The sequence below is a fragment of the Ictidomys tridecemlineatus genome, chromosome 3 (genome assembly GCF_052094955.1).
Source record: "Ictidomys tridecemlineatus isolate mIctTri1 chromosome 3, mIctTri1.hap1, whole genome shotgun sequence".
Classification (NCBI taxonomy): domain Eukaryota; kingdom Metazoa; phylum Chordata; class Mammalia; order Rodentia; family Sciuridae; genus Ictidomys; species Ictidomys tridecemlineatus.
In genome coordinates this window covers 61,193,370-61,479,917 of record NC_135479.1, presented here as the reverse complement: position 1 = coordinate 61,479,917, position 286,548 = coordinate 61,193,370, and the positions used below count along the sequence as shown (strand labels likewise).

The 286,548-nt window shown below is 42.0% G+C and overlaps 3 protein-coding genes, 3 long non-coding RNA genes and 2 pseudogenes across 16 annotated transcripts; 3 read left to right on the top strand and 5 right to left on the bottom strand.

Annotated features, from left to right (window-relative positions):
* Positions 1–17,750: 17,750 nt before the first annotated feature.
* On the bottom strand, positions 17,751–35,538 carry LOC120884550 (uncharacterized). 4 transcript variants are annotated; one of them, XR_013436392.1, is made up of 5 exons: positions 35,332–35,538; positions 34,624–34,776; positions 27,969–28,100; positions 24,762–25,185; positions 17,751–19,338 (listed from the first exon to the last, which is right to left on the bottom strand). It is a non-coding gene; the product is annotated as an uncharacterized LOC120884550 (long non-coding RNA). The 4 variants fall into 4 exon arrangements; XR_013436393.1 differs by lacking the exon at positions 17,751–19,338 and adding an exon at positions 23,862–24,553; XR_013436391.1 differs by lacking the exon at positions 17,751–19,338 and having other exon boundaries at positions 24,628–25,185.
* A 57,686-nt stretch (positions 35,539–93,224) lies between these two features.
* On the bottom strand, positions 93,225–174,885 carry LOC144376191 (uncharacterized). The gene is made up of 6 exons (XR_013436390.1): positions 170,218–174,885; positions 164,051–164,143; positions 134,396–134,490; positions 134,012–134,161; positions 93,736–93,829; positions 93,225–93,510 (listed from the first exon to the last, which is right to left on the bottom strand). It is a non-coding gene; the product is annotated as an uncharacterized LOC144376191 (long non-coding RNA).
* On the top strand, positions 97,285–110,507 carry LOC144376190 (uncharacterized). The gene is made up of 5 exons (XR_013436389.1): positions 97,285–100,061; positions 100,598–100,671; positions 105,555–105,782; positions 110,068–110,189; positions 110,416–110,507. It is a non-coding gene; the product is annotated as an uncharacterized LOC144376190 (long non-coding RNA).
* LOC144376189 (UBX domain-containing protein 2A pseudogene) lies at positions 102,069–105,583 on the bottom strand (annotated as a pseudogene).
* On the top strand, positions 110,721–130,004 carry LOC144364819 (uncharacterized). The gene is made up of 4 exons (XM_078040977.1): positions 110,721–110,853; positions 129,062–129,227; positions 129,454–129,548; positions 129,790–130,004. The coding sequence occupies exons 1-4, from the start codon at positions 110,721–110,723 to the stop codon at positions 130,002–130,004; spliced, it is 609 nt and encodes a 202-aa protein (XP_077897103.1).
* On the top strand, positions 138,313–138,574 carry LOC101963803 (anaphase-promoting complex subunit 13 pseudogene; annotated as a pseudogene).
* A 3,378-nt stretch (positions 174,886–178,263) lies between the features above and the next one.
* LOC110597402 (uncharacterized) lies at positions 178,264–223,790 on the bottom strand. 8 transcript variants are annotated; one of them, XR_013436388.1, is made up of 9 exons: positions 223,665–223,790; positions 216,867–217,036; positions 207,955–208,010; positions 207,345–207,384; positions 206,350–206,369; positions 179,617–179,796; positions 179,349–179,457; positions 179,037–179,131; positions 178,264–178,793 (listed from the first exon to the last, which is right to left on the bottom strand). XR_013436388.1 is itself a non-coding variant. In XM_078042963.1 (7 exons), the coding sequence occupies exons 4-7, from the start codon at positions 207,992–207,994 to the stop codon at positions 178,549–178,551; spliced, it is 489 nt and encodes a 162-aa protein (XP_077899089.1). In that variant the 5' UTR covers positions 207,995–208,010; positions 215,339–215,502; positions 216,867–217,036; positions 223,665–223,790; the 3' UTR covers positions 178,264–178,548. The 8 variants fall into 8 exon arrangements, 4 of the variants coding, with proteins under 4 accessions (XP_077899089.1, XP_077899087.1, XP_077899088.1 ...); XR_013436387.1 differs by lacking the exons at positions 179,617–179,796; positions 206,350–206,369 and adding an exon at positions 215,339–215,516; XR_013436386.1 differs by lacking the exons at positions 179,617–179,796; positions 206,350–206,369 and adding an exon at positions 215,339–215,502.
* A 15,657-nt stretch (positions 223,791–239,447) lies between these two features.
* On the bottom strand, positions 239,448–245,786 carry LOC144375820 (aldehyde dehydrogenase, dimeric NADP-preferring-like). The gene is given in 10 exon segments (XM_078041278.1): positions 239,448–239,636; positions 239,731–239,861; positions 240,232–240,331; positions 240,742–240,908; positions 241,506–241,647; positions 241,935–242,052; positions 242,861–243,069; positions 243,355–243,440; positions 244,022–244,253; positions 245,625–245,786. Coding segments are annotated over 10 exon segments (1,362 nt in total). The 3' UTR covers positions 239,448–239,621.
* Positions 245,787–286,548: the final 40,762 nt, after the last annotated feature.

Sequence of the window (286,548 nt, the reverse complement as noted above, 5' to 3'; positions counted from 1 at the left end):
GGGCTACGCCTTTTAGTGTCCCTGGGAGCGTGCAGGTCACAAGGATTACGTGTGAAGTGAGAGTGGGGCTTGGAATTATAGGTGTCTGGGTTCAAGTCTTTATTGGCCTGCAATCTCGAGCAAGCCACTTCATGTCTTAATTTCCTTGTGTGGAAAACAGATGATCACAGTACCCATTTTATGGGATTGTTGAGTGGAATAAATGAGATACTTGCAGAGCTCTCAGCAAGGTTCCTAGCACATCATAAGTGCTTAGTTGTTATCGTTTCTATTTGTTTTGCTGCTCTTTTCTTAAGAATTGGTGCTTTGGGTATGCATTTTTGAATTCTTTATAACTTCAGTATGTTTACTCTTTATCATATGTATGATTGGGACCAGAAATGTTTTGGATTTCTGATTTTTCCCTGGATTTTGGAGTATTTGCATATACACAATGAAATATGGCGATGGGACCAACTATAAACATGAAATTTGTTTCATATATACCTTATGCACATAGCCTGAAGATCATTTTACAAAACATTTTAAATATTTTTTTTTCTGTACCAGGGATTGAAGCTAGGGATTCTTAACCATTGAGCTACATTTCTAGCCCTTTTTTGTGTTTTATTTTGAGACAGGATCTTCCTAAGTTGCTTAGGGCCTCGTGCATAAAACAAGTTTCACTTTGTATCATTCCTAAAGCAAAGGAGGGCAGTAAAACACCATGTTCCTGAATCTATTTTTTCTGTTCCCTAAACCCTAGCCAAGTTAAGGACACAATGAAAGCAAGCCTGGGCAGTATACACATTATCTTGAAGGAAATTGGCTTTCTCTTGTGAACACTCAGAACTGGGCAAGATGGTGTTATCTGTCAAAAGCTCTTTCTTGCATACATGCCAGCACAGTTGCTTCTTGGACTGCTGCTCATACAGGTAAACAAAGCAAGTTAATGCTGATGTCACTGCTTCTGCAGCCTAACATATAAAACCTCTCAGTGGGGACTGGTACAGAACTGAAGTCACTGTAGAAAGTGTGTCACTCATCCGGCCAGTTTCCACTGGACGAAATGCTGTGAGGGAGAAGAGGCGCTACTTGGTGAAGCACTTTGAGGGATGGAGGTGCTGTTGGTCTGTCATCCCTTAACTCTCCTTGGAGCAGTTACTGATCTCTTGCAAGCTTTTGTCCATAAACCATGTCTCCCATGCCATTTCTGGGCACTTTCTTTGTCTTTCCTGCAACCTACTCCACTGCCCTTGCACAGCTGGGCTGGGGATGAGACACAGGTGTGGAATTTTCCACTCATGGCATTATGTCACTGGCAAAACATTTTGGGTTTTGGAGCAATTTTCGTTTCAGATTTTTGAATTAGAAATGTTTAACCTATATTTGGGCGATGATTTGATAAATATCCCTAACCCAACCCTTAAAGACTGTAAGCACCACAATGGCAAGCTTTTTGTTTCTCTTGCTGTTTGATGGTACCCAGCAGTGTGCCTGGCACAATTATGGTACTCAGGAAATGTCTGTTAAGTGAGTGCTCTTTGCTTGGTGAAAAGAAGCAGCAGCAAAGAATGATGCTGAGCTGGCTGCAGGTTATCACTGCTAGCAGGGGTCCACGGTGAAGTGGCTTTTTTCTCATTGGTTCCCCTCCCTGCAGGCACTAAGATTGTGTTTCCTTTGATCTCTTATAGCAGATACAACTTCTCTATTTGCTTTCCATTCTCCAAACACTCTGGAAACCTTTTGTTTACTGAGTCAAATCTACCTCTTTATTCTTGGGATAGACCCTGTCTCAAAAATAAAAAAATATGGGTCAGTTGTACAGCATTTACCTAGTAAGCATGAAGCCCTGGGTTCAATTTCAAGTATTGGGCAGGGATGATGGGGAATGGAAGGAAAAAAATCTTTGCTATAGTTTAATAGAAGGTGTTCATGGTGTAGAGGGACAGAATGATTCTTCTCTTTCAAATGATTGTTGAAATGAAGGAAACAGAGACGTGGCTGTCCAACACTAGGACCAGGTTCCACATCCTCTCTCCTCTCCATTGCAGAAATAACCTCCTAGAGATACCATTGCTTCTCCGAGCTTTCAGTTTCCTCACCTGAAAAATGGTCACTCATGTTGGTGACATGGAAAGTTTGGTCCCAGTGCCTGAAGTAAAGCCAATAATGAGGTTTTGAGAAAAAAAGTTTTATTGCTTTGTCAGCAAAGGAGAGTACAGTAGACTCCTATCCCAGAGGCTGTGATTCTAACTGCCAGGGGGAGCAACTAGCTTTTAAAAAGGGGATACAAAAGCTAAAATGCAGCAGTGCCCTATCAGGACTACTTATTTGTAGCTTTGAGAGAGAGAGCGCTACTTCTCTGACCCACTTGTACCAGCCCCGAAGTCTGGAGTCCTTCATTCCTGTGGTCATTGGGTTGAGGAACAAATAACTCTGCCTAGGACAGGAAGAAGGTTAATCTTGCTTCCTTCCCTCATGATTAAAGAGGGGGAGAGGGAGAAGAAGGAAAAAACATCTTTAAAATAAGCTACCAATGGCAAAGCAGCAAGGGTTGTGTTCAAGGCATTCAGTGGCCCCGTTACGTCAGCAGCTGTTTAGGGGTTGGGTGAGCAATGACATAGCCATGAAGTCCATGAAGTAAGAGGTCACCAGAGGAAGCTGTTTTGCAGCTGCCTCTTCACGCTTCAGTCCCTGGCCATGCGGCCTCCAAGGTGGAGTGGGACTGCAGCTAGTCTGGCCGTGGGAGACAGCAGAGGCCAAGACCAGGTCCCCAGTCAAGGGATCCTTGGAAGTTTCTGTCATTGGATCCCTTCCTCTATCCTCCAACTTTTTTCTTTTTGCCCCTAAATGAAAAGACCTTCATTTTCTTTTATTAAAATATTTACATGTTACCAAAAAATCAAACAAGGAGAATTAATTATATATCTGCCTTTACCCTTTGTAGGTAATTACCTTTGATACTTTGACTCCATGTTTCATTTGACAGTTTATTGTACACCAGGTCCCAGGTTGATGAATTTAGGTGGATATCATCATGTGAACCATGGACAGAATAGCCCAAACTGGGAACCAGCAGCCAGGGCCCAAATTCTTTCTCCTGTCTCCCCAGCTGTGTGATCTCAAGCAAGTCCCTTTAGCTTTCTGCACCCATTTCCTCAACTATAAAATGGGAATGCTAACAGCTTCTAACTCATGGGGGGGGTGTGGTGACCAGGTGAGTAATTAACCAGCACACAGATGACAACCATTCTCTATTAGCTATATATGGATGCTATTGTGGTATGAATAGATCATGGTTCTGTTAAACCAACCCCTAATTATGGGCACGTTTTACTATTGTATACAATCTCTATCTGTACCATTGCCCAATTATTGCCTCATGTCAAATGGCTGGCTGTGTGCTTACTTGAAAGGTGATGCCCTTTCTACATTTTGTTTCTCAGAAGTATATACTGATTTACATTCTCACCAGGAAGGTAGAAAAGCATGTGTGTCCCTCACCCTCACCAACACCAGGCACTCCCCATGTTTTAACTTGGTAGAGTGCATGGTCAATGTTTCCTGGACTTTGAAAATCACTTGTTCAAATCAAGCTGCCTGTAGCTGTGCTGGCCATCCTGCTGCTTGAACTCCATCTCTATTCATTCACTCAACACATGTCAGGCCCATTGTCAAGACCTGGGGTTACAGCAGGAAACAGACAAAACATCTCCTTCATAAGGTGGCCACAGTAGAAGGGCCATTTCATGTCAAGTGTTCAGCAAGGTTCTGCTTTTAATACCCAGTAATCTATGACTACAATATTTTCAAGTAAGTTTTATTTTCTAAATATATTACATAGTATTATTATCATCACATGTGGCATTCATCATCATTACACATAATATATATTACATATTGTCATTACTTTTTTAAAGCTATAGACCTTAGAAGTCACTTTTCCTCTCTGACCCTCAGTTTCCTCATCTATGAGGAATAGGCTAATGCTCCTACCTCCAGGCACTATTGAGAGGATGGAATGGAGCCATGTATCCATGGTACCTGGCAACAACCAAACCACAGTGAAGTTGAGATGGGCCACACACAGCCCCCTGTGGCAGCCTTCTACTGACAGACTCAGTGAACATCTGGGCTTCAAGCCTTTGCAGGAATTGTTCTCACTGCACTGTTGGCCACACTGTGCAGAACCACAGCAGCACCCCACCTGCTAGGACTTTGTTTCCATAACTGGAAAGTGACAAGTCAAAGGTGAGGATTCCCCATGTGGCACCCCAATTCAACTCTGTGGGGTCTCTCCCTGCCAGAGTCCAACATCACAGCAAATGCTCCCCCCTCCCAAACCATATTTCTCTGGCTTGGTTACTCTAAGTCCATCATCCTGAGCTGGAGTCTTGGACCTACTGATCCCCTCCTCCATCTGGTCTACCACTGTCCTCTCTGGAGAGCCCTTTGTTACCACCCTTCAGGCCATTTCTCCTTCCTCATTTATTGGAAGTTATTCCCAGAGAAGCCTAGCAATGGGGCCTTTGACTTTGCTTCCTAGGGCCTCCAGGGAGTAAGGTTGGTATACCTCCTTCAGGGGCTTTCACTACTCACTTCATATTTTGTATTTGCTTAAGATAATAGTAAGGGAAGATGTTTTCCCTTGTTCACATTCTATCATAAGTGTTTGTATTAATCAGAAATCTTGCAATGAAGCACAATTTAAACTCGCTGAAAACGAAGAGTTGACAGGTGGAGTTTGTTTCATTTTCATAGTAAAGAAGGTATGGCTAGATCCAGCACTCAACTATCCCCAGAGTTTTATGTTTCTCTTTTAAGATTTCTCTGCATTTTTCTTCTTCAGTGGTTTATTCTCAGCAAGCTCTACCCAGAATATATGAAAAACTTTTTAAGAATCAACAGTACTTCATGCACACTAAATTGTTCATGTTAATAAAAATAAAATAACAAATGTTTTTAGGATGTGGAGAAATTGGAACACTTAACATTTCTGGTGAAAATATAGTGCATTCACTGTGAAAGACAGTGTGTTTTAGTCATCTTTTTCATTGCTGTAACCAAAAGACCTGACAAGAACAATGTAGAGGAGGAAAAGCTTATTTGGTGTCTCACAGTTTCAGAGGTCTCAGGCCATAGACAGCCAGCTCCATTCCTCAGTGCTTGAGGTGAGGCAGAACATCATGGAACTCAATAAGGACAAAATATATACCCCAAAAGCATGCCCCCAGGGACTCACCACCTCCAGCCACATCCTGCCTGTCTACAGTTACCACCCAGTTAATCTGTATCAGAGAATTAAAGCATTGATTTAAGGCTCTCATAACCCAATCATTCACTGCTAAACTTTCTTGAATTATCTCACAAATGAGCTTTCAATAGATAAATATTAAAAGCATAACAGTTGGGCAGTTCCTTGAAGAATTAAGACAGAGTTAGCACATAACTCTTCAATGCCACTCCTAGTTACATGCCTCAAAGCACTGAAAACAAACAAGTACATGTAGATGAATATTGATAGCAGAATTATTCACCAATGGCCCAAAGGTTGAAATAACCTTAATGTCCATTAACCAATGAATGAATACACAAAATGTGGTCTGTCCGTTCAATGGAAAATTATCCATCCATGAAAAGGATAAAACATTTATTTTACAACATAAAAGAACCTCAGCAACATGATGCTAAATGAAAGAAATCATTCATGACAGCTTACATATGAAATGACCAGAATAGGAAAATACATTTAGAGAGCCGACCTGTGTTGCCAGGAGCTGGTGGAGGAGAGAAGAGGTAGTAAATGCTAATGGGTATCAGGTTTATTGATTTCATTTATTTTTTCAAAGAACCAACTTATCATTTTGTCAGTTTTTAAGTTATTTTTTTTGTTTAAATTTCATTGATTTCAGGTCTGATTTTAATTGTTTGTTGTCTTCTATTACTTTTGTTGTTGATTTGTCCTTTTTTCTAGGGTTTTGAGATGTAATGTTAGGTAGTTGATTTTTTGTTTTAATGAATGAGCTTAATGCAATAAACTTTCCTCTTAGCACTGCCTTCATAGAGTCCCAGAGATTTTGATGTTTTATCAGTGTTCTCATTTACCTCTAGGAATTTTTTATCTCCTCCCTGATGTATTCTGCTATCTATTGTTCATACAATATCATATTCTTTAGTCTACAGGTGTAGCTTCTATTTTTTTTTAAATTTTATCATTGATTTCTCATTACATACCATTATTATCTGGTAGAACACAGAGTAAACCATTATTATCTGGTAGAACACAGAGTATTATCTCCATTTTTTTTTGCAGTTGCTGTGAGCTGCTTTGTGGCATAGCATATGGTCTATTTTAGAGAAGGGACCATGTGCTGTTGAGAAGAAGGTATATTTACTTGATGACGGATGATATACTCTATATATGTAAATGGATGGAGTTGGAGAATATCATGCTAAGTGAAGTAAGCCAATCCCCCAAAACCAAAGCCTGAATGTTTTCTCTGATTAGTTTAGTGGATGCTGATCCATAATGGGGGAAAGTGTGGGAAGAACGGAGGAACTTTGGAATGGTCAAAGGGAAGAGTGGTAAGGGGAGGGGGTATGGGGCAGAAAAGATGGTGGAATGAGATGGACATCATTACCCTGGATACTCATATGATTACATGAATGATGTGATTCTACATCATATACAACTAGAGAATTGAAATGTTGTGCTCTATTTGTGTGCAATGAATTGAAATGCATTCTGCTGTCATGTATAACTAAATAGAACAAATTTTTAAAACTAGAAAAAAAAATGACCTGATGTAGTTCAGTGGTTCAGGGCACCTAAATTCAATCCTGAGCACTGCTGAATCAACTCAATCAATAAATAATAAAATGGGTATACTCTGCCAAACCTCACCCAGCCTGTAAACTATGGAAGGGGAAGAGATGCCAGGATCTCAGTTTTGGGGTTTCCCTAAGGTGTCCAGGGATCTGCTTACTCTAGGCTATCCCAAAGACAGGAGGTGGCTCAGGATGTAGCTCAGTGGTACAGTGCTTCTTGTCATGGGTGAGGCCCTGGGTTTGATCCCAGCACAGCCAAAACACAAACAGAAAACCATCCAAGACAGCAAGGGGAGACCAGGGCTGGGGCCCTAAATCACAAGCCTGGGTAGCTTTGTCAAGGATAAGCCCCCTGGAAGCAGGGGCTACAGGAGAGAAAGCCTCACTTTCCTTTCCTACATATTTTGGAGCTTGGAGTAGGTCATCACAAGGGTCCTGCAGGCTCAGCAATCTCAGTTGTCCCTGGTTGACACTGCACTCTGGATTTTGGATTTTCTGCCCACTGGAGGGACTCGGAGAAAACAGAAGTCAGGAAGACAGATTAAGGATACAGGAAGACAGAAGGGTAAAGGATTATGAATCACTCATGCTCAGAAGGGGGAATGACCACCTTTTTGGAGCCTCAGGGTCTCATGTGGAACTGGTACCAGAGTGCTTGCCCTGGCTGTGGTGAAAAGGCTTTGGGAGGTCAAGGGACTCCAGGGCCATTGCCATTGTGGCCAGCATGGGAAAGGGCAGGTCCCTCTAATGCCCCTGTTTCCTGCAGTGGTTTTTCCTCCATAGGTGCAGGATGAGCCATGGCCACCAGGGGGAGACAGCCCACCGTGCTCTGCTGGAGCATCTGCAGCCAGGAAGAGCCACCTTGTTCCATGTGCTGAGTTAGGACTGGGAACTTGCAAAGGAAGAGACCAATATGATCGCAGCCCTCGCAGAACTACAATCTGGAGGAATAGAAAGACTAAGTAATACAACTGAAAGAAAAGACCAAGTGTTACATGTAAATAAACCCTGGGGCTCTACAGGAGGTGAAGTCACTGCATGAGGCCTTCTGACCTATTGGGATCCAACCCTGCACAAGAAGGAGAATCAACTACTGATAGATTCAAAGGTGGAAATGAGTTGTCCAGAGAAGAGGTAGGAGGGCAGCCAGTGTGGCTGGAGGGAGCCCAGAAGGAGAGAAGGGGAGGATGACCCTGTTGGGGGCACATTTGGGGACTGACAGGCTCTACAGTGATGCAAAACTAACAGAAATAGAGCAGATGGAACAACATCTCACTGTGTTCTCACAGGTTTTTTTTTTTTTTTTTTTTGATCAGAAATGTAGGAGGCCTCAGCCAGGGCTTCTGCCATGTTTCTCATGAGTCCTAGGCCACATTCTCAGCTGAGGCTCAGTTATGGCAAGGTCTGCTTCCAAGCTGAGTCACAGGGTTACTGGCAGGACTCAGCTAGGACAAGGCCTCATTCTCATGGGTTGCCCTCTGTGTCCTGAGACTCAGGAGCCTCTCCTTAGGGAGCCACAGAAGAGAGCAGCAGCTTCCCCAGAGCCAGAGATCCCAGGGACAGAGGGACAAGGAAGCAACACAAAAAGAAGAAAGAAACAAGAAAGGAGAGAGAGGTGTTAGCCACAGTCACTTCATAAGTCAATCTTGGAGGTGACACCAGTCATGTTCCAGAGGTCACAAGGGATACACTAAACCTAGTCACACTGCAGGGGAGAGGACTACTCTGATGTGAATACCAGGATGAGGGGAGCTGGACGCTGCTCAGCAGGAGGCCCAGCACACAGGCCTGGCTGGAGCACATGGGTCTGAATCTAAAGACCATGGGAAGCAACTGGAAGGCCTAGGGAGATGAGGATATCCTCACTAATTGCATTTCAATCCTCTCACCATGCAGAGAGAAAAGAAGGTTGGGAAGGAAAATGACATTTACAAAGTCACAGGGCAGGAGGCTAGGCCTGTTGTTAGCTCTATTCTATGTGACATCCCACCTGTTCCTATATTTGATCTCTATTTCTGTACATTATACACAAGGCAGCAGGTTTTCTAAGTGCTATCTCACATATGCCTGGTGACATCACTAGGAAGCAGATGCTAGGATGACCCCACTGTGCAGTAGGAGACTGGGGAAGACTTGAGGGACATGATGACTTGTCCAAGGTCTCATGAGAGGACAGAAGGAGGAGTGAGGTCTAGTCCCAAGTCTCCTGAGGAGACAGACCTGGGACCCTGGCTGTACCCAGGCCTGTCAAGGGATGCGGGGGACAGTGTTGGGGATGGCTGTGAACGCATATGGAAATGTCATAGGGCTGAAGGAGAGCCAACAGTAGTCCAAGGGACATTGTGGGCTTATCTGGAGGAGGGGTCAGGTCAGGGAACCCCAAGACATGGCCTCCCTTCCTTGGTGATAGATCCAAAGAGAACTTGGAACCCAGTAACCAGGCACCCACATACTAGCAACAGCCTCCTCCCCAGCTCATTTGGTGAGATACATTTGAAGGAAAAGCACATTTTTCTGCATTCCCTATGAAGGCCAAGGTTTTAGGAGGCCTCTGGGCAGACCCCCCGCCCCCTCCCCCTGCCAACCATGGCTGCACGGCCCCTTCCCTAGGTCCCAGCCCCAGGATGCCCACAGGCAGAACCTACTAGTAAGAATGGGGGTGCTGGTTGTGATACCGATCCCAGAACCTCTGCCCATGTGTCATGAGACAACATAGGCCTATATCCAACAGTCTAGGGCCACTGAGCCAGAAACCATCCACCACCCCGAGTACCTCTGCAATGCCTTCCTCCTGAGTTTGGGGGAACAGGGAGCTGAGGCAGGAGCAGCTATTGGGAGATTGTGAGCCAGGTGTCCTGTCATGGTCATCCCCAGGACAAGGCTGGAGGTGGGGATTGGGAGTGTCCAGGCTTCATTCTGGGCTCCCAGTGCCATCTCCTGTCCTCCTAGGGTAGAACTCTGGGACATAGGGCCTCTATGAGGCTTGGGGAGAAGAAGGACACAAGAGTCAGGAACAGAATATATTCCTCTATTCTTTAGGAATAGAGACCAGACAGGACCTGGGGCTCCTTACCAGGCTCTATTTACTTGCTCTCCACAGGTTCTCATTGAGGAGAACTGGAGCAGGGGCTTCTGTGCCAAATCAGTGGTGGAAGAGCCAGGGCTGAGCACCAGACGTAACAAGCTTGGCCTCAGGGTGAGTGTGGGAGCAGAGGGGACTCCACATCCAGGGCTTAGAGAAGAACAAAGGGGGACACTGAGCCCAGACACTACCCTGACCACCTTCCTTGTGGGGCTGGAGGGTGGAGGGGCAAAGTCCTGAACCTTAAGGAATCTGAGCACCAACTCCTCACCCATCCCCACCCTCCCTGACAGCCATGACCTTGGCCTCATGTAGGATCACTGTCTCCATATTAGTGACAACATCACAACAGAAATGGTGACACTCTTTCACTTCCCTTCTTCTGTCAATTGTGAATACCACCATTCAGCAGATAATAAGTACTGAACCCAAGTGTCCAGGTGGCAGTGACTTGACTGTTCTTGCAAGTACTATCCAAGTCTTACATACTATCAGGATTAGTAGGGCTGTGTTTAGCAAAAACATAATGGACTTATGCCAATGGGTCCATCTCTGTCACTTGCTATCTCAAGGAACACACCCCAAACTCTCAGAGCAGGACCAGGGGCCCCCTGGGCATCACTATCTTCCAGGTAGAACCAGTTCCCATAGCCATTCAAACTTTCAAGGCTGTGGGACCTGAACCTTGTTCCTTCCTGGAGCCATTTCTACAGACCACAGAGAATGATGCCCTGGGTGTCCTCACATGGGGACCCTCCTGTGTGGGATGAGCCTTTTTTCTCATCCCCACAAAGCAATGTTCTTGGTTTTTTGAAAAAAAATCCATCTGGTGGGATTCATGAGATAATGATCCTATTGCAGGGAGCTACCATCTCTTGTCAGCTAACTAGCTGGCCTGAAGCCATTAATATTTCTAACTATTCCCTCAGCAATTCCACTTGAACTCTGCCAGCCATTGTGGTGCTGGGGCTCTCCTGTTCTCCTGTGGGACAAACCCCTTAGGGCTTCGGATTTTGCACTGAACACCATCCCCAGATACTTCTGGTGGGTCACACTTTAGCCATTGATTCTAGGCCTCCTCCATGTCCCATTCCAGAAGGGAGAGGTGGCTACAGAGGTGGATGATACCAGCACTTTATGTGTGTTCCAGGCAAACTCACTGGAGAGTCTGGTGGAGATACACGAGCCAGCCTTCATAGATGACTACTCCTCCACCCAGGGACCTAATGTTGGGAAGGTGAGTGCTGCCCAAGGTGATGGGTCACATACAGCCGTGAGTCCTGGAACTGGCCCTGCACCTCTCTGAGCCTCAGTCTGCTCCTATGAACAGTGGGTGCAAGAAGACTGACCTCATGGTAGAAAGGCCAGGCCTCTCATGCTGTTGTCCCCCTTCCTTCTAGGGTACTCTCCTCTCTCTGTGGCTTGCAGTTGCTTCACAATCCAGCAAGTCTGTATGACAGGCCCCGACATGGAGAACCTAGGCCTCTGGGTCCTGACCTTGATAGAAAACCTGGAGCCTAGGGAGAAAGAGGCCATGGAGGGAGAGGCCAAAGAGGTCTAGGGTGGGGGCAATGGGGGAAGAAATGAGGCTGGACATGCACAGCAGAACTTCCAGAAACACAGGCAGGGCAGAAACAATAAGCACTAGAGCCGTCATTGTCTGTATGCATTCTGGGAATAATTCCAAGGGTGGGTTCCTGTGTGGAGCTCTGTGAAAGGCAGTGGGAAGTATTTTGTCCCTGGGAGGAACAGGATAGTTGGCAACCTTTACTCTGGCACGTGCAGGGCTACCTCTGGTGCTTGTGGAGACTCTTGCTCCACTTCCACCACCTCCACCACCTGAGAGAGAGCTAGAGCTGGAAACACCTGCAATGGTGGCTCCAGGCCACCAGCTCCTAGTGGCCCCTCAGCCAGCAACACCCATGGGGCACACCTTTACAACTGTTCCCACCCTAGAGCTACACTTACCCTCCTCTGCCATTTTTTCCTGCTTTTTATTTTATGTATTTATATTTTTGTTAAAATTAGCTTCTTTTAAAATTAAAGATTTATTAATTTTTAAAATATTAAGTTTATTGGCATTAAGTACATTCTCAAAATTGTGCACTAATCACCACTATGTAGTTCTAGAACATTTTTCTGAATATAGTTATCTATAACCACTTCCTCCCCTCCCACTAGTCCCCAGCAACCCCTCATCATTCTTGCCCTGCGATATGACTAGCCTGCATTTTTCAAATCAATGCAGTCTCATTTCTCTTTGGTAACATGATATTGGAAGGGACCGATGAAATTTCTTTAGTAGGACAAATGCCATACAGATCTAAGTTGATTATTTTTTAAAATTTTTATTGTTTTGGTACTAAGGGTTGAACCCAGAGGCACTGTACCACTGAGCTACATCCCTGGTCCTTTTTCTTTTGAATTTTGAGACAGGTTCTTGGTCAGTTTCTGAGGATCTCTCTGAATTCTAGGGCTGCCCTCAAACCTATAATCGTCTTGCTCAACGCAGTATTATTTGGAAATAGAAAAAAAAGAACCTCTATATTCAATGCTTGGAGAACAGATAAATCAGGTGTGTAACAGTTATACCAGGGAAGATCATACAACAGTGAAAAATAATAACGTCCAGCTCCATGTCATTGAACCAGTAAATCTCAACAACAGTGCTGAACAAGAGTACCCAGAGAAATCATTTATGATAATATCAACAACAAACCAGCAAAATAATAAAGCACTAGGAAACACATTCTCACCATAGGGTATAAAGAACAAGAATGGACAAGTCTCCGGCTAGGGACAACCTCTGTGTGGGAGAAGAAAGAGGCTAGAGAAAACCCAGGGAAGGCGTCCAGGCCACCTGGCTGCATGGCCCTCTCAAGTGGAGCAGTGAGTCCACAGGGGCTCATTCTTGTCCTCTTTAAATGAACAGGCAGCAAGTGTGCATTGATTTTATGAAGTGTGAGATAGTCTGTGATTTCTGGGAGGTAAGTTAGTCTGTGTGTGAGTGTGTGTGTGTGTGTGTGTGTGTGTGTGTGTGTGTGTGTGTATGCCTGTCAGAGAATGTCAGCACTCATTCAAAGTTTTCAAGTTCAAGTCCCTTTATCTATCATGGCCAATGCAACAGAGTAATCCCACCTCTGCACTCACTCATTTTTCAAGATTTCTTTGCAAGACTCCTCCTCGCAGCACTGGTTGAATTCGTGAGGAAGTACAGCCCTCACTGACATCCACGTAGATGGAAGGACAGTCTGTTCCTGGTGCCCCAGGGAGCACTGGTGCTGCTGAGGGTCTGCCTGTGCCCACAGGGAGAAAAGTCAAGGAAGCTGTTACATGGAAAACACAGATGTTTTCAGGATGTCTGGAATGAGAGGCCCGCTGGTTTTTAAAGGATACTCAGGGCATGGTGCACCTGCACACACATATTTGAAACTGACTCTGGGTGTGAGGGCATTACAAAAAACAGTGAAACGGAGTGACATGAGAGAGACAGAGCCCAGCCATTCAAAGTGATAAGCAATGGTGGCTGGAACCTAGAAGATCCTTTATTTCTACATTGTCATAGGTAAATACTTTAATAATGTGACTATTTTTCATTACAGAAAGATCATATATCAAATCTTATTCAGTAAATTACCTACCCTTTATTTATAATGGTATTATTGGAAGAGAAGATCAGTAACACATTCAATATGAATGAAAAAGGGAATGAAGGACACAGTCCTCCCACCCAGAAACAGTGCCCTGCTCAGGAAGTTCTCATCCTTCTGGTCCTCCCCTTCCTGTGCAGGCCTGTGGGTTCTTAGTGCCTGGGCAGGGATCAGATCGAGACCCGAGCTCTTCAGTCTTCTCATGTCCGTACTGGGGACAGGGCCCTGACAAATCTCCTCCCTGGTGCATTTTCAGAGGCTGAAATTTTACAATAGCAGCTTCTGGACCCATTTCATTTTCCCATGTCCCACAGAGCTGAAGGGGACATCTGTGTTTTAGATGGATCTCTAGGTGTGGACTTTTATACTGGCTATAGTTTCCACATCACCTCATTGACTGGAGACTTAATGGGGGAAGGCAGGAGCTGTGGTGACCCTGGAGCTGAGGGCAAGGGCTGGGGGGGCGTGAATCCCCTAGCACTGGAAGACACCATGGCAATATTCAGGCAACCAGGGGACTGGGAAGGCCTCACCCCAGCCCCTTTTACCTCAACAGTTAATTTATCACACAAGCATCAGGGAAAGTGCTTACCATAGAAAGTACTTACCAATATTTATTCCCATGGATAAATCTGCAGGAAGGGGCTGTCCCTATTCTCATATATTGTTCTCTCTGCTTCAAGGACCTCTTTGCCTCACTCCTCATTTACCCTCTAGACTTGGAATAAGACAGAGGTGAGACTCAGTCTATGGACCTCTGGGTATACCCAGAACTAGATTCCATGAGGGCTATAGAGTCTGGGTTCAGTACCACTCAGACATCTTGGAAGCAGGTGGGTGGCATTCCACTCTATAATGCATAAAGTTGAAGCCACCCTAAGTGCAGACAATTTTCTGGGAACTGACCATTATCTTATAAACAGAGCAGACAGAAATCCCTGCCCTCTTGGGACTCTTGGTCAGACATTCACACTAGATATTGGGGTGTACACTCAGCATCATAGGAGCTGGGACATCCTCCTGGCCTCCTCTAGATATGCATGCATATCAGTGGGACAACATGACCCACATGAGGTGAAGAGAGAATTGGGCAGCATGTCAGTTTGTGAACAAAAGCACTAGGAAAGGCTGGGCAGGACAGATCCCCACTGTTCTTTCACTTTTCAGGTATTTATAGAGCACCAGCCCAGAGACAGTGAGTGCAATGCACATAGTAGACACCACCTTCCTTTCCTCACGGAATTGACATGATTGAGAAGGGAGCAGAGAGACCGTATGTCAAAGTTCCCTGAAAACAGGTGGGATGGTCACACTGTTGATCAAGGTCTCCATACCATTGGGTTCTATCAGTACATCCTTGGTTACCAGGATGTAACCTGGAACCTCGTCTCTGGACTGGGGCTGTCACACTAGGGTGTGCCTATGGGGAGGTTGGCCTGTCTCTCCAGAGGCCCAGCAATGTAGCTGTGCAGGGTTGCCTGGGATGGCTACGAAGAAGAAAGGCCAGGCCTCTCATGCTGGTGCCCACCCATCTTCCCCTAGGGTGGTCTCCTCCCTCCTTGGCTCATGTCTGAAACACTCTACACAGCTGGTCAGAACATCAGCCAGTTCAACATGCCAGGCCCACATGTGGGACACAAAGCCACCTTCTGGAATTACTGAAGCACCCAGTGTCCATTGGGTCAGAGCCTGAAGGTGAGAGGAGTGGGGTGGGGATCTGTGAATATGTGGGGAGGAGATGGGCTGGGTAATCAGTGTGGAGCTTCTGGAAGCGGGGGTAGGGCAGGGACAAAGAGGAACAGAGCAATCATAGGTTGGAAGCAGTCTGGGAACTCTTCACCAGCCTGGGTTTTTGTGTGGCCCATTCTGTAAGAGAAGGTGGACGGTATCCTGTGCCTGGCAGGAATGTGAATATTCGGTGATCTTTTCTCCTCTTCCAGTTGCAGGGCTATCTCTAGCACTTCTTGCAGCTTCAGCTGCTGATCCATCACCACATTGAGCACCAGAGGGATAGTCACTGTCAGAAACCCCTTCACACCAGTGCCAGCTCCTAGAGGCTCCACAGCCAGTGCCAGCTCTTCAGCTCTACCTTGGTCCTGCTATGGCCAGAGCAGCCCTGTCCTCTCACTATTTCTTCCTATTTATTTTACTTCTTCATTTTTTATTTGTTTATGATTAATTTGAAATAAAATTTAGTAATTTATTTATTTTGAAACGTTTAGTTCATTGCATTTTTTTTTCTTTTCTGCCAGGGACTGAACTTATGGGCATTTAATAACTGATCCACATCCCCACTACTTTTGATTTTTTTTTTTATTTTGAGACAGGGTCTCACAAAGTTGCTTAGTTTCTCACTAAGTTGCTAAGGCTAACCCGACCTTGTGATCCTCCTGCCTCAGTCTCCCAACTCACTGGGATTAGAGGTGAGTTTCACCTCGCCTGGCCCAGTTAGTGTATTTTCAATATTGTTCAACTATCACCACTGTCTAGTTCAGAAAATTTTTCTCAATCAAGTTCCTCCCCATTCTCCTCCTCCTCTTCCTAGTCCCCAGCAACCAGTCATCATTCTATCTATGTGATTTTCCTATTCTGGATTTATCACATCAGTGGCTACATATTACTGGAAGTGGCTGGCTAAGTATGACTTCTGTTAGAAAGGAACATTTCAGATGGGTCTAAAAAGTTAAAAAAAAACAAAACAAACAAACAAAAACCTCCCTAGACAATATCTCCATGACTTCGGTGTTGGAAATGCTTATCTATGACGCAAGTGTCAGAAACCACAAAGGAAATGACTGATTGCTAATGGCAACATAAAACCAACAACAACAGAGGTAGTTACACCACAACAAGATGAGTATTCCTTAGACCTTCAGGCAGATAAAAGGCTAATACTCTGGGGGCACACAAAACCCTCAGGAGTCAAAAAATTTTTCAAGTGAGACAAAGCGAAATGTTTGGCAATTCAAAAGCAATTCAAAAGGGAATCGATGTATATGAGCTGTACTGTCAGAGATGCTCAACTTCTAAATGTCAATATAAATACATTACGGAGATGACATGTGAACCCCATTGATTGGGAAAGTTTTAAGGCTGGTGCTGAACAGCATTGGGGAGAGTGTGGGAGATGAAGGCCTGGGCAAATTTGCTGGGATACACAGCCAGTGATACTCCTCTCTCAGAGAACCACTGGGTGAACCATTTGGCACCACCTATAAAAGTTCTAAAAGTTGTGTGTGCTTTTACTTAACACATCTAATGCCAGCTACTAATTCTGCCAGATCTGGTTGGAATAGCAAGGAACTGGAGATGGCCTCGAGTTCATGATCCTCTTGTCACTTAGCAGCTGAGATTACAGGTGTGAACCACCCTGCCTAGGTTTAAAAATTAATTTTAAAATGGTAGAAAATTCAAGTGTGGTAGAGCAACTATGATGATCACCAGAGACAACCCTATCATTAGGGAAAGTTCAAGTATTTACAGAATCTCTCTCAGAAGTTGAGGATGGGAACTCAGCTTCTTTCTCCTTTATGTAACAGATCTTTTGTCATGGTTCTTTTTTTCTCTTGGATAACATTGGGGAGAGAGAGTTGGGGATAGTGTCAAGAGGCTTAAAAGCCTAGGGTTATACCACATCAGAATATGGCAGATATGGCCTCATAAGAGTCAAAGACTCTGGCACAACAAGTGTATGAAAAAATGTTCAACATCATTAGCAATCAGGAAAATAAAAATCAAAACTACTTGGAGATATCATCTCACACCAGCCATTAATGGCAGTCATCAAGAATACAAACAATAATAAATTCTGGAGAGGATGGGGAGAAATACTAATACTTTTTCACCATTGCTGGGATTGTAAATTAGTACAACTTTGGAAATCACCATGGAGACTCTTCCGAAGACCACGCATAGAATCAGCTATAGCACTCCTTAGTATATATAGAATCAATGTCATCGAACAACAGTGATACATGCATACCCATGTTTATAGCAGCACCATTCACAATAGCCAAACTACAGAAACAGCCAAAGCATCAATCAACAGATAAATGAATTAAATGTGATATATATATATATATATATATATATATATATATATATATAAAACATGGAGTTTGACTCAGCCATAAAGATCTAATTATGTCACTTCCAGATAAATGGATGGAATATGAGTCCCCTATCTTAAGATAAATAAGACAAACTCAGAAGATCAAAAGTCATATGTTTTGTCTCAAATGCAGAAACTTCAGAGGGAAAATAAAGGAAAAGAATGGTGGTGGGAGAGAAATCTCATAAAAATCCCAGAGATGCTAGTAGGAATACCAAGGGGTGGATGGTGGAGAGGGAGGGAGGGAGGAATTACTTGAGAATACAACACAGCAATGAAAGGGATGAACTGTTGCCAAATTATATCATTATATTGTGTGCTTGTATAAATATGTTAACAAATCCCATTATTATGTACAACTATAATACACCAATAAAGATGTGGAAAAAATAAAACAATTATGCAGAAGTGCCTTACATTTTCACACAAAAAAGACACTGGCAAATTAATAGTCCTGCTAGATCCTTAATGATCATTCCAGCTCATTATCACATAGGATGTACAAAATGTCTCCCAGGACAAGGCCACTCAGGTTTGCAAGCTTCCAATAGATCTTGGGTTTTAAAAGCAGAAGTGGCCTCAGTTATATGTGGCTTCACCCTTCCAGGCAACTGAGACACAGTAGCATATCTTGTTTAGAGACTCATTCAAAGTGTTAACATAATATTACATTTCTCTCTCTGTATAATACACCCATTCATACTTTCTCTCAGTTATTAACTTTTTTTTGCATTTATGCACTTTAATATATCATCCATAGATGGGATGCAATTTCTCACTTTTCTGACTACATGTTGCAGAATCATGTTGGTCAGTAGTCACATATATACATACAGTAATAATGTCTGTTTCATTCTACTTTTAAAATTTCATGTTTACATCCAAATTTTTCTACCTTTGTGAGGGACACAAAGAGAAGCTACTTTGCTAGTCTCAATTACTGTCATCAGAATCTCAGGTAAGCAATTCCTCCCTGTCATCCCCGTCCATTCCCATTCCCTCAGGGCGGGGCTACTTGTGTACAAAGCAGGTGGGCTAGCTCAACCACTAGTTAGTTACTGACTGCAAACCCCAATTTTTCCAGATAGGGTAAAAGCAAAACCCAACTTATCAGACTCTTAGAAACTGTATCATAGTTTAAAAATCAAAAGAATATAAATATAATCTGACCATCATGATCTCCACATGGAACAAATGATTCATTGTACCAGAATCATCTCATGGGAAATATCCCATAGGCACATGAACAAGTTCCCCAATCACTCTTTTCTCCCATATGAAACCTCCCCCATTGGACACCATTGCTTGGCCCCCTCATGTTGAATACAACCAGATGTGGTAGACATAGATAAAGGAAGAGATGGGGGAAATCAAGGCAAACCATACAAGCTTTGCAGGGGAAGTTTCTTCTGCAAGGAGTGTCTTCTCTCTTTCTCCAACTATGGAAATCTTATTCATACTTCAAAACCTAGTTTAAATGTCATCAACTTAGAGAAAATTTACATAAGTCTCACCATTCTTCCAACAAAACCACTGTTGCCTGTGGCCATAGAGTGTAAAAGCACTCTCCAAAGTAATTAAGACTTCATAGCTGTGTGAGCTAACTCAGGATCAAATCCTCCCTTCATCCTTTACTAGCTGTGTGACCTTGTGCAAGTCCTTCAGCTTCTCTCAGCCTCAGTTTCCTGTAAAATGGAATGAACACAAAACGCTTAGTACAGTGCCTGGAACCCAACAGATACTCAATAAAATGACACTAAATTCCTTTATTACTCTTACCATTAACATGCCCACCTCTGAATTCCCACAGGCACCATTTTGTATAGTTCACTCCACGAATTCGCTATTTGCGATAGACAGCCTTGTTTTGCTAATTAACATTCCATATGTGTGCATCTCTATTTCTTAAATATGTTGCAAGGTCCCTGGGGAAGAACTCTTCAGTCATTAAGACAGGGTAGCTCTATTTTAAACAGCTAGACCTCCCAACTTGGACAGATCAAAGTCTTTCATCTGCCTAAGTGGCCAGCAGCCTTCTGCTGGCCTGGAGCTGGCTGCAGCCAAGACTGAGGTTAATGGGATTCCACAAAGAGCCTGCTGCTTCTGGCCCCAGCCAGCAGGTTGCTGATCTTTTATAAAATACAGAATAATACAAAAAGCAACCTCCTCATGGCCACTGTCCCATAAACCATCAACCACCAAGGGCTACTGAATTCTTTGGAAGATGGATGACAACAAGCTGGAAGGCTGCTTGATAAGGTTTCCTTTTATCAGTGTAGAAACCTGGGTTTGAGAAATGGGGTCTCTCCACCAGCTCAGCCCCATCCATGCCACTTCTGTCAGCTGCATCCAAGATAAACACGTTTCCTTAAGAGCTGCCAGGGTGTCTGTGAGAAGGAAGAAAACTTACTGCCAACCCCCAAAGAAGTACCTATTTTTGTCTTAGGGCCACAGAGTGGTTTCATTTTAGTCATAATGGTGGTATTCACTGTTTGTAGTACTACTAATAAGAGTTATCATTTTTTATTATCCATTTTCTGCACTTCTAAGTAAATTCCTTGCGGGTAAAGATTTAATATTGGTCCAACCTGAAATTCACATTGTCTATATGACCATCTGGTACATGGCAAGTACCTTGTGCATATTTGTGGAATGAATCAATAAACAATCAATTTAACATGAAAAAATAGCTATTAATTATTAAGCATACCCTAGGTGCCAGGCAATGTGAAAGCAATCACAGGAAACAACCATGTGAGGTGGTTCCTGTTACTCCCTCCATTTGATTGATGAATTGAAGCCCAGAGAGGGGACATGACTTTCTCAATCATGCAGCCAGTCAGTGTTGGAGCTGGGACTCAAACCCAGGCTCTCAGCAAGCTTTCTTTTTTGTAAAGGGCCAACTGGTAAATATTTCAAGCTTTGCAAGTCATATGGTCTCCATTGTAACTACTCTCTATGTCCTGGTAATGCAAAGGCAGCCAAGGACAATAAGTAAATGAATGAACATAACTGTATTCCAATAAAACTTTATTTATACAATAGGCAGAGGGCAAAATTTCATCCATGGACTATAGTATGCATTCCCCTGCCCCTGCAATACTAGGGATTGAACCCAATGGTGTTCTGTTACTAAGCTACATACCTAGTCCTTTTCTTCTTTCTCTTTTTTTTCTTTTAATTTTGAGACAGGGTATCCTAAGTTGCTGACCTGCAGTCTTCCTGCCTCAGCCTCCCAAGTCACTGAGATTACAGGCAAGTACCACCCTGCCCAGGGCCAACCTCCATTCTTAACAAGTTACATGGCATTAATTATCTCCATTTGTACTTCGAATCTTCCTCCCCTTATCTCTTTCTGGAGGATGGAGTTATTTACTTTGATTGCCTTATAATTCCTTTATTGCTTCCACTTAAAGAGGTGAGAATTAAGATAAAATTATGTCAGCAACCATGCTGGGGCCAAACTCCTGAAATCCAATTAAGAAACTGAATAAATACTTTGGAAGTTTGAGCCTGAGTGATCTTCTCATTGTTCTTCTCCTATTCATGTCCCCAAAACAGAGAACACAACATCCCATTGTGAGTTTGCATTGGTCAAGTCACTTCAGGTTTAAACCATTTTCTTCCACCAAGCTATGCTGTGGTCACAACCAACTCCATTATTCCAGAACTGCAGGAGGGGCAGCAATTCTCAGGCATGAGACAGAAGGAAAAGGACAGTACTGGGATCACTCTTGGCTCCTATGGTTTCTGCTCAGGCATGACATGTACATCCACTGAAAAGTCCATTGACCAAAGCAAATCATGTGGCCAAGTATCAGTGTTACAGGAAGTATCTTATCACACAGGGAGGACACCAGAAAGGAGACCTAGTTGGCAGATAGGTCTATTGACTAAAGGAGGACTCTGACATCCAGTAGATAGAGGTCAGAGATGCAACTGAGCATCTGACAATTTGGGGACAACAAAGAATCCCATTAGCTGAAAATACCAAGAAAATATTTTGAAATTCCATACAACTACTACAGTGGTTCTCAATTCCCTCTCCTCCTCAGGGACCACTTGGCAGTGCTCAGAGGCATGTCACAACACAGAACACACTCTATCTAGGAGATAGAGCTCAAGAATGTTGTTAAAACTTCTACAGTATGCAGGAGACAGTCCCCCGTAACAAAAGAATTATCACACCCAAAATACTAAGAGTGCTGAGATTTAAAAATCATGACTACTACAAGAGGCAACTGGACACCTCTATTCATTCATTCATTCACTCACTCATCATTAATCAATGATTTATTGAGTACCAGGCACTGTGCTAGGCCCCTGAAGATAAAAGAGGAGCTAAACTATACAGAATTTGTGCTTAAGTGCAATTTATATTCCACTTGGAAAGGCAGATGTTAATCATACAGTGTCTCATTATAAACTTAAATAAAAAAATGAGTAGAATAGATTCTTTGAGAGTCTACCACAACCTGTTGGGAAAGGAGTGGAGGTGAAAGGTTAGAGATGTCTTTCCCAAGAAAGTAACACGAATTCTGAAGGAATTAACCTGATAAATAGGAGGCAGAAGAGAGTCCTAGACAGAGAGTGGGTAAGAACCCACTGTTGGAGGATCTAAATGCTCAGTGAGATGAACACACAGTCAGGAGTGAGTGGCATGTGATACAGCTGAAGACAGCAGGGACCAGATCCCCCAGGGATTGGTAGAACAGCTGAGAGAGTCTGATCTTCCTCTTAGGAACAGTGAGATGCCACCAGCAGGCTTTAAGCAGGGTGTCAATCAACTACTTTGCATTTTGGCCAGATCACTCAGGTACAACTGGAGGATGCACATGGGTAAGGGTGTGGAGTGGGTGCAGAGAGAGCTGCCAGCACACTCGCAAACTTCCAAGCAAGGAATGAGGGGAGCTCAGAGCAGGGTGGTGGTGAGGAAGACAGAAAAACATAGAATATCTGAGAACTAATTAGGAGGTGGAGAGAAATACATGCAGGCTGCCGTCTACATTTCTGGCCTGTATAACTGCATGGGTGGTTGTGGGTTTCACTGAGATAGCAAACACTAGAGAAAGACCAGGTGGGAGGAAGGAGAGCAGGAAGACAATACACTCGAAAACAGAATATGAAATGATTGAGGCAGGGGTGGGGTTGTGACTCAGTGGCAGAATCCTTGCCTAGTGTGTGTGTGTGAGGCACTGCGTTCGATTCTCAGCACCACATATAAATAAATATTAAAGTCCATCAAGGACAACTAAAAAATATTTTAAAAAATGATTGAGGCAGCCAGGTGCAAATGTCAAGATAATGAATGATTTTAACAACATTCTTGAGCTCTATCTCCTAGATAGAGTGTGTTCTGTGTTGTGACATGTCTCTGAACACAGTCCATAACCCCAAGGAGAGACAAGGCTACGATTACTCAGCTAAGAATAATTGGTCTATAGATGCATAAATCTCCCATGGAAGCCCTTGGGCTGGCCCCAATCTCCAGTCTCATCACTCATGGCTGGGTCTCCTTGACTCAAGGACAGTAACCATAACACTATGAAGATAGAACCACTTTCAGTTTCCCTCAGAAGTCATTCATTCACTCCCTGGTCTCGCAGGATCATGTGTCACACTTTGTCCTTGGGGGCTGGCCATAGAGCAATAAATGAGAACAAATAAGGTTAGGCTCCTTTTAGGCATTTAATATTAATGACTTCTCCCTTCCTATGGATTGCTCTAAAACAACCGATTCTTGCTCTTCCATGTCTAATCAAGAAGAATTCACCCCACTTGAGTGAAAGGCTTGCTTATAAAATGACCTCAGATTTTCAACAGGATAATAGAATTCTCTCAGTCTCATGTGAGTAGGATATGCTTAACTGATGGTGACAAATAGATTTCATATGCCAATTTTAACTGATGGATAGATGCTACCTGATAATGAGTTTGAGAGTGATTCAGTTTGGGGAAAAACAAAAAAACCCCAGCAATTGATTAGTGATGTCTGTCAAGGGTTTGATATGGAACAGTGGAAGGTAATTACCTACTGTTCTGACCTCAACTTATTATTTTTGAGTATTGCAGAAATTAACATAACCCATTTTGTCTCATCCTCTCAAGAACACCTATATAAATTTAAATTGAGCAACAAATATACCCCTTATGGTAACTTTGAAATAATTTTTATGTTGACAGAATTGAAAACTTGAGACTAATTGGGTTAAGGACAGTACAGAGATTTATTTAGGAAAGCAGGGATGTGGGGGAGAAGGCACACTCATTCATTGCTAGTGGGACTGCAAATTGGTGCAGCCAATATGGAAAGCAGTATGGAGATTTCTTGGAAAACTTGGAATGGAACCCAATTTGACCCAGGTATCCCACTCCTCAGTCTAATCAGGATTAAATCAGTATATTACAGTGACACAGCCACTTCAATGTTTATAGCAGCTCAATTCACAATGGCTAAACTATGGAATCAATATAGATGCCCTTCAATAGATAAATGGATAAAGAAACTGTGGTATATATACATAATGGAACATTACTCAGCATGAAAGGAGAATAAAATTATGGCATTTGTAGGTAAATGGAGGAATTGGAGAATAGCATGCTAGGTGAAGTAACCCAATCCCCAAAAAAACAAAGGCTGAATGTTCTAATAATTGGATGCTGATCCATAATGGGGATAGGGGGCATAAGAAGAATGGAGGAACTTTGGATTGGGCAAAGGGGAAGAGGGGAGGAAAGGGAGCCAGGGAGTAGAAAAGATGGTGGAAGAGATGAACATCATTACCCTAGGTACATGTATGATTTCACAAATGGTTCGACTCTACATTGTGCACCACCAGAGAAATGAAAATTGTGCTCCATTTGTGTACAATGAAATGAAATGAAGATAAAATTGAAAACCTGCAAAAGGAGGACACAAACAATAGTCAATCAAAGAGAAACTAATTCAAATTAAAAACCAGAAATAAATCAAATGACAGGGAATAAAAATTATTTTTTAATAATAACACTGAATCTGAATAGCTTAAATGCATCTATCAAAAGACATTGGCTTGTAGACTGGATTAAAAAACATGACCCAACAATATGCTGTCTACAAGAGACTGACCTCATAGGCAAAGACATCCAGGATGTTGAGAGCAACAGCCGAAGGGGCCCCAGCAAACTTCCAGCTGCCAGCAAACTTCCAGCTGCCAGCTCTGATGATTGGTTCACAGCGGCCCCAGCACCTTCTAGCTGCCAACTGATTGGCTCTTCTGTAGTGATGCTCATTGGGCTGTTTCCCCACCCTTTCAGACCATGGAGCTGCTCACTGGGGGACTTTTTTGGCTCCGCCCATGCGACCCAGCCAATCGGCCTCAAGAGCAGGAGGAGTGTGGGAGGTGGAGAGGCTTATGGGAAGCCGGTGGTGGCAGTTGGGCTCTGAAGGTTTTCCTGAAGAGTTGTGTGGTTTGGCGTGTTCTAAAAATAAAGTTCATTTCTCTTGACAAGTGGCTCCTGAATTGTGCCCAGCCAGACTGCGGCACCAGACACTGAAGATAAAAGGATGGGATAAAACATATCATTCACATGGATCTCAAAAACAACCAAAGGTTTCTATCATATTAGGTAAAGTGGACTTCAAGCTGGATATGATTAATTTCACTGTTGTCTGATCTTCCCTGGTGTAACTGTTACATATCTGATGTTTCCATTCTCCAGCCACTGAATATAGATGTTATTTTTTTCTAATTTCCAAATAACACTGCTTTGAGCAAGATGATTGTAGGTTTGAGGGCAGCCCTAGAATTCAGAGATATCCTTAACAACTGATCAAGAACATGTCTCAAAATTCAAAAGAAAAAAGAACTAGGGATGTAGCTCAGTGTCAAAGTACCCCAGGGTTCAACCCCCTAGTACCAAAACAATAAAATGAAATAATCAACTTAGACTGTGTGGCATTTACCCTACTAAGGAAACTTCATCAGTCCCTTCCAAAATTATGTGGCCAAAGAGAAATCAGGCTGCTCTGATTTGAAAAGTGCACCTAGGCATATCACAGGGCTAGAATGATAAGGAGTTGCTGGGGACTAAGGGACCAGGGGAGAGGGAGTGGTTATGGATACCCAATTCAGGAGAATGTTCTGGAACTACATAATGGTGGTAAGTGCAGAGTTTTGAGAACGTACTTAATGACAATAAACTGAATCTTTTAAAAATTAATAAAATCTTGGGGCTGGGGCTGGGGCTGTAGCTTAGCATTAGAGCACTTGCCTCACACATGTGAGGCACTGGGTTCGGTTCTCAGCACCACATATAAATAATTGAATAAAACAAAGGTCCATCAATAACTAAACATTTTTAAAAAAATATGAATAAAAGTTTTAATTTTAAAAGAAAGCAATTTTAACAAAAAATAGCAGCGGAGGGTAATGGGAACTCTGGGGTGGGAACAGTTGTAAAGGTGTGTACTAATGGTTTTGCTGGCTGAGGTAATTAAGAGTACTGGGTGACTTTAGCAAGACTTTCTCATCACTGAATAGAGCTTCCAAAAAAAAAAAACCCTAAATAAAAAGCTATAGAAATAAAAAAATACAAAATTCAGAATTAATAGACATATATAAAATCTTTCATCCATCAATGATTGAATATACTTTTTTTTTCTCAGCAGCACAGATTATTTGTAAAATAGATCATCTCTAAATCCACAAAACAATGCTTAGCAAATACAAAAAGTAGAGATAATACCTGGCATTCTATCAGATCATAATGCAACAAAATTAGAAATCAATGATAAAATAGAAATTAGTCAAACATTTGGAGAATAAATATTATGCTATTGAATGACCAATGGACAAGAGAAGAAATCAGGGGTGAAATAAAGACATACTTCAAGGTAAATGAGATAGTGAAAAAACATATCAAATCTCTGGGACTCTATGAAGGTGATTCTAAGAAAAAAAGATTCATTGCAATGAGTTCATTTATTAATGGAATATAGAGTCACCAAATGACCTAAGAATACATCTCAAAGCCTTAGAAAAAGAAGAACAAAACAACACCAAAAGCAGAAGACAGAAAATAATTTAAATCAGAGCCTGACACCCCAGGAGGCTGATGCCAGGATTGTCTGGATGTGGATAGTGAGGGTAAGAGGGAGTGGAAACGGGGACACTAAACCAGGCTTCTCCCTGCTGCACTTCACTTCTGACCTGGGTGGACCCCTCCCCTAGGCACCCTTCAATACCTGCAGTCAGCACGTAGGGTCCTGGCCACCATTCTTTAGTGCCCAATAGTGAGCAGCAAGAAGACACTGGATTTTAGCAATCAGTCAACTCCAGTCACACCTCCTCAATATCCAAGGGGGATTGGTTGCAGAACCCCCACATTGAACACCCAAATCACTGATGCTCTACTCCCTGAAAAAATTGTGTAGAATTTGCATGTAGCATCCACAATCTTCCTTCCACATACTTTAAGTTGTCCTCACATTACTTATGATGCAAATGCTTTGTAATGGTGGTCAAAGTGTATTCTTACGGAATAGTGACCAAAAAAAAAAAAAAAAAAAAAAAAAAGCTTTCTTGGTTTCACTTCACAGAGCAGCCAGGAAAGCAACCTCTATTCCACCACCTTAAAAACACATGTTTTAGCTCAGGCTTTGGCTCATTCTCACTGGGTTGGTTCTTTCTCACCAGCATCTCATGAATATTCCACTAAGTGTTGCAATGTTTTTCTCACTGTTTGTATAACATATAAAACTAAATAAAAACATGCACAACAAATTGGGAATTGTCATTATTTTAAAATGGCAGGATCTAGCAGGTGCTGTCTTCTTTTCTCATGGTGGTCTGTGGGTGCCATTATGGACAGTGACAATGCTATGGTTTGGGTAAGTGCTCCCAAGGCCCAAGTGTTGTCACCATTTCAATCTTGTCACCAGACTGAGGTGCTATCATGACATGGTGGTACTACTAAGTGGGGGTATTAAGTGGAAAACACTGAGGTCACCAGGAGCAGTCTACTGAAGGGAATACTGTGACCCCATCTCTTTTCTTTCTTTTTTGCTTCCTGGACTGGCAACGTTAGAGGCTTCCTCTGCCACTTACTCTTGCCACGATGTACTACAAAAATCCATAAGGTCAACTGACCACGTACTGAAACCTTTGAAATCATGAACCAAAAAACCCTTTACTCTTGTTAAGCCGATTTTATTTGTTAAGAGTAATGAAAAGCTGACTAACAAGGCCAATAACACCAAGGGCTCAGCAGATGACAGGGGAAAAAAGAAAAACAGAAAAAAAAAACCCAACAAATTGGGTCTTACCACACTCACTTTTCTGTATCTTTGGATGTCCCTCCAGGGTGTGGAATCCCTCCAATGCAGCTGGGCAGCTTTAATCCATTCCTCTCCACTGGCTGATCTCAATGTTAATAATGTGCAACATGAACATCACCTAAATATTCCCTGTTGATTAAAGAACAATTTGCTAGCAGTTTTGGCACAATGTTCCATAAACACCCTGGAAATTTCTGATGTTTCTGATGTTTCTATTTCTATTTAAGGTTTCCTAGGAATATTTGCATTTTTAATTTTCCTGGATGCTCTCAGATGCTTTTCACCCAGGCTGCTCCTGCCAGCATGTCGTAGGTGCAGGCTGCATGTAGGTCCAGTCAGCACAGAGCACAACTTCAGTTCTTCCATTGCAAAAAGGTTTCTTCCCCCCACCTCTCTCTCTCCCATACTTCTACAATGTTAGTATTTCTGGATTTAAAGAGTAGGGGAAAATCTAATTCCAACTGAGGCAGCATCTTCTCCTTGAATCACTGTGTGAACTCAAGCCAGACCTTTCCCTGTTTGGGAACATACATTCCTGTCTGATCAGGAGACAGGGCTGGGGATGCCACACATGTTTTTGAGGATCTGGTGCTTTCACCTGGTTCCCATTCAAGCCCACATCTAATAGTCACCGCACCTCACATTTGCTTTGGGGATCCACCCCTCCCCAACATCCATGTGGCTAAGAGACGCTGATTACAATTTCTGGTATTGAGATGGGACAGGTAGGCTTTAACACTTCAGGGAGCCCTGGGCATGTGTCAGGTGGCATTATTTCCATGAACATGCCACTTGAAGCATATACAGATGATGACACAAAACAGGCTGCACCAAGCAGGGTCCACCTACATCCAACCTGGGAAGACAGTAACATGGGACCCCAAAGCACACTCTGCCAAACCCCACCCAGCCTTTGAACTATGGAAGGGGAAGAATTTAAGTTTTGGGGTTTCCCTAGTTATCCAGGGATTCGCTTACTCTGGGCCATTCCAAAGATAGCAAGGAGGATAGCTCTGAATGTAGCTCAGTAGTAAAGTGCTTCCTGGCATATAGGTAAGGCCCTTGGTTTGATCCCAGCACAGCCAAAACACAAACAGAAAACCATCTAAGATAGCAAGGGGAGACCAGGGATGGGGCCCTATATCCACCAGCCTGGGTAGTTTTGACAAGGACAAGCTCCCTGGAAGCAGGGCTACAGGAGAGAAAGCCTCACTTTCCTTTCCCACATACTTTGGAGCTTGGAGTAGGTCATCACAAGGATCCTGCAGGCTCAGCAATCTCAGTTGTCCCTGGTGTGAAACTGCACTCTGGATTTTGGATTTTCTTTCCACTGGAGGGTACAGGATTATGAACCACTCATGCTCAGAAGGGGGAATGACCACCTTTTTGGAGCCTCAGGGTCTCATATGGAACTGGTACCAGAGTGCTTGCCCTGGCTGTGGTGAAAAGGCTTTGGAGGTCAAGGGACTCCAGAGCCATTGTGGCCAGCATGGTAAAGAGAAGGTCTCTTTAATGCCCCTAGATCCTTCATGCCTGATCAATTATTGATAGATTCAAAGTTGGAAACAAGTTGTCCAGAGAGGATGTAGGAGGGCAGTCATTGTGCTGGAGGAAGCCCAGGAGGAGAGAAGGGGAGGATGGACCCTGCTGGGGGCACATTTGGGGTTTGACAGACAGGCTCTACAGTGATGCAAAACTATTTGAAGAATTAACAGAAATAGAGCAGATGAAACAACATCTCATTGTATTCTCACAGGTTTTTTTTTTTTTGGGGATCAGAAATGCAGGAAGCCTCAGCCAGGTCTCTGCCATGTTTCTCATGAGGCTGGGGCTCAGTTATGGTAAGGTCTGGGTCAGTTATGAGTCACAGGGTTATCACATTAAGTAATTTCCTTCAAATCCTCGTTTTCTGAGGTTTATTATCATGGACAGTTTTTGAATTTCATTAAATACTTGTTCTGCAACTCTAAGAATGATTCTTCTCATTCTGCTAATGAGATTGAATTCTATGCATTGATTTAAAAAATTTCCTTAACTTGTGGTGAAATGCATATAACATTAAATTTTGTCACTTGGGGCTGGGGTTGTGGCTCAGCAGTGGAGTATTCGCCGGGCACACGTGAGGCCCTGGGTTCAATCCTCAGCACCACATATCAATAAATAAGTAAAGGTATTGTGTCAACTAAAAAATATTAAAAAAATTTGTCACTTAACCATTATTTTGACACAATTCATTAATGACATTCGTACAAACAGAAACCTTATCAGAAAGGTCAGCACAATTCCTTTCTGTAGGCATGGCTGCACCCCACCTGCTGGTCCCAGAATAGCCCCACCAATTGAGAAATCCACCATGGAAGGGCAGACCCCAGTATTCAGCCTCTTCCCTGGTTCCTTGGCTCTACATCAAAACCTGTGGGTCACAGCAAAACGTCCAAAGAGAGAAGTTATAGCAATAAACCCCCACATCAAAACAGAAAAAGATCTCCAAAAGCTAATGATGCACCTCAAAAAAGTAGAAAAATAAAAACAAACTAAGCCCAAAGTTGATTTAAGCAGGTAAATATTGAAAATCTTAGGAAAAATCAATGAATTAGGACTATAGAAACAATAGAAAAGATCAACAAAACTAAGAGTGTATGTTTAGAAACACAAAAAATCAGCAAACATTTAGCTAGACAAAGGGAAAAAGGGAAGATTCAAATAAGTAAAATTAGAAATGAAAAAGAGGTCACTGCAACTGACACAACAGAAATATAGGGAATCATAAGAAGCTACTATGAAGACCAGCAAGTTTGATAATCTAGAAGGTAAGGATACATAATCTGACACATGCATTCTACCAAAAAATGGAATTATGAAGAAATGGAAAACTTTAGCCTAATAGTAAGTAAAGATGCTGAATCATCAATGAAGAATCTCCTAGAAAAGAAGGATGTGATGGCTTCTGTGCTGAATTATATCAAACAGTAAAAGAAGAATTAAGAGCTGGCCAGTAGTGAGCGCTTGCCTAGCATGTGTGAGACACTGGTTTCGATTCTCAGCCACCACTTATAAATAAAAGTTCATCAACAACTAAAATAAAAGACATATGGATTGTTTCTAGTTGATGATTGTGATAAATAAAGCTGCTATGAACATTCAAGAACATATTTTTGTGTCAACATAACCCTTCATTTCTCTGAGACAGATGTCAGTAATATACCTACTGGGATGTACAGTGGTGCATGATTCATTTACTTTTTCCCAAATAGCTCATTTGTTTTAGATAGAAAACTTGATTTTGACAATAAACATTATATATTATATATTAATAAGATATCATTCTATTGACTTACTTTTTAAATTATTAAGATTTACACATAATCAAATCTAGCTATCAACAGAGTGGTAGTTAATAAATATGGTTCTAGATTATGGTGTTTCAATTTAGGTATATCAATTGATGTTCACGTGTTGAGCCATCCCCATGATCCTAGGATATACATCTTATTGATTTTATTTCTCCAGTAAAATACAAAAACAGGGCTGGGGTTGTAGCTCAGTGGCAGAGCATTGCCTCGCATGCATGAGGCCCTGCGTTCAATCTTCAGCACCACATGAAAATAAACAAATAAAAATGAAGATATTAAAAAAGATTTAAAAGCCTTAAATAATTAAAAAAACTGCATATATGTAGTTTAAGTCCTTTATAGTGTTCTTGCCATCTTCCCTGCCTTCCTGACTAAATGGATACGGATTCAAAGTTCTTGCTCTCCCCAACTCAGCTCCAATAGTGCACTACAATGACAGCAGAACTCAAGAAAGCACGATACCTATGATCATATTGTATTACAGAGAATACACATCAGGATCAGTTCAAAAAAGAGACTAAAGAGAGGTCCTAGACATTCTCAAAGACATACCCTGCATGTCTTGAGGATGTGTCACTCTCCTGGCAAACTGAGGTGCGTATCCAGCCAGGGAAGCTCTCCAGGCCTTGGTTTTTACTGGGGGCTGTATCACTTGTTCTGACTATTTCAGCACTCTGAGTATTTACACCTACCACTAGGAACACAAAGACCAGTCTACATCGTGTTTCTATTCCTGCCACAACACACATTAGTATCCCAGCTGTGGGTATGGCCTTCTCCTCTGGGAATCTACCCCATATCTAGTGGCACTTTCTTCCCTCCTTCACAGAACAATTCTTAATGGTACCTTGAACCTCACAGGATGCACCTTTGCATTGTTACAGTCCCCTACCCAGGTGGCCAACTCAAGCAAGCAGACTGGGAAACTTACTTGTCAATTTGAATCATGTCTTAATCCTGGAAGGAAGTTCTTCTGGTGGACAATGGCATGTCCTACTTCAATGCACCTCTCACATTCCCCTAGTGACTTCCACATAGTTGCGCCCCGTAGAGGCATTCCTTAATAGGCTAGTTTTCCTTTGCCCATGTGCCTTACCATGACTATAGGCCAGTGGCCCTAATTCCCGAGTCAGGAAAAATCCAAATATAGGACAGATGGCATATATTTCAGCCCACAAAGTTGATTTGCTTTTACTTTTTCTTGATTACACTGCTTGCTTGGAGCAGGCACGCAAACCAACCAGCTTTTTGCTTTTCAGTCAAAAGCTGTTGCTAGGACAGAGTCTAAGTGGGGATAGAATCCAGAAGCTCTAAGGAAAAGACAAAACTGCGCGTGAATATGTCAAGTTAACTCTGCATCCCCTGTAGCATGTTTTTTGCACAAGCCTTTTCATTTATTATCAGCCTCTGGGCACTTCACTCCCCATTAGAAAACTTCTCCAACATCACCCAAGACATTATGCATATTTTGGTTTCATATTTGTGTCCTTCAGTTACAGGGCATTTTCAACCAGTAGCAAGGTAGTAATTGCCCTCCCAATGAAAACTCTCTTGGTCTCAGCAGTCTTCACTGGGAGGTGCTGACAGGTTTTTGCACAAGGCCCAGTTGACACTTAACCAGTGTTATTTTATAGAGGATCTGTCCTTTCCAGTGCTCCAGCTTCTATCCTATGCTGTTTGAACTCTATTTCCTTGTGGACTCAAGCAATCTTCCCGCTCTCATTTAGAATGTCTAGTTAATAATGCAGACTTACCTGCTTCTGCTGTATAACACTAGATAGGGGAAACATTCCCCAGTCAAACAGTATCCATCTCCCTAAAACCCTCAGAGGAATGAGACACCATCTAATCATTAAGTCTTTTTAAAATTTGCTTTCATCCACATGTTCCCCTTAATTCTATCAAGTCCTGCAGATTTATATCCTATCTCCTGCCCCAGTTAGGCCCTCCCCATGGTGCATGAGGATCTTTGTGAAGGAGTCCCAGAATTATCTCTTCTCAACTCTTCTGACCATTTTCACCCCATCATGTGCACAAGAGACGCTGGCTCTTCCATTAGGCCTTGTGCTGATCAGATGTCAGCTGCTGTCTCAGACACTTATGGTCAGGTTTCCTACATTCTTATGAACTAGGAGGGACAAAGTAGATTCTTTCCTGGGACAATTTGAGGGATCTAGTAGGAGACAACACAACTTCTGGGAGTCCTGTATTAAGCTTTGATTTGACTCCATCAACATCTGTCATCCCATTTCTTAAGAACCAAATAAAGACTTCACCCTGATGAAATGAGGCCCTTGACTCTCTCCTGAGTCCTTGCTTATTCTCTTGGGAATTTGCCTTCTTCTCTATGTGTAGTTTCAGTGTAGATTTTCCCCCTGGGAAGAACCTAAGATTTGCTAGTAAAAAAACAAAAACATGCCCACTGTGGGCATCTTTACCAAAACCCCTCCTTGGTCAGGTCCCTCAGATGAAAGGCTGGAGTTTCCATAGGCCACCATCTAAGCTTGGTCCATCCCTTACTTCCATTTAAGACAACAATTAACAATAAAAAAGCCTTGGATATTTAATGATTTCTTGCTCCTTTGCATAGAAGGATTTATAGTGACCAACTGTGAACATTTAATAAGATTATAACTCACCAGCTCAGAACCCTCAAGCACAAAATAATAAATAAGAAACTAAGTAGCTAGAGCTTTGATCCTACTTACACTCACATGAAGTGAGTTTGTGTAAGTGGCAATAATATCTAAAATGGGACAAGTTGTTATGGAAACAGAAATGTTTCCAAATTATTAAAATTTAGTTTAACAGTATGATCTAACTCATAAAACAACCACAACACAGCATAGATGGAGAGTGGAAGAAGTGGGACAAAAACAAGATCCAGGAGAATGCTCATCAGAACACCAGGTGACACACATTGTTTCTGAGCAGGCAGAACCCCCTTAGTACCTAGTGTAGGTAATTCTAAGACCCTTCAAATCCATGAACATATAATTTTTCATACAAAACTTGATGTTTTGATATACATATATACTGAAATTATCACCACAAACAAACTAATAAACTAATCTTTCAACTCAGTCACCATTTTCTTCTGAATGCGTGTGTGTGTGTGTGTGTGTGTGTGTGTGTGTTGAGAATACCCAAGATCTACTCCCTTCACAAATACCAAACAACTCAATAATATTAACTATATTCACCATGGTATACATTAGAAATCATCCATCTTATATAACCACATTTTATACCTTTTAACCAACATCAACTACCCCTTTTCCCCCTCCCCCGACACCTACCGTTGACTCTCTGCTTCTATGAGTTTTGACTATTTTAGATTCCACACAGAGTGAGTTTAAAAAGTGTCTGTCTTTCTGTTGTCTGCTGATCTCACAAGCTAATCTCCTCAGGGATCCATGCAGTTACAAAGAAGAGTGTTTTCTTCTTGAAGCCTGAAGAATATCATACATATATGGAGTATACATTCTATTATCATGTATAACTGATATGAACAAATAAAAAAGTTCAGGCTGGAGTTATGGCTTATTTCTTGCCTAGCATGTGTGAGGCAGTGGGTTTGAGCATCAGCACCACATAAAAATAAATATATAAAATAAAGGCATCGTGTCCATGTACAACTAAAAACATTAAAAAAAAAGACTGAATAATAATCAGGTGCAGTTGCACACACGTGTAATCCCAGTGGCCCAGGAGGCCAAGGCAGTAGGATTTTGAGTTTAAAGCCACCCTCAGCAACTTACCAAGGCCTTAAGCAATTTAGGGAGAGTCTGTCTCTAAACAAAATATAAGAACTGGGGATGTGCTCAGTATTTAAGCACCCCTGGGTTCAATCTCCAGTTCCCAAAATGAAAAGGCTGAATAATATTCTCATATAATTGAAGTCCTTATTCTTTCTTTTTGTTGTTGTTAATAGAACACAAATAACCATTTAAGAAATACAAAATGCAAATAAAAAAATGATAGAAAGAAGCAGCACACAGGCTTACCTCGCTCCTTGACATTCTTCAGGGAAACTCTGTCCTCTCCTCAGAATGGAGGATTTAGCCATGGATGCGTCAGGACCTGAGGGAACAACAATACTGTTAACTCCTGGAACAGAGAGGAAGCCCAGGTCACCATGCTTTATAAATTATGGACAGGTACAAAACTGTGTGTGTATACTTGCAGTGACAACATCCAAAATAATGCATTTCTACTCAGGAATATAGAGAACAGCCTGAAAATCCTCTTATGAAAAAGAAAATGAAAGCACACAAAGGGGCAGTGTGATTTACCAGAGTCAGAACAGTTATGTTTCCCTGGGATCTTTCCACAGAAGTCTAATTTTACAAATCTTTTCACCCCACCGAGGCCCTCACCAAATTCTGTTGCCTTTGTCTCTAAGCTCCTAACAAAATGAATCCTCTTTGCTCTAGGTGAGGTCACAAGGCACCTGCACAGGCTCTGAGATTCCCTCAAAGGGCAGTAAAGGGCCAACCATCTGTGTGAATGTCAGACACCTGTGTGGAGGCCCAGGCAGAGGCAGCTTTCAGACTCTGACAAGGACTTGATACTCAGCAGGTAGTAAACACAGGTTGCAGGAGGGATGGACACACATGTTGGGGCTCCAGCTGCAGCAATGCACATGGCACCCAGAAGAGAAGCTCCCACATGGGCAGGTGAACAGACAACCCCAGCCAGAGCCAAAAAGGAGACTGTACCAGGACAGGAACAGCATCCCCCAGCAGAAGCAATGGTCAAAAACTGTTGTTTTGGACTCCCTTTTAACACTTGTCCCAGTTTCTTCAGTCTAATTTTCTGGGGCCAGAAACGCTTTAATTTTTTTTTCCTGTCTCAATCTATTTGAAACCCTCTCCTAGGAGGCATCTTTTAGGATTTGGCCCTGAGATTATGCAAGAAAGAAACAGCCTGGACCTCCAGCAGCTGGCTTATCAGTGGGGCCTGCTGTTGCCAGGACCAAGTTTGACACACACAGCCTGGCCCTGAAATCCTAGTGAAGCACAAGCAATTTCATGGAGCATCAACATGTACCAAATTCAATGTGAAAAGAATAATCAGGACCAAAAATGAATTCTGATCTCTAACCACGTCTGAACATAGCTGAAAAGTGAACATTGATTAATTTATACAAGCGACCAACAGCCCCTATCTGGTGAACTTAATTGACTGCTGCTTTGCCCCCAATTAACATTCACCTCCCTCCAGTCTTCCCTTTTCTGCATAAGATGCAAGAAGACCACCACCAATAGAATTTCCTGTTTCCTGACAGCATCCACTCTAGAAGACAGCCCCTCTGTCCTTAAATGTCCCTCAACCTCCAAATCTTTTAAACATTCCATACCAAAAGTGATCCCAGTGTTCCCCTGCTGTTTTCCCTGAGTGCTCTGAGGGCTACACCAAGTTGTGTTAAACATAGTCATGTTCTTTGGTTGATTTTGGATTTTGGTTTTGTCTGCAGGGCCCTGATAGGATGCATGGAAACAGTGCAGGATAATGAACTGTACCAGAGAAATTGAGGAATGCAATTATTAAATGTAGTAAGGACCAAGCTGGACCTAAAATTGAGAAGAAGTGTTGGCCACATAAACAAAACAGGTTCATTTCAAATGTAAGGTTCTATTTACAAAGTTAGAGCAGGTCCACAGAGGGAGATGAGGAAAGGCTCCTACTTGGTGCACCAGGCTGTCAAGAAAAAGGAGCCAGAGCCAGGAAAGGCCCCCAGAGGAGCTCTCCTCTGCAGCCAAGGGTGCAGTGGCTATTCCCACTGGAAAGATTGCTCTGTGTATGGACTGACCCTGCCCTACCCGGCACACATCCAGTGGGGTCCAGCCACTGTGATCATGAGAACCAAGCTTGATATTGTTAACACACGCACAAGGTGTGGGGACAATGTTCTCACAGAGATCACATGTTCAGATCTGCAAGGTCACAAAGATAGATGGGACACCGCAGGGCCACGCTCTGCTTTGCCCCTTCTGTTTCTAAGAGTCTCTGGAGAGGCTTCTCGGGATATGGGGAAGAGGAAGGATGTCACAGAAGGTGCTGAGGACCCTAGATCCCTAATTCTGCCTTCAACGAAATAAATCCACTGGTAAATGATTTCTTTGGAAAATGCTCCAGGGCTATGGGGGCGGGGTGGGGGGGGGATGCTAAATACAAATCCATCGACTCAAAACAGAACCCAGAGGCCTGAAATCAGGGTACAACGGATCAGTGAGGGTGTTTCAGGAGAATTCAGGAAACCCTAGCCTGAGGAACCTGACTCTGAGGACAGAGGAGGAGCCAGACCCGACGGGGACAAGAGGTGAATTGGGCAAGCCTGAGTGACCAGGCACTATGAGGGAGGGTCCCCTCCCCAGCCTCCTGCAAGACCTCTGGCACTCACTGGGGCTGGACAGCAGCACCTGGCTCCAGGGCGCTCCTGCGGTGCTCACCAGGTGCTCACAAGGCGCTGACTGAGCCCAGGGCTGGGGAACTGCCACACAGCGAGTCCTCAACGGCTCTCTGCGCGCGTGCAGGTCCGTTACCAGCCTCAGCCAATCAGCGCTCAGCCCCACCGGCTGGACCAATAGCAGTTCCTTTTGCTCCCCATTCAAAATTGTGGGCGTGGAGCGTGGATGCGCGCGACTTCTCAGGCCAGAGCAGAGCCAGGGAGGAAGGGGAGAGTTCAGGGAAGGTCCCATGATCAGGGCTTTCCTCAGCTCTTCTACTCTTTGGGACTGAGGTGGGATCTTCAGAGACCCCTCATGGCTGGGGATAGCTCACCTTCAAGGCTCTCCTTGAGTTACTAAAGTAAAATTCACGTGTAATAGTCACCCTCTGTCCATTTTGAAGGGTACAACCCAGTGTGATTTAGTAAACTTGTAACTTTGGAAAACCTTCACCGCCATCTAGTCAAGAATGTCCTCTCCAAGCCAAATGGAAACATCGTTCCCATCCAGCTGCCATCCCCACTCCCCACACCAAGTCACTGCTAATCACTAATCTGCTTGCTGTCTCTACAGCTTGGCCTATTCTGGAGATTTCATATAAATGAACTCATGCAATATATGGCCCCTGTGCCTCTCTTTGCATGATGGTTCCAAGGTTCATCATGTTGTAGCATCTGTCACATCCTCTTCCTTTTAGGGCTGGATAATATTCCATTATATGAATTCAACCATCCATCAGTTCATGGTTATCTGCCATGTCTATGTGAAGTGTGCTGCTATGAAAATTCCTGAACAAGTTTGTATGAACAGCTATTATAATTTAATGTATGCACAAAGAATTTGAATTGCTAGGTCTATTTTTATTCCAGCCATCTTAGTGGGTGGGAGGTGGTATTTCATGTGGTTGTGATTTGCATTTCCCTAATTATAGATTTGATTTATTGAAGATCACTTAATTGCCTAATTGGTTTCAACAGTGGCTGCAGCATTTTACAATTTTCCCAGCCATGTATGAGAGTTCTGATTTCTCAACATCCATTCCAACACTGGTTAATTTATGGGGTTCTTTTATTTATTTTTTATTTCAGCCATCTTAGTGGGTGGGAGGTGGTATTTCATGTGGTTGTGATTTGCATTTCCCTAATGTCAGAAGCATCTTTTCACATCTTGTTGGCTATTTTATATCACCTTTGGAGAAATGTCTAGTTCATTACATCATGTACAACCAGAAGAATGAGAAGTTAGGGTTAGGGTATGATGGGTCAAATGCATTCTACTGTCATGTATAACTAATTAGAACAACTAAAAATAAAAAAACAAGTGTCTAGTTCAATCATTTGTCTATTTTTAATTGCACTGCCTATTCTTTATTGAGTTATAAATTCTAAGTAAACATAACCTCAGTATTTTATTGTCTTCACAATAAAACACAAGGTGAAGCTAGGAACTGTATCACTTGCTCATTTCTTATCCCCGCCTATTCACAATGCTTGCATCTCTCAGGAGCCAGCATTCTCTGAGATCTGCAGCTGGGCTTGGCTCAAAACAATGTTCTTTGTAGATTTAGCTTTGTCCCAGAAAATCAGTGTGGTCTGTCCACCATAGTCATCTGTTTCCTGTCACAACATTTCTTTCTTGTGCACACAGAGAATCCTTTCCCTTCATGGGTTGGTGCTTGCCACACTTACAAGGAGTCTAGAGGGGCTTGGGAACATTCATGGTGGCTGTGGGAACATGATTGACATGAAAAGCAAGAGTTCACACATTCTGAACACTACACCTTCAACTAGATGACTGGCTATCAATTTCTCCCATTCTGTAGGTTGCTCCTCACCTTTCTTGATAATGTAATTTGATGCACAAAATTTTCATTTTCATGAGGTCCATTTGCTTTTTCTTCTACTGCTTGTGCCTTTTGTGTCAGATCTGAGAAACCATCTATGTCTTCTTCTACGAGTTTTATCATTTAAGACCTTACATTTATGCCTTTGATCCACTTTGCCTTGATTTATTGTATCAGGTGAGGCAAGGGGCCCCAAATCTTTTTTTTCTTGGTTGTTCACAACATTACAAAGCTCTTGACATATCATATTTCATACATTAGATTGAAGTGGGTTATGAACTCCCAATTTTACCCCAAATGCAGATTGCAGAATCACGTCGGTTACACATCCACAATTTTACATAATGCCCACTTAGTAATTGTTGTATTCTGCTACCTTTCCTATCCCCTACTATCCCCCCTCCCCTCCCCTCCCATCTTCTCTCTCTACCCCATCTACTGTAATTCATTACTCTCCTTGTTTATTTTCCCATTCCCCTCACAACCTCTTATATGTAATTTTGTATAGCAATGAGGGTCTCCCTTCATTTCCATGCAATTTCCCTTTTCTCTCCCTTTCCCTCCCATCTCATGTCTCTGTTTAATGTTAGTCTTTTCTTCCTGCTCTTCCTCCCTGCTCTGTTCATAGTTGCTCTCATTATATCAAAGAAGACATTTGGTATTTGTTTTTTAGGGATTGACTAGCTTCACTTCTCTATATTCCACTTATGAGAGAAACCATTTGATCCTTGAATTTCTGAGAATGGCTTATTTCACTTGACATGATGTTCTCCAGTTCTATCCCTTTACCAGCAAATGACAAAATTTTATTTTTCCTCATGGCTGAGTAGAACTCTGTTGTGTTTATACACCACATTTTCTTTATCCTTTCATCTATTGGAAGGCACCTAGGCTGGTTCCATAACTTGCCTGTTGTGTATTGTGCTACTATATGCTTTGTTATGCATATATCACTTTAGTATGTTGATTTTACATCTTTGGTATAAATACCAAGGAGTGGGATGGCTGACTGCAGATCCATTTCTTGTCTTTTTAGGAATCACCATACTGCTTTAGTTTGTAGTCCGATCAACAATTTATGAACCCATGTTTCCTCCCATATCTTCATGAATAATTATCATTTGTGAGAAAATTAGTATGATAATTGTCATTCTGAGTGGGGTGAGATGAAATCTCAGTGTGGGTTTGTTTTTGTTTTGTTTTTTTTGCACCAGAGATTAAAGCCAGGGGTTCTTAACCATTTAGACACATACTCAGCCTCTGTTTAAAGTTGCTTTTTTTTTTTTTTTTTGAGACAGTGTTTTTCCAAGTATCTGAGGTTGTTGTTGAACTTGCAGTCCTCCTGTCAGCCTCCCAAGCCACTGGGATTATAGGTGTGTGCCTATGTGCCTGGTTTCTATTTAGTTTGATTTTCATCTCCCTGATGGCTAAGGATGTTGAACATATTTTTATATGTTAGTTGACCGTTTGGTTTTCTTCTTTGAATTTCTTCATCTTTCTCATTTATAGGGCTCGTTAAGGTTTTTTGATTATTAATATGTAATATTTATATACTATTTTCTGATTATTAATACCTTGTTGAAAGGTTATCTGACATACATTTTTTCTGATTCTGTAGGCTGTCTTTACACTCTTAATTGTTTTCTCTCCTGTACAGAATCTTTTTAGTTTGATGCTTTCACACTTATTAATTCTCACTTTTATTTCATGAATTTAAAGGATCTTTTCAAGAAAGTCAGTACCCCTGCAAGTGTGTTGGAATGTTTCCCATATTCCTGTAGCAATTTGGTGTTTCTGGCATAATTCCTAGGACTTTCATCCACTTTGAGTTAATTTTGTTTGTGCAGAGTGAAATACAGGGATCTAGTTTCATCCTTCTACACGTTACTGTTGAGTTTTCCCTGCACCATTTGTTAAAGAGGCTCTTACTTCTCCAATGTGTGCTTTTGACACCTTTGTCAGAAATAAGATTTATGTGGATTTGTCTCTGTCTTTAATCCATTTTTAATTCGTGTGTGTGTGTGTGTGTGTGTGTGTGTGTGTGGTGCTGGGAACTGAACCCAGGGCCTCGTGCATGAGAGGGAAGCACTCTACCAACTTAGCTATGTCCCCAGCCCTAGTTCACTTGTATGTACTGTGTAAGATACACAGTATCTTCATTACTTTGCTTCATTACTTTGCATGTAAATATCCTGTTTACCCAACACTGTACATGGATGAGACAGTCCATTCCCTATTGTAAGGTCTTGGTGCCTTTTCAGTAATGCCTGGGTTTGTATCTGAGCTCTCTCCTGTGTTAATATGGTATCCTCTGTTCTCTTCTTTGTGTTAACTTTCATGTGAGTATCTGAGTGGATTTTATCAGAATCCTACAATATACTCTCAGTCACTTACTGTGATGCCTCTCCTTTGTCCTTTTTTGTCAGGAGGAGATGACTATTCATGACATTTTGTGGACTTATTGAATTAAAGGATTTTCTTTCTATACCAGGTAAGATTCATTGATAGGTTGACAGGAATGCCACTGAATCTCTTGTTGTGGTAACCTGGACATTTTAACAATATTTATTCTTCCGTCCATAAGCACACTGTATCTTTCCATCTGTGTATGTGTTCATTTTCTTCCATCAGTGTTTACTAATTTTCACTATACAGATCAATTTGCTTTCTTTGAATAATTTGGCTCAATCTTTCTCTAAGTATTTTGTTCCTTTGGGTGCTATTGTAAATGGAATATTATTATTTTTTCTGGTAGACGATTATTAAGGACAAGGAAATGCATCTGATTTTCTCAGGTGGGTTTTGTCTCCTGAACCTTGACTGAGCTTGTTCATTAGTTCTAACAGTTTTCATTGGAAAAGAGTGTGGCATTCTCTATGAAGAGGACATGTCCTCTGCCAACAGAGGCGGCCCTTCCTTGTTCCTTCCTGGTTTGGATTCCTGTGGTTTCTTTTTCCTCACAGATTCCTCTGTCTGGGGTCTTCAGCACTACATGGAACAGACATTGCTGCAGGGTGGGCAGCATCACCTTGGTCATGATCTTAAGGAAAAGCTTTTTATTTTTCAGCCACTGCATACAACCTTTGATGTGGCAGATTCTGTGTGACCTTTATTGTCCTGTAGTGCGTTCCTTTTTACCTAATTTTTGGAGGACGTCCATCATGAAAAAGTGTTGATTTTTTTCAGAATAGTTTTTCTATTCCTATTGAGATAGTATGGTTTTTAATCTTTCATTCTGTTTGAATTGGTTTATCAGATTGAATTATTTATGTGTTTTACAGCATTCTTGCCTTCTGGGATGAATCTCACTTGGTCCTAGTGAATGATTTAGAATGTTCTAATGAATTTGCTGGACCAGTATTTTCTTAAGGATGTTTGTGGCTACAGACATGAGATATATTGGTCTGTACCTGTAGTTTTTGATGTGGTTTTTGTAATATTACAGAAACTTTACAGTCTGGCCTATTCAAAGCTCATCCAAGTTGTATTTAGAATGCTCCTTCTCAGACAGGAAAGAGAAAGCTAAGCACAGCCCCACCATAATTCCTTTCTGTGAACCTGAACGTGCCCTTCCTTGCTGCTCCAGGGGTGGACCCCACACATTGAGCAATCGCTGTGGGAGGCCAGGCCATAATACTCAATCTGTCTCCTGGTACCATTAGTCCTGCACCAAATCCTATGGGGAAAAGCCACAAGTTCTCACTTGCATTCATTGCAGATTTACATCAGTGATGTGTCCTCTATCAAATGAGGTCCTCTATAGAGACACCCTGAACACACCAATGTGTTCATGTAACAGCTTCCTTGACTTCTGTCCTTGTGGGCACAGATAGACCCACCTCAGCAGCCACAGTGTTCCTTGGTACATGGGGAGCAGATGTGGCCATCCACTCCTCTACATGACTCCAGTTCTGGCCATTTCCAACAGTGCTGGCAGGATAAGTACCTAGCTTTCGAAATGCTGGATGAAGGAAGGGACACATGCTAAGAACTTGGAAGGGTGCTGCCAAATGATTCTGAGGAGTATCTGTGGCTACATCTCCCAGGGGATCTGCCCAGGCCTCCGTCTCCTGTATTCTCACCAGGGCTGTTCAGCACCAGCCTTCAAACCTGCCCATCAGTGGGGACAAATGACCTCTCAGTGTTGACATTCAGAGGTTGAACATCTTTGACAGTTACTCAGTGCAGTGATTCCCTTTTGAATTGCAGGGATTTGTTCTTTGTCTCTGTGAGGTTCTGTGTGTCCCTGGGATATTAACCTTTGATTAGTCTAGGGTTTTAAGGAACACTTTGCTAGTTGTGAATTGTCTTTCTAAGTATCTATATTCTTTTTTTTTTTCTCCATCAGGAGTTGGTATGTGACTTCTGACCCTTAGGTCAGAAGAAAATACTTTCAACTTCAATGTTATGAAAGTATTTTCTAAGAAACTCTTTTTACATATGAATGTAGAACTGCTAGGTGGGTGGCACATGACTACCCAAGTGACTCAGGAGGCTGAGAAAGGAGAATTCAAAGTTGGAGGCCAGTTTTCCTATCTTACATCCTCAGCAACTTAGTGAGACTCCATCTCAAAAAGAAAAAAAAACTCGGAATGTGGCGTAGTGTTAAAGTGCCCATGGGTTCAATCTCTAGTACTTAAATAAAGAAAACAAAACAAACAAAACAAAAATAAACAAATAATAGAAAACCTAAAAATCTTAGATCTATATGGGAATTACAATTCATAGAAAATTCAAGTGTAAACAGTCCCTTCTACTTTTATGTGGTCAAACAGAAGGTGGCCTGCAGTGATGTGAAAAACTCAGAGGTGGCAAATCCCAGGGAGAGAATAATGACAATTCCCTGGAGACTAGCAGGAGGGAGAAGGGGAGGGAGTAGGAATGGGTACTAGATACAGGACAATGGGATGCAATTAAAGCTAAAAAGCTGGATTGTTTTAAAACAATATAGTCTTAAAGTTTAAAATGTTTGAACAAAAATACAAAAAAAAAAATAGAAAAAAATGAAAGGTGGAGAGGGAAAGGGCAGCTCTGGGGTGGGAACAGGTGCAGGGGGCGCTCAGTGGGTGGGGCTGGTTGTGGGGCCACTAGGAGCCGCAGGCCTGAAGCTGCTGTTGAAGGTGGTTGTGATCCTGGTGCTCTCTCAGGTGGTGGAGGTGGTTATGGAAGTTGAGCTGGGGTTTCTTATCTCTTCCTTTATCTTTATGTGTCCGTACAGACTACTGTATGTATGTTTCTAAGTGCTTTATTATTCTTCTTGGCTTGTTGTTGGTGTTACCATAAAGGTTTTCTCTGTGTACTCTTCTGTTCTGTTCAGCACTGGTGTTGAGATTTATCTGCCTGATGACATGGAGCTGGATGTTGTTGTTTCTTCCTGCGGGATGTATTCCCTGTTACAAAGCAAATTTATCTTTTCTCCAGCCATTGAACTTAAGAGGTTTGTGTATGTGTGTGTGTGTTTCCAAATAAAACTGCTTTAAGTTTTAAAGGGTTTAGGTTTAGGCCAGGCTCAGCAATGGAGCAAGCCCCTGTCTCAGTGAAAAAGGAAAAGACCATGGATGTAGCTCAGTGGTAAAGTGCCCCTGGGTTCCAGCCCAGTAACAAAGAAATAAGAATAAAAACATAAAAAAAATTTTAGACCTGTATGGCATTTGCCCTTCTGAGGAAACATAATTAGTCTCTCAAAACTTTATGCAGCCCAGAAGAAATCAGACTGCACTGGTTTCAAAAATACAGACTCAGCATATTGCATATTAGAAGCTAAGGGGTCGCTGGGGACTAGCGGGAGGGTGGGGAGGCAGTGGTCATGGTTACTGAATTCCAGAAAATGTTCTGGAACTCCATAGTGGTGACTAGTGCACAGTTTAGAGAAGGCACTTGATGCCAAAGAACTGAGTCTTTTAACAATGAAAACAAATCTTTAATTTTAAATAATAAAATAATAAACACATACAATAAAAACAAATAAACAAATGGCCTGGGAGAAGACCAGAGGCTCTGAGTTCCTCTCTGGATGCAGTGCTGACTCAAGGGCCAGCAGGAGACATTGGTCTTGATTGTCCAAGGCAAGTGCGTCCAGCTCCAGTTCTGTATCAGATGGTGGAGGTGGTGGACCTCGAACGGGAGCTTCCACAAGCACCAGAGCGGCTAGAGGAGTAAAGGTCCACAGACTATCCATGTTAGGTCCAGGGACAGAATATTCCCTACTGCCTTTCATACAATTCCACACACAAACCCAACACCAGGCAGTGTTCCCAGAATGCACACAGACAATGACAGCTCTGCCTCTGGTTGTTCCTGCCCCGCCCCAGTTCCTGTGCAGTATGCTCTGCTTGTCCCTCCCTGTCCCATTCTGACATACTCATACCCCACCTCAGTCCTCCTCACCTTCGGCCTGTTCCTCCATGGGCTCCAGGTTTTCTGTCAAGGCTGGGACCTGGTGTCCTTGGTCCTCCACCTCGGGGCCTGTGACAGTGACCTGGCTGTGGACATTACCAAGTGGGTAGTGAGACAAATGCAAGTGAGAGAGGGAGGAGACCACCCAAGAGGGATGGGGGCAGCAGTATGAGAGGCCTGGCCTTTCCTACCATGAGGTCAGTGACCTTGGCACCCCACAGGTCAGAGGAGAGGGCTGAAGCTCAGAGAGGCCCAGGGCCAGTTCTAGGACTCACAGCTGTATGTGACCCTGTCACCCTGGGCAGGGCTTACCTTCCCAACATTTGGTACACCTCTTGTTGTATGGAGGAACTCGAGATGGTTGAGGCCGAAGAGGATGATTCAAAGAAGAAGATGGGCTCCAGGGTGTCCTCCAGGTCCCCTGGGGAGTATGCCTGGAACACATATCCAGTGCTGGTATCCTCCCCTCTGTAGCCACCTTCTTGGTTGGGACATTGAGGAAACAGAGTCAGTGCCAAAGTGACCCACCAGAAGTGTCTGGGGATGGAGTCCAGTGCAATAGCCAAAGCTCATAGGGGCTTGTCCCACAGAGGGACAGGAGACTCCAGCAGAGCAATGGCTGGCAGAGTTCTCAGTGGAATTGCTGAGGGGATAGTCAGAAACACAGCAGCTTCAGGCCAGTGTGTTAGCTGAGCAGAGGTGGCAGCTCTGTGCACTAGGAGCTTATCCCCTGAGTCCCACCAGCACATCACCTTCTGGAGATGGGAAACAGGCTCATCCCACACAGGAGGGTCCCTGTGTGAGGACACCCAGGACATCATTCTCTGCGGTGCTGTTGAAATGGCCCCAGGAGGGAATGAGGTCCATATTGCACAGCCCTGAATGACTGTGGAACTGAGTCCCCTGGAAAGTAATCAGGCCGCAGGTCCCTAGCTCATGCTTTCACAGTCTGGGATGTGTTCCTTCAGTCAGCAAGTACCAGAGAAATGGATGAACTAGCACAAGCCTTGTGATGTTTCAGCTAAACTCATCCCTAGTAATCCTGATGCTGTGTAAGACTTGGAGAGTGTGTGGAAGGACCGTCAGGCCATTGCTACCTGGAAAACTAAGCTAATAGTCATTTGGATGGCAGATACAAATCATCAGAGAATTAAAATCAGACCCATGTTGCTGTTCTGATGTTTTCACAAATATGGGAACAGTGACCTTGGATGAGTCCAAGAATGAGGCAGGCAGAGAGGGTGAGGAGGACGGGTGAGGATTTGTTGTTCAGATTCCTCATGGTGGGGACTCTGCCCCTCCACCTGACAATCCTACCAGGAAGGTGGTCCTGGTGGTGTCTTTGCTCTTATTCACTTTTATTCTGCTCTGTCCGCTGCCAGTAGAGTCCCCTCTGTTCCGCCCTTACCCTGAGGCCCAGCTCCTGCCTACTGGTGCTTGGCTCTGGATATTCCTCACTGCACATGGAGTTGGAGCTGAGGCTGCAGCTCCAAAGCTTGTTGAGGGTAAACTGTGGAAAGAATGGAAGACAGTGCCTGGTAGCTGGCCGGGAGCCCCAGCCCCTGCTCGCCTCCATTCAGGGTGTTTGTGTCTCTTGTGACCTTCTGCTCCCCCGACCTCATACAGATACTGTATCTCAGGCTTCTACCCTGTAGGACTGGAAATGACATTGGGTGCTCAGGATGTACCCTGGACACTTTCATTCCCCACCTTTAGTCTTTTCCTGGGTGTGACCATGATGTGACATGAGGCTCACAAAGTCACACCTCCTGCTTCCACCTCAGGTCCCTATTCTCCCCTACTGAGGAGCAAGGTGGTAGGGCTCTGCAGGGCTACTCACAGTGATAGTCTCTCCCGGATGTACTTCCCCAGGGCTATCAGGTGTTGACCTAAAGCTCCTTCTCGCACTTGCAGGACTGCCATTTGGAGTACTACCAGCAGCAGGGCACTGGCAGCAGGATCTAAAACAGCATCGCAGTTGTTTCCAAAGGTTTTGTCTTCTGGGTGTCCAGAGGATGGGCTCTGGGGAAGGGGCCGTGCAGCCATAGTGGGAGCTCTGGCGGCGGGGCCTCCTAAAGGGTCGGCCTCCACAGGGGAAGCAGGAAAACATGTTTTGGCTTTCAAAGTATTTCACCAAATGAGCTGGGAGGTGCCGGTTGCTAGAATGTGGGTGCCTGGTTACTGGGTTCCAAGTTCTGTTTGGCTCTATGACCAAGGAAGGGAGGCCATGTCTTGGGGGTTCCTGGCCTAACCCATCCTCCACATAAGCCCATGTGTGTCCCTCTGTTTGCTCTCCTCCTGCCCCATGACTTTTTATGTGTGTACACAGCCAACCCCAACACTGGCCCCACATCCCTTGACAGGCCTGGGTGCAGCCAGGGTCCCAGATCTGAGGAGACACAGCTAGGTTTCAACCCAGCTCCTCCTCCTGTCCTCTCATGGGACTGTGGACAAGTCATCCTGTCTCTAAGGCTTAACCAGTGTTCCCCTGCACAGGGGCGTCATCCTAGAATCTACTTCCTAGCAAAGTCACCAGACATGTGTGAGATGACACAAACCATGTTGTCCCATGTCCATAATGCACAAAAGTAGAGCTAAAATATTGAAACAGGTAAACTGTCACATAGAGTAGAGCTAAGAACAGGCATTGTCTCCCGCCTCATGACTTTGAAAATGCCATTTTCCTTCCTGGCCTTCTTTCTCTGCTGAGGGCCATTACCAAGTAGGAATGACGCATCGAAATTTCCTTGCCAAGCGTACCCCATGCTGCTTAGAGGACATTGGATGGGACATTGCATGCATGCTTTAATGTCTCGGCTTGGCACAGAATCACGAGCCACCATACAGCTTTGTAGGTTCAAACAGCAATTCTTTATTCCTGCTCTCACACCGCCTCCACACAGGTCCAGGTGCAAATCCGTTCTGCCGTCTCCCACACAATTCACCTACTCCACGAGGCTATCTCCAAATACCATTTTAATCTCACAAGAACTCAACGGGAACAAGCAGCAGGAACACCCTAATCCCAGGAATAATGTTCAACCTCCAACTTCCCTAAAACCCATTGTCTTAAACTGGCAATGCCTTAAACTCAAGGATCCGGTTACTTCCTCAAACCTGATCAGCTCTAAACCCGGATCCGCCTTGGTCCTTGAGCAAGGTCACCTTATTAAAGCATGCATGCAATGTCCCATCGAATGTCCTCTAAGCAGCATGGGGTACGCTTGGCAAGGAAATTTCGATGCGTCATTCCTACTTTGTAATGGCCCTCAGCATTTCTCCATCTGCATCTTGAGGGGGTTGAAATGCAATTAGTGGGGATATCCTCACCTCCCAGAGCCACCCACTTTGTTACCTTGTTCTCTTTGGGATGACTGAGAGTAAGCACATCCCTGGGCACCTTAGGGACCCCCAATAATGAAATTCTGGCCTTTCCCCCCTTTCCATTCTCTGCGTCCCAGTCAGGGTACATGGAGACGGGCTGCCCTTATTCCATGGAAGTGCTGTCTCTGTCCTCTTTTTCACAAGCTTTTGGGGGAGCATAGCTATCAACATGGAACAACAACTGTACAAGCACATGGTTTCCATCTCAGAGACTAAGAGTAGGGAGGCTCCAGGTGGAAGCTCAAACCCTCTCACACTGGCTGCCTCCAGCATCCTGAATGCAGAGACTCAAGCTAGAAATAGACAACTCCACCAACTGGAAGAAAAGAAGACAGTTCTGAGAGACAGTTTTTTCTTTATTTCTTTTCTCTGTCTTCTCATCCATTCTTCACTACCCTTCCCCCCCCTCTGTTCCTCACAACCTCAACATATGAGAAACCAAGAACTTTGCATGAAATAGGACCTTAAGGACTGAATCAACAGAATAATATAATATAGAGGAATTGCGTATGCCCCACCTCACCCCCTTTTTTTTATTTACTTTCTCCCTCTCTTTTTTTTCTTTCCTTGTTATTCTTTTCTTTTTTTCTTCCTCCCTCTATCCCACTTTCAACTTCCTAACTTTTACAATTTATACATAGGGTAATTTTTTAAATACAGATAGGAGTTTGAATTTATACATTGTTCTGTAAATTACCCCTGTCTATTCATTAGAGTTCTCCTCCAAAGTTGCTAAGTTAGATTAACCCAATACTCTTACTCTTTTCCCCCTTAACCTAATGTCCTACGCCTGACCCTCAGTTCTCTATATGCCACCAGAAATGGTATGCCTGTTATGAAACTAATGACTATATTCTAAATAATAATGGAAGCCAACATCTGTAGACATAGAGTCTAACTATAAATGTATTAATAATGAAAACTTGCTCATAGATGATGTATTATTGATATTGGGAACTGTTAACATTGTCTTTCTCCACAAAAGAGAGAGTTTGGAACTATACAAGAGCAATATAAATATATAGGAAAAAAATATTAACACAACAGTCACACAGAGCTGGAAAGAAACATGAACAGTATGAAAAGACAAGGAGAGAAAGGACCAAAAACAATGCAGGACAATTCAACATTAGAAGAGGTAACATCTGCAGTGGAAGGAATGTCAGGTAAAGATTTCAAGATATACATGGTCAGATGATCTGGAGTCTCAAGGAAGACATTAGACAGCAAATGCAGACTATGAAAGATCACTTTGACAATGAATTACATAAACAAATCCAAGAAGCAAAAGATCAACTCTACAGGGTGATAGAGGTTATACAACAAACAAACAAACAGACAAACCAGAAATCCTGGAAATGAAGGAAATAATAAACCAAATTAAAAAGTCAAATGAGAGTATCACCAGCAGAGTAGAACACTTAGAAGATAGGACATCAGACAATGAAGACAAAGTATATCATCTCGAAAAGAGTGTAGACAGCACAGCGAGACTGATAAGAAACCACGAGTAAAACATCCAAGAAATATGGGAGAGCTTAAAGAGACCAAATTGGCATAAGGAAGATATAGAGGTACAAACCAAAGGAATGAGCAATCTGTTCAATGAAATACTATTAGAAAACTTCCCAGACATGAAGAATGAAACAGAAATCCAAATCCTAAAAGCCTACAGGATGCCGAATGCACAAAATCACAACAGATCCACCAAGACACATTATAATGAAGATGCCCAACGTACAGAACAAGGAGAGAATTTTAAAAGCCACAAGAGAAAGGAAGAAGATTACATTTAGAGGTAAACCAATTAGGTTAATGGCTGATCTTTCAACACAGCCTCTGAAAGCTAGAAGATCCTGGAACAACATATTTCAAACACTGAAAGATAATGGATCTCAACCAAGAATCTTGTATCAGGAAAATTAATGTTCAGGATTGAAGATGAAATAAAAACCTTCCATGATAAACAAAAGTTAAAAGAATTTGCAGCCAGAAAACCAGTACTTCAAAATATCCTTAGCAAAACATTACATGAAGAAGAAATGAAAAATAACAATGAAAAACAACAGTGGGAGGTAGTACAGTAAAGGAAAAACTAATCAAAGAGGAAAAAATCAAGATAAATAACAAAAATAAACAAATATGGCTTGAAATACAAACCATATCTCAATAGTAACCCAAAATGTTAATGGCTTATACTCACCAATCAACAGACATAGGCTAGTAGACTGAATTAAAAAAAAAGATCCAACAATATGCTGCCTACAGGAGACTCATCTGATAGGAAAAGACATACACAAACTGAGGGTGAAAGTTTGGGAAAAATCATACCACTCACATGGACTTCAGAAGCAAACAGGGGTGTCCATACTCTTATCAAATAAAGTAAACTTCAAGCCACAGTTAATCAAAAGGGATAAAGAAGGACATTACATACTGCTCAAGGGAACCATACACCAACAAGACATAACAATCATTAATATATATGACCCAAACAATGGTGCAATTATGTTCACCAACAAACCCTTCTCAAGTTCAAGAGTCAAATCAAACACAATAATCATGGGTGATTTTATCACACCACTCTCATCACTGGACAGATCTTCCAAACAAAAGTTGGATAAAGAAACTATAGAACTCAATAACACAATTAATAACTTAGATTTGATTTCATATATAGAATATATCAACCAACATCAAGCAGATACCCTGTCTTAGCAGCACATGGATCATTCTAAAAATAGACCATATATTATGCCACAGGGCAACTCTTAGCAAATACAAAGGAGTAGAGATACTATCATGCATTTTATCTGATCATAATGGAATGAAATTGGAAATCAACAATAAAATAAGGAAGAAAAATTCCTACATCACATGGAGACAGAACAATAGGCCACTGAATGAACAATGGGTTACAGAAGACATTAAGGAGGAAATTTAAAAATTCTAAGAGGTAAATGAGAACACAGACACAGCATATCAAAATCTCTGGGACACTATGAAAGCAGTATTAAGAGGGAAATTCATTGCATGGAGTTCATTCCTTAAAAGAAGAAAAAGCCAACAAATAAGTGACCTCACATTAATCTCAAAGCCCTAGAAAAAGAAGAACAAATCAGCAGCAAAAGCAGTAGAAGGCAAGAAATGATTAAAATCAGAGCTGAAATCAATGAAATCAAAACAAAACAAACAATTGAAACAATTGACAAAACTAAAAGTTGGTTCTTTGAAAAAATAAATAAGATTGACCTACCCTTAGCCATGCTAATGAAGAGAAGAAGAGAGAGAACCCAAGTTACTAGCATATGGGATGAAAAAGGCAATATCACAACAGATACTAAGGAAATACAGAAGATAATTAGAAATTATTTTGAAACCTTATACTCCAATAAAATAGAAGATAGTGAAGGCATTGATAAATTACTTAAGTCATATGATCTTCCCAGATTGAGTCAGGAAGATACACACAACTTAAACAGACAAGTATCAAGTGAGGAAATAGAAAAAGCCATCAAAAGACTACCAACCAAGAAAAGCCCAGGACCGGATGGATATACAGCTGAGTTTTACAAGACCTTTAAAATTAATTCCAATACTCTAGAATCTATTTCAGGAAATAGAAAAAGAGGGAGAACTTCCAAATTCATTCTAGGAGGCCAATATCACCCTGATTCCAAAACCAGACAAAGACACCTCAAAGAAAGAAAACTTCAGACCAATATCTCTAATGACTATAAATGCGAAAATCCTCAATAAAATTCTGGCAAATTGGATACAAAAACATATCAAAATGATCGTGCACCATGATCAAGTGGGATTCATCCCCGGGACGCAAGGTTGGTTCAACATACAGAAATCAATAAATGTAATTCATCACATAAATAGACTTAAAGGTAAGAACAAAATGATCATCTCGATAGACACAGAAAAAGCATTTGACAAAATACAGCATCGCTTTATATTCAAAACACTATAAAAACTAGGGATAACAGGAACTTACCTCACATTGTAAAAGCTATCTACACTAAGCCTTAGACCAGCATCATTCTAAATGGAGAAAAACTGAAGGCATTCACTCTAAAATCTGGAATAAGACAGGGATGCCCTCTCTCACCACTTCTATTCAACTTAGTTCGTGAAACTGGCCAGAGCAATTAGACAGATGAAAGAAATTAAAGGAGTAACTATAGGAAAAGAAGAACTTAAACTAGCACTATTTGCTGATGGTATGATTCTGTACCTAGAAGTCCCAAAAAACTCTATACCAAGAAACTTATAGAACTAGTAAATGAATTCGGCAAAGTGGCAGGATATGAAATCAACACCCATAAATCAAAGGCATTTCTTTATATCAGTGACAAATCCTCTGAAAAGGAAATGAGGAAAACTACCTCATTCACAATATCCTCAAAAAATAAAATAAAATACTTTGGAATCAACCTAACAAGAGGTAAATGATCTTTACAATGAAAACTATAGAAACCTAAAGAGAGAAATAGAAGAAGACCTTAGAAGATGGAAAGATCTACCTTGCTCATGGATAAGCAGAATTAATATTATTAAAATGACCATACAACAAAAGCACTATGCAATTCTGATCAAAATCCCCATGGCAATCCTCATTTAATAGAAAAAACAATAATGAAATTCATCTGGAAAAATAAGAGACCCAGAATAGCTAAAACAATTCTAAGCAGGAAGAGTGAAACAGGTGATATCACTATACCAGCCTTAAACTATTCTACAGAGCAATAGTAACAAAAACAGCAAGGTACTGGCACCAAAACAGGTTGGTAGACCAATGGTACAGAATAGAGAACACAGAAACGAATCCACAAAATTACAACTACCTTATATTAGACAAAGGTGCTAAAAGCATGCACTGGAGAAAGGATAGCATCTTCAACAAGTGGTTCTGGGAAAACTGGAAATCCATATGCAACAAGATGAAATTGAATCCCTATCTCTTACCATGCACAAAAAGTTAACTCAAAATGGATCAAGGAGCTAGGAATTAAACCAGAGACTCTGCATCTAATAGAAGAAAAAGTAGGCCCTAATCTCCATCACGTGGGATTAGGCCCCAACTGCCTTAATAAGACATCTATAGCATAAGAATTAAAACCAATAATCAACAAATGGAATGGATTCAAACTAAGAAGTTTTTTTCTCAGCTAAAGAAATAATGTGTGAGGTGAATAGGGAGCCTACATCCTGGGAACAAATTTCTACCCCTCACACATCAGATAGAGCACTAATCTCTAGGGTATATAAAGAGCTCAACAAGATAAGCACCAAAAAAAACCCCCACAAATAACCCACTCAATAAATGGGCCAAGGACCTGAGCAGACACTTCTCAGAAGAGGATACACATTCAGTCAACAAATATATGAAAAATGCTCATCATCTCTAGCAATTAGAGAAATGCAAATCAGAACCACTCTAAGATTTCATCTCACAGAGCCTGCCAACCTCAGACATCCTTCAGAAATTTCCCACCTGCCACCCATGAGGTTAGCACATGCTGGCTTCAGAGGCCCCTGTAAGGGTGGTGAGGGGTGTGGGCGCTCTCAGCTCACTGTCTAAAAGTGAGTGGGCTGCTTAGGAGGGCTCAGTGTGGCCTGCTCACTGCCTGTGGCTCCTGCTGACCTGGGAGTTGTACTGCTCTGGGTCCACTGTGCCACATCCCTATGTGCACAGAATGGCTCTCCCTGTGGCTGGCAGAATGGGATTCCCACAGATGCATCGCCTGGGGGAAATTCATGAGTGGTAGCCAAGCTTTGTGGCCCCCAACTATATCCTCTGTGACCCCACTCTCCAGATCATGGAGCTGAAGAGTCATGGGAAATGAGTTTGAGCCCCAGGGACTGAGAGAGAGCTATAAGGAAGATGTGGGCAGACACCAGGATGGTCTTTAGCAACTCTCTGGTGGGCTTTTTTCCCTTCTGATATTAAAAGGAACACCCACAATACAATTTCATAAAGGTTAACAGGCATCATGGGAAAAGTGCTGCATCTGGAATCCCACCACCCACGGCAGTCAGCTGACAGGTGGAGGAAGGCTTTGGCCATAACCAGGGTTTGCTTCCTTCCCTGAAGCCTCTATTTCTACTCAGGAATTCTGCAGGGAAGATGCCAAGAATTCATGTGACTATGGAAGGACCATTAATGTCCAGCACTTCCAGAGGGTGATGAACCTGGTTGAAGAGCAGAAGGTGACCTATGGGGGTACTGTGGACATGGTCTCCTGATACATAGGTGTGGGCTTTGCCCTCTGAGCTTTGCCAGGCTGCCTGGTCCTTCAAGTTCCCACCAAGTCTGCAGCAAGCAGCACAGATATTTGAGAAGCAGGCAAAGCCCTCTGAGGAGTATAAATGGCTCTCACCAGTGGGCTTGGGGGGCTCTGTGGCTCTCAGCAGGCAGGAGCTGAGCTCCCCTCCTAAGAAGCCCCCACTCCAGCCCCAGAACCCCACCTCCCACAATACCAGAGAGAGGGGCTTTCTGTCCCCCTCTCACTGAGAATCAGCAGGGATGTGGTCAGCAGAGGCCACAAGCATCCCCAGTGTGCAGGCCGGGCTTACCAGATGGGGCCCCTTTGGACCCCAACATCTTGAGAAGACAGAAGAGCTCCAGGAGGGACGCAGGTGTCTGGAAGGTGCCGTGCCTTCCCCCTCGATGTTCAGACCTTCCTCACTTGGTGAAGCACAGTCCATACTTGTTCCCATGGTCAGGGATGTGCCTGGGGCCGTGTGAAGAGCACTCCAGGACCTCACCGCTGTCCCTCTGTCAGCTGTGCAGCCTCCCCTGTGGGAGAGTGGAAGCAGGAGCTGGACACACACTGAGTGGGTGGACGGGGATCAGCACTGATTCCGGCTCCTTTTCCACCTCAGCCTCCACCAACCTCACAGACATGGACCCCAAGTCCCAGGTGATGCCAGAGGAGACATTTGGGCTGGAGATGACATCAAGTGTGTGCACAGCCTGGAGGAGGACATCCAGTTCAACAACTGGGGCGAGAAGCCCCTGGCTCTCTATGTATTCTCCACCAGTGACCCTGTGGGCCTCAGAGTCCTCCTCCCTGGGTCCTGGGGTCTTGGTCACTGCACACTCACATGCATAGAGGATCCAGGAAACCTCAGGCATTTGGATTCAAATTGCAGCTTCTCAGTTCACTGGCTGTGTGACTTTCAGCAAGTCACTTAACATTTCTGAACTTTTTTTTGGTCTCATCTCTAAGATCAGGACAATAGTGTCACTGAGAAGTTTGAATGAGGTGTTTATTGACTCAGTGCCCTCCACATGGCCATGAGAGCAGTGGCATCTCCTCTCTCCCCAAGGGGTGCTGAGAGCCATGTGATATTTAGGAAGGGCTGGAGATGGTGGCTGGGGCTCTGGCTGCACCAGCTCGATCCTTGTGACTCTAGAATGTGCTGAGGTGGGGCAGTGAGGGAGCCTGAGGCATCCTCTGGGCAGGAGTGAAGGCCAGCAGCTGGGTCCTGAGGCAGGAGAGAAAGAAAATGATCAGAGACATGGAGCAGCAGAGTGACTGCCAGTGATGTCATTGTCCATGTAACTGTGCAGTCTCTGACATTTGGCAGCAGGGGTGAGTCTAGGGCTGGGATCACTGCCTGCCTCCCCCTCTCCACCCAAACCCATCTGGGGCATCGGGGGTCTTGGAGCATGTTGTGACCTCAGACTCTCATTAACCTCTCTGGTTTTGTCCTCTGACCTCTGCCTCAGAGACCTGTTGGGTCCTAGAGGTCAACCTAATACAAAGGCTTGTCCCATGGAGGCCCCAAGCCAGGGGTCATGTTTAGTGGCATAGCTGAGACTGGACTCTTCCAAGGCACTCTCTGTGTTGTCCCCAGCATGGATGCCCAGGGAGCAACCTTAGGGATTATTCCACTTGCAGGGTACTCCAGAGAGGGGCTCATGAGAGTTATCTGTACAACTTGGGGGTAGGCTCCTGGCCCCGAGCAGGCTCCCCCCCGACAGGGAACATTGACACGGGGGCCTACCGTAGCAGAGAGAGCTTTGGGAATCTTCTCTCACAGCAGCTCTTGTCTGGTGAGGTCTCTGTGGAATGATGGTGACCTTAAGGACAGGTTCACCCTGAACCCACCCAAGGTGAGGGACAGGGAAAGGGCTGCTGGGATAAGCAGGCTGTGCTGGACAGGGGTGAGGGCTTAGGCCTTTGCTGTCCCCTTCCTGTTCTTTCTTACAGATGTTCTAGGACTGAGCAGGAGTGCTCCTCCTGGCCTATCTGTGCTGTGCCACCACTGGAGGGTGGTACAGCCTTGCTTGCTCTCCTATCCCATGGAGAATTGCTCCCATGGCCCCTGGCCCTGGACTTTTGCTCCTCTGCTGACTCACAGAGGGACCCAAGGTATCAATTCTCCAAGCAAGATGATTGAAGGCATGGGGAAAGGCACTGGTGGTGAAGAGATCAGTGGTCTTGGAACAAGGCCCTTTGCTGTAACAGGGGTCCACTCCATACTTTGAATATAACCTTGCTGCTCAACCATGGGCTTATTTTAAATAAGCTTATTTTAAAACGGACATGTTTTTCCCCTTTCTCTTCTCCCTCTTCACCTCCTGAGCAAAGGGGAAGCAAGAGGAATGTTCTTTCTGTCCTAAGCTGCGTTACCTGGCCTTCCTTCCATTTACTGAATAAGGAAACTGGAGACCTACTAATTGAAACAATTGCTCTTCCAATGATAGAAGTTAAACATCAATTACTTCCACAGAAGAGATAACTTGGAGAACAGCCCTTGCATCCCCCTTTAAAAGCCCTCTATTCCTCCTTTGGCAACCTCTGTGACATGAGTCTTCTTTCTCTTTTGCTAGCAAAACAATAAAACTTCTTTTTTCCTTTACTCAAAATTAGTCTTCATTGTTGAGTGAAATTCAGAGAAGAGGATGGAGTTTCTTGTCACCAACATGAGTGACCATTTTCAGTTGAGGAAACTGAAGTCTCAGAGAATTGCTGGTATCTGTAGGAGCTCATTTCTGTAAGAGGAGAGACAGGGTGCTGACCCTGGTCCTACTGGGTCAGTCTTGTGCCTGTTCTTTTCATTGCAAAAATCATTTGAAGGAGAACAGTAATTCTGTCTCACTATACTGCTGAAAAGCTTCTATCCAACTGCAGCAAAGATTCTTCTTCTTTCAATGAGTGGTTGCTGGGGATGGGGAGAAAGTGTGGGGGAGGGGTGAGACTGGGGGACATGTTCTGGAATCAGTGGTGATGGCTGTACAACAGCAAAAATGCAATTAACTGCTGAAAAACATTTCAAAATAAGTACAATATTCACTTTTATTCAAAATTAATAGTAAAAACAAAATCCAACAATGAAAATAGGAAAACTAGTGAAACAGTAAGGGAGCACAGGGGCCTCCCTTGGGCATTAGCAGGTCCAAGGTGGCGCTCAGGAGCTGGCATTGGCTATGGGGCCACTAGGAGCTCCAGAGCTGGAGGTGATAGTGAAGGAGTTTGGGGTCCTGGCTCTCCCTCTGGGGCTTGAGGTGAGGATGGAAGTGCCACAAGTACCAGAGGTGACCCTGCAGTTGCAAGAAGAGAAACAATCACCAAATGACCATCTTCTTTTCAGGGGCAAATTATTTCTCACTGCCTTTCAGAGGAAACTCTATATACAAAGCCACCACTGGAATTACAAACAGAGCAAACCTAGAGAGTTTGCTCTGTTTGTAATTATCCTGCTCCTCTCAGCTTCTGGAAGCTCTGCTCTGCATACCCAGCTCCATCTCATTTCCAGTGCTCACAGACCTCAACCCCAGCCCTCCCTATCTTAAAACTCAGTGGGTTTCAGGGGCTTCCACAGGGCCCTGAGTAGGGACCTCAGTGTTCCAGGTGGAGCCAGGGGTGTTGGGCTTCACCCAGATTAACACATTGGGGAAGGGCCTCCTGGGCCTGGTCCATAGGGTTTACTACAGGAGCCGGTGATGGAGGAGGTGGTACTGAAGTAGGACAGAAGAGGCCAGACACCTAAGGAATGTTCAGGAAGCAGGTTTATTGACTTTTCATCTGCTTTCAAGATGTCTAAGGGGGCCTGGGCACCTCTTCCAGCCCCCATGGAATCCAGTTCAGGTACAGCCAGAAGCCTGCAGAGGATACCTCAAATCTCCTTCACAATGAAGAAAACAGCTGAGTCCAAGTCCAGAGGGTGAGTGAGGGGAGAGGCAAAAGCTTCTTGCTGGGGGAGAGGAAGATAATCAAAGAGAATAAGCACAGCTCCCTCCCCCAGCAGATCCTTCTAGGGACCAAGCCCTGGGTGAACACTTTCCAAGGAAATCCCATTCAGTCCTTAACAATCCTATGAGGGTTGACCTGCTTGGCACCCACTGTTCAGAGGTTCAGTGGTGAAGTTGCACTGTGCCTGGAGGGCAGGCATCGCCTTCTAAACATGAGGACCTGTGGTGTGGAGATGAAGCTTCAGTAGGTGTTGGTGAAGGAGGGGCTGGAGGAGGGGTGGCCCCCAAGACATCAGGCTCCAGGGCCTCCTCCAGGATCTGTAGCGTGCTGCAACCACCCATAGGGTGGGGTTTTATCCCCCTCCATGGCCCACTCTCCCCTCTGTGGTGGGACAGTGGGGGACAGTCAGTGGCCAAACTGTGACCTTTGCCAAAATAATCTACATATATAAAAAAATCTCAATCAATATTCCAATGGTCACTTTATGCAAAAATGGAAAAGCTAAACTACCAATTCCTATAGAATTATATAGGAACTCAACTAACCAAAACAGTCACAGAAATGAAGGATAAACTTCTCAATTTCAAAGGTTACTAAAAAGCAACAAAGTAGTTTTGTATTCAAAAATAGAGTGGTATGGGTAGAAGCTCAGGCTACAGATCTTGGAATAGAATTTAGAGTACAGAAACAGACAAAAATATCTACATTGCATTGATATTTCCAAGAATGTTCCAAGAGTGTTCACAAGAGAAAAATAGTGTCTTTAATAAATGTTGCTAAGGAAATAGGTATCCATGTGCAAGATAAGGTTTTGGGACCCTTGCCTCACCTGATATAACAAATAAATACAAAGTGGATCAAAGACCTAAATGTAAGTTCTTAAATGATAAAACTCTTAGAAGAAAACATAGGCATACATCTTCTTGACCAAGGCTAAGGCAATGATTTCTCAGATCTGACACAAAAGGTACAAACAGTAGAAGAGAAAGCAAACTGGACCTCACAAAAATGAAAATTTTGTGCATCAAAGCACACTATCAAGGAAGGTGAGAAGAAGTCTACAGAATGGGAGAAATTGACAGCCAGTCATCTAGCTAAGGATGTAGTATTGAGAGGGTATGAAGAACTCTTGCTTTCCATGTCAGTGGTCTCCCATAGACATGGTGAATGCCCCCAAGCCCCTCTAGACTTCCTGTAAGTGTGGCAAGCACCAACCCATGAAGTGACGTATGAAAAGGGCAAGGATTCTCTGTGTGCACAGGAAAGCCATGTAGTGACAGGAAACAGAGTGGCTATTGTGGAAAGACCACACTGATTTTCTTGGAGAAGGCTAATGCTACAAAGGAAATTGTGTTGAGGATTGGATGTGCTGAGCCCAGCTGCAGATCTCAGAGAATGCTGGCTCCTGAGAGATGCAAGCATTGTGATAAGGAAGGGATAAGAAATGAGCAAGTGATACAGTTCCTAGCTTCACCTTGTGTTTTATTATGTTCACTTAAAAGAGAGAGAAACTAGTATAACTCTACAAAGAGTAGACCACGCAACTAAAAATGGACAAATGACTGAACTAGACATTTCTCCAAAGAAGATATAAAATGGCCAACAACAGGTAAAAAAGACATTCTTGTCACTAGAGAAATGCAGATGACAACCATAATGAAATACCACCTCCCACCCACTAAGATGGCTGGAATAAAAAAAAAAATCCCATAAATTAGCTAGTGTTGGCATAAATGTGGAGAAATCAGAACCCTCATACATTCCTGGAGAATTATAAAATGCTCCAGCCACTGTGGAAACCAATTAGGTGATCCTCAATAAACAAATCAATAATTACCTTAGACCTAGCAATTCAAATTCTTAAATGCTTATATAAAAAGTGTTAAAATGGCTGTTCATACAGACTTGTTCAAGAGTTTGCATGGCAGCACACTTCACATAGACATGGCAGATAACCATGAACTTATGGATGGTTGAATTCATGTAGTTTATTCATATAATGGAATATTATCCAGCCCTAAAAGGAAGAGGATGTGACAGATGCTACAACATGGATGAACCTTGGAACCATCATGCAAAGAGAGGCACAGGGGCCATATATTGCATGGGTTCATTTATATGAAATCTCCAGAATAGGCCAAGCTGTAGAGACAGCAAGCAGATTAGTGATTAGCAGTGACTTGGGAAGTGGGATGACAGTTGGATGGGAAGGAGGTTTCCATTTGGCTTGGAGAGGACATTCTTGACTAGATGGCGATGAAGGTTTTCCAAAGGTTTTACAAGTTTACTAAATCACACTCGGTTGTACCCTTTAGAATGGACAGAGGGTGACTATTACACGTGAATTTTACTTTAGTAACTCAGGGAGAGAGTTGAAAGTGAGCGATCCCCAGCCATGAGGGTGTCTCTGAAGATCCCACCTCAGTCCCAAAGAGTAGAAGAGCTGAGGAAAGCCCTGATCATGGGACCTTCCCTGAACTCTCCCCTTCCTCCCTGGCTCTGCTCTGGCCTGAGAAGTCGCGCGCATCCGCGCTCCACGCCCACAATTTTGAATGGGGAGCAAAAGGAACTGCTATTGGTCCAGCCGGTGGGGCTGAGCGCTGATTGGCTGAGGCTGGCAACGGACCTGCACGCGCGCAGAGAGCCGTTGAGGACTCGCTGTGTGGCAGCTCCCCAGCCCTGGGCTCAGTCAGCGCCTTGTGAGCACCTGGTGAGCACCACAGGAGCGCCCTGGAGCCAGGTGCTGCTGTCCAGCCCCAGTGAGTGCCAGAGGTCTTGCAGGAGGCTGGGGAGGGGACCCTCCCTCTTAGTGCCTGGTCACTCAGGCTTGCCCAATTCACCTCTTGTCCCCGTCGGGTCTGGCTCCTCCTCTGTCCTCAGAGTCAGGTTCCTCAGTCCAGGGTTTCCTGAATTCTCCTGAAACACCCTCACTGATCCGTTGCACCCTGATTTCAGGCCTCTGCGTTCTGTTTTGAGTCAATCCTTTTGTATTTAGTTCCCTCGCGCCTCCCCCTCAGCCCCTGAGCATTTCCAGAGAAATGATTTACCAGTGGATCTACTTCTTTGAAGGCAGAATTGGGGATCTAGGGTCCTCAGCACCTTCTGTGACATCCTTCCTCTTCCTCATATCCCCGAGAAGCCTCTCCAGGGACCCTTAGAAACAGAAGGGGCAAAGCGTAGCGTGGCCCTGCGGTGTCCCATCTATCTTCGTGACTTTGCAGATCTGAACATGTCATCTCTGTGAGAACATTGTCCCCACACCTTGTGCGTGAGTTAACAATATCAAGCTTGGTTCTCATGATCACAGTGGCTGGACCCCACTGGATGTGTGCCGGGTAGTGCAGGGGTCAGTCCATACACAGAGCAATCTTTCCAGTGGGAATAGCCACTGCACCCTTGAGGGGAGTTGCTGGCCTGCAGAGGAGAGCTGCTCTGGGGGCCTTTCCTGGCTCTGGCTCCTCTCTCTTGACAGCCTGGTGCACCAAGTGGGGGCTGTTCTCATCTCCCTCTGTGGACCTGCTCTAGCCCTTGATCCCTGGCTCTGACCGAGAACTTTTTCTCTGAAATGAACCTATTTTTTATGTGGCCAAGGCTGCTTCTCACTTGTTAGGTCCAGCTCAGTTCTTACTACATTGAATAACTGCATTCCTCAACTTCCCTGGGAAAGTTCATCATCCTGCATTGAGATCTCAGTCTGATTTCATACATCCTGTGCAGGCCCTGCAGACAAAACCAAAACCAAACCAAAGAACATGACTGTGTTTAACACCACTTGGGTGTAGTCCCCATAGCAGTCAGGGAAAACAGCAGGGGGACACAGGGATCACTTTTGATAAGGGTTCTCTTCTAGAGTGGACGCTGTCAGGAAGCAGGGAATTCTATTGGTAGTGGTTTTCTTACATCTTATGCAGAAAAGGGAAGAATGGAGGGAGGTGAATGTTAATTGGGGACAAAGCAGGAGTCATTTAAGTTCACCAGATAGGGGAGCTTTGGTCACTTCTGTGAATTAATCTATGTTCACCTTTCATCTGTGTTCAGACATGGTTAGAGATCAGACTTCATTTTTGGTCCTGATTACTCATTTCACATTGAATTTGGTGCATGTTGATGCTCCATGAATTGCTTAGGCTTCACTAGGATTTCAGGGCCAGGCTGTGAGTGTCAAACCTGGTCCTGGCAACAGCAGGCCCCACTGATAGACAGGCCAACTGCTGGAGGTCCAGGCTGCTTTCTTCTTTCTCACAGGATCTCAGGGCCAGGTCCTAAAAGATGCCTCTTAGGAGAGGGTTTCAAATAGATTAAGAGAAAAAAAAATTATAGGGTTTCTAGCCCAGAAAATTATCAAGACAGAAGACATTTGGACAAATGTTAAAAGAGAGTTCAGAACAACAGTTTGCGATCATTGCTTCTGTTGGGGGATGCTGTTCGTGTCCTGGCGCAGTCTCCTTATTTCTCTGGCTGGGGTTGTCTGTTCACCTGCCCATGTGGGAGCTTCTCTTCTCGGTGCCATGTGCATTGCTGCAGCTGGAGCCCCAACATGTGTGTCCATCCCTCCTGCAACCTGTGTTTACTACCTGCTGAGTATGAAGTCCTTGTCAGAATCTGAAAGCTGCCTCTGCCTGGGCCTCCACACAGGTGTCTGACATTCACACAGATGGTTGGCCCTTTACTGCCCTTTGAAGAAATTCCAGAGCCTGTGCAGGCGCCTTGTGACCTCACCTAGAGCAAAGAGGATTCATTTTGTTGGAGCTTAGAGACAAAGGTGACAGAATTTGGTGAGGGCCTTGGTGGGGTGAAAAGATTTGTAAAATTAGGCTTCTGTGGAAAGGTCCCAGGGAAACATGCTCTGACTCTGGGGTGCCTGGTAAGTCACACTGCCCCTTTGTGCTATCTTTCATTTTCTTTTTCATAAACAGATTTTTAGGGTGCTGTCTATATTCCTGAGTAGAAATGCATTATTTTGGATGCTGTCCCTATAAGTGTGCACAAACATTTTTGTACCTGTCAGCATAATTTATAAAGCATGGTGACCTGGGCTTCTTCTCTGTTCCAGGAGATAATAGTATTGTTGTTGTCCCCTCAGGCGCTGATGCATCCAAGCTAAATTCTTCATTCCGAGGACAGGAGGACAGAGTTTCCCTGAATAATGTCAAGGATCGAGGTAAGCCTGTATGTTGCTTCTTTCTGTCATTTTTGATTAATTTGCATTTTTATATAACCATAGACTTATGCACTGTCGGAGACCAGCTCCAACAGGGGGTCTCAGGAGACGAACGGATGGTGAGGAGTCGGCGAAAGAGGGGGTGGAGAAACAACACAGACACCAAAGTGAAGGTGTTGATCCCAATCTTTACTTGTGAAGTTGATCATATATACTTTTCATTTTGGCAGGTTTACAGTACTTTGTGGTTACAAAACAGGAATCATTATTCAAACAAAACATTACGTAGCTACAATTAGAATAGAATAATGTATCTTGGCTTATGCATAAGCAAGCATTTGTACTTTCAGTTCACGTTTTGCTTTGAGCAGTTTCTGCTTAGTTAACTTTTAATAATAGTTACAAATGTCCCAAACTTTTGGCCTATACCTTGACTATTCTTTCTTGACTTAACTGACTGGAACCGGTGCCATGGTTACGGCAAGTAGTTGACTTGTTATTACTTTTAATCAAACAAAAGTAAGAGCACAAACCATTGTGCACAGGAAAAAGAACAAGTTGCCCAGTACTAAGCCCTAATCTATCTTCTTAACATTAATTTTTCTTCTCTAGATTTTAATTTAATTTCTCAAAAACTTCCTTGACAGGAATACAGGGAGTTTTTCTTTAGACATTAACAATTTACACTCCACAGCTGAATCATTGCATTTAGAGCAAACAGATCTATGCTTTAGAAGTAGTTGCATTAATTGGGAAAGTCACGATTTTTCCTTTATACTTAATGGTCATATGAGAAACCAAAACTATACTTATTAAAGGAATACAAAAACAAATCAGCCCATTCGCAGAAACATACTGCGCTCCTCCAGAGGATGGACGCCTTGCGCCATCCACCTCAGTAGGGCCTTGCCATTGCCTGAGTCAGGGGAGGGGCGCAGCAATGCACTCCTTTTATGTCACCTGTAGTAACTATTTTCAGGTTTTTTGATGCTTTTCCTGCATCTGCACTTCAGCCTCGCATGGCATTGCATAGGTAGTTTATAGTTTGTTCATACATTCCTCTCCCAATGGATGTCTGCAGTGTTTCCTGTGTTTGTGTGCATATTTGAAAGAAGTTGCTATGGACATTATGCAAAAGACATTGTAAGCACTTATATTTTATTTCCCTTCATTTAATACCTGGTCCTATGGGTAGATATATGTTCAACTTTTTTGTTTTGGGTACTGGGGATTGAAGCCAGGGCCTCAGCATGCTAGATGAGTGCTATACAACTGAGCCACATCTCCTGTCCTTTTTCATTTTATTTTCAGACAAAGTCTTGCTACATTGGCCAGGCTGACCTGAAACTTAGGCCTGCCTCATCTGCCTATGTAGCTGGGATTACAGGTGCACACCACCATTCCTGACTTTTCGTTCTGCTTTTAATAACATTTTCAAACTTTTTCCCAAAGTGGTGTGTCAATTTATATTCCCACCAATGGTGTATTGAGTTATTCAGTTTCCCTGTGAGTATTCTGCTATTGTATTTTCAGCATTTTATTTTTTTGCAGAATCACAGTAAGTAAAAGTTGTTTGCTTTGCAAAAAACTAATTTAGCTTGGTGATCATTTAAAGAGTGAAATAAAACACATAAATCCCATATAATTATACTTCCCTAATTATTTCTGTCTTGTCCTTGAGAATATTTCATGCATATATGTAAGAGACATCATAAATAAATAATTATTGACTAGTAGATATTTCAATTGTTTATGTATCTAAGTATACATCTTATTTTGTATGCATTTGTAAAAAGGAGTGGATGTTTATGGTGTTACAAGTAAGGCAGCTATAGGTTTCTGGGGAGAAATTCCCAGGACACACTTCCTTGTACTCAGTTTCCCCCAATGATAACATCTTGCAAAACCACAATTCGATATCACATCCAAGAAGATTATATCAATACCAGTGAGGATGTACATTGTTTCCATCACTAGGAGTCCACAAGTGGTTTCTTGTAGCCACAAACTTTTCTCCTCCTTTTTGTGCTTTTTTCTGCTGGTAACCACTATTATGTTCTCCATTACTAGAATTTCATGAATTTTATAAAAATCAAATAAATCATAGTATTTGCTATTTTGTGATTAGCATCTTTCACTTAGGATAATCTTCTGGTGATGCATACAAATTGTTGCAGATATCAGTTTTCATGACAGAGTAGTTGTCAGTGTATAGATGTGGCACAGTTTTGTTTGTTTCTTGTCTTATTATCTCCAAAAGGTCATTTGGGATGAATCCAGTTCTTGGTGTTACAAATAAGGCAGCTATATGAAAACTGAAAAAAATTGGGCATGTGATCACTAAAGTCTTCATTTCTCTGCATAAATTCTCAAAATGTGCAGTTGACACATCTAATGGTATTTGCATTGTTGGTTGGCTTTTCATTACTGTGCCCAAATACCTGAAATGATCAGCTTAAAAGGAGGGAAGTTTTATTTCATCTCATGGTTTCATTCCACACTTGGTTGTCCTATGGATTTGGGGCCTTTGCATACATCATAATATTGGTTGCTGCTCATAAGGGGACATAAGAGGCCGAGGTTCCAATATGCCCCCCAAAGGCATGTCGCTAATGACAAACTTCCTTCCACTAGGCCCCACCTCTAAAAACTTCCACCAACTACTGTCAGCACCACATGCTGGGGACCAGCCCTTTAACACATGGGCCTTTGGAGGACATTCAAGATCCAAACTATAGCCTGCATGTTTTGTTTCGAAGAAACTGCTTCCCAGTGGCTCTAATAATTACATTCCCACTGGCAATATACGAGTGGTCCTGTCTCTTCCTCTTCAGTAGCAGAGGTTGGTGACTATTTTCATTTGAGCTACATTTACAGGTGTGTATGATCTAGGGGTGTGTGTGTGTGTGTGTGTGTGTGTGTGTGTGTGTGTGTGAGTGTGTGTTGAGATGGGGTCTTGCTATGTTGTCCAGACTCCTCTCTTACTCTTAGGCCCCAACAATCCTTCAGTCTAAGCATTCTGAGTATCTGGGACTACAGGCATCCCCTATGCCATTTGATTTTCATTGTGATTTTTAGTTGCTTTTTCCTAATGGTGAAAGATCTTTTCCATCTTCTTCTTTGCTTGTAGGACTCTGCATTTTCTTCATGACAGTAACCCAATTACAGGATAATAAACTAGAAAAAATGCAAACCAAACACAATGTTAGATGAAAGAAGGAAATAAGAAAGATTAAAAATGAAAATAATGATCGTGTGCCATGGCACATGCCTGTAATCTCTGCAGCTGGGGAGAATCATGAGTTCAAATCCAGCCTCAGCAACTTAGCAAGACCCTAATGAAATTAGCAAGACCCTGACTCTAAATAAAAATATTAAAAAAGGACTGGGGATGTGTCTCAGTGGTTAAGCACTCCCGGGTTCAATCCTCCATACCAAAAAAAAAAAAAAAAAAAAAAAAAGAACTAGAAAATAGAAAAAGGTAGAATCCATAAAATCCAAAGTTGGTTTTTCAAAAAGATCAGCACAATTAACCAACCTTCACCTTGAAGCAACAAGAACAAAAGGTTAAGACCTAAACTATAAGATTTGAACATGGGGTCATTCTGCCTTACAGAAAGAAAAGGCATCCCAAGAGAATACTCTGAACAATATAAGATAGTGAATAACCTAGATGAAAAAGTCCAATTTTCTACCAGTGAATCAGCAGGAGGCCACCAGGGAGCACAAGGTCACCCTGCACAATGAAGGCAAAGATCCTGCCCTGAGTGCCTAGGGCCACTAGAGGGCGCTGTATCCTGCTTTCTGCCTCAGGTGGTGCACAGGCCTGTGGAGCCTGGGCCTGGTTTCTTCAGAACCCAGCCCTGGAAGCTTTCCTCCACTTGGATAGATGGGGAGCCTCATCTATGCTGAGGAGAAGGTCTTTTGGAGGCTTTGATGCCCGAGGAAGGCGCTTTTGTTCGCTGCTGCTCGTGGACGTTGTCTTAAGTAGGCCATTCCCAAAGGTTTGCTCTTTCCTTCCTCACACTGAATTTCAGCAGGACTTGGACAAAATGGCCCATTTATTGCAGGCGGAGGCTCATCATAGCAGAGGAGGGAGGTGAGGTTTTGTGCAGACACAGGTGGTTTTTGGGGAAGAAATCCCCAGGACACACACACAGAAAGGGACACCAATTGGGGACAGAATGGACCGAGCCCTCTAGCTGTACTGATGAGCTGAGGACACAGGACACCAGGGTGAGGGGTGAGGAAGGCCAGGTGGAAGGGTCAGTGGATGGAGGCCCATGTATTTTTATAATTAGTGTTTTTAACCCTCAGGTGAAAGCAGGTGAAAAACAAGTGGTAAATTGAAAGGGGTCAAGTAAAACTCATATTTAATTTTTGGTTTCAATGTTGCATTTATACCAAAACTGGAATTCAGTACAAGTTAACTTTCCTGGATTTTATGAAATCAAATAATATGTTTAAAAAGATACTTACTAGTTCTCATTTTCTACTGAGAGAATTGTCATATTTGATCATTGCTCATGACCAGTGAAGACTTTAAATAATTTTACATTAATTTGTACTGGCTAAATCATCTTTCACAGGACCCATCTGTGACTGGTGGTGTTTAAAAATAATATGTCAAAGTGACTTCCAAGTGTGTTTCACTAAGCAAAAGTTATCCATCACTTTTAGAAGATCCCCAAAATGATGGTGGCTCTTTAATAATAACTATTGATATTTTATGGTGCTAAAGTCCATTTATATGAAATGTTATGGTGCTAAAGTCCATTTATATGAAATGTCTTAGAATTTAATACAAAATCCAGTGGTGGAATTTTTTGCATGAGATGTTTGTTGAATTAAAATTTTCTTTTTTATTATTTGATATCTGAATAATTTTATATATCTCCATTGAAATGGGGGAAACTAGGATCAATGTAACATTCTTTTTTTTTAATTTTTAAATTTTTTTTATTGGTTGTTCAAAACTTACATACTTGATATATCATATTTCACACTTTGGTTCAAGTGGGTTATGAACTCCCATTTTTACCCCATATACAGATTGCAGAATCACATCAGTTACACTTCCATTGATTTACATATTGACATACTCATGTCTGTTGTATTCTGCTGCCTTTCCTATCCTCTACTATCCCCCCTCCCTTCCCCTCCCCTCCCCTCTTCTCTCTCTACCCCCTCTACTGTAATTCATTTCTCCCCCTTGTATTATTTTTCCCTTTCCCCTCACTTCCTCTTGTATGTAATTTTGTATAACCCTGAAGGTCTCCTTCCATTTCCATGCAATTTCCCTTCTCTCTCCCTTTCCCTCCCACCTCTCATCCCTGTTTAATGTTAGTCTTCTTCTCATGCTCTTCTTCCCTACTCTGTTCTTAGTTACTCTCCTTATATCAAAGAAGACATTTGGCATTTGTTTTTTAGGGATTAGTTAGCTTCACTTAGCATAATCTGCTCTAATGCCATCCATTTCCCTCCAAATTCTATGATTTTGTCATTTTGTAATGCAGAGTAATACTCCATTGTGTATAAATGCCACATTTTTTTTATCCATTCGTCTATTGAAGGGCATCTAGGTTGGTTCCACAGTCTTGCTATTGTGAATTGTGCTGGTATGAACATCGATGTAGCAGTGTCCCTGTAGCATGCTCTTTTTAGGTCTTTAGGAAATAGACTGAGAAGGGGAATAGCTGGGTCAAATGGTGGTTCCATTCCCAGCTTTCCAAGAAATCTCCATACTGCTTTCCAAATTGGCTGCACCAATTTGCAGTCCCACCAACAATGTACAAGTGTACCCTTATCCCCACATCCTCGCCAGCACTTGTTGTTGTTTGACTTCATACTGGCTGCCAATCTTACTGGAGTGAGATGGTATCTTAGGGTGGTTTTGATTTGCATTTCTCTGACTGCTAGAGATGGTGAGCATTTTTTCATGTACTTGTTGATTGATTGTATGTCCTCCTCTGAGAAGTGTCTATTCAGGTCCTTGGCCCATTTGTTGATTGGGTTATTTGTTATCTTATTGTCTAATTTTTTGAGTTCTTTATATACTCTGGATATTAGGGCTCTATCTGAAGTGTGAGGAGTAAAGATTTGTTCCCATGATGTAGGCTCCCTATTTACCTCTCTTATTGTTTCTTTTGCTGAGAAAAAACTTTTTAGTTTGAGTAAGTCCCATTTGTTGATTCTAGATATTAACTCTTGTGCTATGGGTGTCCTATTGAGGAATTTGGAGCCTGACCCCACGGTATGTAGATCGTAGCCAACTTTTTTTTCTATCAGATGCCGTGTCTCTGATTTGATATCAAGCTCCTTGATCCATTTTGAGTTAACTTTTGTGCATGGCGAGAGAAAGGAATTCAGTTTCATTTTGTTGCATATGGATTTCCAGTTTTCCCAGCACCATTTGTTGAAGATGCTATCCTTCCTCCATTGCATGCTTTTAGCCCCTTTATCAAATATAAGAAAGTTGTAGTTTTGTGGGTTGGTTTCTGTGTCCTCTATTCTGTACCATTGGTCCACCCGCCTGTTTTGGTACCAGTACCATGCTGTTTTTGTTACTATTGCTCTGTAGTATAGTTTGAAGTCTGGTATCGCTATACCACCTGATTCACACTTCCTGCTTAGCATTTTTTTGCTATTCTGGGTCTTTTATTTTTCCATATGAATTTCATGATTGCTTTACCTATTTCTACAAGAAATGCCATTGGGATTTTGATTGGCATTGCATTAAACCTATAGAGAACTTTTGGTAATATCGCCATTTTGATGATGTTAGTTCTGCCTTTCCATGAACAGGGTATATTTTTCCATCTTCTAAGATCTTCTTCAATTTCTCTCTTTAGGGTTCTGTAGTTTTCATTGTATAAGTCTTTCACCTCTTTTGTTAGGTTGATTCCCAAGTGTTTTATTATTTTTGAGGATATTGTGAATGGAGTGGTTGTCCTCATTTCCATTTCAGAGGATTTGTCGCTGATATACAGGAATGCCTTTGATTTATGCGTGTTGATTTTATATCCTGCCACTTTGCTGAATTCATTTATTAGCTCTAATAGTTTTTTTGTAGACCCTTTTGGGTCTGCTAGGTATAGAATCATGTCATCTGCAAATAGTGATAATTTAAGTTCTTCTTTTCCTATTTTTATGCCTTTAATTTCTTTCGTCTAATTGCTCTGGCCAGTGTTTCGAGAACTATGTTGAACAGAAGTTGTGAGAGAGGGCATCCCTGTCTTGTTCCAGATTTTAGAGGGAATGCCTTCAATTTTTCTCCATTCAGAATGATGCTAGCCTGAGGCTTAGCATAGACTGCTTTTACAATGTTGAGGTATGTTCCTGTTATCCCTAGTTTTTCGAGAGTTTTGAACATAAAGGGATGCTGTACTTTGTTGAATGCTTTTTCTGCATCTATCGAGATGATCATATGGTTCTTATTTTTAAGTCTATTGATGTGGTGAATAACATTTATTGATTTCCGTATATTGAACCAGCCTTGCATCCCAGGGATGAATCCTACTTGATCATGGTGCACAATTTTTTTTGATATGTTTTTGAATCCGATTTGCCAGAATTTTATTGAGGATTTTTGCATCTAGGTTCATTAGAGATATAGGTCTGTAGTTTTCTTTCTTTGAAGTGTCTTTGTCTGGTTTAGGAATCAGGGTGATGTTGGCCTTGTAGAATGAATTTGGAAGTTCTCCCTCTTTTTCTACTTCCTGAAATAGCTTGAAAAGTATTGGTATTAGTTCCTCTTTAAAGGTTTTGTAAAACTCTGGTGTATACCCATGTGGTCCTGGGCTGTTCTTAGTTGGTAATCTTTTGATGGTTTCTTCTATTTCCTCAATTGATATTGGTCTGTTTAGATTGTCTATATCCTCCTGACTCAATCTGGGCAGATCATATGACTTAAGAAATTTATCGATGCCTTCACTATCTTCTATTTTATTGGAGTATAAGGATTTAAAATAATTTCTGATTATCTTCTGTATTTCTGAGGTGTCTGTTGTGATATTGCCTTTTTCATCCTGTATGCTAGTAATTTGAGTTCTCTCTCTTCTTCTCTTCGTTAGCATGGCTAAGGGTCTGTCGATCTTATTTATTTTTTCAAAGAACCAACTTTTAGTTTTATCAATTTTTTCAATTGTTTCTTTTGTTTCAATTTCATTAATTTCAGCTCTGATTTTAATTATTTCTTGCCTTCTACTTCTTTTGCTGTTGTTTTGCTCTTCTTTTTCTAGGATTTTGAGATGAAGTATGAGATAATTTATTTGTTGTTTTTTTTCTTTTTTTAAGGAATGAACTCCAAGCAATGAATTTTCCTCTTAGAACTGCTTTCAATGTGTCCCATAGATTTCGATATGTTGTGTCTGTGTTTTCATTTATCTCTAAGAATTTTTTAATTTCCTCCTTTATGTCTTCTATAACCCATTGATCATTCAGTAACCTATTGTTCATTCTCCAAGTGATGCATGATTTTTCCTTCTTTTATCGTTGATTTTCAGTTTCATTCCATTATGATCAGATAAGATGCATGGTATTATCTCTACTCCTTTATATTGTCTAAGAGTTGCCCTGTGACATAATATATGATCTATTTTTGAGAAGGATCCATGTGCTGCTGAGAAAAAAGTGTAGCTACTTGATGTTGGGTGGTATAGTCTATATATATCAATTAAGTCTAGGCTATTAATTATGTTATTGAGTTCTATAGTTTCCTTATTCAACTTTTGTTTGGAAGATCTGTCCAGTGGTGAGAGAGGTGTGTTGAAGTCTCCCATGATTATTGTATGGTGGTCTATTAGACTCTTGAACTTGAGAAGAGTTTGTTTGATGAACATAGCTGCACCATTGTTTGGGGCATATATATTTATGATTGTTATGTCTTGTTGGTGTATGGTTCCCTTGAGCAGTATGTAGTGTCCCTCTTTATCCCTTTTGATTAACTTTGGCTTGAAATCTATTTTATTAGATATGAGTATGGATATTCCTGCTTGTTTCCGAAGTCCATATGAGTGATATGATTTTTCCCAACCTTTCACTTTCAGTCTATGTATGTCTTTTCCTATCAAATGCATCTCCTGTAGGCAGCATATTGTTGGGTCATGTTTTGTGATCCATTCTACTAGCCTATGTCTCTTAATTGGTGAGTTTAAGCCATTAACATTTAGGGTTATTATTGAGATATGGGTTGTTCTTCCAGCCATATTTGTTTATTTATGTTACTGAACATGGTTTGTTTTCCTCTTTGATTATTTTCCCCCCTTTACCGTCCTACCTCTCACTGTTGGTTTTCATTGTTATTTTCCATTTCCTCTTTTTGTAATGTTTTGCCGAGGATTTTTTGGAGAGATGGTTTTCTAGCTGCAAATTCTTTTAACTTTTGTTTATCGTGGAAGGTTTTAATTTCATCTTCCATCCTGAAGCTTAATTTTGCTAGATACACAATTCTTGGTTGGAACCCATTTTCTTTCAGTGTTTGAAATATGTTATTCCAGGATCTTCTAGCTTTCAAAGTCTGTGTTGAGAGATCAGCTGTTATCCTGATTGGTTTACCCCTAAATGTAATCTGTTTCCTTTCTCTTGTAGCTTTTAAAATTCTCCCCTTATTCTGTATGTTGAGCATCTTCATTATAATGTGTCTAGGTGTGGATCTCTTATGATTTTGCACATTCGGCGTCCTGTAGCCTTCTAGGATTTGGGATTCTGTCTCGTTCTTCAAGTCTGGGAAATTTTCTCGAATTATTTCATTGAATAGACTGCTCATTCCTTTGGTTTGGATCTCTATACCTTCCTGTATCCCAATGACTCTTAAGTTTGGTCTCTTTATGTTATCCCATATTTCTTGGATGTTCTGCTCATGGTTTCTTAACAGTCTTGCTGAGCTGTCTATGTTCTTTTCAAGTTGAAATACTTTGTCTTCATTGTCTGATGTTCTATCTTCTAAGTGTTCTACTCTGCTGGTAATATTCTCAATTGAGTTTTTAAGTTGGTTTATTGCTTCCTGCATTTCTAGGATTTCTGTTTGTTTGTTTTTTATAACCTCTATCTCCCTGTATAGTTGATCTTTTGCTTCCTGGATTTGTTTATGTAATTCATTGTTGAAGTGATCTTTCATTGTCTGATTTTGCTGTCTAATGTCTTCCTTGAGACTCCAGATCATCTGAAGCATGAATATCCTGAATTCTTTATCTGACATTACATCTGCTGCAGATATTACCTCTTCTAACATTGAGTTGACCTGCATTGCTTGTGGTCCTTTCTTTCCTTGTCTCTTCATACTGTTTGCGTTTCTTTCTGGTTGCTGAAACTGTTGTGTTATTGAATTTTCCCCCTATATATTTGTATTACTCTTGTATAGTTGCAAAGTCTTCCGCGCAGGTGCGGGCAGGGGCTCTGCTTCTCCTCCAATTGGGGCAATGTGCCTACCACACCGGCAGGCCGCTGGGCCTGTTCTGCCGGTTGGTAGCTTGTGCGCCTACCTTGCAGGTGTGGGCGGTGGCTCTGCCCCTCTGCGGGCCGCTGGGCCTGTCCTGTCGGTGGTCACAGTTCTGCCTCCTTTGCAGGCGCGGGCAGCGGCTCTGCCCCTCTGAAGGCCACTGGGACTGTTCTGTTGGTGGGTCACAGGTCCACCTACCTTGCAGGTGCGGGAGGCGACTCTGCCCTTCTGCAGGCCACTGGGACTGTTCTGTTGGTGGGTCACAGGTCCACCTACCTTGCAGGAAAGTGGGGCAGCTCTGCCCCTCTGCGGGTTCCTGGGCCTATTCCACTGGTGGGTCGCAGGTCCGCCTACCTTGCAGGCGTGGTTGGCAGCTCTGTCCCTCCGCGGGCCACTGGGCCTGTTCTGTTGGTGGTCACAGTTCCGTCTACCTTACAGGTGCAGGGGGAGGGGCCGGCTCTGCCCCTCAGTAGGCCGCTGGCCTATTCTGCAGGTGGGTCACAGGTCCGCCTAACTTGCAGGCATGGTTGGCAGCTCTGTCCCTCCGCGGGCCACTGGGCCTGTTCTGTTGATGGTCACAGTTCCGCCAACCTTGCTGGCGTGGGGGGAGGGGGCAGCTCTGCCCCTCAGCAGGCTGCTGGGGCTGTTCTGCTGGTGGGTCGCAGGTCCGCCTACCTTGCAGGCGCGTGGGGCAGCTCTGCCACTCTGCAGATTGCTGGGCTTACTCTGCTGGTGGGTCGCAGGTCCGCCTACCTTGCAGGCATGTGGGGCAGCTCTGCCACTCCGCAGATTGCTGGGCTTACTCTGCTGGTGGGTCGCAGGTCTGCCTACTTTGCAGGCGTGGTTGGCAGCTCTGCCCCTCCTCAGGCCGCTGAGCCTGTTCTGTTGGTGGTCACAGTTCTGCCTACCTTGCTGGCACGGGGGGAGGGGGCAGCTCTGCCCTTCAGCAGGCTGCTGGGCCTGATCTGCTGGTGGGTCACAGGCCCGCCTACCTTGCAGGCGCGTGGGGCGGCTCTCAATGTAACATTCTTTAAAAATTTGTTATGTAAAAAAATGTTGTCGACTGGGGTTGTTGCTCAGTGGTAGAGTGCTTGAGTAGCACATGTGAGGCATTGGGTTTGCCCTCAGGATCACAATACAAATAAATAATGTTATCATGTCCATCAACAACTAGAAAAGTGTATTCAAAAATCATGTTTATCTCCCCAAATAATTGAAACTTTCATCTTTGTGTATCCTACATTATTATTAATTTTTATTTATATTTTCCTTGTTCATTTTCTAATTTGGAAAGTATTTTCTAATTTGGAAAGTACATGTGTTGTAACAGTTTTTTTTTCAAACATTCTTGAAGTTACTTTATTTTCTTATAAGTAAAGGCCTTCTAATATGGAATGAATACTAATTTTTGAAATTATTTTGTTGCTTTTTGAAAGCCTATTTAACTTTCTCTGTTTTTCTAAAATATCAGCCCATATTTATGTGTTGTAGAAAATTTCTAATTTACTTGCCAAAGGGAGGATTTGATTTTAGTGTAGGAAATTTCTTCAATTGGTATGATATATATATAATGTATATTAGATAGAATAACTCAGAAACTTTATATTATTTCATGTATATGATCATATGATCAATGTTGTTAATTTTTTGGGGAAATGTTTTGATTACAATGACTGTGTCTCCTAGTGCCACACAGATGGGGAAATCCCAGTCTCTCCTAATCCCTGAGCACTCTCCATACTGCATATCTCTGCCACAATCAAGTGAGTCCCTTGCACCTCCAGACACTAGAACATGCCAGTGGAATCCCATTGAGCAGAAGTCAGAATGAACCCATAATCACTGTCCAATTATCTTTCTGCTGTCCTCTGATGAACACAGGTGTGAACTGACTCAATCAATTAGGCCTAGGATGAAAGTCAGAACTGATGCCGAGCCATCTTCTGCAGTCATGGAGAGTAAACTGAAGGAGACATTCCAGTGTGGTGTGCAGCTTATCAGGAAGAAGGAGAGATGTGAGTGAATGCCCTTCTCCACAGAGTTGGGAATGGGGCAAGAGGCAGACAGTTTTAGGGTACCCAGCAAAGGAAGTGGTTTATGTGTAAAAGTAGAAATGAGATAAGCCTGTGTCTCCACAGTTAAGAGATCAGAGAAGCTTAGGAAAAAGAAATTTCCTCCAAGAAAGCTTCAATTTTATTTTGCTTCCAAGAGAAAGACTTCAAATACTAATTAAAGTATGAAGAGCTCATCAGTAATTTGAGGAACACTGTAGACCCTCTTATCCTGGAGAATCTGTTCCAAGATCCCTAGAGGGTGGCTGAAACTGTAGATAGTACTGACCCCTATCTACAAGCAGTTCAGTTCTCCCCAGCTTATCTCATGGCCAGATGGTTGTCAAGGTACTGATGGGTGGGTAGCCTATAGAGCATGAATCCATTGAACGAAGATACAATTCACTTCATGGTCAGAACAGAGAGTGATATTGCCTGATTTCATCATTCATTCAGAATGGTGAGCAATTTAAAATGTATACATTGTTTATATCTGTGATTTTTTAATTACTCAGGTAATTTGTGGGTGAGTGAAAACATAGAAACTAAAATTATTTTTTATTTTATTTGATTTTAGATATACATGATAGTAGATTATATTTGCATATATTATTCACTCGTGGGAAAGTGAAATCTTTGATAAGAAGGAACTGATGCATTTTAGACTTTTTCATTGTTATGACCAAAAGACATGACGTGAAAAATTAGAGGAAAAAAAATTTTTTTTTCTTTGGGAGGATCACAGTTGCAGAACTCACGATCCTCCTGCCTTAGCCTTCAATGCTTCTGGGATTATAAGAGTGTGCCAGCACACCTGGCTATTTATTATTCAGTCTTTTAAAAAAAGAAAATCCTCTCATTTGTAACAGCATGGATTCCTGAGGATATCATGCTTCTGAGATCAGCAGACACAGAAAGAGAGATACTGCTTGAGCTCACTTCTGTTTGAAACCTAAAATAGGCCGAGAGTCCATGGTGGGCATCAGGGGTTGTTGAGAGGGTAAAGGGGTAGGTGATGTTGGTTAAAGGGTATAAACATAGTTATACAAGATGGAGATATAATGGTTATACAAGATGTAGCATGGTGAATATGATTAACAACATGGGTTGTTTGAAATTTGCTAAGGGGGTAGATTTGGGGTATTCTTTCCATACACACACTGAGAAGAAAATGGTGACTGTGAGTTGATAGGTAACTTCATTAGTTTGTGGTGATCATTTCACAATGTATCAAAACATCAGGTTTTGTACATTAATGTATAAAATTTAATTTCAGTTACACCTCAACAATAATGTTAACAAAAACAGAAACCAAGAGTCTGCATGGTGTGGGCACCAGTGCTGACGGACGGAACAAGGTCAGCCTTTCTCAGGGGATGCACCCAAAGAGCCATTCATTGGGAGGTCAGTGCCTTCTTACTGTTGAGAAGCAACCTGGCTCTTTAGGAGATCTTGGGGATTGTTTCCAGGTAACATCACCACTCTCTAGATCAAAAAGCACTGGTGGATTTTTAGCAGGAATTACCTCACTGCTGCCCACAAAGCTCCTGTCATCAGCATGAAAGGTTTATGTTTTAAGTAGGATCAAAGCTGTAGCTACTTATTTTCCTTATTAATTTTTGTGTTTGAAGATTCTGAGTTAGTAAATTATAATTTCCTCTAATGTTCACAGTAGGTCCATAGATAAGAAGCCCTTGACAAATCCAGCACTTAGGTTGGCCTGCTGGATGCATAAGGAAATGCAAAGGAACAAGAGTTAAATATATGATGCTTTGGTTATTGATAATTGTCATGTCTTCAGTGGAAGAAAGGGATGGACCAGGTTTATATGGCAACCAATGCAAACTCTAGCCTTTAACTGAGAACCTCTGTCAAAGGAGGGTGTTGTGAAAGATGCTCACAGTGGGGCTTTTCTCTTTCAGCAAACTTTAGGTGCCACTCTTAGAATCAGAATTCTTTCTAAAGGGGAAATATATGCTGAAACTACAGAGAGAAGGCTAGGCAAATTCCCAAGAGAATGAGCAAGGACAGAGGAGAGTCAAGGGGCTCATCTTATCAGGCTGTAAACAGTTCTTAATAAATGGAATGAATAGGGTAGGGGTTGCAGCTCAGGGATTGAGCACTTGCCTCAAATGTGTGAGGCACTGGGTTTGATCTTCAACACCACATTAAAAAAATAAATAAAATATTGTGTTCATCTACAACTAAAAAATATAAAAAAAGAAAAGGGTGGAACAAATCAGATATTGATGGAGTAAGTACCAAAGCTTAGTACAAGACTCCCAGAAGTTATGTGGCTCCTATGAGACATGTTTTTCATATATTTGTTGACTGATTATATATCCTCTTCTGAGAAATGTCTGTTCAGTTCCTTGGCCCATTTATGGATTGGGTTATTTTTTTTGGTGTTTAGCTTTTTCAGTTTTTATATACACCCTAGAGATTAGTGGTCTATCTGATGTGCAAGTGATAAAAATTTGTTTGTAAGATGTAGGCTCCTCTCTATTCACATCACTGATTGTTTCTTTTGCTGATAAGAAATTTTTTAGTGAATCCATCCCATTTATTTATTTATTTTTAAAATATTTATTTTTTAAGTTTTAGGTGAACACAATATCTTTATTTTTTTAATGTGGTGCTGAGTATTAAACCCAGTGTCTCATGCATGCTAGGCAAGTGCTCTTACCACTGAGGCACAACTCCAGCCCATCATCCCATTTATTGATTCTTGATTTAAATTCTTGTGCTATGGAAGACTTATTAAGGAAGTCAAGGCCTAATCCAACATTATGGAGATTTGGACCTACTTTTTTTTCTATTAGATAGAGGGTCTCTGGTTTAATTCCCAGGTCCTTGATCTATTCTGAGTTGAGTTTTGTGCATGGTGAGAGATAGGGGTTTAATTTCATTTTGTTGCATATGGATTTCCAGTTTTCCTAGCACCATTTGTTGAAGAGGCTACTTTTTCTCCAATGTATGTTTTTGGCACCTTTGTCTAATATAAGATAATTTTAATTATGTGGGTTAGTTTCTGTGTCCTCTATTATTTTCCATTGCTCTACCAGTCTATTTTGGTGCCAATACCATGCTGTTTTTGTTACTATTGCTTTGTAGTATAGTTTGAGGTCTGGTATTGTGATGCTATCTCCTTCACTCTTCTTGCTAAGGATTGCTTTAGCTATTTTGGGTCTCTTAATTTTCCATATGGATTTCATGGTTGATTTTTCTATTTCTATGAAGAATGTCACTGGGATTTTGAAAGAAATTGCATTAAATCTGTATAGTGCTTTTGGTAGTATGGCCATTTTGACAATATTAATTCTGCCTATCCAAGAACAAAGGAGATCTTTCTATCTTCTAAGGTCTTCTTTAATTTCTTTCTTTAGCATTCTGTAGTTTGTTGTAGAGCTCTTTCACCTATTTTGTTGGGTTGATTCTCAAGTATTTTTTTTTGAGGCTATTGTAAATGGCATAGTTGTCCTTATTTCCCTTTCAGAGGATTTGTCACTGATGTATAGAAATACCTTTGATTTATGGGGTTGATTTTGTATCCTGCTGGTTTGCTGAATTCATTTACTAGTTCTAGAAGTTTTCTGGTGGAATTTTTTGGGTCTTTTATCTACAGAGTCATATCACTGGCAAATAGTGCTAATTTGAGTTCTTCTTTTCCTACCTATATCCTTTTAATTTCTTTCGTCTGTCTAATTACTCTGGAAAATGTTTCAAGAACTGTGTTAAATAGAAGTGGTGAAAGAGGGCATCCCTGTCTTGTTCCAGTTTTTAGCGTGAATGCTTTCAATTTTTCTCCATTTAGAATGATGTTGGCCTGGAGCTTAGCACAGATAGCTTTTATGATCTTAAGATATGTTCCTGTTATCTCTAGTAGTGTGAAATCTTAATTAGACATTCTAAATTTAAATAAGATGATTGCTTGAGCCCATACAAGAAATGGGATTTGAAGAGCATTGGCTAGAAGCTGGAGCACTGGAATGGACAGATACTTTTTAACATTGTGCTGGGTAAAGTGTAACCAGGGGCTTGCACAAAATCCTGTGAGCACCTCCCAGTGATGATTGATAGAATTTTGACCAAGAGAACGTTCATTAGTTGAAAATGTCCCTGTAACTGAAGAATAAAAAATATTCCTGAAACACAAAATATGCATGATATCTTAGGTGATGTTGGAGAAATGCTGTAATGGGGAGGGCTGGTAATAAATGAAAAGGCTTGTGCAGAAACCTACTCTCAGGAGATGCAGAGTTAGTTGACATATTCCTGAGCAGTTTGGTCTTTTTCCTAGGACTGACTTTAGAGCAACCTGTGAAACTTCTGGATTCTATCTCCACTTGGACTCTTCCCTTTGAACAGCTAGTGATTGATAAAGAGCTGGTTGGTTTCTGGATGGCTGCGACATGCACACAGTAAAATCAAGAAAAGGTAAAAGCAGATCAACTTTGTAGTTTGAATTCCATGATGTTTGCTCTGTATTTGGTTTCTATCCTGACTGATGGGAGTCAGGTTCAGTTGCCTGCCCTAATCTTGAGGCAGAGGGGCAAAGGAAAGCTGGTCTATTTAGGGAGTGCCTCTATGGGGCACAACCCATAGAAATCACTAGGGAATGTGAAAGGTGCATTGAAGTAGGAGTTGCCATTGTTTACCAGAAGACCCTCCATCCAGGATTGGGACATAATTTGAATTGATAAGTAGGTTTTCCAGTGTGCTTGCTTGAGTTGGTCACCTGGGTGCATGGTAGGGGGCTGTAGCAACACACAGATTGGCTGTCTCCAGACATGTTGAATTTGCACCCTGTGAGGTTCAAGGTACCTGTAAGAACTATCCTGTCCATGAGGGAGGGAGGAGGATGGTGCCTCTGACTATGGGGCAGATTCCCAGAGGAGAAGGCCTTGCCCAGAGCTGGCAATTCTGTATCCCTGGGACACTATGGTCTGTACCCGCAGGAAGAGAAACAGACTCTGGACTGGCTCATGTGACCTTGAAAGCTGATGAGTCCCAAGATCTGTAGTCCTCAAGCTGGTGTCTCAGGAGAGCCTGTGGTGGAATTCCAGCCTGATCCTAAAGGCCTGAACACAAGAAAGCCAATAGTGTAGTTGAGGTGAGAAGGTGGTTGGTTGATACCCACAAACTAATGTTCAAGTTCACATCTGAAGGCAAATGAAACCCATGTCATGGCTCAAAGGCAACTGGGCAGGAACAGTTCACTCTTACTCAAGTGTTTTGCTTTATCCAGTCCTTCAACTGATTGGATGAGGCCCATTCCCGATGGGTAGTGCTTTTCTTGATCTACTGATTTACATATTTCTCTCATTATAATCACACCCCAAATCAGGTTTTCTAAATATGTGAGACCCCTGTGGCCCACTGACATTGACCCTTGAAATAAACAGATAACAGTCACTTATGCTTCAGTTAGTAATAAAAACTGACACATGAGCTATTAAATGTTTTTCATCTTCTTGACAATAATATTTCAATGCCTTTCCAAAACCATTAGAAATTACCTCATAAATTTATAAGCCCATTTATAATTAGGAACAACAAAAAGAAATATGGAATTTATATCACTCATGAAGTCTAAATTTTCACTAGTAATACACAAGAGTAAAATATTTTATTGTTTGATAAAAATAAATCAATTCATATTTGTTCATTGTAAGAAACATATCACTTTGGTGGGGGAATGTGGATAACTGGAGCCTGTGGTAGCCAGGAGATGTACAGGAAATCTGTACCCAATTTGATGTGCACCTAAAACTTCTCCAACAAATGAAGCTTATTAAAAACAGCAACAGTATTACCCTATATGCATATATGATTACAGAATTGGTGTAACTGTCATGTACAACCAGAAAAATGAGTTTATTCCATCTTTGTATGATGTGTCAAAATACATTCTACCATAATGTATAAATAATTAGAACAAATTAAAAAATAACAACATATCCCCAAATATAGAAAAGAGCAATATAAATTAAATTCTTTATAATAGATAGAAATGAGACAATGCTTAATAGTTAGTGGACATGAATATATAGATTACTGTATATTATTAAATAATGAGAATCAATGTATGTTTGAAGCCACGTACTAAATAACCATTAAGTACCCATTTTCATTTTTAACTGTATTGTAACCAACATATTCAAGGCACATTTATAGCAATAAATATTGGACAATGCAATTAATGAGTAAATGAATATGAAGTTTCTGGAATGTTGATCCAGCACAATAAAAAGCAAACACCTCAGTTTTTAAAAACTATATTATTTGAATAAAGACAAAGCTAATTTGCAAATACATATAATATCCTTCAGATTCATGCAAATTAAAATCTCTCTAGAAAAAAAATACTCTGAAGTCTAACTTACAATGAAAATTTTATTTCATATCAAAGCCCTTTTTCTGCTTTTTTCATAGATGTTCTAAGTGGATTCAATAGCAACACAGTGAAATTTGGGCTCTACTGTAGGAGACAGAATATTGTGGCCTGTGGAATTAAACATTGTCAGGACCACTTAGGCATAACAAATTTTGTAGCAGACAAAATCTCACCCTTGCCATCTGCAAGAGAAAAGGAACTTTCTATTTTCTATGGAAATACTCCTTGCTCCATTGCACTTTTAACCTTTACGTCAGGAATTGTTAAAATGCCAACAAATGATGTGAAAGAAGAAATCTAATAAGTGTATATTGGGTCATTTATTTCAAAGCATACCTGGAGAGCATATTTAAAGGAATATAATAATTCATTCCATTTCTATAGTACCATAATCTATAGCACATAAATATTTACAAAGGGCTTTGGTTCACATTTTGAAGTTGCCATGCTATGATGTACTTATTCAATTTTTATGATGACATCTAAGAACAAATTAATCTGTTAATATTCTACCAAATTTCACTGTAGCATTTTGTTAGAGCGTACCATTTTTAAAATCTCACATCTCTCAATAAATGAAGCAACTTCCAAATTCGATACACCAAAATTAGTTTTTCAAAAAGATAAAAAAAATGAAAGTCTTTTATCTGGGTGTATAGTAAAAAGAAAGACTCAGATTACTAAAATCAGAGATAAAGATGAGAACATTACTATCTACATTCATAAAAATTTACCTGTGCACAATGGGGATGCTTGTAGTCATAACTACTCAGGAATCTAAGGCAGACAAATCACTTGAGCCCAAGAGTTCACTGTCAGTGAGACCTTGACTCAAAAATTTTTTTTCTCTTTTTCATAGAGAAAAGTATGAAAAAGTATATGCCAACAAATTGAATAACTGGTATGGAATGTGAAATTCCAAGAAGCATACCATCTTCTAAATACTTAATCTTGATAAATCATAAAAAATGAAAAATAAAACTCACAAAAGATTAAACTAGTAATCCAAAACAACTTTCCGATGGAAAGTTCTAAACCAGAACACCAAATGAACCACATGGATGGTTCAGAACCAGATAACTTCACTAAAGAAGTCTATCAAATGTTTAAGGGCTGGGATTGTGGCTCAGTAGCAGAGTGCTTGCCTAGCACATGTGAGGCACTGGGTTGTATCCTCAGCACTACAAAAAAATAAATAAAGGTATTGTGTACATCTACAACTAAAAATATTTTTAAAAAATTTAAATAAGCATTACCAGCTTTCTTTTTCAAACTTTTCCAAAATTCAAAGGAGAGAGAACATACCTTATGTATTCTGAGAGGCCAGCAATAACATGGTACTGAAGCCAGACATAGATTTGACAGGAGAAGGAAACTCTAGATCATTATCCCTTATGAATCCTGGTGCAGAAATGTTCACAATGCTAGCACGTGCAATTCAGCAGCTTTTTAAAGTGACTGTATAACATGACCAAGTATAATTTATTCTAGGAACATGGCGATGGCTCAACATGTGACCATCAATCAGTATACCACATTAGCAGACTGAAGTAGAGGGGGAATATCATCATCTCTGCCAAAGCAGAAGAAGCATTTGAAAAGATTCAGCACCATCTTATGAAGGGAAAAACATTACAGTTAACAAAGTTGGACTAGAAGGAAACTACCTCAATAAAGATATGACATGAAAAGCCACAGATAACACCATAATTAGGAGTGAAAGCTTGAAAGCTTATTTGTTAAAATTCGCAAAATGTTCATGATGCCTGCTTTTCCCCTTCCATTTAATATAGTATTGAAAGTTCTATAACAGAAGCATGTAAGGAAAGAAAATGAAATTGAGGCATCCAAATGGGGAAGGAAGAAATAAAAGTATGTCCGTTCAAAGAAAACATAACATATATGTAGAAAACCCTGAAGATGTCACACAGAAAAGTGTTAGAACTAATAATTTCAGTAAAATTGCAGGATATTAAAGTAACACCCCAAAGGGAATTGAGAACATAATTCCAAGGCATCACACTTGCTGATTTCAAAAAAGCCAGGATATCAAGACAGCATGGCACTGGGACAAAACCAGGCACATAGTCCAGCAGAGCCAAGCTGAGAGCCCAGACTTCAACCCACACATGGGGTCAAGTCATGTTTGACAAGGGGACAGAAGTGCATGAGAGGGAAAGGACAGTTTCCTCAGTACACGGTGCTGCAGAGACTGGGCACCTACACTCAGAAGGATGAAATTGGACCCTTATTTTATGTTCCATACACAGAAAGGAACTTGAAATGGAAGACAGACTCAAATACAAGTCCTGAAACTCTCAGAAGATAACCGAGGGGAAATCTCTTGATATGGGTATTAGCAATGATTTTTTGGACATGAGACCAACAGGAGGGGCAACAGAAGAAAACTAAACAAGCAGGGCAACAAAAAGCAAAGGAATCCATCCATAAAATGAAAGGGCAATGTCCAAAGTGGGGGAAATATTTACAAAGCACATCTGACAGGGGTTAAGATGACTCTAATAGTGGGGAAAAGGCCTGCCTTGGCATTTTCCCAAAGGAAGTGACAGGTTACCAATAGATATGAAAAGGTGCTCAGCATCACTAATGGCTGGGAATGCAGATTCAAAACCAAAATGAGGTGTCACTGAGCACCTGTTAGGCTGGTTCTTGGCAAGAAGTCTAGAGAATAAGTGTTGGCATGGCTATGGATCAGTGGGGGGACCCTTGTACACTGTTGGTTTGGAATTTCAGCTTTACAAGTAGAAAGTGTTCTGGAGGTGGGCAGAGGTGGTTACTGCACAATAATGTCTTTAATATTTATTGAACAGTACACTTAGAAATGGTAAAGATGGTTAAATTTTATGACACCTGTTTTCCCCACAGTTTAAGAAATAAATTTATAATAAGAAACTCTTATTAACTAAAAGTTTTGAAACACAGACTTGATCCTGAGAGCTCTGCAGTTTTAGAGTTGATTCTGAGCATTTGGTTTTTGCATCAGCACATTATTAATATTCATAACAGCTTGGTACTTGGCAACAGTGCTACCTGATTATTGCTGTTATTTTCATTATGCCGAATGATCCCCATGTCTTCTGTACTTTGTGGCTTATTTGTTGGGTTTTAGCAACATTGGGATAACCTCTTTCCTTTCCACCAACATTCGTCTTTAGAGAATCTATTCCTGTTACCTCCTTGTGCAGCCAGCTTGATGGGAGCCCTGAGAAGCCAGGAGACATGGAAATCAGGGGCTGCCTGCAGCCCAGATGTTTATAATGAGGGGAGTTTATGTATATGAAATTATGTCATTTGCAAACCAGGGATATTTAGACCGCCTTCATTCCTGTTTGGATGCCTTATATTTTCTTGTTACCTCTTATTTCTGTGACCAGTACTTCCAATAGTATATTGAATATACATGTTCTTTTGTTCCTAATCTTATAGGAAATCATTTCAGCTCCTCTGTAGTTAGTGTGATGTTGCTTTGGTCGTGGTCTCTGAACATCCTTTCTTCATGGTCCACTTTATTTTCAAGATCAATTACTTTGTCTTTGAGGTCTCCAACCTGTCTTCAAAGTGGTCTAGTTTGCTGGTGGTGTTTTCCATTGAAATTTTAATGTGGCTTATTGAATCTTTCACTTCTAGGATTTCCATTCAGCTTTTTTTTCAGAATCTCTATCTCTTTATTCAAGTGATCCTTTACTTCCCATATTTAATTTCACTCCTTATATCTTCTTTTAGCTCATCCAGCATTTTAACTATTAACTCTCTAATTCTTCTGACATTTCCTCCACTGCAGTGTTGATGGGATCAGTTGTTAAAGCATTATGGGCTTTTGGGATGGTTTGTTCCCTTGCCTTTTCATATTGTTGGTATGTCTACACATCTGTTGTGATAGCTCACTACTTTGTGAGCTTCTTTCTTTTAAGAGCCCTGGGTTCGGTGAATATCCAGATATTGGTACTTTAAGTCAAAGTGAAACCACTTTGAGAAATGCCACCGAACCCTGTTTACTACAATCACTCAGAACCAAGCCTCCTGCTATTCAACCTTATGGGAAACACAATGTTGACATTGTTGTCCACGGCTTCTCAAATCTAGGTCTAAGCTGTAGTGAAGTTCTGGAATAGGTCAAATTTAGTTCTTCAATTTACTAAAATTGCTATAATCTTAAATGAGGGCTAAAAGTGGGGAAGAGGAAAAATTGGAGAAAAAGATGAAAGAAAAGAAGATAGGAAGGAATGAAGGAGGAATAGATTGGGTGGTATTTGTGTTTGAGGTAATAGCAGATAATACAAGAGGATGAATATAAAGGGTGAAAGGAGCAACTATAGAGCAAGGAAAACAAGAATAGGAAGATTGATTCTAGTTAAACCAATAGATAAAATACAGTCAATTGTGTTGAATCTTGGCTATTAGCATAACCACAATCATTCAAGTGAAAAAGTTATTTATATGTTCAATGTTGATACTAGAGTTATTTATAGAAAATCATGCCAGGTAAAGAAAATTCCTGTTGGATCTTGGTTGGGTTTCATTGGGGTTTGGACATTTAGAATGTGTGCATCCTCCTTTGGCCATGGATCCCCCCATGATTGCTGGGGTACAGGAGCCACTTCCCTGTTTGCTGTGACCCTCCCATGGCCAGTTCTGGTTTATAAGCTCTGGGGTCTGAAGCTTCCCTCTGGTATGGACTGTCAAGAGGATGGTCCCTGGGCTTCTCAACAGTGCTTCCCCTCAATGTCATGGTTGGTGCTGCTGTGGTCCTCAGGAATCCATTTTCCTCTGCTCAGAGCCACAGTTACTTTGCTGCTTTGTCACTATCTGGGTTAGTGGATGCTGCACAGAGTTTTTTTGTTCTTGTTGCTGTGTTTTCTTTTTTCTCCCTACCTTTGCCTGGGTTGCAGAGTGGTGGGCTAGGTGTACTTCCTAGCGCAGTCCACTCAGCCCCTTCCTCATCTTTTGGGGGAAGGGGAGGGGGAGGGAGTTTCAGTGATTTGGGGGCTACTAGTGGTTCCTCTAGAATTTCTTTCTGGCTCTATTCCGATGAGGTCCCAATCCAGGGGACTTCCCTCTGGTTTCATTTGCAGCTGTCTGGACATAGGAAGATGTCCTATCATGAGATGGCTGTGAACCCCTGGCTCAGCTTTCCTTTCACAATTTGGTTTTAACCTTTGTTATAAGGGCCCTGCTGTTCCCATCACACTTAAATTTTTATCTGCCTTTCCTAATGTTTTTAGTGGGTGAGTTTAAGTAAATTTCTACTCCCTTTCTCTTTCTATTGCCCCTTAACCCTTACCCCACCCTGGTCTGGCTTTGGGATCAGGGAACTGTGTGCTAATTTTCTACTGTGGTAACCAGTCTGCAAATCTCTCTAGGTCTTGGACTTTGAAATACTGAGTCTTAGAATATTTAAGTTTTCACCCATCTCACAATTCTGGTTTTCCTTCACTGCCTCCTTTCTGTGCATTGAGGAGATTGGGAATTATTGGTTTCCTTCCTTCCACCATCTTGACAGTCTCTCATTGATTTTTTAAATTGATGAAATATAGTTATATATAAAGTGGAATGCATTGAGATATATTCACACATGCACATAGTATAATTTGATCAACTTTATTCCCTAGTTCTTCCTCTTTTCTCTTGTCGTCCCTCACCCTTGATTTTCTATTTCTACACCTTTCCCTTCTATTTTTGGAAGATACCACCCTAACGTTCATTTATGAGAGAAGGAATTTGACCTTTACTTTCTGAGTCTGACTTATTTCACTTGGCATGATGTTCTCCTGTTCCACTTATTTACCAGCAAATAATTATATTTTTCTTTTTGGCCAAATTTCTACTTTATTCATTTGTCCATAACTTGGCTATTGTGCTGTTGTAAACATTGGTATGCACGTGACTGTAGTATGCTGATTTTGTATTTTTATGTAACTACCAAGAAGTGGGAAAGCTGGGCCATACAGTGGTTCCATTTAGATGAATCACCATACTGCTTTTCAAAGTGATTGTACTAATTTGCAGTCCCCTCAACAATGTATAAACATGCTTTTTCTCCCACATCCTCGACAATTATCCTTATTTGTATTCTTGATGATTGCTGTTCTGATTGTGGTAGTATGAAATCTCAGTGTAGTTTTTACTTCTATCTCCCTAATTACTAAGGATGTTGAACATATTTTCGTATATCTGGTGGCCATTTGAATTTCTTCTCTTGCAAAATGTCTCTTTAGATATTTTGCCCATTTACTGAGTGGTTTATCAGGGTTTTTTTTTTTGAGTTCTTTATATATTGTGGTGATTAATCCCCTGTTGGAAAAGTATCTGGCAAACATTTTCTCCCATTCTGTAGCTGTCTTCACACTCTTTAATTTTTTTGTTACTGTGCAGAATCTTTTTTATTTAATGCTGTCACATGTATTGGTTCTTGCTTTTATTTCTTAAGTTTTCGGGGTCTTATTAAGTAAGTCAGTGCTTCTGCCAGTGTGTTGAATGGTGCCCCTATGTTTTCTTGTAGCAGTTTTGCTATTTCTGGACTAATTACTAAGACTTTGATCCACTTTGGTTTCATTTTTGTGCAGAGTGAAAGATAAGGACCTCATTTCACTCTTCTACATAAGGCTGTTCAGTTTTCCCCACAGCATTTGCTCAAGAGGCTGTCATTTCCCCAAGATACGCTTTTGGCACCTTGGTCAGGAATCAGATTTATGTGGATTTGTCTCTGTGACTTTAATCCATTTTTTAGTTTACTTTTATGTACTGCTTAAGATACAGGTCCAGCTTCATTTCTTTGCATGTAAATATCCTCTTTTCCCAGCAACATACATGGATGGGAGAGTCCCTTCCCTATTGTGTGTTTTGGTGTCTTTTCAGTAATTGATTCTGTGTGCGTGAGTTTGTATCTGAGTTCTCTCCTTGTTCCATATTCATGTGGAATTCTCTGTTTTCTTCTTTGTGTCAGCTTTCATGTAGGTATCTGACTGGATTATTAGAGTCTTGCAATATACTCATAATTATGCACTGTAATGCCTCTCATTTGACCTTTTTGTCTTAGGAGGAGATGATCACTCATGGTCTTTTTTTGGTGCCATGTGAATTAAAGGATTTTCTTTCCATATTAAGGAAAACTGCCCTTGATAGATTGACAGAAATGTCACTGAATCTCTTGCTTTGAGTAGCCTGGACATTTTAACAATATCCATAAGCACACTGTATCTTCTTATCCATGTATGTCTTCAGTTTTTCTCATCAGCGTTTTATAATTTTTATGAAACAAGTAAATTTGCTTTGTTTGAATACATTTGCATCACTCTATTTCTAAGTATTTTGTTTCTTTTGGTGCCATTGTAAATGGAATATTATTATTTTTTATAGTTGATTATTAAGGACATGGGAATGCATCTGATTTTCTCAGGTGGATCGTGTTTCCTGAACCTTGACTGCACTTGTTAATTAGTTCTAACAGATTTATTGGAGAAGGTTGTAGCATGTTCTATGAAGAGGACTTGTCCTCTGCCAACAGAGGCGGCCCTTCCTTCTTCCTTCCTGGTTAGGATGCCTGTGATTTCTTTTCCCTCCCTGATTCTTCTGGCTTCCAAATGATTCTGAGAGGAGTCCCCATGGCCATATCTCCCAGGGGATCTGCCAAGGCCTCTGTCTCTTGTATTCTCACCAGGGCTGTTCAGCACCAGCCTTAAAACCTGCCCACTCAATGGGGACAAAAAACATCTCAGTAATATGTGTGTCAACATTGGTGTGTTGACATTCAGAGATCGAGCATCTTTAACAGTTACTATGTGCAGTAATTCTATTTTGAATTGTGGAAATTTGTCCTTTGTCCCACTAGAAAAATGATTTGACACATGAAGTTCTTCATGTCCCTGGGATATTAAACTTTTATCGGTCTTGATTTTTTAGGAACACTTTGTTAGTTGTGATTTGTCTAAGTATCTATGTTCTTCTTGTTTTTCTATAAGGAGTCAGTCATTTTTTTGTGACTTCTGACCCTTCAGTCAGAAAAAAAAATACTTTCAACTTCAATGTCATGAAAATCTTTCATAATAATTTTTCTTTTTGCATATAAACTTAGACCTGCTGGTTGGGTGACATAATTATACCCAACTGACACAGGAGGATACCCAAGTGACACAGGAGGCTGAAGAAGAAGGATTCAGAGTTGGAGGCCATTTTCCCCAACTTGAGGGGATCCTCAGGAATGTAGTGAGACTCTATCTCAGAAAACAGAAGGACTGGGGATGTGGCACTGTGTTCAGTTCCCCCTGGGTTCAATCCCTAGTACTAATTAAAAAAAAGAAACAAATAAAAGAAAAATAAATAATACAAAACCTAAAAATCTTAGATCTCTATGGGATTTACCATTCAAAGGAAATTCAAGCATAAACAGTCCCTAAACATATGTGGTCAAACAGAAGTCAGACTGCACTGATGTGAAAAACCCAGAAGAGGCAAATCATGGGGAGAGAATGATGAGTGTTCCCTGGAGACTAGCAGGAGTGGAGGAAGGGAGGGAATGGGTGTGGGTACCAAATACAGGGTAATGGGATGCACTTAAAGCCACTAAGCTGCATATTTTTAAAAACAATCTTAAATTTTAAAATAAACTAGTTTGAATAAAAATATATAAAAAGGGAAGAAAATAAAAGGGTGGAGAGGGAAAGAGCAACTCTGGGATTGGAACAGGTGTAAGGGGGTATGCAGTGGGTGGTGCTGGCTGTGGGGCCACTAGGAGCCACAGGCCTGAAGCTGCTGTTGAAGGTGGTTCTGACCCTGGTGCTCTGTCAGATGGTGGAGGTGGTTATGGAAGTTGAGCTGGAGTTTTCTTATTTTTTTCCTTTATCTTATCATTACAGTCTATTGTGATACATAAGTTTCTAAGTGCTTTATTATTTTGTTGGCTCGTTGTTATTACCATAAATGATGTCTCTGCATACTGTTTTGTTCAGCACTGGTGTTGAGATTTACCTTCTTAAAGACATGGAGCTGGACATTGTTGCTTTTCCCTGCTGGATGTGTTCCCTGGTGTAACTGGTACAAAGGGGTTTTTCTTTTCTCTAGGCATTGATACAAGAGGTTTTTTTTTTTTTCTTTTTTTGTATTTCCAAATAACACTGCTTTGAGCAAATGGGTTTAAGTTTAGGGCAGCCTCAGCAATGGAGCAAGAGCCTGTCTCAAAATAAAAAAGGAAAAGGACCATGGATGTAGCTCAATGGTAAAGTGCCCCTGGTTCAACCCCAGTAACAAAAAACAAACAACCTCCCCCCAAAACAAACAAAAAACTAACAACTAAAAAAACAGACCTGAATGGCATTTACCCATCTAAAGAAACTTAAATAGTCCTTTCCAACATTATATGGCCCAGGAGAAATCAGACTGCACTGGTTTGAAAAATGCAGACTAGGCATATCACAGGACTAGAAAGCTGAGGGGTTGCTGGGGACTAGCAGGAGGGTGGGGGAGGCAGTGGTCATGGATACTGAATTCAGGAAAATATTCTGGAACTACATAGTGGTGACCAGTGCACAGTTTAGAGAATGTACTCAATGCCAGTAAACGAAATATTTTAAAACATAAAAATTTCAATTTTGAAAGAAGCTAATTATGCAAAAGTAAATAAACACAGAAAATAAAAATAAGGAATAAATAAATGGCAGGGGAGAGGAAGGGAGACTCTGGGTTGGTCTCAGTAAGTGGTGCTGGCTGAGGGGCCAGCAGGGCTTGTTGGTCTGGAGGTGCCATTGCAGGTGTTTTAGCGCCAGCTCTCTCTCAGGTAGTGGACGTGGTGGAACTTGAGCTGGAGTTTCCACAAGCACCAGAGGTTGCCCTGCAGCTGTAAGAGGAGTACAGATCAAGAGACTATCCCTGTTCCTTCCAGGGATAATATATTTCCCACTGCCTTTCACACAGTTCCACCCACAAACCACCCTGGCAGTGTTCCTAGAAGGCACACAGTGACAGTTGCTCCTGCCCTGCCCATTCCTGGATGATATGCTCTGCATGACCATCCCTGTCCCACTGTGACACACTCATATGCCCCCACCTAAGTTTTTCTTACCTTCTGCTGATCCTCCGTGGACTCCAGGTTTTTCTCTCAATGCTGGGCCTGGTGGCCTTGGTCCTCCATGTTGAGTCCTGTCATAGTGACGTGGCTGTGGATATTACCAAGTGGATAGTGAGGCAAGTGCAAGTTAAGGAGTGAGGAGACACCCAAAAAGGAAGAGGGAGGGCAGCAGTATGAGAGGCCTGCCTTTCCTACCATGATGTTGGTTTTATTGGCATCCCACAGTTCAGAGGAGCAGGCTGAAGCTCAGAGAGGTTCAGTTCCAGGACTCAGCTGTATGTGACCCTGTCACCCTGGGCAGGCTTTACCTTCCCAGTATTAGGTCCATTTCCTGTTGGGTGGAGAAACTCGAGATGGTAGACATGGAAGAGGGGGAGTCATAGAGTTAGGCAGGCTCCAGAGTCTCCTCTAAGCTCTTCAGGGAGTATGCCCAGGACAGAGATACTGTGCAGGTATCATATACCTCTGGAGCCACCTGTGCCTTCTTGGTTGGGACATTGAGGAAACATAGTCAGTGCCAAACTGACCCACCAGAAGTGTCTGGTGATGGAGTTCAGTGCAATATCCAAAGCACATAGGGGCTTGTCCCACAGAGGGACAGGAGAGCCCCAGCAGAGCAATGGCTGGCAGAGTTCACAGTGGAATTGCCGAGGGGATAGTTAGAAACACAGCAGCTTCAGGCCAGTTTGTTAGCTGAGCAGAGGTGGCAGCTCCGTGCATTAGGAGCTTATCCCCTGAGTCCCACCAGCACATCACCTTCTGGAGATGGGAAAAAGGGCTCATCCCACACAGGAGGGTCCCTGTGTGAGGACAGCCAGGACTTCATTTTCTGTGGTATCCTTGTGATGGTTCCAAGAGTGAATGAGGTCCAGGTCCTATAGCCCTGAAAGGCTGAATGAATGTGGAAACCAGGTCCCACTGGAAGGTGATGAGGCCCTGGGTCCCCAGCACCTGCTTTCATAGTCTGGGTGTGTTCCTTGAGACACAAGTACCAGAAAAATGGACCAATTGGCAAAGTTCCTGCTAAATGCAGCCCTACTAATCCTGATGATGTGTAAGAGAGTGTGTGGAAGGACAGTCAGGCCACTGACACCTAGACACCTGGGTCTAGGAGTTATGGTCAGTTGGATGGCAGAATGCAAATCATCTGAAAAATTGAAGTGAAATAGTGTTTGTGTCACTGTTCTGATATTGTCACAAATATGGGAAAAGTGATCTTGCATGAGTCCAAGGCTGAGGCTGGCAGAGAGGGTGGGGATGGGTGAGGAGTTGGTGCTCAGATTCCTCATGGTGTAGGACTCTGCCTTCCACCTCCAGGCCCTACCAGGAAGGTGGTCCTGGTGGTGTCTGTGCTCTTAATTGCTTCTCATCTTCTCTAGGCTCTGCCAGTGGAGTCTCCTCTGTCCCACACTTACCCTGAGGCCCAGCTCCTGCCCAGTGGTGCTTGGCCCTGGCTCTTTCTCCCTTGACATACAGTTTATGCTGCAGCTTCAGTGCTTGTGGAGGATAACCTGTGGAAAACATGGAAGACAGTGCGTGGTAGCTGGCAGGGCATTTCTGCCCCTTGTGACCTTTGCTCCCCAGACCTCATACAGACCATTCATACCAGGCTTCTACCCTAAGAGGACAGGAAATGACCCTGGGGGCCCACGATGTACCCTGGACACTCCCTTTCCTCACCTACATCCCTGCTTTGGGGGTGACCATGACAGGACACCAGGATCACAATCTCCCCCAGCTGCTCCTGCCTTAGGCCTCTTCCCCCATACTGAGGGGGAAGGTGGTGGGGCTCTGCAGGACTACTCACAGTGATGGTTTCTCCTGAATGTACCTCCCCAGGGTCACCAAGTGTGGGCCTTGGGCTACTTTGAGGAGTTCCACTTGGAGGAGTACCACTAGAGAAGGCACTGGGAGTGTGATTGAAAGCAACATAGCCATGTCTTAGGGTCCCTTGACTTGACCCCTCTTCTAGGTATACCCACATTTGTCCCTCTGGGCTACTGTTGGCCTTCCTCCAACTCCATGACATTTCCATATGTGTACACAGTTAACCCTAACACAGTTCCCCACATCACATGCCAGGCCTGGGTGTAGCCAGGGTCCCAGCTCTGAGGAGACACAGCTAGGTTTAAACCCAGCTCCTCTTCCTGTCCTCTCTTGTGACCTTGGACAAGTCTTCATGTCTCTAAGCCTTCCCCTGCCTATGTGAGATAACACTTAGAAACCAGGTTGTCACATCTCTGTAATGCACAAAAGTAGAGATAAAATATGGAAACAGGTGGGATGTCAAGTAGAGTAGAGCTAAAAACAGTCCTAGCCTCTTGCCTTGTGACTTTGAAAATACCTTTTTCCTTCCTGGCCTTCTTTCTCCGTCTGCATCTTAAGAGGGTTGAAATGTAATTAGTGGGGATATCCTCACCTCCCAGAGCCACCCACCTTGTTCTCTTTGGGATGAGAGTAAGCACATCCCTGGGCACCTTAGGGACCTCCCAACAATGAAATTCTGGTCTTTTCCCCTTTCCATTCTCAGGGCCCAGTCAAGGTACTTGGAGATGGGCTGCTCCTGTTCCATAGAAGCGTGGTCTCTAGTCTCTTCTTCTTTTTCTTTTTTTTTTTTGGTCTCAGGGAGTGATCCCAGGGGTGCATAGTCACCAAGCCACATCTCCAACCTGTTTTTCTGTTTTATTTTGAGACAGGTTGTCACAGTGTTGCTGAGATTAACTTTGAACTTGCGATCTTCCTTAGCCTCCCAAGTTGCTGGTATTGTAGTCATGTACCACCATGCCTGGCATCTTTGTCCTTTCCCATGTTACTTCCACCTCCTGGGCCCCCATTTTCTCTGACCTACTCTCTGATCTCCACATGATTGCACCTATTGAGAGGCTGAAAAGAAATATTGTTACATGGAAAAGGCAGGCAAGTGTCCCCAGAATCATGGAAGTTCTTTTTCCAAAGGAAATCCTATGGGAGATGGATGAGTCCTGAACTAGGAAGTCATGATCCTGCCTTTTCCTCTGGAGTGTGCCTCTGTCCTGTTCTCTGGGCCAGTCCCTATCTGACACTGGGCCTCAGTTTCCCAAATGTGCAGTGAATGGTTAAAGAGGAACTTCCCTTCTGGTAGATGCTACATAGTTTTCCAGGCTGGGTAGAGTTGGTCAGGGTGGTGCTTCAGGGTTCCATGTTACTGTCTGCCCAGGATGGGTGCAGATGTACTCTGCTTGGTGCAGCCTGGCCTTGTGTTCATAGCATGTGTGTGTTATCATTGGCACAGGCATAGAAACAGTGCCTCACAATACATGCCCAGGTCTCCCATCCTTCCTCAAATGTGTGGTCCTTTTGTCCCATCTCCCCAAAGCCAGAGAGTAGTATCAGCTTCTCTCAGCTGCATGGATGTGGGGGCAGGGCTGGATCCCCAAAGTATCTGTGAGGTGCTGTGTCTATTAGAGGTGGGCTTGAATGGGAGCCTGGTGAAGGCACCAGATCCACAGAAATAGACATGGCATTCTTGGCCCTGCCTCCTGATCAGACAAGAATATATATATATATATATATATGTTCTAGAGGAGGGAAGGGTCTGGCCTGAGTTCATGCAGTGAAGAAGCAGGGGCTTCAGTTGCAATTAGATTTGCCCATCCACTACATAAATACCACCATCATAGGAGGACAGAAGATACGGAGAGAGGGATAGTTCTTCTTTCTCTATAAAAGAATTGGAGGTGGTGCTCAATGCTGACCTGGATGGCACCTGTGCAGTCAACTCACTGTCTTTCTGCCCCAGGCTCTCTGGAGGCATCTCCGAGTCTGTCCCTGGCCCCAGATGCTGAATTTCAAAAGGTTTTTTATGGGAAAGGGAAAGAGAGTGCCACACCGCTTGGTTGGCTCCATGCAAGCTGATCCCCTCATCCTCACATTCCTTCTGCTCCCTTCTCATCAGCTCGAGCAGGTCACTCTTAGCTGCAAGAGAGGTGAGGAATGACAACCTTTTAGTTAGAGAGTAACTTGCCCTAGAAACCAGTCTTAGTTCTGAAGAAATGGCCAAAGTGAAAACATGTTCAAGAGCAGACTCTTTCCTTCACTAAACCCCAAGATAAAGGGGTGAAAGAGAGTCTTCTGGGGGTCTAGACAGGGGTTTGTGTGTTATAAAACCAGGCCTGTTACAAAACCATGCCTTCCTCACAGTGTGATTTTCCCAGAATCTGCAAGTTGCTCAAAAGAGAGTTTATTCATAAGATGGCCAAGGTTGGTAGGGAGAGACTGCAGATTCAAAACCACCTCCCTGAGGTTTAGGGGCATTAATGTGACAAGAAAGTCAATGAAAGGTAATTTGAGGAAGGGATTCAGTTGTCTGTGTGAATAGGCAATCTACAAAGCACTTTTGGGAGTTCAAAAAATGTTCACAGTAGCATGATCTGAGGGTGGAGTTTTTGGCCTTTTGACTTCAAAAGCTTGCCAAAGGACTTCTGTGCAGGCCCAAGTGAAAGAGTGGGGGTTTTCAGCTGCTTTGAGCTAAAAAATACACTTCTAGTTTTTGAAAAGCAACTTAAGCACACATTAACTTTGTGACCTGCATGTTGAACAGTTATAGCAAATGTACTGGGATTGTAATATTTTTATTTATAGGATGTATAGAATTGGGGATACAAAGAGATATCTAAAAGCATGTGAAGTCAGAGTACTCATTAGATTTTTCTTCAGGTTCATTGGAAGAGCAGAGATGGGAGATGCAATAGACCCGGGAAAGGGCTGGGCAAATTAGCAAGGAAACAAACAAATAGTAACTTGTGAGGCAATGACCAAGGCAAAGTACATAGTTAAGCAAAAGGAAATGGAAAGAATATCTCCCTTTGCACAGAGAGAGTGTCAGCATGCTATGTAAAAATGAATGCCAGCCACATTTTATTTACAAAAAAATGCATGTGAACCAACATGGTGAATAAGAGCTGGCAGTAATTAAGTTTTCAGAGAGTTACAAATTAAAGCAAGGCAGGCTGGGCAATATCACCATCAGACAGGTGGACTCTACAGTCCCAACATGTGGTGTGATGCAGTGGTGGAAAGCAAAGCTGCAGCAGACGTAAAGCAGTGAGGAGCCTGCATGGAGTAAGCCAGATGATGGCCAAATTCCCAAAGCCAAAGCTGTTAGAAAGGTCAGGAAGTTCAACACACACACACACACACACACACACACACACACACACACACCACATTGATAGGGAGGTGTTTCAATTTGTTTCTCTAAGAATTAGATCAAGTTAAAAGAGAATAAATACCTTGGATTTAGTAAGTAGATTGTTGCTTGAATAAACAGAAAACAACATGTTATTTGCATGTTCATGGAACCACTGAAAAAATTATATATTTGGCTACAAACATATCTTAACAGGACACAGAGAATTAGAGGAAAAAGCTCTGTTTTGACAAAGATCTAATAGAATTAGTATAAATAATAACATGACCAGTAAATTTTCATTTAGAATTCAAGAAGCACTCATCTCAAAAACATATGGATTAAAGAGGACTGACTGTCGAGGCAGATTTAAAATCTGTTGAGAAAGCTCTGAAAGAAAAGCCGTTTGTTCTCAAACTCCTGGGACATAAAACAAAACTGTATTTAGTGGACAAAGTAGACTTACATGAATTTTATATTGAAATAGCAAGACAAATTAAGAGGACCTACATGGTTTAAGTACCAAAGGAAACTGGGAGGAGGTAACTGATCAAAACAAAATGAATGACCTGGAAAACCAGCATGTATTTATATTCATAATTTAGCAGAAACCTGAGCAAAATCCCCCCATGGGTTCATTCAACAGCAAAAACTTACTCATCACAAGTTGCACTTTCCTTGCAAAGGAAGAAGGAGTAGCAGACATATAGGAGATGACGCATGGGAAGGAAGACCTAAGTACAGATCCAGATCATGGATGGGCAAGACTCCAGTTCCCCCAGGCAGGGAAGGATGTTTAAAGACATACCAGACAGTATCATGCACCTTCCCAGCCATCTGCACCCATGACAGCCTAGCAGGACCAGCCTTGGTGGAAAGCCATGTGGCAGTACCCAGGAAAATGAAAAATGCAAATATTCCCCAGAAACTCTTACTTGAACTTATTGGTGTTTTTATTTTTATGTGTGTTTTTGGATCATTGTGTCAAAAACTGGCAGCACATTGCTATATGAGCAAGAAGCATTGTGGTCATGTCCATCTTGCACATTATTATTGTTGATATCAGCCAGGAGAAGGAATGGAGTCAAGTTGAGGAGCTGCCTTGAAGGGACTGTCCCCCTCACCTTGGAGTAGGAACAGAAGATTCAGAAAAGTGAGTGTGATAAGACCCCATTTGTTGTATTTTTCTCCCTGGCATCTGCTGATCCATTGGCATTATTGGCGTTGTTAATTTTCCATCACTGTTAGAAATACCTGGGATAGATCAACTTACAAAGAAAGAAAGTTATTTTGGTTCATTATTTCAGAGGTTTCAGTCCATGTTCAGTTGGCCCTGAGAATTTTTCAGTCCATCATGGCAGGAACAAGGACAGAGGAAGCTGCTGACATTCTGATAGCCAGGAAGCCAAGGGGAAGGAGGCAGGAGTCATAATATCCCCTTCCTTTGCATGCTCCTACTGACCTGTTTCCAGTAAGGACTCCCTGGGAGTGAGTCCACCAAATCCAGATAGTACCTCAGACTGAAAGAGTTAAACACTTGAGTCTTTGGGGGCACTTATCATAGGCTTGGCACTGTCTACAGTGGCATCCATAGACCACCATGAGAGGAACATGACCTGCTAGACCCCTTTTCCATCCTCATGAGAATATAAAATATGTATGATTTTATCTATTTTTTGAATATTATAGAAGCAGTGAGAAAAATACCAGAAAACATGGAGGAATATTCATGAGATGCTGATGCTGAGGAAGGAGCACATCAAGTAAGTATGAAAAACGCTTGAGCTAAAATGTCTATGTCTTTTCTGCTTCTGTGCTAATTGACATCTAGGTGATTGTGGAAGAGAAATAAATGTTTCATTTTTTTAGTGCATATTTCTTGAGTTATGAGGATGCAGTTGGTTATTGTGATCCAGGGTGGGGCTGCTCCACCCCAGGGAGATCAGTGACAAAGTATGCTGTGTTCTGACCTGCTTGGCTGTCCCTGTCCCACTCCCAAGGATCATGGGCTAGTGGGTTGAGGGGTCTCCAGCTGGATGTGGCCAGGCAGCACCTCAGGTGGGCTCTGCCTGGATTAGGTGGGCTGGGCATTCCTGCTGCCAGGTGGCTGGTGCCTAACTCATGGACATGTGCACTTTGCCACACCCTTCCCAGCAGGCTGACTCTGTTGAGACAGTCCTGGCACTGCCTACTCCCTGCTTTCGGCCCCAATAGGCTGCCCATAATCTTTTCTATATTTTGTTCTTTTTAGGTATAAATGACAGGAGAGTGTATTTTTAGATACCATCCATACCTGAAGCATAACTTATTCTAATTAGGATCCTTTTCTTTTGGTTGTACATGATGTGGAGCTACACATCATATATAAGGAGAGGAAAGTTATGCCTAATTCATTGCACTGGCTTTCCTATTTCCATTCCCTTCCCTTTCTTCTCCTTTTGTCTAATTGAATGAACTTCTTTACTTCCCATCTGCCCCCTGCCTTGTGGCTTAGCATCAGAGAGAATATCCAGCCTTGGTTGTTGGGATTGACTTATTTCACTTGGCATGACAGTCTCCAATTCCATCCATTTACCAGCAAGTGCCATAATTTCATTCCTCTTTATGGTTGAGGAATATCCATTGTGTACACAGACCACATTTTCTTTATCCATTCATCTGTTGAGGGGCAGCTAGGTTGGTTCCATAGCATGGCTATTGTAAATTTAGCTGGTGTAATTATTGATGTGATTTTTGAAGGTGGATTCTGTCTCCTGAATCTTGACTGAACTTGTTAATTAGTCCTGACAGTTTTTAGTGGAGGTTGTAGCATTTTCTGTGAACAGAACTTATCATCTGCCAACAGAGACAACTTTTTCTTCCTGGTTTGGATGCCTGTCATTTCTTTTTCCTGACTCCTCCAGCTGGAACATCTTAGCACTATTTGGAATTGATGTCATTGAATTGTGGGCATCCTCACCTTTGTCCTGATCTTAAAGGAAAAGCTTTCATTTTTCATCTGTTTCATCTGTTTGACCTTTGTTATCTTGTGCTACATCCCTTTTTTTGCCAGATTTTTGGGGGATATTCATCATAAAGAATGTTGAATCTTTTCAGAATAATTTTTCTATACCTACTGACATAATATGATTTAATCATTTATTTGGTCATTGTGGTTTATCTCATTAAATTGTGTTTTTTGAAGCATTTTTGCATCCCCTTGATCCTAGTGTATGATTAATTGAATGTGCTATGAGTTAGTTTATTTGTATTTTGTTATTTATATGTATGGAGATGACAGATATTGGCTTGTAGGTACTGCTGTTGTTTTGTACTAACTGCATTTGTCTTTGGCATCAACTTTGGAAGTGCTTACTCCAGTTCAGTTCCTCTAAGGTTTTAAAGAGTACCCTTCTTTTTTTCAATGATTAAAGCAGATAATATATTTGTTTATACCATATTAATATTCTTAATGATATAGCTACTTAACATACTGTATGTTGATGAAATGTTTTTTAAAAATATTTTTAGATGTAGATGAACACACAATATCTTTATTTATTTTTATGTGGTGCTGAGGATCAAACTCAGTGCCTCACACATGTTAGGTGAATGCTCTGCCACTGAGCCACAACCTCAGCCCTGATGAAATGATTTTTGAAAGTATATATTTTTTGAGTAGCCTTCTGGAAAAAGTACATTAAATATAGCTTCTAGTCATGTTACTTCCTTAACTTGAAATTATTTAAAACCTTTTCTTCAGAAGAGGGTTAAATAGCACTCACACCAAAAGTCTAGTGAATCTGACATGTTCTTTCTCCCATTTTTGCATGTTCACTTACAACCATCATTTTGCTGCAAAATTTCTACTGTGTCTCTCAAAAATCAATACTATGAAAATTCTGAAAGGTTTGGCAGTTTTTTTGAGTCTCTGAATAATCACAGCATTCTGTAAATCTGCTTCTTCCACTGTGAGTGTCTCATCTCGCAAGTTGAAGAAAGTGCTGTTGCAAGGGAAAAGCGAGGACTTCTTTGAGATTCTTGGTATTTTTCAATGAAGTCTTTGATGTGGCTCATCCTATGAGATGTATTGAATTTCTGAACAATCCTTTTCCCATTGGCTAAGTAAGATATGTGTATTATCGATAGGCTCCAAGTTGTTCAGTGACACAGTAGACAAATTATTTTTATTTTCAACTTCAATACTCTTTGCTTTAGAAACAATTTTTGGTGTGGCATTTCCCACAGTCTGTGACCCTGTCCTGAGAAGGGCTGGAACACAGGCTTAGTAGACACACAAAGTTCACTTTTCTTAACTTTAACATCCACCTCTTCTTTATCAAAAATTCCTTGTAATTCTGATGGTAATTCCCCTTTTTTGATAGATTCAGAAACTGCTGACTTGCACCATCAGAATAACTTCTAAAATCATCATTGATTGTGAATCCATTTTTCCATAATTTTATTCTTATCATCTTATTATCTACTTCTTTCTTCTGTTCAGTGGGGGACAAGCATTTGGCACTAACCTTCTGAGCTTCCTCAAAAAGGCTATCAACAAAATATTCACAATTTTTTGTTGATTATCACTAAGAGGTTGATTGTTGGATCCTGTTTCAGAAACCCACTTCTCTTTTATACTTTCAAGATTATCTTCTTCTTTCATTCTCTTTGTGTTACTTTAATTCCAGCAACTGGGGAGGCTGAGGCAGAAGGATCACAAATTCAAGGCTCACCTTGGCAATTTAACAAGACTCTCTGAGCGTGGGTCATGGCTGGGTCCTCATTCGCCCCCAACTCAGGGGCACCACCCCTGGCCCTAGGCTGGAGCCCCTCCGGGCCACGCTTAGCTGCCCCAACAACCTTTCAGACTCTGTGGCCCCACCACACCAATGTAGCCCTACTCCCTTGGTGTCCGAGGGGTGCCTTGTGGGTGCCAGGGCCAGCTCTGTGCAGTCTGAAGAGTGTGCTTCAGTGTGGGGCCAAGGGTATCCTTCTTAATTTTTCCTTAAGTGCTTGATAAAATTTACCAGTGAAGCCATGTGGTTTTGGACTTTTCTTTTTGGAGAGTTTTTTGATTATTAATTAATGTCTTTATTCATTATTGGTCTGTATACCTGTTCTCTTTTTTTAACGATTCAGTCATGATAGAAGTGTCTAAAGGAAACATTTTGCCCTTCAATACCTATCCTCAAATTCCTATGCCTAGGAAAATTTTCATCTGCTTTCGATCTCTTTCAATTGACATATTCTGAGGATTTCATATAGATGCAAACATATAAAATATTTTTGGCATAATTTTTTCAGATTGGAAGAAGTTTTAAGGCAGGGGTGTATCCCTGGTAGAGTAGCACAGGGGTGGTTTGAGGTTCTGCCTTTCAAGCATAAGGCTGTGAACTTGTAACAGCTTCCATGAGCAACTGATATGCTTTGTAAAGTCCTCTCTTGCTCACAAAGGCTGAATGTGTCCTGCTGTTGCAGCTGAGAACTGCACCTGGCTCCTTCCCATTCAAGGTGGTCTCTGATTCCTGACCTTCTCATGAAGGAACTTCCCTGAGTGAAAAGGGGCTCCATGGATGGAATCATTGCCACTAAGCTGGGACCAATTCCTGTAATTTTCTTTATCTCATGAAGAGCCAGGCTGCTTTTCTGTGAAGCTGAATTATGGAGCTGGAGGGGCTGATACAGTTGTTCCCTGACCCTTGGTTCCTTACCAGGGACCACAGTGGCCTCCAGAACTGTGTGATCTAATCTTAACTTACCTCTGCCCTTCTGTGCTGCCAGCCCTGCCTTCCTCATGAAGGCACCAACTCCACAGAGACTTGAGATATGAAAACTGTGGCCAATATACTAAAATGTATGCACACTTACTAGTCTCATAACATTATAGTGTCCTTTATTATCATGTTGTTATAATTATTATAACAATAGTAAAGAACACACCGACCTGCACAGGATGGAGAGAACACGAATGATGAATATCTCATGGGGAGGGCATAGTTCCATGACAGGAAGACTGTGTCTTTCATATTCTTAGTTCATGTTGAATTCTGCACTTTCTTCTTTTGTATTGTTTCATTTTTTGGTGCTGGTGATTGAATCTAAAGGCACTGTACCAAAGAGAAAAACCTCCAGCACATTTTCTTTGTAATTTTTGAGTCAGGATCTCACTGAGTTGCTTTTGGCCTAGCTACTGTGCTGGGGCTGGCCCTGAACCAGCCATCATCTTGCCTCAGCCTCTGGAGTTGCTGGGATCACAGGTGTGCAACACCAATACAGGCCTGCAGTTTACTCTTAAGAAATATTACTTTTTTTTAGTAAATGCCCTTAACAATGAAACTCCAGAGTTTACTTTGTGTGTGTGTAGAAAGCGATAAAATTTAATAAATGCAGTTTTATATGATTGAATATTATTTTATAATAAAATTATTTATCAATTAATTAAGAAAAAATTCCCCACTTCTTGCCCATGAGAGCATCATTGATGACTGGGCAGATCACTCAAGGTCCCTCTCATGAGTCTCTCTGTGGCCCTTTCGGTCTGTCTCACATTCTCCTGCACAGGTTCATTTACATATATTTCTGGGGATGTTTAAATTATAGAAACATCCTTTTAAAACTGGTGATCTCAGTACAGACATCATGAATGCATCATTTTTTTTTTCAGGTAACAGATTCCTTGCCCCTTTGCCTGTGGGCACAGGCAGACCCACCTCAGCAGCTGCACAGGTTTCTCTGCAGCAGATTTCTCCACCAAAGACCTCCACATGGGTGATAGTGGGGGCTTCAGTTCCTTGCTGTTCCAACATCTTCTGTGAAGGAGTCTTCCAAAGAAATCTTGAAAAATGGTGCCAAGTCCATAGGTGGAATTAATCCCCAGCATTAGCCATGCTAGGTAAAGGTATACTCTTGTAGAAATTTGTTGGTTGTTGACAAAGAGTTCTGTGTCCATGGCCCCATCTCCCAGGGGATGCCTCCCACATGTTCACCAGTGCTGGCCATGAACAGTCAGTGTGAAGGAGGCAAATGCTACCTCAGTATCGTGTGTTTTGTATGGGTTCACTGGGAGGTTGAATGTGTCTGACATTCTCTGCCCAATGTGGTGATTTCATTTTGAATTCTAGGAGTTTGTCTTTTGTCCTAGAAGGAAAGTTGACTCAGGAGGTTTGGGTATCCCTAGGAGCAGTAGTCATTTCCTTTGTGGCACCTGACACTTATGTCACAGAAAAGATGTTCCCAGCCCAATGTTATCAAAATATTTACTGTGGGGCTTTACTTTTTACATATAACTTTGACATATCTGGTTTTTTGACTTCTAACCAAACAAAAATGTAATCAATACCTTCAATATTATTTGGCCAATAGAAATCTTAGTGCACTGATGTGAAACAAACAAAAAATCCGGGATAAGAATCTCACAGAAAGATGAGTACAGGAGAGAAAAAAAGAGAGCCTACAGAATCAGAAAATGTATGTCAGATACCCTTCCAATAGGGTATGAATAATCAGAAATATTATACACTAACAATTGGAAAACCTTAATGAGCCAAATAAATGGGAAAAAAAATCTAAAGGGAGATTTCTTACAAGAAAAAAATCAAATGGCCAACTAACATGATGCTGGGTATTCTGCAGTGGGGGAGCAAATCGACTCCAACTGAGGCCACAGCATCTACTTAACTCACCCTGTGAACTCAAGCCAGACCCTTCCCTCCTCTAGGACATACCCAATCCTGTCTGATCAGGAGGCAGGACCAAGAGTGTAACAGGCATTTGTGTGGATCTGGTGCCTTCACCAGACTCCCCATCCAAGCCCACTTCTATTAGTCAGGGCACCTCACATTCGCTTTGGGGATCCACTCCTCCCCCCACACCCATGCAGTGAAGAGAGGCTAATTACACTTTCTGATTCTGGGGAGATGAGACAAAAGGATCTCACATTTGAAGAAGGATGGCAGACCCAGTATGTGGTGCGTGGCACTGTTTCCATGCCTGTGCCAATGGTAGCGTACACATGCTGGGAACGCAAGGCCAGGCTGCACCAAGCAGGGCACACCTGCACCTACCCTGGGAAAACAGTAACCTGGGACTCTGCAGCACCACCCTTTGCAACCCTGCCCAGCCTGGGAAACTATGCAGCAGAAGGCCTATGTGTCACTTCCTCTCTAACCTTTCACTGGACAAGTGGGAAACTGAGGCCCAGTGTCACATAGGGACTGGCCCAGACAATAGGGCAAGGACAGACTCCAGAGGAAAAGGCAGAGTCCTCACTTCCTAGCTCAGGCCTCAGTCATCTCCCATAGTGTTTCCTTTGGATTAAGAACTTTTATGATCCTGGGGACACCTGCCTGCCTTTGCCATGTGACAGTAATTTTTTCAGCCTCCCAATAGGTACAAAAACAGAGAGGCATACACGTGGAGATCAGAGAGTAGGTTAGAGAAAATGGAGGCCCCAGGAGGTGACATGGAAAAGGAGAGGCCAGCCATGGTGGTGCACGTCTGTGATACCAGCAGCTCGGGAGGTTGAGGAAGGAGGATCAGAAGTTCAAAGTTAACCTTAGCAACACTGTGACAACCTGCCTCAAAATAAAACACAGGAAACCAGGTTGGGGATGTGGCTTGGGGGTTAAGCGCCCCTGGGATCACTCCCTGAGACCAAAAACAAAAGAAGAAAGAGGAGAGAGACAGCACTTCCATGGAATAAGGGCAGCCCGTCTCCATGTACCCTGACTGGGACGCAGAGAATGGAAAGGGGGAAAAGGCAAGAATTTCATTGTTGGGGGTCCCTAAGGTGCCCAGGGATGTGCTTACTCTCAGTCATCCCAAAGAGAACAAGGTAACAAGGTGGGTGGCTCTGGGAAGTGAGGATATCCCCACTAATTGCATTTCAACCCCCTCAAGATGCAGATGGAGAAAGAAGGCCAGGAAGGAAAATGGCATTTTCAAAGTCATGAGGCGGGAGACAATGCCTGTTCTTAGCTCTACTCTATGTGACAGTTTACCTGTTTCAATATTTTAGCTCTACTTTTGTGCATTATGGACATGGGACAACATGGTTTGTGTCATCTCACACATGTCTGGTGACTTTGCTAGGAAGTAGATTCTAGGATGACGCCCCTGTGCAGGGGAACACTGGTTAAGCCTTAGAGACACGATGACTTGTCCACAGTCCCATGAGAGGACAGGAGGAGGAGCTGGGTTGAAACCTAGCTGTGTCTCCTCAGATCTGGGACCCTGGCTGCACCCAGGCCTGTCAAGGGATGTGGGGCCAGTGTTGGGGTTGGCTGTGTACACACATAAAAAGTCATGGGGCTGGAGGAGAGCCAACAGAGGGACACACATGGGCTTATGTGGAGGATGGGTTAGGCCAGCAACCCCCAAGACATGGCCTCCCTTCCTTGGTCATAGAGCCAAACAGAACTTGGAACCCAGTAACCAGGCACCCACATTCTAGCAACCGGCACCTTCCAGCTCATTTGGTGAAATACTTTGAAAGCCAAAACATGTTTTCCTGCTTCCCCTGTGGAGGCCGACCCTTTAGGAGGCCCCGCCGCCAGAGCTCCCCCTATGGCTGCACGGCCCCTTCCCCAGACCCAAATCACTACACACCCCAAAGAAGGAACTTTTGGATAAGACTGCGATGTCGTTTTCAATCCTGCTGCCAGTGCCTCGCTGGTGGTACTCTTCCAATGGGCACTCCCCCAAGTGGGAGGAGGAGCTTTAGATCCATACCTCATAGCCCTGGGGAAGTACATCCAGGAGAGAACATCACCGTGAGTAGCCCTGCAGAGCCCCACCACCTTGCTCCTCAGAAGGGGAGAACAGGTGCCTGAGGCAGGAATACGTGGTAGGAGATTGTAAGCCTCCTGTCCTTTCATGGTCACCCCCAGGACAGGGATAAAGGTGGGCAATGAAAGTGTCCACGGTACATCCTGGGCACCCAGTGTCATTTCCAGTTCTACAGGGTAGAAGCCTGAGATACAGGATCTGTATGAGGTCGGGGGAGCAGAAGGTCACAAGAGACACAAACACCCTGAATGGAGGCGAGCAGGGGCTGGGGCTCCCGGCCAGCTACCAGGCACTGTCTTCCATTCTTTCCACAGTTTACCCTCAACAAGCATTGGAGCTGCAGCTTCAGCTCCAACTCCATGTGCAGGGAGGAATATCCAGAGCCAAGCACCAGTAGGCAGGAGCTGGGCCTCAGGGTAAGGACGGAACAGAGGGGACTCTACTGGCAGCGGACAGAGCAGAATAAAAGTGAATAAGAGCAAAGACACCACCAGGACCACCTTCCTGGTAGGATTGTCAGGTGGAGAGGCAGAGTCCCCACCATGAGGAATCTGAACAACAAATCCTCACCCGTCCTCCTCACCCTCTCTGCCTGCCTCATTCTTGGACTCATCCAAGGTCACTGTTCCCATATTTGTGAAAACATCAGAACAGCAACATGGGTGTGATTTTAATTCTCTGATGATTTGTATCTGCCATCCAAATGACTATTAGCTTAGTTTTCCAGGTAGCAATGGCCTGACGGTCCTTCCACACACGCTCCAAGTCTTACACAGCATCAGGATTACTAGGGATGAGTTTAGCTGAAACATCACAAGGCTTGTGCTAGTTCATCCATTTCTCTGGTACTTGCTGACTGAAGGAACACATCCCAGACTGTGAAAGCATGAGCTAGGGACCTGGGGCCTGATTACTTTCCAGGGGACTCAGTTCCACAGTCATTCAGGGCTGTGCAATATGGACCTCATTCCCTCCTGGGGCCATTTCAACAGCACCACAGAGAATGATGTCCTGGGTGTCCTCACACAGGGACCCTCCTGTGTGGGATGAGCCTGTTTTCCCATCTCCAGAAGGTGATGTGCTGGTGGGACTCAGGGGATAACCTCCTAGTGCACAGAGCTGCCACCTCTGCTCAGCTAACACACTGGCCTGAAGCTGCTGTGTTTCTAACTATCCCCTCGGCAATTCCACTGTGAACTCTGCCAGCCATTGCTCTGCTGGAGTCTCCTGTCCCTCTGTGGGACAAGCCCCTATGAGCTTTGGCTATTGCACTGGACTCCATCCCCAGACACTTCTGGTGGGTCACTTTGGCACTGACTCTGTTTCCTCAATGTCCCAACCAAGAAGGTGGCTACAGAGGGGAGGATACCAGCATTGGATATGTGTTCCAGGTGTACTCCCTGGGGGACCTGGAGGACACCCTGGAGCCCATCTTCTTCTTTGAATCATCCTCTTCGGCCTCAACCATCTCGAGTTCCTCCATACAACAAGAGGTGTACCAAATGTTGGGAAGGTAAGCCCTGCCCAGGGTGACAGGGTCACATACAGCTGTGAGTCCTCGAACTGGCCCTGGGCCTCTCTGAGCTTCAGCCCTCTCCTCTGAACTGTGGGGTGCCAAGGTCACTGACCTCATGGTAGGAAAGGCCAGGCCTCTCATATTGCTGCCCCCATCCCTCTTGGGTGGTCTCCTCACTCCCTCACTTGCATTTGTCTCACTACCCACTTGGTAATGTCCACAGCCAGGTCACTGTCACAGGCCCCGAGGTGGAGGACCAAGGACACCAGGTCCCAGCCTTGACAGAAAACCTGGAGCCCATGGAGGAACAGGCCGAAGGTGAGGAGGACTGAGGTGGGGTTATGAGTATGTCAGAATGGGACAGGGAGGGACAAGCAGAGCATACTGCACAGGAACTGGGGCGGGGCAGGAACAACCAGAGGCAGAGCTGTCATTGTCTGTGTACATTCTGGGAACACTGCCCGGTGTTGGGTTTGTGTGTGGAATTGTATGAAAGGCAGTAGGGAATATTCTGCCCCTGGACCTAACATGGATAGTCTGTGGACCTTTACTCCTCTAGCCGCTCTGGTGCTTGTGGAAGCTCCCGTTCGAGGTCCACCACCTCCACCATGTGATACAGAACTGGAGCTGGATGCACTTGCCTTGGACAATCAAGACCAATGTCTCCTGCTGGCCCTTGAGTCAGCACTGCATCCAGAGAGGAACTCAGAGCCTCTGGTCTTCTCCCAGGCCATTTGTTTATTTGTTTTTATTGTATGTGTTTATTATTTTATTATTTAAAATTAAAGATTTGTTTTCATTGTTAAAAGACTCAGTTCTTTGGCATCAAGTGCCTTCTCTAAACTGTGCACTAGTCACCACTATGGAGTTCCAGAACATTTTCTGGAATTCAATAACCATAACCACTGCCTCCCCACCCTCCCGCTAGTCCCCAGCAACCCCTTAGCTTCTAATATGCAATATGCTGAGTCTGTGTTTTTGAAACCAGTGCAGTCTGATTTCTTCTGGGCTGCATAAAGTTTTGAGAGACTAATTATGTTTCCTCAGAAGGGCAAATGCCATACAGGTCTCAAATTTTTTTTATATTTTTATTCTTATTTCTTTGTTACTGGGCTGGAACTCAGGGGCACTTTACCACTGAGCTACATCCATGGTCTTTTCCTTTTTCATTGAGACAGGGGCTTGCTCCATTGCTGAGCCTGGCCTAAACCTAAACCCTTTAAAACTTAAAGCAATTTTATTTGGAAACACACACACACACACACACACACATCTCTCTTAAGTTCAATGGCTGGAGAAAAGATAAGTTTGCTTTGTAACAGGGAATACATCCCGCAGGAAGAAACAACAACATCCAGCTCCATGTCATCAGGCAGATAAATCTCAACACCAGTGCTGAACAGAACAGAAGAGTACACAGAGAAAACCTTTATGGTAACACCAACAACAAGCCAAGAAGAATAATAAAGCACTTAGAAACATACATACAGTAGTCTGTACGGACACATAAAGATAAAGGAAGAGATAAGAAACCCCAGCTCAACTTCCATAACCACCTCCACCACCTGAGAGAGCACCAGGATCACAACCACCTTCAACAGCAGCTTCAGGCCTGCGGCTCCTAGTGGCCCCACAACCAGCCCCACCCACTGAGCGCCCCCAGCACCTGTTCCCACCCCAGAGCTGCCCTTTCCCTTTCCACCTTTCATTTTTTTTCTATTTTTTTTGTATTTTTGTACAAATATTTTAAAATTTAAGACTATATTGTTTTAAAACAATCCAGCTTTTTAGCTTTAATTGCATCCCATTGTCCTGTATCTAGTACCCATTCCTACTCCCTCCCCTTCTCCCTCCTGCTAGTCTCCAGGGAATTGTCATTATTCTCTCCCTGGGATTTGCCTCCTCTGAGTTTTTCACATCACTGCAGGCCACCTTCTGTTTGACCACATAAAAGTAGAAGGGACTGTTTACACTTGAATTTTCTATGAATGGTAAATCCCATATAGATCTAAGATTTTTAGGTTTTCTATTATTTGTTTATTTTTGTTTTATTTGTTTCTTTTGTTTTCTTTATTTAAGTACTAGAGATTGAACCCATGGGCACTTTAACACTACGCCACATTCCGAGTTTTTTTTCTTTTTGAGATGGAGTCTCACTAAGTTGCTGAGGATGTAAGATAGGAAAACTGGCCTCCAACTTTGAATCCTCCTTCCTCAGCCTCCTGAGTCACTTGGGTAGTCATGTGCCACCCACCTAGCAGTTCTACATTCATATGTAAAAAGAGTTTCTTAGAAAATACTTTCATAACATTGAAGTTGAAAGTATTTTCTTCTGACCTAAGGGTCAGAAGTCACATACCAACTCCTGATGGAGAAAAAAAAAAAAGAATATAGATACTTAGAAAGACAATTCACAACTAGCAAAGTGTTCCTTAAAACCCTAGACTAATCAAAGGTTAATATCCCAGGGACACACAGAACCTCACAGAGACAAAGAACAAATCCCTGCAATTCAAAAGGGAATCACTGCACTGAGTAACTGTCAAAGATGTTCAACCTCTGAATGTCAACACTGAGAGGTCATTTGTCCCCACTGATGGGCAGGTTTTAAGGCTGGTGCTGAACAGCCCTGGTGAGAATACAGGAGATGGAGGCCTGGGCAGATCCCCTGGGAGATGTGGCCACAGATACTCCTCAGAATCATTTGGCAGCACCCTTCCAAGTTCTTAGCATGTGTCCCTTCCTTCATCCAGCATGTTGAAAGCTAGGTACTTATCCTGCCAGCACTGTTGGAAATGGCCAGAACTGGAGTCATGTAGAGGAGTGGCTGGCCACATCTGCTCCCCATGTACCAAGGAACACTGTGGCTGCTGAGGTGCGTCTATCTGTGCCCACAAGGACAGAAGTCAAGGAAGCTGTTACATGAACACATTGGTGTGTTCAGGGTGTCTCTATAGAGGACCTCATTTGATAGAGGACACATCAATGATGTAAATCTGCAATGAATGCAAGTGAGAACTTGTGGCTTTTCCCCATAGGATTTGGTGCAGGACTAATGGTACCAGGAGACAGACTGAGTGCTAAGGCCTGGCCTCCCACAGCGATTGCTCAATGTGTGGGGTCCACCCCTGGAGCAGCAAGGAAGGGCACGTTCAGGTTCACAGAAAGGAATTATGGTGGGGCTGTGCTTAGCTTTCTCTTTCCTGTCTGAGAAGGAACATTCTAAACACAACTTGGATGAGCTTTGAATAGGCCAGACTGTAAAGTTTCTGTAATATTACAAAAACCACATCAAAAACTACAGGTACAGACCAATATATCTCATGTCTGTAGCCACAAACATCCTTAACAAAATACTGGTCGAGCAAATTCATTAGAACATTCTAAATCATTCACTAGGACCAAGTGAGAGTCATCCCAGAAGGCAAGAATGCTGTAAAACACATAAATAATTCAATCTGATAAACCAATTCAAACAGAATGAAAGATAAAAACCATACTATCTCAATAGGAATAGAAAAACTATTCTGAAAAAAATCAACACTTTTTCATGATGGACATCCTCCAAAAATTAGGTAAAAAGGAATGCACCACAGGACAATAAAGGTCACACAGAATCTGCCACATCAAACGTTGTATGCAGTGGCTGAAAAATAAAACGCTTTTCCTTAAGATCATGACCAAGGTGATGCTGCCCACCCTGCAGCAATGTCTGTTCCATGTAGTGCTGAAGACCCCAGACAGAGGAATCTGTGAGGAAAAAGAAACCACAGGAATCCAAACCAGGAAGGAACAAGGAAGGGCCGCCTCTGTTGGCAGAGGACATGTCCTCTTCATAGAGAATGCCACACTCTTTTCCAATGAAAACTGTTAGAACTAATGAACAAGCTCAGTCAAGGTTCAGGAGACAAAACCCACCTGAGAAAATCAGATGCATTTCCTTGTCCTTAATAATCGTCTACCAGAAAAAATAATAATATTCCATTTACAATAGCACCCAAAGGAACAAAATACTTAGAGAAAGATTGAGCCAAATCATTCAAAGAAAGCAAATTGATCTGTATAGTGAAAATTAGTAAACACTGATGGAAGAAAATGAACACATACACAGATGGAAAGATACAGTGTGCTTATGGACGGAAGAATAAATATTGTTAAAATGTCCAGGTTACCACAACAAGAGATTCAGTGGCATTCCTTTAAACCTATCAATGAATCTTACCTGGTATAGAAAGAAAATCCTTTAATTCAATAAGTCCACAAAATGTCATGAATAGTCATCTCCTCCTGACAAAAAAGGACAAAGGAGAGGCATCACAGTAAGTGACTGAGAGTATATTGTAGGATTCTGATAAAATCCACTCAGATACTCACATGAAAGTTAACACAAAGAAGAGAACAGAGGATACCATATTAACACAGGAGAGAGCTCAGATACAAACCCTGGCATTACTGAAAAGGCACCAAGACATTACAATAGGGAATGGACTGTCTCATCCATGTACAGTGTTGGGTAAACAGGATATTTACATGCAAAGTAATGAAGCAAAGTAATGAAGATACTGTGTATCTTACACAGTACATACAAGTGAACTAGGGCTGGGGACATAGCTAAGTTGGTAGAGTGCTTCCCTCTCATGCACGAGGCCCTGGGTTCAGTTCCCAGCACCACACACACACACACACACACACACACACACACACACACACGAATTAAAAATGGATTAAAGACAGAGACAAATCCACATAAATCTTATTTCTGACAAAGGTGTCAAAAGCACACATTGGAGAAATAAGAGCCTCTTTAACAAATGGTGCAGGGAACACTCAACAGTAACGTGTAGAAGGATGAAACTAGATCTCTGTATTTCACTCTGCACAAACAAAATTAACTCAAAGTGGATGAAAGTCCTAGGAATTATGCCAGAAACACCAAATTGCTACAGGAATATGGGAAACATCCCAACACACTTGCAGGGGTACTGACTTTCTTGAAAAGATCCTTAAAATTCATGAAATAAAAGTGAGAATTAATAAGTGTGAAAGCATCAAACTAAAAAGATTCTGTACAGGAGAGAAAACAATTAAGAGTGTAAAGACAGCCTACAGAATCAGAAAAAATGTATGTCAGATAACCTTCCAACAAGGTATTAATAATCAGAAAATAGTATATAAATATTACATATTAATAATCAAAAAACCTTAACGAGCCTTATAAATGAGAAAGATGAAGAAATTCAAAGAAGAAAACCAAACGGTCAACTAACATATAAAAATATGTTCAACATCCTTAGCCATCAGGGAGATGAAAATCAAACTAAATAGAAACCAGGCACATAGGCACACACCTATAATCCCAGTGGCTTTGGAGGCTGACAGGAGGACTGCAAGTTCAACTATAACCTCCGATACTTGGAAAAACACTGTCTCCAAAAAAAAGCAACTTTAAAAATACGCTGAGTATGTGTCTAAGTGGTTAAGAACCCCTGGCTTTAATCTCTGGTGCAAAAAAACAAAACAAAAACAAACCCACACTGAGGTTTCATCTGACCCCACTCAGAATGACAATTATCATACTAATTTTCACACAAATGATAATTGTTCATGAAGATATGGGAGGAAACATGGGTTCATAAATTGTTGATCGGACTGCAAACTAAAGCAGTATGGTGATTCCTAAAAAGACAAGAAATGGATCTGCAGTCAGCCATCCCACTCCTTGGTATTTATACCAAAGATGTAAAATCAACATACTAAAGTGATATATGCATAACAAAGCATATAGTAGCACAATACACAACAGGCAAGTTATGGAACCAGCCTAGGTGCCTTCCAATAGATGAAAGGATAAAGAAAATGTGGTGGATAAACACAATAGAGTTCTACTCAGCCATGAGGAAAAATAAAATTTTGTCATTCGCTGGTAAAGGGATAGAACTGGAGAACATCATGTCAAGTGAAATAAGCCATTCTCAGAAATTCAAGGATCAAATGGTTTCTCTCATAAAGGAAAACGGGGAAATCTCACAAAAATAGATTAGACTGTGATAGAGTAGAATCAGAAAATCGAGGGTGAGGGAGGACAGGAGGCAAAGGGAAAGAACTAGGGAAGAAAGTTGACGTAAATTTATGAATATGTCACAATTCATTCCAACTTTATATGTAATTATAAAGCATCAATTCAAAAATAAATGAATAAATAAAGAAGCCTATAAGCTATAATTATAAAACCTCTAAGAAGACAGGGGTGTAGCTTGCCTAGCATGTCTGAGGCTCAGGGCTCGAGCCTCAGCACCACATAAAATAAAGGCATTCTGTCCATACACAACTGCAAAAAATTTTTTTTCTTAAATTCTAAGAGAAAAACTAGGAGAAAGCTCTGAGCAATGACTTTATAAATATGACTCTGAAGGCACATTCAGGAGAGGAAGAATAACCAAAAGATAGGACATCACACTGACAAGTTTCTGCACAGCAAGAAAAACCAACAAGCACCAAGATGGAAGGCCACAGATACAGTGGGAGTCACATCTGCAAAGCATGTATCTGACAGGGGCTAACACCAAAACAATATAAGGAGCTCATACAATTCAATAACAGATCAAACATACATAAGTAAATATACTTAAGAATGGTGTACGGTGCCACTGCTGGTGGGACTGCAAATTGGTGCAGCCGATATGGAAAGCAGCATGGAGATTTCGTGGAAATCTGGAAATGGAACCACCATTTGACCCAGCTATTCCTCTCCTCAGACTATACCCAAAGGACTTCAAAACAGCATACTACAGGGACACAGCCACATCAATGTTTTTAGCAGCACAATTCACAATAACTACACTGTGAAACCAACCTAGATGCCCTTCAGTAGATGAATGGATGAAAAATATGTGGCATATATACACAATGGAATATTACTCAGCAACAAAAGAGAATAAAATCATGGCATTTTCAGGTAAATGGTCGGAGTTAGAGAAGATAATGCTAAGAGAAGTTATCCAATCCCAAAAAACCAAATGCCGAATGTTTTCTCTGATATAAGGAGGCTGATTCATAGTGGGATAGGGAGAGGGAGCATGGGAGGAATAGAGGAACTCTAGATAGAGTAAGAAGGGTGGGAGGGGAAGAAAGGGGGCATGGGGCAATTAATGATGGTGGAATGTGATGATCATTATTATCCAAAGTACATGTATGAAGACACAAATTGGTGTGAATATACTATGTATACAACCAGAGATATGAAAAGTTGTGCTCCATATATATAATAAGAGTTGTAATGCATTCTGCTGTTATATACATATAAAAAAATAATGTATGGTGCAGCTAACATTGTTAAAGTGTCCATTTGTAATTTTTATAACACAAAAGTGGTAATGGAGGTGATATGTATGTAAAATAGATTGACAGTGTAATCTTTTCACAATGTACATGGATAACAGAACATTCAGTTGTACATTTTAAACATATACCATCTTTTCCAAAGTAAAAGAAATTATAAAGACAAATAGATTTACCTTCTTGTTTCAGTATAGCAAAATGAGATAATCACAGTTTTCAGAATGATCGGGTAATCTATGTTCATTTCTATTATTTAATATGTAACTATATAACTTATTTCTCTTCTTATACAAGATCAGGATTTTGACTACACCTCAGAAAAAGGAAAACATTCACCAGGCATGCTTAATTTTCTGAAAAAATATAATTATTTCAGGATATTTTACTTTAAAACAAATTGTTCAATGAAAATAGTACCACTCATTATTATTGCTGTATGTATATACATGACTGCATGACCAATGTGATTCTGCAACCTGTACATTCAGAAAAATGAGAAATTATACCCCACCTGATTCAAATGTATGATATGTCAACATCATTGTACTGTCATGTGTAACTAATTAAAACAAATAAAAAATTAAAATTAAAAAAAGAAAATAGTACCACTGAGACATAGCTATGTATTTAGGTATGCTGGTACACACCTGTAAGACCAGGACTCAAGAGGCTGAGACATAAGGATCACAAGTTCAAAGTCAACCTGGACAATTGAGCAAGACCTGGGGAACTTACTGATACTTTGTCTCAAAAAGAAAACAGAAAAGGAGAGAGACAGGCAGGCATTTGTTATTGTACTTGACAATGTAAGTGTTTTGCAAATTATTTCTTGTCATTAAACTTTACTTCCATAAATTCTAATATTTTTAAAGTCCTACCTCCTAAAATGGATGTTAGGGTCTTTAAGTTAATAACTCTAATACTTAGAATTGACCAAGAGGAAACATGAACACCTGAGACCATCTGGGGCCAGCTGCTCTGGTGATGGAGGAAGGCATTCTGGAGTTTCTGCTGGTGCATATGTTAGAAAACATCTAGATTCTACCTTCAATTAATTCAAAATATTAAAGCCTGGGCTGTTCAAAGCACAGCCAAGGTGGGTTTAGAATGTTATTTCTCAGACAGAAAACAGAAACTTTGTCAGAAAGCTCAACATAATTCCTTTCTGTGGCCTTGGGCTCACCCAACCTGCTGGTCCCTCCAAAAGCCCCAATAATTGAGAAACCCACCAAGGAAGGGCAGGCCCAGCACTTAGCCTCCCACCTAGTGCCCTCACCCTGCATAAAAACCTGTAGTGTGCAGCAAAATAAGGTCAATGAGAGACATTTATAGCAGTGAACACCCACATCAGAACAGATCAAAGATGACAACAAAATCCAAACTAAAGCAACACCTCTAGGAACTAAAGAAAGAAGAACAAACTAAACCAAGAGTTGATTTTAAACAATAATAATAAATATCAGAGCAGAAATAAGTAAAATTAAAACTACAGAAACAATAAAAAAAACAATGAAACTCAGAGAGGTATTTAGAAATAAAATCAGCAAACACTTAGCTAGATGAAGGGGGAAAACAAAGAAAGAAGATTCAAGTGAAATAGGAGACACTGCAACTGACACAAAATAAATAGAATCATAAGAAACTCCTATGAAGAGACCACGAACATATGCCAGTAAATTCAATAATCTAGCAGGATACATACCTCGACATATACAATCTACCATGAGGAAATTATGAAGAAATGGAAAACCTTAGTGCAATGGTGAGTAAAGATGCTGAATAAATAATGAAGAGTCTCCTAGTAAAGAGGGAGTCAAGACTTGGATTCTGTGCTGAATTCTAACAATCCTTTAAAGAAGTATTCAGGGCAGGGGCAGTAGCTCAGTGGTAATGCGCTGGCCTTGCATGGCTAAGGCCAAGGTTTAATCCCTATGTGTGAAAAAAACTAAAAAGGAAACAAAGAGCACAAAGCCTTTTCAAATTCTTCTAAAACACTGAAGACGAGGAAATCTTTCCAAATTCATCTTCTGAACACAGAACTATTCTGATGCCACAGCCAAAAACTACAACAGAACTAATATACCTGATGAACACAGCTGTGTAAATATTCAACAGAATGCTCCCAAACCTAATCCAATAGCACACCAAAAAGATCATTCACCACCATCAAAGGAGATTCTTAGGAGGGGTGCTCAGCTCCTGCCTGCTGAGAGCCACAGAGCCCCCCAAGCCCACTGGTGAGAGCCATTTATACTCCTCAGAGGGCTTTGCCTGCTTCTCAAATATCTGTGCTGCTTGCTGCAGACTTGGTGGGAACTTGAAGGACCAGGCAGCCTGGCAAAGCTCAGAGGGCAAAGCCCACACCTATGTATCAGGAGACCATGTCCACAGTACCCCCATAGGTCACCTTCTGCTCTTCAACCAGGTTCATCACTCTGGAAGTGCTGGACATTAATGGTCCTTCCATAGTCACATGAATTCTTGGCATTGTCCCTGTAGAATTCCTGAGAAGAAATAGAGGCTTCAGGGAAGGAAGCAAACCCTGGTTATGGCCAAAGCCTTCCTCCACCTGTCAGCTGACTGCCATGGGTGGTGGGATTCCAGATGCAGCACTTTTCCCATGATGCCTGTTAACCTTTATGAAATTGTATTGTGGGTGTTCCTTTTAATATCAGAAGGGAAAAAAGCCCACCAGAGAGTTGCCGAAGTCCATCCTGGTGTCTGCCCACATCTTCCTTATAGCTCTCTCTCAGTCCCTGGGGCCCAAACTCACTTTCCATGACTCTTCAGCTCCATGATCTGGAGAGTGGGGTCACAGACGATATAGTTGGGGGCCACAAAGCTTGGCTACCACTCATGAATTTCCCCCAGGCGATGCATCTGTGGGAATCCCATTCTGCCAGCCTCAGGGAGAGCCATTCTGTGCACATAGGGATGTGGCACAGTGGACCCAGAGCAGTACAACTCCCAGGTCAGTGGGAGCCACAGGCAGTGAGCAGGCCACACTGAGCCCTCCTAAGCAGCCCACTCACTTTTAGACAGTGAGCTGAGAGCGCCCACACCCCTCACCACCCTTACAGGGGCCTCTGAAGCCAGCATGTGCTAACCTCATGAGTGGCAGGTGGGAAATTTCTGAAGGATGTCTGAGGTTGGCAGGCTCTGTGAGATGAAATCTTAGAGTGGTTCTGATTTGCATTTCTCTAATTGCTAGAGATGATGAGCATTTTTCATATATTTGTTGACTGATTGTGTATCCTCTTCTGAGAAGTGTCTGTTCAGGTCCTTGGCCCATTTATTGACTGGGTTATTTGTGGGGTTTTTTTTGGTGCTTATCTTGTTGAGCTCTTTATATACCCTAGAGATTAGTGCTCTATCTGATGTGTGAGGGGTAGAAATTTGTTCCCAGGATGTAGGCTCCCTATTCACCTCACACATTATTTCTTTTGCTGAGAAAAAAAACTTCTTAGTTTGAATCCATTCCATTTGTTGATTATTGGTTTTAATTCTTATGCTATAGATGTCTTATTAAGGAAGTTGGGGCCTAATCCCACATGATGGAGATTAGGGCCTACTTTTTCTTCTATTAGATGCAGAGTCTCTGGTTTAATTCCTAGCTCCTTGATCCATTTTGAGTTAACTTTTTGTGCATGGTAAGAGATAGGGATTCAATTTCATCTTGTTGCATATGGATTTCCAGTTTTCCCAGCACCACTTGTTGAAGATGCTATCCTTTCTCCAGTGCATGCTTTTAGCACCTTTGTCTAATATAAGGTAGTTGTCATTTTGTGGGTTAGTCTCTGTGTTCTCTATTCTGTACCATTGGTCTACCAACCTGTTTTGGTGCCAGTACCTTGCTGTTTTTGTTACTATTGCTCTGTAGAATAGTTTAAGGCTGGTATAGTGATATCACCTGTTTCACTCTTCCTGCTTAGAATTGCTTTAGCTATTCTGGGTCTCTTATTTTTCCAGATGAATTTCATTATTGTTTTTTCTATTAAATGAGGATTGCCATTGGGATTTTGATCAGAATTGCATAGTGCTTTTGTTGTATGGTCATTTTAATAATATTAATTCTGCTTATCCATGAGCAAGGTAGATCTTTCCATCTTCTAAGGTCTTCTTCTATTTCTCTCTTTAGGTTTCTATAGTTTTCATTGTAAAGATCATTTACCTCTTGTTAGGTTGATTCCAAAGTATTTTATTTTATTTTTTGAGGATATTGTGAATGAGGTAGTTTTCCTCATTTCCTTTTCAGAGGATTTGTCACTGATATAAAGAAATGCCTTTGATTTATGGGTGTTGATTTTATATCCTGCCACTTTGCCGAATTCATTTACTAGTTCTATAAGTTTCTTGGTATAGAGTTTTTTGGGTCTTCTAGGTACAGAATCATATCATCAGCAAATAGTGCTAGTTTAAGTTCTTCTTTTCCTATAGTTATTCCTTGAATTTCTTTCATCTGTCTAATTGCTCTGGCCAGTTTCACGAACTAAGTTGAATAGAAGTGGTGAGAGAGGGCATCCCTGTCTTATTCCAGACTTTAGAGTGAATGCCTTCAATTTTTCTCCATTTAGAATGATGCTGGTCTAAGGCTTAGTGTAGATAGCTTTTACAATGTGAGGTAAGTTCCTGTTATCCCTAGTTTTTATAGTGTTTTGAATATAAAGGGATGCTGTATTTTGTCAAATGCTTTTCCTGTGTCTATTGAGATGATCATATTATTCTTACCTTTAAGTCTATTGATGTGATGAATTACATTTATTGATTTCTGTATGTTGAACCAAACTTGCGTCCCGGGGATGAATCCCACTTGATCATGGTGCACGATCATTTTGATATGTTTTTGTATCCAATTTGCCAGAATTTTATTGAGGATTTTCGCATTTATAGTCATTAGAGATATTGGTCTGAAGTTTTCTTTCTTTGAGGTGTCTTTGTCTGGTTTTGGAATCAGGGTGATATTGGCCTCCTAGAATGAATTTGGAAGTACTCCCTCTTTTTCTATTTCCTGAAATAGATTCTAGAGTATTGGAATTAATTTTAAAGGTTTTGTAAAACTCGGCTGTATATCCATCTGGTCCTGGGCTTTTCTTGGTTGGTAATCTTTTGATGGCTTCTTCTATTTCCTCACTTGATATTTGTCTGTTTAAGTTGTGTATATCTTCCTGACTCAATCTGGGAAGATCATATGACTTAAGGAATATATCAATGCCTTCACTATCTTCTATTTTATTGGAGTATAAGGTTTCAAAATAATTTCTAATTATCTTCTGTATTTCTTTAGTATCTGTTGTGATATTGCCTTTTTCATCCCATATGCTAGTAATTTGAGTTCTCTCTCTTCTTCTCTTCATTAGCATGGCTAAGGGTAGGTCAATCTTATTTATTTTTTCAAAGAACCAACTTTTAGTTTAGTCAATTGTTTCAATTGTTTGTTTGGTTTGATTTCATTGATTTCATCTCTGATTTTAATTATTTCTTGCCTTCTACTGCTTTTGCTGCTGATTTGTTCTTCTTTTTCTAGGGCTTTGAGATTAATGTGAGGTCACTTATTTGTTGGCTTTTTCTTCTTTTAAGGAATGAACTCCATGCAATGAATTTCCCTCTTAATACTGCTTTCATAGTGTCCCAGAGATTTTGATATGTTGTGTCTGTGTTCTCATTTACCTCTAAGAATTTTTAAATTTCCTCCTTAATGTCTTCTGTAACCCATTGTTCATTCAGTTGCCTATTGTTCTGTCTCCATGTGATGTAGGAATTTTTCTTCCTTATTTTATTGTTGATTTCCAATTTCATTCCATTATGATCAGATAAAATGCATGATAGTATCTCTACTCCTTTGTATTTGCTAAGAGTTGCCCTGTGGCATAATATATGGTCTATTTTTAGAATGATCCATGTGCTGCTAAGACAGGGTATCTGCTTGATCTTGGTTGATATATTCTATATATGAAATCAAATCTAAGTTATTAATTGTGTTATTGAGTTCTATAGTTTCTTTATCCAACTTTTGTTTGGAAGATCTGTCCAGTGATGAGAGTGGTGTGATAAAATCACCCATGATTATTGTGTTTGATTTGACTCTTGAACTTGAGGAGGGTTTGTTGATGAACATAATTGCACCATTGTTTGGGTCATATATATTAATGATTGTTATGTCTTGTTGGTGTATGGTTCCCTTGAGCAGTATGTAATGTCCTTCTTTATCCCTTTTGATTAACTGTGGCTTGAAGTTTACTTTATTTGATAAGAGTATGGACACCCCTGTTTGCTTCTGAAGTCCATGTGAGTGGTATGATTTTTCCCAAACTTTCACCCTCAGTTTGTGTATGTCTTTTCCTATCAGATGAGTCTCCTGTAGGCAGCATATTGTTGGATTTTTTTTTTAATTCAGTCTACTAGCCTATGTCTTTTGATTGGTGAGTATAAGCCATTAACATGTTGGGTTACTATTGAGATATGGTTTGTATTTCAAGCCATATTTGTTTATTTTTGTTATTTATCTTGATTTTTTCCTATTTGATTAGTTTTTCCTTTACTGTACTACCTCCCACTGTTGTTTTTCATTGTTATTTTTCATTTCTTCTTCATGTAATGTTTTGCTAAGGATATTTTGAAGCACTGGTTTTCTGGCTGCAAATTCTTTTAACTTTTGTTTATCATGGAAGGTTTTTATTTCATCTTCAATCCTGAACATTAATTTTCCTGATACAAGATTCTTGGTTGAAATCCATTATCTTTCAGTGTTTGAAATATGTTGTTCCAGGATCTTCTAGCTTTCAGAGGCTGTGTTGAAAGATCAGCCATTAACCTAATTGGTTTACCTCTAAATGTAATCTTCTTCCTTTCTCTTGTGGCTTTTAAAAATTCTCTCCTTGTTCTGTACGTTGGGCATCTTCATTATAATGTGTCTTGGTGGATCTGTTGTGATTTTGTGCATTCGGCATCCTGTAGGCTTTTAGGATTTGGATTTCTGTTTCATTCTTCATGTCTGGGAAGTTTTCTAATAGTATTTCATTGAACAGATTGCTCATTCCTTTGGTTTGTACCTCTATACCTTCCTTATGCCAATTTGGTCTCTAAGCTCTCCCATATTTCTTGGATGTTCTACTCGTGGTTTCTTATCAGTCTCGCTGTGCTGTCTACACTCTTTTCGAGATGATATACTTTGTCTTCATTGTCTGATGTCCTATCTTCTAAGTGTTCTACTCTGCTGGTGATACTCTCATTTGACTTTTTAATTTGGTTTATTATTTCCTTCATTTCCAGGATTTCTGGTTTGTCTGTTTGTTTGTTGTATAACCTCTATCACCCTGTAGAGTTGATCTTTTGCTTCTTGGATTTGTTTATGTAATTCATTGTCAAAGTGATCTTTCATTGTCTGCATTTGCTGTCTAATGTCTTCCTTGAGACTCCAGATCATCTGACCATGTATATCTTGAAATCTTTACCTGACATTCCTTCCACTGCAGATGTTACCTCTTCTAATGTTGAATTGTCCTGCATTGTTTGTGGTCCTTTCTCTCCTTGTCTTTTCATACTGTTCATGTTTCTTTCCAGCTCTGTGTGACTGTTGTGTTAATATTTTCCCCTATATATTTATATTGCTCTTGTATAGTTCCAAACTCTCTCTTTTGTGGAGAAAGACAATGTTAACAGTTCCCAATATCAATAATACATCATCTATGAGCAAGTTTTCATTATTAATACATTTATAGTTAGACTCTATGTCTACAGATGTTGGCTTCAATTATTATTTAGAATACAGTCATTAGTTTCATAACAGGCATACCATTTCTGGTGGCATATAGAGAACTGAGGGTCAGGTGTAGGACATTAGGTTAAGGGGGAAAAGTGTAAGAGTATGGGGTTAATCTAACTTAGCAACTTTGGAGGAGAACTCTAATGAATATACAGGGGTAATTTACAGAACAATCTATAAATTCAAACTCCTATCTGTATTTAGAAAATTACCCTATGTATAAATTGTAAAAGTTAGGAAGTTGAAAGTGGGATAGAGGGAGGAAGAAAAAAGAAAAGAATAACAAGGAAAGAAAAAAAAAGAGAGGGAGAAAGTAAATAAGAAAAAAAGGGGGTGAGGTGGGGCATACGCAATTCCTCTATATTATATTATTCTGTTGATTCAGTCCTTAAGGTCCTATTTCATGCAAAGTTCTTGGTTTCTCATATGTTGAGGTTGTGAGGAACAGAGTGGGAGAAGGGTAGTGAAGAATGGATGAGAAGACAGAGAAAAGAAAAGAAATAAAGAAAAACCTGTCTCTCAGAACTGTCTTCTTTTCTTCCAGTTGGTGGAGTTGTCTATTTCTAGCTTGAGTCTCTGCGTTCAGGATGGTGGAGGCAGCCAGTGTGAGAGGGTTTGAGCTTCCACCTGGAGCCTCCCTACTCTTAGTCTCTGAGATGGAAACCATGTGCTTGTACAGTTGTTGTTCCATGTTGATAGCTATGCCCCCCCCAAAAGCTTGTGAAAAAGAGGACAGAGAGAGCACTTCCATGGAATAAGGGCAGCCCGTCTCCATGTACCCTGACTGGGACGCAGAGAATGGAAAGGGGGAAAAGGCCAGAATTTCATTGTTGGGGGTCCCTAAGGTGCCCAGGGATGTGCTTACTCTCAGTCATCCCAAAGAGAACAAGGTAACAAGGTGGGTGGCTCTGGGAGGTGAGGATATCCCCACTAATTGCATTTTAACCCCCTAAAGATGCAGATGGAGAAATGCTGAGGGCCATTACCAAGTAGGAATGATGCATCGAAATTTCCTTGCCAAGCGTACCCCATGCTGCTTAGAGGACATTCGATGGGACATTGCATGCATGCTTTAATGAGGTGACCTTGCTCAAGGACTAAGGCGGATCCGGGTTTAGAGCTGATCATGTTTGAGGAAGTAACCGGATCCTTGAGTTTAAGGCGTTGCCAGTTTAAGACAATGGGTTTTAGGGAAGTTGGAGGTTGAAGATTATTGCTGGGATTAGGGTGTTCCTGCTGCTTGTTCCCGTTGAGTTCTCGTGAGATTAAAATGGTATTTGGAGATAGCCTCGTGGAGTAGGTGAATTGTGTGGGAGACGGCAGAACGGATTTGCCCCTGGACCTGTGTGGAGGCGGTGTGAGAGCGGGAATAAAGAATTGCTGTTTGAACCTACAAAGCTGTATGGTGGCTCGTGATTCTGTGCCAAGCCGCGACATTAAAACATGCATGCAATGTCCCATCGAATGTCCTCTAAGCAGCATGGGGTACGCTTGGCAAGGAAATTTCGATGCGTCATTCCTACTTGGTAATGGCCCTCAGCAGAGAAAGAAGGCCAGGAAGGAAAATGGCATTTTCAAAGTCATGAGACGGGAGACAATGCCTGTTCTTAGCTCTACTCTATGTGACAGTTTACCTGTTTCAATATTTTAGCTCTACTTTTGTGCATTATGGACATGGGACAACATGGTTTGTGTCATCTCACACATGTCTGGTGACTTTGCTAGGAAGTAGATTCTAGGATGATGCCCCTGTGCAGGGGAACACTGGTTAAGCCTTAGAGACACGATGACTTGTCCACAGTCCCATGAGAGGACAGGAGGAGGAGCTGGGTTGAAACCTAGCTGTGTCTCCTCAGATCTGGGACCCTGGCTGCACCCAGGCCTGTCAAGGGATGTGGGGCCAGTGTTGGGGTTGGCTGTGTACACACATAAAAAGTCATGGGGCTGGAGGAGAGCCAACAGAGGGACACACATGGGCTTATGTGGAGGATGGGTTAGGCCAGGAACCCCCAAGACATGGCCTCCCTTCCTTGGTCATAGAGCCAAACAGAACTTGGAACCCAGTAACCAGGCACCCACATTCTAGCAACCGCCTCCTCCCAGCTCATTTGGTGAAATACTTTGAAAGCCAAAACATGTTTTCCTGCTTCCCCTGTGGAGGCCGACCCTTTAGGAGGCCCCGCCGCCAGAGCTCCCCCTATGGCTGCACGGCCCCTTCCCCAGACCCAAATCACTACACACCCCAAAGAAGGAACTTTTGGATAAGACTGCGATGTCGTTTTCAATCCTGCTGCCAGTGCCTCGCTGGTGGTACTCTTCCAATGGGCACTCCCCCAAGTGGGAGGAGGAGCTTTAGATCCATACCTCATAGCCCTGGGGAAGTACATCCAGGAGAGAACATCACCGTGAGTAGCCCTGCAGAGCCCCACCACCTTGCTCCTCAGAAGGGGAGAACAGGTGCCTGAGGCAGGAATACGTGGTAGGAGATTGTAAGCCTCCTGTCCTATCATGGTCACCCCCAGGACAGGGATAAAGGTGGGCAATGAAAGTGTCCACGGTACATCCTGGGCACCCAGTGTCATTTCCAGTTCTACAGGGTAGAAGCCTGAGGTACAGGATCTGTATGAGGTCGGGGGAGCAGAAGGTCACAAGAGACACAAACACCCTGAATGGAGGCGAGCAGGGGCTGGGGCTCCCGGCCAGCTACCAGGCACTGTCTTCCATTCTTTCCACAGTTTACCCTCAACAAGCATTGGAGCTGCAGCTTCAGCTCCAACTCCATGTGCAGGGAGGAATATCCAGAGCCAAGCACCAGTAGCCAGGAGCTGAGCCTCAGGGTAAGGGCGGAACAGAGGGGGCTCTACTGGCAGCGGACAGAGCAGAATAAAAGTGAATAAGAGCACAGATATCACCAGGACCACCTTCCTGGTAGGATTGGCAGGTGGAGGGGCAGAGTCCCCACCATGAGGAATCTGAACAACAAATCCTCACCCGTCCTCCTCACCCTCTCTGCCTGCCTCATTCTTGGACTCATCCAAGGTCACTGTTCCCATATTTGTGAAAACATCAGAACAGCAACATGGATGTGATTTTAATTCTCTGATGATTTGTATCTGCCATCCAAATGACTATTAGCTTAGTTTTCCAGGTAGCAATGGCCTGACGGTCCTTCCACACACTCTCCAAGTCTTACACAGCATCAGGATTACTAGGGATGAGTTTAGCTGAAACATCACAAGGCTTGTGCTAGTTCATCCATTTCTCTGGTACTTGCTGACTGAAGGAACACATCCCAGACTGTGAAAGCATGAGCTAGGGACCTGGGGCCTGATTACTTTCCAGGGGACTCAGTTCCACAGTCATTCAGGGCTGTGCAATATGGACCTCATTCCCTCCTGGGGCCATTTCAACAGCACCGCAGAGAATGATGTCCTGGGTGTCCTCACACAGGGACCCTCCTGTGTGGGATGAGCCTGTTTTCCCATCTCCAGAAGGTGATGTGCTGGTGGGACTCAGGGGATAAGCTCCTAGTGCACAGAGCTGCCACCTCTGCTCAGCTAACACACTGGCCTGAAGCTGCTGTGTTTCTAACTATCCCCTCAGCAATTCCACTGTGAACTCTGCCAGCCATTGCTCTGCTGGGGCTCTCCTGTCCCTCTGTGGGACAAGCCCGTATGAGCTTTGGCTATTGCACTGGACTCCATCCCCAGACACTTCTGGTGGGTCACTTTGGCACTGACTCTGTTTCCTCAATGTCCCAACCAAGAAGGTGGCTACAGAGGGGAGGATACCAGCATTGGATATGTGTTCCAGGCGTACTCCCTGGGGGACCTGGAGGACACCCTGGAGCCCATCTTCTTCTTTGAATCATCCTCTTCGGCCTCAACCATCTCGAGTTCCTCCATACAACAAGAGGTGTACCAAATGTTGGGAAGGTAAGCCCTGCCCAGGGTGACAGGGTCACATACAGCTGTGAGTGCTGGAAATGGCCCTGGGCCTCTCTGAGCTTCAGCCCTCTCCTCTGAACTGTGGGGTGCCAAGGTCACTGACCTCATGGTAGGAAAGGCCAGGCCTCTCATACTGCTGCCCCCATCCCTCTTGGGTGGTCTCCTCACTCCCTCACTTGCATTTGCCTCACTACCCACTTGGTAATGTCCACAGCCAGGTCACTGTCACAGGCCCCGAGGTGGAGGACCAAGGACACCAGGTCCCAGCCTTGACAGAAAACCTGGAGCCCATGGAGGAACAGGCCGAAGGTGAGGAGGACTGAGGTGGGGTTATGAGTATGTCAGAATGGGACAGGGAGGGACAAGCAGAGCATACTGCACAGGAACTGGGGCGGGGCAGGAACAACCAGAGGCAGAGCTGTCATTGTCTGTGTACATTCTGGGAACACTGCCCGGTGTTGGGTTTGTGTGTGGAATTGTATGAAAGGCAGTAGGGAATATTCTGCCCCTGGACCTAACATGGATAGTCTGTGGACCTTTACTCCTCTAGCTGCTCTGGTGCTTGTGGAAGCTCCCGTTCGAGGTCTACCACCTCCACCATCTGATACAGAACTGGAGCTGGATGCCTTGGACAATCAAGACCAATGTCTTCTGCTGGCCCTTCAGTCAGCACTGCATCCAGAGAGGAACTCAGAGCCTCTGGTCTTCTCCCAGGCCATTTGTTTATTTGTTTTTATTGTATGTGTTTATTATTTTATTATTTAAAATTAAAGATTTGTTTTCATTGTTAAAAGACTCAGTTCTTTGGCATCAAGTGCCTTCTCTAAACTGTGCACTAGTCACCACTATGGAGTTCCAGAACATTTTCTGGAATTCAATAACCATGACCACTGCCTCCCCACCCTCCCGCTAGTCCCCAGCAACCCCTTAGCTTCCAATATGCAATATGCTGACTCTGTGTTTTTGAAACCAGTGCAGTCTGATTTCTTCTGGGCTGCATAAAGTTTTGAGAGACTAATTATGTTTCCTCAGAAGGGCAAATGCCATACAGGTCTAAAATTTTTTTTATGTTTTTATTCTTATTTCTTTGTTACTGGGCTGGAACTCAGGGGCACTTTACCACTGAGCTACATCCATGGTCTTTTCCTTTTTCATTGAGACAGGGGCTTGCTCCATTGCTGAGCCTGGCCTAAACCTAAACCCTTTAAAACTTAAAGCAGTTTTATTTGGAAACACACATACACACACACACACACACATCTCTCTTAAGTTCAATGGCTGGAGAAAAGATAAGTTTGCTTTGTAACAGGGAATACATCCCGCAGGAAGAAACAACAACATCCAGCTCCATGTCATCAGGCAGATAAATCTCAACACCAGTGCTGAACAGAACAGAAGAGTACACAGAGAAAACCTTTATGGTAACACCAACAACAAGCCAAGAAGAATAATAAAGCACTTAGAAACATATATACAGTAGTCTGTACGGACACATAAAGATAAAGGAAGAGATAAGAAACCCCAGCTCAACTTCCATAACCACCTCCACCACCTGAGAGAGCACCAGGATCACAACCACCTTCAACAGCAGCTTCAGGCCTGCGGCTCCTAGTGGCCCCACAACCAGCCCCACCCACTGAGCGCCCCCAGCACCTGTTCCCACCCCAGAGCTGCCCTTTCCCTTTCCACCTTTCATTTTTTTTCTATTTTTTTTGTATTTTTGCACAAATATTTTAAAATTTAAGACTATATTGTTTTAAAACAATCCAGCTTTTTAGCTTTAATTGCATCCCATTGTCCTGTATCTAGTACCCATTCCTACTCCCTCCCCTTCTCCCTCCTGCTAGTCTCCAGGGAATTGTCATTATTCTCTCCCTGGGATTTTCCTCCTCTGAGTTTTTCACATCACTGCAGGCCACCTTCTGTTTGACCACATAAAAGTAGAAGGGACTGTTTACACTTGAATTTTCTATGAATGGTAAATCCCATATAGATCTAAGATTTTTAGGTTTTCTATTATTTGTTTATTTTTGTTTTATTTGTTTCTTTTGTTTTCTTTATTTAAGTACTAGAGATTGAACCCATGGGCACTTTAACACTACGCCACATTCCGAGTTTTTTTTTCTTTTTGAGATGGAGTCTCACTAAGTTGCTGAGGATGTAAGATAGGAAAACTGGCCTCCAACTTTGAATCCTCCTTCCTCAGCCTCCTGAGTCACTTGGGTAGTCATGTGCCACCCACCTAGCAGTTCTACATTCATATGTAAAAAGAGTTTCTTAGAAAATACTTTCATAACATTGAAGTTGAAAATATTTTCTTCTGACCTAAGGATCAGAAGTCACATATCAACTCCTGATGGAGAAAAAAAAAAAAGAATATAGATACTTAGAAAGACAATTCACAACTAGCAAAGTGTTCCTTAAAACCCTAGACTAATCAAAGGTTAATATCCCAGGGACACACAGAACCTCACAGAGACAAAGAACAAATCCCTGCAATTCAAAAGGGAATCACTGCACTGAGTAACTGTCAAAGATGTTCAACCTCTGAATGTCAACACTGAGAGGTCGTTTGTCCCCACTGATGGGCAGGTTTGAAGGCTGGTGCTGAACAGCCCTGGTGAGAATACAGGAGATGGAGGCCTGGGCAGATCCCCTGGGAGATGTGGCCACAGATACTCCTCAGAATCATTTGGCAGCACCCTTCCAAGTTCTTAGCATGTGTCCCTTCCTTCATCCAGCATGTTGAAAGCTAGGTACTTATCCTGCCAGCACTGTTGGAAATGGCCAGAACTGGAGTCATGTAGAGGAGTGGCTGGCCACATCTGCTCCCCATGTACCAAGGAACACTGTGGCTGCTGAGGTGCGTCTATCTGTGCCCACAAGGACAGAAGTCAAGGAAGCTGTTACATGAACACATTGGTGTGTTCAGGGTGTCTCTATAGAGGACCTCATTTGATAGAGGACACATCAATGATGTAAATCTGCAATGAGTGCAAGTGAGAACTTGTGGCTTTTCCTATAGGATTTGGTGCAGGACTAATGGCCTGGCCTCCCACAGCGATTGCTCAATGTGTGGGGTCCACCCCTGGAGCAGCAAGGAAGGGCACGTTCAGTTTCACAGAAAGGAGTTATGGTGGGATTTCTTCTTAGCTTTCTCTTTCTTGTTTGAGAAGGAGCATTCTAAACCCAACTTGGATGAGCTTTGAATAGGCCAGACTGTAAAGTTTCTGTAATATTACAAAAACCACATCAAAAACTACAGGTACAGACCAATATATCTCATGTCTGTAGCCACAAACATCCTTAACAAAATACTGGTCGAGCAAATTCAACAGAACATTCTAAATCATTCACTAGGACCAAGTGAGAGTCATCCCAGAGGGCAAGAATGCTGTAAAACACATAAATAATTCAATCTGATAAACCAATTCAAACAGAATGAAAGATAAAAACCATACTATCTCAATAGGAATAGAAAAACTATTCTGAAAAAAATCAACACTTTTTCATGATGGACGTCCTCCAAAAATTAGGTAAAAAGGAATGCACCACAGGACAATAAAGGTCACACAGAATCTGCCACATCAAACGTTGTATGCAGTGGCTGAAAAATAAACGCTTTTCCTTAAGATCATGACCAAGGTGATGCTGCCCACCCTGCAGCAATGTCTGTTCCATGTAGTGCTGAAGACCCCAGACAGAGGAATCTGAGAGGAAAAAGAAACCACAGGAATCCAAACCAGGAAGGAACAAGGAAGGGCTGCCTCTTTTGGCAGAGGACAAGTCCTCTTCATAGAGAATGCCACACTCTTTTCCAATGAAAACTGTTAGAACTAATTAACAAGCTCAGTCAAGGTTCAGGAGACAAAATCCACCTGAGAAAATTAGATGCATTTCCATGTCTTTAATAATCATCTACCAGAAAAAAATAATACTATTCCATTTACAAGGCTGGATCTAAGATAGCAGAGAGTAGAACCTGTTCCTTGGTGCTCTGTGCATGACCGGGAGGGAGTGGTCATTTTCTCCACAGGGGCTCCCATTGACAAACTGAAGCTTCAATGGCAGCTCTAGGCCAGCAGCTCCTAGGGGCCCCTCTCCAGCAACACCCATGGAGCACTCCTTTATAACTGTTTGCATCCCAGAGCTGCTTTTACCCTCTACTGCCATTTCTTTTATTCTTCTTTTTATTTTAACTATTTATATTTTGTTAAAATGAGCTTCTTTTAAAGTTGAAGATTTCTGTTCAATTTTAAAAGATTTCATTTATAGGCATTAAGAGCATTCTCAAAACTCTGCACTTATGTTTTATGTATAACTCAGGTATCTGGAAGGCAGCTGAAATGTAAATGTAAATTTTGTAAGAAAGAAGAAAGTTGACTGGCCTGCTCCCTACTAACTCCCAATGTCTAGATCAAGGTCTTATACAGAACAGGGGTTTAATATTCATTTAATAGATATCTAAAATTACACTGAAGTGTAAACTGTGATATCTTTCTTATTTACTAATATGCTTCAGTTTTCATCATACTAAAATCATTCTATGAACACACAGCACCTAACACAATCTCTGGCACTTATCAATGTGTGCTGGATGAATATGTAGGGAGGTGGGACAGTTTATCTAAAGGTTAGCCTTTAATTCATGTGAATGATACATAGATGAAGTACAACTTAACTGTGTTCAAGTTTGACAGTCACTGCATATCTGATTGTCAAATTTACATCATATAATCCATCTAGAATTTAATGGTGAAATTACAACTTACTCGGCAATTTTCTTTGAAAACTCCATACATGATGAATTAGAATTTGCTGAAAACAGCAACAGACCTCCTTCAGTTATGTTCATCTTGGTTTCCGATTCAGGTGGCATCACACAAAACTTCAAAACCTTTTGGTTTTCAAATTCTCAGAGCCTAGAAGCACATAATATATGTTAAGAATTGCCATGATATAAAACATACCTCTTTGTATTTTTTATAAATAGCAAATAACTTCAGCTGAAGAAAAACAGTTTTCACCATAATGGTGTCTTCTATGTTAGAGGGAGATACATTCTTATATGGGTAAACAGAAAGGGTTCCAAATTGATGAAAGTAAAAGGAGTCAAACTAATTTTCACAACCACTGAGAATAAATGATGAACTTACAAGAAAGATGGAGCTCAAGAGCCCAATGCTTTACTGTTTACTGCTTAAAGTCAATTATGGACGACCTCCTTTTATTCTCTGACATCAAATTTCTCCTGGATTAACACATAGAAAAATGGCAGAGCCATGAGCAAGGATGTGCACTCATCGATCCTTGAACAAAAAATAAGTGACCCGCCTACACCCAGCTTTTCCTGTAAAAACTGTTTCCCATAAACCTCCCTGTGACCTTTCAGCTGTCTCCTAGTTGCCCAAGTGAAGCATAAAACTGATCTTGTCATCTTCCCTTTCCTCAACTGGAAGAAGGGGCTGACTATAAAATAAACTTAAGGAATGTTAAGTGACCTTTCAATTGACAGGCAGCAGGACAAAAGTCTACATGTCATTTCAGAGCTGAGGTTCTCATCCCATTTACTCTGGGCTGCGTGTCCCTATTATGTAATGAGGATGCTGTGTTGCATGGAGTATCAACAATCCAGCAGGCCATGAGGACCCCCTCCCAGAAAGCATAGTGCACTTCTTCCATGTTTGCTTGCGGCCCCTGGTGGTTATAAACAGGCTGAAACTCAGCTGATCCTTTTTGTTATTCTTAAATTTAAATTAAACAAGTAACATGCAAACACATCCTCCTTGTCAAGATCTTCAACACCACAGTTAGGCAAAAATCACCAGCCCCAACACCAAACTTGTCCCCCAGAAGTGAGGGCTCCTGGATACCTCAGGCCTTCTCCATGCACTCACAGGCCTGACCCTTATAAAACATATAGACAAAACATACATTCAATGTTTCCAGCACAAAAAGGTATCACTTCACAAATTCATCCTTTGTTTTTTCACCAAACAATATATTTTGACAAGCTGGGTTAGAAAACACAGCCTTGCTAAGTTACTAAGTTCTTCCTAACTGCTGCCAAGTCTTGCATTCTGTGAACACGCCACTTTTAGACAGGTCACCATCTGCAAGAGTTCTCAATGCACACACATGCCATAGAACCATCTGGTCTCAGGGAGCTCAGTGGATAGTCCCACCAGAGGGCTAGGAAAGTACACCTCCAGCCAAGTGCCCTCAAGGGGCTTTCCAATTAGGACAGCCCAGGATTCCAAACCAGAAAATATGTGGAACTACAATGCAATTAACCTTGACACTAAACAGAAACGTATATGGGATGATCTAAGTACTGAAGAGACCAAGGAGAAACACTGATGTCTACCATGGCTTTGAAGCAGGGATCAGCAAATACAGCTGTGAGCCAAATCAAGTCCCTTCAAAGCCACTTTTTATAAAATTTCAGCCATGCTCCTTTGTTCACAAATTGATCCTGGATGCAACTGCAGAGTGGGCTAAACCACAAAGCCAAAAATATTACCTGGCCCTTTACATCAAAGGTTGACTGACTCCTGCTTTACAAGAGAACACAGCATCTGCAAAGGAGGAGAATCTGGTAGACAGGTCAATATAAATGAAAGAAATACTGCATCATCACCAACACTGGGTGGGAAGGGATATAACACCATCTATCAATGTGTTTACAAAAAGGGTAGAGGTTCAGAAAGAAAGCAAACTTTCTTCAGAAGTCACAAATTTAGGCTTCTGAGTCAAAACTCATGTTTGCATGTTAACTTCTACTTCTCCTTAATTGACAGTGAGGCCTTGCTAAGTTACTTAAGATATCTTAGCTTGAGTTTACTCATCCATGCAAATTGAAAAATTGGTCCCACAGGGTTACTGTAAAATTTCTGCCAAGCATTTAACACATGGACATTGGACACATGCATATGCAAATCCACTTCCAACACCTTGGATATCTATTAAATACAGTAATAGTTATGGGGCAGCCATCTTTCTGTACCCTCTCACCTTCAAATAAGCTCCTAATAGTACAACAGAGTTCTCAAGAGTACTTGGAACAGAATGAAAATATTTTAGAGATATGAAAATATCATAGAAATCATTCAGCCCATCTTTCCTTAATCTTCTGTTAGTAGCCTATCTGCAGGATTCTTGCCAAAGAACCACTACACCAGGTGCTTGAACAGTCTGAAGCCCACACCAAGGGCTCATCATTTCAAATTCTTCCTTAGGACATGCTGAAACTCCTCTCTCTGCACACCTATCCTAAGCATGCACACATTGCTTCTTATCCTTTGAAAATTTATAGGAAACATCAGATTCCTTGTTCACAGGACAGCCCCCACCCTACTCAAGACAGTTCTCTTGGCCCTGTGTATTCCCTTCTTTGGGATATTTCCTGAAGTGTTTCCTCAGCTCAATGGCTCAAATGCCCTATATCATCTCAACTATGGTCCCTTAAGTTCCAGTCTTCAACTTTAAGACTATAATCAAATTCTAATGTAAGGGTTGGGGGAGTTGCTAATTAGTAGAGTATGTATCACTCTGGGTTGGGGCAGTACTTTAAAAAATCCTAATGTAAGACCATTTTCAAAATGGCACAGTGTGGGGGTGAGGCATCCATTTGGAAATAACTATCAATACAGTCATTCCCTGTGACTACTCATTGCACAAATTACTCACATAAAATAATTCTGTTTCTAGTGTTAATTCTCCTTTTTCCTATTGAAAATTCCAGTTGTGCTCAAGAAAAGTGAGTTTTAAAGGATATCCTGAAAAACATGACAGTAGAGGCTGGTAAGAGACTCATCAGCACAGGTTTTAGTGTGAAGTGGAGAATAAAACATTCCCACTTTCCCCCCACAAGCTACAGTTCCTTTTATGTTTATCCTAAATCTACTCTAGAATGTATAATAATTATTTATAGCATGTGTGAAAACCATCCTTTCCAGAGAATCTTTGCATCTTTTAAAGTACAAATTACACAACTCTCTGAAGAAGCTTTGACAGTCTGCTAAGTTTCCTAAATTAAATCACATTGCAAGAGATCACCTGCTGTGGACAGACTAGCAGTCATTTCAACACCAACCATCTGAAAGCCCAGGTGTGTAACTCAGTGGTAGAATGCTTGCTAAGCAAATATGAGGCTCTAGGTTAGATCCTCAGCATCACAGGAAAATAATTTTAAAATTACCTTTTTAAAAAATTGTTGACCTTGAGTGATGATTCATACTGGAGATGAACAAGACTGGCACAGAATTATATCATTTTCCTACTGTGTAATACTCTTCTATCTGCAGATGATTGGTAGAGGTGGGTGAAGGCTTCGGCTTGCCTTTCACAGTTACAATCCACCAGGCCTATGGCATATCCCTAGGTTGAAGTCTTTACCTTCCAGAAAATGGGAAGAGAAACCTGGTATACAGCTCCCCCATCAGAATCTAAACTCCAGGCAGCAGAATTTCGACTATTTTCTGCCTTATACCCAGTGCCTAGAACAGCACCTAGCACTTGACAGAGGCTCATCAAAAGTGCATTGAAGGGGCTGGGGTTGTGGGTTAGCGGTAGAGCACTTGCTTAGCATGTCCGAGGCCCTGGGTTCAATACTCAGCACCACATTAAAATAAAGAAACTAAAAATAAATAAATTAATTAATTTTAAAAAATGTGTTGAAGATTTGTGGCTGTGGCTCAGTGGTAGAGGGCTCACCTAGTAGACATGAGGCAGTTTTTCGATACTCTGCACCATATAAAAAATAAATAAAGGTATTGTATTCTCCTAAACTAATATATATATAAAGTGCATTGAATAAACCCTCACCTCACTGAGTTGCAATGACTGACATATGGAACTGAAGTAGTCTGTCAATAAAAAGGCATCAAAAACCAAAGGATTATTACTTTATTAGTGATAACAATCCTAAAACAAATAGTATACTTAATAAATATGTAACATGTGTCATTATTTTGACATGGAATTTAACCATGACCAATAATATGAAAAACCATCATTGTAATTCAAGTGAAAATGAATATCTGCTCTGGAAGTAGTGGGTGCTGTGGCGGCCTGCCTACGATCTGACAAAATCAAAGCTATGGGAAAATGGACAGTGAGGTTCAGAGAGATGGAAGGATCTTGGATTTTTGATTGACAATGCTTGGCGAGAAGACAAGCTGCCCCATGAGGATGTTGCAATACCACTGAATGAACTTCCTGAACCTGAACAAGACAATGGTGGCACCACAGAATCGGCAAAAGAACAAGAAATGAAGTGGACAGACTTGGCCTTGAAGTACCTTCATGAGAACCTGCCCCCCGTTGGAAACTGATTCTTGGCTCCTTTCTCATGGGTGGATTTTCAAAAATATAGAGATATAAAATGTTGAAAAAAAATAATATCCGCAAAACCCATACCTTAACTAAAACTGTTAACCACTCATTCATCAATGTCCCAACACCATCCAACATCTCAGCATGATGAAATTTTGGCTCCCTTCAAGGCTCTTCCTTATTATCCAAATTCTCACTGGACATTTTCTAGCCATACACTCTACATCTGACACAATAACAGCTCTCTCCTCTGCAACTCATACCTGAAGAGGCTAATTCAATACATACATGCAAATGGCACATTCTTCATTTGCTTATTCCTCCCTGCAGGCCAAGGCCTTTACTACGGATCATACGCTTACTCTGAAACATGGACTACTGGAGTCCCTCTCCTGTTTGCAGTCACAGCTGCAGTGTTCATGGCTACATTTTACACTACGGACAAACACCTTTCTGAGGTGCCACTGTCACTACAAACCTCCCATCTGCTATCCCCTATATTGGAACCAGCTTAGTCAAGTGAATCTGAGGGGGATTCTCAGTTGACAAAGCCACTCTACACGATTCTTACATTCCACTTTGTTCCACCATTTCTTATCGAAGTTCTAGCAAGAATCCACTCACTCTTTCTCCTTGAAGCAGGATCCAGCAACCCATCTGGACTCATCTCTGACTCTGATAAAGTGATAAAGTCCCTTCCACCCATATCACACAATTACAGATGCCCCAGGCCTACTCACTCTAGGATTAGTCTTCACAGTCCTAGTCGTGTTCTCCCTAGACCTCCTAGGAGACCCTGACAATTATACCCCCGCTAATCCCCTAAATGTTCCTCCCCACATTGAGCCACAGTGATGTTTCCTATTTGGAAACGCTATCCTCGTATCTATTCTAATAAACCAGGCAGAGTCCTGGCACTAGTATTCTCTCTCCTAATATTCATACTATTTCTCGTCCTCCGTGTATCTAAACAACAAAGCATAATATTCCGACCCTTAAACCAATGTTTCTTCTGAGTCCTAGTTGCCAACCTCTTTACTCTGACTTGAACTGGAGGCTAACCAGCAGAACATCCATTTATCATTCTGGGTCAACTAGCATCTGTCTTCTATTTCACTCTTATTCTACTTATTTCCCCAACCATCAGTTTAATAAAAAACAAATTCCTTAAACGAAAAGTCCTAATAGTATAAATGTTACTTTGGTCTGGTTTATGAAGCCTTAAATCTTAGAGAAATATTCAGGGAAGAAATTACAAATTCCACCTTCAACTCCCAAAGCTGTTGTTACTAATTTAAACTACCTCTTGCATTAATACTTGACCACATCCTCCAAATTTGATTCCTATGGGACTACTCTCCACTCAGCTATAAATCTAATAACTCCTATATATACTGTGCATTAATGCTCGATTTCATTAATAATGTACAACCCATAAATAATCCTCAACAGTACACAGTACATTGTATGTTTAGTCTACATTATTCCCTAACCCATGCGTGTAAGCAAGTACAAACAATACTCATATATTACATAAAACATAACATCTAAGCTCCCAAATGACCAACCTTTCAAGAACATGAATATACCCACCCAACAGCAATTCTAGTACTGCAAGACACATTAAATTCACTAGTAATATATGCCCCATTCTGTCATCAACCTTCCTTGTCCTAATGACTATCCCCTTCCAAAGATGGTCTCTTAATCTACCATCCTCCATGAAATCATCAGGCTGCCCAATTCACATCTCTCTTCTTGCTCTGATTCCATAAAACTTGGGGGTAGGTAACATGGAACTGTATCTGGCATCTGGCTCTACCTCAGGGCCATAACTTGTAAACTCACCTACTCATTCCCCTTAAATAAGACATCACAATGGATTAATGCCATTTGAGCCCATGACCCAATATAACTGCACTGTCATGACTTCAGTGGTTTTATTTGGGGGGTATGCTTTCACTCCCCACTGGCAGTCAGAGGCCCCAACACAGTCAGTTGAATTGTAGCTGCACTTCTAAGTCAATATTTCCATCTAGCATATTAACTATAAGGTGTTAATATATTCATGCTAGATGGACAAAATATCTTTCAATACACAAATTGACAAGAGTTCCCAGCATCACATCAACTCTTACATAAATTAAAATCCAACCCACCTTTACCTTAACCCTAAATTACACAGTTCTTACATGGCCTAAACATTATTAACTTTTATCTCAGTATGTCCACATAACCAACTTTAAACCACTCCCATCCCAATACCAATTTCCCATTAACAAACTATAAACAACAATTTAACTAAAACCAAAACCCTACTACATTATATTGGTTAATACTATGATAGTTACATAACAATTTAACACACCCTATATAAGAAATGACCGAACAAGCCCATGATCTGTTAATATAGCTTAAATAAGGCAAAGCACTGAAAATGCTTAGATGTGTGTGTGTGTGTGTGTGTGTGTGTGTGTGTGTGTGTACACACACACACTCCATAAACACAGAGGTTTGGTCCTAGCCTTTTTATTGGCTTGTGGTAAACTTTCACATGCAAGTGTCCTCACCCCAGTGAGAATTCCTCTATATCAAAATATCAAAAGATGCAGGCATCAGCTTCACTAAATAATATAGCTCATAAAGCCTTACTCAACTACACCCCACAGGACACAGCAGTAATTAAAATTAAGCATGTAAACAAATGTTTGACTCAGCTATACTATAAGAGGGTGGGTAAATTTCGTGACAGCCACAACAGTCATAAGATTACCCTAGTAAATATAATATGGCATAAAGCATGATTAAGAAAACAACTAAAAAAGATTGATCCTTTACTAAGCTGTAGAAAGCCCTAGTGGTAATAAAAATAGTATACAAAAATAGTCTTAAAACATACGAATTCTCAATACCTAAGGCCCAAACTGGGATTCGATGTCCCACTATGCTTAACCCTAAACATAAGTAATCAACAAACGAGATTATTCACCAGGGTACTACCAGCAACAGCTTAAAACTCAAAGGACTTGGCGGTGCTTTATATCCTTCAAGAGGAGCCTGTCCTAGTTCGATACCCTGATATACCTTACCTCCTTCCGCAATATCACCCTATGTGCCACCTTCTCCAGCAAAACCTAACAAGGCCTCATAGTGAGCACAAGAATGTTACATAAAAATGTTAGGTCAAGGTGTAGCCTATAAAGTGGAAATTAGGCACTACATATTCCATCTTCTAGAACAATACTTACAATAGCTTTTATGAAACCTCAAAGTTCAAGAGGGATTTAGTAGTAAGCTAAGAACAGAGAGCTTAGCTGAACTGGGCAATAAAGCACACACAGTGACACCACCAACAACACTGCTGTCACCCTCTTCAAGGACTATTAACTATAACATGATATCTGATTTTATTCCACTAATAATACGAGAAGAGATAAGTCATAAAAATGTAAGCATACTGGAAAGTGTGTTTCCAATAACCAAAATGTAGCTTAACAATCTAAAGCACCCAACTTACACCCAAAAGATTCCACTTAACTATGGACATTTTGAACTAATGCTAGCTCCTGAGCCTAAAATCTTAACAACAATGTATCAGTAGAATAGAACATTTACCTAATAAATGTATAGGGATATAAATTGTTAATTGGAGCTATAGAGAGAGTACCATGCAGGAAAGAAGAAAGTATAACAAAAATATAAAAAAGCAAAAACTAAAACTTTCACATTTAACTAGAACTAACTTTACAAAAACAATTTAAGCCAAGACCCCGAAACCAGACCAGCTACTTATGAGCAAGTAATTAGAGCCAATGCTCCTATGTAGCAAACTAGTGAAACAACTTATAAGTAGAAGTGATAAGCCTACCAAGCCTGGTGATGGCTGGCTGTCCAGATTAGAATATTAGTTCAGGGGCTGGGGTTGTGGCTCAGTGGTAGAGCACTCACCTCACATGTGAGAGACCCTGGGTTCGATCCTCAGTACCATATAAAAATAAATAAACAAAATAAAGATATTGTGTCCATGTATAACTAAAAAAATTTAAAAAAAAAGAATACTAGTTCAACTTTAAATTTACCCAGAGAATTAGTAATCTCAATGTAAATTTAACTGATGATCTAAGGAGGGACAGCTCTTAAGAAGAAGGAAATAACCTTAATTAGGGAGTAAAACTTTAAACTACCATAGTTAGCCTAAAAGCAGCCATCTATTAAAAAGTATTTATTTAAGCTTAACTCAAATTCAACTCAAGCATAATTCCAATACTTGAAATGAACTCCTAACCCTAAATTGGACTGTTCTATTTATACATAGAAGAAATAATGTTAACATAAGTTAAAAAAAAAACAACTTCTCCCTGTGGAAGTTTATATCAGACCAAATAATTCACTGATATTAACAACTATATAACACAAACAACTCAACCATTATTGACAATATTGTTAACCCAATACTGGCATGCACTTAAGAAAAAGATTTTAAAAAGTAAAAGGAGGGCTGGGGTTGTGACTCAGTGGTAGAGCACTTTCCTTGCAGGTTTGAGGCCCTGGGTTCGATTCTCAGCACCACAAATAAATAAATAAACTAAAAGTCCATTGAGAACTCTCTCTATATATGAATGAATGAAACAAAAGTAAAAGAAATCAGCAAACACTAACCCTGACAGACTGTTCACCAAAGACATTACTTCTAGTATGAACATTGTTAGAGGCACTGCCTGCCCAGTAACATATATTTAACGGTGGAAGTATCCTGACCTTGCAAAGGTAGCATAATCACTTGTTCCTTAAATAGGGACTTGTATGAATGGTATGACATGGTTTAATTGTCTCTTACTTGTAATCAGTGAAACTGACCTTCCCAAGAAGAGGCGGGAATGAATTAATAAGAGGAGAAGGCCTCAGGGAGCTTGAATTTAATAGCCTAAGCACTCTCAACAATAACTCCTTGAGGGCCTAAAACCCTGCCTATGGGCTAAAAAATTTGGTTGGGGTGAATTCGGAATATAAATCAATCTCCGGATGATTATAATCCAGACCCCAACCTGTCTAAATTTTAACTCATTAACTGACCCAAACTATTTGATTAATGGAACAAGTTTCTGTAGATACATAACAGTGCAAACCCAGTCAAGAGGTCATATCCACAGTTAAGGTTTACTACCTTGATGTTGGATCAGGATGTCCAAATGGTATAACCAATATTAATGGTTCCTTTGTTCAACAATTAAAGTCCTATGTGATCTGAGCTCAGACCAGAGAAATCCATGTTGGTTTCTATCTTTTAAATATTTCTCCCTGGATGAGAGGACAAAAGAAATAAGGCCAATTCTACACGAACTCCTTAAGATAATAGAGGAAATAATCTAATTCTAGTAAATTATTGCCCACCCTGCCCTAGAACAGCATCTGTCAAGACGGCAGAATGTGGCAATTGCAAAAGACATCAAACTTCATTACCAGGGGTTCAACTCTTCTTCTTAACACGTATGTTTTTAGTAGATTTACTCCTCCTGATTGTCCCACTCTTATTAGCTATGGTTTTCTTCACTCTAACAAAACAAAAAATGCTGGGTTATATACAACTTCAAAAAGACCCAAATGTTGTAGGACCCTATGGCTTACTTCAAATGTTTGCTGATGCAGTAAAGTTACTTATTAGAGAGCCACTCAAACCTCTAACATCTGCCTTCATTTTATTTATTATTGCTCCCTCCCTAGCCCTTACTCTGGCATTTGCAATATGAATCCCCTACCCATGCCACAACCCTCACTAATATAAACATAGGAATACTCTTTATCCTTGCAACATCCAGCTTAGCTGGATATGTGATCCTATAATCAGGATGATTCCAAATATGCTTTAATCGGAGCACTACAAGCTGTAACACAAACCACCTCCTATGAAGTACTCCAGCCATTATTCTACTATCTATCCTGCTTATACATGGATCATCTACTCTATCAACCCTAATCACAACTCAACTATTAATATCATTACTTACTAATATGACCCTTAGCAATAATATGACTTATCTCAACACTAGCAGAAACAGAACAAGCTCTTTTTGACCTGATAGAAGGAAAATCAGAACATGTATTAGGATTCAATGTAGAATATGCCATGGGCCCCTTTGCTCTATTTTTTTGTAGCCAAATACACCAATATTATTATAATAAAAGGTTTAACCACAATTCTTTTTATAGGGGCACTCTTCAACCCACCAGTCACTGAAATCTTCACATTTTGTTTTCCCCTAAAGACCTTAATCTTCGATATTCTTATGAATTCGATCATCATACCCAAGATTCCGATACGACCAACTCATGCACTTATTATCAAAAAACTTCTCACCCCAACATTAGCTTTATGTATGTGACACATCTCCCCACCCATTATTGTAGCATATATACCCCTCAAACCTAAAGAAATGTGACAACATGAGAGCTACTTTGATAGAGGAAATAACAGAGGTTTAAATCCTCTTATTTCTAGAACCGCAGGATTTGCACCTAACCCTAAGTATCCAAAATTCTTCATGCTACCTGATACACCATGTTCTACTAGTAAAGTTAGTTAAATAAGCTATCGGGCCCATACCCTATAATGTTAGTTTATATCCTTCCCATACTAATTAACCCCTTAACTTGCTACCATTTATCTCACCATATTTTCAGGAACTTCTATTACACTATTTAGTTCCCTCTGACTACACATCTGAGTAGGATTAGAAATAAGCATACTAGACATTATTCCTATTTTAATTAACAAAGCAAACCCCTGGTCAACAGAAGCTGCATCCAAATATTTCTTAAGTTAGGCCACAGCATCAATAATTTTAATAATAGGTGCTATTACCAATGTTATAGACAAAGGACAATGAACTTTAATCAACTCCAACAACAAAATCTCTTCCCTAATTATTTGCTGTAGCGCTATCAATAAAAATGAGTTTAGCCCTATTCCATCTATGAGTCCAAGATGTTACTTAAGGAGTCACACTTACATTCAGGATTAATTCCATTAACATGACAAAAAATGGCACCAATTTAAATTCCCTCTCAAATTGTTCCCTCAATCAACTTTTCCTTAGTAATAACAATAGCAATACTGTCCTTATTTTAGGAGGATGAGGAGGACTTAACCAGACGCAACTACGAAAAATCCTAGCATACTCATCACTCGCTCACGTAGGCTGAACAATAGCAATCATCACATTCAATCCCACACTAACTATGTTTAATCTAATTACTTATTACTCATTAAACTATGTTTAATCTAATTACATAATATAATTACTTATATTATGCTTATAATCAACATATTCAAGTTATTCCATTACAATAAAAAACAACCACCCACTCATTCTCCAATATATGCAATAAATTTCCTCTACTAATTTCAATAATTCTTATTTTACTTATATCCCTAGGTGGACTTCCTCCATCCATTAGTTGGGTTCACCCCAAAATGAGTTAAAATGCCTGCTTAGCCATTTTACTTATTAAGGAACTTGTATCAAATAACTTTATTATGCCCATGTCTATGGGCAATAACAATCCTGCTAAATCTATATTTCTACAGATGACTTATCTACTTACCATCCCTAACATTATTTCCATCCTAAATAATACTAAAATAAAATGACAATTTGAAAGTACAAAAACAACCCCTTTTATAACAACCCTTATAATTCTATCTACTCTCTCCCTCCCACTTACACCCCTATTATCAATCTTAAGCTAGCAATTTAGGTTAAACTTAGAACAAGAGCATTCAGAGCAATAAGTAAGTTCCTGCAGTAAGGACTGCAAGACTTTATCTTACATCAACTGAATGCAAACCAATTACTTTTATTAAGCTAAGCCCTTAATTAACTCATTTCACTAGACTGATAGGATTTTAACCCATAAAAACTTAGTTAACAGCTAAATGCCTAACTCAATTATTGGCTTTAGAAAAAAAGACAGGAGAAGCCCCAAGTTGAAGCTGCTCCTTTGAACTTGCAATTCAATATGATAATTCACCTCAGGACTTGGTAAAAGAGGGCTCAACCTCTGTCTTTAGATTTACAGGCTAATGCCTGCTCAGCCATTTTACCTCCTACCTGTATGTTCATAAACCCTTACATTGGAACACTTTACCTCCTCTTTGACACATAAGCTGGTATAGGAGGAACAGCACTTAGTCTAGGTGAACTAGGTCAACCTAAAGTCTTGCTAGGGGATAATCAAATTTATAATGTAATTGTAACTGAACATGTGTTTGTAATAATTTTCTTTATGGTTATACCTGTTATGATTGGTAGGTTCTGAAACTGACTAGTTCCCTTATGATAGTAGCCCTGATACAGCATTTCCTCGAATAAATAACATAAGCCTCTGACTCCTACCTCCATCATTTCTTCTCCTTCTTGCCTCCTCTATAGTTGAAGCAGGTACAGGAACCGATTGAGCAGTATATCCCTCACTAACTGGGAACCGTGCATACACAGGAGCCTCAGTAGATCTCACTATTTCTCACTCCACTGGGCAGGTGTTTCATCCATCCTAGGGACAATTAATCATATTACTACCATTATGAACATAAAATCCCCTGCCGGATCACAATTCCAGACTCCACTATTTGTATGAGCAGTAATAATTACAGCTGTGCTACTCTCCCATCCCTCCCAGTTCCTGCAGCAGGAATTACCATATTCCTCATAGATCCAAACCTAAATACAACATTTTTCTAACCTGCTGGAGGGGGAACCTATGCTTTATCAACACCTATTCTGTTTCTTGGACATCCAGAAATATACATTCTGATTCTATTCTTTTGGATATATGGGAATAGTTTGAGCTATAACACCCATTTGCTTTTTAGGATTCATCATATGAGCACATCATGTACTTACTGTAGGAATGGGTGTGGACACCTGAGCATACTTCATGTCAGCAACCATAATGACAGCTATTCCAACCAGAGTTTTCATCTGACCTGCAACTTTACACAGTGGCAATATTAAAGGGCCCTGGGCTTTGTTTGCCTACTTACTGTAGGAGGCCGCACAGGAATTGTTCTAGCTGACTCAGCACTAGACATTGCATCACATGCTACATATTATGTAGTAGCTCATTTTCACTATGTCCTACCCATGGGGACTGTGTTTGCAATAATGAGAAGATGTGTTCACTGATTCCCTCTGTTCTCTGGTTATACCCTAGATGTTACATGAGCTAAAATTCACTTCACCATTATATTGTAGGAGTGAATTTAACTTTCTTCCCAACACTTTTCCTAGGATTATCTGCCATACCACAACAATAATGTATACACATGTATACAACATGAAATACTTCATAGGGTCACTTATCTCTCTTACAGCTGTAATAATTATAATTGTTATAATGTGAGAGGCATCATATCAAAAGGAGAAGTCCTAACTGTAGAACTGACAACAACTAACCCTCCACCTTATCACACATTTGAAGATCCAACCTATGTGAAAGCATAATTCAAGAAAAGGAAGAATCAAAACTCCTATGACTAGTTTCAAGCCAGCCCCATAATATTTATAACTTTCCTTATAAAATGTAACTAAATATTTACATAGCTTTCTCAAAGTTAATTTATAAGTCAGAATCCTTTATATCCTCATGGCATGCTGATTTGAACTAGGATTTCAAGATGTATATCATCTATTATAGAAGAACTATTACACTTTCACAGCCACATACTTATAACCCTATTCTCCATCAGCTCCTTAGTTCTTGATATTATCTCACTTATACTTACCACATAACTCACTCACACAGGCACCATTGGGTGCTTAAGAAGTTGAGAAAATTTGAACGATTACACTTACTACTATCCTCATTCTAATTTTGCTTCCCTCGATACAAATTTTATGAATAATGGTTGAAATTAATGACCCTTCGTTAACAGTAAAAACAACAGACCACCAATGATATCGAGGCTATAAATATATAGATTACGAAGACTTAAATTTTGATTCTTACCTGGGTTCCACCTCTGACTTAAATCCTGGAGAATTACAACTTAGAGAAGTTGATAATCCAGTAGTTCTACCTATAGAATTATCAGTTTGCATGTTAATTTCATTAAAAGATGCTCTTCACTCTTGAGAAGTGCCATCCCTCTGATTAAAACCAGATGACTTACCCAAGCTTCCCTAACATCAACATGGCCAGGATTACAGTACAGACAAGGCTCAGAGATCTGTGGGTCTAATCACAGCTTCATGCCAATTGTCCTTGAATTAGTTCCACTGAAAAACATTGAAAACTAATCTTCATCAATATTATAAATTCTCCATGAACCATTAACCTTTTAAGTTCAAGATTAGAAGCTTAAATCTCTTCATAAGAAGATGCCCCAACTGGATACATCAACATGACTTATTACCATTACAATAATTTTCACCCTATTTATCTTATTTAATCTCAAACCATTCATACCCCTCGTTTAACCCCTCACCAAAAGATTTGAAATGGATTGAACATAAGATCCCTTGAGAAGAAAAATGAATAAACATTTTTTGCCTCTTTCATTACCCCTACAATAATAGGATTACCTACTGATATCTTCATTAGCTCACTCCTCAGTATTTTACTGCCTTCGCCTAATCGACTTATCAATAATCAACTAGTCTCATTTCAGCAATGATTAATTCAGCTCTTACTAAAGCAAAGGGTGATGATACATAATCCAAAGGGCTGTGTACCTGATCTTTAATACTCATTAATTATACTCATTGGACCAACAACTTTACTTGGACTATTACCTCACTCTCTTACACCCACCACCCAACTCTCATACATCTAGGAATAGCAAATCCCCTAGGAGCAGGTGCACACATTAAGGATGGGAGATTAGATTGGATCCCACGCTGGCTTGGGACCTACTCTGTTACAGGTCCCATAATGAGGAATTGCCTCCCCCAAGGCGCCTAGAGGGGCCTGGTGGTAGACCCTGGTCCCCTCCAACCCAGTTGAGAAAGAAGGAGGGAGCAAGCCATGAGCTGACTGGCAGCGCAAGACTGGAGTCTCCCTTGGTGCTCACGGCCTCCCCCGTGGGACACCACCCTTCGAGCTGAGGGGCTACGCGCCCAGTTCACTGCGCTCCGTAAGGCTGGAGCCCCCCGCCCCCAGCCGCACTGATTCACCCACCTGCCTACCAGCCCCGGCCCCAGCCCCAACTCACCCTCAGCTGTCGAAGGAAGAAACCCACAGCTCTCCAGGCGGTGTCTCCAACAGCAAAACAAGAACTGCTTTTGCAGCAACACAGAGGCCCCGATGGCGGGGGGCGGGGCTAAAAACATATGGCTGGGGGCTTTGGGCGTGGCCAAGCCTTAGGGGAGGAGCCAGATCTTCTGGTCCAGCTCATAGGGGCCAGATAGAGGAAATGTCAGGAAAGACACTTGGGTCAGAGGTGGGACCTGGAGCTGAAACCAAGGTGATGCCTGGCTGGATTTTGTAAGTTGTTTTTTGATGGTTTGCTTGTTTGTTTTGTTTTTTTGGTGCTGGGAATCAAACCTGGGGGCCTTGGGCATGCAAGGCAAGCACTCTACCAACTGAGCTATTTCCCAACCCCATCCCTAAAGAAGATGAAAGGTCATTTGCAGGAAAAGTGAATGGAACTGGACATCATCATGTCAAAGGAAGTTACACTCAGAAAGACAAGTGTTGATGTTCTCTCATGTGGACTCTGGACATGGGGGAAGACAACAGGAAAGTAGTAGGTGGACTTTCAGGGAAGGGGAAGAGGACCACGGTTATAGTGAAGGGGTTACAGAAGATAATTGGGAAGGAGGATGTGATCAAAGCATGTTATATGCATATATGGAAATCTCATGGTGAATCTCATTATTTGGCATAATTAATATGCATCAAAGATTATAATTATTGTAAACACAACATTTTGAAACTATTTTTAATAATTGAATACCTCTTTTAGTGATTCCTTCATGAAATATTATCTATAAGACTTCCTTAGTGACTATTCCTAGATTATTCATAAATTATGATCATTGATTAGATTTTGTTTTTCAAATCATTTAACTAGCTGAGAGAATACATCTTAGACCATGCTAAATATGTTTGTAGCAGATATTTTTTTCCATCACTGGGCTAGAGTGCTTGGTTAGAATGCATAAGGCTTCGCATTCCATCACCAACACTACAAAGCATCTTTTTTAAAAAAATACAACTAGAAATACTGAGAAAACTAAGAATACATAATTTTACTTTAGAAAAAGTAAATCAAAATCCAGATAGCTCCCACCCCCCAAAATTAAATTGATTCTTCACTAGAGCCAAAATTCTGTCCTATCCAAAATTCACTCTTATTTCTGTGTTCTTTCCCTCTGTGTCCTTTTTGAGTTTGAGAAATTCTTACTGTCACACCTAAAAGACTGTTGCATGGATTAGTGTAGTGTGATGTACTTTATTCTTCTTTTTAAAATATATTTTTATAGGGGAAAAAGATATCATTGGGACAGCTTTCTTGAATAGGTTATATTAGAAAAAAACCTATGGCTTTTTCTAATATAATCTATTCTTTGAAAGAAAATTCAAACAAACGATCTTCATTTGCAGTAATGCAATGAGATTTTGCAGAAAACTGTCTACTTAAAAGGCAGTTTCAGGGATGGGAGTGTAGCTCAGTGACAGAGCATGAAGTCCTGGTCCAATCCCCAACACTCCTCCAAATATAAATATATGATTTTAATGAGAATAAAATGTTTTCTGACATGCTTTTTTATATGTGTTTTGGTGGAAAGTGGGCAAGGAAAAACACTTTTTCTTCTTTTTAAGATTTTAGTATCTGAATCCTTTGAGTCCCTCTCCAATCTGTGCAGGCATCACCCTGGGTCCCAAGGCTCCAAAGCTTTGGCTTCAGTGGTATCCAGGCCAAGTTTATTTACACCAGTGCTGCACCTTCAGAGGCCAGAAGCTCCAGCTACAGCAGAGGGTGAAGTACCTGTGAAGAGCATGGTAATGCCACCAACCCCACTCCTCCTCACCATGGTGTTGCACCAGATCTAGCTTTTGCACACAGCTCCCAAGAGTCTCCTTGGAGGAAAGATGGAGGTGGTAAGCATGGGTGGGGGTTACAAATTGCTTAAACCAGTCAAACTTCTTCCTAACAAAAGAACTTGTGAGAAGCTTTGCCCCTGAGGACTGGAGAGCTGAGGCCTCTGGGCCATTGAGTTCCAATACTGAGGCTTCTCTGGCAACACCCCTAGTCCAAGAGAACCAGGATAGAGCTCTGGAAACCACTCCAACCCCATGAAGCTGGGAAGGATCTTTCTGTCAGAAGCACCAATATGACTGGTTGAGAAAATCACTTTTTAGAAAAGAGATGCATGCAGAAACTGTGGCACCCACTGCACAGTTGTGGGGCTGACAGCCAGAGCTCGAGTCTGAATCTCTATTAACTTCACATCAGGGATTTGCTGATAACTGCAGAATGGTGCTTTCTCAAAGAAATTTCACCTTCAGAGAAGCAAGACTCACTGTAAGCTGCCTCCTGTGGAACTAACATATTTGAAAGAGGACCTGCATCTTCCAGCTTCCCCTCTGTGGCTGAAGCTCCAGTGATGTTATCCATGACAATAGGATTCATTGAGAAAATTACATTTTAGAAATGAGATGTGATTGGCATAATTATGAAATCAATGGAATATAATTTGTTCTAATTCAGTCTCCAGTACTTCCTTTCCTCCTCCCTCCCCATGTTCCCTTCCTTCTACTTGACTGATATTTCTGCTATTTATTTACTAATTTAAAAAAATTAGTGTCCTGTGCATGTGCATGATAATGAGATTCACTGTGGTATAATCTCACATGAACATAGGAAAGCTAGGTCAGATTCACTGCACTGTCTTTCCCTATCCCAGCCCTCCCCTTCAGTCCCCTTTGTCTACTCCACTGCTCTTTCTTCTATTCTTTTTTTATCCTCTGCCCTCCTTATTTTGGATTAGCTTCTGCATATCAGAAAAAAAATTCTACCTCTAACTTTTGGGAACTGGCTTATTTCCATTGGTATGATAGTGTCCAGTTCCACCAATTAACTGGCAAAGGCCATAAAGTCATTCTTCTTTATGGCTGAATAGAAGTCCATTGTGTATATGTGCCATGTTTTCTTTATCCATTCATCTGTTGAAGGGCACCTAGGTTGGCTCCATACCTTGGCTATTGTGAATTGTGTTGCTATAAACATTGATGTGGCTGCCTCCCTGTAGGATGCTGATTTTAATATTTTTTTGGATATATACTGAGGAGTAGGGTAACTGAGTCATATGAGGGGGTTCAATTTTCAATTTTTTCCCAACTGCTTTCCAGAGAGATTGTGCTCATATGCAGTCCCCACCAACAATGTGTGAGTGTACCATTTTTCCCACATTCTTGCCAACATTTGTTGTTACTTAATTCTTGAGAATTGTCACTTTGACTGGAGTGAGATGGTATCTCAGTGTAGATTTAATTTGCAATACTCTAATTGCTAGAAAAGTTGAATACTTTTTCATAAATTTGTTGACCTTTGCATTTCTTCTTTTGCTCATTTATTGATTAGATAATTTGCCTCTTGCTTTTGTTGTTGTTTTAGTTGTTTTGGTGTTAACTTTTTTGAGTTCTTTGTATATCCTGGATATTAATGCTCCATCTGAGGAGCAGGTGGCAAAATTTTTCTCCCATCCAGTTGGCTCTATATTCACAAACTTGTTTCTTTTTCTGTAAAGAAGTTTTTTTAAAAAGTGTGTGTGTGTGTGTGTGTGTGTGTGTGTGTGTGTGTGTTTAAGTTTTAGCTGGTCACAATACTTTGTGGTGCTGAGGATTGAACCCAGTGCCTCACATGTGCTAGGCAAGCACTGTACCACTGAGTTACACCCACAACATCATGAAGAAGCTTTCTCATTTGTTGACACCCCATTTTTTTATTCTTTAAATTTTACTTTTCTCACTTTAGGAGTTAAGGAAGTCAGTTCCTGAACAAACATACACATTGGAGTGTGGGAACTACATTAACAAGACTCCCAAAGTACAAGAAATAAATCAAGAATCAACAAATGAGATAGTTTCAAACTGAAAAGCTTCTTCTCAGCAAAAGAAATAATCACTAAGGTAAACAGAGCCTTAAGAATGGGAGCAAATTTTTATTACATGCACATCAGATAGAGCACTAATCTTCAGGATATATAAAGAAATCAAAAAACTTAACACTAAAAAAACAAATAACCCAATCAATAAATAGGCCAAGGATCTGAACAGACACTTTTCAGAAGAGGATACACAATCAATCAACAAATATATGGAAAAATGTTCATCATCAATAGCAATTAGAGAAATTCACATCAAAAATACTCTGAAGATTTCACCTCACTCCAGTCAGAATGGCAATTATCAAGAATACAAGCCACAAGAAGTATTGGCAAGGATGTGGGAAAAAAGGCACACTCATACACTGCTGGTGGGACTGCAAAATGGTGCAGCCAACATGGAAAGTAGTATGGAGATTCCTTAGAGAACTTGGAATGGAACCCCCCCCCCCTTGACCCAGCTATCCCACTCTTTGGTCTTTACCCAAAGGACTTAAAAACATACTACAGGGACCAGCCATAGCAATGTTTATACCAGCACAATTCACAACTGCTAAATTGTGGAGTCAACCTAGATGCCCTTCAGTAGATGAATAGATTAAAAAAATGTGTATATATATATATATATATATATATATATATACACAATGGAACACTACTCAGCAATAAAAGAGTATAGAGTCATGACATTTGCAGGTAAATGGATGGAGTTGAAGAAGATAAGCTAAGTAAAATTAGCCAATCCCAAAAAACCAAATACTGAATGTTTTTTCCGATATAAGGAGGCTGATTCATAGTTAGATAGGGATGGGGAGCATGGGAGGAAAAGACGAACTATAGATAGGGCAGAGGGGTGGGAGGGAAGGGAGTGGGTATGGGGTTAGAAATGAGATGGACATCATTATCCAAACTACATATATGAAGATATGAATAGTGTGAATATACTTTGTAGACAACCAGAAATATGAAAAACTGTGCTCTATATGTGTAATATTAATTGTAATGCATTCCACTGTCATATATAATAAATTAAAATTTAAATTGTTTTAAAAGTGTCAGCATCATATCCCTATGTTATAATCTATGGAAATTGGAACTATTATAAAAACTCACTAGGCTTTAGAAGCTATGCAAGATAATAAACAGAATGCTATTAATTGTACTTTTTATACAGGCTCGGCTACATGAAAGTCTTAAATGGGAATTACCTTTCTGACTTGAAACAAGTAAATCTAGGAATTCTCAGCCTTTACACGTGAGCAGTAAGAGCTGTTCTAGGCTGAGCATATTTTTTTTTTTTTGTACAGGAAATGACACATTCGTTCATTTGACCCTAACAACTCAGAACTCAGGAACAAGATGTTGTACACTGTGACAGCAAAGAGAAATGAGATCTGATATCAAAACATTTGTGATCAGCTTCAAGGGAATAACTGGATAAATCTCTATAAGACAACGTCTTCATCAGACAATGTCACAGGAAGAAATAAAGAAAACATGAGGGGACTATTTTAGACTAGAAGAGACTAAAGATATATAAAAACACATCACTTGAACTAAGAGTCCTGGTGTGTGGTGGGTATGACAGCTGTTGGGATGGTGGTGTAGTTCAGTAGTAGAGAACATGCTGACAGATATGAGACCCTGAGCTCCATCCCCAGCACCAGGTTCTTTAGGAAAACTGTGGAAATCTGAATATAGAATGATATTACATGATTAAAGGAGTACCATTAATTTCTTAAATGTGACAATGGTATTATATTTCTATAGAAGAAAGAATTTATTCTCAGAAGATTTGTGGTCAGTTTTCTAGCAACACGTGTCTCAATGTCTACAATTTACCTTCAAATGATTTTACACATAAATATTCAGATGGCAAAATGTTAACTGTTGACTCTATGTTGTAGATATACATATGAGTAGATGCTTAGGGTACCATCTTTTTTAACTTTCATGTGTGTTTGAAAATTTTTATTAAAAATGTTGAAAAGGGCTGGGGTGTAACTCAGTGTAGTGTACTTGCCTGGCATATGTGAGGTCCTAGGGTTCATCCCCAGCACTGCATCAAATTAATAAATATCAGAATTTAATTTTAGAAATGGGGAAGTTTATAGATGGAAAACCGTACTCAAGGCTACATGGCTTCTCAGTAGCAGACAGAACTTGGTCTTGGTCTGATTTCTAGGAGTTGGTAGTATACAACACTAGCTGCACAAACTGTCTCAACTTACACAGAAAATGACTTGCCACCCTGCTGGATTCCACATATGGTAAACAGAACTAGACAAATATACTGATTTGGAAAAATGTCTATTGCAAACATGCCTTGTTTAGAAAACAATTCATATCGAGTGCTAAAGAAAGAATCCTTATTTCAACTCTTGAAACTTACCCCAAGAAAAGAAAGACAAAACTTTACACTTAATGGTGGAAACTACAAGATTTTTTTTCAAAGAGCAGAAATTCCAGACATATGCAAAGGTTCCACATTGGGGTAATCAAGTACAACTGAGACTGTACATTCGATAAAATAAATGTTCAATACTATAAAAGCAAAGTTGCTTAAGAATGAGGCACAACTGGGTAATAAAGGTACTTTCAGGGCAGAGAATGAATATGGACAAGAAAGGTATTGGGGGGGATCAATAATATTGGCAAATTATTCAATTAATTAATTTGTTTTAATTAGGTATATATGACAGCAGAATGCATTTTGATTTATTGTACACAACTGCTGCACACCTCTTCATTTCTCTGATTGTATCTGGGTATTTAAATTCTTAAAAAAATAATTAGTGATCATACTTCCTATTGCCTCAAAGCCCCTCTCCACATTTCCATATGCCTTACACACCCTAATTACCCAAATTGAGCCAACATTAAAATAAAAAAACCAAATAAATCCTTATCATCAAGATACAATATTCGGGGGTAAAACATTTTAAAGCAGAACAGTAGCTTAGAAAGCACATCTAGGTGCTCCCTCAACCTCTGCGTGGTTGAATATGCAGTGGAATAAAACCACTCTTTTGTAGGTAAACGTCCATGACTAGCAAGACCAAGCAAATTAAAACTCAGGGCTGCGGGTACTTTAGGGATGGGAGATGAGATCCCCTGCTGGCTGGGGACCTGCTTTCTGAAGGGTTCTGCTGCAGGTTCCACAATCAGGAATTGTCCCCCCCAAAGCACCTAGAGGGGGCGGGGGACCCCGGGGCCACGAGATAGGTCCCGGTCCCACCACCCCATTCGACAAGGAAGGAGGGAGAGAGCGAGGGGCTCTCTGGGGGCGTGAGGCTGCAAATGAAGGTAGATCCTTTGGAGAAAGATTTGGACCTATGTTTTATATAGCTTGCTTCTTTCCATGGGCAAAATCTCTGACTCCCAGCTGTGCTGGGGGCAGAGACAATGGATATTTCTGACTGAGTGATGTAATGCCAGATCCATGGGACCTCATTAGACCACCAGGAGCCGAATCCGATGCAACCACACAAGAGTCTTTATTGCAAGCTCAATGCCAGCTGACTCTTCCAGTAGTTCTGTAGATTGACAACATGTTAGGAAACCATGTAGTTTAGCACACACCCCTCATGGCTTAAGCAAATCAGTTCAAATGTATCCACCTCTTAAACTTACCAATCACCCTTACCCAACTTGTTCCCACCAGTGAATGTGCTAATCAATGTTAAGAGTTGTTTGATTTCCCTGTGGTGTGAAATGATTTGCTCTGGGATGTTGTGATGCATAGAGTATCCTTCAAAAACCTACAAATCCTCACTGAACTAAGGGCTGGGACTCACTCCCTGGGACCACTGTGTTGGGACGGTTGTAAGTCCAGGCTGGAGCTTGCAATAAGGACTGTTGTGTGCTTGCATTGAATTCGGCTCCTGGAGGTCTATTGGGTTCCCACGAATCTGGCATTACAGGTGGAGGGGAACACAGCCCTGGGTCTCCTCACCTCGGCCAGCATGGAAGCACAGCTCCAGGAGCCAAGGCAAGGTCAGTCAGGCCCAGTACTCTCAGTGGTGCTGTGCCTCAGGTAGAGCCTTGCTCTCACCAGTGGGGACGGGGTGGAGGAAAGGAGGCCCTACCTTCTGCACTCAGCCACAACTTAGCCTCAGAAACTGGTAGTTGAAGACAAGATGAGAAACTCAGAATTTCTGCTTTCCTGAGAAGACAGCCCTCTGACTGGGAGGTGGGGGGAAAGAGAGTCAGTCCTGTGTTCTTGGTTGTGCCAGCCTGGGGTTCAAGGGCTTAGGAAAGTATTACAGATCTTCCCTGCCGCGTGTCTGTGTGACCTTCGCACACCCTTGATGGGACACCTAAAGAATGCTGACTTCTTGGTGGGTTTGGTTCACTCATGAGAACTCAGAATCACTCACTTAAGACTGTCACTCTCAAGGGATCTGGCCTGTCCTTGAGGGGACAAAGTGTCCTTGAGGGGATCTAGGTCAGCAGGCTGTTAGAATGAACCTTTGTCCTAACTTGTATTTAAGGAAGAGCTCACCAGGAGTAAGACTTTGGACTCTCCCCCATGAACAGGACGCTCTGCCTGGGACTTCCCTGTGGGGACCCTGAAAAGCTGCCCTGGGACTCCCCAGCTCCTGACTTCAGGTGCTGGTGTTTTCTCTGGTAAGTGATGTATTTTCTTCTCTTTCTCTCCCACCTTTCACTTTTGCTTTTGCTTTCATGTGACTACTAAAACAAACACTATCTTATATAAGAGAGTCTCTTTATCGTCTCTCAGAACGGACCTGCCAAATTCAGCAGCTGCACTCATATGTCACATCTTAATGTTACTGGGGTCAAATTTCTGTCTCTCTGAGCTGCCAAGAGGGAGTGTTACTGAGTCCTGGGGCAAAAGCCCTGGCTCTAGGGGTCCCAACAGATCAGCCCCAATCCCCTATTTCAATATACCTAGCAAAGAAATGAGCAGTGCAGGAGGGCAAGAAAGGAGCTTTAATTAACGTGGTCATCATATTGGGAAGCACAACAATAGGGGTACAGTGACCAAAGACCCTTCTTCAAGGGGCTGATAGAAACTTTAAAAGTTTTGTAGAAAAAAAGACAAGCTTGCATGGCTGGGGAGTTTGCAAAGCTGGCAGAGTAGACATCTGGTCAAGCCATGGTCCTGTTGGTCATTATGTCAGGGCTGGTTCTGTGGAGCTCTGGGAAGGTCATCATTTCATAAGGAGGCAATTTGGTTCCCACGTGAGATGGTTGCTCCTGCTTACAGGGTCAACTTCAGTCCCATCAGGAGGCGATTGCACCTTGTTAGAGCCGGTAATCTTGTCATGGGATGTTTTGCAAGACTCACTGTTGACACTGGACATGGGAATATTGACTTAGTGACTGTAGAAATGAAAACAGGTGAATGATCACACGGGCAAGGCTCTTATTATGGCTTCTGTTTGTGAAGGGAGACAGAGCATGGACCATTCTGGCTCCCAGAATAAAGGGAGGGAGTCCCTTTGATTCATGTAAAAGGGCTTTTTGCAAGAGGGCTAAGCTTTAGGAATGCTAATTGCTTTCAAAGGTGTGTTTTCTTTAACTTTGAGGAAAGCAAGAGCAGCTGGTCATCCTCGAGCCAAATGTCAATTTTTCATATTGATGCCACAACCTGGATAAATATTTATCTTTGCCTTCTGACAACAATGAACTGCTGTAGCTGTTAAGATCACACATGGAAGAGAACAAAAATCATGGCAAGTAGCAAATCAAGGGCCCTGGGAATGTGTCCTTTTGGTGGCTCCTTAACAGTTTTTAATCCTTGATGTTGTTTGTCCTTGGGGAGTCATGGCAAGAACATCCTGGCCCCAGTGATGCCCAGGGCTCTGAAGCTGATACGGTTGTTTGTGGGAATGGGTAAGGCACACACCAAGCTTTCAATAACTAACAAGCCACAAGTTAATGAAGGAGAGAAAAACTCACACTATCTTTTTTTATATGTTGATGGACCTTTATTTTATTCCTTTATTTATATGTGGTGCTGAGAATTGAACCCAGTGCCTCACACATGCTAAGCAAGTGCTCTACCACTGAGCCCCAGCCCCAGCCCCTACACTCTCTTTTAATGGCTGTTGGGCCGTGAGTTAAGGTCCAGAAGTGCATTTGTCCCTACGGTGGTCTCTGTCTTACTGTTCTTTGAGTGTAGTTTCAGTTCCTTGTCATGAAGATGCTTACCAATTGGACCTGTGGTTTCTAGAATCCAATGCAATTGCAGAAGAAAGAGGCTCAGGAGAAAAAACACTGACGAGGCAAATGGAATCAGAGAGGGACAAAATGGAATTGGTTAGGTCAGTTTCTGGGCCCCTTCTGGAGGAGGACACGTTTTGGATCAAATATTGCAAACTCTCATTTTTCTTGCTGTATTTAGTGGATTTTCTTGAATAAATATTTCTTCATTTGCTGCATGCCTTTAGGATCATGTTCAGAGACTAATTTCTTCACAAAATCATTTTCACCAGTTTCCCTTGGGAGCAGATCCCCTGAGCTATTCAGATGGTCACGTCAGAAGTAGAACACAGGGCAGAAGTGTCTTAGATGCATTCCTTTGTGTGAAAGGGAGTTGGACACAAAATGTTGTATTCAAGATTTTAAATCTGGATGGCATACTCAAAAAAGCAAAACCATAGGGATTAAAAAACCCAATAAGTAGGTACCAGGAACTGGGAGTGGGAAAAGGGTTTGACTATGAAGGGGCAGCAGGAGGGAATTCTGGGGTTGCTGGAACTTTTCTGCATGGCACTTCAGTGTGAGGAGAGGATTCCATAACTTTGCTATGGACTGAAATGTGTCCCCCACAATTCATATGTTGAAGCCCCAACTTCTAGTGTGAGTGTATTTGGAGATAGGGTCTATAAGGTAATTGACATTAAATGAGGTTATGAGGGGAGACCCTAATCCTATAGGACTAGTGTTCTCCTAAGAAGAGGAAGAAGCACCAAAGTGCTCTCTCCATGTGTATTGAACACATGGGAACTGAGAGAAGGCAACTGGCTAACCTTAAACCAGGATGAGGGTCCTCACCAGAAACCAACCCTGATGGCACATTGATAATGGACTTCTGGACCCTGGGGTTGTGACAAAATAAATTTCTGTTATTTAACCTACCCAGTGTGTGTGTGGAATTGTACTATAACACCTGAGCAGACCAATACACATTTATCAAAACCCACAGAACTGTGCACGACAAAGAGCAAGCCTCATGAATGCAAATTTTAAACTACTGGCCAGGCTGTGGGGCAATGCAAAATAAAATTTTTGTATTTATTTTTTTAGTTGTAGTTTGACACAATATCTTTATTATATTTATTTTTATGTGGTGCTGAGGATCGAACCCAGGGCCTCACATATGCTAGGCGAGCGCTCTACCACTGAGCCACAATCCCAGCCCCGAAAAATACAATTTAGATGGTGACAAACAAACATATCTATATTTCAAATGAATCACACAATCAAGGTGAAAGGAATGAGAGTTATAACTTCATTAAGTTATTTTGTTAAAAAATATGTAATTTCCTAATTAAATTGGAAAATAAAGAATTGCTAATGTTTGCAAAAAGAACTATATTAAAGTGGTACTCTGTTGGTAAATTTGTTTCTCACAGGGTCATAGGTCAGGAATTTCAAAACTGTTTTATTTTATTTTTTATTTATTTATTTTTTTAATTTTTTTTTATTGGTTGTTCACAACATTACAAAGCTCTTGACATATCATATTTCATACATTAGATTGAAGTGGGTTATGAACTCCCAATTTTACCCCAAATGCAGATTGCAGAATCACGTCGGTTATACATCCACAATTTTACATAATGCCCAATTAGTAATTGTTGTATTCTGCTACCTTTCCTATCCCCTACTATCCCCCTCCCCTCCCCTCCCCTCCCTTCTTCTCTCTCTACCCCATCTACTGTAATTCATTACTCTCCTTGTTTATTTTCCCATTCCCCTCACAACCTCTTATATGTAATTTTGTATAGCAATGAGGGTCTCCCTTCATTTCCATGCAATTTCCCTTTTCTCTCCCTTTCCCTCCCATCTCATGACTCTGTTAAATGTTAGTCTTTTCTTCCTGCTCTTCCTCCTTGCTCTGTTCATAGTTGCTCTCATTATATCAAAGAAGACATTTGGTATTTGTTTTTTAGGGATTGACTAGCTTCACTAAGCATAATCTGCTCTAGTGCCATCCATTTCCCTGCAAATTCTATGATTTTGTCATTTTTTATTGCTGCATAGTACTCCATTGTGTATAGATGCCACATTTTTTTTATCCATTCATCTATTGAAGGGCATCTGGGTTGGTTCCACAGTCTAGCTATTGTGAATTGTGCTGCTATGAACATCGATATGGCAGCATCCCTGTAGCATGCTCTTTTAAGGTCTTCAGGGAATAGTCCGAGAAGGGCAATAGCAGGGTCAAGTGGTGGTTCCATTCCCAGCTTTCCCAGGAATCTCCAAACTGCTTTCCAAATTGGTCGTACCAATTTGCAGTCCCACCAGCAATGTACAAGAGTACCCTTTTCTCCACATCCTCGCCAGCACTTGTTGTTGTTTGACTTCATAGTGGCTGCCAATCTTACTGGAGTGAGATGGTATCTTAGGGTGGTTTTGATTTGCATTTCTCTGACTGCTAGAGATGGTGAGCATTTTTTCATGTACTTGTTGATTGATTGTATATCCTCCTCTGAGAAGTGTCTGTTCAGATCCTTGGCCCATTTGTTGATTGGGTTATTTGTTATCTTATTGTCTAATTTTTTGAGTTCTTTGTATACTCTGGATATTAGGGCTCTATCTGAAGTGTGAGGAGTAAACATTTGTTCCCATGATGTAGACTCCCTATTTACCTCTCTTATTGTTTCTCTTGCTGAGAAAAAACTTTTTAGTTTAAGTAAGTCCCATTTGTTGATTCTTGTTATTAACTCTTGTGCTATGGGTGTCCTATTAAGGAATTTGGAGCCCGACCCCACAATATGTAGATCGTAGCCAACTTTTTCTTCTATCAGACGCAGAGTCTCTGATTTGATATCAAGCTCCTTGATCCATTTAGAGTTAACTTTTGTGCATGGCGAGAGGAAGGGATTCAGTTCAAAACTGTTTTAGATATGTCCCAGGGTTGAGCAAATTGACTGTAGAGAGTCAGAGCCAGACTTATCACTGTTACAGAGGGAAGACTAGAATGAACCCTATGGTGCTTAAAACCCAGGTGTGTGTGTGTGTGTGTGTGTGTGTGTGTGTGTGTGTATATGTGTACATACACAGGGAGTAAACACAGATATATCTCTTATCACTGACAACTGACGGGAGAGATGCTCCAGCAGCGATGAGTACACCTGGTACCCATACCCTGCATCCTTGGATCTGAATCAGGTAAAATACAAACTGATTTTGGTGTTCCCAAAGTAAGGAAGTTTTATATATATAAAAGGGTATGTATAAAGGCTAGAACTCAAACTGAAAGAGTTCGGAACAATTAGAGCAATGAAACAATGGCAGAATTGGTTTATAACCCAGAGAGTAGAATAAATGCCCTTGAGTCTCTGGTGATATAACAAAATAACTTAATGAAGTTATAACTCTCCCTTTAGGAAGAATTCCAATTAATGAATAAAGAAGGAATAAAGAAAATAGAAATACCACTGTTATGGTTTGGATATAAGGTGTCCCCCCAAAGTCTTCCGAGTTAATGCAGGAATGCTCAGAGTTGTAGTGACTGGATTGTGAGAGCTGAAAACTGACCGGTCCATCCTAGTTTGAATGTGGCTGGAGGATGTGGGTCACTGGGGATGTGCCCTGGCAGGGGTTCATTTTCCCTGTGGCCCCTTCTTCTCTCTCTCTCTCTGGGGACTCCCTTGAAGAAAATGAAAAGACTAACAATAGAATGAGAGAAAATATTTTCAATACCTAATCTAATAAATGAGTTGTATCTTAGAAGACTTAAAGATCTTCTATAACTCAAAAACAAAAAAAGGAAAAACAATTCAATTAGAAAACAGGCCTGGGGCTGGGCAGTGGCTCAGTGCAGAGCATTGCCTAGCATGTGTGAGGCACAAATAAAGGTCCACTGACAACTAAAAAATAAAAAATGTTAAAAAAAAAGAAAATAGGCAAATGAGTTAAGCAGTCATTTCTCCAAAGAATGTATAGAAATAGCCAAAAGCACATGAAAAGAAGCTCGGCATCATTGGTCATCATGATACTGAAAGTTTGGTCTTTCTTCCTGGTGCCAATACAGACAATGAGAAGGTTTTTTTTGAGGGGGGATACCAAGGATTGAACTCAGGGGCACTCGACTGCTGAGCAACATCCCCAGCCCTGTTTTGTATTTTATTTAGAGGCAGGGTCTCACTGAGTTGCTTAGCGCCTCACCTTTGCCGAGGCTGGCTTTGGACTTGCAATCCCAGTGGCTCGAGAAGCTGAGACAGGTGATTTCCTTGGAATTCATACTCAGATGGGGAAATTCTAGGACAAAGAAAAGGAACAGTGATACAACTCTTGTTAAATAATATCAGTTGCTCTAGAAATAATGACCTGACTAACCATCCCTTCTATAATATTTCTTTTCTTTTCTGTCTGCTGACAACTGATATATTTTTAATTTTTTCATGCCTACTCATCTAGTAGGTGCCAAATGTCTTTGTCTGCTATTCCTTAGTGCATCTCTTCAAAGTGAGTATTTTGATTTGCAGATGAAGAACATCAGAAAGTTCAAAGCTCTTGAAGTCACAGGGCCAAAAGGCAGATGACAGCTAAGTGGCAGACCATTCCTTCAGTTTCTATGAGCCCAGGGGCTTGCAAACTGTGATTACTTGTATCATTTCAGGAATTAAAACAAAAAGCAAAAAACCATAGATCCAAATTAAACCCCAGAGGTAAGGAGTCCTGGATGATGGTGGCAGTGGCTGTACTGCACTTGAATATCCCTGGATTCTATCACAAAAACATGGAGAGAGCCAGGCAAGGTGTGTGCATCTGTAGTCCCAGCTACTCAAGAGGTTGAGGTGGGAGTATTGCTTGAGCCCAGCAGTTTGAGACCAGCCTAGTTAACATAATGAGACTCCCTAAACAAACAAAAAACCCATCCACCCATCCATTCATCCATCCATCCCAGAAAATGCAACTAGGGTAGCATACCGTCTCCCACAGACTAGATCTACAAGGAAACCAGATGACAAGGACCCAAGTATGTAAAGCTCAAGAATGCAGTGGTGTCCCCATGAGCCTTTCCTGAGAGAAATCTACTAGAATCTTTTTCAAGGATTAAATATGGCCCCAATTTTTTTGAAATTGCTCCCATCCAGTAGTTATGCTATCTTTCCTTAAATCTTGGTGGGCCCTTAGAAGATCAAGGAAGTGATAACGAGCCCATTTCTGGGCTCAGCATTAAACACCTTGCATTTTCAGTATCTTTTACAAAGCTCATTCTGAAAAAAGATAACTACCAATGTCGGGTGTCAGGCCACCCTGAGGAAGCCCAAGCTGGTCACCTGGAAAGGCTTCATGGCATAGATCTAGGCTTGACCATCTCCAGTAGTTTCAGCCATCCCAGGCCAGGAGTGCCAAGGTAAGCCAAGTCAGGTAGCCACAGCCAGCATCTGATGGCAATTGCACTGGAGGCCCCGCAGGAGAGCCACCCAGCTGAGTTCAGTCAACTCACAGCACCATGACACTAAGTCATGGCTTATGCCTATAAATTGGCATGTCCACTCCCAACCTGGTGTTGGGGACTGGACCCAGGGCCTAATGACTGCTAGGAAAGTGTGTCACTGAGCTACACACCCAGCCCCTGCCTCCAAGTTTGGAAAGGCTTGTTGCATAGCAGTAGGTAACCAGATCCACCTTGCTGCAGGAAGCGTGGGGTCAGAACTGGCAACATCAGCATCACCTGGGAGACTGTTAGAAATTCACATGCTCAGGGCCTGGGCTGGATCTTCAGAATCAGAATGCACACTACAACTTGACCCTCAAGTCATTGTCATAGGAAATACGCTCAGATAATGAAAATGATGGGGACACTTTGGCAGTAGGACTGGCGACAGTCCCAGCAAAGAGGAGAGGACTGGGCCTTGCTCCCTGTGTGCCTCGTGTTCTTCTATGTCTCCCATATGCCTTAAATACAACAAGCACTCTGTCCCTTATACCTCTGCACCCTCTTCTTAGAGTATTCTTTTCCTCAATATCCCAGGGTTTCATCTTTGTCAAATCTGTGTTAAAAATGAACAATCTCCCTGAGGTCTCCCCTATTTAAAAATTCACTAGAACACAGAAAGTGCTCAATAAATAATGGTTCACATTAGTTTTATTATTATAGTTGGTTTTGTTGAAGGCACTCTGTTGTTTGGCACCTGAGTACTTCCTGGTTGCTACATTTGGGATGACAGATTTTGTTATTTTAAAAATTGAGATATAACTCATACATCACAATTTGAAAGCATATAATTCAGTGAATTTTATTAGAGTCATCCCTTGGTATCCACAAGGGATAGGTTTTGCCCCATGTATACCAAAGTCCAAGAATGCTCAAGTTCTTTTTATAAGTTGGTGTTTTTTCTACACACATTGTCCAGCATACTTTAAACCACCTTTAGAATACTTATAATACCTAATATAGTATAAATGATGTATTAATATTTCTTATACTGTATTGTGTAAGGAATAATGACAAGAAAAAGGTCTATACATATTTAGTGCAGACACCACCATCAAAGGTCTACTATATGGTACACATCAGCAAAAATATAACCTTTTTCCCAAATATTTTTGATACAGGGTTGGTTGAAATGTGGATGTGAAAACTGTGGATACAGAGAGATGATTGTAATTTGTTATAGCAGCCAAAGGAAATTAATAGAAGTGGCTTAAGCAAGACAGAAATTTATATCGTTTTCACATAAAAATGTGAATGTGGGTGGTCCTGGTCTTCTCTGATATTTCCATAGACAGCCAGGATTCAGAATAAATTCACTTTTTTTGGTAGGGGGTACTGAGGATTGAACTCAGGGGCAGTCAACCACTGAGCCACATCCCCAGCCCTATTTTGTATTTTATTTAGAGACAAGATCTCACTGAGTTGCTTAGCACCTCACTTTTGCTGAGCCTGGCTTTGAACTGACGATCCTCTTGCCTCAGCCTACCAAGCCTCTGGGATTCCAGACGTGTACCACCGTGGTGGCTTAATTTCACTTTATCTGTAGGGTGTGGCCCTGCTCTCCTGCTCCAACACAGCATCCCATTTATAATTAACAGAATGAACAAAAAGGAAGAAAGGACAAAGGATATCTGTGAGCTCTATCTAGAGTCATTGCCTAGAAATTGTCATTTGACACTTTTCTTTAATCCTACCTGGTCGCCTCTTCACAAGGGAAACTGGGAAATGGACATTATTATAGTCTCTATCCAGGTGCCCACATGACTTGCTAAAAATCAGAGGATTCAAGATGGAGAGAATGGATTATCAGGGTTATTATTATTATTATTATTATATTTTCTTGGGCTTTAATTTTTTTTTTGTAATGGTAGAGATTAAACCCAGGGCCCGGCTATTGCTAGGAAAGCACCCTACCAATAAGCCACATCCCTAACCCTCCTTGGGCTTGTCTTCATTTTACACATTTAAAAAATGCTTTAAAAAAATCACCAGCAGTGGCTAGGGATATAGCTCAGTGGAACAGCACTGACCTAGTATGCACAAAGCCTTCGGGTCCTCAGTATATAAACATAACAAAATAAATCACTGTGCATTACTGGTATATTTTTAAATGCTTGAAATGAAAAGGAAAAAAAACTTTCTAAAATTTTATAAAATTCACCATGTATTATTCATGTATTTGTAGAATCAATGTTTGTGGGTCTGAGGTTGTAGCTAAGTGGTAAAACATGTGATTTGTATGTGTGGGCGCTGGGTTCAACCTCCAACATAAACAAACAAACAAACAAACAAATGTAATAAACAAAAAATAAACACACAAATCAACTTAAGGTCTGGGAGATGTACTTTGATGGTAGATCACTTGCCTACTGTGCACAGGCACAGGCTTCAATCTCCAGCACCAAAAAAAAAAAAAAAAAATGAAATGAAAAGGAGAGCAACACTGAAATGTAGTAGTTTGCTTGTCAGGGCCTGACCCTTTCCGGAAAGCTGGTCTAGAAGGGCTCCAAGGGAAGATGATTCTAGGAGAAATCCCAGTCCAAACACCCAGAACACCATCATGAGCAGCAGACATGATTAACAGACCTCCGAGAACCTCCCACTCCATCTTTCCCCCCTCAGCACTCCCAGGTTATCAAAGTGACTGTTGCATAAAGGTGGCAGCAGGCCCCAGGGTGAGCACCAGCTCAGGGCGTGGGGAACTGCAGTGGGTATTGTCCAGCAATCTCCTGGTGAGCACTGGTACAGGTTTGGCAAGCATCCTCCAAAATCTCAAGTCCACCTGGAATTCCAAAATATGACCTGATTTGGAAATAATGTCTTGGCAGATGTAATTAGTTAAAATGAGGCCACTGTGGAGAAGACCCAGGCCAGCTGCTGGAGGTCAGAGGCTGCTCTCTTTTTCCTGGAATATCATATGGTCAGGACTTGAATGATGACTCCTGAGAAAGTGGTTAAGTGGAAAGAAAAGGGTGGAGAGTCTCTGGCCCAGGTAACTGGTTGAGACAGAAGCTTAATTAGCTTAAGAATTATGTTGGCTGGAGTTATGGCTCAGAGTAGAGCGCTTTGAGGTATTGGGTAAGATGCTACCACCACATAAAAACAAATAAAGTCTTGAGTCCATACACTATTTACATATTTATGAATTATGTCATTGGTTAGAGCATCCTGAAGGAATCCATTTACCCAGGAAAGAAAATTGGGGAAACTGTTAGAGGGAAGAGGCCACTATAATGGTCCAGGACCAGATTTGGGGTGTCAGCTGCTTGGTTGGGGGCTGCCCCTGTTCTTCTTCAGCCTCCTCTTTTGCTCCAGCTGGGGCTGTCTTGGACCTGCACATGGTGCAGGTGGGAGTTTCTCTCCTGAGTGCTGTGCACATGGCTGCTGCTGGAGCCCTCACAGCTTTTATGGAATGTGTGTGTCAGTCCCTCCACCAACCTGGGTTTACTACCTGCTGAGTGTCTTATCACAATCTGAAAGCTGCCTCTGCCTGGGCCTCCACACAGGTATGTGACATAATGCTTGGTCCTCTATTGCCCTTTGAGGAAATCCCAGAGCATGTGAAGCACCCTGTGACCTCACCTAAAGCAAAGGGGATTAATTTGGGCACAAGCTGAGAGATAAGAGCTGCAGAACTTGGTAAGGATTGGGGTGGGGTGAAAAGATTTGTAAAAATGGGGTTCCTGTGCAAGGATCCCAGGGAAACATTGTAACTGTCCTAGCCCATGTGAGGCCCTGGGTTTGATCCTCAGCACCACATAAAGTAAATAAATAAACTAAATGTATCATGTCCATCTACAACTAAAACTGTAAAATAAATAAGTAAAATAAGTTTATTGTGTCCACTTACAGTAAAAATGTTTAAAAAAAATGAACTTTTCATGGCATAAGGGCCCTTGGCTTGCTGGTTCACTATTAATCACTTCATTTGTTTGTCATGCGAGCATCCAGGGTCTTCTAAGCTTGTCTCAGGCTCTTTCTGTCTTTCTTCCTTTACTTTTTAAAACTTATTTTGATTTTTTTGCTACCAGGGATTGAACCCAAGGGTTCTTAACCACTGAGCTACATCCCCACTCTGAGGCTATTTCTTTTTGTATAAATCAGAGACAGAACTCATGGAATGGATGGATAGATAGATAGATAGATAGATAGACAGACAGACAGACAGAGGAGAAAGAGAGAGAGAGAGTTTTTTTGGTGGAATTGGCTCATGTGATTTTTGGAGGCACAGTATCCTGTGACAAGCTGTCTTGGGCTGGAGACCCTGGGATGTTGGTAGTGTGGCTCAGTCCAAGTCCAAAAGTCTTAAAACCAGGGAAGACAGTGATGTAATTCTCAGACTGAGGTGAAGGCCTGAGAGCCTGCGGTTCTGCTGGTGTAAGTCCTGGGATCCCAAAGCCAGAGAGTTCTGATGTCCAAGGCTGCAGGAGGAGAGTGTTCAGCTCCAGCAGAGAGACAAAAACCCTTTTCTCTGTTTCTGCTCTGTCTGGGCCCGCAGTCGAATGCATGGTTCCACGTGGAGCATGGAACTTCCCTGGTCAATTGCAAGGTGCCCACCCACATGGAAAGTGGATTTCCCCACCTCTTCCACTTTGACTCACAGGCCATCTCCTCTGGAAGCGTCCTCAGGGACACACACCCACAGATACGCTTTCCCACTTCTCTAGGTATTCCTTCATCCAGCCACACAGACACTAAAATTAACCGTCTCCCTTCTATGTGTCCTTATCTTCTCCTTGTAGGGTGGACATGTTTCCAATCCTCCTTCCAGGCTCACTTTGTGTCCTTTCCTCAGTGAAATTTTCCTTGTATTTTTCCCTCTCTCAGTCCAATTTAGGTCCCTTTCTGCTGTCCTGGGATGCCCTGTGCTGATTTCTACAATACTCACCTCCCTGTGTGCAGAGGTGTTCGCGTCTCCTCCACCAGCTTGCAGGGCAGGGTCCTGGTCCAGGTCCTCCCTGCCTCTTCCCCTGCTGAGTTCACACCTGAACTCCCAACCCTGACCATATTTGAGTTTTGAGAGGAAAACTGGCTTGAGTGATCCCAAACATTGTTCTAACACTTCATAGATTTTATTAGTTCATTGGTGCTATGTTTGTGTAAAATTTATGGGTATTTTGGAAATCTACTGAGCAGGTGACCATTTCTTTATTTGGAAATGAATTACAGGGTAGTAAAGACGGAGTATTATAAGAAGTCCTCCATCCAAATAATGTGCCATGTTGGAGAGTATAGGTTCATATGTATGGGATCACTATCCCAGTTCTTTGCCTGTGGACCAACAAAGGGCAGGTTTACTGGATTCCCAGGATCCCTAGTTAGTGGGCTTGAAGGAGTCAAGGTGCCTGTGCAATTTCCCAGCTGTCACCACAGCAGAGACCTGCGTCTGCGGTGCCTGTGGAGAGCAGGCTTCTCTGCCCACAGGCTCCTGTCCTGTCCTCCCTGTGGGTGCCTTGTCTTTATCTCCTGCCCTGGTTCAGGGCATGACGGGCTGCAGCTGGTTTGGGCAGAAGCCCCTCCTCTGCCTGCCTGAGGCTGCATGAGGGAAACGCAGCAGGCTGGGAGCCCCAGGTCACCCCGAGAACTCTTTCTGTCCTGTGCCCCTGGTTCTGGGCCTGACTACAGTTCTATGTGTCATTATTGCTCCCAGGAACCTGGTCAGCGCTGGAGATGGGACATGGAACTCAGGAAAAACGGAGCTTCCAAGAGTTTTCTCCACACCGTTCTGCTTGGATCTGAAAAAGAAAACATTTTTGTAGTTTCCCCCCCCCCCATATTTTTCAAAGAAAACTTGGAAACAAAACTGTTGGAGTAGATTGGCTTATCAGTGCCACGAGTCTTTTAGTAGACTGGTGTGGCAGCTTCATTCCTCTGCTCGTCCTCACCAAAAGTTTCTGTGCTGGAATCTTGGCCCACAGCATGGTGATCATTGAGATGTGCTGGGATCTTTAAGAGTTGGCACCTTGTAGAAGGTGGTTAGGTTATTGGGGGCACAGATTAATGTAGGTATTGTGGGAGACTCGCTAGTTTCCAGAGAACAGGTTCTTATAAAAAGAGCAAGCCTGGGCTGGGGTTGTGGCTCAGCGGTAGATCGCTTGCCTCCCACGTGTGAGACCCTGGGTTCCATCCTCAGCACCACATAAAAATAAATAAATAAACAAAATAAAGATAGTGTGTCCATGTAGAATTAAAAAAATATATAAATATACATATATGTGTATATGTATGTATGTGTATGTGTGTGTGTGTATATATATTTATAAAAGAGCCAGCCAAGCTCCGGAGGCTTCTATCTTGTCCTGTGATCTCGTCTGCAATATGCTCCAACCCTGCAATGCTGCCTGCCAGGAGGACTCCACGAGAGGCCAAACAGATGGGGCTGTCCAATCTTGGGCTCTCAGCCTCCCAAACTGTGAGCTAAACAGATTATACCATTCATCCTCACATGGCAGTGCTGGGGAATGAATTCAGGGACTTGTGTGAGACTGACAGTGCTCACATATTATGTTATAGCAACAGAAAACTGAGTAATTCAGGCAGACATTCATGCTCCACACTTGCTGTGAGAGCTTGAGGATGGTTGGCCACATGCAGCCTCTGCTGGGTTCTGCATCACCAGGACCCGGGCTAACACAGTCCACCTTTACGGATAAGGGAGAGAGGTGGAAATGTCATCAGTACTAATATCACCTGGAGCACCGCAGCTGGCCTCAGCAGCTGCAGTGCACTTTCCTTTGCTGTGATAAGTCATGTTAGGCTTCGTTATAAAAGCGCAGGTCCCCAATCACATGTACTTTACAGAATGCCTCAGAGCACACACTCTGGTGAAGAAGGATCTGAAGTTTTGGGAGGCCCTGTTGTGCTAGGGCAGCAGGAAAGGTTGCTGAGACACTCAAGAAGACACCTGGAGATGGATGAGATGTATCTTCTTTTTTAAATAATTAAAAAATTTTGTAGTTGTAGATGGACAGAATGCCTTTATTTTATTTGTTTATTTTTATGTGGTGCTGAGGATCCAACCCAGTGCCTCCTGTATGCTAGGCAAGTGCTCTACCACTGAGCCCCAGCCCCTGAAGTTCATATCTTTACATAAGATTTATTGTGCAATGCTTATGAAGGAGAGCCAGCGGTGCTGAGCTGGACAGGTGCTTTCCAGAAGGCCTAGGGTGACTGGCTGGACAGGTGGGCCTCTTTTCATTGAGGATGACACGCACGTGGAGGGAGCTGAAACTGCAGGGGGCCCAGCAGTGTCTGTCCCTCTTCCCAGTCTTGGACCTGGGCATGGAAGAGGGCCCAGATTGCCAGCATCTTATAAAATCCCCCCTATTCCTCTTGTAAAGTTTTTCATTTGAGAGTTTTTGATTTATTCCTGTATAAACACATCTGCATGAGCAGATCGCCACACAAAGCACTGCAAACAGTTAAAGCCTACGACTTGGCAAGCATTCACATGTGTGCACACCTGTAAGATCGTCACCACCATCAGAACAGTGAATGCTATAATTTGAATCTGAAGTGTTCCCAAAGGGCCATTTACAGGCTTGGTTCCTACCTATGGCACAATTAGGTGGTGGGACCTTTAGGAATTGGGACTTGGGGCCAAATGGTTTGCTCTCCTAACTCTTCTTGTCAGGATAAGCTGCCTCACCACAGCCCTAAAAGCAAAGGGTCCACTCAGCTATGAATTGAAACCTCCACACCTGTAAGCCACATAAACTTTTCCTCTTTATATGATGATTATCTCAGGTAGTTTGCTGCAGTAATGGAAAGCTGATCATCAAAGTGAACATATGCATTCATCATCTTGACATGTTTCCTACTGGTCCTCTTCAGTCACTTTCTGCCTGCTATTCCTACTCCCTCTAACCCAAGCAGACACTCATCTGCTTTCTGCCACTCTCTTAATTAGTTTACATTCTCTACAGTTTTTTTAAAAATAGATGTTACTATAAGGTATATACTCTTTTGTGTCTAGCCTCTTTCAACATAATAATTTTCAGATTTGTCTATGGTATTCTTATGTCAACCTTTCATCCTCGCATGAGTTTGTTCCGACCTTCATCTGCTAATGGACATCTGCATTGTTTCCAAGTCTTCAGGAATTATTAGAAACACATTCATATGTACATTCCTCCAAAAGTCACTTTATGGACTTACAGTTTTACTGCACTTGGTTTAGATTATGTGATAGCTTATATCCAACTTAAAAAAAAAAAACAGTGCTGGGAATTGAATTCAGGACTTGTATGTGTGAGGAAATTGCTCTACCACTGAGCTACATCCCCACCCTGGTATCTTTCCCTGTATATCCAACTTGTAAAGACATTTTCAATCTGTTTTCCAAAGTGGTCAAATCACTTTACATTCTCATCTGTAAAGTTTTCATTTCATAATGTGTGAGATTTCTAGTTCCTCCAGTTGGGATTCCTACTTTCTGCTGTTTGGTTTTCAGCCTTTTATTTGTTTTTGCAGAATCACAATGAATAAATGCTGTTTGCATTACATAAAACTAATGAAGCTTGCACTGATCTTTTAAAATGTGAAATAAAAGCTTAAAATCACCTATAATCATATCACCCAAGTTATTTTTTTTCAGAAAATATCAGACATGTGCACAAAACTGCAAACACCTGACTTTAGGAGATACCATTAAAAACAAATACTCTACTGTTGAGCCAATGGGTGCTGGGGATGGACCCACGGCCTTATGTGTGCTAAGCAAGTGCTCTCCCACAGTCACACCCAGTCCCTGGGTTGTTTCTGTTTTTAAATAAACATTTTCATTTATAAGCATAAAGATAACAGATCTTGTGTATCTTTTATTCACTTTTTCCCAGAGGTAATAGCTTGAAAAATTATAGTTCAATATTACCAAGGATGACACTGATAGTGAGGATGCAGAGCATCTCCATCTCTGCAGACAGCCCACACCTTGTTCTTTAAAGCCACACCATATTTTTATCCTGTCCCCACCCTCCATTTCTCCCATTTCTATGATTTTATCATTTTATGAATTTTACATAGATCAAATAGACCCTCCAGTATGTATTCTTTTGTGATTGTTTTTTTTTAAAATTCATTCAGGACAATTTTCCTTAGACTCATACAGGTCATTGCATGTATCTGCTTTTATTCCTCTTTACTGCTGAGCAGTTTTCCCTGTTATGGATGTAGCACAGTTTGGGTGTACAGTCATCTAGAAATGGACATTTGGGTTGATTCCAGTTTGGGCTCTTACAAATAATAAAGCTAGAAAAGATTGAATATAAGGGTATTTTTGAGAGGTGTGAATATTAATATCCTCATGGCTCTGCATAAATTCTCAGACATACATTTGATACATCAAATGATATTTGTTTTTAAAAAAACTGTTTTCCACAGTGGCTATGCTATTTTAAATTCCTACCAGCAACATGTGAGTGAACCAGCTTCTCTGCCTCTTTACAGCTTTTGGTGTGGTGACTATTTTTTATGTTAATAGCTGTGCAGTGATATTTCATTGTGGTTTAAGTTGAACTCTGTGTATTGTCTTCAAGGCAACTGTCTGTTGACTTAATTTAATTTCCATACCTTAATTTACATGTTAACAGCCTAGAAAAATAATTATGATCTAAACCCAAGTTAAATGAAGGAAGGAAATAACACAGATTAAAGATGAGGATAAGTGAGAGAACAAAAATACTGTAGATAGATTTTCCATAAAATCTAAAGTTGTTTCTTTGAAAAGATCATCAAAACTAACAAAACATCACCTAGAGAGATCAAGAAAAAAAAAGGAAGATTCTTGGTTTTACTTCTTGTGCTATAAGAGTCTTATTAAGGAAGTTGGGGCCTAATCCCATGTGATGGAGATTAGGGCCTACTTTTTCTTCTTTATTTTTTTAAAAATTATTTTTTTAGTTGTAGTTGGACACAATATCTTTATTTTATCTATTTATTTTTATGTGGTGCTGAGGATCAAACCCAGGGCCTCACACGCACTAGGTGAGTGCTCTACTGCTGAGCCAAACCCCAGCCCCCCTACTTTTTCTTCTGTTAGATGCAGAGTCTCTGGTTTTATTCCTAGGTTCTTGATCCACTTTGAGTTGAGATTTTTGTATGGTGAAAGATAGGGGTTTAATTTCATTTTGTTGCATATGGATTTCTAGTTTTCCCAGCACCATTTGTTGAAGAGGCTATCTTTTTTCCAATGCATGTTTTTGGCATCTTTGTCTAATATAATTGTAATTTTGTGGGTTACTCTCTGTGTCCTCTATTTGTACCATTGGTCTGCCAGTCTGTTTTGGTGTCAATACCATTCTGGTTTTGTTACTATAGTATAGTTTTAAGGTCAAAAACTATAGTATAGTTTTGTTACTATAGTATAGTTTTAAGGTCAAAAACTATAGTATAGTTTTTAGTTTTTATGCCACCTGCTTCACTCTTCCTGCTAAGGATTGCTTTAGCTATTCTGGGTCTTTTATTTTTCCAGATGAATTTCATGATTGCTTTTTCTATTATGAGGAATGCCATTGGGATTTTGATTGGAATTGCATTAAATTTGTAAAGGGCCTTTTTGTAGTATGGTCATTTTGACAATATTAATTCTGTGTATCCAAGAGCAAGGTATATCTTTCCTCTTCTAAAGTCTTCTTTGATTTCTTTCTTTAGGTTTCTTTATTTTTCATTGTATAGATCTTTCACCTCTTTTGTTAAGTTGATTCCCAAGTATTTTTTTTTTTTTTTAGGATATTGAAAATGGGGTAGTTTTTCTCATTTCCCTCTCAGAGGATTTGGCACTGATATACAGAAATGCCTTTGATTTATGGGTGTTGATTTTATATCCTGCTACTTTCCTGAATTCATTTACTAGTTCTAGAAGTTTTCTGGTGGAATTTTTTGGTAAAAAGAATCAATAAATGGGATGGATTCAAACTAACAAGTTTCTTCTCAGCAAAAGAAACAATCTGTGAGGTGAACAGACAGCCTACATGCTGGGAGCAAATCTTTTCCCCTCACACATCAGATAGAGCACTAATCTCTAGGGTATATAAAGAACTCAAAAAGCTAAGCACTGAAAAAACCAAATAACCCAATCAGTAAATGGGCCAAGGACCTGAACAGACACTTCTCAGAAGAGGACAAATATATGAAAAAACATTAATCTTTCATGTCTAGCAATTAGAGAAATGCAAATCAAAATTATTTCATCTCACTCCAGTCAGAATGGCAATTATCAAGAATATAAGCAACAATATAGACTCCAAAGGCACAGCCCCCACTGACCCACCTCCTCCATTCACACCTTACCAGTCCATAGTGTCCCTAAGTTTAACCCCCAGCATACACACACACACACACACACACACACACACACACACCTGACAGGTGACTAATTTACTAATTGGGTTAAGGCAATCTTAACCCCATCAGTTTACCTCTAAACCCTCTTGCATTGTCTCACACATGAGCTTTTGGGGGACACCTAATAACTAATATTTTATCCGTCTAGGCTTTGTTGTGTTTTTTTTCAGCCTGGGTTTTAAAGGAACACTTTGCTGGTTATGGTTGGTCTTTATAAGTATCTATCTTCTTTTTGTTTTTCCACCAGAAGCCAGTATTTCCTTTGTGACTTCTGACTCTTCAGTCACAGAAAAACATTTTCAACTTCATTGTAATGAAAGTATTTTCTAAGGAGCTTTACTTTTTTACATATAAACATAGGCCTGCTGCAGGTAGTGCATACTTGTATCCCAGTGACTCGGGAGGATGAGGCAGGACAATTGCCAATTGGAGGCCGGTTTCCCCAACTTAGGGAGAGCCTCAACAACTTGGTGAGACTTCATATCAAAATTAGAAAGAAAAAGGACAGGGGATGTGGTTCAGTGGTAAAGCACCCCTGGGTTCAATCCCTAGTACCAATAAATAAATAAATAAACAAACAAAAAATCAAATAATGAAAAATAAAACCTTTTAGACCAATATGGGATCTACCATTCAAAGAAAATTCAAACTTAAACAGTCCCTTCCAATATTATGTGGCCAAACAGAAGTCACCCTGCAATGATGTGAAAAAAACCCAGTAGAGGCAAATCCAAGGGAGAGAAAAATGAGTGTTCCTTGGAGACTAGCAGGAGAAAGAGGGGGAAGGAGTGGGTGTGGGTACCAGATACGGGACAATGGGATGCACTTGAAGCCAATAAGCTGAATGTTTTAAAAAATACAACCTTAAATTATGAAATAAACTAGTTGTAAAAAAAATAAATACATAAAATGAAAAGGCGAAAAAAAATAAGAGAAGGGGGAAAGGGAGCTCTGGGGTGGGAGCAGGTGCATTGGGCCCTCAGTGGGTGGGGCTGGCTGTGGGGCCACTAGGAGCCATAGGCCTGAAGCTGCTGTTGAAGGTGTTTCTGACCCTGGTGCTCTCTCAGGTGGCAGAGGTGGTAATGGAAGTTGAGCTGGGGTTTCTTACCTTTTCCTGTATCTTAACTTACATATCCTTACAATCTAGTCTGAGTATGTATGTTTCTATGTGCTTTATTAATTTGTTTGACTTGTTGTTGATATTACCATAAATGACATCTCTGCATACTCTTTTGTTCAGCACTGGGTGGAGATTTACTTGCCTAATGACAAAGAGGTGGACATTGTTGTATTCCCTGCTGGATGGCATTGCCTGGTGCAGCTGTTACACAGATGATTTATTTGTTCTCCAAGCTTTGAACATAGAGGTTTCTTCCTATTTCCAAATTACACTGCCTTGAGCAAAAGGGTTCAAGTTTGAGGCCAGCCTCAGTAATTGAGGAGACCCTGTCTCAAAATGAAAAAGGAAAATGACTATGGATGTAGCTCAGTGGTAAAGTACTCCTGGGTTCAACCCCCAGCATACACACACAAATAAAAAAAAAAAAGAAAAAGAAAGAAAGAAAACAAGAAAACTTAGACCTGTATGGCGTTTACCGTTCTAAAGAAACTTTATTAAATAGTCTCTTTCCACATTATGTGCCCCAGGAGAAATGAGACTGCGCTGGTTTGAAAAATGCAGACTAGGCATATCACGGGACTAGAAAGCTGAAGGGTTGTTGGAGACTAGCAGGAGGGTGGGGGAGGGAGTGGTTCGATATCCACCAAATTCAGGAAAATGTTCTGGAACGACATAGTGGTGACTAGTGCACAGTTTAGAGAATGCCCTTAATGCCAATTAACTGAATCTTTTCAAAAACAAATAGAATGTTTCATTTTAAAAGAAGCAAAGCATACATAAAAAATAAAAACATAAAATAAAAAGAAGGAAGAAAAGAAAAGTAGGGGCAAGGAATGGAGGCTCTGGATTGGTCTCGGTAAGAGGCGCTGCCTGAGGGTCCAGCAGGAGTTCTTGGCCAGGATCTGCCATTGCAGGCCTTTCCAGGTCCAGCTCTCTCTCAGGTGGTGGAGGTGGTGGAATTTGAGCTGGAGTGTCCCCAAGCACCGGAGGTGGCCCTGCAGCTACAAGAGGAATAAAGGTCAACAAACTGTCTATGTTCCTTCCAAGGGACAAAATATTTCCCACTGCCTTTCACACGGTTCCATACACAAACCCAACCCTGGCAGTGTCCCCAGAATGCATGCAGACAGTGACACCTCTGCTTCTCATTGTGCCTGCCCTGCCCCAGTTTCTGGAAGAAATGCTCTGCATCTCAAGCCCCATCCCATTCCTACATACTCATACCCCACCTCAGTCCTCCTCACCTTCGGCCTCTTCCTCCATGGGCTCTGGGTTTTCTATCAAGTCTGGGATATGGTGGCCTTGGTCCTCCATTTCAGCACCTGTGACCATGACCTGGCTGTGGACATTACCAAGTGGGTAGTGAAGTCAGTGAGGGAGTGAGGAGACCACCCAGGAGGGAAGGGGGCAGCAGTATGAGAGGCCTGGCCTTTCCTACCATGAGGTCAGTGTTCTTGGCACCCCACAGTTCAGAGGAGAAGGCTGAGGATGAGAGGCACAGGGCCAGTATCAGGACTCACAGCTATATGTGACCCTGTCACCCTGGGTGGGCTTACCTTTCTGACATTAGGTCCATCTCCTGTTGGATAAAAAAAACTGGAGATAGTAGACAGGGAAGAGAGGGTATTGTCTCCAGGGTCTCCACCAGGCTCCTCGGGAGTGTGCCTGGAACACACATAACATGCTAGTGTCATCCACCTCTGAAACCACCTGTGCCTCAGGGATATCGACAAAATAGACATCTGAGGTTCTTGTGGTGGTAAACATGCTGGCACCCGTGCCCCAGGCCCTGCCCAAAATAGGTGCAGCCACGGAGTACCAAACCTGGAGCCTCCCCTGCAGCAGGCAGCTGGCCAGCAGCGGTGGCGGCAGCACAGGGCCCGGCTACCGCGGTGGCGCAGCTGTAGGGACCGCGTCACCAGGCATCTCCTGGGGTCAGCAGCGGGCGTCCGCAGTCACGTGGTCCGGGGTAGCGGTATCTTCTGTGGCTGCAGCAAGTGGTTGCTGGGGGTGGGGGTGGGGGTTGGAAGATCCAGGATGCGACATCAGAGCAGAGCAGAGGGAGCAGCACGCAGCCGGGTGCTGATTGGACAGGAGGTCTCGGCTCCTCGGCGCAGTCACCGCGGAGGTAGCCTGAGGTTTCCATGGCCGGGAGACCTCTGGGCACCGGCAGCGGCGTCTGTGCTGAGTCCTCTATTTCTGTTCTGATATTTCGTCTAGTTGTTCCACCAGTTTTTTTTTTCACTCTTTTTTTTAAACTCTAACAATTTGTCATGTATGATAGCAGAATGATTATGGTTCATATCTCTGGTTGTGGAGAAGGTAGGGTCACACCTTGTGTCTTCATGCTGTTTCACCAATCATTGAGAGCTGGGGTATTCACGACTCCAGTCTTTATTTTAGAACGGTCTTAAGGAAACAATTTAACTTTACACATTAAGGAACTCAAAAAGAGAAAGTGAACTAAACCCAAAACCAGGAGGAAGAATGAATGTAGTGAAAGTTAAAGCAGAGGTAAAACAATTAGAGAATTAAAACTCCTGTCAGTAGGATCAAAAGTTGACAAGGTGTTTGCTAGCCTGTTAGGAGAAAGAGTGAGCATTACTACCAACCTTACCAATATAGAAAGGGTGATAAGACCAAACTGTGAACGGGTGTGCAAGAAATTAGAGAACCTAGGTGAAACAGGCAAGAATGTGAGGAGACAACCTACAGTATGGGTGAAAATACTGCAAATCATATTTCTCAGGGTCTAGTATTCGGAGATATTGAAAACTCATAACTCAACAAACAAGAGACAAATAACTAAAAGTGGAAAATGACTGTAGTGGTCATTTTGGAAACAAGATATACAATGGCCAACAACACATGAAAGGATGTTCAATAACATAAGTTAGTATAGAAATGCTCATCAAATCACAATGAAATATCACCTCTCACCCAATAAGATGGATGTAATTTTAAAAAATAAAAACCATAAGATAACTAGTGTTGGCATTGATGTGGAGAAATCAGAACCCTCATACATTAGCTAGGAGAGTTGTAAATCGTCGCTGTGTGTGTGTGTGTGTGTGTGTGTGTGTGTGTACAATATATATACTGCTCATTCAGCAATAAAAGAGAATAAAATCATGGCATTTTCAGGTAAATGAATGGCATTCAAAAGATAATGCTAGGTGAAGTTAGCCAATCAAAAAAAAAATGCCAAATGTTTTCTCTGATACAAGGAGGCTGACTCATAGTGGGGTAAGAAGAGGGAGCATGGCAGCACTAAAAAAATAACAAGATCATGGCATTTGCAGAGAAATGGATGGCATTAGAGCAGATTATGCTAAGTTAAGTTAGCCAATCCCTAAAAAACAAATGCTGACTGTCTTCTCTGTTATAAGGGGGGGGGCAAGACTCAAAATGGGATATGGAGGAAGAGCATGAGAAGATGATTACCTCTAGATAGGGAAGAGAGGTGGGAGGGAAAGGGAGAAGGGGAATTGCATGGAAGATGGAAGGAGACCCTCATCATTATACAGAATACATGTAGGATGATGTGAGGGGGAAAAGAAAAAAAAGAAATGTGTCACATTAGATTGGGTAGAGAGAAGTTATGGGAGGGGAGGGGAGGGGAGGGGAAGGGGGGATAGGAAGGGCAGCAGAATAAAATAGACACGAGTATTGCTGTATGTATATAGGTAACTGTATGACCAATGTGATTCTGCAACCTGTACAATCAGAAAAATTAAAAATTATACCCCATTTGATTCAAATGTATGATATGTCAAGATCATTGTATTGTCATGTTTAACTAATTAAAAAATAAAATAAAAATAAAAAAGAAGGGGGAACATGGGAGGAATAGATGAATTCTAGATAAGGAAGATGGGCGGGAGGGGAAGGGAAGAGGCAGGGAATTAGCAAGGATGGTAGAATGTGATGGACATCATTATCCAAAGTACATGTATGAAGACACTAATTGGGTGTCAACCTACTTTATATACAGAGATATGAACAATTGTGGTATGTATGTGTAATAAGAATTGTAATGCATCCCGCTGTTGTATATTTAAAAAAATAAAATCAATTAAATAAATAAATAAAATACATGTTTGTTTTAAAAAAAAGCTGCTCAGACAATCTTGCATGAATTTTCCTGGCAACACTTTTCACAATAGCTGAAAGATGGAAACACTGCAGATCACCATAAATTGTTGAATGGTTGAACTAAACATTTACACAATGGAATATTATTCAGCTCAATAAGGAAGACATTCGTACAGATGCTATAAAATGGATGAACCCAGAAAACATTATGTTCAGAAAAAAGAAGCCAGACAAAAAAGACCATATATTGACTGATTTCATTTATATGAAATATTGAGAATAGGCAAATCCATAGAGAGAGAAAGAAGACTAGTGAGTATCAGAGGCTGGGCATGGGGAGTGGAATGACAGGTTTTTGGGTGGTTTTTTTTTTTTTTTTTGATGGTTTGTTTGGTACAAGTGATTGAACCCAGGGGCACTTAACCCCTGCACCATATCCCTAACGCTTTTTTAATATTTTATTTTGCAACAGAGTTTTTCTCAGTTGCTTAGGGCCTTGCTAAGTTCTTGAGGCTGGCTTGGAACTCATAATCCTCCTGCCTCAGTCTCCCAAGCCACTGGGATTAAAGGCATACACCCAGCTGGGAATGACAGTTTAATAGGCACAAGGATTCCATTTGGGGTGGCAAGAATGTTCTTGACTAGATGATGGTGATGGTTTTATAATTCAATGATGCCATTGAATTGTATACATTAAAATGGACAGATAGTAGGATATATAAAGAACTCAAAAAAAACCTAACACCAAAAAAAAAAAATCAATAAATGGGCTAAGGAGCTGAAAAGATACTTCTCAGAAGAAGAAATAGAATTGATCAACAAATATATGAAAAACTATTCAACATCTCTGGCTGTTAGAGAAATGCAAATCAAAATGACTCTTAAGATTTCATCTCACTCCAGTCATGAGAGGATGGCCTTAGGCCTGAGCCTAAGCAACTCATTTTAAAAACTCCAGTTTGCAACCTGCAGTCACACCAGGCAACACCCACAGAGCCCTCCAGTATGGCCTCAGACAAGTTACTTCCCCTCACCCTGATAAACAGAGTGAAGCCCCTGGCAGGCTGTCCTCCCCTGATAAGAGGAAAGTAGAGAAGATCAGGGTGGAGACCAGACCAGGTGTTTCTGACCCCAGGGTAAATGATGTCACTGAGAAATCCAGTGATAACTGATAAGGATTGAAAGGGGGGTCAAAAGCCCCAAAATTTAGTATAAATAATTAAGCATATGAATAGGGATTCAGCCAGCCGAAACAAGGATACACTTGAGCTAGAGAGCCTGATGAAGGCCTGACATCCTATCACTTGTCATCATTTCCTGAGCCTCTGGGTGATCCTCACTGCTCTCAAACTCTACCGCCTCGTCTGGACCTGGGTGAGAGCTGCAACTTCTCCCTACGACCCTCTCCTCAACGGGTCGTCCACTCCACATCAGGAAAAGCCTGCCTTGGTTCCAGATCTGATCACTGTGGTCTGAGTGAGTGCACATGTGTGAACATAAGGCCTAAGGCTTAAGACTTTTGAACTTAGCATGCAGAGGGAATGTCTGTCATGAGCCTGTCATGATTAAGTGTGTTTTCCAGTGCTTAGAATTAATCTAGAATTATTTGCTGTGAATTAATTAATCTAGAATTGTTTGCTGTGAATTGATTATGTCTATTGCAGTGCCTAGCATTAAGGATTGTTAATTGATTAAGAGCCTACAGAGTGAAACTGTATTGAGTAATTTGAGTGAGTAAAGCATTGAAAGGGGCAAAAGCATGTGGACACTCTTTATTTCTCCCCTCAACTGCATACGTTGCAATTTTGCCCCCTCATGACAAGTCAGAATGGCAGTTATCAATAATACAAGCAACAATAAGTGTTGGTGAGGCTGTGGGGAAAAGGGCACACTCATACATTGCTGATGGGACTGCAAATTGGTACAACCAATCTGGAAAGCAGTTTGGAAATTCCTTAGAAAACTTGTAATGGAACCACCATTTGACCTAGCTGTCCCACTCCTCAGTCTATACCCTAAAGACTTAAAAACAGCATACTACAGTGCCACAGCCACTTCAGTGTTTACAGCAGCACAATTCACAATTGCTCAACTGTGAAAGCAACCTAGATACCCTTCAATAGATGAATGGATAAAAAAAACTGGTATATATACACAATGGAATATTACTCAGCATTAAAAGAGAATAAAATTGTGACATTTGCAGGTAAATGGATAGAGTTGGAGACTATCAATGCTAAGTGAATTAAGCCAATCCCAAAAGACCAAAGGCCAAATTTTCTCTTTGATAAGTGGATGCTGACCCATAAAAGGGGATTGGGGGGCATGGGGAGAATGGAGGAACATTTGGGCAAAGGGGGGTGGAAGAAAGGCAAGAGGGCATGGGGGTAAGGAAACATGGTAGAATGAGATGAACATCATTACCCAAGGTACAATATGGCGGCACATGTGGTGCGACTCTACATCATGTACAACCAGAAAAAAAGAAAAGTTGTGCTCCATTTGTGTACAGTGAATCGAAATGCATTCTGCTCTCATGTGTAACTCATTAGAACAAATTTTTAAAAATGGACAGATAGTGAAGTTTACATGTGCTTTTTACCTTAATAAATCTAAGACCTGAAGGTGAGGAATCCCTAGGCATGAGGGGGTCTCTGAAGATCCCACCTCAGTCCCAAAGAGTGGAACTGCATTGAGAACCACTGTGGTGCTGGGGGTCTCCTGTCCTCTGGTGTAAGCCACTTTGGAGTTTGTTTTGAGCTCTGGTCCCCAACCCTCCTGGTGAGTCACATTTTGCCCAATGACTCTGTCTCCCCACTGTCTGGCCCCAAGAGGGAGAGCTGTCCATAGAGGTGGATGACCCCCCCACACACACTCTGTGTGGTACAGGCAGGCATAATGGAGAACCTGAGGGACACCCCGGAGCCTGATTTCTGAGTGGCCACTCCTACCCCTACCAAAACCCCTCCTTCACCAGCACCCACTGGACTTTCACCTTCACACAACAGGCCCTCATGTTCAAAACATGAGCCCCACTTTCCAGGCACAGTGTGACATGGCCACCTACACTCTGGGTCCTGGGAATGTCCCTGCACCTCTCGAATCCTCAGTCTGCTCTCTGAACATGGGGTGCCTAGATGGTCAATTCTCAGGATTGTTGAGGACTTAGTGTGATTTCCATGGAAAGCGCTTACCAGGTCTTGACCCCATGGGAAGATCTGCTGGAGGGGCTGTGCCTGTTCCCCTTATTGTCCTCCCCCATCAGGGAACCTTTTCCCTTACCCCTCACTCACCCCCTTATTGGGTTAAGCTGCTTTCTTCATTGTAAAGGACGTTCAAGGTTCACTCTATGAGCTCCTCAGTGTACCCAAACTGGATTCCCTGGGGGCTGGCAGAGGGATTCAGGACACTCAAGACATCTCAGAAGTAGGTGATGGCATCCCAACCTTTAACGAATACACTTGAAGCCACACTATGTGCAGACACTTTTGGAGGCACTGACCATGATCCAATGAAGAGAGTAGGGAGTGACCCTGCCCTCTTAGACTACTCCAGGTCACACAGTCACACCAAATATCAGGGTAAAGTTTAGACATTAGAGCAGCTATGATGTCCTCCTCTGGACAGTCATGCACATCAGTGGGACAAACTGACCCAGATGAGGTAAAGAGAGAACTGGACGGCATGTTGGTATAAGCTCTTTAGCTTAGGGAAGGCTGGCAAGATGGACTCCCATCCTTCCTTCCTCTATTAGATCTTTCTGAAGCACCAGCCCTGTGACAGTGAGTGCAATGCATGCAGTGGACACCACCTCACTCTCATCATGGAGTTGACACGCCACTGGGGAGGGAGCAGAGAAAGTGTGTCAATGCTCCCTGAAAAAGAGTCAGATGGTCAGTGTTGATCCAAGGACTCTCCCATTGGGATTTCTGCCCATTCTTGGTTACCAGAGCTGTCTGTGGACCAGGGGTGCCATACTGGGGTGGACACAGGGTGGGGCTGGCCTCTAAAAGGCTCAGGCCAGAGGCCCAGAATTGCAGCCATGCAGGGTTGCCTGGCAGGGCAGTGTGGAGGAAAGGCCGGGCCTCTCATGCTGCTGCCACCCACGTTCCCCTAGGCTCATGTCCACACAACAGGACATCAGCCAGCTCAACACTCCAGGCCCACCTGTGGGACTCCAAACCACCTTCTCCTGGATCTCCTGGAGCACCCAGAGTCCACTGAGGCAGATTCTGAAGGTGAGAAGACTGGGGTGAGGCCTGGCATATGGGGAGGAGTTGGGGCTGAACACACAGAACAGAGCTTCTAGAAGCTGCAGTGGGGCAGGAACAATGAGAAATGGGGCAGTTGGTGGTTGGATTCAGTCCGGGACACTTCCTCATGCTGAGTTTTTGTGTGGAGTTCTCTCTGAAAGTCAGTGGACAGTATCTTGTGCCTGGAACGAACATGGACATTTGTGATCTTATCTCCTCTTGCAGTTGCAGGGCCACCTCCAGCAGTTGTAGAAGCTCCAACAGTGGCTCCATCACCACCTTAAACACCAGAGGGAGAGTCTCTGCCAGAAACTCTTCCACCACCAGCTCCAGGTCTGAACTCCCAGAGGATCCACAGCCAGGGCCAGCTCCTGAGCTCCACCTTGGACCTGCTATGCCCAAAGCAGCCTTCACCTCCCTTACCCATTTCACTTATTTTCCTACTCATTTTAGTTGTTCATTTTTTATTTGCTTATGATTAATTTTAAATAAAATTGAGTAGTTTACTCATTTTGAAATGTTCAGTTCAGTGCAATTGAGTTCATGTTCAACGTTGTGCAGCCATCGCCACTGTCTAGTCCCAGAACAGTCTCCTCAATTAGTCACTCCCCATTCTCCTGATAGACCCCAGCAACCATTCATCATTCTGTCCATGTGGTTTGCAGACTTGTGATCGACAGATATTTGGAGGGCATGTGCTCTCTGCCACACTGTGGGGATGGAGGCAGATGCAGGGCACTGTGCCACGTCACTTCTCACCCCTCCACCACATCAGAGACTCCTGGCCTCTACCTGATGCTTCCTGCCAGCCTTACCCACTTGTAGGTTGGCCTTATAGTGTCCTTGCCTCCCATTTCAATCTAGGGTAGATAAAAGGGGATTATAAAACGGTACGACTATTTTGCAAAACACTGTAGTGTTTGCTCAAACAGTTACATGTAGAGTTACCATATGACTTACCAATTCCATTACTACACATGTACACAAGAGAAAGGAGAACACATGTCCACAGAAAGTCTATGCATGAAGTTTCACAACAGTATTATTTATGATAGCCAAAAAGTGGAAACAACCCAGATGTCTAACAATTGATAAAAGGACAAAATGTGCCATAGTCATGCAATGGGTTAGTATTCCACCGGAAAAAGGAATGAGTGATACACATCGAACATGAATTAACCTGGAACATGATGCAAAGTGAAAGAAGCCAGACACACATTCACATTTTGAATGATTCCATTTATAAGCAGTATCCATGATTCCAATTATATGATTCCACTTATGTGCAAATTCATAGGGATGAAAAACAGATAAGTGATTTCCAGGCAAGAAATGGGGAGTGACTGCTAATAGGTATGAGGTTTCTGTTGGGAGATGAAAATCATGAAAAATGATGGGGGTTGCATAATTCATTTTTAAAAAATTGATTTATACAATTTAAAAAGGTGAATTTTATGATATGTGGATTTTAAAATGATATATTAATTTAAAAATTTTTAAGACACCAGGACCTTCCATATGCTAGGCAAGCAGTCAACCACTGAACTACATCCCCAGCCCACAATTTTAATGTACCATACTAACTTATAATTCATGTAAATCCTCTTCCCTTGAGTATCATTCTTCTGAATCTTTACCTCTGGACAGATATTTGATGGGCATCACATTGTGGACAGCACATAGTGACTTCTTTCCACAGAGGACAGTATGGATGGGAGATGGGAGAGTAAGATATACAGCCCCAACTTTCATGGGAGCAAAGGACCCTGACAACATATCAAGTCCCTCCCATGTACAGGATACCTCAGTCCCTCTGTTTCATGGATTCCTCTGGGCTCTGCCTCCTAATGCCGGAGATGGCAGAGCCACCAGAGATTTGTCTTTGGAATTCTCAGCACATCCAACCAGGAGGTAGAAACCACTCACATCAGAGGTGGATGCAGGATTTTTTTTTTTCCTTAGGGCCCCTGGGAGTATGGCAGGGGAAAAAGGGACAGACACTAAGGAAAGAGAATTGACTTTTGTCACAGTCTCTCCCATTTATGGGGACTCCTGGAATAAGCAAAACCCAAGAGGGGACATTTTTAAGGATTGTCATTCCTCATATTTGGCTCATGGAGTACCTTTCCAAGAAGTTTGTATAACAAAGAAAAAATGATATTCAAAGGTGAGGTACAGCATAATGTGAACCACTCTGTTCCTGTCAGATGGGGCTTGGGGGATTAGGTCTTGTCTGTTTTTGTTTCATTCTAAAATGCAGGATGAGTCTGTGAAGCCTTGGGCAGGGCCATGGCCTATCTTGGGCTTTACCCTGATTCAGCCTCGCGTGTACCTTGGCCAGATTTCCAAAGTGTGTTCACCACATTCTTTTCTCCAAGTCCCCTGTTTCTAGAGGTCAGTAGCAGGTGAGCCACAGATCACAGCGGTGAGCACGCAATGCCCTCCCCACCAAAATTTCACTTTTTCTTCTGTCCCCACCATGTGCACAGGTGCCATGGCTCCACTGAGGCAGCAGCCACGACCTTCAGGCTGGGGCTTTCTATGGGGAACCCCATTGCCAAGGGGTTCTGTTCTCACGTTAATAGCAAAGGAGGCCAGGACCAGTGAGCAGTGCCAAAAACCTCCCCCTTGAGGTCACCTGGAAGCCTCTTCCTCTGCTGTTTAACAGATATTTGCTGGGCATCTGCTCTGTGCCACACCATGGGGCACCGTATCCGGTTACTTTCCACCTTCCACTACACCACAGACTCTGGGCCTCCTGCTACTTGATGTTTCCTGACAGCCCTGCCCACTTGCAGGCTGGAATTTGGGTGTCCTGGTCTCTCACTTACTGAGAGGAAGAAACAAGGTCCCCATCATAGCCTACAAACTTCTGAGGACATGTTCTGCCCTCTCCCTCCCTCCACCTGGATCAGCCTGCAGCATATACCCCTGCAGGTGGTTCTGCTCAAAGTCATGGCACATGATGCTACCCTGATCAGTTTCCTTTTTTTAATATGTATTTTTTAGTTGTAGTTGGACACAATACCTTTATTTTATGTATTTGTTTTTATGTGGTGCTGAGCCTCACACATGCTACATCCCAGCCCCTCCTTTTTCTTTATCCCTCTGAGGTGCTATTCATCTACAGTGATATCATATGACAAAAATCTACATGATAGTGGTTCCACAACATTATCATGTGGTTGAGAAATTCCTGCCACCTGGCGACAACGTGGCAGTTGTAACATTATAGTACAATACCTTACTCAAATGTCTGTGATGCTGCTGGTGTAAGCAGTTGTCTGAAGTTTTGTTGTATGTGTACACCACCTGCAACTATGTGCAATGAATGACACTTGATGATGATAATGGCTATGTTACTCTGCATGTACTTACAGTATTTTATCAGCATTTTAGAGTGAATTACTTCCACTTGTATACTTTGCTGTGAAGAGCATGTGTGTGACGCAGTTGCCACTTCATACATCATGTGTTTACCGTGTCTTTTGATCGTATCATTTTTCCTTATGAGGACTTAACCATCATTGCTTCACTCACTGTGGCCCTGGGAACAGTAGGCCATACCATGTGTGGACCACGCAGTGCAGGCATGTAGTGGATGAGACCACCTGGTTAGTGTGAGTGTGTTCTATGGTGCTCACATGATAATGGAACTGCCTAAGGATGGCTCTCAGAACACATGGTGTTATTAAATGACACATGGTTGTACTTATTTTGTTTGCTACCTAACTTCCCATTGCTGGTCCCCACCAACTAGAATATGATTTGTTCACTTCTAGAACTCCTAGCACCTGGAATAAGGTTGGCACACAGCAGGTACTCAGTAAATATTTATTAAACGGTGCAACAAACAAAAAAAATCAAAATAAAGTGAAAACTATAGTGATAGGGGTATACATGGGATCTAGAGTGACTCAGAAGAGGGTCCTGTGCGATGCACATCTGAGATGAGACAGAAGAATTCAGTCAAGGGACAACAAGGGGCTTTAAAATAGGAACAGAAACAGAGTAGGCATCCATGATGAATAGATTGTCATTCTAGAATTAACTCTTTCCATTCTATTTAAAGACAGGAAGGCAGGAGAGACTTGGAAAAGGCAGGACTACTTGGTAGGCAGTCACAGAGGTGGCAGCCCAGGCCTCATTCCTGATCTGAGGCAGCCAGGCCAGCTGCAAGAGTCTGGCTTGGAGCTCAGGTCACTGGCACGAGAATCAGGAGTCAGAAGGGGATTCAGGTACCAAGCTGCACTGAGGCTGAACAGACAGTCCTAACTTAACAACGGTTCCAAAGAGGATGATGTGGGCTTTAGGATGACGTAAAAGAGAACACACATTCAATTTGGAGCTTGTCCTGGGCTGGTGAAATGTAGTAAGATTATTGCTGTCTCCATGCTGGGCAGTGTCAGTGAGCCATAGCTCCCAGTCAGCCCATGATCCTGAGGAAAGACAACCTTCACTCTGCAGTGTACTGTGTTGCTGAGCTGGGATATGTGGGAGGTTAGGGGTGTTCAATAAATTTTTGACTCAAAATGTTTTCGTTTCATTGTTCTTTTGTCTTTTTATTTTAAATTTATTTGTTTATTCTAATTTGTTGTACATGACAGAAGGATGCATTTCAATTCATAGTACACATATAGAGCACAATTTTTCATGTCTCTGGTTGTACACAAAGTAGAGTCACACCATTCGTGTCTTCATACATGTACTTAGGATAACGATGTCCATCTCACTCCATCATCTTTCCTACCCTCTTATCCCTTCTCTTTCCCCCCTCCCCTTTGCTCTATCAAAAGTTCCTCCATTTCTCCCATGCTCTGCCCCCCCCCCCCCATTATGGACTAGCATCCACATATAGAGAAAACATTCAGCCTTTGGATTTTTGGGATTGGTTTACTTCATTTAGCATGATATTCTCCAACTCCATCCATTTACTTGAAGATGTCATGGTTTTATTCTCTTTTAATGCTGAGTAATATTCCATTGTGTATATATACCAGTTTCTTTAGCCATTCATCTATTGAAGGGCATCTAGGTTGTTTTCCACATTCTTGTGCTGCTAAGTCAGGGCCTAATCCAACTTAATGAAGACTTGGGCCTACTTTTTCTTATGTTAGGTGCAGAGTCTCTGGTCTAATTCATAGGTCCTTGATCCACTTTGAGTTTTGGGACCCTGGCTGCACCCAGGCCTGTCAAGGGATGTGGGGCCAGTGTTGGGATTGGCTGTGTACACACATAAAAAGTCACGGGGCTAGGGGAGAGCCAACAGAGGGACAAACATGGGCTTATCTGGAGGACAGGTTAGACCAGGGGCCCCAAGAAATAGCCTCCCTTCCTTGGGGATCCAAATAGAACTTGGAACCCATTAACCAGGCACCCACATTCCAGCATCAGCCTCCTCATTTGGTGAAATATTTTGGATGTAAAAGCGTGTTTTCTTGCTTCCCCTGTGGAGGCCGAGTCTTTAGAAGGCCACGCCGCCAGAGCTCTCCCTATGGCTGCACGGCCCCTTCCCTAGGCCCCATACACTGGTAACCCTGAGAAAGGAACTTTTGGAAACAACTGTGATGTTGCTTCAGATCCTGCTCCCTGTCCCCTGCTGGTGGTACTCCTCCAAGTGGCCCTCCTGCAAGTTGGAGGAGTAGCTTAAGGTCCACACCTGATAGCCCTGGTGAGGTACATCCAGGAGAGAACATCACTGTGAGTAGCCCACCACCTTGCTCCTCAGTATGGGGGAACAGGTACCTGAGGCAGGAGCAGGTGGTGGAAGACTGTGAGCCTCGTGTCCTGTCATGTTCACCCAGGGCAGGGCTAAAGGTGGGGAATAAAAGTGTCCAGGGTACATCCTGGGCACCCAGTGTCATTTCCTGTCCTCTCAGAGTAGAATCCTGTGACACAGTGTCTGTATGAGGTCTGGAGAGCAGACGGTCACGGGGCAGAAACACCCTGAATGGAGACCAGCAGGGGCTGGGGCTCCTGGCCAGCTACCAGGCACTGTCTTCCATTCTTTCCACAGTTTATCCTCAACAAGGGCTGGAGCTGCAGTATCAGCTTCATTTCAACAGAGGATCCAGGGACAAGTACCACTCAGGGTGAGTGCGGGTCAGGGGGGACTCTACTGGCAGTGGACAGAGCAGAATAAAAGTGAATAAGAGCAAAGACACCACTAGGACCACCTTCCTGGTAGGATTGTCAGGTGGAGGGGCAGAGTCCCCACCATGAGGAATCTGAACAACAAATCCTCGCCCATCCTCCCCACCCTCTCTGCCTGCCTCATTCTTGGACTCATCCAAGGTCACTGTTCCCATAATTTTGACAACATCAGAACAAGGACATGGACAATATTTCATTTTAATTCTCTGATAATTTGTACTCTGCCATCCAACTGACTATAACTCCAATACCCAGGTGTCTAGGTGACAATGGCCTGACGGTCCTTCCATACACTCTCCAAGTCTTACACAGCATCAGGATTACTAGGGCTGTGTTTAGCTGAAACATCACAAGGCTTGTGCCAATTGGTTCATTTCTCTGGTACTTGGGTCTCAAGGAACACAGACTGTGAAAGCAGGAGCTGGGCCCCCAGACCCTTACCACCTTCCAGGGGGACCCAGGTTCCACAGCCATTCAGCCTTTCAGGGCTGTGGGACCTGGACCTCATTCCCTCCTGGGGCCATTTCAACAGCACCACAGAGAATGATGTCCTGGGTGTCCTCACACAGGGACCCTCCTGTGTGGGATGAGCCTGTTTTCCCATCTCCAGAAGGTGATGTGCTGGTGGGACTCAGGGGATAAGCTCCTCATGCACAGAGCTGCCACCTCTGCTCAGCTAAGAAACTGGCCTGAAGCTGCTGTGTTTCTGACTATCCCCTCGGCAATTCCACTGTGAACTCTGCCAGTCATTGCTCTGCTGGGGCTCTCCTGTCCCTCTGTGGGACAAGCCCCTATGAGCTTTGGCTATTGCACTGGACTCCATCCCCAGACACTTCTGGTGGGTCAGTTTGGCACTGACTCTGTTTCCTCAATGTCCCAACCAAGAAGGTGGCTACAGAGGGGAGGATACCAGCATTGGATATGTGTTCCAGGCATACTCCCTGGGGGACCTGGAGGACATCCTGGAGCCTGCCTTCTTTTATGATTCTTTCTCTTCAGCCTCAACAGATGTACCAAATGTGGGGAAGGTAAGCCCTGCCCAGGGTGACAGGGTCACATACAGCTGAGTCCTAGAACTGGCCCTGTGCCTCTCTGAGCTTCAGCCCTCTCCTCTGAACTGTGGGGTGCCAAGATCACTGACCTCATGGTAGGAAAGGCCAGGCCTCTCATACTGCTTCCCCCATCCCTTTAGGGTGGTCTCCTCCCTCTCTCTCTTGCATTTGCCTCACTACCCACTTGGTAATGTCCACAGCCAGGTCACTGTCACAGGCCCTGAGGAGGAGGACCAAGGACACCAGGTCCCAGCCTTGACAGAAAACCTGGAGCCCATGGAGGAACAGGCCGAAGGTGAGGAGGACTGAGGTGGGGTTATGAGTATGTCAGAATGGGACAGGGAGGGACAAGCAGAGCATACTGCACAGGAACTGGGGCGGGGCAGGAACAATGAGAAGCAGAGCTGTCATTGTCTGTGTGCATTCTGGGAACACTGCCCGGTGTTGGGTTTGTGTGTGGAATTGTATGAAAGGCAGTAGAGAATATTCTGCCCTTGGACTTAACATGGATAGTCTGTGGACCTTTACTCCTCTAGCAGCTCTGGTGCTTGTGGAAGCTCCAGTTCGAGGTCCACCATCTCCACCATCTGATAGAGAACTGGAGCTGGACGAACCTGCAAGTGGACGATCAAGGCCAACAACCCCTGCTGGCCCTTCAGTCAGCACTGCATCCAGAGGAACCCAGAGTCTCTGTTTATTCATCTTTATTGTATGTGTTTATTATTTTAGTATTATTTAAAATTAAAGATTCATTTTCATTGTTAAAAGACTCAGTCATTTGCCATCAAGTGCCTTCTCTAAACTGTGCACTAGTCACCACCATGTAGTTCCAGAACATTTTCTGGAATTTGGTATCCATGACCACTGCCTCCCCTTCCTTCCACTTGTCCCCAGCAACCCCTTAGCTTCTAGTCCTGAGATATGCTGAGTCTGCATTTTTCAAACCAGTGCAGTCTGATTTCTTCTGGGCTGCATAACGTTGGAAGGGATTAATTATGTTTCCTCAGAAGGGCAAATGCCATACAAAATTTTGTTTTTATTCTTATTTCTTTGTTCCTGGGCTTGAACCAGAGGCATTTTACCACTGAGCTACAACCATGGTCTTGTCTCTTTTTCATTTTGAGACAGGCTCTTGCTCCATTGCTGAGCTTGGCCTAAACTTAAATCTTTTAAAACTTAAAGCAGTGTTATTTGGAAACAGAAAATAAAAAATAAAAGAACTCTTAAGTTCAATGGCTGGAGAAAAGAAAAATTCACTTTGTAACAGGGAATTCACTTTGTAACATCCCGCAGGAAAAAACAACAATGTCCAGGTCCATGTCATCAGGCAGTTGAGTCTCAACACCAGTTCCGAACAGAAGAGTACACAGAGAATCCTTTATGGTAATACCAACAACAAGCCAAGCAGAATAAAAAAGCACTTAGAAACATACATACAGTAGTCTGTACAGATACATAAGTTAGGATAAAGGAAAAGATAAGAAACCCCAGCTCCACTTCCATTACCATCTCCACCACCTGAGAGAGCACCAGGGTCAGAACCTCCTTCAACAGCAGCTTCAGGCCTGTGGCTCCTAGTGGCCCCACCTCTGCACCACCCACTGAGCGCCCCCTGCACCTGTTCCCACCCCAGAGCTGCCCTTCCCCTCTCCTCCTTTTTTTTCCCTTTTTGAATTTTTATTAAAATTAGGTCACTTTAAAATTTTAAATTATATTTCTTAAAAACATTCAGCTTATTGGCTTTAATTGTATCCCTTGTCCTGTATCTGGTACCCATACCCACTCCCTCCTCTTCTCCCTCCTGTTAGTCTCCAGGGAACAGTCATTATTCTCTCCCTGAGATTTGCTTCTTCTGGGTTTTTCACAACACTGCAGTCCAACTTCTGTTTGATTACATAATATTGGTAGGGACCATTTAAGCTTGAATTTTCTTTGAATGGTATATCCCACAAAGATCTAAGATTTTTAGTTTTTTTTTCTTTTTTCTCCTTACTGCAACCTCTACACTTCTAAATGATCTACAAGTTGTATTAGCTCTATTTCCAAATCATATTCCAGAAGTCTCTATTCTTTGGCCTCTCTACTGCCACCACCTTTGGATTTTTGGTTTTGCATTTTTATTTATTTTTATTGGTTGTTCACAACATTACAAAGCTCTTGACATATCATAGTTCATACATTAGATTCAAGTGGTTATGAACTCCCAATTTTTACCCCAAATGCAGTTTGCAGAATCACGTCGGTTACACATCCACATTTTTACATAATGCCATATTAGTGACTGTTGTATTCTGCTACCTTTCCTATCCTCTACTATCCCCCTCCCCTCCCCTCCTCTCTCTCTACCCCATCTACTGTAATTCATTTCTCTCCTTGTTTATTTTCCCATTCCCCTCACAACCTCTTATATGTAATTTTGTATAACAATGAGGGTCTCCCTTCATTTCCATGCAATTTCCCTTTTCTCTCCCTTTCCCTCCCATTGCATGTCTCTGTTTAATGTTAATCTTTTCTTCCTGCTCTTCCTCCCTGCTCTGTTCTTAGTTGCTCTCATTATATCAAAGAAGACATTTGGTATTTGTTTTTTAGGCTAGCTTCACTAAGCATAATCTGCTCTAGTGCCATCCATTTCCCTGCAAATTCCATGATTTTGTCATCTTTTAGTGCTGCGTAATACTCCATGGTGTATAAATGCCACATTCTTTTTATCCATTCATTTATTGAAGGGCATCTGGGTTGGTTCTACAGTCTAGCTATTGTTTGTGCTGCTATGAACATCGATGTGGCAGTATCCCTGTAGTACGCTCTTTTAAGGTCTTCAGGAAATAGTCCGAGAAGAGCAATAGCTGGGTCAAATGGTGGTTTCATTCGCAGCTTTCCCAGGAATCTCCATACTGCTTTCCAAATTGGCTGCACCAATTTGCAGTCCCACCAGCAATGTACAAGAGTACCCTTTTCCCCACATCCTCGCCAGCACTTGTTGTTTGACTTCAGAATGGCTGCCAATTTACTGGAGTGAGATGGTATCTTAGGGTGGTTTTGATTTGCATTTCTCTGACTGCTAGAGATGGTGAGCATTTTTTCATGTACTTGTTGATTGATTGTATGTCCTCCTCTGAGAAGTGTCTGTTCAGGTCCTTGGCCCATTTGTTGATTGGGTTATTTGTTTTCTTATTGTTTAATTTTTTGAGTTCTTTGTATACTCTGGATATTAGGGCTCTATCTGAAGTTTGAGGAGTAAACATTTGTTCCCATGATGTAGGCTCCCTGTTTACCTCTCTTATTGTTTCTCTTGCTGAGAAAAAACTTTTTAGTTTAAGTAAGTCCCATTTGTTGATTCTTGCTATTAACTCTTGTGCTATGGGTGTCCTATTAAGGAATTTGGAGCCCGACCCCACAATATGTAGATCGGAGCTAACTTTTTCTTCTATCATACGCAGAGTCTCTGATTTGATATCAAGCTCCTTGATCCATTTTGAGTTAACTTTTGCGCATGGCGAGAGGAGGGGATTCAGTTTCATTTTGTTGCATATGGATTTCCAGTTTTCCCAGCACCATTTGTTGAAGATGCTATCCTTCCTCCATTGCATGCTTTTAGCCCCTTTATCAAATATAAGATAGTTATAACTTTGTGGATTAGTCTCTGTGTCCTCTATTTTATACCATTGGTCCACCCGCCTGTTTTGGTAAATGAACCCAGGGCAACTACACCACATCCCCAGGCCTTTTTATTTTTGAGATGAAGTCTCACTAAGTTCCTGAGAATCTCCCTAAGTTGGGGAATCTGGCCTCCAAGTTTGAATCCTCCTTTCTCAGCCTCCTGAGTCCTTTGGATATTGTTATGTGCCACCCATCCAGAAGGTCTCAGTTTATATACAAAAAGTATACCTTGGAAAACGCTTTCATAACATTGAAAGTAATTTTTTCTGGCTGAAGGGTCAGAAGTCAAAAAGGAAATAAATGACTGACTCCTGATGGAAAAACAAAAAGAACATGGATACTTAGACAAATCACAACTAGCAAACTCTTAAAAACCTAGACTGATAAAAGGTTAATATCCCAGGGATACATAGAACATCATGAGTCAACCATGGGACAAAGGAAAAATTCCTGCAATTCAAAAGGGAATCACTGCACATAGTAACTGTCAAAGATGTTCAACCTCTGAATGTCAGCACATACACTACTGAGAGGTCTTATGTCCCCATTGATGGGCAAGGTTTTAAGGCTGGTGCTGAATTGCCTTGGTGAGAATACAGGAGACTGAGGCCTGGGCAGATCCCCTGGGAGATGCAGCCACGGATACTCCTCCAAATCATCGGGAAAAGTCCTTAGCATGTGTCCCTTCCTTCATCCAGCAGGTCCAAAGCTAGGTACTTATCCTGCCAACACTGTTGGAAATGGCCAGAACTAGAGCCCTCAGTAACTTCCATGTACAGGTGGTGGATGGCCACATCTGCTCCCTACCCACCAAAGAACCCTGTGGCTGCTGAGGTGGGTCTATCTGTGCCACAAGGAGAGAAGTCAAGGAAGCTGTTACATGAACACAATGGTGTGTTCAGGGTGTCTCTACAGAGGATCTCATTTGATAAAGAACACATCAATGATGTAAATCTGCATGTGCCCACAGATGTAATGAGTGCAAGTGAGAACTACTTTGGCTTTTTCCCACAGGATTTGGTATAGGACTAATGGTACCAGGTAACAGGCTGAGTGCTATGGCCTGGCCTTCCACAGTAATTGCTCAATGTGTGGGAGTCCATCTCTGAAGTAGCAAGGAAGGGCAAGTTCAGGTTCACAGAAAGGAGTTATGCTGGGGTTCTGCTTCACTTTTTCTTTCCTGTCTGAGAAGCAGCATTCTAAACTCAACTTGGATGACCTTTGAATAGGCCAGACTGTAAAGTTACTGTAATATTACAAAAACCACAGCAAAACCTATAGGTATAGGCCAATATACCTCATGTCTATAGCCACAAAAATCTTTAACAAAATAATGGTAGAGCAAATTCAACAGAACATTCACTAAATCATACACTAGGACCAAGTGAGATTTATACCAGGGTGCAAGAATGCTTCAAAACACACAAATAATTCAGCTTCATAAGCCATGCTGACAGAATGAAAGATAAAAACATATTATCTCAATAGGAGTAGAAAAAATAATTCTAAAAAAATCAACACTTTTGCATGATGCACATCCTCCAAAAATTAGGTAAAAAGGAAAGCACCACAAGACAATAAATATCACACAGGATCTGCCACATCAAACATCGTATGCGGTGGCTGAAAAATGGAAAGCTTTTCCTTAAGATCACCACCAAGGTGAGGCTGCCCACCCTGCAGCAATGTCTGTTCTATGTAGTGCTGAAGACCCCAGACAGAGGAATCTGTTAGGAAAAAGAAACCACAGAGATCCAAACCAGGAAGGAACAAGAAAGGGTCACCTCTGTTGGCAGAGGACAAGTCCTCTTCATAGAAAACACTACAAAATTCTCCAATAAAAACCATTAGAACCAATCAACAAGTTTGATGAAGGTTTGGGAGATAAAAATCCACCCGAAAAAAATCAGATGCATTTCTATATCCTTAATAATCACCTATCAAAAATAATAATAATATTTCATTTGTGATAGCACCAAAAGGAACAAAATATTTAGAAACAAATAGAGCCAAATCAAATGTATTCAAAGGAAGAAAATTTATCTGCATACTGAAAATCATTAAACACTGATGAAAGAAAATGAACACAGACATGGAGGGAAAGATACAGTGTGCTTTTGGATTGAAAAATAAATACTGCTAAAATGTCCAAGTTACCCAAAGCAAGAGATTCAGTGACATTTCTGTCAATCTAGCAATGACAATCTTACTTGATATAGACAGAAAATCCTTTAATTCAATAAGACCACAAAAGATTATGAATAGTCATCTCCTCCTGACAAAAAAGAACGTACGAGAGGCATCACAGTACGTGATTACGAGTGCCCTAACAATCCAGTCAGATACCAACATGAAAGCTGACACAAAGAAGAGAACAGAGAATACCACAGGAATATAGAACACAGGAGAGGGCTCAGATACAAACCCACACACACAGATTCAATTACAGAAAAGGCACCAAGAACTGACAATAGGGAAGGGACAGTCTCATCCATGTATGGTGCTGGGAAAAGAGGATATTTACATGCAAAGGAGTGAAGCTGGACCTGTATCTTACACAGTACATAAAAGTGAACCAGAAATGGATTAAAGACACAGAGCAAATCCACATAAATCTGATTCCTGCCAAAGGTGCCAAAAGCATACCCTGGGGAAACAACAGCCTCTTTAGCAAATGCCGCAGGGAAAACTGAATAGTTATATAATATAAAGAAGAATGAAACTAGATCTCTTTTACTGTGAGCACGGAAAAAAAAAAAAAGAAAGAAAAACACCCCAAAGTGGGTCAAAGTTCTAGGAATTAGGCCAGAATTAGGCCAAATTGTATCAAGAAAACAGGGAAACACTCGAACACATTGGCAGCATTACTGACTTCCTTAATAAGATCCTAAAACTCAAGACATAAAAGTGAGAATTAATAAGTGTGACAGCATCAAACTAAAAAGATTCTGCACAGCAAAGAAAACAAGAATGTGAAGAGAGCCTACAGAATGGGAGAAAATGTTTGTCAGATACTCTTCCAACAGGGGATTAATAACCATTATTATATAAATGTTATATGTTGACAATAAAACAATCTTAATGAACCCAATAAATGGGCAAAAGAACCTAAAGGGAGATTTCTCTAAAGGAGAAATTCAAATGGCCAACATGCATATAAAAACATGTTCAACATCCGTAGCCATCAGGGAGATGCAAATCAAACTAAATTGAAACCAGGCGCAGAAACACACACCTATAATCCCAGTTGCTTCCCAGGCTGGCAGGAGAATTGAAAGTTCAACACCAGCCTCAGAAACTTGGTGAGCCCCTGTCTCAAAATAAAAAATGTAAAAAGAGGGTGGGTATGTGGCTAAATGGTTAAGAACCCCTGGGTTTAATCTCTGGTACAAAAACCCACACTGAGATTTCATCTCACCCCAGTAAGAATGACAATCATCAAGAATACAAATGATAATTGCTGGTGATGATATGGGGGAAAACGTACCCTAACACATTGTTGATGGGACTGCAAATTATTACTACCACTTTGGAAAGCAGTATGGTGATTCCTCAAAAGACTACAAATGGATCCACTATATGGCCCAGCTATCCCAATCCTTGATAATTATGACAAAATTTAAAATCAACATACTAAAGTGATATATGCATAACAAAGTATATATTAGCACAATATACAATAGACAAGTTATGGAACCAGACTGGGTACCCACCAATAGAAGAAAGGATAAATAAAATGTGGTATATAAACACAATGGAGTTCTATTCAGCCATAAGAAAAATGAAATTTTGTCGTTTGCTAGTAAATGGATGGAAGTGGAGAACTTCATGCCAAGTGAAATAAGCCAGTCTCACAAACTCAAGGGTCAAATGGTTTCTCATAAGTGGAATCTACAGAGGAAAAAGGGGAAAAAAATGGGGTATCTCACAAAAATAGAATCGCATTTGTCATGTTCCAGAAGGTCACAAGGGAGACACTAAACCCAGGTCACACGAAAGGGGGGAGACTGCTCAGATGTGAATACCAGGGTGAGGGGTGCTGGGAGCTGCTAAGCAGAAGGTCCCACACATAGGCTTGGCTGGGGCACATGGATCTGAATCTAAAGACCATGGGAAGCAACTGGAAGGCCTAGGGAGATGAGGATATCTCCCTAGGCCTTCCAGGATTGCATTTCAATCCTCTCACCATGCAAAGAGAAAAGAAGGCTGGGAAGTGTGGGGAGCCACATAGAGTTATCATGCCTTCCAGTCCTGATGCACCACGGGGATCTGAAAGATCACTGTAGTCTGGCATGGCAGTGTCATGACTTATGACCTGGTCTTTTCCCCTGCAAGGATAGCAAGGCCAGTCTTCTGAGTAGGTATACCCCTGAGGTTGAGCTACACTCACTAAATCTTTTGTAATCCTACCCCTTTGCCCTGCCTGGGATAGAATGTTCCTTGGAAACTCACTTTGTCCCCTTCTCTTGCTCTGCCTTTGGGTGTGGCCTTCCTAGATGTCAATCTGCTGCAGCAGACATAATGAAGCTATACTCAACCCCTGGAAACCTGACCCCTTACCTCATTTGAATGGCTTCTCCCTAGTAAAAGAATTCAGCACGTTTTTCTCTCTCTCTCCCTCCCTCCTTCCCTCCCTCCATGGACCCCTGAAGTCAGAACAGCCATCACAGGACTCAAAGAAAAAGGTATATCTCTGTGTGTGCGTGATTATTTTGGGCAGCCCAGTTCACCTGGAGTGCCCCTGAGTGTTTTAGTCGTGAGAAATGTGATAGGAAAAGAACATGACATTTACAATGTCACAAGGAAGCTAGGCCTGTTGTTAGTGCTATTCTATGTGACATCCCACCTGTTCCTATATTTGATCTCTACTTCTGTGCATTACACACCGGTGGTAGCAGGTTTGCTAAGTGCTATCTCACATATGCCTGGTGACATCACTAGGAAGCAGATACTAGGATGATCCCAATGTGCGGTCGGAGACTTGGGGAAAACTTAAGAGACACAGATAACTTGTCCAAGGTTGTTCTGCTGGGGTTCTCCTGTCCCTCTGTGGGACAGGCCGATATGGGCTTGGATGTTGCACTAGACTCCATCCCCAGACACTTCTGGTGGGTCACAGTTTGGCACTGACTCTGTCTCCTCAATGTCCCACCCAGGCAGGAGAGGTGGCTACAGAGGTGGGTGATAACAGCACTGTATGTGTGTTCCCAGGCATATTTGCTGGGGAGCCAGGAGGAGACCCTGAGGCCAGCCTTCTTCTATGACTCCCCTTCTTCTATGTCCACCATCTTGAGTTTCTCCACTCAACAGGAGATGGACCTATTGTTGAGAAGGTAAGCCTGCCCAGGATGACAGGGTCACCTAGCTGTAAGTCCTGGAACTGGCCCTGTACCTCTCTGAGCCTCAATCTGTTCCTCTGAACAGTGGGGTGCCAAGAACACTGACCTCGTGGTACAAAAGGCCAGGCCTCTCATTTGACAGTCTCCCTTCCTTTTAGGGTGGTCTCTTCACTCCTTGCACTCACTTCAAAATCTACCTGGTTACATCCACAGCCAAGTCAGTGTGACAAGCCCCCATACGGAGAACGAAGGCCACCAGGTCAGGGCCTTGATAGAAAACCCAGAGCAAATGGAGGAGGCGAAGATGAGGTGGTCTGGGATGGGGGACTGGGACGGGGCTGAACATGCAGAGCAGATCTACCAGAAATGCGGCAGGGCAGGAACAATGAGAAGCAGAGCTGGCGTTGTCTGCATGCATTCTGGGGACACTTCCAAGGGTGGGTTTGTGTGGAGCTCTGTGAAAGGCAGTGGGAAGTATTTTGTCCCTGGAAGGAACATGGATAGTTTCTTGTCCTTTATTTCTCTTGCAGTTGCAGGGCCACCTCCAGTGCTTGTGAAGAGGGCTGCTCCACTTCCAGCATCTCTACCACCTGAGAGAGAGCTGGAGCTGGAAACACCTTAATGGCATCTCCAGGCCAGCAGTTCCTAGTGGCCCCTCAGCCAGCAACACGCATGGAGCACACCTTTACAACTGTTCCCACCCAGAGCTACACTTACCCTGCCCTGCCGATTCTTGTTTTCTTTTATGTATTTCTATTTTGTTAAAATTGGTTTCTTTTAAAATTGAAGATTTTATTCATTTTAAAAAGATTCAGTTCATTGGCATTAAGTACATTCTCAAAACTCTGCACTAATCACCACTGTGTTGCTCAGGAACATTTGTCTATATTGGGTATCCATAACCACTCCCTCTCCCTCCCTCCCCCTAATCTGTGGCAATCCCTCATCATTCTAGTCCTGTGATATGCCTAGTCTGCCCTTTTCTTTTTTTAATTTTTTTTTTAGTTGTTGATGGACCTTTATTTATTTATGTGCGGTGCTGAGACTCAAACCCAGTGCCTCACACATGCTAAGCAAGCGCTTCACCACTGAGCCACAACCCCAGCCCTAGTCTGCACTTTTCAAATCAGTGCAGCCTCATTTCTCTTTGGTCACATAATGTTGGAAGGGACTAATGAAGTTTCCCTGTAGGGTAAATGCCACACAGGTCTAAGTTTATTATATTTTTATTTTTTGTTTTGGTACTGGTGATTGAATCCAGGGGCATTTTACCACTGGGCTACATCCCTCGTCCTTTTCCTTTTGAATTTTGAGACAGGGTCTTGGTCAGTTTCTGAGGATCTCTCTGAATTCTAGGGCTGCCCTCAACCTATAATCATCTTGCTTAAAGAAGCATTATTTGGAAATTTTTTAAAAAACCCTCTATATTCAATGCCTGGAGAACAGATAAATCATGTGTGTAACAGTCGCACCAGGGAAGATCATACAACAGTGAAAAATAATAATGTCCACCTCCATGTCATTGAGCAGGTAAATCTCAACGACACTGCTGAACAAGAGTACCCAGAGAAATCATTTGTGATAATATCAACAAGAAGCCAAGCAAAATAATAAAGCACTAAGAAACATGTTTTCAACGTAGACTATAAAGAACAATGAAGACAAGAATGGACAATTCTCAGGCTAGTGACAACCTCCATGTGAAGAAGAAGGCTAGAGAAAGCCCAGGGAAGGCGTCCAGGGCACCTGGCCACATGGCTCTCTCAAGTGGTGCAGTGAGTTCACAGGTGCTCACTCTCATCTTTAAGTCAACAGGCAGCAGGTGTACTCCTTGTGCACATTGGACTTATAAAGTGAGACACAATCTGTGATTTCTAGGAGGTGACTGTGTGTGTGTGCGTGCATGCACGAGAGAGAGAGAGAGAGAGAGAGAGAGAGAGAGAGAGAGAGAGAGAGAGAGAGAGAGAGAGAGAGAGAGAGAGAGAAAGAACAACTGATGGTGGGAGTGAAACCCAGGGCCTCCTGAATGCTAAATATACATTCTGCCCGAGCTACATCCCAGGTCTCTGATGTGTTTTTAAACAGTAATCAACTTTGTACCCTACATAACTTGTACAACAATTTGCTATATTATCACCAACAAACAGCTGCACAACATTTAACTAAGAAGTTAACTATTCTTTCAATAAACAAATAATACAATTTTTACAGTTTGTGGGCCAACTAAAGCATTTAACGCAAGGTACTAACTCATGTGAGACTTACCTGGCCACAATATCTTCCCCAGGCCTTTGATATGTGCAAAATTAATAAATAAGTCAACAGCATCACAATTAATAATCATAATTAATAATAACAGAAGAGGTCTCCACACCACAGTGATGGCATTCCTTCCTCCAGCACTGGCAATGACTGTGACTGGTGACTTTTTAGGAATCAGCCCCAGTCAATAAAATACACACACCAAAGTTTCTACAGTACAAAGGAAAACAGAGCTTTAAGAAATTAATGTCTCATGATTAAGAACACCCAACATACTAGGAAAAGAAGGGATTTTCCTCAATCTCATAAAGGGTGACTAGGAAAACCCGTAGTTAACAGGACCCTCAAAGCTGGAAGACCAAAAACTGTCCCTGAAGAGCAAGAAAAACAAAAGGACACCCCCTCAAATCACTGCCCCTCAGCACTAAACTGTCTATGCTGGCCAAAGCAGCTGGGCAAGACAGAGAATAAGAAGAATCCAAATCAGAAAGGAGGAAGTAGGGCTCTGTTAGCAAATGATATGATCCTACATACAGAAAATTCCAAAGAATACCCTGAAACACTACCAAAGCTACCACTGGAAGTCAGCAAGGTTTCCAAGTACCCGATCAACACACAAAAATCAATAGTCTCTTCTATATACCATCAATGGACAAATCTGAATGGAAATTAAGAAAAGAATCCCATCTGTACCAGACTTCAAAAGAATAAAAATACCTAGGAATAAATTTAACAAAGTGAGAGAAAAACTGGCAGTCACAGGGCTGAGATGGGGGGGTGGTGAAACTATAAAACATGGCTGAAATAAAGTAAGGAAAATTTTTTCCATTACAAGTGTTAGTTTTGTAGATTTCTCCCTAGATAGACTTTAACAGCTTTTCACAACTTTTTTTGTGCTTTATTTGCATTTTCATTCAATTTTGAACACCTTCTGATTTCCTTTTTGAATTCTTCTTTAACACATGGATGTTATCTAGGAGGGTGTGGTTTAGTTCCTACAGACTCCAGACTTACACTATTGAAATTATTCTTAATTCCAGTGTAACCACAGAACTTATTCTGTAAAACTTGAATCATTATTAGTGTGAGCCTTGTTTTATGTCCCAGAATATACTCTTGTGTCCTCACAAAAAATGGATCTTCTCCTGTCAGAGAATGGAGTGTTCTAAACTATGAAGGAGAGCCCCCTGGTGGACATTCAAGTCCTCTGCAACCTCAGTGCTTTTCTTCTTCTATCCACTACTGTCAGAGGAATGATGGACTCACTGATGATCATCTGGACATATCAATTTCTCCTTGCAGTGATCAAGATCTGCTTCGTACATTCTGAAACTATGTTCTCACTTCATAACGTTTAGAATTTTCACAAATTCGTAAACAATTGAGCCCTCTGACATTATGAAAAGACCTTCCTTGTTCCCACAATATTCTTTGCTCTATTGGTTTGTTATCTACGTAGCCAACTCCAGCTCTCCTTTAAAGAACTAGTCTTTCCATGGTACATCATTTTCTACCTTCTTTTTCTTAACCTACGCCCTCCTCCTCACTGCCTTGTGCCTTGCTTCATTAGGTTTCTGGCCATAGCATGTCACCTCAACCACTGGCCTGACTCTGCAGCAGAATACTGGGTTTCACTGTGTCTTCCAACACCAGCACCCAGTGTGCAGCAAACGTTCAAGTATTAAGGAAACAATTTCTCCCAGTTTTGGTTTCCCAACACCAAAAATTAAAACAACCTCTTACCTAACAGCTCACAAGAATAGCTAAAGACACACAAGAAAAAAATGGGGATTATATTGACTCTCATCAGTACTATGTACACTAGACACATAACAGTGCATAACACTATAAACACATTAAATGCTAGTGAATTGGAACCTTCAAAACGATTACTCTCAGCCCTCTGTACCCACAACTTCCACATCTATAGATTCAAGGGGCTAAAAATATTTGGGGGAAAAGAATTACATCTGTACTGAACATGTAGATTCCTTTTGTCATCTATCAGTATAGCAACAATAATACATACATTACATTACATAGATTGTATTAAGTATCATATGTGTGTAATTTTGACATACTTGAAAGAACACAAGAGGATGTGCATAGGTCATATGCAAATACTATCCCATTTTACATAAGGGAATTGAGCATCTGTAAATTTTGGTATTTAAAGGGGGTCCTGGGACTAATCCCCTGCAGATGCCAATGGACAATAATATATTTTATGTTTCATCTTAATTTTTAAAAAGCATGAAAATCAGAGAAAATTAAATAGAAATTAAAGCAGCCTTTGAACAAATGTTTAGAAAAACTGTTTGAAATGTTTATATTCTGAAATGCAACTTAATCAAATGGACAACAAGCAACCCAATGATAAAGCTTACAGAAGGCACATGGGGTGGAGACACAAGCTTGTCTGTGGTTGGTATGCCATAAGAATGGGTTTGCATAACAGTTTTGTTCCAAGACTAACTTATTTTACTTAATACACTAAGTATACACCCTGTCAGGCTTAATTGATAACATCAAACAACTTCCTGCAAGATTTACAAAATCATGGCTTACTATGGACATTCTCCTCATTCTTTAATATTAACAGTTCCTGGGCCCAGTGTGGAGGTACTTTATGCCTTCTTTCATGCCACAGGACTCAACAATGACTCACAGAGATAAGGTATTCAATTGGAAAATCATTTTAGAAGACCTATTTTAAGGAAAAAAGCCTTTATTCCTACCTGTGCTTCTGTTCCTTCCCTCTCCAATGGACTGGCTTCTCTAGAAAATAATGCCACATGAAATTCTGTCATCTAAAATCCAATTTTAAGTACTCTATCCCTACTCATCAGCTACTTAAGGCTAAAACTCAATGTACAGACTTAGGGCTGCCCACTATGTACAGCTCAGAGAGCTTCAGTTTCCTAAAATGTTACCTTTAATTATGTACAAATAAGTGGCCTCTCAACTAGATACATATCTATTAACAAATCACTTAGTTCTTTCAATAAGAGGCAGCAAACAACCACAAAGTATATTCACCAGTATTTTAACTGGCAGATTTAAAGACCCACAAGTGTTTGCCTATCTGGAAGGGAAGGAGGTGCTAATTAGTATTCCCCAGACCTGGATGGCTTTGGTCAAGAAATATGACTGGCAGTCACAGGGCTGAGATAAGGGGTGGTGAAGAAACTGAAAATAAATAGAGTTGGCAGGACAATCTTAAAATCAATACATGGAAGAGAAAGAAGGAATTCTGGGGGTACCCTTGACATCTGGTTGGAACTCCTGGGAGTTGATCAGAACCATCCTTAAAAGCAAAACCAAGAACAGGTATGAGATCCCACCTACCTCTTGGCCGAGGCTGGAGACTTGGCCACGATGACTGCATTCCTGTAATCTGGGATCTGTGATAGACAAGAGGTTGGGGATTACCACCATGTCTCTAAGAGGTCATGCTGACAGTCAGTGAAAAACAATGCTCCAAAACTCAAAACTGTCCTCTGATTCCTTGGACATTTTGCAAAAAGAGAAGTTCAAAACAAAAGTCTCCTTTGGAAATGGAATGCCTACCTAGGAAGAAAGTGTTATTAAGGTGTGAGACACACAGATTCCTTTTCAGAAAAAAAAAAACAGTATAATCAGTGATCAGCTCGCATCTCTATGCCCACAAATAACTGATACAAAGATGCTTCTATAAAGTCAACAGAAAATCCTCTCATAATTCCCAATTACATGCAGTTTCACAGGACAAGGGAGAGAGTCACCCATTTCAAATCCAACTTAACTGTCAAATTCCAAATTAGTGTGGTCCAGAGATAAAGAGTCAAAATATTGTGGTTACCACATGCTGGACTGAAAGGACAACTAGCCCTGTATTATTTTTAAAAAGAGATCTAAAACTAAAAGCAAACAAACAAAACCAATTAAAGTATCAGCTGCTGCTTTGGAATCTTTTTTATTTGGGGAGCGGTGCTGGGATCTTGAGTGGTGTATTACTGAATGATGTCCCTGGGCCCCTTTTTCTATTTTGTATTGTGAAACAGGCTAAGTTGCCAAGGTTGACCTAGAACTTGCAATTCTCCTGCCTTAGGCTCCCAAATTGTTGGGTTCACAGGCATGCATCATGGTACCCAACCTAGAATCATTTTAAGGTTGAAAACTAATATAATAAGTGCTAGTCATGATTAGAGTCAAAGATGTACCATTTTCAAGGTCTAAGTGCTCAGAAGAGAAACTGTTTTGAAGCTGAGCTGGAATTTGTTCCTGACTTCAACTTGGCAGAATTGTCAAACTACATTCATAAAACTTAACCATTTCATCAAATTATGTTCTTTCATTGACATATACTCACCCACCCCTGCTCGTTTTTTTTGTTTTTTGTTTTTTTGTTTTGGTACTACTGCTGATTGAACCCAGAGGAGCTTTACTGTTGTGTTAATCCCAACCCTTTTCATTTTTAATTTCGGGACAGGGTCTCTCTAAGTTGCCCAAGCTGGTCATGAATTTGTCATCCTCCTATCTCTGTCTCCAAAGTTGCTGGGATTACAGCAGGTACCACATGTGCCTGGTTTCCACTGTTGTTTTTCTCACAATTACAGCAGTCAATTTTAATATCAATAGAACTAATATCTAGCACAATGTATGATGCCTACCATATGAGAAACGTTGCAAATGAACAAAAACTTGATTTGGGTCGGGTTCATGGCTCAGAGGTAGAGCGCTCGCCTACCATGTATGAGGCACTTTCGATCCTCAGCACCACATAAAAATAAAATAAAGATACTGTGAGACTTGATTCACATAAGGATACACAGGTGCAACTGTCATAAGCACATGGATCAGTGCATCTACGGAAAGCCTAACTCATGCCGTGCTCTCAGCAAGGAAGGCAAAAAAACATATTTTCACTTTAGAGAACTTCTTTATTTTTCTGCAATTCTTTTCTCATGTATTTCCTTATCTCATCAAACATCATCAAATAGCAAAAACCCACCCCAGAGAAGATAGGAAAACCAAAGAAACCATTAGTAAAACAAATAAAAGAACTCTAACGAAAACAGGCCTATTGTCTCTTCCAAGGTTATGAAAAGAAATCATACAGATAAAGGAAAAACAGTTGTAATGAAAAGGAACAAGAAATCTAGGAGGAAGAAGTCATTATGGTCTAAACTTGGTAGCTGGTTAAATGGTAGAAATAAACTAGCTAAAGAAAAAAACCTGAGATGACTGAGCCAAGGCATTTTCTGAGTATTTTATATGTAAGAGTGCAAAAGAAAGCAAACAACAAAAAAAGTCAGAGCCAGGGATAGTAGTGCACACCTGTGGTCCCAGTTACCCAGGAAGGAGGATGAGGCAAGAAGATTACTTGTCTGAGCCCAGCAGTTTGAGACCATCCTGGGAAACATAGTAAGATCCCATCTCCAAAATAAATAAACAAATAAAATAAAATGAGGGAAAAGAAGAAATTATAGTTTATATTATTCTCTGAATTGGCATTTTAATTTTTTTATGTATAACATGAAATTAAATAAACAGATATTGTAGATTTTTCTCTTTCCAATATTCTTAAGTCATTTTCACTATAAGGGCCTAAACTGATAGTTGGAGTGTAGGGAAGTCTAAATTCTTACCAGAAAAAAAGCTCCTGAGATCTATAAACTGCTGTCTTTTAAGTATAGTAAACATTATTATATAGGGCATTATTTGGAAAAGTTACTGAAGCGAGAAATACTTCACATGAGACAAATAGTTTCTAAAACAAAATAGCTAAGTACAATATAAACCAAAACTTAAAAGACTTCTTAAAAAAAGTCACAAAAGTGCTCTTATGTCAAAGAATAACAAATATGACTAATAAAATTACACAAGTCAGATTTACGCAGTAATGCAAGGGTGATTCAATATGAGAAAAATAAATGTAATACGCAACATTATAAAATAAAGGGATTCCCAGCAAAAACACAACACACACACACACACACACACACACACACACACACACACACACACACAATACTAGAATTAATAAAGGGGGAAAACGTACAATTATTTCCAAACAGAAAAAGTACTTGACAAATCGAATACCTTTTCATGACAGAAAGACTCAGAAAACCAGGGAATGAAGAACATTTCCCAATATGATAAAGGATCTTTAGTAAAAGGCGAAAGATTTATACGATCTGAAGAGAAACCAGAGAATATGATGATAAAGGATCTTTATGAAAAACCCATAGCCAACATCAGATTTAATGGTGAAAGAGTGAAAGCTTTTGCCCTTAAATTCAGGTCTGAAGCAAGGATGATACTTTCACTACTTGTGTTTAACACTGAAAGTTCTACCCAGAAATATCAGGCATGAAAAAAATTCACATTGGAAAGGAAGAGGTCAAACTAATTCCATTTGAAAGTGACCTGTTCTTACACGCTGGAAACATTAAGAATACAAACACACACAAACCTACAAAAAACTACTACAGCTAGAAAATAATATTGCATAATTGTGGGGGTACAAGAGCAATATGCAAATATCAGTAGTGTTCCTATATTCTACCAATGGACACTCCAACAAACATAATTCTATTTACAGTAATATCCAAAAAAATAACACACTTAGAAATAAACTTAGCTTAGGCTAGACAGTGAAAGACTTGTACACTGAAAAAATTAATATCTAAATACAAGGAAAGACTAAATAGTAAGAAGGCAATACTGTCCAAGGTGACCCACAGATTTAATACAATCCCTCTCAAAATTCCAAAAACCTTTTTTTCATATACAGAAAAGCTAATTCTTAAATTTATATGGAGTTGCAAGCTTCAAAGAGCCAAAAAATCTTGGAAAAGAACAAAACTGGAGAACTCATGATTCCCAATTTGATTTAAAACTGACAGAAGTCTTGGCAAAAGATAACACACAGACCAACTCAAAAATCCAGAGGCAGACCAAACATCTATCTATGATTAATTGGGTTTTTGACCACAAGGTACAAACACTATTCAGTGCGGGAGAATAATCTTTAATAAATGGTGCTGGACAATTAGATATCCACATAAAGAGAATGAGGTTGGACCCCTACCTCAATACATAATTCAACGAATAACTCAAACTGTATTAGACCTACACGGAAGAGCTAGAACTATGAGATGTTTAGAAAACAAGGACAAATCTTCATGACCTTGGATTTGACAGTATTTTTTTTTTAGATATGACAACAAAAACATAAGTAACAGCAGAACCTGGACACACGACTATAGTCCCAGTACTGGGGAGGTCAAGGCAGAGGATCAATTGCTTGATTCTAGGAAGTTGAGACCACCAGTATAAGCAGCATAGTGAAGCTTCATCTCAAAAAACAAACACAAAAAAGGGTTTAATCCTAGCATTGGGGGAAAAAGAGAAAGAAACAGGTCAAAGGGCGGGAGTTGTGGCTCCAAGGTAGAGTGCTTGCCTAGCATGTGTGAGGCACTGGGCTCGATTCTCAGCACCGTATATAATTAAATAAAATGAATATCCATTGACAACTAAAAAGAAATAGATCAATAAAAAATAGCTACATCAATTTTATCAAAATTATAACTTTTGTGCATCAAGGAACAAATCAAGAAAATGAGACAATCTGCAAAATGGGGGGAATATTTGAAAATCATCTACCCAATAGAGTCTGGAATTCAGTATCTATCTATCCACCTACCTCCTACCTATCTGTATCTGTTGGGAGGGGGGTGTTTTCCTGTGACACTAATAAGGCAACTCAATTAAAAAATGGGCAAAGGATTCCAACAGACATTTATCCAAAGAAGATATACAAAGGGTCTATATTCAATATCATTAGTTGTTAGGAAATGCAAATCAAAATCAGAATGAGATACAACCAGGATGGCTGTAACCAAAAATTACCAGAGAATAAGTGTTGGTAAGAATGTTGAGAAACCAGAACCATCACACACTTCTAGCTAAGTGAAAGAAGCCCTAAAAAAAGAATAAATTCTATAATTCCATTTGTATAAAATCTCTAAAACAGGCAAATCCCTGGAGACAGGAAGCAGATTAGTGGTTGCCAGGCAACGGGGGCAGAGGGGTGGGAGGAAAGGAGAGTCATTACTTAATGGGTTCAGGGTGTTCTGGGGTGATGAAGAAGTTGTGGGACTAGACACAAATAGTGGCTGGTCAACATTGTGAATGAACTAAATGCTACTGAATTTTTATGTTTAAATGGTTGATTTTATGTTGTGTGAATTTCACTTTGTAACACAAATACTTAATAAGTTTGCTTCCAACATTCCCCAAACACAACTAAAAGATGGATATGTTACAAACTGACAAATCTAAGCGAAACAAATATCAACAAATCAGCTCAGTAAGAACCACACAAATGAAATCACCATAGAACAGACAGAAAGGACATAACACATTTTCAATGAGGAGGAAGAATATTTGAAGATATGTTCAACCTCACTAGTCATCAGATCCATCCATCAAAGTGACAGGATACCATATCACAGGCATTCAACTGACCAGAATTTTAAAATTTGGTAGCATAAGCATTGACCCAGGGTATCAACCTCATTATTAGTGGGAATATAAATTGATCTAACTGCTCTGGAAAAATTAAACATCCACAAACCATGCAATTTTGCAATTTCACTAAGATATATACTGGCTTGTGTACCACTGGAGATATAATGAATGTATTAACAGAAGAGCTAGTATGATAGGGAAAGCCAACAAACAATTCATTTGAATGCAAGATGAAGAAGCTGAGATACAGCTACACAAAGAGCACTTCTCAGTAGTCAAATGGATAACTGCACATACAACAACAGGGATGAGTTCCAGTTGTGTACATACTTCTTAGTACATAACACCAAGTGAAACACTCAAAAAATTACATTTTTTTCTTAGCGTGTGTGTGTGTGTGTGTGTGTGTGTGTGTTTTCTATCCCTGTTTGGGATAGAATGTTCCATGGAAAAGCCCTTTGTGTGTCCCCTTCTCTTGCTCTGTCTTTGGGTGTAGCTTTCCTAGATGTCAGTCAACCTGAGAGCAGACATCACAAAGCTACACTCCACCCCCTGAAACCTGACCCTTTGCCTCATTTGAATGGTTCTCTTCAATAAATGGGTTCAGCACTTGCTCATTCTCTTTCTCTTTCTGTGGATTCTTAAGGTCAGAGGAGCCATCACAGGACCCCAAAGATAAAGGTATCTCTGTCTTTTGTGCAGTTATTTTGTGCAACCCAGTTCACCTGGAGTGACCCTGAGTGTTTTAGTAGTAAGGAATGTGATATTCATACACATACACATACACACAAACACACACACACACATATATATATATAAAATTTACCATTAAATATGTGACTTGAAACTGTCTAAAAAGGAAATTAAAGGAAAAATGTCAACAAATCCAGGATAGCGGTTCCTGGGTGGGAGAAGGCAGTAGACGGGATGGTTCTCTTACTCTTTTTTTTTTGGGGGGGGGACTGAGGATTTAACCCAGGGATGCTTTACCACCAAGCTACACCCCCATCCTTTTTAAAAATTTTGAGACAGGGTCTAGATGAGTTGTTGACGCCTTGAATTTGCAATCCACCTGCCTCAGACTCCCAAGTCCTGGGATTACAGATGGGTGCCACTGCACTTAGCTGATTCTTATTTTCTTGTCAGGTGACAGGATTAGGATGATGGTTGTCAACAACCATAGAGGGATGAACAGAGACAAAATAGAGAGATGCAGATATTAGAAAGGGCCAAGACCACACATGAACCAATGATGAGATAAACTTTTTGTTATAATCAATGACTAGTCCAATTCTGCATACTTGAGGTTCAAAATAAAAAGTAATTTTAAGAGATGATTTAAAAAGATGAATTACTGGGCTGGGATTGTGGCTCAGCGGTAGAGTGCTTACCTAGCACAGGTGGGTCAGGGGTTCGATTCTCAGCACCACATAAAAAAAAAGGCATTGTGTTGTGTCCATCTACAAAAAAATTTTTAAAAAAGATTCTCTCTCTCTCTCTCTCTCAAAAAAAGATGAATTACTGATTAAGACATTTAAAATATACAGAACTGCATTTATAAAACACAATAGATCATTAAGCAGGATATATCAAATTTTAATTCTTTAGGGACATCTCAAAGAAATGGAACTATACCTTCACCAGAATATTAAAATTTTAAAAAGTTCAAGCTGCCTAACCTCTTCTTGAATATACATTAATAGTAAGGGATATGCTCTTATATTATCCATGGAATACTGAAGAAACTTGGAATTTCCTTTTAGTGTAAATCCATACTAATGAGGAGTGTTAGACTTCAAAATTAAGCAGAGATAAGCACATAAATAGCTGTAAAACAAGATGCACCACAGGAAATTAGTACAAAGTAAATGAAAATATTCATGTAATAAGTTACTATGAAAAAATTACTTTCCTATTAAAAATCCCTAGCACTTTTATGGTTCAGATTCCTTGGCACTATGAAATGCATATTTTTTAATTAACAAAGTTTAAAATAACAAAGATGACAGTAACATAGAAATGTCTCTTAAAAATTCTAATAGAGTGGATTTTATCTCCTTGAAGTTTCCTTAATAACAAAGCCAACAGAGAAACTGTATCAAGTTGGAAATGAAGCAAATTAAAAACCTTCACTACATCTTTAAAGAATATCTGAAATGACCATTAGCAAGTGTAGGGAAAATTCGATAGAAAAAATTCATAAAGCAATCCTTACCCCAAAAAGTGAGCCTGTGGAAGGTTGGAAGAGAAGGATGGAAACTTTCCAAATGACTCAGTGGGAAGCCCCCGCCCCCTTTTCAGTGCTTGTCACAGTGTTGTCAAGGAGAGATGCTGCTGAGGTCCCTGGGGTTTTACTTTTGTCTTCTTTGGTCTGGTACACTGGAAAATAAATTCTAACGTGTTTGTGTTAAATGTAGTGATATGGGGATTTTTAACTTCCTTCTCTTTGTGCAAATGCTCTGTGATATGTACCTTATAAGCATGCACATACAGACATATATGAGTGTTTGCATACATACAAACACTCATTCACAATGAAAACTATGTAGCACACTTAGAAACAAGGGAACATACTGAGGATGCTACCTGAGAAAGCATAACACAAAACAATACATATAGTTACAAAATATGCCTCTCTATCCTGGAAATAGAAGAGGCTAAAATACAAAAAGTTGCTGTGTTAGAGAAATAGGAGGGTTCAGAATGACTGTTATCTTTCAAAACAACTTCAGTGGGATTGTAAACTGTCATTTCAATATAAATTTGAAAAACGTGTTTAGGAAAAAATAAAAACAAAAGTCATTCTCATTACCCACATGTTGAGGGAGTTGGATACAAAATTCTCTGCAGAATTTCTCAATATGCTAATTCCCCAATTCCACCCCTTACCTGTGGCTTTGCTTTGTGTGATTTTAGTTACCCATGGTTCAAAAAGATTATATGGAAATTCCAAAAATAAACAATTAATAAATTTTAAACTGCACATCATTCTGAGTAGCACTATGAAATCTCATGATATCCTGTTTTGTCCTTCTAAGGAGGTACATCATACTGAAAGGTTAATAAAATAGGTACTTGTCACTCCGATTTTCTATATGCTTAACAAACACTGTTAAAATCCTGAGAACTGTTTTTGCTAATTCCTGAGAACTGTTTTTGCTAATCTTGTTCCCAGAATGTGCTGTCCCCAACTGCCAAGCTGCAGAATGCACTCCCTCACTCGGTAGCAGGCAAGCTGCCCACTCGCCCTGACCTGTCAATGAACTTCCCTCCCTGCCCTCTCCAAGAAAAGTATATAAGCTCTGCTCAAGCTGTTCTCAGGGCTCTATCTCTCTTTGCTATAGAGAGAGCCCTAGCATGCTGGTCTCCAAATAAACCCACCCTTCTGCTTTTGCATAAGAGAGTCTCTTGTGGTCTCTACTCCGACGTTTCACCGTACCCTTATAATACCATTATCCAGTGTATCTATGCTATCTATGTTATCCACCTGAAGTCACTTAGTAGCCATCTCAGTTGTGAGATCTGCTGACCCAGTACTGCAGTGCGCCAACAAAATTTAGTAGCACTCACTATTTCAGGTATCACTGGGGGTCACACACATCTCTCTTGTGGAGAAGGATGGACTGCACTGTTTTCCCTCTGTTCAGCATTCTCATTTGCTTAAGAGAATGCTTTGAAATTTTTTCTGTAAAAATAAAAACTCCCAAGCTCCCAATTAGTTGTCAATGATCTGCCTTTCTTACCAGCTTTGCACATCATGGAATCAAATAATTTAGAGATGATTGAGCCTCTTCCTCAATTTGCACCATTTGCTGTAAGGAAAGTAGGGATGATGCCGATGATGCTCTTGGCACGAGAGGTCTTCCATGTGTACACCATACTCAGGAGCTCCATGATGAAGGTGTTCACATCCCTGTAACCCAGGCACAGAAAATCCCATTGAGAGGTGTAAGACTTAAGATTTCCCTCCTGACCTGGGGGTGTAGCTCACTAGTAGAGCATGCTTAACATGCTTGAGGCCCTGGGTTCCATCCCAAACACCAAAATAATAACATTATTGTCTCCATGTTCCAAGACTAAGGTGCAAGTTGCAGAAACCAGTGATGTCTTCTCTTCTCATATCTCCATGAGCCCTCTCCACATTTCCTCTCAATTGATGACTCTAGTTTCTTTTTCCCCCAGAGATCACCAATGTTCAGCAGGAAAGAGGCAATGGGGATTAGAGTCAATTTTGGAGTATTTCTGGTATGCAAAGTTCCTTTCTGACTAATGGCACAACACAGGCCGAATGCAGGGTGCAGATGCACCTGGTAGTAGGCTCCCATGGAAGCTGTCTTCTGACAGAGTACTGGTCTCAGAGATTTCTCAAAAATCTCTTACACACTACTCCCCACCCCCTCCTGCTGCCTGGAATCCTCCCTTCCTGCTTGCACCATCATATGTCATACTCCCCTGCTCATACTCATCAGCTTGAAAATATTCAGGTCCTTCTTCCATTAAAAATTATGATTCATAACCACCTTCTCTGAAGCCCCAACTCTTTGCTCCCCTTTGCAGTACATCTCAGGATAGGTGTCTACCCTCACTGTCTCTGACTCAGACATTCTCATTCTCTCCCAAACACATTCCAAAGAAGCTATGATCCCCAAAACTCTTCTTGTGATAATAGAAGCAAATTTACTCCATTTTGTTTTATGACTTCATCCTGTAAAACAACCATGCCAAGTAGAAGGGTCATGAATGGGGCAAGATATTCTTTTCCTTTTGCTATAGAAACCTTTAAGAACATGGAACTACCTAATGGGGCATTGTTTCTGTAACTAGGATAACGAGGCTCTGTTTCTGTAACTGGGGTGACTGGACTAACTGTGATTGGTTAGGCTTCCCTCCGCTTGACTGCACTGTCCCACTTCTGTAACCTGGTTTGCTTACATTAGCTAGACCCCCGAACATCCCTTTTGCGGTTTTCAGGCTTATAACTAGCACCCTTGCAATTGTTCGGGGCTGATCAGAGGAACATCTTTATGTTCTGGTCAGACACCACCGGTGTGCTTCAATAAAGGCTTGATTCGATTATACGTGAGTGGTCTGGAAGTCAAGTTTATGAAACCCCCGGACGAAGCTTTAACTGTAATATTCTCACCAAGGTCGATGGCCTCTAAGTGGTTAAATGCACCAGTCAACACTCAGTCCTATTTCTCCGCCCCTCAGCAGCATCTGCTGCAGCTGCTCATCCCTGTCCCTTCAGACGCTTAATGCACACCACTTCCAGGGCATCCCTCTCTGGCCTCCCTATGCCTTCCTTGTTTCTTCTGCTGGTTTCCCTTTGCCCGACCTCCACCTAAGACTTTCATTTGTCTTTTCCTGACTCCCCTCATCCCTTGAGCTTCTCATCCAATTTCATGGCTTTGTAAATGTTGGTGACTCTCACATTCCTACCTCCAGCCATGCACCTCTGAACTCGGATCTCAAAGGCCCACAGGTGCTTGATGGTTCCACTGGAATGTGTATCAAGGCATCTCAGGACTTAACCTACCCTAAATGGAACTGTTCTTTTTCCCAAAAATAAAAACCTACTTCACCAGAAAACCTGTGCCAGCAACACTCTTCCTCTGTGTAACTCAGGACAGAAACCTTAGAGCCACTTCTTAGAGCTCTCTTCTTTTCCAGATGGTTTTTGCATCTCACCACTGCCTCTACATCTGGGTGATGTCACCACATTAGATGACCATGGCCTGCCTCTCCTGGAATATCCCTGAAGTCCATGCTCCATGCAGAGAAACCTGCCCTTCAAGTGAAGTTAGACTGTGCAGGCCTCTGCTCAAGACCATGAGACAGCCTCCTCTTCTGCCCATGGCCAAAGCCCAAGACCTCACAGTGGCTCCCACGTTCCTTTATTATGATCAGCCCCTTCCTTCCCTTGGCTTCATGGCCCCTTCTCAGCCCAGTCACACTCTATTCTGGTCAGTCCTCCTACTGCTGCTCATTGCCACAGAATGCCTGGTTCTAGGTGGTTCTACCAGGCTCACTCCCATCCCTCCTGTAGTGCTTTGTTTCAACATCACTTTTACCACAAGGCTTACTCTGTCTGCCTCTATACCCTCTCACTATCAGCCCTTCTGATTTCTTGCCATACCACTTTATTTTTTCCATAATGCTTATCACTTCAATATATTGGATAACTTATTTATCACATTCTCTGTAAATCTCCCTCCACTAGAATATTAACCCCACAAAACAAGGATCTTTACCTGTATCAACCATTAAGGCACCTCACACACCAGTAATATGAACTCACACATCACAGACATTCAACTAATATTGGTTCATGAGTGAATGGAAACACAGACCAATGGTTGAGTTGGTTTCTGTTATTATCAAATGACAAGTCTGATATCTGGTGAATTAAAACATACTTTCACAGGCTGGGGCTGTAGTTCAGTGGCAGAGCACTTGCCTAGCATGTGTGAGGCACTGGGTTCCATCCTTAGCACCACATAAAATAAATAAATAAAATAAAGACATTTAAAAAACCATACTTTCACCAAAGCATTCTGTGTAGAAGGACAAGTAGAGGAACTGACAGTGAGTACAAAGTCACTCTAAGATCCAGAACCAGGAGCAACAAGGAATAGGGCTTCCATCACTCAACTCAAATGATGAAACTTGCTTGAATCACAGGAAAACTTCAGTTAATGGACTTTTCTTCATTTAAAATTTGTCTTATACTTCTAGTAACTGCCACTGAAGTCTGTACTAAAATGAAGTAAGGGGCTGGGGCTGCAGCTCAGGGGTACAGTGCTCTCCTACAATGCATGAGACTAAAATGCAAGACTCTAAAAAATCAATCAATAGATAAATGAGGGGGAGGCTATATCTGCCACCAGCAAATCTCCATGTGATTTCAGAAAGAAGACGATGACATCCAGGCTTGTCATAACCTGGATGAGACTGAGGACCTGACTTAACACAAACTGTGGCACTCATAGGACAATGTAAAGCAGAGGTAGAAAGAAGATTTGGGGATACTTAGTAGTCTTGACTGGGGGAATAAGAAGCTGACAAAAGGCAGGGACAGATGATAACAGTGTTGAAATAAACAAAAATATGCAAAGGAAGAGAAATGGAAGTACTTGAAAATGGGAAGGATTAACACAGTCACCGTTCTCAAGTCCTGAATTCTAATTCAACTGGAACTTCGGCTCCCACTTCTCTCTTGGAAATCCATACAGCCTCCAGTATTTATCTAACAAAGACCCAAATTGTCTCTGAGGAGACAGAGGGCTGCAGACACTCAGGAGCCAGAGCAGCCTGAGCCGTCTATGCCTGCACCTTCCCTCACTGATGCTGCAGTGGGGTACAGGACAGGCAGGTCCTCCACTAGCACCCTGGCACAGGACAGGCCTGGAAAGAGGAGAGTGGCACAGGATACCAAGACTTGGTGCCCTCATGCTTAGCTCTACTGGGGACCATGAAGGTCCCTGCAGAAGAGGAAGCAAGGGCACCTGATAAAGGCCAGCCACAGCCACTCTCTCACTTTCTCATAGCACATACACTCTCCCTGATTTGGGAAGCAATGACATTTCCTTGCCACTCCTCTTTCTGGAGCAGATAAGAGTTTTGTGACATCATCCTGATGAAGCAAAAATCAGGACAGAGATATTAAAAGTCTAGGTGAAAGTATGTGTGTTCCAAAACTAAATTCTTGGGAAATTTGGCTTTTCTTCCCTTTCTTTGCCGTTTATCATATTTATTTTATGTGTGTGTGTATATATATGTATCTATTACTAAATTTGGTAGACAGCAATTTTCAGACTCTAAGCTAAAAAATGATGCATTATCCAAACTGATTTCTAGATGTTAAAAAATGTTCTGAGGCCTCAGTTCCTATGTTAAAAAGCAGGAACTCAGGGCTGGGGTTGTAGCTTAGTGGAAGAGTGCTTGCCTAGCATGGGTTCGATTCCACATATAAATAAATAAAGTTCTATCAACAACTAAACAAATTTTTTTAAAAAGAGAGAGAGAAACTCAGAAAATGTGGCATTAAGAAGTGGTTACAATTTAGGGCTTATATCCCATCTTAGCAGGGGAAGGGGAAGATGACAAAGGACTCTTAAAAGAAATGACTTTTAGTAAAGATAAGCAGTCCCTCTAGAGAACAGATGGGGATAGGATACAGTTTTGTGACAATTAGTATGACTTCTTATCTTGGTGAGATTTCTTCTGTAGCCTCAAGACAGAAGTCAATCTCCCTGGTTGGAACTCCCAAACTTTAGGAAAGACATTTATGACATGTGAATTCTTTTGTGAAGTTTTGCTTTTATGCAGATAAGGAGAATTGAGAAAAAGTCCTCCTCATTTATTTACTATTTCTCAAATGTCCTCAGATCAAAATAATCCCTATGCCATTGTGGGATATCTTCTATCCCTTATAGGGACAGGACTGGGTAGGATTAACGATGGCAGCTTCAAGCTGGAGGGACCTGCCACTCTCTGGCCACCTATAGCCCACTCTGCCTGGCCAAAGCTGAGACATTTGGGGCCCCTGCTCCTTATCAGAGTTTGGAATGGATAACCTGGAGCCATCACACCTCTCCCCTCCCACCCAGGACAGTGTGGTTGCTACAGGCTACCCCAGGGGGACCTCATTCTAGGGCAACTGAGCTGGAATGGGGGGCTACTATTGGGCTGGGAAGCCTAGGATTGAAGGACTAGCCAGGGACTTAAAAGAAAAAGAAAAAAACAATCATTCTGAGTGGAAATTTTCCATTCAGAGAGGTATCTAGGAACATCTGGGGACAAATGCACAGTAGAAAGCAGGTCTTCATGTGATCATCCTCTCTTCCACAATGGTGCTTCATTCAGAATGGCACAGAAACCCTCATTACACTGAATTCTCTACACCCAGCTTACACATCGCTGACCTCCACAATTTCTAGAACATATGTGTGTCAAATGTTACACTAGGTTGGGATATATGCTCTTTCAGTATAGTCTTTAATCTTATTAGCTCCTTTACCTTATAAGTGGGGACCATGTTTAAATTATCTGCAATAAAGTCTTTAAGAAAATTCCCTTCCTATAGCCTGTTTTGTTTGTTTTTTGTTTGTTTTTTGAGAAGCTAGAGTAGAAATGCTTCCCTGCAGGCCTTACACAATCCTATGGACTATTAGGAACTTCATGGATTCTGTCATCATTAAGAGTGTCTATTCTAACACTTGATCTGAACTTTTATGACAACCCATTGAAGCAGGTAGAAGAATTAAGCCCAATTTAGAAATGGGGGAAGTTTACAGATGAGCAACCTTACTGAAGGTTGCTTGGCATCTCAGCAACAGACAGAATCTGGTCTTGGCTTGATTTCTAGGAACCGGTAGTATACAACACTAGTTGTACATCCCTGCTGAATTCCACATACAGTGAGCAGGAGTGGACAAATATCCAAATTTTGAAAAATGACTATTGCAAGCATGCCTTGTTTAGAAGATACTTCTTATCAAATGCTAAAAAAGGAATACAAAACTTTGATGCGGTATTTCCAACTCTTGGAATTTACCCCAAGGAAACAAGGACAAAACTCTATGCTTAGTGATGGTAACTGCAAGATTTTTTTTTTAAAGAGCAGAAATTCTGGATATATATGGGAAGGTTCCACACTGGAGTCATCAAGTACAATTGAGACTATACACTCAACATAATAAATATTCAATACTATATAAGCAAAGCTGAGTAACAAAGGTACAGACCAGGGCAGGGAAAGAATAAGGCCAAGAAAGGTATTCTTTTGCGGGGGTGGGAGGGGGAGGGTCAATAATGTATGTAAATAATTTTTATTTGGGTATTTAAATTCTTTTTAAAAAATTACAGATCATGCTTCCTAATGCCCCAAAGTCCCATTCCACATTTCCATATTCGTTTACACACTCTAATCACCAAAATTGAGCCAACATTAAAATCAAAAAATAAATCCTTATCATCAATATACAATATTCGGGGGGTAAAACGTTTTAAAGTACAATAGTAGCTAAGCAAGCACATCCCTCAACCTCTGCCGGGTTGAGTATGGAGTGGAATAAAACCATAAACCACTCTTTTGTAGGTAAACGTCCACGACTAGCAAGACCAAGCAAATTAAAACTCAGGGCTGCGGGTACATTAGGGATGGGAGATGAGATCCCCGGCTGGCTGGGGACCTGCTCTCTGAAGGGCTCTGCCTCAGGTCCCACAATCAGGAATTCCCCCCCCCGCAAGGCGCCTAGAGGGGGCGGGGGACCCCGGGGCCACGCGGTAGGTCCTGTCCCCGACAGCCCACTAGAGAAGGAGGGAGAGAGCGAGGGGCTCCCTTGGGGCGCGACGCTGGAGTCTCCCTCGGTACCTGCAGCCTCCCCCGCGGGAACCGGACCCTTCAAGCCGCGGCGCTCCCCGTGCACCTGCCGGTAACGCCAGAGCCCGCCAACCCGCACCGCCACTCGACGCTGGCTCCCGCCCGCCTGCCTACCTGCCCCCGGCCCCGGCCCCGGCTTCGGCCCCAGCCAACTCACCCTCCGCTGTGGGAAGAAGAAACCGTGGATCCCCAGGCGGCGTCCCTCGGACCAAATCGGTGGTTCCACCCCCAAAACCGCCACCGCAGCGCTGGAGAGGCCCGGATTTCGCGGGGCGGGGCCAGAGGACGCACGTGCTCGGGCTTGGGGCGTGGCCTACCCGAGGGGGAGGAGCGGATCTGAGGGTCCAGTCGGTCGGGGTGGGACCAGGTAGCGGGACTCGTGGGGAAGGAAATGGGAGCAAGAGCCGGGACCTCACTCCGGGCGGCCGTGGCGCTCCCAGTGGCCCAGCACCCGGCCTGGTTGATGAGGAGGATCAGCAAGGCCTGGCCAGTGCGGAGCCCGCGGGCCTCGCTAACAGGTCAAGGGTCGGGCGGGGTGCGGCTCCCCCACCCGCCAGCCCAGCGCCTGTCGTTCTCTCCAGCTGCGCGGTTAAACATCCCAGGGCCCTGGGCTCCGCGGGCGTCCGACCCCCGCCGCTGGGGAAACCAGGAGTAAGTGGAGCTGATAAGAATTGTAATGCATTCCGCTGTTAAATATATTTAAAACACACACACACACACACACACACACACACACACACACACACACCGGTGGACAAAGTGGTGCTGCACCAGCCCTTCTATCTGGCGATTGAAGGGTTCCTGTGTCTGACAGGCCATCACCTCATCTGTCCTCTCCTCATGTCAACGCGGAGCAGCTGTGACTCCTCACAGCTCCTCCTTTCAAACATCCACGCTGTCAACAAGCAAATTGTTGGATCTCTGGGTACCATCATCATAAAACATGAAGATTTCCAATTATTTAGTTGCATAGTCCTGGAATGGAGAAAATGTTTAAATATAGCCAGTTCCACTGAGGCATTATGTACCTTGGACTCTGATGTACCTTTCTTCTACGGGTCCACGTTTGAGGTGATACAAGAGAGCTGGCATTCCTTCCTTCCTTCCTGAGCAAGCGTTTTGAGGATTCTGAGCCTGATTCTAGCAAATGAAGCATTATGCTAAATGAATGAAACATGAAGCTGATATTTGTTGCAGAAGCATCTGGACTTTGAGGAATTGCGCCAGGCCCATCTCTGTGTACTTGCATCCAACTGTAATGAGCCTATGTATGTCAAATTGGTGGAGGCCCTTTGTGCTGAGCACCAAATCAATCTAATTAAGGTCGATGACAACAAGAAACTAGGAAAATGGGTAGGCCTCTGTAAAATTGACCAAGAGGGCAAGCCCCGTAAAGTGGTTGGTTGCAGTTGTGTAGTTGTTAAGGATTATGGCAAAGAATCTCAGGCCAAGGAGTACTTCAAATGCAAGAAATGAGCAAATAAATTTTTCGTTCACATTCCTCAAAAAAAAAAAAAAAGAGTTTGAACTCTATTCTTCAGCTACCAGTGAGTGAAGGCTAAGCTATGTCAATAAAGAATTTGCTGTCTGCCCTTGTTATCCACCAGTTGTCATAGTGCCCAAATCCATTGATGATGAAACTTACAAACTTACATTTCGACATGCAGGGTACTTTCCAGTACTCAGCTTTCTCATTTTTAAAAATCGAATGGTAATCATATGAAATGGTTAGCCACTCACTAGCACAAATGGGGGAAGATGCAACGAAGAGGAGGTGATGGTTCATGCTACCTTCAGGGCAGAAAGCATGGCTACATCATTGATATTCGAAGTCTAAATGTGACTCAGCAAGCAAGAGCCAAAGGAGGCCTTCCCCCTTGCTGTCTATATCTCCATGTTGTATGAAATGTCTTCGTTTTGAAAAAGAAAAAACAGCCTTACTTTTTGATAGAGCCTCAGAATTCTTTGTGTTGGTTTGGGCAGCTGACCTTTTGTTTTCCCTTATTTTTGTCTCAAGTCTACATATGAAAAAAGAGCCCTTTTCTTCTCAATTAATGGGATGATAAGGAGAACCATCTGGATATTTCTTTGGTAGTTCTTTAGAAGCAACTTCCACTGCTTATGCTGATCAGCTTCAGGGCTTCCACGGTGGAAACTTGGAAGGGAATTGTTGTTAGGCTTGGTCATGGGAAACTTGTGAGCCATCAATTGACACCTGTCTTCTGATGAATACTTGATGTGTGAGCCAGAGACAGTAATAGCCTAGTATTTCCAGTTTCTTTTTCTTTCTCCTTTGAGACAGCAGTCATCACTGTTTTGACAAGTTTATAGGTTTTATTTGGGGAAGGGTGCAGGATATTGAACTCAGGGGCATTCAACCCCTGAGCCACATCCCAAGCCCTATTTTGTATTTCATTTAGAGACAGAGTCTTGCTGAGTTGCTTACTGCCTCACTTTTGCTGAGGCTGGCTGGCTTTGAACTCAGCATCCTCCTGCCTCTGCCTCCCCAGCCAATGGAATTACAGACATGTTTGTGTTTTAATGTTAACTTATAAATAGGAATTAACCAAACCTCAAATCTGTTTTCAAGTTGTAAAAAAATAAACTTTGGTCTCAGTACACTTTCAAAAGGGTTATTTAATAATGTAAATATTATAGTTTCCCCTACTCAAGAACCCTGTGAAGAACACGTACATTGAGTTGGGGTCATAGCTCAGTGGTAGAGTGTTTGCCTAGCATGTCTGAGGCACTGGGTTCAATTCTCAACACCACCTATAAATAAATTAATTAAATAAATAAAGATCCATTGACAACTAAAAGAAAAAAAAATTTAAAGAACAAGTGTATTGTCACTATAGTTTGAACACTGTTTCTAGCAATACTATTAAGTTACCTCCCTCAGGTGAGGAGAATAAATAACAATGGATATACTCATGAAAAAATACTTGTTAAGCATTAGGTCTGGATGAATGTGGCTTTAAAAACTTTAATGAAAAGGTTAGTGACAGAGTTAGTAAGCAGGCAGATGCCTTAGAGGAGCAAATTGCAATCAAGTGAGAGGGGATCAGTTTGTGTATAACAGTGTATAACATCTCTGTTATAACAGAGATGATAACAGTCATCTCTGTTCATTTCTAGCAAAGGTTGGTTTACAGTTGGGGAATGTTTCCTAAAGCAGGTCCCCCCAAAGACCATTTTCAAAAATAGGAAGGACCACAACCCTTTTTCAGCAACACCAAGGATCCTGAGATTTAAGCTAATAATTTTTTGAAAATCAGAAGAATATAATTACTTCGTTATATAAGAAACCTTCTGGTAATTATTTGATTAAAAGTTTTGTTTTTAACATTAAATGGGAAGAAAAGCAGAAATAATTAAATCCATGCCTTTAAATAACTCAAAAATATTTTATTTATGAGTTATAATATGAGTTATAATAACTCATATATTAACATATATGAGTTATAATAATTCATAAATATATTTTATTTATAAGAAAAATTATGCTATCAAAGCAGAATTTTAAAGTAATTTTTGAGCAAACTTGCAAGGATAATGATAGTAATTGAAAATCCCATAGAGAGAATTTTAAAATGTTCCTTTGAACTTTGAGGCCTGATTAGAGGTAGGGTCTCATTGCCTTTCTTTTTAAAGATGAAGCCTGGTATTTGGACCATGCTCTTGATATATTTGAATGTGACTTTTGGATGTTAGTGCACTGTTATATCATTTGGCAAATGTTTCTATAAAGTATGCTTTGCTAAAACCTCACAGTACTGTTAAGGTACAGATTCCCATACTGTGAACCTGTCTCTCTACCTATATAGTCTGAGGGGGAAATTCTGAACGTATGTAAGTCTGTGTAACACTTTGATATTATTTTTCATGGTCACCAAGTAGTAAGTTCATGTATGTCCTTCACCTGGACTCAGGCACCTTCAGTTGGCTTGTTTGTCAAGCTTGGTTTACTGATTCATTGACAAAAAACAGTCTTGGGCTGGGGATGTGGCTCAAGCGGTAGCGTGCTCGACTGGCATGCGAGCGGCCTGGGTTCGATCCTCAGCACCACATGCCAACAAAGATGTTGTGTCCACCAAAAACTAAAATAAAATAAATATTAAAAATTCTCTCTCTCTCTCTCTCTCTCTCTCTCTCTCTCTCTCTCTCTCTCTTTAAAAAAAGAAAAAGAAACAGTCTTGTCAATTTGGCACTGTTCTTGGTGTGTAATATTTGTGTGTGGTGTTCTCCCTCTGCCCGAGAGGAGTATAGCACAGATGCTGGTCTTAAATTTCTATAGAGAGGAGTATATCACAGATGCTGGTCTTAAATTTCTATAGACAATGGTAATAAAAATCTTAATATGTTCAAAGGCTGAAAAAAATTAAAATAATAAAAACAATAATAGTTGAGTTATAGCTCAGTGGTACAGCACTTGCCTAGCAAGTATGAAGCCCTGGGTTCAATCCCAAGTACTGGGCAGGGATGGGGGGAATGGAAGGAAAAGAATCTTTGCTATAGTTTCATAGAATTTGTTCATGGTGTTGAGGGACAGAATGATTCTTCTCTTTCAAGTGATTGTTGAAATGAAAGAAACAGGGACGTGACTGTCAAACACTAGGACCAGGTTCCACATCCTCTCTCCTCTCTATTGCAGAAATGACCTCCTAGAGATACCATTGCTTCTCTGAGCTTTCAGTTTCCTCACCTGAAAAATGGTCACTCATGTTGGTGACATAGAAAGTTTGGTCCCAGGGCCTGAAGTAAAGCCAATAATGAGGAGGTTTTGAGAATAATGAAAAAGTTTTATTGCTTTGTTAGCAAAGGAGATACAGTGGATTCCTGTCCCAGAGGCTGTGATTCTAACTGCCAGGAGGAGCAACTGGCTTTTTAAAAGGGAATACAAAAGCTAAAATGCAGCTGTGCCCTATCAGGATTCATAACTTATTTGGAGCCCCGAGAGAGAGCTGCTTCTCAGACCCACTTGTACAAGTTCTGAGGTCTGGAGTCCTTTATTCCTGTGGTCATTGAGCTGAAGAACAAATAACTCTGCCTAGGACAGGAAGAAGGTTAATCTTGCTTCCTTCCCTCTGCACCCATTTCCTCATCTATAAAATGGGAATGCTAACAGCTTCTACCTAATGGGTAGTTGTAGTGACCAGGTGAGTTATTAACCAGCACACAGATGACAACCACTATTAGCTATACTTAGGAGCTATTGTGGTATGAATGGATCATGGTTCTGTTAAACCAACCCCTAATTATGGGCACTTTTTACTATTGTATACAATCTCTATCTGTACCATTGCCCAATTATTGCCTCATGTCAAATGGCTAGCCGTGTGCTTACTTGAAAGGCGACGCCCTTTCTAAATTTTGTTTCCCAGAAAGTTTACATTCTCACCAGGAAGGTAGAAAACCATGTGTGTCCCTCACCCTCACCAACACCAGGCACTAGCCATGTTTTAACTTGGCAGAGTGCATGGTCAATGTTTCCTGGACTTTAAAAATCACTTGTCCAAATCAAGCTGCCTGTAGCTGTGCTGGCCATCCTGCTGCTTGAACTCCATCTCTATTCATTCATTCAACACATGTTGATTGAGAACTTCCCACATGTCAGGCCCAATGCCAGCAGGAAACAGACAAAATACTTCCTTCATAAGGTGGCCACAGTAGATAAGCCATTTCATGTCAAGTGTTCAGCAAGGTCCTGCTTTTAATACCCAGTAATCTGTGACTACAGTATTTTCAAGTAAGTTTGTTTTCATTTTCTAAATATATTACATAGTATTATTATTATCACATGTAGCATTCATTATCATTATACTTATAATAATATATATTACATATTGTCATTACCATTTTTAAGCTATAGACCTTAGAAGTCACTTTTCCTCTCTGACCCTCAGTTTCCTCATCTATGAATAGGCTAATGCTCTTACCTCCAGGCACTATTGAGAGGATGGAGTAGAGCCATGTATCCATGGTACCTGGCAACAAACCACACCACAGTGAAGTTGAGATGGGCCACACACAGCCCCCTGTGGCAGCCTTCTACTGACAGACTCAGTGAACATCTGGGCTTCGAGCCTTTTGCAGGAATTATTCTCACTGCAGCTATTCTCCTTGCACTGTTGGCCACACTGTGCAGAACCACAGCAGCAGCCCACCTGCTAGGACTTTGTTTCCATAACTGGAAAGTGACTAGTTAAAGGGTGAGGATTCTCCATGTGGCACCCCAATTCAACTCTGTGGGGTCTCTCCCTGCCAGAGTCCAACATCACAGCAAATGCTCCCCCCTCCCAAACCATATTTCTCTGGCTTGGTTACTCTAAGTCCATCATCCTTAGCTGGAGTCCTTTGGACCTACTGATCTGCTCCTTCACCTGCTCTGCCACTGTCCTAAGTGGAGAGCCCTTTGTTACCATCCTTCAGGCCATTTCTCCTTCCTCCTTCATTGGAAGTTACCCCCAGAGAAGCCAAAGAATGAGGCCTTGACTTTGCTTCTTAGGACCTCCAAGGAGTAGATTCAGGGAATTTCACTACTCACTCATATTTTGTATTTGCTTGAGATAGTAGCAAAGAAAAAGATTTTTCCCCATTCCTATTCTATCAAAAGTGTTTGTATTAATCAGGAATATTGCAATGAAACAAAATTTAAACTAGCTTAAAATAGAGTTGTTGGGGGAGGTTGCTTCATTTTCATAGCAAAGAAGGCCAGAAGACAGTTTTATGTGTGGCTACATCCAGCACTCAACTATCCCCGGGGTTTTATGCTTCTCTACAAGTTCTATCTGCTTTTTTCTTGTTGTGGTTTTATCCTCAGCCAAGCTCTACCCAGAATAGATGAAAGACTTTAAGAATCAACAGTAAGGTTTACTCCACGCACACTAAATAGATCACAATATTAAAAAATAAAACAGAAAATAACAAGTGTTGTTGAGAGCCACAGCCAAAGGGGCCCCAGCAAACTTCCAGCTGCCAGCAAACTTCCAGTTGCCGGCTGATGATTGGCTCACAGTGGCCCCAGCAACATCTAGCTGATTGGCTCCTCTGCGGTGATGTTCATTGGGCTGTTTCCCTGCCCTTCAGACTGCCAGCTGATGATTGGCTCACAGCGGCCCCAGCAACATCTAGCTGATTGGCTCCTCCACGGAGCTGCTCATTGGGTGACTTCTTCGGCTCTGCCCATGCAACCCAGCCAATCGGCCTCAAGAGCAGGAGGATTGTGGGAGGTTGAGAGGCGGGTGTGGGGGAGAGAGGCTTGTGGAAGCCGGTGGTGGCAGTTGGGCTCTGAGGGTTTTTCCCTGGAGCTGTTTTGTTTGGCGTTTGTAGTTCTAAAAATAAAGTTAGTTTCTTTTTGACAAGTGGCTCCTGATTTGTGCCAAGCTAGACTTCGGCGAAGTGTTTTTAGGATATGGAGAAACCAGAACATTAAACATTGCTGATGGGGATGTAAAAGTGGTGCATTCCCTGTGGAAGACCATCAGTGTTTTCATCATTGTTTCCATTGCTGCAACCTGACAAGAACAATTTTAGAGAAGGAAAAGCTTACTTGGGGCTCATGATTTCAGACCATAGACAGCCAGCTCCATTCTTTGGGGCTTGAGGTGAGGCAGAACCTCATGGCAGAAGAGTGTGGTAAGGAAAGCAGCTCAGACATGATAATGAGGAAGCAGAGAGCAAGCTCCATTCAATGTGGACAAAATATATACCCCAAGGCATGCCTCCAGGGATGCACCCTATGTGTCTCACCCTCCAGACACACACCCTGTGTGTGTACAGTTACCACCCAGTTTATCCATATCAGAGAATTAACTCACTGATTAGGTTCAGGCTCTCACACCCAATTATTTTACCACTAAACTGTCGCGTCTCACGACTAAACTAGTCGGGATCACTCCAAGTGAATTTGGGGAATAAATAAAGACACAAACACAGAAAGTACCTTTTCTTTGGGTTCAGTGACTGTCCTCAGCTGCAGCTCCCACAAGGGGGGCAAGGTAGGCAAGAAAGATAGAGAGGAGCACGTGCTGAACCCTTTTATTGGGGAGAAGCTGTTCAAATGAGGCAAGGGGTAGGATTACAAAGGAACAGGTGAGTGTAGCTCAACCCCCTCGGGAGATACCTACACCTGGAGCCATAACTTGCTATCTGAGCTGGGACAATGCCCAAGTCACTACAAAATGTAGTAATTAGCCAGAGCCCCAGGACCTCAGGACTTTGAAGACAAGTTCATCCAGGGCAGGTCCCAACACTAAACTGTCTTGCATTGTCTGCACACATGAACTTTCAGGGGACACCTAATATTGAAACCACAACAGTTGGGGAGTTCCTTGAAAAATCAGACATAGAGTTACCACATAACTCATCCACTCCACTCCTAGTTACATGCCTCAAAGGAGTGAAAACATAAATATGTGTAAATGAATGTAGATAGCAAATTATTCACCCAAATGTCCATTAACCAATGAATGAATACACAAAATGTGGTCTGTCCACACAATGGAAAATTATTCATCCATGAAAAGGAATAAAACACCGATTTATTGTACAACATAAAAGAACCTCAGAAACATGATGCTAAGTGAAAGAAATCACTCAGGACAGATCATATATGAAATGTTCAGAATAGGGAAATACATTTACACACAGAGTGGTTTGGGAGTGAGTCCTGGTCCTTTGTTTAGTGAGATTTTATAGGTTTTGGGGGATACTCTTTGTGTCACAACATCAAACAGCAAATCATTTCACACCGAGAGAGAGTCAAACAACAACTCTTAACATTGATTAGCACATTCACTGGCGGGAACAAGTTGGATAGGGGTGATTGGCTAGTTCAAGAGGAGGATTCCTTTGAAGTGATTGGTTTAGGCCATGAGGGGTGTATGGTTTCTCAACATGTTATCAACCACCATAAACTACTTGGGGGGTCATTTGGCATCCCAGGTATTTTCCCCTGTCTCATGCTGATTGGAGGTTGCTAGGAGGTTGCTATGGGTCCTCACCTAGCCTAACTGATTCAGGGACACCTGGCGCCACAGATCTCTCCTATTACTTGCAGATAAACAACTCAGCAGGGTGGCTATCTGCCTAGGAGTGCTCTGTGGGTTTTTCCAAGGACAAGGATCACGCCCCATCCTTTGGACAGGCTTTGCTCTGAGGTAGAGGCTGGTTTCTCAAAAATGGAGTCACATCAGTTTCTCAGCATGGTCAACCACAAGACTGGGCTGGCAGGTTGGATTCAGCCTGGCAGCCCAGTGTCATCTGCTGCCATGGGGTAGAAGCCTGTGACACAGGGTCTGTAGGAGATCTGGGGAGCAATTGGACATAAGAGATACAAACAGCCTGAGTATCTGTCAGGAAAGGCCTGGGGCTTGCTGCCAGCTGCCGGGACCTGTCTTCACGTGCTCTGCACAGGATGTAATTGAAGAGCTGTTCAATAGGAGGAGCATCAGCTCCATATCCTGAACGAGGAACCAGGACCAGAAACCACCAGCAGGTACCAGCTCAGCTTCAGGGTGAGTGGGCATAGAGGGGGCTCCACAGACAGGGCCTAGAGAAGAACAGAGAAGGACCTAGAGCCTAGAAATACTTCACTGCAATACCTTGACCTGTCCACACGTTGATGGGAACATTAGAAAATAATATTGACATATTTCACTTCACTTCCTGTGATAATTTTGCATTCTGACATTCAGCTTATTAAAACTGGATCCAAGTGTCCATGGAGCATTTACCTGACTGTCCTTCTGTAAATGCTCCATGGACACTTGTAAAGTGAGCTGACACCCCACACGATTTCTTTGCCAAATATCAATCTGCCTGCAGCCCTGCTGAGCCTGAGGAAACAGGAAATGTCGCATTCTTTAACAAACTGAGGCAGGGGGCAGAAGGTCCAGCAGTCAGTGAAGGTGTTAGACCAGGACGCAAGAAAAGACCACTGATTCCAATTAAAATCAAATTAAGGCAAGCTTATTATTTCTACCGGCCGGGCTGCCTTTCCCTCCCAAAATGGCGGGAACAAAACAGCGGGAACAAAACAGCAGCCCCACCTTTCCTACAGCCCAGCTTTATAGCCCAGAAAGTTACACAAAAGGGGGGTTACAGATAACAGAACTCTGACAAGCATCACACAAAGGCTAGTTTATAGTTTTGCTGGCCCCAACATCAGAATTTATGAAGGTCTTTAGAGCCTCAGAGAGGGTCGTTGTCTGGCCAGGGAAGGCCAAGATTGATGAGGCATCACTAAAGTTTCAGAGAGGGCTGCTATCTGGTCAGAGAGCCAGGCATGGGTGAGTTCAAGGCACGGGCAGGCATTCCAAGCAGGTTCAGAATTTGCAGTAATTTATAGTAAAGCCGAAATTAGCTTTTCATGACTTTGTGGTGAGATGGCTCCCAATTTTAATAAAAGATCAGGTTGGGTCTATCAAGGCCGTCAGTGTAGATAGACAATTGGGTTGGACTGAGAAAATGGAGGCAGATTTGAGTCTGGGAAGTTGGAGACCGCCCTTGGGAGATTGGAATGTTAATATCTCAGGAGTGCTTTGATTACCAAGTGTCAAGGGCTGTGTGTGTGAGCTATGCACCTTGGAGTGATCTGAGGGGACGGGTCTGGTGTAGCGCGCTGATTGGGCTGTGCGACACAGGTGTGCCTTTCCTCTTGCTCTGCCTGTGATCCCACACAGCATCTGAGATGGGTGACTTGCCAAGATGTCAATCAATCTGCTGACCACAAGGCATCACAAAGCAAAACTCCACCTTCGAAATATTATCCCCTGCCTTATTTGGCGAAGAACATTCCATCGAAACTCCTTTGTGTGTGTCCCCCAGGTAGAATAAAGAGATTCCAGGTGCATGCTCTTTCCAGCATGGTCCAGTATGGAAGCTGACCCTTAAGGTTGCAGAGCTGTCCTGCCCTTGATCTGAGAAACTCATGTCTGTGTGTTGCAGGATTTCTGCTGTTTTCTTAGTTTATGTTACAGCCAGCTCTTTTGAATCCAGCTCATGCAGATGGTGAGAACCAAGATTACCTGCTTAAACTGCACCTCCCAGATGGATGTTACTGAAGCACCCCTGAACCAACAAAGAGCAGCTAATGAATGCCCCCTGGGCTGCCACTCTCTTCCTGCCCCAACAGTCCACCTTGGCTCTTCCGGCCCACTTGCTTCTCACCTTTTGACCATCCCTCTGGCATCTCCTGGGCCTAGTCACTACACAGGAAGGAGAGAGATTAGGGGGAAGAGAGCAAGAGAACAAAGAAATTTTAAAATATATAAAAAGTGTAGGATGCTCTCACTTCTTGGGATACCAGGATACCAGCTATGCCCCACCTTCTCCCTTTTGGAAGAAGTCTGTGTTACTATTTTTAAACAAAACCTGCTTTATACACTTGCCTTGCTTCTCTAATGTTAAAAATTCAACATTTTTCAAAATTCAATATTCGAGGAAGCAGAACTCGTAACTGGTAACCGTCACTGAGAACTGGCAGTATCACAGCAGCAGACAAGCCCATCCAAACACCACTGTTTGTGTCTTCAAAGAGCATTTTAGGATGGATGGCAGAATTGTCTGTTGGGACCCCTGAAGCCAAATTCTTTGCCCTACAACTCCAGTAGCAGGTGCAGCAGCTGAAGGTGGCCAGGAGACCATGGGACACCCAAGCAGTGCAACCAAGGGATAACTAAACAAATCCTCGAACTTCACTTGCTTTTAGTTGACTTTTAAAAGCACTCATTTTTGAAGTCGCACAGCTGAGAACTATGTTTTTTGTTTCCCGATAGCTTTGCTGTAGATAACACTTCTGACCTGTGGGATATGGTGATTGCTTAGGTTACTTTTCAGGACTTGCAGGTTGCTTTTGTCCCAATCCCCGACTCTTCACTTGGGTCTGCACAAGTGTCCAATTGGTGAACTTTTGAAATCAGGGGGCTGAAAACTCTATTCTCACACCATGCTAATGCTGTCATTTTCAAGAACATGAGTGCCATGAAGAGCCAAGGAATTTGATTATATGTGCACAGAATGAAACCAAAAGCTTGGTCCTTGTCCCAGATGCCCATCCGGTAACAAGGACAAAGTTTTGAGAAAAAGGAAAAAAGAGGATTTATTGCCTTTCTGGTGAAGGAGAAAGACAATGAACTCATGTTCACACAGCTGACTGCCTGTGGGGACAGAGGGCTTTAAAAGAGGGCAGTTTTCCCACATATCATTAGTGTTAGAGCTAATTAATGTTTTAACTTATATCCTTGAAAGAGCTGGAGTTCCAATTTGTAGATCCAGAGTTTTATTCTTCTTGTAGAAGGGCAGATATCTTGGCTCAGGACAGGAAGAACATTCATATTGTTCCCCTCAGGGTTGGGAGGGAAAGAGGGAGAACAGGGAGCAAAAACATGTTCCTTTAAAGTTGCCCGTGGTTGAGCAGCAAGGTTATATTTAAAATATGAAGTGAACCCGTTACAATAAAGCGACCCCTGTAGCAAAACCACTGACTTTTTCACCACAAATGCCTTTCCCTGTGCCTAAATCTCCTTTCTTTCTTATTCCATAAGTGTCCTCATACCCTGTGTCAGGTCGATGGCAGTGACTTAGGAACAAAGCACCAAGCAGCCTGTGTGCGCGAAACACTGGTCAGGCACTGATGGAACAGCCTGTCAATCAGCGGGGACTCCTGGCCAATCCTGGATCTCAGCCAGTCCTCCCCCCACCCTCCGCACCCCCCATCAACTCCAGTGGGACAAGGGACTCCAAAAACTCCCTTTCCTGTCCCAAGCCCTCCCTTCCTGCCTATGTCCAATAAAAATTCCAGTCCGGTAGAGCCCCTGCCCTCTTCTTACTCCTCAGACCCTCTTCTTACTCTGCGGGTCTGAGAGTTCCACCTGGGAGTGAAATCTCAATAAAGCCCTGTTCAGTGGCCTTTTGGTCGCTGCTGCTGCCTGACCTTACACCCTGTCCTATGACAGGGTCTCCCCTTCCACTCTCAGCCACTTTGTGAATAAACTACTTTGCAATACGGTGGTCTCGGTGATTGGCACACCATGCAGCAGGCAAAGTGGGTCTGGTTCAGTATCAATGGGGGTTGTGGATACACTGGGCAAACAGGGAGATGGGGATAATACCACCGGTCACTGGTGATATTCTGCTTCCTCACATGTTGAAGTATAACATTAGAGAAGCACACAGAGGCAAGTATATAAAGCACAGTTTATTCAAAAAGGGGTAACCGCCATAGCTGGTGTCCTGGAATCCCAAGAAGGAAGTTTGTTTTGCCTTTTTATATGTCCTAGGCCTCCTTTATTCTCCTGCTCTCTTTCCTTTATCTCTCTCCTTCTGCATACATGGAGATGCTGGGTGGGATGGCCACAAGTTGAGAAGCAGAAGGGCTGGAGGGGCCAAGTTGGAGTGACCTGGGCAGGAAGGGGGTGTAATTAATAACTCCCTGTAGGGAGGGACAATCTCTGAGACCCGTTACCTTAGCAACAGGTTGGAAAAGGGAAGGGCTCTTATGAAATTAACATTTCAATTCCTCCACTCTCTGGATCTGACCCTTGCTTACCTAACTAATTCTGGCTTCGGGGACTGGATGTGGGCCAGGCACAGGGTTGGATTGCCTTGGGAGCAGCAATGACTGGTGTAGTCACAGGAGGGATGGCAGCATAGGGCTGCAGTGCCTTCAGGGTGACAGCTCAGACACAGTCATTCTTACCAGTTTGAAGGAGGAACTGGCTTCCGTGATACCAGGAGGGTCTGCCACAGAAGGTCCAGCCTCATAGGTTACTGCCTTATCTGCCCAACTCATCTACCTGGCCCAGGAGGGGCTGATACTTGACTCTTGCTCTGATCTGACTTTCAGACCTTCATCCCCCTTTAGTCTTTTCTCCATGGACTCTGATTCCCCAGGACCCTAAGGATGGAACCTGGGGTGAGCTACTGTGTAACCAAAACCCTGACTTTGTCTTTCTGCCCCAATAAGCATCACTTTGACATCACCAAGGGGGCTCCCTGTTGACCACTGTGTTGTTTCATGAGGGACCCCTTCCCTAGATGACAAATCAGATTTAAGAAGAGTGTGTTGGTCTCTGGTTTTGGAGCCCCTAGTCATCAAGGCTCAGCCTCCTTAATTTCTCCACAGCTGGACACATCAGGAATGGAGCGGATACCCCAAAGTCTGAGTGGAATACATGCCACCCCAACATAATGACTGATAGACCCAACCTGATCTTTTATTAAAATTGGGAGCCATCTCGCCACAAAGCCATGAAAAGCTAATTTCGGCTTTACTATAAATTACTGCAAATTCTGAACCTGCTTGGAATTCCCCCCCGTGCCTTGAACTCACCCATGCCTGGCTCTGACCAGATAGCAGCCCTCTATGAAACTTTAGTGATGCCTCATCAATCTTGGCCTTCCCTGGCCAGACAACGACCCTCTCTGAGGCTCTAAAGACCTTCATAAATTCTGATGTTGGGGCCAGCAAAACTATAAACTAGCCTTTGTGTGATGCTTGTCAGAGTTCTGTTATCTGTAACCCCCTTTGTGTAACTTTCTGGGCTGTAAAGCTGGGCTGTAGGAAAGCTGGGCTGCTGTCTTGTTCCCGCCATTTTGGGTGGGAGAGGCAGCCTGGCTGGTTGAAATAATAAGATTGCTTTAATTTGATTTTAATTGGAGTCAGTGGTCTTTTCTTGCGTCCTGGTCTAACATTGACCTCCTGCCTCAAGGCCCTGGGGATTGATGTGAGGCTGTGGGGAGGGGTTCACTGGTTCACTGGAATGACCAAGTCTCAAGAGGCAGTGGGATCAGGTGGGACAGGGCGAGTGGGTGCAGAATGCAAAAGAAGCATTACCAAATGGGATGGATTCAAACTAAAAAGTTTTTTCTTCAGCAAAAGAAACCATCTGTGAGGTGAACAGAGAACCTACATCCTGGGAACAAATTTTTACCCCTTACACATCAGATAGAGCACTAATCTCTAGGGTATATAAAGAACTCAACAAGATAAGCACCAAAAAAAAAATGATCCAATCAATAAATGGGCCAAGGACCTGAAGAGACTCTTCTCAGAAGAGGATACACAATCAGTCAACAAATATACGAAAGAATGCTCATCATCTCTAGTAGTCAGAGAAATGAAAATTAAAACTACTCTAAGATACCATTTCACTCCAGTGAGAGTGGCAGCCATTATGAAGACAAACTACAACAAGTGTTGGAGAGGATGCGGTGGGACTGCAAATTGGTGCAGCCAATTTGGAAAAGCAGTATGGAGATTCTTTGGAAAACTGGGAATGGAACCACCATTTGACCCAGCTATTCCTCTTTTCGGACTATACCCAAAGGACCTAATAACAGCATACTACAGGGACACAGCCACATCAATGTTTATAGCAGCACAATTCACAATAGCTAAACTGTGGAACCAACCTAGATGTCCTTCAGTGGACGAATGGATAAAAAAATGTGACATTTATACACAATGGAATATTACTCAGCAATAAAAAAGAATAAGATTATGGCATTTGCAGGGAAATGGATGGCATTAGAGAAGATATCGCTAAATGAAGTTAGCCAATCCCCAAAAAACAAATGCTGAATGTCTTCTCTGATATAAGGGGGGGTGACTTAAAATGGGGTTGGGAGGGAGAGCAAGGGAGGAAGATTACCTCTAGATAGGGAATAGGGGTGGGAGGGAAAGGAAGGGAGAAGGGGAATAGCATGGATGGTGAAAGGAGACCCCAATCATTATACAAAATACATATATGAAGATGTGAATTTGGTGTCAACATACCTTATATATAATCAGAGATATGATAAATTATGGTATAATGGTATATTAAGAATTATAATGTAAAAATATATTAAAATTCCATCCCTCCAAAAAAAAAGGAGCATTACCAGCATGACTTTCCATTCAGAAACCTTTATTGGTCCCTATGTGTCCTGCAAAGGTAAGGGTCTTGGAGCGCTGGGACCTGGGGTCCATATGGGAGTTGGGGGCTTGCCTATGAGAGCAGAGAAGCAAGAGGCCAGAGTCAGGAGCTCCAGGAGTAGGAGAGCAAGCGAGGGTGTCTCATCCTCTGGTGGCAGCACAGCACAGATAGGCCAGGTGCAGTGGCCCTCTTCAGTGCCAGGGCATCTATAAGGAAGGACAAGTGGGGGCAGTAAGGACAAGCCCTCGCCCTGTCTGGCACAGCCTGCTTCCCCTGGCAGCCCCACTCTCCACCTCTCACCTTGGCTGGGCTTGGTGGGTACCTGGCCTTGTGGGCATCGTCATTCAGTAAAGACCTCACCAGGCAAGAACGGCGGTGGGAGAAGGTCTCGAAGCTCTTCCTGCCGTGGTAGGCCCCCATACCACTGTTCCCTGTGGGAGAAGGTTGCTCAGGACTAGGATTCCACCCCAAGTTGTGCCTATAAGCCTCTAGGGCCCCTTTTCTGAAATCCTTAGGATTTCTTCCAGGGCATCCATGCTGGGGACAATATAGAGAGTGCCTAGGAAGAGTCCAAACTGGGCCAGCTATGCCACTAAAAGAGGTTAAGACCCTTGACTTGGGGTCTTCATGGAACAGATTAGTGCACTAGGGATGCATTAGTGCTCCAAGGCCAAAGTCAGAAGGCCAAATAGGAGAGGTAAGTGGGAATCTATGGCTCCTGGCTGCTGATGGACTGCCTGGCCTTGTGGGAACCCTGGGCAGGGGGGAAGCAGGTGGGCTGAGAGCCAGTCCTAGACTCACCCACGCCCCCGAAGGGCAGAGAGTGCACAGTGATGTGTACGATGACGTCGTTGGCTGTCACCCCGCCACCTGATGTCTCTGAGATCATCTTCTTAATCACCTGTATGAGGACCAAGCTGCTGATTATCCACTCCTGCTGAGAGGATGCAGAGCGCTTCCCTTCCTGTTCTGTCTCAGCCACGTTCTGGAGCCACAAGGTCAGAGGCAGCAGAGGCACAGCTACCTACTATCTCATCAGCCCTTCCCAAGTATCACATGGCCCTCAGTACCACCTGGGGAGATGGTATGAACAACAGCTCCGATGACCAGGTGATGCTACTGTCTTCCTAGATACTTCTTAAAGACAAGGCTAAAGAGGTTCAGAAGGTCTAATGTCTTGCCCAATGTCACACAGTCAATGAACTAGGAAGCTATAATTTGAATTCAGGCCGGTGGATCCCTGGATCCTACTTGCATGTGACGGCTGTGCCCAGAAGCCCCAGGACCCAGGTTGGAGGACCATCGGCTCACATTGTTATTGTTGGAGAAGACATAGAGAGCCGGGGGCTTCTCTCGCTGGTTGATGAACTGGATGGCTTCCTCCAGGCTGCGCACGCACACGATGGGCATCACTGGTCCAAAGATTTCCTCTTGCATCACCTGGGACTGGGGGTCCACATCCGTGAGGATGGTGGGGGCTGAGGTGGGAGAGGAGCCAGAGTTAGTGCTGAGAACCCCCTTCCACCCAGCCAGCATGTCTGACTCCTGCTTCTACTCTTTCCCAGAGGATGCTGCCCAATGTTAGGGAGGGGGACGGATGAGATGCTGAAGAGCTCTTCCCATGATCCAGGCACCTCCTGGGGTCCATCATGGCAGACTGTTGGGCTATTCTGAATTAACCTACATGGGAGTAATGGGGCAGGCACAGCAGCTGGAAGGATACAAGTATCTCCTTCTGTCTCTTCAACAAATTGGGGTCCAAATGGATCTCATCTGGTGACCCAATCCTAGGCATCAGGGGTTCTTATTATGACCTCTACTGTCCCCATCATCGACTGGCGTGCCGAGTTGAGAGGGAGCTGAAGCCCCTCTCTCTGGTCTTGTGGGAGATGGGCTTCTGGGGCTGGAATGGGGCTTCTTGGGAGGCATGGTCAGCCTTGCCTACTGAGGGCACCAGCGTCTCCCCAAGCCCATTGGTGAGAATAATCTATGCTCATCAGAGGGCTCTGCCTGGTGGTCAAGTATCTGAGCCATTTTCTGTGAACTTGGTGGGAACCTTGGAGGACCATACGCACCTATGTAGCGGGAGGCCATGTCTCCAGTGCCTCCATGGGCCACTTTCTGGCCCTCAATTAGCCCCATGACCCTCTGGAAGTGCCAGGCATTAATGATCCTTCCATAGTCACGTGACTTCTTGGCATCTTCCCCATAGAACTCCTGAGAAGAGATGGGAGGCTTCAGGGAAGGACAAAGACCCTGGTCATAGTCAAAGGCTTCCAAGCCACATGTCAGCAGACTGGGTGATGGGATTCTGGGTGCAGAGGTTTTTTTTTTTTTTTTTTAATGCTTTTTAAACTTTCTGAAACGGTCTCTATTGTGTGTGTGTATTCCTTGAATGATCAGAAGAAAGGAGCGATTTGCTCAAGTCGAGAAGTCATTCCTGGTGTCACGCCCACCTCCTGCCTCACAGCTCCCACGCTCAGGCTCCAGGGCCCCATACTCACTTTCAGAGACTTCTTTAGTTTCTCCACGATTTGGTGCTGGATTGAGGGGTCACAAAGGATGTAATCTGGGGCCACACAGGTCTGGCCGCTGTTCATGAATTTCCCCCAGGCGATGCGTCTGTGAAAATTCCAGGGTGGATTATGTCCCGCAGGCCATGGGAAGATTCCCAAGAAGGCAGGCCTTATTCCGTGCGCACAGGGTCAGGGCATAGTGGGCTTAGCACACTGGTCAGTGGGAGCCATAGGCTGTGAGCAGGTCACAGTGAGTCTTAAGCAGCCCACTCACTTCTGGACACTGGGCTGAGAGCGCCTTTTGGAGCCAATGGGTGCTAAACTCATTGGTGGCAGGTGGGGAGTTTCTGGGGGATATCTGGGGGTGGTGGGCTTTGTGCCTCTAGGATCAGCCTTCGTGGCCAGGTGTTACCTCTACTTCCACCCCCCACCCCATCTCCAAGGACCACATATGTGGTGCACAGAGGTGGCCAGAGCCCTGGCTCAGGTCGGAAGGTCAAGATACAAGTCCTGCCTTGGACTCTGAGTGTCAGCCGTTCTTCTCATGGGTCATGATCTCCAGATTATCAGCTCAATTATGGCAGAGAGCTGGTCAGGGCCAACTTCTTTGTGCCCTGAACACCCCACACTTGTTTTTCTTACAGTCTCTGCTTGGACTATTGCCTTCACTATGATGTCCACAGAGTGGTCAGAGCTCTGCCTAGAACTCTCTTCCTCTAGGAAGCCTTCCTGGACTCAATGCACCTTTTCTGTGAATGAGGTTCCTTTCCAGCTTCTACTACCCACCCTGAGCTCCTGCTGAGGACTGCAGGCCCAGTGGGGAAAGGGCCTATTTGTACTATTCAGAGCAGAACTGCAGTGCTTAGCCTGCAGCCTGGGTGTGCTAGAGACAGCAGAAGGAATGGCCTCCTCACCGGCAGGCCACATCCAGATTGCAATCCTTGTCCACATAGCAGGGGCTCTTTCCTTCCAGTTCCAGTGTGACAGGAGTCAGGCGCTTGGCAGCAGCCGTCATAACAATCTTCCCTACGCCCGTGCTGCCCGTGTAGAAGATGTGGTCAAATCTCTCCTTGAGCACCTCTGTGGTCTCAGGGACACCCCCATTTATCACTGGGTACAGTTTCTTTCATGCAAGGAGAGAAGAAAGGCTCAGCCAAGACCAACTCCCTCCTCACCCCTGCATGTAAGGCCGTGGCTGAGACCAGTGGTCCTGTGGCCCAGCAACTCACACCCCACCCTGGCTGGCCACTGGCAAGTAGAGCTCCCCGATTAGGGCTCAGAGACTTTCTGTTCATCTCAGCAGGAGAGGGAAGCTCCTGGGAGATATCCTTCCCCAACCTGAGGCTTGCTCAAGCCCCAAAGACCTGACCTCAAACAGTTACCTTTTGAGCCCTGGAGGGTCCCTTACCTTATCTATGTACTGAGGGAGGATGGTGGCAAGCAGGTTTGCCATGTTCTCACTCAGCTCTGAGGGTTTGAGAACCACTGCATTCCCTGCAAAGTAAACAGACTTAGCGCCACACCAGGCCACCCCAAATGCTCTTCTCTCCTATTGACCAACCCTGGAGCCTTCCTTCCAACATCCATGTCCTCAGAGGCGTGGAGGGAAGACTTGTAGGCACATGCACAAGCACATAAACTTGCAATACACACAAGGCATAGGCTGAGGAGCACGCATGAGCAGATGCCACAGGAACAAACACAGGCACACAGGTGCACACATAGGTTCATGCTGGCTAGAACTGCAGCACCTTCCCTTCTGCAATTGCTGGGAGGCTGGGAAAGAGGAAAGGACAAAGGAGAGGGAGATGCTCTTGGGCTGGTTGGGAGAGTAGTGTTAGCCCCTCCTGGTCGATTTAGCTGAGAGCTACCCCAGCCACCCACACCCATGGGCAGGTGGAAGCTGTTCTTGTGGTCATCTGCATCTGACCGGCCTCGGATGCAGGTACCTGGAGGCCTAAACTAAATGGTTTTGTCTACACAGCCTCCTGTGAAAGTCACATCAATCCACTGTCTGCCACCAGGTCTCCTCTTTCCCCAGGCCTGAGCCCCTCTTGGAACGGAGCCTCTAGTACCTGCAGCAATGGCGCCCGCCATGGGCTGGATAACAAGGTTGAAGGGGTAGTTCCAGGTGCCGATGATGAGGACCACTCCCAGGGGCTCTGAGTGGATGTAGGACTCATCCTACTGGGTCTCAGGAGTCTTCTCCACAGGCGCATCCTTGACCCACTCATGGAGATTCTTGATCATATACGCAATCTCCTCCAGAACGTACCCCACCTCCTCACCGTAGGCGGTCCATTCATTCTGTGGTGAAGACACCATGTAAGCTCCTAGCCCAGAAGCAAGGCCAAGCTTCTAGGAGTGCAAGCTAGGCATTCCCAGTCCTTAGCTGCCAGGGCAATGGGAGTTGTACACCATGGGTTCCCCAGCCCAGGTGGGGGACCAGGAAGACAGAGTACATGGGGGTTGGGGGAGAAACAGAGGTGAGGGTCTAACAGGAGTGGTGGATCTAACTTCTGCTGGATTGGGGGCTCTGGCAGGGAGAGGGCTGGTGACTGAAAGAAAAAGCCAGGCCTGGATGGAGGAGACAGATTTGAGGGTCATTAGTGAGTTGGTGTGTGTAGGGGGGAGAGGGGGAATTGAGCCATGTGTTGTGTTGTCTGGGAAAGTTTATGGGTCAAAATAAGACCTGAACCTAGGAAGGAGCCCTCTTAAGACCACCCTGAAGAAATAGGGACAGGGAGATGGCTTCCCAAGAGAGTCAGAAGAGAAGCCAGGAGACAAGGTGACAGAAGGAGTAGGCCGGGGACCGAGGGCTTCTCAGGCAGCACAGAGTGAGGAGAGGGGAGGCACAGACAGAAAATATGAGCTTTGGCTGTGAGGTCAAGAGTGAGTTTTCTCGTTTTAGTTTTAAGATGAATAGTCCTGAGCCATCTTCTAAAACTACAGAATAGGGTGGTGGGAAGGCCTTGAGACGGCAGAGGGGTGAGCTCCAAAGATCTGCACCCTGCAGAGGCACCTTTTCTCTTCTCTCAGGCAAGAGGGAGGGTGGAAACAGGCTCAGATGAGTTCTGGGCCCTACGGCGAAAGGTTTGTGAATCGAAGGAGTCTCATTCTCTCAGAGTGAGTGAAGGAGCAGCCCCAACCTCCCTGCAGCCACAGGGAGCAGGTGGCCTCCTGGCATCAGCAAGCTGTTCCTTGGCATGGAGAGCCAGGTGTTCCCATGTGGGACTCAGGGCACCAGATGCTCCAGGTGTCATGTAGGAGGAGATTGGTTGGAATGGGTGGTCTTATGTTAAGATCTGGTCAGGATGAAAAAAACTGGTGAAGAAAACTGGTCAGGAGGTAAAAGCAGACAGACGAGGGTAAGGAGTGCCCTGCACAACAGCAAAATGGGGTACGGTGGAACCCCTCTGCTGAGAGTGAGAGGAAAAGAGGAGAGGGTAGTGTGCCACTTCTCAGCTGTTGATGAACTGGGTGACTCCAAGCCTCATTTCCCCTTCTATAATATGGTCATGACACTCACGGAGGGTTTTGGGGGGCTGAGCCTGGTCCTTTGTAAAATGTTGAGCACAGAACCCCATGCACGCTAGCGATACCTTACACCAAACCATAACTGTCCCCACCCTCGTGGAGGTCTCCCGCGCAGCCCTGCAGCCCTGCTAGCAGGAGCACCTTGTGCAGATCAGCGGCCAAAGCCTCGGTGATGTCCGCCTGGCGCTCCTGGATCATGCGCCGCAGCGCCTCCAGCTGCTAGATCCGGAACTGCAGCGGGCGGGTCAGGCCTGAGTTGAAGGCGGCCCTGGCCCTCTTGACCAATTTGCTAAACTTGTTCATGGTACCTAGGGACAGAGGGGATCTTGCAGCAAGGTGGAGGAGGTTGGAAAGAAGGCCACGTCCTTGGCTCAGAGCTGCCATCTCTGGTGTCCCACTCCCGCCTCTACCTGCTTGCAAAGCTGGTGACACACCCCCAGGCAAACATTCCGGGAACTGTAACACACTTTCCAGATTAGATTGGATGAACATTGGTCAAGATTCCACGCTCAGGTTGATTAAAGAAAAACTAGCATCAAAATACCTGCAAACCCTTTCTGGTGATGACTGGTCAAGAGCTTAAGCAGGCATAAGTCATTAAATCAGTGCATGCTAAGCCTGGGAGATACAGATCAATGCTAGCAAGGAACTCACAGGCTTTCGGGTTTCTGTGCAGAAATATGGAGGTAATTCCTGTTACTTGTTCAAGAAACCATCTTGGCAAATTGGACTGGTTCTTCTGAGGGCAACTGGGCAATATCTAGCAAAAGGCTTCCAAAGGTATTTTACCTGCCCAAAAGGTCTATATTCAGAAATTTATAGTAATTACTATATTCCTAAGCAATCACTGAAGTCATCACAGTTTGTATAGAATAAATACTGAAGACACTCTAAAGGCCCTAAGGCAGGAGCAGTTCAAATGAACTATGCTGCATTCATGTGGTGGTTATTGGGCAGTATTTAGGAATGAAATAAAGTTACTCAGCATGTTAATAAGGGTTCTGTGTGTGCCAGATGTGTCCCAGGTTCTAGGGACAAGGAACAGGTTATGAAATAACAGGAGTGCTAGGCTTGCATGTGTGGTGTACATGCACTTTTGCAGGCATACAAGAGAAGACCAGAAAGATAGCCTCATCATGGGGGGAGCATTGGATGGAGGCAATATTTGGTGATCTTTGTTTTCTTTTCTTTCCCCTTTATTGTTTTCTTTCTTTCTCTCCCTTCTCTCTTTCTTGTTTTGGGGATCAGAACCCAGGGCTTCCCACATGCTAAACACTCTCTACCACTGAGCTAGTCCCCTGGGCCACTGCTCCAGTGATCTCTGTTTCTTCTCTAGTGTAACCTTTTTTTTTTTTTTGCAATGAGCTTATATTTTTAAATGTTTGGTTACATTTTTGAATAGGCATACATGTTCATTCAAAATTTAGAAGAGACAAAAAGGTCGCACAGGAAAGTGTCTCTCTCGTCCCTTTTCTACCAGCTGTCAGGTCCCACCCCGGAGGTGGCCACTATTACCAGTTCCTTGCTTTCCTTTCAGAGATATTTAATCCACCCACAAACATTGCCTAACATTGGGCAGCATGGTGGAGGGAGGGGAATTTCCATCTTGCAAAAATAAAAGCAAAAAAAAAAAAATCACTGCATATCACACGCACATAATACTTAATCATATTAGATATAGATACAGGATCCTGCTTGAATTTTTGTTCCTGATTCCTTCCACCACTTCCCTTCCCCATGAGGTGCTGACCCCAGCCCCAGGTCCAGTCCCAGGCTTTCTGCTCAGGGAAGAGGGTCCCTGTTGATCTCTAGGACACCACAGGCCTGAACATGCTACTGCTCGCTCCCTATGACTTGGCAGGAGGCTGGGGAAGCCTCCTTACTGAGACCTCTTGGCTCTACCTGCCTGTAGGGAAGGATCCTCCTGCTGAACCTGACTCTAGCCGTACAGCTCTCTCCTCAGCCTTGGATGGTTGAACCAGCCACTAGCCACTAAGACCAGGAGAAGAGTCTGGGGATGAGTAGGATGGTATTGGGCTCATGCCTCAGAGTCACCACTCAGAAGCATGTGGGCCTCATTTGTGAGCAGCCAGGGATGACCACAGAACTGCTTCCCAGATACAAAGCACCTGTCACAGTGCTCGGCACCCAGATAGGAATGTCTTTTGTCGCAAACTGGGATCCTTCTCCCAGAGCCAGCCCACCATCTGGGTGACACTGTGTCCTCCAGCATCCCCCAAACACACTACCCTCACTTGTGCTGACTTTGACTTTGCCCTAGCATCCCTCATCTAGGCTCTCCACCCAGCCTTCCCTTCAATCACCACCACGCTCCGTAGTAAAGAGCCCACGAAGAAGGAACAGCTATGGGTTTGTCTCACAGATGAGGAGAGTGAAGCTGAAAACTGTTCAGTGCTCTGTCTTTGGTGTCACAGTTGGCAATTACCAAGGTCAGGATTTGAACACACATCCATCTCTGTCAGCCCCACTGCCTTCCAGGGGAGTGAAGAGCCCTGACAGCCCACCCAGCACTTCCACTCAAAGACCACCTCAGTTCCTCTGCTCCACGAATTCCCAGGACTTCCACCTCCTAGTGCTAAGAATGGCAGAGCCACCAGATATCTGACCTGGGGTCCTCAGTGCGTCCAACTGGGAGGATGCTCACTCCTAAGATGATGACCCTGGGGCAGGGACCAGCCCCACTCACAGATGGATGGAGGACTTTTCGCCCTAAGGGCCCCTGTTCCCTGTGCAGGCTCTGCCCAGGTATTCCCACCTTGGAGGGGAGGGTGAAGGAAAGGGAACCTGGGGGAAGAGGATTACCTTCAACACAGTCTCTCCTGAGTGTCTGGGCCTCCTGGAATGAACAAAACCCAAGAGGGGACATATTTAAGGGCCTTTCTTCCCGCCCATTTGGCTCTTAGAGTCCCTGCCCAGGAAGTGTGCGTGACAAGGAAAAAATAATATTCAAATGTGGGGTGTAGCACAATCTGAACCTCGGCTCCTACAGCTGGGGCTGGGGCTTGGGGGATTAGGTCTTGGGTTGTCTGTTTTTGTTTTATTCTGAAAGGCGAGATGATTCTGTGAAGCCTTGGGCAGGGCTCATAGCCCGCCTTCAAAAGGAGCCTGGGATTATCATGGGCGTGGGGGCCACTGACTGATTCAGCCTGGCATGGACCTTGTCCAGATTTCCAAAGTGTGTTTGCCAGATGCTGTTTTTGGAGTTTCCTGTTATATAAGGTCAGCAGCGGGTGAGCCACAGGTCATAGCAGTGTACCACGCCACGCCCCCCCCACAATTCACATTCCCCTCTGCCCGCCCCCCCCCATGTGCACAGGTACCACGGCTCTGTTGAGGCAGAGACCCCAAACTAAAGAATGGGGCTTTCTGTGGGGGGTCCTCACTGAGATGGGGATCTGCTCTCTCACTGACTAGCAAAGAGGGCCAGAACCTTCCCCTGCGAGGTCACCTGGGAAGGCTGTATTCCTGGAAGCCCCTTCCCCGCCCTTTAACTGACGTTTGCTGGGTGTCCACTCTGTGCCACGCGTGGGGGCACGGTATCCTGTCACTTCTCACTGCACCAGACTCTAGGCCTTCTCCTACTTGAAGCTTCCCTGATACCCTTGCCCCACGTGGAGGTTGGCCTTGGGGTGTCTTGGTCTCCCATTTACTGAGAGGAAAAGATAAGGTCCCCATCATGGCCTGTGAGCCCCTGAGGATGTGGTCTTCATCTCTCCCTCTTTCTACCTGGATCAGCTCGCAGCATAGATCCATCCAGGTGGTTCAGCTCCACATCACGTCACAGGACACCACCTGGTCCTTGTTTCCTTTTTCTCCAGAGCATCTTGATCCTTCTGAGGTGCTATCGATCCACAGTGATGTGCCACGTGACCACAACCCACATAGGATGGTGGTCGTAATGGGGTTTTAAAGTCCTACCACCTGTAATCTCACAGGGCAACACCTTGCTCCAATGTCTGCTGGTGTAAACAAATCCACTACACTGCAGTTTTTAAAGGCGCAACACATAGAACTATATGCAGGGCATGATATAGGATGATGGTAATGAACAACTGTGACTGGTGCATGTATTTGCTTATACCATATTTTATCACCCTTATCATTTTAGAGTGTATTCCTTTCACTTACAAAAAAATTCTTTTTCCGCTGAAGAGTGCGCTCTGCTGCCTCATACATCATATGTTTACAGTATCTTTTGATAATGTCATTTTTTTCTTGTGGGAACTTAATCATCATTGCTTTGCTCATTGTGGCCCTGGGAACAATAGGTCATACCACATATGGACCACATAGTGCAGGTGTGTAGTGGATGAGACCACCTGGTTAGTGTGAGTGTGTTCTATGGTGATCACATGGTGATGAAACTGCCTAAGGATGGCTCTCAGAACACACGCCGTCATTAAGTGACACATGGTTGTACTTATTTTGTTGGCTACCTGGCTTCCCCTTGCTGGACTCCACCAACCAGAATGTGATTTGTTCACTGCTGAAACTCCCAGCACCTGGAATATGGTTGGAATTCAGCAGGTACTCAATAAATATTTGTTGAATAGCGCAATAAAGAAAAACAATTAAGAATAAAATGAAAACTGTAGTAATAGGGGTTTGTGTGGGATGTTAGAGGGGCTCAGAAGAGGGTCCTGTGAAAAGCACATCTGAGCCGAGTGAGAGGTATTCAGGCAAGGGACAGCAAGGGACCTTGAAACAGAAAGTAAAGGTACAGAGGCAGGAAACAAGAGAAGGCTGTCCATCACAGTTTGTCACCAATAAGGTGTAATATGTACGGTGTGGCCAGCAGGAGGTGAGGAGATGGATGGTGTTCTGTGGGCACAGAGGCTTGTAGGTCACTCAGGTCAGGCTGGGGAGGTGGTGAGCAACAATGATCTTATCATACAGATACGTCTTGATACTTTTTGTTTTGCTTTTGTCATAAGTAGCAACAATAGGGGGTTATCAGACAGAGCAAGAAGCCCTGAAAGGTTTTAAATAACAGAGAACAAAACTCCCAAGGTTGGTTTCTTTTTTTGGTTAAAATCTTCAGTTATAGGCTTAGGTTTAGCTCAGTGGTAGACTGCTTGCCCAACACACATGAGGCCCTCTGTTCCCCAGCACTGAATAAATGAAAAGAGTTTTAGCTTTGGCATAGCTTGGGTTGTAATAGAAACTCCTGCCGATACCTGTTCGTCTGATTGGTATCTCTGCAAGCCCTAACAATCTGTTCCTGATCCTCATCCTAGACTGGGCTCCTATGCTCTTCCTCTGGGGTCACTGTCCTCACTACCTGCCTGTTCTCCCTGAAGCCTGAAATTATCTTCCGTGATGTCTTCTTTAAAAGGCTGCCTATGGGGACTCCGGACAATGAAGAAAGGCCTGAGCATATCTCTTCCCTGATTAAAAAACTTCAGTCGCTTCCTATTGCTCACAGGGAAAAAATTCCATGGCCTCCGAGTCCTGTGTATCTTGGCTCCTGGCTGCCGCACATGCTTCACTTTATACCACCAGCTGCTGTTTTCACTACCACTAGCGTTCCTCAACAGGCCAGGAGATTTCCTCCCTCAAGGCCTCTCCCGTGCCAATCTCCCTCCCTGGGACACTTTCCCTTCTACTCTGTACCAACCTAATTCTTACCTGTGTTCAGATTTCGGCTTTCCTGATCCATCCCCAGCCAATAATACATCCCTTACTTCTAGGAGCTTGGCAAAAATCTGTGATCAAATCTTTGTGTAACTATTTTGATCGCTTTTCTTCTCTCCTTGTCTCTCCATGAACTGGAATTCACAGGAAGGCAGCAATCTCAGCTTTTGTCCAGTACTGTAGGCCCAGCAAAGTTAGCACAGTGCGTGGGACAGAGGGAGACCTCAGAAGATATGGAAGCAGCCCAATGTGCCAAATCATCCTACATGTGGGGATGCCTGGGGTCTAAGATAAAAAGAAATTATCCATCATATTAAAAATCATCTTTTATTAGAAAGATGGTTTTCAGCAGATTTACCTAGGGACAGGAAAACCCACACACAATGCTTCTATGGGCAGACAGAGAATGGTCTGTGAGCATGTGGTGGGAACATTCAGGAACACCTGAAACTCCATTCGATGTGGAATTCTGACAAGTGCAGGCCTGGCAGATGACCCCAAGAAGTGGGAACTTATTGATTGCTTGATTGAAAAAAAACACATGGCCAGAAGGGTCTGTTAGCCTGGAAAAGCTACCTCAGAGGCCAGCTGGCTGATAGCACCCATCATGGATGCATGGATAAGCAGGCAGACAGCAGCCTTGGTGGGATCTCCCTATTGCCATGGTGAGGTGCTGATGGCTGTGGAGATTGATGGGATGAGGTGGCTCTCATCCTGATATGCTGGCTTCCCCAGCCACTTGTAAGCAGGAAGAACATGCTTTGGTACCACTGACTTGGCAGCTATTCTCGTCATAGTGAAAAAGACAGACAGTCCCCAATGATGGTAAGAATGTTGGGAGCCTCCTGCATCACTGGGAGAGTATAAAATGGTGCAGCTACTTTAGAACATAGTGTGGAAGTTCCTCAAGTAGTTATACATAGAGTTACAGTATGACCTATAATTTCATTACTAAGCATGGACACAAGAGAAAGGAGAACATCTGTCCACAGAAAAATCTGGGCATGAGTGTTCCTAGCAGCATTATTCATAATAGCCAAAAAGTGGAAACAACCCAGATGTCCATCAACTGATGAATGATGAAAGAACTGTGCCCTAGCCATGTACTGGGTTACTGTTCAGCCAAAAAAAGGGAACGAGCAACTGATACATGCTCCAACATGAATGAACCTGGAAAACATAATGATGAGTGAAAGAAGCCAGATACATATTCACATATTGCATGATTCCCCTTATATGCAATATCCAAAGAAGGCAAATTAATAGGGATGGAAAATAGATTAGTGGTTTCTGGGCCTTGGGGAGGCATTAGAGGCAAGGAATGGGAAGTGACTGCTAATGGATATGGGCTTTCTGTTAGGGGAGATGGAAATGTTTAAAAATTGATTGTGGTGAGGGTTGCAAACAGAATTTAAAAAATCAAGTTGTACACTTTAAGAAGGAAGTATGTTTTTATTATTTTAATTCATTTTCTTTTGCAATGCTGGGATGCAACCCAGGGCTTTCCATTTGCTGGGCAAGTACTCAAACACTGAGCTACATCACAGTCCCCTTATTTTAATGTACCATACTAAACTATCATTCATGTAGATCCTCTGCCCTCAAGTATCACCCCCAAGTCTTTCTGTCTGGGCAGAAATAGTGACTTCCTTCCAGAGAGAGTAAGGTACAGCAAAGAACCTGACAAACATGACCTCATGCAGAGATCAAGGTCAACACCAAAGTGATGTGTCACATTGCTCCTATATGTCCTTCATATGATGAGATAAAAAGGGCACCTTCTCTGTGATCTTCCTCCTTAAGCCACCAGCCCCAGCCCCGTCATGACAGAAATATCAGACACACTCAACCGAGAGCCACTCTATGGAATACCTGACCATCCTTCCTCCAAACGATTAAGCCATTCAAAGCAAGGAAGGTCAGAGCCAAGAGGAGCCTAAGGGGACATGGCAGCTGAATGCAATGGGGGCTCCTGGATGGATTGCTGGGACATATGGGCACTCTACTGTCTGTGTAGTTTTTCTATAAACCTAAAGAGATTCTAAAATAGCTTATATTAGGGGTGCTGGATATTAAACCCAGGGTTCGTGCATGCGAAGCATGTGCTCTACCACTGAGCTACGCCCAAGCCCCTAAAATAGTTTATTTAAAAAGCTCATGTAGAGGCAGGAGCTGGAGTGAAGTGAATTAAGCTTCACTGCTCTCTAGCCATGTGACTGGGAAGGTGTCCTCTCTGGGCCTCACTTCCCCATCAGCTATAACCCTTCAACAGTGGATCTGGGATCCTAATGAGGCAATAAACACCAAAAAGCTTTGCAAACTAAAATTTCTTTAAAAACAGTTGATTTAAAAAGGTAAGCTCAATCAGCTGGAAAATGTACCCTTAGGAGACCATCATCTTATATGTAGCCCATCATCTACTGAAATGTTGGGATGTGATGCTTACATATCCATAGATATTTTCCACCGGACTGAGCCTCTGACTGTTGGTGGGTTACATTTCTCTTTCTTCCTACCCAGTATTGCCTCTCACTGTGCTCCCTATCATCATTCTGCCCTTCTCACTACCTGGTGAACCATCCCAATTCCCCCATCAAAAGCTCTCCACAGCTGGAGCCTCTGTAGCACCCTCCAGCTGGCTAGGGCTCCTTCACACACACTTCCTGATAAGTTATCAGAGACGGGGCCCGATGACCTAGGAGGCTGATGCCAGGCTTGTCTGGAATGAAGACAGTGAGGGTAAGAAGGAGTGGGGATGGGGACGCTGAACCTGGCTTCTCCCTGCTGCACCTCACTTCTGACCCAGGTGGACCCCTCCTAGGCACCCTGAAATCCCTGCAGTCAGTGAGTGGCATTCTGGCCACCAACTCTTTAATGATCACAGGAGCTGCAAGATGACATAAGTTTTTAGCAATGAGTCAACTAGAGTCAACCCTCCTCAGTATCTAAGGGGATAAATAAAATCAGGGCCAAAATTATGAAATTTTGAAATTATGAAACAAAAAAATTCAAAAAATTGATGAAACAAAAAATTGGTTCTTTGAAAGAATAAAATTTATAAACCTTTAGCCAAGCTAATAAAGAAAAAGAGAGACAAAACTCAAATTACTAAAATTCATAACAAAAAAGGAAATATCACCATGGACACTAATGAAATTTAGATGATAATCAGAAACTACATTGAAAATCTATACTCCAACAGAACAGAAAACCACAAAGACATCGACAAATTTCTAGAGATATATGACTTGCCCAAATTGAATCAGGACACAGAAAATTTAACAGATCAATTTCAAGCAGTGAAATTGAAGATGCCATCAAAAGCCTACCAACCAAGAAAACCCTATGACCAAATGGATTCTCAGCCAAGTTCTACCAGATGTTCCTAGAAGAACTAACACCAATACTCTTCCAATTATTCCATGAAACAGAAAAGGAGGGAACCTTTCCAAACTCATTCTATGAACCTAGTATTGCCCTGATACCAAAACCAGACAAAGGCACATCATCCAAAGAAAACTTCAGATCAATATGACTGATGATCATAGATGCAATCATCAATAAAACACTAGGAAATCACCTGAAAACATATTAAAAATATAGCACACCATTATCAAGTGGGATTCAATTCAGGGATGCAGGGTTGGTTTGAAATATGGAAATCAATAAATGTAATTCATCACATCAATAGACTTAAAGACAAGAACCACATGAATATCTCAATATATGCAGAAAAAGCATTTGACAAAATACAGCACCCATTCATGTTCAGAACACTAGGAAAAATTAGGGATAGTAGGAACATACCTCAACATAGTAAAAGCTATATATGCTAAACCCAAGGTCACCATTATAAAAATGGAGAAAAATGGAAAGAATTCTCTTTAAAAACTGGAACAAGTCAGGGCTGTCCTGTTTCACCACTCCTATTCAACATAGTCCTTGAAAACTAGCTACAGCAATTAGACAAAGAAAAAAATTTAAAGGGATACAAGTAGGAGAAGAAGCACTCAAACTATCCCTATTTGATGAGGATAAGAGAGACTGGGGACAGGGATGCTGAACTTGGCTTAACCCTGGTGCATATCACTTCTGATCATGGTGACCCATGATTCTATACTTAGAAGAGTAAAAATCTCCACCAGAAATCTTCTAGAATTCATAAATTCAGCAAAGTACCAGGATATAAATTATTACCCATAAATCAATTATGTTCCTGTAAACCAGTGATGAGTCACCTGAAAGAAAAATCAAGAAAACTCTCCCATTCACAATATCCTCAAAACAAAAACAAAAATAAAACAAAAAGCTCTTGGGAATCAATCTAACAAAAGAAGTGAAAGAGCTTACAATGAAAAGTACAGAACACTAAAGAAAAAAAATTGAAGAAGACCTTAGAAGATGGAAAGATCTCCCCTGTTCTTGAATAGGCAGAATTAATATTGTCAAAATGGCCATACGATGAAAAGTGTTATACAGATTTAATGCAATTACTATTAAAATTCCAATGATATTCTCCTTAGAAATATTTACTATGAAATTTACATGAAATTCCTTTGGAAAAACAAGAGGCCCAGAATAGCCAAAATAATACATATGGAAAAAATGAAGAAGGAGATATCACAATACCAGACCTCAAACTATACTGCAGAATTATAGTAACCAGAATGGCATGGTGTTGGTCCCAAATGGGCATGAAACCCAATGAAACAGAATAGAAGACACAGAGACAGACCCACACAAATATAGTTATCTCATACTAGACAAAGGTGCCACAAACATAATAAAATTATCACTAATAAACTCAAACTCAACTCAAAGCTGATCATGGATTGAGGCATTAGACCAGAGACCTTGCTTCTAGATGAAAAAGTAGGCCCAACTCTCTATCATGTAGGCTTAGGTACTGACTTCCTTAATAAGACTCCTGAAGTGCCAGATGTAAAATAAAGATTCAATAAATGGGACGGAGTCAAACTTAGAAAGCAAAGGAAACAATCAAGAACATAAAGAGAGCCCACAGAATGGGAGAAAATCTTTGCCACCCTCACCTCAGATAAAAACATTAATCTCCATGATATATAAAGAACACAATAAACTTACCACCAAAAAAACCCCCAAAACTCAATCAATAAATGGGCAAAGGAACTGAACAGGCACTTCACAAAATAAGAAATACAGGGCCTGGGGTTGTGGCTCAGCACCACATACAAAAATAAATAAATAAATAAAACGAGTGAAATAAAGGGTTATATCCAACTACAACTAAAAAATAAAAAAAGAAGAAATACAAATGGTGGAACAAATATATGAAAAAAAGTCCAATATCTCCAGAAATTAGAGAAATGCTCATATGATGCTGGTGGGACTGCAAATTGGTGCAGCCAATATGGAAAGCAGTATGGAGATTTCTTGAAAAACTGGGAATGGAACCACCATTTGACCCAGCCCTCCTTCTCCTCGGTCTATACCCAAAGGATTAAAAACAGCATACTATAGCGACACAGCCACATCAATGTTTATAGAAGCACAATTCACGATAGTAAACTGTAGAACCAACCTAGATGCCCTTCAATAAATGAATGGATAAAAAATGTGGCATATATACACAATGGAATATTACTCAGCAATAAAAGAGAATAAAAACATGGCATTTGCAGGTGAATGGATGGAGTTAGAGAAGATAATGCTAAGTGAAGTTAGCCAATCCCAAAAAACCAAATGCCGAATGTTTTCTCTGATATAAGGAGGCTGATTCATGGTGGGGTAGGGAGAGGGAGCATGGGAGGAATAGACGAACTCTAGATAGGGCAGAGAGGGTAGAGGGGAAGGGAGGGGGCAGAGGGTAATTAATGATGGTTGAATGTGATGATCATTATTATTCAAAGTACAGGTGTGAAGACACAAATTGTGTGAATATACTATGTAAACCACCAGAGATATGAAAAACTGTGCTCTAACAATGTAATAAGAATTATAATGCATTCCACTGTTACATATAAATAAAAAATAAATTTAAAAAAGAGAGAAAAAAGAAGAAGAAGGAGGAGGAAAAGACTCCCAGACACAATTTCCAAATAATTTCACACAAATTCTTTTCTGGGCAATGAGCACAGATGTATCCTCTCAAAGATTTTTTTTAAGTAGTTGTATTCATTTATTTATATGTGGTGCTCAGCACCCAGTACCGCATACATGCGAGGCAAGCGCTCTACCACTGAGTCAAAATCCCAGCCAAAGGTTTTTAACTGACTGACTACAGTCTTCAGCTTTCTTTATAGCATTGAAAAGAGTGAAGAACAACTGAAGAAATACTTGTGTCAGGGCAGGGAGCACAGCTCAGTGGCAGGGGGTTGCCTAACAAGTGCAAAGCCCTAGTTTCAATTCTCAGTAATGCAAAAGAGAGGGGAAAAAAACTTGCTTTAAAAAATAGTAAAAATGAGGGCTGAGGTTGTGGCTCAGTGTAGAGCACTTACCTGGCACATGTGAGGCACTGGGTTGGATCCTCAGCACCACCTAAAAATAAATAAAGTAAAGGCATTGTGTCCATCTACAACTTAAATTTAAAAAAATGGTGAAAATGACAGAGACTTATGAAGTTCAAATATTTTGTAATACTTCATTCAATCAATAAACTATCATCTGGAATTAATAAAAAAAAAACAGCACTGAGATTCCACCTCCAGTCAGAACAGCAAATATCGAGAATACAAGAAACAATAAAAGTTGGAGAGAATGTGGGGAGAAAGGTTCACTCGTGCAGTGCAGGTGGGACAGCAAATTGGTACAAAGACTCTGGAAAGCAGCATGGAGTTTCCTTAGAAAACTTGAAATGGAACCACTATTTGACATAGTTATCCCACTCCTTAGTTTATACCTAAAGGCCTTAAAATCAACATACTTCAGTGATGCAGCCACATCAATGTTTACAGCAGCTCAATTCACAATAGCCAAGCTATGGAACCAACCTAGGTGCCCTTCAACAGATGAACTGATGAAGAAAATGTGGTATACATACATGATGGAATATTATTCATCCATGGAGAAGAATGAAATGATGGCATTTGCTGGTAAATGGATGGAACTGGAAACTATCACGCTATGTGAAATAAGCCAATCCCCAAATCCAAAGGCCGAATGTTCTCTGTTATGTGGATGCTAAGCCAAAACAAGAAAGGGTGGGCAAGGGAAGAACAGAAGTTCACTGGATTAGACAAAGGGGAATGAAGGGGAGGGAGGAAAATGGGAATAGGAAAGACAGTAGAATGAATCAGACACAACTTTCCTATATTTATATATGAACACAGTGCCATGAATCAGTGTAACTCCACATCACGTACAACCGCAAGAATAGGATCTTGATTAAAATAAGTTATACTCCATGTATATATAATATGCCAAAATACACTCTACTGCCATTTATATAATAATAATAATAATAATAATAATAATAATAATAATAATAATAAACAATGAAGGGCAGCCCACTGGGGCAGAAAGCAGGGAATAGGCAGTGTCAGGACTGTCCCAGCAAAAACTGCCTACTGAGAAGGGTGTGGCAAAGTACACATCACCATGAGTTAGACACCAGCCACCTGACAGCAGGAATGTCCGGCCCACCTAGCCCAGGCAGAGTCCACCTGAGGTGGGCTGGACCCCATCCAGCTGTAGAGCCCTCCACCCATTAACCCATGCACCTGGTCGTAGGTGGCGGGCAGAGCCAAGCAGGCTAGAATGCACCAGGACATGCTTTGGTTAGCACTGCTGATCTGCCTGGGTTTGAGCAGCCCCACCCTGGATCACAGTAAACAAGTGCATCCTCATAACTCAAAAATGAACTCAAAAAACGGAAACTTTTATTTCTTTGCAACAATCACCAAGATGTCAATTAACACAGAAGCAGAGAAGTGGTACACATTTTAGCTCGAGCTTTCGCTTCATACATACTTGGTTTGTTCCTTCCTCAGCATCAGCATCTCATGACTATTCCTCTGTTTCCCAATATTTTTCTCATCACCTGTATGTGTCATGTTTCTGAAAAAGGGGCCTGGCAGGTGATATCTTCTCATGGTGATCTGTGGATGCCACTGTGGACAGTGCCAAGGTTATGATAAGTGCTCCCAAAGGCCCAAGTGTTTTAAACCTTTCAGGCTGAGGTACTATCTGGACTTGGTAGAATCACTACCAGGGAGTCCTAATTGGAAACAGGTCAGTAGGAATGTGTAAAGGTAGGGGCTATTATGACTCCTGCCTTTCTCTTTTGCTTCCTGGCTATCATTATGTCAGCAGCTTCCTCTGTCCTTGTTCCTGCCATGATGGACTGCAAAATCCTCAGGGACAACTGAACATGGACTGAGACCTCTGAAACCATGAACCAAACAATTTTTTTCTTTATATATAAGCTGATTTATCTCAGGTATTTCTAATAGTCATGGAAAACTAACTAACAAAGTCAATAATACCAATGGCTCAGCAGATGCCAGGGGGAAAAAATACAATAAATGCGGTCTTACCAGACTCACTTTTCTGAATCTTCTGTTCCCACTCTGGGGAGGGGGGACAATCCCTTAAATGTAGTTTCTCAGCTTGACTTCATTCCTTCTCCTGGCCGATATCAACATTAATGTACAACCTGCATGTGACCACAATGTTCCTTGCTGATAGAACAATGTGCTGCCAGTTTTTGACACAATGCTCCATAAACACACTTGAATGTACTGATGTTTTTATTTCTATGTAAGAGTTTCCTGGGAATGTTTGCATTTTTCATTTTCTTGGATGCTGCCACATGGCTTTCCACCTAGGCTGATTTTATGAGCCTGTCATGGGTAGAGATGGTCTGATGGGTGCACAGTCCTGTCTGGTATGTCTTTAATCATCCTCCCCTGCCTGGGGGAACTGGAGTCTTGCCCATGCATGCTCTGGATCTGTACTTAGGTCTCCTTTCTCATGCGTCATCTCCTATGTGTCTGCTATTCCCTTCTTCCTTTACAAAGAAAAGTGCAACTAGTGATGAGATTGAGTTTTTGCTGCTTAACACCAACCCATGGTGGGATTGCTCACCTTTCTGTTTGAGGAAAATTAAAGGAGACACAGAGACAAGATGCAGAGGCAGGAAAGAAAGACGTCAGAATGGCAGAGAGGCCAAGCTGCCAAGATTTATTTATATCAACAGGTTACTTTAGGTCATTGGCATCATTAATACATACGGTTCATTGTCTTAGTAGGCAGGTTACAGACTTAGCAACATTATGCAGCTTATTCCTCAGTCACATACTAAGTTACAATGTGCAATGTTAGGAGCTTTGTTTAGCATTCAAGAAAGTCCATTGTATAAAGTCATGTGGATGGGTTTAGGTTCAGTGAAACATTGTGGTGTTCTACCAAGAGAGTTCCTTTATTCCCAGGAGCTGTGTGCCTGAGATCAAGGCTGAGGCTGATAAGACTCAGAAGGACATTGCTGCCAGGCTTCCTGTGTCTTTGCACAGAAGTTTTCCCAGCAGCCAGGCATTCTGTGTCTTTGCACACAAACTTCCTAGCCATTAAGCATGCCACAGTCATGAAGCTATCAGAGACCTCAATCCCAAACACAGAATCCCTACATTTCTGACATAAACGTGAATATAAATACACTTTGGTTTTCCAGCTCATTAATTTGCTTTGATTTTTATCAGTTACTTCCTCCCAGTTTCCTTTGGTACTTAAACCATGTAGGTCCTGGTATTTTGTCTTGCTATTTCAATACAGAAGTCACATAGACTTAATTTCTCTACTAAATACTGTTTTGTTTATGTCCCAGGAGTTTGAAAACAAAGGGCTTTTCTTTTCAGAGCTTTATCAACAGATTTCACATCTGCCTCGACAGTCAGTCCTCTTTTTAGTATGAGGGTACTCGAGATGTGTGTTTCTTCAATTTTCTAAATGAAAATGCTACCATTTATACTTATCTTATTAGACCTTGATTAAATATATAGCTTTTTCTTCTAACTTGGTTAAGGTTTCTTTTGTGGCCAAATGTATAATTAATTTTTGCAGTGATTCTGTAGACCTACAAATAACATGTTGTTTTCTGTTGCTATTAGCAATGACCTACATACTAAATCCAAGGTATTATTCTCTATTTATCTAATTTTGATAGACATGTATTGAAGCCCCTCCCTGTCAATGTGTTTTTACTGAGCTGCCTGCCATTTCTAGCAGCGTTGGCTTTGGGAATTTGGCCATCATCTGGCTTACTCCAGGCAGGCTCCTCACTTCTTTATTTCTGCTACAACTTAGCTGTCCACCACTGCATCACATCACATGTTGGACCTGTGAGTCCACCTGTCTGATGGTAATATTGCCCATCCTGCCTTGATTTAATTTATAACTCTCTGCAAACTTAATTACTGCCAGCCCTACTTCACCATGACGGTTCATGTGCATTTTGTAAAAGAAAGGTCGCTAGCATTTGTTTTAACATGGCATGCTAACATTCTCTGTACGAAGGGAGATACTCTTTAACATTTTGCTTTTGCTTAACTATGTACTTTACCTTGGTCATTTCCTCACAAATTAATATTTATTCCTTTTTCGTGCTAATTTGTACAGACCTCTCCCCTGTCTATTGCATTGGGAGGCACCTCCCCTTCTCTGCTCCTACAATGAACCTAAGAAAAACTTGAATAAGCACTCTTATTTCACATGGTTTTATGCCCAATTCTATACCTCATATAGCTAAAAAATACAAGACTCCCACTAGCTTTGCCATAGATAACAATTCAACTATGCAGGTCACAGGTCAATGTTTGCCTAAGTTGCTTTTGAAAAACTGGCAGGTTTTTGTTTAGCTCAAAGCAGCTGAAATCCCCCAGTCTTTCAATTGGGCCTGCACATGAGTCCTATGGGTGAGCATTTGATGTCAAAAGGCCAAACATTCCGCCCTCAGATCATGCTACTGTGGCCATTTTCTGAACACCTGTCCCATCAAGTGATATGTAGATTTACTATGCACACAGACAACAGAATCCCTCACCTCAAATCCTCTTTCACTGGTTCTCTTGTCACATAAAACCCCTAAGCCTCAGGGAGATGAATTTGAGTCAGCCATCTTGTGAATGAACTCTCTTTCTAGCAACTTGCAGATTCAGGGAGGATCACACTGTGAGGCAGGCATGACAGGCCTGGTTTGGTGACAGATAAACCACTGCCTAGACCCCCAGAACACTCTGTTTCGACCCCTTCATCTTGGGGTTTGGGGAAGGAAAGAGTCTGCTCTTGAACACATGATTTTCACTTTGGCCATCTCTTCAGAACTCAGACTTGGTTTCTAAGAAGACTGACAGCTTTCTTCCTCTAAGATCAATCTCTGAGAAGATTGATATCTTTCCCTCTCTCTAGGGTAAGATACTCTCCAAGCTACAAGGCTGTCGTTCTTCACCTCTCTTGCCGGTGAGTGACCACAGTTTAAGCTGATGAGAAGTGAGCAGAAGGAATGTGGGGACTAGGGGATCTGCTTCCATGGAGCCAACAGAGCTGTGTGGCACTTTGTCCTACCCTTTTCCCCTAAAACCCTCTGAGTCCAGGGACAGAATTGGGGATGGAATCCAGCTACAGAGAGGCTGGGTCAGCAACACAGTGAGGTCAGCATGGAGGAACACTTCCATTTCTTTTATAGAAGGAAAAAGATCAATCTCTCTCTCTGATCCATATCTTTCTATCCCTCCCTAAGAAGACTGACAGCTTTCTTTCTCTAAGATCAATCTCTGAGAAGATCTATATCTTTCCCTCTCTTTCTCAGGTGGATAGCTTTCTCTACAAAGATTGATACTTTTCTCTCTCTCTCATCCTCTCTCCTATTATCCAACAATGCTGAGATTTCTGCAGTGCGTGGGCAAAAATATCCAAACTGAGGCCCCAGCTCACACTTAAAATACTCTGTGAACTCAGGCCATACCCTTCCCTCCTCTAGGACATACATATTTCTGTCTGATCAGGACGCAGGGCTAGGGAGGTCATGCATGATTCTCAGGATCTGGTGCTTTCACCAGATCCATCCAAGCCCACTTCTTATAGACACAGCACCTCACATTCACTTTGTGGATCCACCCCTCCCCCCAACCTCCATGTAGCTGAGAGGGGACTTATTATACATTCTGGCTTTGGTACACGGGGTGTGATGCACTCTATTTGCGGCCATCTTCAAATATTTTAATTTTCCAAATTCTGGCAAGTGTGTGATGTCCATCTGCCAAATATGGTTAGGTATCAGTCCTCTAGGATTGACTCCAAGATTAACTTGTGGTAAAAAGGTCACACAATTTTGACATTGTTTTATTTTTTGTCTAGCTTGTTCCTTAGTTATTTTAAAATGCTTTTGTAAAGTATTAGCATTGACATGGAACTTTTTATGAAAATTTGTAGCTTCTCCTAGTGTAGAGAAAATATGTATGTCATGTGTAGTTTTATCTGCTAAATCATTGCCCAAACTAAGGGCTCCAGGCAATCCTGTATGTGCCCTGATATGTCCTATAAAGAACGAATCTTTTCTGTCCCAGATTAGACTTTGTATAGTGGAAAACAAAAAGAAAACAGTAGAGGAAGGGGAAATCCTATCAGCATCTTCAAGGGATACTATAGCATTAACTATATACTGACTATCGGAAAATAAATTAAATACAGAATCTTTAAACATCCCGGCCTGGCCTGGCTCCCAGCCTGACCAGTGATTACAACTGTGAAGGAGAGGGCATTGTTTAGTCACTGGCTGGACCTTGTATCATTCAGAGTCAACACAGGGAATCAGTGCCCTCCTTTATACCTGGAAACTAGAACCCAGATGAGCCACCTGAGTCCCTTTACCTCAGTAACTCAGAGGGCAGCACTGGCCAGGGGCACCTGCAGAAAATCCACATTCATGAAAAGGATCCTGTGTTGGGGAGCGGTAGATGGTGACCCACAGCAATCACTGGGACACTCCAGCCTGCCTCCTGAATTCCTGCACACAATAGAAAAAACTAGAACACAACACTGCACCCTCTGAGCAGTCAGCTTCAGACCCCCAAGCTGATAAACCAGAACTGGCCAGTGGGAGGTTCACAGCAAACAGGGAAATGGCTCTGTGCCCCAGCAACGATGGAGGGACCCACAGCCAAAGGAGGATGCACATCTTTCATTTGGGTCTAAACCCCAATGAAACCCAAACCAAGATCCAACAACTATTTTCTTTACCTTGGCATGATTTACTATAAATAATTCTATTTTCAACCTGGAACATATAAATAATGTCAATTGAATGACCTTTTGTGGTCCCATTGAATTAAAGTGTTTTCTTTCTATATCAAGTAAAAATGCCATTGATAGTGACAGGAATGTCAATGAATCATAATGAATTATAGTGAGCCACTTCAATTATAGTGGTTACATTAATAGCCAAGATTGTACCTCCCACACATTTGAATATATTTAATCTAATGGCTTAACTGAAATAGATCTTCCTGTCCTTGTTTTCCTAGCTCTAGTTTGTACTTGGCCCTCTCACTTCTATATTCATCCTCTTGTGTGATCTGCCTCTATTTCAAATACCCATCATCCAACTACTCCTCCTTTCCACCTCGGTATAAATTTTCCTTCCTTCCTTCCTTCCTTCCTTCCTTCCTTCCTTCCTTCCTTCCTTCCTTCCTTCCTTTTCTCCCCCTCCTTCCCTTTCATTTCCTTCCTTCTTTTCTTCTCCTTTCTTCTTTTCTGTCTTTCTCCCTTTCCTTTTGTGCCCAATCTTTCCTCTTCCCCACTTTTAGCCCTCATTTAAGGTTATAGCAATTTTAGTAAATTGAATAACTAATTTTGACCTATTCCAGAGCTTCACTACCGCTTAGACCTGGATTTGAGGAACTGTGGACAACAATGTCAACAAGTTTGTGTTTCTCATAAGGTTGAATAGCAGGAGGCTTGGTTCTGAGTGGTTATAGTAAACAGGGTTCAGTGGCATTTCTCACAGTGGTGCTGATATTGGGGTCAACAAAAGTCACACATTGATCTGAAGTATCAATATCTGGATATTCACCCAACCCAGGGCTCTTAAGAGAAAGAAACTTTTATAGTAGTTCCTATTTTTAAAATGACAATGATCCCAATATATAGATGAGTAGACATAAAAACAATATGAAAAAGCAAGGGAACAAACCATCTTAAAGGCCCACAAAGCTTTAACAACTGATCCCATCAACACTGCAGTGAATAAAATGTCAGAAGAATTTAGAAAGTTCATAGTTAAAACGTTCTATGAGCTAAAAGAAGATGTAAGGAGGGAAATTAAAGAAAAAATACAGGAAGTAAAAAATCATTTCAATAAAACAATAGAGGTTTTAAAAAAGACCTGAATGGAAATCCTGGAAAAACTCAATCAGCCAAATAAAAAATTCAATGGAAAACATTACCAATAAATAAGACCACTCTGAAGACAGATTTTGAGGCCTCAAAGACAAAGTAAATAAATCTTGAAAACAAAGTTGACCATGAAGAGAGGATGTTCAGAGACCATGACCAGAATATTCAAGATACCTAGGATAACATCAATACAGTTAATAATATGGAACTCAAAGACTTCATTCATCAACAACTGAATTCACTTTCTCATCAGCAGCATATGGAATTTTTTCTAATACAGATAATATTTTAGGTCACAAAGCAAATCTTAGCAAATACAAAGAAAAGTGGATGCTATTAGATAATAATGGATTAAACTAGAAATCAACGATAAGATAAAAAAAAAAACAGAAACCACTCTAATACCTGGAGGTTAAATAACACAATTTTAAATGATGAATGGATAGCAGAAGAAATCAGGGGAGAAATAAAAAGTTCTTTCCAGTAAATGAGAATAGTGACACAACATATTAAAATCTATGGAACTCTTTGAATATAGTTCTAAGACGAAAGTTTATATGTCAAAAGAATAGAAAGACACCAAATAAATAATCTACCATTACATCTCAAGGCCCTAGAATAAAAAAGAACCAAGACCCAAATCAGTAGAATACAGGAAGTAATTAAAATCAGAGCCCAAATCAATGACACCGAGAAAAAAAAAAAAGCAAAAGATCAATGAAACAAAGAGTTGCTTTTTTGAAAGGATAAACAAAATTGATAAACCAAAAAGCCAAAAGAAAGAGAGAAAGCACTCAGGTTAACAAAATTCAAGATGAAAAAGGAAATATCACCAGATACTACTGAAAGAACTAATGCCAATCTTTCTCAAATTATTCCTTGATATAAGAAAGGAGGGAACACTGCCAATTCATTCTATGAAGCCATTATTACCCTGATATCATAACCAGAATGAGACATATCAAGGAAAGAAAACTTCATGGCAATATCCATGATGAACACAGATGCAAAAACTATAAAATATTGGCAAACCACATGTAAAATGACATTAAAAAAGATAGTGCACCATGATCAAGTGGGTTTCATCCCAGTGATGCAAGGTTGGTTCAATATACAGAAAAAATAAATGTAATTCATACATAAACAGACTTAAGGACAAGAATCACATGATTACTTCAAAAGATGCAGAAAACATTTGACAAAATACAGCACCCATTCATATTTAAAATACTAGAAAAATTAGGGATTTTAACTTTGTCATATACAGCCTCAACATTGTAAAGGCTATATATGACAAACCAAAGGCCAATGTCATTCTGAAATGAGAAAAACTGGAAGCATTTCCTCTAAAATCAGGAAGAAGACAAGGATGCCCACTTTTACGACTCCTATTCAACATATTCTAGCAAGAGTAGGAAATTAAAGGAATATGAATGGGAAAAGAAGAGCTCAATTATCTCTATTGATGACATGCTCATATATTTAGAAGACCCCAAAACACTCTACTAGAAGACTTCTAGATCTCATCAAAGAATTCTGGAAAGTAGCAGGATGCACTATCAACACTGATACATCAATCATATTCCTGTACTCCAGTAATGAATCTGCTGAAAAAGAAATTAGGAAAACTATCCTATTTATAATAACCTTTAAAAATAAATCAAAGGGCTGGGGATGTGGCTCAAGCGGTAGCGCGCTTGCCTGGCATGCGTGCGGCCCGGGTTCGATCCTCAGCACCACATACCAACAAAGATGTTGTGTCTGCCAAGAACTAAAAAATAAATATTAAAAATTCTCTCTCTCTCTCTCTATCCTCTCTCACTCTCTCTTTAAAAAAATAGAATAAAAATAAATCAAAATACTTGGGAATCAATCTAATAAAAGAAAGAGGTGAAAGATGTCTATAATGACAATTAGAGCACAATAAAGAAATTGAGGAAGACATCAGCCGATGGAAAGACCTCCCATGTTTTTGGATAGGCAGAATCACTATTGTCAAAATGGCTATTTTGACAATCAATATTCTCAAAAGTGCTACACAAATTCAACACAATCCCTATCGAAATTCCAAGATTCACAGAACTAGAAAAAGCAGTTCTGAAATTCATTAAGAAAAACAAGAGACCCACACAGCCAAAGCAATCCCTAACAAGAAAATCGACACAGGAAACATCACAATAACAGATCTCAAGTTATACTACAGAGCTACAATAATAAAAATAGCATAGGTCTGGCATCAAAACAGCATGAAAATCAATGAAACAGAATAGAAGACACAGACAAGTCCATATAAATATGGTTATCTGATACTAAACTAGGTGCCAAAAACATGTTAAAGAAAAGATATCCTTTTTAACAAATGGTGTTAGGAAAACTGAAAATCCATATGTAGAAGAATAAAAAAATGAAATTTATTTATTTGTAAATAAATAAATTTATGCTCTATCACTTACCCTGCACAAAAGTCAACTTAAGACCTAGGAAATAGATCAGAAATGCTGCAACTTCTAGAAGAAAATGTAGCCCCAATTCTCCAACATGTTGGCTCAGGAACTCATGTCCTTAAAAAGACTCCTGAAGGGCAAAATATAAAATAAAAAATCAGTAAATGGGATTGCATCAAATTAAAAGGCTTCTGCACAGGAAAGGAACAACAGCATGAAGACAGAAGCTACAGAATGGTAGATCTTTGCCAACTACCCCTCAGACAGGCATTAATAACCAGAACATACAAAGAAATTTTAAATGTTAACATAAAAAACCCACAAATAGCTCAGTCAATAAATAGGCAAAAGAACTAAATAGACACCTCTCAAAAGAAATACAAGGGTCAACAAATATATGAAAAAGTTTTGACAAGCAATTACGGAAATGCAAATCAAAACTACATTTAGGGGCTGCGGTTGTAGCTCAGTGGTACAGCGCTTGCCTAGCATGTGTGAGGCACTGGGCTTGATCTTCAGCAACACATAAAAATAAATAAGTAACATAAAGTTATTATGTCCATATATAACAAAAATAATATTTAAATATGTTTTTAAAAACCTACATTGAACCAGGTGTACACACCTGTAATCCCAGAGGCTTGGAAGGCTAAGTTGATAGCCTTAGCAACTTAGTGAGTCTCTAAGCAACTTAGTGAGAACTTGTGTAAAATAAAAAAGGGTTGGGGATGTGGTTCAGTGGTTAAAGGGCCCTGGGATCAAACCTTAGTACCAAAACATAAAATAAAAAAAGCTACTACATTGAGATTTTATCTCAGGCATGTATCAAAAATGTAAATAATAAGTGATACATGCCTGTAATCTCAGGGGCTAGATAGGCTAAAGCAAGATGATCTCAAGTCCAAGGCCAGCCTTAGCAACTTAGCAATCTTTGGACAGCAGTTTGGATTCCGTAAAAAAAGAAATGAAATATGACCCAGCTTTCCCACTCCTGGGTATATAACCAAAATCTTTTAAAATTAGCATACTCCAGTGATGCAGCCATATCAAGGTTTACAATAGCACAAAAAATTTACAATAGCCAAGCTATAGAAACAATCTAGGTATACTTCCACAGATGAATGGATAAGAATGGATAAGAAAAATGTATACACACACTCACACAAACACAGACACACACACACACACAGTGGAGTATTACTCAGTCATAAAGAAGAATGACATGGCATTTGCTTGTAAATAGATGAAATTGGAGAATAATCATGTTAGGCAAAATAACCTAGTCCCCAAAGTCAAAGTTTTAATGTTTTCTCTGATATGCAGAAGCTAATTCAAAAAAAGTGAGGGAGATTAAAGAAAATTGAGAGAGAAAGGAAAAAAAATGGGAGAGGAAATTTCATTAAAATAGAGGAAAGATAAACAGAGTAGAGGAAGGCCACTGAGAAGTTTCGAGCAGTAAACCTCAACATCAAAACAGAAAATGATTTCCAAAAGCTAATGTTGTATATCAGGGAACTGGAAAAAGAAGGACAAAATAAGCCCAAAGTTAATTAAAAGAAGGGAATAATAAATATCGGAGCAGAAATAAATAGTAACTACAGAAAAAACAGAAAAGATCAACAAAACTAAGAGCAAATCAGCAAATACTTAGCTAAAGAAAAAAAAGGAAGACTCACATAAATATAGTCAGAACCGACACCACAGAAATACTGAGGGTCCTAAGAGACTACTGCGGAGAGACCACTACCATATGGCAGCAAGCTGGATAATCTAGAAGATAGGGATATATATACCTTGCCGCATGCAATTTACCAAGATGGAATTATGAAGAAATGGAAAACCTTAGCCCAACAGTGAGGAAACATGCTGAATTATCAGTGAAGAGTCTCCTAGGAAAGAAGAACTTGGGACTTGATGGAGTCTATGCTGAATCTATCAATCCTTTAAAGAATTAAGGCCAGAGGCAGTAGCTCAATGGTAAAGTGTTTTCCTTAAATGCCGAAGGCCTAGGTTCAATTCTTAGGTCTGTACAAAACTGAAAATAAAATACAGAGCATCAATTCTTTTCAACCTCTTTCAAAAAACTGAAGAAGAGGAAATCCTTATAAGCTCATCTTATGAGGACAAAACTATGCTATTTTTTTCACAGATAGTTATTTAATTAAATTTTGAACATTTTGAGAAAATCACTTTACATGCAGTTATAAGAAAAAATACACAATGATCCTGTCTCTCCTTTCTCTGGTTCTCCCCAAGGGGAACACCTCACAAAATTATGGTACTATATCATAACCAGGATACAGAACATTTCTGCTCCACATTTCTCATATTGTCCTTTTACAACTATAACCATTTCCCTTCCACCTTTACTGATCTCCATTTCTGTCATCTAGTCATTCCAACAAATGTAAAAACGGAATCAGTTATGCAACATTTTGGGACTGGCTTTTTTGACTCAGTATAATGCCCTTGGGATATATCTCTGCAGTCATTAATTTTTAGTGCTGGGAAGTATTTTGTGATATGGATGTCTTGTGTATTCACCTGTTGAAACACCTATGAATTGCTTCTAGTTTATGATTATTACAAATAAAGCTGCCAAGAACATTCAAGAACAGATTTTTGTGGGAACATAAACTTCATTTCTCTGGAACAAGTGTCAGAAATATACCTGCTGGGATGTATGGTGGTGAGGGTTAGTTCGCTTTACTTTCACCCAGACAGCCCATTTGTTTTAGAAAGGAAACTTGATTTTGACAATAAATATTAAATATCACATAATAATAGAATGCTATTCTGTTGACTTCTTTTTAAATTATCAACACTTAATATGTTACATATGCTCAATCAAATGTAGCTATCAAAAGAGTTGTTTAATGCATATGGTCCCAGATTATGATGGTTCATTTTAGGAATTTTCAACTTTCTGATGGTTGTTTTTGAAACCATATTACAACTAATAATGAAAAATAAAGAGCCAGATCCCTCTCTTCATATATAATCACACTGAAAGGGAATGATGCAAAGATAGTCCAAAGATCCTCATCTTTCCCTCTGATATCACTGGCATGTGTTCTCGTTTTATGAAATAAACACATAGAAAATAAGCCCAGAAACAATAGAATAAAAAATAAAATGTTACCTATAATATTAACTAAGAAAACCGTAACTTCAACATTCAGGCTACATAAAGAAGCCTTCATGAGAAACTACTCCCAACTCTTAAATATTTGCACTCATTTCTTTTTTACATTTTATTTGTTCTTTTTAGTTATACATGACAGTAGAGTATATTTTGAAATATTTATACAAACATGAAGTATAGAGGACAGAACTATTCTGGTACATAGCCACAAAGAGACATTACAAAAACAAACAAAAAACTATAGTTTTTTATACTGTAGACCAATATCCTTGATGAATACAGAGGCATAATTTCTCAACGCAATACTAGCAAACCTAATCCAATAGCACACCCAAGAGATCATCTACCACCATCAAATGAGATCCATCCCAAGGAGGCAATGATGGTTTTACGTATATAGATACATAAGGGTGATACACCACAATCACAGAATCAATAAAACTTTAACACCATTTAAATCATAGAAAAACCATTTGATTAAAGTCTACATCCCTTCATAATGAAAACCCTCACAAAAGTAGATAATAGGAAGAATGTGCTTCAACCCAATAAAGGCAATGGATGATAAGCCCAAAGTGACAGCACACTGACAGGAGAAGAGTCAAAATTATTTCCTGTAAGATCAGAAGAAGAAAATAGCACTCTTATTCAATATAGTATTGGAAGTACTGGCCATAGAAAAAAGAGGTCAGACAAAAATGTAAGGGCATCCAAATAGGAAAGAAGGAGGTTAAAATATCCCTGTTTGCAGAATAAAAATTTTTATATACATAAAACTCCCCTCATTATAAACATCTGCAGCCCCTGATTTCCACGTCTCCTGGCTTCACAAGGATCCCATCAAGCTGGCTGCAGATGGAAGTAATGGGAGCAGGTTCTCAAAAGACTAACTTCTGTGGGAAGGAAAGACAAGACCCCAATGTTACTAAAACCCAACAAATCAACCACAAAGTATAGAGGTCAGAAGAAGTGGAGATCTTTCAATATAATGAAAATAACAGCAACGATTAGGTAGCTTAGTTGCCAAGGTATCAAGCTGTTATGAATGTGAATAATGTGCTGATACCAAAACCAAACACTCAGGATCAACTCTAAAACTGCAGAGCTTTCCGGATCAAGTCTGTGTTCCATGACTTGATCCCATGTGTGGGTTGAAGTCTGGGCTCTCAGCTTAGCTCTGCTGGACTATATGTCTGGTTTCGTCCCAATCCCATGCTGTCTTGATATCCTAGCTTTTCATAGTTGAAATCAGCAAGTGTGATGCCTTGGAATTATGTTCTCAATTTCCTTTGGGGTGTTACTTTCATATCCTGCAATTTTACTGAAATTATTAGTTCTAAAGTCTTTTTGTGTGAAGTCTTCAACGTCTTCTACATATGTGATATGTCCTCTGTGAAGGGAGATATTTTATTTCTTCCATTCCAATTAGGATGCATTTATTTCATTTTCTTGCCTTATGTTTCTGACCAGAACTTTCAATGTTATATTGAATGGAAGGGGAAAGCATGCATCCTGAACTTGTTGGCATTTTTTCCAAACAAGCTTTCAAGCTGTCACCAAGAAGTATGATGTTAGCTGTGAATTTTCATGTAATATCTTTGTTGAGGTAGTTTCCTTCCAGTCCAATTTTGTTAACTGTTATTCTTTTGCCTTCATAAGATGGTGCTGAATCTTTTTAGATACTTCTTCTTCTTTAGCAGAGATGATCATATTCCCCCTCTACTTCAGTCTGCTAATGTGGTATACTGATTGATGGTCACATATTGAACTGCACTTGCTAGTTCTGTGAGCATTCTGTGCCAGGATTCATAAAGGATAATGATCTAGAATTTTCTTCTCCTGTCAAGTCTGTGTCTGGCTTTGGTACCCAGTTATTGCTGGCCTCCCAGAATGCATAAGGTGTGTTCTCACTTCTTTGGATTTTGGAAAAGTTAGAAAAAGAAAGCTAGCGATGCTTATTTAAACATTTGATAGACTTCTCTAGTGAAATCATCTATTTCAGAACCATCCATCCGGTTCATTTTTGGTGTTCTGACTCAGAACTTTTCATTGGAAAGTTGTTTTGGATCACTGATTTAATTTCCTTGTGAGTTTTATGTGTATTCTAGTTTTTTAGGATTTCTCAAGATTTAGTCTTTAGAAAGTGGCGTGTTTCTTGGAATTTCACATTTACTACCAGTCATTCAATTTTTTGGCATATACTTTTTCAGAGTTTTCTCTAATGATACATTTTTTTTGAGTCAGGGTCTCACTATGTTGAACATGATGACATTAAACTCCTGGGCTCAAGTGATCTGTCTTAGATTCCTGAGTATCTACGACTACAACCATCCCCACTGTGCACAGCTAAATGTTTTATGAATGTAAAATAGATAGTAATATTCTTACTTTCATTCTGATTTTAGTAATCTGAGTTTTCCTTTTTTATCATCCAGATAAAGGACTTTCAATTTTGTTGATCTTTTTGAAAAAACAATTTTGGTGCACTGGATTTGGAAGTTGCTTCATTTATATGCATACTCACTATGCACTTAAGAGACATGAGATTTTTTTCTTTTTTTTTCTTTATTGGTTGTTCAAAACATTACAAAGCTCTTGACATATCATATTTCATACATTAGATTCAAGTGGGTTATGAACTCCCATTTTTACCCCAAATACAGATTGCAGAATCACATCAGTTATACATCCACATTTTTATATAATGCCGTATTAGTGACTGTTGTATTCTGAGACATGAGATTTTAAAAATATTAGGCTCTAACAAAATTCTACTATGAAATTTGGCAGAATATTAACAGATTGATTTGTTCTTATATGTCATCATAAAAAATTGAATAGCAAATCATAGCATGGAATCTTCAAAATATGAACCAAAGCCCTTTGTAAACATTTATGGGCTAGAGATTGCGGTACTATAGCTATACATTGAAATGGAATAAATTATCAATTGCTTTAAATCTGCTCTCCAGGTATGCTTTGAAATGAATGACTCAATATATATTTATTGGATTTCTTCTTTCACATCATTTGTTGACATTTTAACAATTCCTGATGAAAAGGTTAAAAGCACAATGCACAATGGAGCAAGCAGTGCTTCCACAGAAAATGGAAAGTTTCTTTTCTCTTTGAGATGCAGGGTGAGATTTTTGTCTACTATAAAATTTGTTGTGCCTATGTGGTCATGACAACAGGCCACAATGTTCTGGGCCCTAAAATAGAGCCCAAATTTCACTGTCTTGCTATTGAACCCACTAAGAAAAAGCAGAAAAGGGGCTCTGATGTGTAATAAAAATTTCATTGAATGTTGGAGTTCACACTCTTTTTCCTAGAGAGGATGATTTGCATGAATCTGAAATATCTTATATGCATATGCCAATTAGCTTTATCTTTATTCAAATAATATAGTTTTTAAAAATTAATGTCTTTGACCTTTATTACGCTGGATCAACTTTCCACAAATTTCATATTCATTTACTTGTTAATTGAATTGATATTCATTCCCTAAGAGTGCCCCGGAAATGCTGGGTTACAATATAGTTAAAAATGAAAATGGGAACACCAGGTGCGGTGGTACATACTTGTAATCCCAGAAGCTCAAGAGGCTGAGGCAGTAGGATGGAGAGTTTGAGCCAGCCTCAGTGAAACAGAGATGCTAAGTTACTCAGTGAGACCCTGACTCTGAATAAAATACAAAATAGGGCTGGGGAAGTGGCTCAGGGGTTGAATAAACCTGAGTTTAATTCCCATTACCCACCTCCCCCGAAAAAATCATAAAAATGAGAAAAGGTACTTGTTAATGGTTATTTAGTATTTGGCTTCTAATATATTTTGATTCTCATTATTTAATAACATGCAATGATCTATATATTCATGTCTTCTAACATTAAGCATTATCTCATTTCTATTATAAATAATTTTAATTTACCTTGCTCTGATTTCTGTATGGGGATGTAATATGTTGTTTTAAATTTTTTTTATTCTAAATAGTTACACATATCGGTAGAATGCATTTTGACACATCATACATAGATAAACTAAAACTTCTTATTCCTCTGGTTGTACCTGACCAGAGTTACACTAGACATGTATTCATATATGCACATAGGGTAATAATGTTGCTGTTTTTAATAGACTTCATTTGTTGAAGAAGTTGTAGGTACACACCAAAATTGGGTAGAGATTTTCCATATATCTCCTGGATACCATAGGTTCCTGGTTATCAACATCCCCCACTAAAGTGATATATTTTTTATAATGGATAAGCACACACTGACTATTTTTTATCATCCAATGTATATGCATATATAATATATATGTATATATATATGTATATATATATATATATATATATATATATATATATATATATATATATATATACCACTGAGTCACAATCCCAGCCCCCAATGCCTATATTTTTATATTAGATTTTATTTTTGCTATCCAACATTCAATGGGTATGATGATATGTATCCATTATCATTGTATCCTACAAAATAGTTTAACTGCCCTAAAAATCCTGTGCCTCACAGATTTATCCCTCCCCCTGCCCAATACCTAGAAACCACTGATCCTTTCCTTGTCCCCATACTTTTGCCTTTGACAGAATGTCATATATCAGGCAACATATACCATGTTTCTGTTCACATTTTTACATACAGCTTGGATGTATTTGGAGATTTTTATATCACATTTAATCCAAGTAGCTTGTGAATTAACTAGTGAAAAATTAGACTTCATGACTGATAAAATTCTGTATTTCTTTAGTTGTTCCTAATTTTACATTGATTTATGAATTTATGAGGTAATTTCTAACCGTTTTAGAAATAATGAAGTATTATTGTCAAGAAGATGAGAAACATTTAAGAGCTCATGTATCAGTTTTTTATTACTAACTGAAGCATAAGTGATTGTTATCAGTTTACTTCAAGGGTTAACATCAGTGGGCCACAGGGGTCTCACATATTCAGAAAACTTGATTTGGGGTGTGATTGTGAAGTTGTTTTGGAGGAGAGAAATATGTGACTCAGTAGACTAAGTAAAGCAGATTGTCCTGCCCATCAGGAGTGGCCTCATCCAATCAGTTGAAGGCTTGGATAGAGAAAAATATTAAGTAATGGTGAACTGCTCTGCTCCTGCCCAACTGCCTTTGAGCCATGACTGTGGGTTTTATCTGCCTTTAGATGTGAACTGGAACATCACTTCCTGGGTATCAACCAACCACCTTCTCATCTCATCCACACTATTGGCTTTCTTGTGTTCAGGCCTTTAGGACAGGCTGGAATTCCATTATAGGCTCTCCTGAGACACCAGATTGCTGAAGACAGATCTTGGAACTCATCAGCTTTCAAGATCACATGAACCAGTCCAGAGTCTGTTTCTCTTCCTACAGGTACAGACCATAGTGTCCGAGGGATACAGAATTGCCAGCTCTGGGCAAGGCCTTCTCCTCTAGGAATCTGACCCATAGCCAGAGGCACCATCCTCCTCCCTCCGTCACAGACAGGACAGTTCTTACAGGCACCTTGCACCTCACAGGGTGAAATTCAACATGTCTGGAGACAGCCAATCTGTGTGTTGCTACAGCCCCCTACCATGCACCCAGGTGACCAACTCAAGCAAGCACACTGGGAAACCTACTTGTCAATACAAATTATGTCCCAATCCTGAACTGAGGGTCTTCTAGTAAACAATGTCAACTCCTACTTCAATGCACCTTTCATATTCCCTAGTGATTTCTATGGGTTGTGCCCCATAGAGGTACTCCCTAAATAGACCAGCTTTCATTTGCCCCACTACCTCAAGATTAGGGCAGGCGACTGAGCCTGCCTATGAGCCAGGATAAAAACCAAATGCAGAGCAAACATCATGGAATTCAACCCACAAAGTTGATCTGCTTTTACCTTTTCTTGATTTCACTGCATGCATGCCGCAGACATCCAGAAACCAACCACCTCTTTGTCAATCACTAGCTGTTCAAAAGGAAGAGTCCAAGTGGGGATAGAATCCAGCAGTTCCACAGGTTGCTCTGAAGTCAGTCCTAGGGAAAAGACCAAACTGCTCAGGAATGTCAACTAACTCTGCATCTCCTGAGAGCAGGTTTCTGCACAAGCCTTTTCATTTATTACCAGCCCTCCCCATTACAGCATTCCTCCAACATCACCTAAGACATCATGCATATTTTGTGTTTCAGGGATATTTTTTATTCTTCAGTTACAGGGGCATTTTCAACTAATAGCAAGGGAGTAATTGCCCTTTGAATGAGCGCTCTCTTGGTCAAAGCCCTACCAGTCACCACTAGGAGGTGCTCACAGGTTTTTGCACAAGCCCCCATTTGCAATTTTCCCAGCACTATGATATAAAGGTTCTGTCCATGCCAGTAATCCAGCTTCTAGCCTATGCTCTTTTTTAAAAAAATTAATTGATTTTATTTTTTTTAAACACACGACAGCGGAATGCATTACAATTCTTATTATACCTATAAAGCACAATATTTCATATCTTTGTATATAAAGTATGTTCACACCAATTCATGTCTTTGTTCATGTACTTTGTTTTTTTGTATTACAATTCTTATTACACATATAGACTACAATTTTTCATATGTCTATTTTTATATAAAGTATGTTGACACCAATTCATGTCTTCAATACATGTACTTTGGATAATGATGTCCATCACATTCCACCATCCTTACTAATCCCCTGCCTCCTCCCTAGCCCTCCTTCCCTCTGCCCTATCTAAAATTCATCTATTCCTCCCATGCTCCCCCTCCCTACCCCACTGTGAGTCAGCCTCCTTGTATTAGAGAAAACATTTGGCATTTGTTTTTTTGGGATTGGCTAACTTCACTTAGCATTATCTTCTCCAATGCCATCCATTTACCTGCAAATGCCATGATTTTATTCTCTTTTAATGCTGAGTAAAATTCCATTGCGTATATATGCCACTTTTTTTTTTAATCCATGTATCTACTGAAGGGTATCTGGTTGGTTCCACAATTTAGCTATTGTGAATTGTGCTGCCATAAACATTGATGTGGCTGTGTCCCTGTAGTAAGCTGTTTTTAAGTCCTTTGTGCATAGACTGAGAGCGACAACTGGGTCAAATGGTGGTTCCATTTCCAGATTCTCCATACTACTTTCCATATTGGCTGCACCAATTTGCAGTCCCACCAGCAGTGTATGACTGTACCTTTTTCCCCACATCCTTGCCAACACTTGTTGTTGTTTGTATGCATAATAGCTGCCATTCTGACTGAAGTGAGACGAAATCTTAGTTTTGATTTGCATTTCTCTAATTGCTAGAGATGATGAACATTTTTCCATATATTTGTTGATTGATTGTATATCATCTTCTGAGAAGTGTCTGTTCAGGTCCTTGGGCCATTTATTGATTGGGTTATTTGATTTTTTGGTGTTTAGCTTTTTGAGTTCTTTATATACCCTAGTGATTAGTGCTCTATCTGATGTGTGAGTGGTAAGAATTTGCTCCCAAGATGTAGGCTCTCTATTCACTTCACTGATTGTTTCTTTTGCTGGGAAGATACTTTTTAGTTTGAATCCACCTCATTTAATGATTCTTGATTTTAATTTTTGAGTTATAGGAGTCTTATTAAGGAAGTCAGGGACTAATCCAACATGATGAAGATTAGGGCCTACTTTTTTCTCCTATTAGACACAGGGTCTCTGGCTTAATTCTTAAGTCCTTGATCCACTTTGAGTTTTGTGCATGGTGAGAGACAGAGGTTTAATTTCATTTTGTTGCATATGGATTTCCAGTTTTCCCAGCATCATTTGGTGAAGAGGCTATCTTTTCTCCAGTGCATGTTTTTGGCACCTTTGTCTAATATAAGATAATTGTAATTTTGTGGGTTAATCTCTGTGTCCTCCATTCTGTACCATTGGTCTACCACTCTGTTTTGGTGCCAATACCATGCTGTTTTTGTTACTATTGCTCTGTAGTATAGTTTCAGGTGTGGTATAGTGATGCCGCTTGCTTCGATCTTTCTGCTAAGGATTGCTTTAGCTATTCTGGGTCTCTTATTTTTTCAGATGAATTTCATGATTGCTTTTTCTATTTCTATGAGGAATGCCATTGGGATTTTCATCAGAATTTCATTAAATCTGTATATGGCTTTTGGTATGGTGCTTTTGGTAGTATGGTCATTTTGATAATATTAATTCTGCCTCTCCAAGAGCAAGGTAGATCTTTCCATCTTCTAAGGTCTTCTTTGATTTCTTTCTTTAGGGTTCTGAGGTTTTCAATGTATAGATCTCTCACCTTTTTCTTTAAGTTGATTTTCAAATATTTTATTTTTTTTGAGGCTATTGTAAATGGGGTAGTTTTCCTCATTTCCCATTTAGAGGATTTGTCACTGGTATACAGAAATTATACCGAAATACCTTTGATTTATGGGTGTTGGTTTTATATTCTGCTACTTTGCTAAATTTATTTACTAGTTCTAGAAGTTTTCTGTTGGAACTTTCAGGGTCTTCTAGGTATAGAATCATTTTATCAGAAAATCATGCTAATTTAAGTTCTTCTTTTCCTGTATGTATCCCTTTAATTTCTTTCATCTGCCTAGTTGCTCTGGCCAGTGTTTCAAAAGCCATGTTGAATAAAAGTGGTGAAAGAGCGCATCCCTGTCTTGTTCCAGTTTTTAGAGGGAATGCCTTTAATTTTTCTCCATTTAGAATGATGTTGGCCTGAGGCTTAGCATAGATAGTCTTTACGATGTTGAGATATGTTCCCGTTATCCCTAGTTTTTCTAGTGTTTTGAACATGTAAAGGTGCTGTATTTAGTCAAATGCCTTTTCTCCATCTATTGAAATGATCCATTACTGAAAGTGTTGAAAATGAAAAGGAAAAAGCAAACCTTAAAGGAAACTGGAGTGAAACAGAATTATACACAGAGAAATAAAGATAAACTTAACAGCAGACTTCTCATCAGGAAGTATGACAACAAGAGGCTGATAGAACACCATCTTTACTGAAAAAACAACAACAAAATCAACCAACCTTTAAAAATAAAGATGAAATAGGGATTCTTTTTTTTTCTTTGTGACACTCAAAAGCTAACAAACCATATTATACTGCAAAAACCATTAAAGAAATTACTTTAGGCAAAAAGGAGCATCATGGATGGAAATTTGAATCTATTTAAATAAGAGTGTTGAAGTCCTATTGTCCTATTGTCACAGGAGTGTGAGGAGCTGAAGCTCCAAACCTCAGTTCTTGTGTTCTGGTAGAAGAAAGTTTAAGGTCAGGCACAAAATGTCTAGCAAGAGAATTTCACTATGAGTATAAGTAAAGTAAGGATCAAGCAAAGACCACTCTCAATATAATAAGAGAGGATCATCTCTGAGCAAAGAATGTCAAAGAAAATAATGCCACTTCCTGATTTATTAATATTTGATGTTTACCAGGAGACCTCAGTGACACATTCTGCTGTCTTTATCATTCAGATGTTTAACTCCTCCTTCATGTTTGTCAGGGGAGTTTTGACCTTAGTAGGTCCTCCCCAGAACATACATGATGACCATCTTATTCCAGAGGGGCTTCATTACAAATCAATCCTATGTTGATGCAAGTATTCTGGTTATACCTAGTTTTTCTAGCGTTTTGAGCATGAACGGTGCTGTATTTTGTCAAATGCTTTTTCTGAGTCTATTGAGATGATGTTATTGAGATAATTGATATGATGAATTATACTTATTGATTTCCCTATGTTGAACCAATCTTGCATCCCTGGGATTGTGGTGCACTATCTTTTTGATATATTTTTGTATTCAGTTTACCAGAATTTTATTGAGAATTTTTGCATCTATGTCATAAGAGATATTGGTCTCAAATTTTCTTTTTTTGATGTGTCTTTGCCTGGTTTTGGAATCAGGGTGATATTGGCCTCATAGAATATAAAAAAGCAGCTTAAAATCATTTAAGGAAAAAAGAAAAAAACTGAAAGAGCACAATAACACAACTTGATCTACCCAGGCACCCCAGTCAGGACAGTTACAATGTTTCTTCGAGATCCCTGCACAGGACTCTTGATTTTTCTTTTCACCCCACCCCAACCCTCACCAATTCAGTAGCCTTTGTCTCTAAGATCCTGCCAAAGTTAATCCTCTTTGCTGTAGGTGAGGTCAAAAGGTGCTTTCACAGATTCTGGAATTTCCTCAAAGGGCAATAAAAGGTCAACCACCTGTGTGAATGTCACACACCTGGGTGGAGGCCCAGGCAGAGGCAATTTTCAGACTGTGACAAGGCACTCGACACTTAGGATGTAGTAAACACAGGCTGGTGGAGGGATGGATTCACACACATTCCATGAAAGCTGGGTGGGGCTCCAGCAGCAGCAATGTGCATGGTACCTAGGAGAGATGCTCCCATCTGCACCATGTGCAGGTCCACAGACAGCCCCAGCTAGAGCAAAGAGGAGGCTGAACAAGAACAGGAGCAGGCACCCCAACCAAGCAGCAGCCACCTGAACTCTGTCTAGAAAACTTGCTCAGGGTCTCCTTGATTGGCGAAGAAAATTTATTGACCAACTGCTCTGCATGATGACCACAGTCAAAATTGTATATTTCATTGCTAAGGGATTTAAATGTTCTCACCACAAAGACCAAAAGGTAAGTTAAGGAGGCAGTGGGTATGTAAATGAACTGAATCATCTGCAATGTATTCATGTCAAAAAAACAATCCTACAAAACCAAGGCCAAATGTTTTCTCTAATATGTGGATGCTAATTCACAATAAGGTGTGTGGAGGGGCACTAGGGAAAAATAGCATTACCTCAGGTTAGGTAGAGAGAAGTGATGGGAGGGGGAGGGCACAGGATGTGGGGATAGGAAAGCTAGTAGAATGAAACAGACATTATTACTGTATGTATATATGTGACTACATGACCAACATGATTCTGCAACATGTATACTCAGAAAAATAAGAAATTATATCCCATCTATGTATGATATATCAAAGTGCATAAATGTATTCTTTCATGTATAACTAATTAAAACAAATAATAAAAACACATTGTGCCCCATTGTGGTGAGCCGCCTCTGCCGCTTATGCAGACTATGGTCGCCATTACAAGATGGCTCTGGCTCCGCTGTGGTTTGTGACAAACAACTCCTTATTTGGGAGAGTTGGCGCATGGCTTTTCAGCACCCTATGAGAAAGTTCCACGTGGCAGCTTCGCATTGGGCCTTGAGATGCTTTATTAAGGCTGGGAGGGGCATCCGAGGATTATTAGAAGAAATATCAAGGGCCTGAATAAACTGCTGAAAGAAGATTCCCGAGTCGCGTCTTCCTTGCGGGAAAGGGGTCGCGACAAGTGGTGCCGAAACCCGGGAACCAGAACTTTCAGCGGTCAGGGGTGGTGCACCAGTTAGTCCCAGGTAAGTGGGATCCGCGATCAAAGTGGGGCAGCTCCTCTGTAAAGAAAAATAGAGCGGGAAAAAGGTATTTGCTCCTCTGCAAATAAAGAGAGAGCGTTATATTTTATTGCAGCTGCACTGTGTACTTTCGCTTTTACTTTCGCTTTTGTTTTTTGTGCTTCTTTTGTTTTTTGTGCTTCTTTTGTGGTGTCATGGGTGCCGCATCTTCAAGTCCGTTTCTCCTGGCCCTAGATGGCCTGTTACGTTCCAAGGGACTAGAAGTAAAGCGTAGTACTTTACAGAGATTTTTACTATGACAAATTAAAACCACAAAAAATCACCATAAGAACTCAGGATCTCCGCACTCTAAATGATTTTCAAAAACTGCTGGGAGATATTAATTGGATAAGAGGATATTTACATATTCCTAATATTGTGCTCCAGCCTTTGTATACTACTCTTAAGGGTGATCCAGATCTTGCTTCCCCTCGTAGCCTCACCAAAGAAGCTAGAGCGGCCCTTATAAAAGTAGAAGAAGCCATACAGCATGCTACTCTATGCAGGCTCCAGAGTGATAAACCTTTCCAGTTATGTGTACTTGCCACTATGCGGCAGTCTACTGGAGTACTGTGGCAAGATGGGCCTTTACTATGGATCCACCCACATGTATCCCCGGGAAAATCCTTAGAATATTATCCTGATGCTGTTGCAGCGTTGGCACTTAAAGGGATTCAACAAAGCATTCAATTTTTTGGAAAATCACCTTCTTCTCTTATTATACCCTACACTAAAGCTCAAATTAATGTTTTGTGTGCTAATCTAGACAACTGGGCTATTCTATGTTGCTCGTTTCAAGGAAATATTGATAATCATTACCCTTCTCATCCATTACTCCATTTTGTTCAGGAACATCCCATCATTTTCCCTAAAGTAACTTCATCCAGTCCAATTCCGGGGGCTGTTAACATCTTTACTGATGGTTCCAAGTCTGGAATGGGAGCTTATGTAATTAATGATTCTCCCCCTGTCCAGCATCAATTTGTTCCTGGAAATCCACAATGGGTAGAACTACAAATTGTTATTGAGGTTTTTAAGCAGTGTTCTTTTCCTTTTAATCTCATTTCGGACTCCATCTATGTGGTACAAGCACTAAAAGTCCTGGAGGCCGTGGGAGCTATTAGTGATGCCCATAATGTATCTGCTTACTTTGATCAGCTTCAACAGCTTATCTGTAGCCGCACTGCTCCTTTTTATCCAATGCACATCCGGGCTCACACCTCTCTTCCTGGTCCATTATCACAGGGTAATGCCTGTGCGGACTCAGCCACTAGAGGTCAGTTGATCTGCTTGGCCTCCTCCTTAGAGGGGACTAAATTGTTTCACCAGAATTTCCATGTTAATGCATTGATGCTGCGCAGGCGTTTTTCCATTTCAAGAGCGGATGCTCGTCAAATAGTATTACAATGTCCCCATTGTGTCACGTTTCTTCATCCCCCTACTTATGGAGTGAACCCACGGGGGTTAAAGCCATTGGTTGTCTGGCAAATGGATGTGACACACATACCTGACTTTGGTAACCTCAAGTATGTACATGTTTCTGTTGATACGTGCTCTGGAATTATTTATGCTTCTGCTTTATCGGGAGAAAAGGCACGTAATGCTGTTACTCATTGCCTAGAGGCATGGGCAGCATGGGATGCACCTGCATCCCTTAAGACTGATAATGGACCTGCTTATACTGGCAGGCAATTTACATCTTTTTGTTCTACTATGGGAGTACACCTTACTCATGGTCTACCTTATAATCCTCAAGGACAAGGCATCGCACCTTAAAGGAAACTTTGCAAAAACAAAAAGGGGGAATAGGAGCTGAGCACACTCCTAAAGAACGCCTGTCCTTAGCTCTTTTTACCATTAATTTTTTGAATTTGGATATTCATGGTCGCTCTGTGGCCGATAGACATGTGTCCCCTCAGCCCTCTGTGATTGGCTATGTTAAGTGGAAGGATGTTCTTACGGGCCAATGGAACGGCCCCGACCCCGTGCTGACATGGGCACGAGGATCTGTATGTGTTTTTCCCCAGGATCGCACGGAACCGTTGTGGGTCCCTGAACGCCTGACAAGAAGAGTCTTGACATCAACCAACCAGCAACAAGAGATACCACAGCAATCCTGTGATGAGGATCTTCATTCTGCTAAGTGCTCTGGCTCTGGTGCTGGTGCCGATGGCACAGACGACACCAATGCAGTGGTGGGCAGTGGCACGGGCATGGCCAATGCCAATGCCGGTTCATGATTTAATGATTCCAGGAATGCTTCCCGCATCATCGGTGACTATTTGGCCGGGAATTGGTCCATGGCGGCGGAAGACATGATCCAGTCTCAACTGACTCAGATAGCTGTCTTAAATAGTACCCGTGTTGATCCTGTGACTTTGGGTCAATTCACCGATTGGATATCTTCTGCCTTTTCCTTTTTTAAAGAGTGGGTGGGAGTAGGCATTTTTGGTGCATTGTGTTGCTTCGGTATGTTCCTCTGTTTGTGGTTTCTCTGTCGCCTTAAGGCCCGCAGTGCTCACGATAAGGCTATGATCATACAAGCTCTTGCAGCTTTAGAAAATGGCAACTCACCTCAAGTCTGGCTTGCGCATCTTAAACAGTAAATCTTTGACATGGTCATTGCACCCCAAGTTATTATAACATTGCACTGGGATTGACATGTCTTTCCTCGTTATTCTTTTAGTGTTGGAAAGCCCTTGCACTCTGCCGGTCTTGCTACCATTGCACGCAGATGGGTTTCCACACTAGTGCCTTTGACATGGTCGTTGCACCCCAAGTTATTCTAACATTGCACTGGGTTTGACATGTCCTTCTTTTGTCTTTCTTCTAGTGCTGGAAAGCCCTTGCACTCTGCAGGTCTTGTTGCCATTGCACGCAGAAGGATTTCCACACTGGTCTTTAGCTATGGCTTTAAAGCCCGTGCCTTTCTCTCAGGGTGTCACCAACTTAATTGTGGTTGTCCTACAGAGGTAGTCCCAGCTACCCCCTTTTGTTCACCATCGTCACGATATAGGATGCGAGGCAAGGCACTGCACTTGAGTGATCCTGCAGTGGACCGGGACCTCAAGGAGAGCATGTCCTATTGCATGCGGGTTTGACGTGTCCACGCCCCGCCCCACGAAAAAAGGCGTCGGCTGATATGGAGTCAGATCTGGGGAAGGGCCCTCCTTAGGACTGAGCCATACTATGCAGCCATTCTGCACAGTGGGATAGGACCTCTACTCTCGCCTGTATTGTTTTAAGAAAACAGAAAGGGGGAACTGTGGTGAGCCGCCTCTGCCGCTTATGCAGACTATGGTCGCCATTACAAGATGGCGCTGGCTCCACTGTGGTTTGTGACAAACAATTCCTTATTTGGGAGAGTTGGCGCATGGCTTTTCAGCACCCTATGAGAAAGTTCCACGTGGCAGCTTCGCATTGGGCCTTGAGATGCTTTATTAAGGCTGGGAGGGGCATCCGAGGATTATTAGAAGAAATATCAAGGGCCTGAATAAACTGCTGAAAGAAGATTCCCGAGTCGCGTCTTCCTTGCGGGCAAGGGGTCGCGACACCCCATAAATGTAACTAAATTATTGTCAACTAAAAACTAAGTAAATACATTGAAGGAAAAGAATAATTACCTAATCCTCTAGTACTAAAATACTCAAATTCTAAAGGAATACATTTATCAGCATATTGGCAGTCATCTCATTTTGTAAACTAACATAAAAATTTGAAACAACACAAATATAGTATGATTAGAGGTGATTCTATTTTTTTCTTTTAAATTAACTCCTAGGCAAAAGAAATTGAGGTTTATAAAAGAGAAATAACCTTGCCTCAGGGTCACTGTACAAAACGAAATGAGAAAATGGCTGAAAATACAAGAATAGGGATTAGGAATTCACTCATGAAGAAATTGGAACCCTGAAACGCTACTTTGAAGAAACATACACAACTATTATATGATCCAGTAACGAAAGCATATATGCATACAAGGATTTGTACAAAAATAATTACAACAGCTTTATTTGTAA

Coding starts and splice junctions, on each gene's coding strand:
- LOC144364819 (XM_078040977.1), top strand. CDS start 110,721: ATGGATAGTCTGTGGACCTTTACTCCTCTAGCCGCTCTGGTGCTTGTG. Junction 110,854..129,061: donor CTTGGACAATCAAGACCAAT/GTCTCCTGCTGG, acceptor CCAACCAAGAAG/GTGGCTACAGAGGGGAGGAT. Junction 129,228..129,453: donor GTGTACCAAATGTTGGGAAG/GTAAGCCCTGCC, acceptor TAATGTCCACAG/CCAGGTCACTGTCACAGGCC.
- LOC110597402 (XM_078042961.1), bottom strand. Junction 207,385..207,954: donor TCTCCAGCCTCGGCCAAGAG/GTAGGTGGGATC, acceptor ATTATTTTCTAG/AGAAGCCAGTCCATTGGAGA. Junction 179,132..179,348: donor ATGGACCTAATGTCAGAAAG/GTAAGCCCACCC, acceptor TAATGTCCACAG/CCAGGTCATGGTCACAGGTG.